At 39.7% G+C, this 288,358-nt stretch overlaps 2 protein-coding genes and 2 non-coding genes across 6 annotated transcripts; 2 read left to right on the top strand and 2 right to left on the bottom strand.

Moving 5' to 3' along the window:
* Nucleotides 1–58,048: 58,048 nt before the first annotated feature.
* TRNAA-UGC (transfer RNA alanine (anticodon UGC)) lies at nucleotides 58,049–58,120 on the bottom strand. The gene has a single exon. It is a non-coding gene; the product is annotated as a tRNA-Ala (tRNA).
* Nucleotides 58,121–64,741: 6,621 nt separating this feature from the next.
* On the top strand, nucleotides 64,742–64,813 carry TRNAA-UGC (transfer RNA alanine (anticodon UGC)). The gene has a single exon. It is a non-coding gene; the product is annotated as a tRNA-Ala (tRNA).
* A 74,667-nt stretch (nucleotides 64,814–139,480) lies between these two features.
* dpa (disc proliferation abnormal) lies at nucleotides 139,481–233,686 on the bottom strand. Its single transcript, XM_067146295.2, has 15 exons — nucleotides 233,551–233,686; nucleotides 232,255–232,598; nucleotides 209,796–209,959; nucleotides 203,087–203,296; nucleotides 177,184–177,418; nucleotides 169,129–169,371; nucleotides 167,585–167,813; nucleotides 167,299–167,493; nucleotides 153,976–154,152; nucleotides 153,800–153,887; nucleotides 150,745–150,905; nucleotides 149,662–149,779; nucleotides 145,980–146,221; nucleotides 143,111–143,333; nucleotides 139,481–139,998 (listed from the first exon to the last, which is right to left on the bottom strand). The coding sequence occupies exons 2-15, from the start codon at nucleotides 232,583–232,585 to the stop codon at nucleotides 139,897–139,899; spliced, it is 2,718 nt and encodes a 905-aa protein (XP_067002396.2). The 5' UTR covers nucleotides 232,586–232,598; nucleotides 233,551–233,686; the 3' UTR covers nucleotides 139,481–139,896.
* Nucleotides 233,687–233,897: 211 nt separating this feature from the next.
* puml (pummelig) lies at nucleotides 233,898–277,360 on the top strand. 3 transcript variants are annotated; one of them, XM_067146292.2, is made up of 9 exons: nucleotides 233,900–234,364; nucleotides 234,484–234,538; nucleotides 234,833–234,909; nucleotides 239,226–239,432; nucleotides 250,240–250,414; nucleotides 255,471–255,625; nucleotides 257,131–257,245; nucleotides 266,655–266,841; nucleotides 275,934–277,360. In XM_067146292.2, exons 2-9 carry the CDS (start codon nucleotides 234,504–234,506, stop codon nucleotides 276,117–276,119), a joined length of 1,137 nt encoding a protein of 378 aa, XP_067002393.2. In that variant the 5' UTR covers nucleotides 233,900–234,364; nucleotides 234,484–234,503; the 3' UTR covers nucleotides 276,120–277,360. The 3 variants fall into 3 exon arrangements, with proteins under 3 accessions (XP_067002395.2, XP_067002394.2, XP_067002393.2); XM_067146294.2 differs by lacking the exon at nucleotides 275,934–277,360 and adding an exon at nucleotides 274,290–274,426 and having other exon boundaries at nucleotides 233,898–234,538; XM_067146293.2 differs by lacking the exon at nucleotides 234,484–234,538 and having other exon boundaries at nucleotides 233,899–234,175.
* The last annotated feature ends 10,998 nt before the right edge of the window (nucleotides 277,361–288,358 follow it).

Below are 288,358 nucleotides of genomic sequence, written 5' to 3'. Positions count from 1 at the left end.
AAATGTTTGTGTTACTTTCTTTGTAGAATATAAGTGTGCGAGTGTATTTATATGAGTCAATGGACAATTAAGATCTGTAATTATAGCCTACGCAGTAATGTGAGAAAGTGTTTGTTTTGATCGTGTTGTGGACCAGGTTTAAGTAACTATGGCAATACCTCCCATACAACTGTTCTTAATATTTCTACGGAATAAAACATTATGAGAGAAATTGATCAGGAATATACATCGTGATTATTTTGAAGTCGATGACAAAACTGTAGTGTGCATACATCATTTTTAGAATAAGTCTGAGGTTAGGGAAGTCTTTTCTCTAATTGCAAACGGTGAAACTATTCGTGCTCCTCGAAAAAAAATGTTAATTTAGATAGAATATAATAGGTACCGTGATATCCTGTCAGTGTCTATGTGCTTCAAAATGTCGATTGATTTAGATGCAAGTGCATTTTACAATAATCTGTGCTTGCCTGCGGAAATGTTTGGCTGGATCTTGGAGTGTAACAGAACTGATAAGTGTGACAGAGGGAACAATCTGTATACTATTTCACGGAAGAAATAGTGACTTGGAGGGATTAGCTGGGGTTGTAACGCAGGGTTTTACACTACCAACACATTCTGATTTATACTGTGGTTATCTGTTATCGGGCAGACTACACCAAACTGAAGCTCGTCCAGGTGGTTACATATCAATTTTTAGAGTCAATAGAGTTTTTGCACCCATGTTCTTTAATGGGGAAAACCTATTATATCTTTAGTGTTTAAACGTTTCATTAATAAGGTTACCATCATTGTGTGAAGTGCTGCTATGCCATATGTCAAAATTATGTTAGCATTACCAGGGCCGTTCATTGGGATATACTTGGGCTGTTGGCTCAGACGGTTAAGGCGCTGGCCTTCTGACCCCAAGTTGGCAAGTTCGATCCTGGCTCAGGCGGTGGTATTTGAAGGTGCTCAAATACGTCAGCCTGGTATCGGTAGATTTACTGGCACATAAAAGAACTCGTGCGGGACTAAATTCTGGCACTTTGCCGTCTCCGAAAACCGTAAAAAATAGTTAGTGGGACGTAAAGCCAATAACATTATTATTTCGGGTGTACTTCCCTTTCATTGGGTGTTGAACATAAAACATTGTCCACCAGTTCAAAACTAAGGCAACAAATTATGTTTTCATAGTTCTCATGAGAGCGAATTAATTGAGGAATTTCTCACGTTAATTTATTTTGAAGCATTCAAAATGATGTTATAAATATCATTTTAACAGCTTTATCGTGTAATTTTATCTATCCAGTAAAGTGAAATTTAAGAGAAAACGTTATTTGACTAATTGAAATTCCTAAATAATCAACTTGTTGTTCTCTTTTCTAGTAGAATATATATGATTCTAGTTTATTATATGTGGTGCGTACTTTTGACGAAGCGTTTTCATACGTGAAAAAGTGATTTTCCCTATGAAGTTACATTTATCATGTTAAGTTACCGCCGTTTATATAATATGTATGTGATAATATCGTGTTAGCCAATACCAGCAGTCCGGCTACTTCGGCCGCCATTTTTTTCTTATATTACGGTCTGAGGATTGGATTCGGTCTTGATGGAGCTACGGCTCGAATCTAAGTCAGTTTTTTTTTCTTTTGTGTGTGTGACGTCAGGTCCCTAGATGCAACGCCTGCGGGAAACCGGTAATCTTCGTCCACAAGTAGTGGACAGAGGTCGTCCAAGGACTAGACGTAGTCCACAAACAGAGGACGACATTCTTGAAGCCGTTCACCAATCACCTCGTCGAAGTACCCGTGATATTGCAAGGCAGTTCCAGGTATCTCAAACGCTGGTTGTTGACGTGTTGCACGACGAAAAACTGCATCCATATCATTACACGTTAATTCAACACCAGCGGCCAGAAGACCGCATTAAACGAGTACAGTTCTGTGAATGGCTTTTGGAACAAGTTGAAGATAACGAACATTTTATAAAGAAAGTGATATGGAGTGACGAATGTAGCATCATTTGGGAAGGTATTTTCAACCATCACAACAGCCATTATTGGTCTGACCACAACCCACACGTCACCTGTGAACGTGGCTTTCAGGCACGCTTTGGCATAAACCTGTGGGCTGGAATCGTGGGAGGAGTGCTTTTAAGCCCTTACCTATTGCCGGACAAGTTGAATGCGCCCAGCTATCGTACGTTTGTGGGCAATACTTTGCCTGACAGAAAACGTTCCACTTGGTGTTCGGCGACAGCTATGGTCTCAGCATGCTGGTGCACCGCCACACTTTGGGATGACTGTGCGTAACTGGTTAAATGAAGCGTTTCCAGTGAAATGGATTGGTCCTGGAGGTCCAATGTTTTGGCCTCCACGTTCCCCGGACCTTAATCCACTAGCTTTTTATTTGTGGGGACACTTAAAGGAACATGTTTATAGTGCTCCACCCATGGATGTACAAGACCTAATAGCTTGCGTGCATGCTGCATCGGCAATGGTGGGTGCAGGTGTGTTGCGTAGAGTCCGGCAAAGTATGCTCCAGCGAGTGGCGAAGTGTTTGCAAATTCAAGGTGGTCGCTTTGAACATCTGCTGTGAAGTGAACGTTGCTCATAAGTGTACGTTCCGGCTCTGTGAAGATAAGACTGGACGTCACACGTACACTATGGACTTATTGTGCGTAGCATAATGGGCAATCCAGTGTAGCCTACCTACTGAACCGTATTGTGTTTCCTTGTTCCGCATTGGATAGAGACGATGTTACTGTATTCACTACTGTATTATGTTCTACGTATTGGCTTTATTTGTGCCATGAACGAAACAAAATGATCGTTTTAAGAAGTTCATGTTATGTTTGAATGTTTAAATAAAGGTAGCTGTAACTGTAAGACGAAACATAGTGTATTGCATAGTGGAGGTGTACATTGGATACAATTTGATACATTAACTGAAAAAAAAAAAAGAAATTGGCGCGAACGCGACTCGAACATCGGAGCGTCCGCACAACCGGCAGTTATGGCATTACCTCGTCTCATTGAGCTCATATCATGCGACAGCTCCGGCAGAGCGTCGAGTTCATCTGACCTGTGTTTGGCCACGCTGCACGCCGTTGCAGCGTTGCCAGAGCCTCGTTTCCTAACTCGCATTTGTATTAAACCTATTGGTGGGACTAGGTTTTGCAAGATAAACTTTTGTCGTGAATTTCGACGAGGAACCGCATGCCAACCTCCACGTGCGGCATTTTTTGTTCACCCTGTATAAATATTTCAGAGTTTAATTTTAAGTCTTCCCTTAAGCTACCATTTTACTCAGCATGAATAAAATTATTTATGGCCTAGATTATAGTGGCTTATTCCCCGACTTTGCATTCCGATTTTCATTAAGATACGACCACTAATAACATAAATATTTGAGAATTACATGTTAGGCCTTCCCCTAAACTACCATTTTAGTTAGCCTGAATAAAATTTATGGCCTAGATTGTAGTGACTTATTCCCCGACTTTGCATACCGATTTTCATTAAATTCTCTTCATTCGTTTTCTCGTGATGCGTGTACAGACAGACAGACAGACAGACAGACAGACAGACAGACAGACAGACAGACAGACAGACAGACAGACAGACAGACAGACAGACAGACAGACAGACAGACAGACACATAAATTACGGAAAAGTAGAAAAGTGCATTTCCTTGTTACTGTGGACACGACTGATACAAATATACCATTCTTTTTAAATTCTGGGCAATGTACAGACAAAACTCTCTTATTTTATATATATATATAGCCTATACAGGAGAGGAAGCTTGGGGGGGGGGGGTGGAATCCGTGAGAGGCTTCAGATGGAAAAATAATTACATCGGCAGGGCTGATCACAAGTATAAAATCAGACGGGATTTTAGCAGAAATGATTGAGGTGAATTTGTATTCATTGGGAAGGGCGTGAAGGAGTGGAGCAGTTTACCTGGGGAAGTGTTTGATCCTTTTCCAAAATCTGTACAGATATTCAAGAAAAGAATAAACAGCAGTAGAAATGTTAGAGGGCAATCGACCTGTGTAGATTACTGTAAATCAAGAATGTTTGTGAATAAATTAATTCCATTCCCTTGTCTATGGAGACTGGACAACTGAAGTAGAGGACTGCCTGTAGGGGTGAAGTACAGTGGGGACGTAGAGGACCCTGGGACCGCTACGGTAGTTGTGAAGGCCCTTCAGGAACTCTGAAAAGCAGCGGCAAAAGGGGCTCTGGTTAAAGACGCAGCAGGTCATTATGCACGTACGTTAGGTACCAAAATGGGTTTAAAAAAAAATACACATTTACATTTTATAGCAACTGTAAAGTATTTTTTGAAGTGATTCCGCATACTGTATATGAGTTGATTATGTGTGTAAGTTACAGAAGATATTATGAGTAGAATTTTGTAAATAACACATTTATTAATGATGAGCTGTGTGTTTAATAGAACAATTATTAATGTAAATTGTATACCACTGTATTTTAGGAAAAATGTCTTCTTTTCTTTTTACAAGTTGCTTTACGTCGCTCCGATTCAGACAGGTCTTATGGCGACGATGGGACAGGAAAGGGCTAGGAGTGGAAAGGAAGCGGCCGTGGCCTTAATTAAAGTACTAAAGTACAGCCCCGACATATGCCTGGTGTGACACCTGGTCCCAGTGGCTCTGCATCAAAAATAAAAAGCCATGCTATTTGAAAGAAGCAATGAAGTTTACTCTTCTATATGTAAAGGCAATATGCAACGCTTCAGGGAACTTGTCTGATGTACCCCAAGAGGAAAGATATGTAGATGTCGAGAATAGTGACAATGAAGATTGTCACTGCGCAAATCTTGGAACATCTAGGGGTAATTGAGCCTTCAGAACCGCCATTGCCACCATCGGCGCCGCTTCATCCAACTCCACCCATTTGACATTTCAACATCAGGGAAGGTCGGGTGAACAACAACAACAACCATTCGAGCCAGTATCCAAGCAAGTAAAGAAGCATGTCGTACGACACGACGCAGTTCACAACTCACAGAATATTTCCAAGGGAAAAAAAAAAGATAAAAAAAAGATAAAAAAATCCTACGCCTAAAGAGGAGAACAAAAGCAATCCAAGGAGTGAAGCTTTGAAAATGTATTTAAGTATGCTGCCAGATCTCGAGTCAATGACTGACATTCAAGTGCGACAATTCAAACGAAGGTGTCTTGAAACCATTGATGAGATACTGTTGCCTTCTCCTGTTCCCTCTTCTACTACTGCAACTTCACATCCATCTCCCTCGCCCTCTCCTAGTAATTATTCGTTCGTATACGAACCTCTCAGCCTTATCTCACACAATTTCCAGTATATTATGAAACAATTCAAAATATACTTAACGGTGCCTATGAACACTCATTTGGAAAGGATGACTAGTGACATTACATGAGAAATACACAAGCATCACGCCTATGTGCACACTGTATACTTCTGTGATTATTATTATTATTATTATTATTATTATTATTATTATTATTATTATTATTATTATTATTACGGAGTTATCCGTGGAAGGCAGAGGTGAAAGAAGGTGCGGGCTGGAATGGGTCTAACTACAAGTCTTAAAGATGAAATTAAAATTTGAATAAAGGTTATATTTTCAACAGATAACAACATTTAACAATTTTCACTAAGTGAAATAACAATAAAAAAATCAGGTACAATAATGATTTTACAAACGAAAACAAGAGTTTCGGGTATTAACAAGTTCTGGGCTTTGTGCCCCAAGTTACAATTCCTGAGCCCTCAGCTCATAACCACAAATTACCAAAGGGCAGAAAACCCTTAATTGCATGGAGCATTTGCTCCCATCTCGTAATGTCAAGCCTCCTAGAGGCACCTTTCAAAATACCAGAAAGAGCTGACTCGCTCTCAATCGTCTAAGCCTATTAAAGGCAATAACAGCTTATTACACTTGACTGCCATTAAGGCACCAGGGGTACCTCGTACCCAATCTACTGGGCCTTCTCAGGAAGGAAAACAAAAACGGGTTAAATTAATGGCCCAAAATACAAGATTGAATGGAGGCGAGTACTTGCACACCTAAATACACCTTTTAAAACCTAAGAGGCACTAGGCCTATTGCACAGGGGCTAATCCCAATCTATGGAGGTGACTTGTATACAAAATCAATTTAACACAGCAAGAAGGAAGAGAAAACGGTTACGAAAACATAGTCACCTCAAATTCAAAAATGAAGGGGAGATCGAGAGGATAAAGCACTCTCTATCCCCGATTTACAGTTGAAGAAATTTGTAGTTTTACATAGACTGAAAAGGGATTTACATTTTAAAGAGATGGGTTACATATTAAAGGTTTCGAACCTTCCCCGCGAGTTAAACTGCTGAGCTAGCAAGAAATAAAGATGTTAAAAGTCCCTTACCTTGTTGAAGAGCTGCTGCCTGAAGAACGAGGCGCTTCCCACCCCCTGCTACATATTCACACACTGAGAAAGATGTTATACGAGTGGCCCGGAGACAAGTAAATAAGCAGTTTTTATACCCTCGTGGAAAGTTCGAGACCTTTCATGAATGATAACAACCCGCCCTCAAACTTTTATTGGCTATAGTCAACGAGCTAGAATAACATAGAGAGGCGGAAGCGCTGCCTGGGTGAAGCTAATAGAACGAACGTCTGCCATGTTTCCTGTTGTCACACAAGCAAGGGAGCATGGACTTTAAATGACGAAAAGTGTAGAAAATACGCATTTTAGAATCACTGGGGGAGAATTAAAGACCGTTGCCGAAAGCTTGAAGCATTAAAGCGAATACCGCCACTTCATCATATTGCGGCACGAGGCCAACATCACGATCAGTTGAATTTAGGGTAGTTCGAAATCATCGCACAGTGACATACGAATAGGCGTCTAAATCGGAACAAGAGCGTTACCCTTCTTGGCTGTTGTGGTTAAGCGTAAATTAGAATAAAAACGATGGACATAAATATTTATGACAGGAAGCCTTAAAATCATAGGGACCTACAATAGGTTACAACCTCATTCTGTTCATATTTTTAAAATTATTGCATCCTCATGAGTACTGTGTTCCTTTCTTAATCTGTTTACCCTGTTTATACTTGGTTTTTCCTACGGACTCAGCGACGGATCCCACCTCTACCACCTCAAGGACAGTGTTCTGGAGCGTGAGACATTGGGTCGGGGGATACAACTGTGAGGGAGGGCTGCACCTGCTATGCTGAACAGGGGCCTTGTGGGGGGGGAGAAGGAAGCGGCCGTGGCCTTAAGTTAGGTACCATCCCGGCATTTGCCTGGAGGAGATGTGGGAAACCACGGAAAATCACTTCGAGGATGGCTGAGGTGGGAGTCGAACCCACTTCTACTCAGTTGACCTCCTCAGGCTGATAGAATCCCGTTCCAGCCCTCGTGCCCCTTTTCAAATTTCGTGGCGAAGCCGGGAATCGAACCCGGGCTTCCAGGGGTGACAGCTGCTCACACTAACCAGTACACCACAGAGGCGGCCCATGAATACTTTACCACAATAATCGTTTAGTGTAATTATTTATTATAATATAGGGGGGATATCATGTTTTTCCCATTACCATATCATACTGGGATTACTAGCTGAAAGGTAAGCTTGAAAGTTGTCCATTATGAAGTGTGGCATAGTTTTAAAAACCAAGGCAACAGACATCTACAATAAAGGCTGTATACATTTCAAAAATAGCAGTAAAATACTGTATTTACCATACTTGGTGTACGTTTGAACGAAATAAGTGGGTTTTTTTATGTTTGTTTTTTGTGGTTACGTTTTCTTGGTGGCGGGCGCTCCATTTCCTTTATTTGTAAATGTGAATGAAAATTAAATAGGGCTGGAAATGTACAGAGCATAAGCAATTGAATTGAGTGGGATACCATTTATCTCTTTTCGCCCTCACAACGCATTGTTCCGTTAATTCCTTGTTCTTTAAACGAAATCTGAAACAAAATTCAATAAACAATTACCGTGGCTATCCGTACTTTCGCTAAGTAAACAATAAAATGGATTTAATTACGAACAGAAATTACAAAAAGGAATCTCGGCTATAATTCAGTAATACTTACTTAAAGTACGATATATCCTTGGTTTTATTACTCCGATTAGTACAACCATACGCTGAGCTTACGGCTGGCATTCTTGAAAACGAGAATCTATGTTTTCACTTCTTAAAATTTAGGGAATTAAATTAGCATGCACGATCTCCCTGTCACCTCAACATATGCTCTCGCGCCAATTCACTTTGTTTTGACAACCGTTAACATGGCTGCCCCTTATCAACTTGCTTCAAGCAGGGAGCGCTGATGACAGGCTTACAGCCCCTCTATGTTATTCTAGCTCGTTGGCTATAGTACACAGTTACATACAAAATTGAAGAAGAAAGCCCCGATTGGCCGAAAATTAATTACAGAAATTCCTGATTGGCTACATTCAAAACAGGCGGAAAGAAAGGATTAATATTGCCAACCCACAAATGACAGAACAAAATTTAGTAAAGAGAAAACTTATGAACACAAAATTTCTCCAAGAAAATTCATTCCTTCACACCAGAGCGCATTATCATAGTTTTTGGTAGAGACATCTGTTAGAGAATGTCTACACTTCTTGATCAATGAAAAACAAAAGCAAATAAAAAATCCACAGTGACATCTTCTGATAAACAGTAGAGTTAGTTCAGTTGTTAAAGTTCAGAGTTTCTCCAGTAGAGAGGTAAGTTAAGGCGGAACATTAAAATATGCGGCGTATAGGTGTACCAACCGGTACAATTATTATTATTATTATTATTATTATTATTATTATTATTATTATTATTATTATTATTATTATTATTATTAAACGAAGTTCACTTCTCTTACCTGAGAGTTATTAGTACTATTTCCTCAGCACTCACACATTCTCTCATGTTCGTATTTCGCTGTCGAATGACAGGAGTAATCACCTGCACTAAGCCCATGTAACTGCGTTTGAACATGCGATTTATTTATTTCGTGTCAGAGTGTCGAAAAAACTTAAAATATAAATAATGTATTATATAAAAACAAAACAAAGTACTTCTTATGTCACAAACATGTTTCACACAAAGTCTGCCCAGAAATGGGCAACAGCAATTCCCTATTCAGTGGCTTGAGTCAAGTCTTGAAGTGTACAACGAACAGGACAGGAATGACAGTCATAAATGTGTTGGGTAGTCCACAGTCGCAGTCTGACTGATCTTTCAAATAACTCCATTTTTTTAGGTTATCCTTGGATTTTACCTACTCCACTCCTCAAACGATTCAGTGCCTTCCAGGTTGTCCATTCCAAATGATGACCAGGGGGTGGAGATTCAGAAGGCTTCATCCAGTCAGAAAGATGCTCCATTTTTGCTCGCCACATATCACAACGTGCTGTTCTTGATGGTTTATCCAGAGTCTTGGAGACATTGAGGAAACTTTTCCTGGACTTCAGTCTTCTGGGTGGAGGTCGATGTCCAAATAACGGGTGGGTGTTTGTGAGATCCACCTTCGACCTCTCTTGCCTTGCAAACACTTCTCGCCGAATGTCTGCAGGAGCAATACCAGCCAAGCAGAACAGTTTGTCAGTGGGAGCAGGTTTCAGACACCCAGTTACTATTCTGCATGTTTCATTAAGGGCTGTATCCACCCGCTTCGTATGGGCTGCGATGAACCAGACAGGACATGCATACTCAGCTGCAGAGAAACTCAGAGCAAGAGCTGAGGTTCTTAACACAGTTGGACGGGCTGCCCATTTGCTTGAGCGAGGTTTACAGAGTATGTTATTTCGGGATGTGACTTTCTGTCCAGAATTAACATAGTGTTCCTTGTATGTTAAGGTCCGATCTAAGGTGACACCCACGTACCTTGGTGTAAAACAATGCTTCAGTTGCTTACCTCCCACGTCAAGCACAGCTGTCTAGTAGCTTCTCGATTTCGAAGATGAAATGCAAACACCTGGATCTTAGTCGGGTTTTGCAGTAGCCGGTTCTTCTGATAGAACACTGAAAGTTCCTTAAGTGTATTTGAGAGCTGCATTTCAGTGGTTTGAAAGTCGTCGCACTGGACCGCAAAAGCGAGGTCATCGGCATAAATGAAGCTTCTTGTATAGGAAGGCGGAGAGTTTCAACAATTTAGCATCAGTTCGTTCTAGTTCCTTTGCTCCTATGAATAGTTAGCAATGGATGTTCTTTTCAAGGTATGGGTGAACCCAATACCTTCTCCTATATCTTCTTCTGATATAATGGAACACAGTCATGCCTTCTTTGTCACTTGACTCAGTAGTTGACATTCTATGCGCAGCACATCGGAAACTGTAGCAACGAACGCGCACCAACCTTTGTGACTTGTGAGAAATCCGTCACTATACAGTACCGTCGTGTGTAGAGCCGAGTCACCAATCGATTACTAATCAGTCTACGCGACCAGTCACAGACTGGTTTGTAATAAGTAGCTCCGTGTGTGAAGGGCCTAAAGGATGTTTTCTATCCGTGCTGCAAGAATTATTTCGCTGTTGAATAAAGAAGGTGAGTACAGTAAACTGTGAGATCAAATTATGGGATACTAGCTTCAAAACCAATGCACAATACTTAACTGGTAAACAAGAAAATATTTTTCATACCACAGAGCTAATAATAATTTCCAGAAGCTAAGGCTAGTGAAACTGTTGGTAGAGATGGAGTCTCCATTAAAATCAGTGTCGATGCAGAGAGCCATGATACGGTACAGGGCAAGAATCACTTAGCAACTTCTTCAGGTAGGCTTTATGATGGATATAAGTCTGAAAATCCTCGCGGTGCACGGACAGCGTGTTTGCTTTATTTGCGTGGAGGCATCGGATTCGAGTTATGGTTTGTACAATGATGTTTAATCCTGGAACGAGAGCTAGAAGAGGAAATCCACTCAAGCTCATTAGATCAAACAGCAATGGAACTGTTTGATGTGAGAGGCAGCAGACCTCGTGAAGAAAGCCAAGCAGTGTGGCTGAGAATGTTGTCACACTCCGCTATCTACAGACCATCTGATTGAGCAGTAGTCATCTTAGCAGCCCAAGGTTCGTAACAAGCTGTGTGCCAAAACGGTTGTTTTAAAAGTACAAGGGATCCGGGTCAGGATATTTACTATTCTCCGGGCCACCTTTTGAGCAGACAAAAGCGGGCGAGAGGGCATAGGCCAGGGGAAGACACGGGTGAGAAGGGCTGCGCCTACGATTTTGTCACATGTAGGGACAAGGGGGTGCGCGTTTCATGCCTTCTGTCAGCATGAGTTACGGCAATGCTGTCGCCAATGCGGGGCCGCTATACTTATTCAGTAGATGTCTTGGTCCGGTTACTATCATAGTCCGTTTAAAACAGCAGGGGCGGTATGGGACTCAACTAATACGTTAATGCATTTTTTTTTCATATGTGCCCAAGTTACAATCAGTGAGCTGTGCTGTGTTATAATGTTGGAGTACAACTTTCAATCGTGCGCCGCTTCATTTCGCGACCAAGGCGAGTGTTATGAGGCAATGACGTTAATTCCGCTTTAGTCTGTTCAAAAGGTGGCCCTGAGTATAATACAATAGAATCTTTTATGACAGAAAGTTCCTATAACCATCCTCTAATAAGACTAATCAGAAGGAGAATGGAAGAGGTCCGACACTGCGAAAAATGAAAGTATCGGCAAAAGAACTGAAAGGGCATGGAGGGCCTCGAAAACATAATACAATCGGGGGAGAAAAAGGGCAAAAGTTGACCAAGGGAGGTCGGATAGGATAGAAGTTAGGAGCCTGGAACAAATAAGTGGAAGCAATGCAAGACTCAGCTAGGGAAACCGTGGTCGCCTACCCACGCACCCAAGTCGAGAGCTCCTTACGCCTCTTACGACAGGTAGGGGATACCGTGGATGTTATTTTACACCTATAGTTGGTGGTAATTGAAGGGACCTTAAACATACAGCGTTGTTTTTATTGTTGATATTATTACGTCTGGCTCTATGGCTGAGTGGCCAGCGTCTTGTTCTTCTGTTCTCAGAGCCCTGGTTTCGATACCCACCGAGGTCGATGGATTTTAGTCTTAAACGGTTAATTATTTTGGCTCAGGGACCTTTGTGCAGTCCCCCAACACTCCTGCAACTCATACACCATAAAAGCACTATCGTCCACCCAGGGCCTAATTCCTAACAACCTAAACAACTTTATGCAAGCTGGAGTAGCGACTTCAGCATCTTCAGGAGCGACTCTTTTTTTCTTTTTTACAAGTTGCTAGACGTCGCACCGACACACATAGGTTTTATGGCGACGATGGGACAGGAAAGAGCTAGGAGTGGGAAGGGAGCGGTCGTGGCCTTAATTAAGGTACAGCCCTAGCATTTGCCTGGTGTGAAAATGGGAAACTACGGAAAACCATCTTCAGGGCTGCCGACAGTGGGGTTCGAACCTACTATCTCCCAAATACTGGATACTGCAGCTATCGAACTCGGTCAGGAGCGTCTCAGTTGTTCAGTTATCTGTTGCAGATCTCAGGCAAAGATGTAAAAATTCTAACTGAGAAATATGTCAGTAGAGCTAGGAAACTATGACTTGTATGAAAAAGCAGTTCCTCTCTGGAAAAAGTGCGCGCGCGTGTGTGTGGGTGGGTGGGTGGGGGGGCGTTAAGCGGGAACAGTTTTCACCCGCGTTTCCCCTGCACTAAGGCCCTACCTCCATCACATCATACGGCTTCACCACATCGCAACACTGCAACACAGGGTTCAATAACATACTCCGCGATCATTTATATAGCATTTGATGAGCTGTACATCCAAATTTATTTCTGAGCCTTGTGTTCTTTGCTATCTTTTCTACCCGACACATTCTAGCAAATTTGAGGACATAAAATTTTGTAGTCGAAATAGTTTGTCCTTGTGGCAGCCTCCTCATGGGGTGGGGAAGTTGTATTAATAATTTAATAATGCAGTTTCCCATACACGGCAGACCTAGCCCACCCTCATCAGAGGGTCTGCCTTACAAGGGCTGCACCGGGCTAGCAATAGCCACACGAAATAGAATTATTACTATTCAGATGGAATATTGTAGCAAGGATGGCGTAGAGGCGCGCGGCTGTGAGCTTGCATCCGGGAGATCGTGGGTTCGAACCCCACTGTCGGCAGCCCTGAAGATGGTTTTCCGTGGTTTTCCATTTTCACACCAGGCAAATGCTGGGACTGTACCTTAATTAAGGCCACGGCCGCTTCCTTCCAACTCCTAGGCCTTTCCTATCCCAGCGTCGCCATAAGACCTATCTGTGTCGGTGCGAGGTAAAGTAACTAGCAAAAATAAAAAAATAAAAAGGTCGGAAAAATAATTAGTGATGGTCCTTCTGGCTCCCATTACTAAACCAGTCACAGTCATTATTACAAGTATTATTATTATTATTATTATTATTATTATTATTATTATTGGTTTTACCTCCTACTAACTACTTTTACGGTTTTCAAAGACAGGGAGATACTGAAATGTTGTCCCGCAGCAGTTCTTTCACGTGCAAGTGAAATGAACCTACATGGCGTATGGCTTTTAGTGCCGGGAGTGTCCGAGGATATGTTCGGCTCGCCAGGTGAAGGTCTTTCAATTTGATCCCCCTGTGGGTGGAGGCGGTAGAATAACACCCACGGTATCCCCTGCCTGTCGTAAGAGGCGACTAAAAGGGGCCCCAGGGGCTCTGAACTATGGAGCGTGGGTTGGCGACCACGGGGCCCTCAGCTGAGTCCTGGCATTTCTTCCACTTACTTGTGCCAGGCTCCTCACTTTCATCTAGCCTATCCGACCTCCCTTGGTCAACTCTTGTCCTTTTCCGACCCCGACGCTATTACGTTTGCGAGGGCTAGGGAGTCTTTCATTTTCACGCCCTTCGTGGCCCTTGTCTTCCTTTGGCCGATACCTTCATTTTTCGAAGTGTCGGATCCCTTCCATTTTTCTCTCTGATTAGTGTTATATAGAGGATGGTTGCCTAGTTGTACTTCCTCCTAAAACAATAATCACCACCACCACCACCACCACTCTTTCAATTTGACGCCCGTAGGCGATTTGCGCGTCGTGATGAGGATGAAACGATGATGAAGATAACACATACACCCAGCCCCCGTGCCAGCGAAATTAACCAATGATGGTTAAAATTCCCGACCCTGCCGGGAATCGAACCCGGGACCCCTGTGACCAAAGGCCAGCACGCCAACCATTTAGCCATGGAACCGGACTACGTGCAGGTAAAATATACCGACACGAGGCTGGCGTATTAGAGCACCTTCAAATATACTAAGACTATACAGGGATCGAACTCGGCAACTTAGACTCAGAAAGCCAGCACTTTACTTACTGTCTGAGCCACTCAACCCGACAGATTATAAGAAACCAACCATAAAGATTATGTGCTTGTTGTTTAAAGCCGATGACGAAATGAAATGGCGTATGGCTTTTAGTGCCGGGAGTGTCCGAGGACATGTTCGGCTCGCCAGATGCAAGTCTTTTGGTTCGACTCCCGAAGGCGACCTGCGCGTAGTGATGAGGATGAAATGATGATGAAGACGACACCAACACCCAGTCCCCGTGTCAGTGAAATTAACTAATTATGGTTAAAATTCCCGACCTTGCAGGAAATCGAACCCGGGTCTCCTGTGACCAAAGGCCAGCACGCTAACCATTTAGCCATGGAGCCGGACAGCTGATGATGATGCCTGTTGTTTAAAGGGGCCTAACGTCTAAGGTCATCGGCCCAAAAGATTATGTAAACATCACGCTCAGAATATACAACCATCAACCATTCTCAACGTCACTCAACGTAGGTAAACCAGTCTTTTATTTCCTGGCTACACCTCTTATCTTCCTGCAAAAAAAAAAAAAAAGTTATTTAAATAGCAGTATCATTATTTTCAGTTTTACTATTGCGAGATTCAAACTCTTGTACAGATCACCGTAGAAAATACCTTTTACCCCACTTTGATCTCATCAACAGAAGGCAAGCTTTTTCTATGGATCAGTGGTAGAGTGTCGGCCTCCGGATCGCCAGACCACTGGTTCACACTCGAAGGAGGTGGTCGGATTTTTAAAGGGCGGGAAATAGTCCATTCGGTACTCCATGTCATTTGATGTCGGCATTTACACCTCTTACCTTCCTGCAAAAAAAAAAAAAAAAAAAAAAAAAAAAAAAAAAAAAAAAAAAAAGTTATTTAAATAGGAGTATCAATATTTTCAGTTTTACTAATGCGAAATTCAAACTTTTGTTCAGATCACTGTAAAAATGTATACGCAGGCGCCTGAATGGTGTCAAATTAAAATTATTATCATTATTATTATTTCTTCTTTCTTCGTTATGCCCAATTAAACAGCGCGTTTAAACTTGTTAGCTTGGTCTGACGGCTTTCCTTCCTTATTCTCCCCCTAAAATCTCGTCAAGAATTCGCTGTGGTGTTTTATCCGTTCTTCTGTTTTCTAGTGTTCTTATTAGCTTTTTCTTCGAATGTGTGATTTGCAACCAGAATTCCAAAGAGTTTACATTTTTTATGGGGTCGCACATAGCGTTTATTTCTTGTATATCCTGCTTAATTTCTTTCAACTAGTTGATATTGACCTTCCTTGAATTGATTAAAGTGAATAGTTTTTTAACAAATTATTATTGTCTATTCTACAGATGTGGCCATCTCCTACGTACGGCATCAGTAAACTTATCTCTTGCTGTACACAAGTCTCTAGTTTTTCTTTAATCCATATGCCATTTAGGCTACTTGAGAGGGACCAGATATTTTCCCCAGAAATTTTTCGTTCTTGATTCGCCTTCTCCTTTCCCCGTTACGGTCTTCTAGGGACCGAGACAATTTCAATGCTTAATCCTTTTTTGTTCCTTCTTCCTCCAATACTCCTTTATCTGATCACTATGCTTCTCTCTTTTTCCTCTCCTCACACCATTCTGAGCCTGTTTTCTTTCCCTCGCCACCTTGAAATCCTTCCATTTTTAACATTCTTTCTAAAAACCTCTCTCTCTGTTGCTTCTTCTTCCCTTATGTTATACTGTTTCTTTCCAAATCTTTCTTGGCTTCATGAATCCAGGTTGTTGTTGAGTTCTTGTTCCAAAGATATTTGAGGATCTGTTTCGTTAAGCTGTTGTCATCCATTCTGTATACTGTAACTGTCCAAAAAATATCAATCGCATCTTCCGCTTTGTATCTGTTATGTTTTCTATGTTCCGGTTTATTTCATCATTACTTCTTGATTTCCAGAGCACTGTAGTTCTTGGCGGGCCGAGTATTTTCCGTATAATTTTTCTTTCGAGTACTTCTATATTATTCAGCTTGTAATTCAATTCACTCGCGTATAGTAGGCATTCTGGTGTTATTTATTTATTTATTTATTTATTTATTTATTAAGTGGCGAAGTTAGGGCTCTTAGCCCTTTCTTAAACTCTATTTTACTTCTGTGTTGTAGTGTTGTATTTTGAGGTTTTTAGATACACTTTTTGTTGTAGATATTCCTTATTATTATTATTATTATTATTATTATTATTATTATTATTATTATTATTATTATTATTATTATTATTATTATTACAGTTTAAATATTTGCTCATGTATGAAAAATGTACCAAAGACATACATTTTGAACGATACTTTCATTGGTTGAGAAAAGCACACACAACAGGACAAAATGATCATGCTAATTATGCCAGTTTAAAAGTACAAACCCTATTAATGTTGTAAACAGTAAGGATTGCAACAATGTATAAAAATATATAACAATTTCACCGGCAGATAAGCACATTAAGTACTTTGTAAGTGTAAATAATTGCGAAGATAATGTATAATAAATATCTTACTACGCATTTGCAAATGTATTTTAGATAAGTCATAAATACATAAAGTTATTATTATTATTATTATTATTATTATTATTATTATTATTATTATTATTATTATTAGCGTATTCTCCCAATAATGGAAGACGTTAAGCAAACAACTCAATCAAGCTTTCTTTGGGTTCTTCTTGTTCTTCCAATAGGCTTTCATTCTCTCTGAGAAGGCTTGTTTACGTTCTTCCGACCATTTCGGTCTGCACTGTTTTTGCTTTGGTTGCTCTGATGTAACTTCCCACTTGTTGACTTTGTGTCTGAAGGTGTCTCTTTCTAAAATGTCTGTTGCACATATGTTTGCGTTTTTGAGGTCCTTTCGAAGTTCATCCAGCCAAGGTGTTGAATTCTTAAGTGAGCTAACATAATTTAATATTCTTTTTGACAGTCGATTTTCTGGTAATCTTGTGAGGTGTCCAAAGAATTTCATTCGTCTTTTCTTAATGTCAATTTCAATGTTTGAAACTTTTTCTGTTGTTTTGATTGATTGTAGCCTGTAACCATCTTGGGTATATCTTGCTCCTAGGATTTTCCTGATGATCTTCCTCTCTTGCTTTTTTATTTCTTCTAATTCTTGTTTACTGTTAAGTGACAATGTTTCACTTGCGTAAAGGACTGTTGGTTTTATGACTGTGTTGTAATGCCGAATTTTTGTCTGTCTTGACATGCATTTTTTGTTGTAGATGTCTTGAACTAACCCTAATGCCTTCTTGACTTTTTGGAGACGGTTTTGCTGTGAGATCTTCTCAAGGCCTGTCGGTTCGATGAATTCTCCGAGGTATTTAAAGTACGAGACCCGGTCGATTTTACCGTATTTTGTTCTCAGGCTCGTGATATCTGTCTTTGAACAGAAGAATTTAGTTTTCTCAAATGAAATCTGTAGTCCCACTTTTTCTGCAGATTCCTTAAGTATCTCAAGCTGCTTGATGGCAGTCTCCTCATCCTCTGTGAAAATCGCCAGATCATCCGCAAATGCAAGGTATGGTACGTAGAGGTTGTTTTTGGGAAAGCCCAATCGGATCGGTTTCCAAGATTCATGTTTCTTGAGTTCCTTCTCCCATTCTTCCATAACCTTGTCTAGGACGACGTTGAACAGAATTGGAGAGAGTCCATCACCTTGTCTCACACCTGTCTGAATGTCGAAGGGTTCTGAAATTTCTCCCATAAATTTCACTTTAGATTTTGTGCCCGTTAGTGTTTGTCTTATGAGTTCTAGGGTTTTGGGATCTAGTCCTCTCTCTTCTAGAATTTGGAATAGGGAGGGTCTGTCTATCGAATCATATGCCTTTTTGAAATCTACAAATGTGCATACTGTCGGCTTTTGTCTGAGGGCTCGTAGTTTAAGTATGGTTTTGAGGTTGAAAATTTGTTCTGGGCATGACCTGTTTGGTCTGAATCCTGCTTGAAATTCTGATAATTTGGGTTCTAATTGTTGTTGTGTTCTATGCAAGAGACAGGCTGATAGTATTTTGTATGTGACTGATACAAGTGAGATTCCTCTGTAATTGTTTACGTCTAACTTGCTGCCTTTTTTATGTAGTGGATGGATTAGAGCAATCTTCCAGTCATCCGGGAGCTTTTCGGTTTGCCAAATGTTTTGGATTATTTGTGTAATTTCTCTGAGTGAATTTGGGCCTAAATTTTTCAGAAGTTCAGCTACAATTCCGTCTTCCCCTGATGCTTTGTTGTCTTTAAGTTTCTTGATATGTGAATAAATTTCTTCTTGAGTTGGTGGTGACGAATTTTCCGGTATGATTTCTGGCTGTACTTTCGGGAATCTCTTTTTGGGTTCTGGACAATTTAAAAGCTGTGAAAAATATGTAGCTAATTCTTGGCAGTTTTCCTTATTTGTCAGGGCTAGTTTACCATCGTGCTTCCGAAAGCAAAGGTTCTGTGGGGAATATCCTTTAATTTGGTTCGCAAAGGTCTTGTAGAAATCGTGTGTGTTGTAATTTTTGAAGTTGTCTTCAATTGACTTCAGTTGGACATTGACGTATTTCCGTTTATTTTGTCTTAAAATCTTGGATACATGCTTGCGAACTTCGAAGAATTTCTTCTGTGTTTCTTCTGATTTGTTACAATTGTAGTTTTGAAATGCCTTTTTCCTTTCTTCTAGTGCGGTCTCACATTCTTGATTCCACCAAGGATGTTTTGGTTTCTTGCGAAGAGGGATTAGGTCCTTCGCCGTTTCGATGATTTTAGTCTGGAAATTCTCCCAGCTCTCTGCAGGTCGTTTTTCCCATTCTTCTGAAATTTTGGAGTCCTTGATTTTGTGCAGATCAAATTTTGGAATCACCGATGTTTTCCTGTTGAATTTCCCTTTGGGTGTGAATTTAATTTTGATTCTGCTTAAATAATGATCCGAATCGATGTTAGCACCTCTGCGCACTTGCACATCATGAATTTCCTTTTGGTAATCATATGATATTGCCACATGATCAATCTGAAATTCTCCTAAATGATGGATGGGTGATCGCCAAGTTTTTTGCTTTTTGGGATTCTTCCGGAGTGATGTTGACATAATTTTGAGGTTATTTTGTTGGCATATTATTATTATTATTATTATTATTATTATTATTATTATTATTATTATTATTATTAGATTGCGTCAAATATAAAACAGCTTTACTCTTCCAAACATTTGTCACGCAAAATCTCAAGAAAGAGAAGACTTCAGATATTCCTTGAAATAGCGGCGCAGTATACACAGGAGCCCTTCACCAAGTATGTCAAGGACAAGAGCGGTGTTAGTTTTGCTTGCTGAAATGTTTTCTACCTGCTAGGCCACTCTGTCCCCGCCTTAGGCAAAGCCCTTTGCAGCAGCAAAATATCCTCTTCCATTGGCAATTTACCCTCATCTTACGAGCCGTTCTTTGGATTTCACGGCTTGTTCGAGTTTCATTCTCAGTTGAAGGAGAATTCAACAACGCAGTTCCAGTAACCCGGGCAACCTTGGAGAGTTAATCAACTAAGTGGTGGTGGTGGTGGTGCTGGTGGTGCTGGTGACTTTTTAAAAGGAATTACAACTAGGTGATCATCTTCGCTAATCAACTACGGTAACTACAACTTCCGAAACAGATAGGCCTATGACACGTTTTTCGGAAGATAGTTAATTCACTTAATTTCTACCACACAAATTTCACATGAAAAAAGTACCAAATCCCACGATTTCACCGGATACCAGCCGATTTTTAATGCTCTTTTTCAAACCCCAGTGAAAAATCCAGAAAAGAGGTAAATATCCCGGTTTCTGTACTTGTGAATGAAATCAGTATCGATTGGTGGCGGTCGGTAATCGATTTAGAGGTCGTTTAGAGAGCTTCTGTATTTTATTATTTGTTTTTGATGCGTTGAAGATGCCGAAGGACAACTTCTGCTGCACATTTAAAGAATATTATGACTGAATTCCCGTTTCCGCAGGAAGGAAGAAGTGTATTTGAAGCAGAATATTTGCTGGGCAGATACGTTTACATTTTCTGTAGGATTCATATCAGAAAATGATTGTTCCCGCCTAAGAGCTATAAAATTCTCACCAGTTTATAGGTTATTATTACAAACTTGTAAGTCTATTTACTTGCAGATGCTTCTTCTCCACATCAGACAGCGCGAAATCCAATATTATGGATCATGTTCGACGAAATAATAATCAACACAAAAATGTAAATGTTCTGTTTTCTATGATATCATATCGGTATTTAAAAATGAGTTTCTTGGGAAGATACGAGGAGTAGGAAATATATTCTCTAAAAGTAAACACTGTTAAAATAAATGTTTGTAACGGAACATTAGAAAAAAGAATGCATGGGAAATCATTTTGAAATGTAAACCTAAGTAATTGAGGACTTCAGAAAGTCCGTTCTTAGGAGTATTTTGAATATATATTCTAATTTCTAAAATACAGTCTAAATTCTAAAGTTCAGATCCATTTCTGGTAGACATTGTGTTTATATGCTCCATATCTTTTGATATGAAAAATTCTTCTTTCATTCAACTGTCATCCCCTGTGGGTGGGGGCGGCAGAATAACACCCACAGTATCCCCTGCCCGTCGTAAGAGGCGATTAAAAGGTACCCCAGGGGCTCTTAACTTGGGAACGTGGATTGGCGACCATGGGGCGCTTAGCTAAGTCCTGGCATTACTTCCACTTACTTGTGCCAGGCTCCTCACTTTCATCTATCCTATCCGACCTCCCTTGGTCAACACTTGTTCTTTCCTGTCGTCGCCATAAGACCTTTCTGTGTCGGTGTGACGTAAAGTCCATAGCAAAAAAAAAAAAATGTTCTTTCCTGACCCCGACGGTATTAAGTATCGAGGCCTAGGGAGTCTTTCATTTTCACGTCCTTCGTGGCCCTTGTCTTCCTTTGATCGATACCTTCATATTTCGAAGTGTCGGAACCCTTCCATTTCTTTTTCTCGGATTAGTGTTACATAGAGGATGGTTGTCTATCTACACTTCCTCTTAAAACAATAATCACCACCATCACTCTTACAGTTATCATGTCGATACGCTGAGAACTGCCCTTCGTGGCCAATCCGTGAACTTATTCTTAGACATTAAAGAAATTATTCCTCAGCATAGCCAAAAAATAAATAAAACGCTGGTCTATTCAACTCTGGGGCTACTAAATTGGGACCGAGCTCGATAGCTGCAGTCGCTTAAGTGCGGCCAGTATCTAGTATTCGGGAGATAGTAAGTTCGAGCCCCACTGTCGGCAGCCCTGAAAATGGTTTTCCGTGGTTTCCTATTTTCACACCAGGCAAGTGCTGGGGGTGTACCTTATTTAAGGCCACGGCAGCTTCTTTCCCACTCCTAGCCCTTCTCTGTCCCATCGTCGCCATAAGACCTATCTGTGTCGGAGCGACGTAAAGCAAAAAAAAAAAAAAAAAACTAAATTGGGACATTAGCGACCTGCTAATTCTTAAATCAATTACCAATGCTTTTGATAACTCATACAACTATTTGTAAACAATATTCACTGGCCTTTACCTGATGTCTGACCTGATGAAGATCAACACGTGCTACACGATATCTCTACTCACGTGTTTACGACATAATCTAGCCGAAAATGTCCTACCGAAATGGTACTACCTCTGCAATACGATCTCAAAAATAACTTCCATTTACCAAAACAAACACACATGGAAACGATCCTAGTTTGCGCGTGTAAATCACGAATTTAGACGTAAATTCCCTGAATAATTCCACAATGGAATATAATTAATAGCTTTTGATGAACCTGAATTCACGACCGAGGGCTTACACTACGTCCGAAATAACTCGACACCTCTTCCAAAGAAATTTCACATTCGTTCAATTATCAGCAATTACAGGGCGAGTTGGCCGTGCGGTTAGAGGCGCGCGGCTGTGAGCTTGCATCCGGGAGATAGTGGGTTCGAATCTCACTGTCGGCAGCCCTAAATATGGTTTTTCATGGTTTCTCATTTTCACACCTGGCAAATGCTTGGGTTGTACCTTAATTAAGGCCAGGGCCGTTTCCTTCCAGCTCCTAGTCCTTTCCTATCCCATCGTCACCATGTGTCGGTGCGACGTAAGGCCACTAGCAAAAAATGAACACCAATTAATTTATAAATGTGAAGATATGTAAAATTTATAATACAATGACATTTATTAGCATCTGGTGTCGAACTGAGATCCATCTGTTAGCTATGAATAAGTGATTACTGATCACTATCGGATTGCATGAAGACATAAATAAAATAGATGATCAACATTCATTAACAACGTTGCACTCTCTGAAATATAACACACTGAGGACTCTTAAATATTTACTCTCCCTATGGGTGGGGGCGGTAGAATAACACCCACGGTATCCACTGCCTGTCGTAAGAGGCGACTAAAAGGGGCCCGAGTGACTCTCAACTTGGAAATGTGGGTTGGCGACCATGGGGCCCTTTAGCTGAGTACTAGCATTGCTTCCATTTACTTGTGCCAGGTCCACACTTTCATCTTTCTCCCTTGATCAACTCTTGTTCTTTTCCGACCCCGATGCTATTAGAGCATTCGACGGCTAGGGAGTCTTTAATTTTTACGCCATTCGTGGCCCTTGTCTTTCTTTGGCATATATCTTCATTTTCCGAATTTTCGGATCCCTTCCATTTTTTCTCTCTGATTAGTGTTATATAGAGAATGATTAACTAGCTGTACTTCCTCTTAAAGCAATAATCACCATCACTCAAATATTTCCACACAGAAATCATCGTCCGACGACATATGATCACCTACTGAATCAATACTGGACACAAATTATTTATATACAAATATTTACATCTGGTATTCTCAGTCCCCCCTAGAAGCATTGAACTGGGCCTATCACCAAGAAAATATGCAGAAAAAGAAAGGCTCCTTCTACATCTGCTGTCTTCAGAAAACACTCCTTTTTTTGCTGGTGGTTTAACGTCGCACTAGCACATCGACGATTTCAGGCTACGCAGGAATGGGAAAGGGCTAGAATTGGGAAGATAGCGGTCGAGGCCTTAATTAAAATACAGCCCCAGCATTTTCCTGGCGTGAAAATGGGGAACCACGGAAAACTATCTTTAGGGATGTCCACGGTGTGATTCGAACCCACCATCTCCCGAATGCAAGCTCACAGCTATGCGGCCCTAACTTCACGGCCGACTCGCTCGTTTGACTCGAGTAGTGGTGGTGGTGCTGGTAATTTTTTGTTTTGTTTTAAGAGAAAGTACAACTAGGTGATCATCCTCGTTAATCAACTACGGTAACTCCAACTTACGAAACAGATAGGCCTATGACATGTGTTTCGCAAGATAGTTAATTCACTTAATTTTTACCACACGAATTTCACAAGACTTACGTGAAAAGACAAAAGTACCAAATCTCACAATTTAACCGTTCATTTATGAGTCTGTGTCTTTTTTCCCCCTCTGTGGTTGGGGGTGGGGGGGTAGAATAACACGTACGGTATCCCCTGCCTGTCGTAAGAGGCGACTAAAACCCCCTGTGGGTGGGGGCGGTAGAATAACATCCACGGTATCCACTGCCTGTCGTAAGAGGCGACTGAAAGGGGCCTCAGAGGATCTGAACTTTGGAGCGTGGGTTGGCAACCACGAGGCCCTCAGCTGAGTCCCGGTATTTCTTCCACTTACTTGTGCCAGGCTCCTCACTGTCATCTATCCTATCCGACCTCCCTTGGTCAACTCTTGCTCTTTTCCGACCCCGACGCTATTAGGTTTGCGAGGCCTAGGGAGTCTTTCATTTTCACGCCTTCGTGGCCCTTGTCTTCCTTTGGTCGATATCTTCACTTTTCAAAGTGCCGGATCCCTTGCATTTTCTCTCTCTGATTAGTGTTATATAGAGGATGGTTGCCTAGTTGCACTTCCTCTTAAAACAATAATCACCACTACACCACCATACAGCATAAGATTCCCTTCTTACAATCTCGGAAGGTCCGCCTCTGTGGCGTAGTGGTTAGTGTGATTAGCTGCCACCCCCGGAGGCCCGGGTTCGATTCCCGGCTCTGCCACGAAATTTGAAAAGTGGTACGAGGGTTGGAACGGGGTCCACTCAGTCTCGGGAGGTCAAATGAGTAGAGATGGGTTCGATTCCCACCTCAGCCATCCTGGAAGTGGTTTTCCGTGGTTTCCCACTTCTCCTCCAGGCAAATGCCGGGATGGTACCTAACTTAAGGCCACGGCCGCTTCCTTCCCTCTTCCTTGTCTATCCCTTCCAAACCCACCAAGGCCCCTGTTCAGCACAGGAGGTGAGGCAGCCTGGGCGAGGTACTGGTCATCCTCCCCAGTTGTATCCCCAGAGTCTGAAGCTCCAGGACACTGCCCTTAAGGCGGTAGAGGTAGGATCCCTCGCTGCATCCGAGGGAGAAACAGACCCTGGAGGGCAAACCGATTACGAACGAACGAATAATTTCGAAAGTGTTTGCAGACAGAGTGATTAGTGCTGGTCGATTTCCTCCTCGTGCGATTTTTACTTGTGGGGTAAACTGAAGGAAAAAGTGTATCGAGCAAATCCTCACACATTGGAGGAACTGAAAGAGAATATTACGAATGAAATCAGAAACATTACATTGGCAGAACTTACTCGCGTCAGCGAGAGTGTGGTTACCAGATACAATGCCTTGTAACTCAGGAACGACGACACTTACAGCATCTTTAATAAGGTAAGATTTCATATAATATTCTATACACGCTTAAAACAGGGCGACCGCGCGCGACATAAGTTCGGCTGAAGCAGCTGCCGTAGCGCAGAGTACAAACACTGTGCGTTCGGTCTGAGTTTATATGAGAGAGCCTGTAAATGTTCAAAGATCAAATAGTACCTGTGAAATGCTCTTCGTGATCTACTAATGAGTAATTAATATAGATTATGGATCAGATGAGGAGCATTGAATCAAAATGCACTTGTCCATAATAAATAAATTTTCAGCGGAGATAAAAAAAAAAATTATATCTCCCAAACTTGCCGGAATTTTTCTAAACTTTAAATATCTAGTTGCAATGTGAGGTTCATACACCTATATAATTGAGATCATACAATCATTTTTTGCTTAACACCGTGGTTATTGGAGATAATATTTTGGACTCAGTGCATTTTGAACCATTCACACTGGCATTTCAAATTATTTTGTGTAAAAAGAAAAGAATATTCCCATTATACTTTATTTGAAAATTTCAATGCAATACGATGAAAGAGATTACTTGAGCCATTTAAAAATGTAGGTTCCAGGTTTTTCATTTGTCACTTCTAATCTGAAAAAAAAAAAAGCGAATTTTATCAAATTATTTGAGATTAAAATTATACACATTAGAAGGTGTATAATTTATATTTATATGGACCTTGCATCCAGTCTTCCTTCATATATTTTAAATAATGCCAACTTCTTTTTCCATATAGTGTCCGGCTCCATGGCTAAATGGTTAGCGTGCTAGCCTTTGGTCACAGGGTCCCGGGTTCAATTCCCGGCAGGGTCGGGAATTTTTCCATAATTGGTTAATTTCGCTGACAGGGGGCTGGGTGTATGTGTCGTCTTCATCTTCATTTCATCCTCATCACGATTCGCAGGTCGCCTACGGGAGTCAAATCAAAAGACCTACATCTGGCGAGCCGAACTTGTCCTTGGACACTCCCGGCACTAAAAGCCACACGCCATTTCATTTTCCAAATAGTGGCATTCTATGTCGTTTCCATTGTCAAATCCAGGCTTTTCGTCTAAGACTGTAACATAGCATTGCAGCTGAACCTCACTTCTCCAATTATCCCCAAACCTCCTCTTCAGTAAACTGTCAATATCTGCTTTCTTTGCATCACTGACTCTACTTTCCAACGGTAAGGACTGGAACTCCGCTATGATTTCAAACTTACACCCCTGTTTCAAAGAAGACATACATAGTTTTGAGGGATTTTGGTTCCATTTTAATACCGACGATCGACCTGCCTGTTTTCATGGCTTTTCTCAAAAATGTATGTTTCATTTGACTTAGCCAATTACCCAACTGTTTGACATCTCTCAGATGCCAATCAACCGCTAGAACCCTTACAATGTAATTAACGGTGTAGTTATTTGAGTTCCGTTCATTTTCATCGGATCCCCTTCCACGTCTCTTTGGTGTGGAAATAATCATTAGGGATGACAATGTCTATCCTGTTCCATTTTATTTGGTTTACTATAGATTCGTCTCTTTGCTTGCTGGAGTTAGAAAAATGGTATACTGCCACATTTAAACCTCCCTTCTTTATGATGTCAATCTGGGTTGAAGTTCATAGGGTTTGAATCTCTGCGTGCATAATAAAGAAAACACAAGATTGGAATAAAATATCTGTTCTGCATTCAAAGGAAAAATAAATAACAAGTTTTATTAACCTCTTCAGGCATATTATTTGAAATTAATAAAATAAATTTAGGTTTAAGTTACCTCACTTGTACCTCTTTACGTCTCTTCGTTTCTTTCAATTTTAATTTTCTTCTCATCCCCCTACTGTTGCCTGCAATAAGTACTTCATTTTCCATATTGTATTAATCTAGTTATCAGTTCCTCTATCGCACTACCTATGAAATCTCCAACTGAACAGACTGTTTTTAATCCATTGTTGACTGTAGCCTAATGGTTGACAGTATAAGAGCGCGATAAAATAATAACAGCTGTCGATCCCACCAATTGCAACAAGCTTTCAAGATTGTATTGTTGCCAACGTACAGCTGTCGGAAGGCAAAGACTTAAATAGGAATGATTTTTATTTTATGTGACAAAGTGCATTCTGTTCCAATCGTCTCGGTGGACTCAGCGCTTTCTGAACCAAACGCTGTATTTCAAAGCTATTTTACGCTATGAACGAGTGCTTTACGAAACAAACTAATTGCATAGATCGATTCAGCGCTACCTAGATATGGGGAATCCGAATCAAACAGCATTTCGTCCAAGGCTGAACTGAGCGCGTTTTGAGTCAATGCTCCTCAGATATAGAACGAGGAAGAATACCTAGAGAAATGGACACAGAACAAACTTCAAGAATTAGGTGTTCTTTTAGCGAACATCATTTTCGTGGAGAAAGGTGAATTGCTGTGCACGTTAGGCACGCATATCCCGACCAGAACCTGACGCCAAGTAGGCTACTCACATGATCTCTACCGCAACCAAGCACTATTTAATATCAACACCTAACGAACGCGATGATACTCAAATAATTGGGAACGCAAATTCATTTGAACACGAAACGAATTTACAAGAACCTCGGGAAGTAAAACAAGTAAAACTCTGGCCAAGTCTTCGTGGTGTGAGGGGCGTATCCATTCATATTAGGCTCTCTCATCCTGATCGACACCACAGAAAATTGCTTCAAAATCACACGGCTAACGTATTTCAAACAGATGTATCCGTTTTAGTCACTACAGATCTCGCTTTCAGCGACGACGAGGGGATATCAGATAGCTCGTCACTGAAGTGCAAACAAGAAATCTTGCAAATTAAAATTTGATGAAGTCAACGACGATTTCTGTTCACGTCTGTTAACCTCATGCCCGGTCCCAAACATCTAGCAAGTAAATTTTATGAGGCCAGGAAAAAACGCCATTTAACCCTCAGTGACAAGCACCAGTCACTCGTCTAATCCACAGCGTGCAGATAAACGTGCCCATGAAAAAAAATGGCGAACCAAATATAACTATGAACTCAATATCAATTTTACTATTAGAGACGAAAGGCCATGAGGCGGGTGTTGGAAAACAAGCCCAAGATGTATAAAATTGGTCTCGAAAACATTCATGCCTACATTTCCGATCCCCCGGTAGGTGTGGGCCGTAGAATAACACCCACGGTATCCTCTGCCTATCGTGAGAGGCGACTAAAAAGGGGCCCCAAGGGCTCTGAACTTGGGAGCGTTGGGCCAGGCTCCTCACTTTCCTCTATCCTATCCAACCTCCCTTGGTCTACTCTTGTTCTTTTCCAACCCCGACGGTCGAGGCCTAGGGAGTCTTTCATTTTCACGGCCTTTGTGGCTTTGACTTTCTTTGGCCGATACTTTTATTTTTCGAAGTCTCGGATCCATTCCATTATTTCTGTCTGATTACTGTTATATAGAGGATGGTTGCCTAGTTGTAATTCATCTTAAAACAATAATCACCACCACCATCTATGTCTGAATAATGCTGTTTTCCCAGCTTTTTTGCTCCATGTACGTTAGTTCCGAGCTTGTACCAAGTTGGTTCTGTTGCACACAGCCGTGAAACAGAAAGAAACAATAGTAGGAAAGCCTACTCGTCCATGTAGCAGAATGTTATCCGAAAGGAAGTGAAAGATAGTGACAATGATTTTCTGCTAAGAATTCATTTCGGGGAGGCTTGGATAGAAAACGAAGATCTTGCTTTCTATAGGAGTCTGATCGATCATTGAACAGCGGGGAAAAATGCAGAGGAGGACTCAGAGTTTGAAATTCATCCAGAAGACAATGAGATGCCTGTGTAATTTAGATTGGACAGGACAGGACAGGACTTGCAAGGTAGTGGCTTTTTTACTTCTTGCAGGCTTTCATTTGATGTCATATAATGTGTAATCATAGTTACTTATATTTATTAAATCATTTCTTTTCTCCCTTTAACCAGCATCTCTTTCCAGTTATGTTACGATAATATTCATATAGAAGCAAACCTCCGTAGATCCATGAGAACAGGCACAAAACTCGGTGAATCCAAACCATTATAGGTAATAACTGTAAAAGTAAAGCCCAAATATTTTAAAGAGTGGCAGAAAAATAGTCTCTAAGTGAACACAAATCTAAAATGAAAATTAATTTTGAATATCTGCCGGCCAAAGTAAGTAATATATTTTTGGCATTTCCTGAAAAAATGTTCTAGTGCATTCACAGTGTTTTGCTTTTGGACGCCTCATTTAATTCCTGTGATTATCTACTCTTCCAAACTTTTACACTAATGGTCCAACTAAATACATTTCGGAGGAAGAACCTTACATATAGCCAGCTAGGCAGGTTAAGTGATTAAGAATATACTCTGCGAACAAAATCCAACACGTGGCAATAACAGTTCTTAAGCCCATCACATATCCTACGAAAAGCAACGCCCTCGCCCCATGAGGTCTGAAGCAATCTTCGGCGTATCCAAAGCCTCATACCAAAGCATTTTACATCGAGTTGATAATGAACAAAGGCAGTGTTCAAAAGACTCCACACACATGATAAACTTTAATGATGTCATCTGCTGATGAGAATGCAGCTGCCACATCAATTATGAACCACCATCCCGTGTTCCAAAAAGAATCAAACTCATTAATAATTCCAGTGACCATTGACTCTTCCAAGCGTGTTCACCAATGATCCAGCCAAGATGAACACATTTTGGAGGAAGGGCCCTACATCTAGCCAGCTAGGCAGGGTTGTTGACTGATAATATACTCTGCGAATACAATCCAACACGCGGCTGTAATAGATCAGCTCCCAAGCCCATCACAAATCCTAAGAAAAGTCATGCCCTCGCTCCACGAGAACCGAAGCAAAAGCCGGTGTATCCATCACCTCGAATCAAAGCTTATGATATCGAGTTTATCAGGAATATAATTTATCTACAAACATGGCAAGCTTAATTGAAATCATTGGTAATGAGCATGTAGCTCCACGGGACTGAAGCAACCTCCGGTGTATACAAAACCACGTATCAAAGCATTATGCAATCATGAACCATCATTCCATAATAAACATTGTTTTAACGTGAATCAAAACCATTAATATTTAATTCCAGTGATCATCTGCTCTTCTAAACTTGTACACTAATGATCCAACTAAAATTAACACATTTCGGAGGAAGAGCCCTACATCTAGCCAGCTGGGCAGGGTTAAGAGACTGAGAATATCCTCTCCGAACAAATTACAACACGCGGCAATAACAGATCTAAGGCCCATCACAAATAATAAGAAAAGCCACGCCCTCGCTCCACGAGGACCGAAGTAAAAGCCAGTGTATCAATCACATCGTACCAAAGCACCTGAGACCGAATTGACCTTGAATAAAAAATTGTGTTCCAAACACTTAACAAATATTAATGCTTTACTGAAGTCACCTGGTGCTAGGAATGCAGCTGTTGCATCAATTTTGAACCACAATGCCACAATAAACAATGTTCCAACGAGAACTAAAACCATTAATATTTAATTCCAATCATCATCTACTCTTCCAGTCTTGTACACCAATGATCTAACCAAGATGAATATATTCTGGTGCAAGAGCCGTACATTGAGCCAAGTAGGCAGTGTTTTTTGACCGACAATATATTCTGCGAACAAAATCCAACAAGCGGCAATAACAGCTCCCAAGTCCATAACAAATCCTAGGAGAAGTCATGCCCTTGCTCCACGAGAATCGAAGCAAAAGCCTGTATATCCATCACCTCGTATCAAAGCATTTAATATCTAATTTATCATGAATAAAATGTATGTTCCAAAGAGTCCACAACAGTAGTAACTTTTACTGAAGTCATCTGGTGGTGAGAATGCAGCTGTCAAATCAATTATGAACCACCATCTCATAATAAACAATGTTCCAACGAGAACCAAAACCATTAATATTTAATTCCAGTGACCATCTAATCTTCCAACCTTGTACACTACTGATCCAACTAAAATTAACACATTCCGGAGAAAGAGCCCTATATCTAGCCAGGTAGGCAGCTCTTAAGTCCATCACAGAGCCTAAGAAAAGCCACGCCCTTCCTCCACGGGACCGAAGCAACCTCCGCTGTATCCAGAACTTCGTACCAAAGCATTTGATGCCGAGGTGATAATGAATAAAGATAGTGTTTAAAATACTCTACAAACTTGGTAAGCTTTATTGAAGTCATCTGGTGATGAGAATGCAACTGCCACATCAATTATGAACCACCATCCCATAGTAAACATTGTAACATTGTTCCAACAAGAACCAAAACCATTAACATTTAATTCCAGTGACAGTGCTTTAAAGACTCCACAAACATGGTAAGCTTTACTGAAGTAATCTGGTGATGAGAATGCAGCTGCCACATCAATTATGAACCACCACCTCGTAATAAACATTGTTCCAACGAGAACCAAAACCATCAATATTTAATTCCAGTGACCAACTTCACTACTGATCCAACTAAAATTAACACATTTCGGAGGAAGAGCCCTACCTCTAGCCAGCTATACTGGGTTAAGAGATTGAGAATATACTCTGCGAACAAAATCTAACATGTGGCGATAACAGCTTAAAGGACCACCACAAATCCTACGAAAAGCCACGCCCTCGCTCCACAGGACCGAAGCAACCTTCGGTGCATACAAAACCTCGTACCAAAACATCTGACACCGAGCTGATAATGAATAAAGAGTGTTTCAAAGACTCCACAAACATAGAAATCTTTACTCAAGTCGTCCGGTGATGAGAATGCTGCTGCCACATCAATTACGAACGAATATGCTATAAAAAACAAACTCATTAATACTTAATCCCAGCGATCATCTACTCTTCCAAACGTGTACACCAATGATCCAACCAAGGTGAATACATTTTGGAGGAAGAGCCCTACATCTATGCCAGCTAGGCAGTGTTGTTGACTGATAATATACTCTGCGAACAAAATCGAACACGCGGCAGTAACAGCTCGCAAGCCCATCACAAATCCTAAGAAAAGTCACGCTTTACCTCCCCGAGGACCGAAGTAACCTACGTTGTGTCAATCATCTCGTACCAAACCATTTGATACCGCGCTGATCATGAAAAAAAATATTTTTCCAAAGACTCCACAAACATGGTAAGCCTTATTGAAGCGATCTGGTGATGATTATGTTTTTATTTTTATTTACAATGTCTTCTTTTATTTGGCGCGGTTAAGGCTACAAAGCCGTCTCTTACACTGAACCAAGTTTAAATATTATACAAAATGCTATGATCCTAACTTAAACCTACAAACATACAAACACACACACAAAACCCTCTCTGGGTGGGGACAGTAGAATAATACCCACGGTATTCCCTGCCTGTCGTAAGAGGCGACTAAAACAGGCACCAGGGGTCTTAACTTGGGAGCGTGGGTTGGCGACCATGGGGGCCCTTAATTGGTCCTGGCATTGCATTCACTTACTTGTGTCAGGCTCCTCACTTTCACCTATCCTATCCGACCTCCCTTGATCAACTCTTGTTCTTTTCCGATCCTAACGGTATTAGAGAACTCGAGGCCTAGGGTGTCTTTCATGTTCACGCCCTTCGTGGCCCTTGTCTTTCTTTGGCCGATACCTTCATTTTTCGAAGTGTCGGATCCCTTCCATTTTTCTCTCTGATTAGTGTTATAAAGGATGGTTGTGCCTAGTTGTACTTCCTTTTAAAACAATAATCACCACCCACACACATTATTATGTATATAAATGCATATGATCATACCACTAAGCAGTTATTTACAAATCAATTAAATAACCAACAGAAATAAGCTTAGATTTAAAGTATCACAGAAGCGTAGCCAGAATCGACTGATAGTGGGGGAGGGGGGTTGGGGGGTTATAGTTACAAAAAGATGATAGAACATGATGAAGGTGCTTGTGCATGTGTGGTGTGCGCATGCATGCCTTTATAAGGACACTATACAAGTAAATTACGTTGATATTCAGATTGCAGTACACTACAAAGTCTTACATTAAAATACAGAACAAGAACAATATGATCAAGGTGAATAGTTTTATGGCGAATGGTATGTTCAGATTACAATCAAGAATCCAACTTTTGAGGCTTCTTAGAAAATAGATTGAAGAGATCTGTTGGTTTTACAATCATGTCTCTGTGAATGTTCAAAAGAGCCAACCCATTGAGTCGATTTTCACTTATTTATTATCAGTTTCTCTTTATTTTATTTTGTAAAAATTCCATGGGGGAGGGTGTTTTAACCCCCGTTAGATACGCCCCTGTAATCATAGTAGGGTCTAATAATACTGTTAGTAACAATGGCAATTAAAAATTTCATTTCACAGCCACTAATTCTATCTGTCACAGGAATAATTACACAATGGCTGATAATTTTACTTCTGCTACTACTACTACTAATAATAGTCTAAATGATTATTATCATAAATTACGTAAGTATGAACGATATTGCCTCTCTTGAATGACTCGCCTGATGCAAGTTGGGGTAGATCTTCAGACGATGTGTTCCAATGCCTTGCCGCAGCAACGGTAAAGGAATTCGCAAAGCAAGATTTTGAATGTTGAGGAGTAGCTAGGGTAGTATTATTATGAGAACGAGCATTAAGGTTATGAACGGAAGATAGGTTAGTAAATCTCGTGCTCAAATATGGAGGAGAAGGTGTCAGTAAAATTTTGTTTAGTAAGCATTCAGTCATCTACTTTTCAAATCGAATCATGAATTTTGAGAAGGGAGGAAGTTATATGCGCACATCCGTTTCCAGGTTCAACATACTGTAAGTATGATACGAGGGCAGATCAGAAAATAAAGGTCGATTCACACATCTCCGGGACGTGACGGCGCTTTCCGTGTCCGTATCCGTCCTTTCCGACATGAATATTTCACGTCTGTTCTCACACTTCAGTTCCGTGCAATCAAGTGTTCCATGATGAGCTTTTTTTCAGTGATGATGAACTGTTAATGTTAGCTATAATCTTGGATGAAGAGGAGAAAGAGAGGGAGAAACAGTGGGTTCATCCTATATGGAAACGCAGGGGTAAGGAAGGTTTTGTTTGCTAGTTGCTTTACGTCGCACCGACACAGACAGGTATTATGGCGACGATGGGACAGGGAAGGGCTAGGAGTGGGAGGGAAGCTTTCGTGGCCTTAATTAAGGTACAGCCCCGGCATTTGCCTGGTATGAAAATGGGAAACCACGGAAAACCATCTTCAGAGCTGCCGACAGTGGGGTTCGAACCTACTATCTCCCGAATACTGGATACCGGCCGCACTTAAGCGACTGCAACTATCGAGCTCGGTGGGTAAGGAAGGAGAGTTTTCTACTATATATAAGTGCTTGAAGGATGACGAAGTAAACTTTCACGGATAAACTACATTTGCTTTCAATTACTTGAAACATTAAATAATAATTACTTGAAAAATTAAATAAACGAAATTGTTCATTAATGTTTAATATCCCTGACTTTGTAGGTTGGGGGCAGAAAGTGCCTTGTCGCGCCAAAGTCGGTGCCTATGTACAGACAGACTGATTTTCTTAATCATAAAAGCAAATAATGTTAGTTACCTACCTTCAGCTTCCATTTCCTCGCCAATTTCGTCCCATACACGCTTCTTCAAACCACTATCCATATATTTCGAATCAGCTAAATTATATAGAAAAGAGTGTGCCTTCACTAATTCAATTAGCAGTTCGTCCTTCATTTTGGGAGGTAGAGAACAGTTCAAACGTACACAGATAACCTCAGTACTCGAAGAAAGCCGAGAAGCAGGAAGGCGGGAAGAGAGTAATCACATCCGTGAAAACAAGAAAATATCGTTGGCGAGCGAATACGTATTGCCGGCACGGATCACAGAGAAGCACTGAAGGTCACGGCGAATGACGTCAACGGAAGTGTTGGAACTCATCCCTTCGTTTACATGGCGATGATATTTTATTTTCACTGAAGATGTCGTCACGTCACGGAAAGCGCCGTCACGTCCCGGTGATGTGTGAATCGACCTTAAGTTGCACTTCCCAGTTATGGCCATTTATTACAACACCTATACAACAGCAACACGACTATAACGACATACACTGTAACGTCACTTTTCCACATAGTTTCCAAGAGACTCCAAACATTTCTGCGAACGCACAACCAACTTGTCGATGCCGGATGCATAGAAATTTCCTCCAGCGTTCTGCAACCAACCGGATACAGCGGCCTTCACCTCCTCATCGGTCTGGAAACGTCGACCACCGAGCTCCGCTTTGAGCTTACCGAACAGATGAAAGTCACATGGCGCTAGGTCGGGACTGTAGGGTCAATGTTGCCAGACCTCCCACTTGAAACGCTGCAGCAGTTCTCTCGTTTGGCGGGCCTTGTGAGGTGTTGCGATATCGTGCAACAAAAACACACCGGCGCTCAATTCCTCCCCGGAGCTTCTCTTTAATCGCTTTACGCAACCGGTGCAACGTGTGACAATACGACGCCGCGTTGATCGTCATTCCTTTCGGCATGAATTCCACGTGCAGCAAACCCTCCATGTAAAAGAACACTGTCGCCATAACGTTACCGGCTGAAGGCTGAATCTCGGCCTTCTTTCGTTGTGATGATGAGGGGTGCACCCATTCCATTAATGTTCTCTTCGTTTCGGGGGTGAAGTGATGGACCCACGTTTCGTCGCCTGTGACGATTTGCCTCAGAAACTCGTTGCCGTCTGCGACATAGCGTTGCAAAAATGCCAGGGAGGATTGGAAACGTTGTCCCTTGTGTTCATCGGTGAGAAGACGTGGGACCCATCTTTGACACAGCTTACGATATCCAAGGTCCTCGTGAACAATGGCGAACACACTGCCATACGACATGTTCAGCTGCGTCGCGATTTCTGTCAGTTTAACGCGCCGGTTCCATCTACTGGTCGCATTCACACTGTTGACCTTTGCACGGGTCCTGGACGTTGCGGGCCTGCCTTCGCGATGGTTGTCCGTGATATCCGTGCATCCGGCTTCGAATTGCTGACACCACTTTACGATACCTTGCCGGAAAATGGCCCGCTTCCCATACACAGCACTAATTTCACGATTAATGTCCGTGTGATTCCATTGCATTTGACCGCTATTCACACATTATTAGACGAGACACCACAGCGACCTGCCTAACAGACGTGTGGGTATTGTCTGTCCCTTTCTCCGCTGTGTCCACGTTTGCGACACACAGCGCGCTGCTGCGGCGCGTTAGTGCAACTAACCTTTTGATCCACCTACGTATAAGCATTATGCATCTTCTGTAATCTGTTAGCAAGATATAAACTTAAATCGTTGTACACCATGTCACAATAGTCGAACAAAGGTATGACTAAGGACTGTATGAGCTTTGTTTTTATTTTTCAAGCTAAAAATTTTCCTCAACCTCTTCAAAGGATGTTAACAGCCGTACATATTTTTTTACAAACACTTAATACTGTTCGTTCCATGATATGTTTTCATCAATAAGGATACCCAAATCTTTTGCCGTATTAGTGAAATGTATGCTGGTACCACATAAAAAATACCAGACTGACAATTCTTGCCTGTCGACATTGTTGTCCTCTGATGCCCTAAAATAATAGCCTGTAACGTTAAAGGCTTTATTTTAATCCATTCTCTCCTACCAGTGCACTAAGAGATATGAGTTCGGAGTTTAGTATACCTATGATTTCCTTCAAGTCCTCATTTTTCGTGTAAATCTGCAGATCATCTACATAAAGACGGCATCGAGTCCTAATCTAAGCCGATGAAATGTCATTCATAGAAAGAGTAAACAATAAAGGTTCCAAGATTGGACCCTGGGGTACGCCTGCCGTAAACTTACGCCATGAGAACGACTTACCAGCTACAAATGTTCTCTGATACCCTTCAGTTAAATAAAAATTAAGTATGCAGCTGAATGCAGCTGCCACATCAATTATGAACCATCATCACATTAAAAAAATGTTCGAACGAGAACTAAAACCATTAATATTATATTCCAGTTATCTTCTACTTTTGCAAACTTGTACACCAATGATCCAACCAAAATAAACGAATTCCGTAGGAAGAGCCCTAAATCTACCCATCTAGGCAGGCTTGAGTCAATGACAGCATACTCCACGAATAACATCCAACAAGCGGCACTAACGGCTCCTAAAATCCAAACCATACTCCATGGCTCAACAGCCCCGAAGGGCCATGACCTACCAAGCGATCGCTGCTCAACCCCAAGGTCTGCAGATTACGAAGTGTCATGTGGTCAGCACGACGAATCCTGTCGGCCGTTATTCTTGGCTTTCTAGACCGGAGCCGCCATCTCACCGTAACAGCTCCTAAGCCCATCACAAACGATAAGAAAAGTCACGCCCTCGCTCCAAAAGGACCGAAGCATAAGCCGGTGTATCCATCACTTCGTACCAAAGCATTTGACACGGAGTTGATCAGCGTATGACTATATCACTAGAAAAGTAATATTTACAATTATCTCATAATAAACATGCAAACTAATATCCAGGACATGAATGTAGTTTATTGATCCCTCCGTCATAACCAGGAACTCAGTTGGATCGACAGGGAAAACTCTCAGAGGACATTCTTGGAGTATATGGTGAACAGTCTGCTTTTCCGCGCCACATTCACAACTTGGAGAAGTTATTTTCTTCCTCTTGTACAGGAAATCGGGACACCTGCCAGTGTTGGTTCTTATTCGGTCAAGAACCGACCAGATCTTGCGTGGCAATTCTAAGTCAGGTGACTTGGACGACATGCACGGCATCTTCAGTTGTTCTGTCGTAGAATTAAACTGCCATATCTGTCTCCAGCAGTCGTTAATATTAAACCCGTTGTCAGCTAACATCCTTGCAGTTTCCATGGGTGGATGACGAGAACGAAGCCTTCTTTTACTGATGGTTGGGATGTCTGTGTGAACAGGGAGGTGAGGATTTTTCTGTAGTTTCTTGTACTCCCATACAAGTGCTCTTTACTGCTACATAGAAGGAGGTGGAATGTGGCTAAGTATGGGTAGCCAGAAAGTAGGTGTAGGTCTGATTGTGTCAGTCATAAGACGCATGGTATGGTTGAGCTACGTCAACAAGCTTTGTGTGAATAATATTCATCCAAGCTGCAGAGCAATACTCCGCAAAGGGGTAAACTAACCCCAGTGATGAAGTACGGAATGTCGATGCACAGGTTTCCCATGATGTTTCTGGAGAATGTTATTTCAAGTTGTTATTTTGGCAGGTGTTCTTAATAGGTGTTGTTTGTAACTGAGCGTTCTATGGAACGTGACCCCCCTAGATATTTCGGGTTTGTATTATGTCTGAGTATCCTTCAAAGTAGACCGTGAGCTCTTTGTTGACCAACTTATTGTTTAGGTGAAACGTTGACAATTCTGTCTTAGCGACACTTGGCTGCAACCTTATTCTGCGGAAATATCCGCCAATAATTGCTAAATAATAGGTCGATACGGACTCGGTAACTTCGAGATCTCTATGCTGCACTGTGAGTGCCCAGTCGTCAGCATATCCAAACTTTCTTGTTGTGGTTGCAGGCATATCTGATATACACGAACTGAACAGGAGAGGGGCCAGGACAGATCCTTGTGGCAGTCTGTTGTTTAGCTTCATCTGCGATCTCAGCTTGTTGCCCATTAGACTTGGAAACAACAGTTACTGGGCATTCCATTGTTGAGATTGCCAATTTTTAGGCTTGGGATGACTTGCAGAAGTTTCAGTATGACATCTTGCCTCTAGACATTATCATATGCAGCTGTCAGATAAATGAATTCGACTGATAACTTCTCTTGATTCTGGAAGCCAGCTTCTATGAAGGTTGCTAGGGAGAGGATTTGATCTGTGCAGCTGAGATTAGGTCTGAATCCTGCCAGTTCGACTGGTATATTTACAAAGATCTTGTGACATATTCTATTGTCCACCATTCTTTCCAGGAGCTTATATAACATACTAAGTAAAACTGTATGGCTTCACATTTAGTTTACCTGGTTTCAGTAAAGCTGTGATTTTTGCACGTTTCATTTCATGTGTTATGTAGGCCGTTTGCAGAATGTTTGTGAAGAACTCGGCCAGCCACTTTATCACATACTTCCCACAGTGTATGAGGAATTCTGCGTGAATGCCATCAAAGCCTGGGGCTTTCCATGGTTTCATATCTTTTATGGCAGTTGTTACTTCTTCAATAGTGAATGTTCAGTTTCAGTTTTGCGAGTTGTTTTGAGTGCCTTTAATTTCTTCTTAGCTGCAATAGCATGTGCTCGGATTCTTACTACTACTAAAATGTTTTCATTCCTCCCCTGAAGGAGGAGGCGGGCGGTACCGCCGTCTCTCAGGCCGGGAGATTTGTTACTATGAAGGAGATGCTCAGAGAAGGTGAGGAGGTTGCTGGCCGTGGCCTATACTAGGAAGTGTCCCGTCATTCGCCTTAGTGCAGGAGAATGAAAAACCACAGAAAACCTGTTGTAAACAAGGTTGGGTTTACAAAAAGCACAACTTCTTTATTTGCTTCACATGTAAAATTACAATATTTACACTAACAAAACTGAAAGTTATCTCGAAACAAATTGAACTATGAATTTGGAGAAAGAGTCTCTCTTTGTACACTATATACACGTTGGAGTATTCACGTTCACTACTATTTCGGAAAGATAGTCTTTGTGACATGAAAAGTTCTTGATAGTCGAAAACTATCAGAAGCACTGACGTAAATATCTCAGAGAGTCCTTCCTTGTTGAAGTGTCTGAGTTCATTAACGTAAGTTCAATGACTGAAGAGTTCCTACTTAGCGAAACTAAGTCGATAATGGGAGCTTGCATTAGCTAGGGAATGATAGTGGCATATAATGGTAAGACTGGGCATGGACAGCGGAATAGGCAAGAGGAGCGGTGACCCGAGGTGAGACCTCTTACTGCCAGAAATTCAGTCCACCTGGCCGAAGCACATTTTCAAGAGGAGTAGCCTCCGTGCTCGACGTAGGGTGTATTCTGGAGCTGGACACCGGGGTCAGTGGGCGTCTGGACAGGCTAGGAGCTCCTTTATATAGCACACACAACGTTCCAGGCACGCGCACTGAGGGCTGCGCGTCGAGGCTCGAAGAATAACACACTGGCACGCGTGTAGCTGGCTGGCGGATCGAGAAGGGAGCGACGGACATACAACAAAACCATTCTCAGGACAGCCGTCGATGGGGGCCAGCCATAAGGTCCAGCCCTTTCCCGTCTTCCGAATGCAGAGGCGTAGAGCCACGGTAGAGCCGTGGCCACCCCTCCTGTACTCGGTTGGCCGGTCAGAGTGCAGAGCTGTTTAGACCACGGACCAGCCGTGGCCACTTGGAGGCTGAGACCCACTCGGACATGCGGAGTTCTGGAAGCGGTCACGATGTGTGGCTGCAACTTGGCTGGGCGTAAAAACATCACATGATGCGATCTCGTGCGGTGCTACCACCTAGTTTTCTGAGCAAAGACCAAGCTCTCCTACTTGATGTACGGAAATCCAGGGATTCAACAGGTCTCAGTCCACTTTATAGGTCTAACTGTATCGATGTTACTCAGCAACTCATCTGCTATTTCATAATCGTTACTTTCACAGAATTATTTGTATAGCTGTTCACACTCTTCTGTCCAGGCAGGAATATATATCTTGGAATACACTTCTTTGCTGTACTAATTACAGCTTCTACAAACCGCTTATAGTTTGAACTTGCTGGTGGGATCCATCGTACACATTTCTCCTTCCAATTACCCTGCACGTGTCCCACGGGTGGTACTAAGTGGGCAACAAAATACTGGCAACCAGACAATCCTCGAGATCTCCTAGTAAATCTCACACCACGCATCAGAACAAGAATGAGTCCACAAATGGTCCTTCTGAGGACTGTCCGTCTAGAAAGCTTAGACAATGTGTAAGAGTTTGTCAGTTGAGTGTGGAAGGCATAAGTGGAGCAAAATGTCAAGGGCTGCATAAGATCTTATTTGACAAGAAAATTGATTTAGTTGCAGTCCAAGAATTCCACGCAACAAACGAAGCTCAGCTTACTTCAAGAGGAAACATATCTGGATATGACTTATTGGGTACTCCTTATGATAATTTTTATGAAGTGGCAACATATATCAGACATACTATAGAAAACGCACACCTTATTTGTACAAGCTATGCTGATGGTTTTCATGAAGTTGAGCATAAATAAAAATAATGTCCAAAATATTCTACAAACCTGGTGAACTTTATTTACACCGAGCTCGATAGCTGTAGTCGCTTAAGTGCGGCTAGTATCCAGTATTCGGGAGATAGTAGGTTCGAACCCCACTGTCGGCAGCCCTGAAAATGGTTTTCCGTGGTTTCCCATTTTCACACCAGGCAAATGTTGGGGCTGTACCTTAATTAAGGCCACGGCCGCTTTCTTCCCACTCCTAGCCCTTCCCTGTCCCATCGTCGCCATAAGACCTATCTGTGTCGGTGCGACGTAAAGCAACTAGCAAAAAAAAAAAAAAAAACTTTATTTAGGTCATCTGATGATAATTAAGCAGCTGCAGCATCAATTATGAACCACCGTCCCATCAAAAAAATATTTTAAAATGTTCCACTAACTCTTAACAATAATAATAATAATAATAATAATAATAATAATAATAATAATAATAATAGTATTTGTTTTACGTCCCACTAACTACTTTTTAAGGTCTTCGGAGACGCCGAGGTGCCGGAATTTAGTCCCGCAGGAGTTCTTTTACGTGCCAGTAAATCTACCGACACGGGGCTGTTGTATTTGAGCACCTTCAAATACCACCGGACTGAGCCAGGATCGAACCTGCCAAGTTGGGGTTAGAAGGCCAGCGCCTTAACCGTCTGAGCCACTCAGCCCGGCCCACTAACTCTTAGAAGCGAGCACATTTCTTTATCACCTTCGAACCAAATACATAGAAACGTAACATTTTCGAAGCAACCTGCCATTCTTCCAACTAAACGACAAGGATACCTTTATATGGAATAATATTACGCATACAAAACATTTGTGATTGACATTTTCAGGGGTCTGTGCTGCGAGGAAACCAGTCTCTCGCGACAGAACCTAACCCCCACAGAACAGATTATTGATGTGCTCCGTCATTTCATGAGTAAACATGAAAGTAGCCGCCTCTGTGGTGTAGTGGTTAGCGTGATTAGCTGCCACCCCCGGAGGTCCGGGTTCGATTCCCGGCTCTGCCACGAAATTTGAAAAGTGGTACGAGGGCTGGAACGGGGTCCACTCAGCCTCGGGAGGTCAACTGAGTAGAGGTGGGTTCGGTTCCCACCTCAGCCATCCTCGAAGTGGTTTTCCGTGGTTTCCCACTTCACCTCCAGGCGAATGCCGGGATGGTACCTAACTTAAGGCCACGGCCGCTTCCTTACCTCATCCTTGCCTATCCCTTCCAATCTTCCCATCCCCATACAAGGCCCCTGTTCAGCATAGCAGGTGAGGCCGCCTGGGCGAGGTACTGGTCATACTCCCCAGTTGTATCCCCCGACCAAGAGTCTGAAGCTCCAGGACACTGCCCTTGAGGCGGTAGAGGTGGGATCCCTCGCTGAGTCCGAGGGAAAAGCCGAACCTGGAGGGTAAACGGATGATGATGATGATGATGATGAACATGAAAGTGTACAAATAAACAGAGTTTTACAAACTGTAAAAGGAAATAAATACTGTAGTTTAAGAGAACATAAAGAAAATGCTTTGCTCTTCCCGTACTCTCCCCCAGTCTATCCAGTAATGTTTAAATTACATATATCTTAAAATTTGCTTCTGAATGGGTAGATTCTAAATACGAAGTTTGGTTGAAATATGTTAAGCCAATTCGCCGTGATAGTAGAACAACCAATAAAGCAGACATGGACAAACTATTGAAAAGAAACGAATGTAAGACAACGTACCCTGGAATTTCGATCTTGACTGACAACACAACCGGCCCATTTTCAAACAATGACTACTTGCGCCATCTTGTTTTTGAGGATACAATCAAAATGAAATTCCTATCAAATTTACGATTTCCCTGTACCTTATGAAAATGATCGTGCTTTTAGAAAATAGGCGTTTCTATGACGTATAAAGATCTCAGAGACAAATGGTTCGATTTCTGTATGTATATACTGTATGTATGTACGTTCGTTTGTTCGAACATCACGTGAAAACGACAGAGTTTTATGACATTCGGCATACAGTATATTTACAACTGTTTTACCTTAGGTCATTGGTTTCCAAACTGGGTGTCGCGACAGGTGAACATGAAAGACCACCTAGGCCGTAGCTAAGGGCCCCGTGGTCGCCAGCCCACGCTCGCAAGTTGAGAGCCCCTGGGGTCCCTGTTAGTCGCCTCTTAATGACACTTAATTACTGCAGTAATTGTCATTAAGACATTCAAGGGACGGACGAAGTGGGGCTAATAGGACAGTGGTTGAAATGGTTTCTAGCCGAAATATTTCAAACAAAACAAAACTCACTTTAAATGTTATTTTGAACATATTTTACGACAGCCTTTATGATAGAACGAACCGTGATGAAGATATTCACTATTCAAAATTTTATCGTCAAGTCCATCAACAGCGAGTTTCACTGTAATGGAAATAGTGCTGGTTGTAGACGTGATTGTCTTTGTAAAGGCCGGTCTCTTCTGATTAACATTAACACAAACATGTTCCTATTGACTTTGCATGTTAACTCAAAATGTTGGCGTGTTTTCCGCTCTAAGTGAATGTCGGCACAGCTTCGGCAACATCCGCGCTGTTTCCATGCCAACAGATAGCCTAAACGACGCAAACGACGTGCTTCTCATGAAGTAGGATTATAGTTACAACACTCCGCAATCGAAACACTCATTAAGATACAAATACAGTACCCCGGTACGCGTACGTGTGTCGTTCTCTCTGCACTATACTAAAATTTATAGTCAGAAATAGAGTGGAGCAAGGAGATTACTTTGGACTTAATGATATAATAGAAAGGGCTTGTTTGTGGGATGTCTCATCAAAGGAATACAGAGATAAAGCGAAGAAAGCCGACAGTTTCCAGGAACTCGAAATTATCTATAATTGTTTCCGCGAGTGCATCGGAAAAAACTAGCGTACAGCCGAGAATTGCAAAACGCTCAGAAAAGTCGGAAGTCGGGGGGCGGGAGCGGATGAAGTTTATACTTCAAAGTGGTTTTCTTTTGAAGCAATGAGCAGGATGAGGGGAGGAAATGTGCCTAATATAACTGCATTTCTAAATCATAACATGAAGCAACAGTGGCAATAACAAAGGCCAAATCGTCTTCATCTGAGTCCATTGTCCTTCTTTAAAAATACTAGACACCACCTAAATGTATTAACATAAATTGATATGAAGAACTACTGTATATAAACAAAGGAAGTCAAGTTTAACATGTTTATTAAGTGTGGACACAATGTTAAATGAAACAGTATTTAACATTTAACATGTTGATGGTGTCACCAGTTAACATTTAACACTTTTAACATTTAACATGATGTTGTTAAATGTTAATCAGTGGAGACCAGCCTCAAGGGGGCATAATCGCTGTGAAAATCTGCCCTAGCAACACGTGCAAGCCAAATCTGTTATTCCTTGTTACTCGCAAACTGGAATGCTAATATGTCTGTACATGTACTGTACCGTTATCATGTATAAATAATCGTTTGTATCTGTTTATAAATCTCCCGCAGTAAGAACATCAATATTTATAATTAGCTGTTAACCACGGCTTCGCTCGCGAGGATTTGGTAAGTTGATAAAAATTAATTGTTCATCGGTACTGCACTAAGACATTATCTGAAATTGCCTAAAGTATAAAAACTCACCGAAAAATTGCATTTCATTTACACCCGTCCGACTCCATAGCTAAATGGTTAGCGTGCTGGCCTTTGGTCACAGGGGTCCCGGGTTCGATTCCCGGCAGGATCGGGAATTTTAACCATCATTGGTTAATTTTGCTGGCACGGGAACTGGGTGTATGTGTAGTCTTCATCATCATGTCATCTTCATCATGACGCGCAGGTCGCCGCGGACGTCAAATCAAAAGACCTGCACCTGGCGAGACGAACTTGTACTCGGACACTCCCGGCACTAAAAGCCGTATGCCTTTTCATTTCATTTACCCCAGAACCATTTTGTAAACCAGGGACTAAGATGACCAGGCTACTGGCAGAGCTAAATCTGGAACATGCGACATGGAACTCTACATGTGAGAAACAGTCCTTTTTTAAGTCGAAAAGAAAGGGGTTTCTTTATTTCTAAAGGAGGTTCCAAATACCGATTTTTACGTCTGTAACATCTTAGTTTTTGAGATATAAGTAGCCTCATAAAGATAATTAAACTCCTTCTTCACTTTTTTTTCAATTTCCAGCTTAAGTTGATTTTCCTAAAACAAAAAGTACGTGTTTCTTTGTTTTTAAAAGGGATTAACAAATTTTCACGTCTGTAACTGTTAAGTTATGAGATATACTGTAGATATACTCATTTTAAAAACTGCCCCACTCTTGGCGTTGAGGCCTTCGGTTCAAAGGATTCCGGGTTCGATTCCAGGCTGGGTTGGGGATTTTAATCGCATGTGATTAATTCATCTTACTCGGGGACAGGTTGTTTGTGTATGTCCCAACACTCTCCTCTTCATATTCACTCAACACACCACATTACCGTCCGGCTCCATGGCTAAATGGTTAGCGTGCTGGCCTTTGGTCACAGGGACCCCGGGTTCGATTCCCGGCAGGGTCGGGAATTTTAACCATCATTGGTTAATTTCGCTGGCACGGGGACTGGGTGTATGTGTAGTCTTCATCATCATTTCATCTTCATCATGACGCGCAGGTCGCCGCGGGCGTCAAATCGAAAGACCTGCACCTGGCGAGCCGAACTTGTCCTCGGACACTCCCGGCCTAAAAGCCATACGCCATTTCATTTTTACAACACATTACCAACCACAACTGGAACACGCAATATTAATTACATCCCTACACACGGGGTTGGCGTCAGAAAGGGTATCCAGCCGTAAAACAGGGTCAAATCCACATTGCGACGCAGTTCGCACCCGCATCCGCACATGTGTGGGAAAAGCGGTAGAAGAAGAAGATAATCATTTTAAAAATTCACCCGCTTTTTTATTATTTTACCCCTTAAGTGGATTTTCCAAAAAAAGTGCGTTAATTTATTTTTAAAAGAGATTTCAAGTACCAGTTTTAACGTCTGTAACATCTTCACTTTCTTAGATATATGTTTCCTCAAAGAATTCAACTCCTTCCTCACTTTTTTCACCCCCTCCCCCCTCGCCCCTTAAATGGACTTTCTGAAAACATAAATGTGTGTTCTTTTCTTTTTAAAGGGGATTCATGTTTGTGGGTTACTGTAGTCACGTCCTAGTTCGTGAACCATGGGCAACGGCTGAGTGGCCTAGTAAGTGGTCCTGACAGTCGGGATACCAGTTGCTATGGAATGGGAGTGGGTATCTCGGACATATTCTGAGTCATGGCCCTCCTTGTGCTCAGGCGGCTAGGACTATACAATTCACCGGTGGTCCATAACCCGTTAGAGGAGAGATCCTCACTTGGTCTATGTTCAAGTAGGGTAGCATCCTGCTTCATGAATTTACCGAGCTCAGAACATTTCAAGCAAGCCTCGGACCTATGGGAGTAATGGAGTCCCACTCCCATTTGACAGGCGAGGGACTCCTTGGAAACAACTTGGCGAACACAATGGAATTCGATGGGGAGCCCTATCAATATTAATGGGGCTTATGGAAGAAAGAAGGTAAAACTGGCTGAGTCAGCAAAGAGGTTGCGTCTGGATGTGCTAGGAGTAAGTGATATTCGGGTAAGGGGAGATAATGAGGAAGAGATAGGAGATTATAAAGTGTACTTGACGAGTGTTAGAAAGGGAAGGGCGGAGTCTGGGGTAGGGCTCTTTATCAGGAATACCATTGCACGGAACATAGTTTCTGTTAGGCACGTAAATGAGCGAATGATGTGGGTAGATTTGTCAGTTGAAGGAATTAGGACAAGAATTGTGTCCGTGTACTCACCATGTGAGGGTGCAGATGAGGATGAAGTTGACAAGTTTTATGAAGCATTGAGTGACATCGTGGTCAGGGTCAACAGCAAGGATAGAATAGTGCTAATGGGCGATTTCAATGCGAGAGTTGGGAATAGAACTGAAGGATACGAAAAGGTGATTGGTAAATGCGGGGTAAATATGGAAGCTAATATGAATGGGAAGCGTTTGCTGGACTTCTGCGCTAGTATGGGTTTAGCTGTTACGAATACATTCTTCAAGCATAAGGCTATTCACCGCTACACATGGGAGGCTAGGGGTACCAGATCCATAATAGACTATATCTTAACAGACTTTGAATTCAGGAAATCTTTTAGGAATGTAGGAGTTTTTCGGGGATTTTTCGATGATACAGACCATTATCTGATCTGTAGTGAACTAAGTACCTCTAGGCCTAGGACAGAGAAAGTGAAATCTGTCTGCAAACGAATAAGGGTAGAAAATCTCCAGGACAAGGAAATTAGACAGAACTACATGGATATGATTAGTGAGAAGTTTCGAACAGTAGACAGTAAGCAGGTTCAGCATATAGAAAGTGAATGGGCGGCATACAGGGATGCTGTAGTAGAAACAGCAAGGGAATGCCTAGGAACAACTGTGTGTAAAGATGGGAAAAGGCGAACATCATGATGGAATAATGAAGTGAGAGCAGCCTGTAAACGTAAAATGAAGGCTTATCAGAAGTGGCTCCAAAGAAGGGCCGAGGCAGACGGGGATTTGTACGTAGATGAAAGAAACAGAGCGAAACAAATAGTTGTGGAATCCAAAAAGAAGTCATGGGAAGATTTTGGTAATAACCTGGAAAGGCTAGGTCAGGCAGCAGGGGAAACCTTTCTGGACAGAATAAAGAATCTTAGGAAGGGAGGGAAAGAGGAAATGAACAGTGTTTTGAGTAATTCAGGTGAACTCATAGTAGATCCCAGGGAATCACTGGAGAGGTGGAGGGAATATTTTGAACATCTTCTCCATGTAAAAGGAAATCATCATGGTGGTGTTGCAAACAGCCAAGCTCATGAGGACGAGGAAAATGATGTTGGTGACATTATGCTTGAGGAAGTGGAAAGGATAGTAAATAAACTCCATTGTCATAAGGCAGCAGGAATAGATGAAATTAGACCTGAAATGGTGAAGTATAGTGGGAAGGCAGGGATGAAATGGCTTCATAGAGTAGTAAAATTAGCGTGGAGTGTTGGTAAGGTACCTTCAGATTGAACAAAAGCAGTAATTGCACCTATCTATAAGCAAGGCAACAGGAAGGATTGCAACAACTATCGAGGTATCTCATTGATTAGTATACCAGGCAAAATATTCACTGGCATCTTGGAAGGGAGGGTGCGATCAGTCGTTGAGAGGAAGTTGGATGAAAACCAGTGTGGTTTCAGACCACAGAGAGGCTGTCAGGATCAAATTTTCAGTATGCGCCAGGTAATTGAAAAATGCTACGAGAGGAATAGGCAGTTGTGTTTATGTTTCGTAGATCTAGAGAAAGCATATGACAGGGTACCGGGGGAAAAGATGTTCACTATACTGGGGGACTATGGAATTAAAGGTAGTTTATTAAAATCAATCAAAGGCATTCATGTTGACAATTGGGCTTCAGTGAGAATTGATGGTAGAATGAGTTCTTGGTTCAGGGTACTTACAGGAGTTAGACAAGGCTGTAATCTTTCACCTTTGCTGTTCGTAGTTTTCATGGATCATCTGCTGAAAGGTATAAAATGGCAGAGAGGGATTCAGTTAGGTGGAAATGTAGTAAGCAGTTTGGCCTATGCTGACGATTTGGTCTTAATGGCAGACTGAGGCGAAAGCCTGCAGTCTAATATCTTGGAACTTGAAAATAGGTGCAATGAGTATGGTATGAAAATTAGCCTCTCGAAGACTAAACTGATGTCAGTAGGTAAGAAATTCAACAGAATTGAATGTCAGATTGGTGATACAAAGCTAGAACAGGTCGATAATTTCAAGTATTTAGGTTGTGTGTTTTCCCAGGATGGTAATATAGTGAGAGAGATTGAATCAAGGTGTAGTAAAGCTAATGCAGTGAGCTCGCAGTTGCGATCAGCAGTATTCTGTAAGAAGGAAGTCGGCTCCCAGACGAAACTATCTTTACATCGGTCTGTTTTCAGACCAACTTTGCTTTATAGGAGCGAAAGCTGGGTGGACGCAGGATATCTTATTCATAAGTAACAGACATGAAAGTAGCAAGAATGATTGCTGGTACAAACAGGTGGGAACAATGACAGGAGGGTACTCGGAATGAGGAGATAAAGGCTAATTTAGGAATGAACTTGATGGATGAAGCTGTACGCATAAACTGGCTTCGGTGGTGGGGTCATGTGAGGCGAATGGAGGAGGATAGGTTACCTAGGATAATAATGGACTCTGCTATGGAGGGTAAGAGAAGTAGAGGAAGACCAAGACGACGATGTTTGGACTCGGTTTCTAACGATTTAAAGATAAGAGGTATATAACTAAATGAGGCCACAACACTAGTTGCAAATCGAGGATTGTGGCGACGTTCAGTAAATTCTCAGAGGCTTGCAGACTAAACGCTGAAAGGCATAACAGTCTATAATGATAATGTATGTATGCATGTATGTTTCAAATACCAATTTTCATATCTGTAACATGTTAGGTTTTGCTGATATACTGTATATTGTAGATAATCTCGCTGCTGTAAGAATACTGGGGCTGACGTTGCCATGGTTACGGGAGTTCATTCTTTATCCAGTTCCTAGTGTGGTGCCAATATCTCCAAAGCGGTTGGTTTTAGGGCCTCAAAACATGGTTTTCGGAGAGTTTTGTTCTTTGCATCAAGGGGCTTAAATTGAGCTTTGTTTCGTCCTTGTACGACAAATTCGATATTTCGCCTATGTTAGCCCCTTGCCCTCCCCTCAAATTGTTTTGAAAATAAAATACAGCCCATAACCGTCAGGGATAATGATTGTTTATCCTGAGATTAGCTATTACATACAAACTTTACCTCTTTCTATAATAATAACTAGCTGTTACCCACGGCTTCGCTCGCGAGGATTTCGTAATTTAATAAAACATTAATTGTACCTCTGTACTGCACTAAGACAGTATCTGAAAATCCCTCCAGTTTAAAAACTCACCGAAAAATTGTATTTCATTTACCCCAGAATCTCTTTGTAAACCACGTTTGTGGCATTGCCTTTTGCGGCTAGGATGACCAGGCTACTGGCAGAGCTAAATCTGGAACATGCGACATGTAACTCTACATGTGAGAAACAGTCCTCTTTTAAGTCGAAAAAGAAAAAGGGGTTTCTTTATTTCTAAAGGAGTCACCGAATACCAATTTTCACGTATGTAACATCTTAGTTTTTGAGATATGAGTATCCTCATAAAGAGAATTCAACTCCTTCTTCACTTATTTTCGATCTCTAGCTTAAATCGATTTTCCGAAAACAAAAAATACCGTACTAGTTTCTTTATTTTTAAAGGAGATTACAAATACTAATTTACATGTTAAGTATATGTGATATACTGTAGATATACTCATTTTAAAAACTACCCACTCCTTGGCTGAGTGTTCTGCGTTGAGGCCTTCGTTTCACAGGGTTCCAGTTTCGATTCCGGGCTGGGTCGGGGATGTTAGTTGCGTGCGATTAATTCTTCTGGCCCGAGGACAGGTTGTTTGTGCTTGCCCCAACACTCTCCTCTTCATATTCACTCAGCAAACCACATTACCAACCACAACAGGAATACGTAATAGTAATTACATCCCTGCACATAGGGTTGGCGTCAGAAAGGACATCTAGCCGTAAAACAGCGTCAGATCGACATGTGCGACACAGTTTGCACCCGCGACCCCACAGATGTGGGAAAACCGGCAGAAGGAGAAGAAGATACTCATTTTAAAAATTCACCCGCTTATTTATTCTTTTCACCCCCTTAAGTGGATTTTCCAAAATAAAGTGTGTTCATTTATTTTAAAAAGAGATTCAAAGTAGGGCCTATTAATTTTAACGTCTGTAACATCTTCAGTTTCTGAGATATATGTACTGTGACCGTTCACAACGTCACCTATAGTATGTCATGATATCCAGGAGATGAAATATGCCGTTTTCCGCGTCATTCTACGATAAAAACTGCCCAAGTCAGAATTTTTCTGCCCGCTCCAGGACTCGAGTTGCAATATCCAGAGTCGCGCGACCCAGCTCTAGTTGCTGGTAATTAGCAGCAAGGCGGTGCAAGAGCGCTTGTACTCGAAACTCTCTCACTCCCACCACGAGCGAGATGAAACCATACGCGTCATCACGTGACAAAGAATCTAGGTCACTAACTGAGCCCAGAGAGTAGGTCCAACGTGAAAACTAACATTATACCATGTTTTCCTCGCTCATCCACCACTACCAACTTATCGCGTTCAGCTGTTTTATTTCTGTTAATTTTTATAAATCACAAAATACCCACTGGATAATTAAGCGCAAACATTCATTTGAATCAGGGAATTTTACGCATAATTATGAGACCGAGAAGTGCTCTACTTAACTGACAGAGAGATAACTGCGCTGTAAACAAGGGCGCGTCTTAATGACTAACAGATGTTGGACTCTAGCCGTGCCAGGGAACACAAGGAATCCCCTGTGCTCGTCATCATTCACCGCCAAAAGCTAAAGGACGCTTTTAAGATTGCTTCAGAACCTACGAAGTTATTTTAATAACAGTCACTCAGTGGAGATGGGAATACAAGAGCTACATTTTGATATCCTGTTCGTTACTGTACGTTGCGTACTAACGGACCAATGTGTGAGAAAGGATTGCATTTTTTCCCCCACCCTCAGCATTCGGGTCTCTAGCGTAGCGCGCCTATATATTCATGAGCTGAGAAGGAGACCCCAACCAGTGCGTTCTTATTGTAAGGCCAGTACGGTAGTATTTCGTCGTGGCTTGTGAGTGAGTCGTTTGTGAAGAAATAATCTTGTAATTTGAGTAGTGTAATACAGTGATTCATTAAATTCTGTGAGTATGTGGAAATAATCACCCTCTGAGTGAGATGTTAGCGTGTACAGTGTGCCGCAAATTAATAAATAGGAACGGTACGAAACCGTAATAACTGATACCCGTGTGTAGAAAAGGTCGTACATCAAGCCTCCTATGTGTCTAAGTTAATACGGCTCAGTTAACATACATAGTGACGTACTTAGCGAAGTAGGTGGAGCGTACGTGCTTGATATCAATATGAATTACCAAGAAAGTCAGTGAACAGCTCAGTTAGACCTAATTGAGGACAGCGCCACGTTAAAATAACCCGCAGTACAGTGAGAGCTCGACTTACGGCTAAGTGCATTAGAACAGGCCTGAACAAGTGTCATGAATACGAGAATGCTAATACATTAGTGGCCTAACCACTGTCGTTTCTAGGGAAACTAGTGAAATTTCTGGGCCTATAATCGCTGCCTACAAGAATAATAGATAAATGAGAAGGGATTAATGTCGGGCTTCTGGGACATTACCGACATTAGGTTGGAATGCTCGTGCTATTGAGCAAATCCAACCATATGTTCAAATTGTGGTGTGTGATAAACTAACGTATTCACTTGAGATCATTTCCCCTCATTTACATGTCTACGTGAACGCCGGAGTGAACGCCGACGCCCATCTGAATGCCAGAATTTTGCCTGCATATTAGAGAGAACCAGACGCCTAGCTGTCTTCGCCTGGTGTAGCAGAGAACGTCGAGAACGTCATACCAGATCAAGCCGTCATGTTCGTGACCTGCCAGGAAGTCATCATGGGTCTTCACATCACCGATGACGTGATGCAAGCAGTCTAAAATCCATGGAGTGCCTCCCTGTAAAGCTGTGAACGTGGTATCCAGAAGGCTGAGTACATTTCCAATTATTTATATCTTTGAAGGTCGTGTCCCATTGTAAATATGTAAATTTTTCACTTAGATGTAACGTAGATTGCAAGCACGCCATTTCAGAGGGATAATAATTATAATTTCATTTTTATTTGGGTTTTTATAGAATACTTTCTTCATGGTTTGGGAACGACCATATTTCACTACCATTTTTTTTTACAAGGGTTTGATAATGCATGACGTAAGTTTAAGGACCTCAGATTAATTATGTGTGAAGTACTGTCAAGTAAAGGGGCTTAAATAATTCTACGTAAACGACTCCAGTTATCATCTTTCTACAGCCAATAGGAGTCCTCAAAGATATCTCAGTAACTGATTTTTTTTTGTACTTCACAAGCTCTTAGGAAATCCTCCTTACTAGAAATTAAAACTGCTGGAACAACGAATGGAGCATGAGATTGGGGTATATATCTTACATCGCTAATTAGTTCGCGAATACGCAAGTTAACTTGAATTCTGATGGCAGGAGATCATCAATAAATCTGCATCGTAGTCAATGTACCGAGAGGAGAAATGAAATGGGTGAACAGGCGGTAGCCATAATATATAGTGTGAAATGAGAATGTTAAGTTCCCTCGGAACTCTTTAGTAATGTACACGAAGTGGATCTCGTGATGTGAACATGTTGATTAGGCCTGATATAGGGCCGTGATTTATGTGATGCCATTTGTGGCTAGTATTGAAAGAAGTGAATAGATTATTTGCCGTGGAGCCATTGCCCGAGAAGGCTAGTAGACCGCTCGTTGGGAGGGTGTCACGGATAGCTCCCAGCTGGAGTTTTATGAGCCCCTTTAAACGGGGGAGTGAAGGCGTTTGTCTTCAGTGAAATAGAACAGAGACAAGTAGTGAGTTTCTTTCCTTTTCGGTACAAAGATTACGCGTGTTAATTTAAAAAGAGCCAACGTCGCAGAGATTCCAAATGAGCATTAAATGAAGGACCCCTCCAATTTATTTCTTTAATTATCCACAGCGTATAGGGAATTCCAGGTCAGATATACCCCGTCTCAGAAGGTCCTGAGTTCATCGCAGGAGACAGTAAGGCCTCCTGTCACAAGCGGCAGGTGAAATAAGACCACCTGCGGCCCATCGTGTGTATGTGAAATGTATATATTCTTGTCCATTGGTTGCAGGTAGTGCTATAATACTTTGTTTATGATGTCTGGTATTGAAGTCGCTAAATGCTTGTCCATAGGTAACATCGTTGTGTAAATAATGTCCTGATATATGTGTTGATAAAAATCCTAATGAAATGGGCGTGTTTGTCATACTGCATATTTGGCAACGTATAACTTAAAGTACTGTTGTAACGCGACTTTCAAGGGATTGGGAGTGTAAATTGCCTATTTCAGTTCATACGATACTAGCAAACTTATATCATAATTTGATGCAAGTTGAATATATTAATTTTCGACAAACAAACAGAATTACAGCTGGATATGCCTATGTTGAATAGATGTGTGTGTAAAGTGATTAGTGTAAGTGTAAAGTGAAATAATTAGAGAGAAAACGCCTCTCTAAGTCTGAGGTACCGGTAGTGTAATAGTTCGAGAGGGAGCGCCTTCTTAATTTTGAATATTTAAACGTATAATGAAGTGTAGAAAAGACTACCGAACATTTAAACGTTAAGATCACCCAAGTTAATATATGTAAAGTGTTTGCACGGCATACCCATGTAAATAATGTGTTTCACTAGTATAAGTAAAAATTTATTATACAAGATATTGTCTTTCTTCTCATTAGTAATGAAATGGTATTCCTCTCATAATTAACTTTCCCCCCTACTATAGAGACTATTACTAAAGGACTTACCGCCCCATCGGACAGTCCACAGACCCGAAAATGCGATACCGACTCGGCTAGCGAATTATTCTAGTAGGGGAGGGTGAGGCTTCGACAAACCGGGCTGAGTTCGAAGCTCACCGATGGTGCTCTATTCTAACGTCATATTTATGAACAATGGTAACTGGTTCATGTACTGATGCCTTGGAAAGGTTACAGTACCCTCATATAAATAATTCAACTCCTTCCTCACTTCTTTACACGCCCCTCCCCGCCCTCCCCCTGTGGGTGGGGCTGTAGAATAACACCCACGGTATCCCCTGCCTGTCGTAAGAGGCGACTAAAAGGGGCCCCAGTGGCTCTGAACTTTGGAGCGTGGGTTGGCGACCACGGGGCCCTCAGCTGAGTCCTGGCATTGCTTCCACTTACTTGTGCCAGGCTCCTCACTTTCATCTATCCTATCCGACCTCCCTTGGTCAACTCTTGTTCTTTTCCGACCCCGACGCTATTAGGTTTGCGAGGGCTAGGGAGTCTTTCATTTTCACGCCCTTCGTGGCCCGTATCTTCTTATGGCCGATGTCTTCATTTTTCGAAGTGTCGGGTCCCTTCCATTTTTTCTCTCTGATTAGTGTTTTTTTTTTTTTTTTTTTTTTTTTTTTTTTTTTTTTTTGCTAGTTGCTTTACGTCGCACCGACACAGATAGGTCTTATGGCGACGATGGGGCAGGGAAGGGCTAGGTGTGGGAAGGAAGTGGCCGTGGCCTTAATTAAGGTACAGCCCCAGCATTTGTCTGGCTGCCGACAGTGGGGTTCGAACCTACTATCTCCCGAATACTGGACACTGGCCGCATTTAAGCGACTGCAGCTATCGAGCTCGGTGATTAGTGTTATATAGAGGATGATTGCCTAATTGTACTTCCTCTTAAAACAATTATCACCACCACCACCACCACCACCACCACCTTTTGCTGCTATAGAATCCTGGAGCTGACGTTGCCATGGTTATGGCAGTTCATTTCTTTATCAAATTCCTAGAGCAGGGGTAGTGTAGTGCCAATATGTCCATAACGGTTGGTTTTAAGGCCTTAAAACATGGTTTTCGGGCCCGTAGGGTTTGCCATTTTTATTATTATTTTTTTTAATTTTTTTTATTTTTATTTTTTTTTTTTTTGCGTGAAGGAGCGTAAATTGAGCTTTGTCTCGTCCTTGTGCGACAAATTCGATATTTCGCCTATGTTAGCCTAGTATTTTTATATATCCCTCCGTGACCCCCCTCGAATTGTTTTGAAAATAAAATACAGCCCATGTCCGTCAGGGATAATGCATATTTACATTAGTAAAATAATTTTTAGAATCGGTCCAGTAGTTCTTGAGATTGGCCATTACATACAAACAAACTTTACCTCGTTATATATTAGTATAGGTAGTATAGACAATACAATCTTCCGTTACAATAGATGTTCCCCATTTCCGAAGTGGTAGTGGTAGTGATTTGTATTTTAAAGACGAAGTACTACTTGGTAACCATCATGTATTAACATAATCACAGGGGAAAAAAATGGCAGGGGTCCCACACTTCGAAAAATGAAGGTATCGGCCAAAGAAAGACAGGAGCCATAAATGACGGGAAGATGAAAGACTCACTAGGCCTCACTACCTAATGCCGTCGGGGTCTGAAAAGAACAAGAGTTGACCAAGGGACCTATAGGATGAAAGTGAGGAGCCTGACACAAGTAAGTGGAAGCAATTCCAGGATTCAGCTAAGGGGCCCGTGGTTGCCAACCCAGGCTCTAAAGTTACGAGCCCCTAGGGGCCCTTTTAGTTGCCTCTTACGACAGATAGGGGATACTGTGGTTGTTATTCTACCACCCCCATCTGCAGTGGGACACAGTTAACAGCGTCAGGCCTTGGCCCAGACCTACGCCAACGACCTGGGTATTATACATACAGTAGGTAAGAATGTTCGACTATCACTTGTTGTTTCTCACAGAGTCCCCTTCAAACACAAACTCTCCTCGAGAGCTTCTAGGTTACTGAATGCTGACATGGGTAGTTTTATTGGAATGTTGTTTGTGTTTTCTTGGGACTCTGAGGCTAAAATGTGTTCGCCAGATGTTTTGTAAGGGTGCGCACCCCATTCCAATATTACAGGAACCTTTGTTCCCTATTCTTCAGGCAAGATTGCAATGCGAACTTCCCGGTGATATATGTCATTAGGTTAAGTATCAACTCCAAAATTACATACTTCTTTTTCTTTTGTAAATTAACAGGAATATGTAGCGTACGGCAAACGTAGGTGAAACGGTTCCTAAAGAAAAGTTTTTTCTTCTTTTCCTTTCCATCGACTTCCTGGAGGATTTACGAACACGGTGCCAGCTTGTACCTTTCATTCCTGAAATTCTGCTGGATCGAAGTCCAATATTTTCTGTTTAGTTTATAATTTTATCCACACCGAGTGGCAAGATGCCATCCTAGTGCCTTTCAACGACTTTTAAATCAGCAGAAGATACTCTTCAAAGAATCCAGTAGATAAACAAAGGGAATATCCGATCAACATGGTGGGTATCTTAAGATACCACAGTCAATATTGTATGTAGGTAATCGATCAAATGCGAGAAACTACAGTGGTATTGGGGCGTGATAGATGAGCGGAGTAGTCAGTGACTCCTCCAAGGCAGCCGCTGTTCGAATCTCGACCAATGCATGTGGAATTTTTGAAGTGAAAATCTTTCCGTCCGCCTCTGTGCTGTAGTTGTTAATGTGTTTAGCTGCCACCCCCGGAGGTCCGGGTTCGATTCCCGATGGCCTTAAGTTAGGTACCATCCCGGCATTCGCCTGGAGGAGAAGTGGGAAACCACGGAAAACCACTTCAAGGATGGCTGAGGTGGGAATCGAACCCACCTCTACTCAGTTGACCTCCCGAGGCTGAGTGGACGCCGTTCCAGCCCTCGTACCACTTTTCAAATTTCGTGGCAGAGCCGGGAATCGAACCCGGGCCTCCGGGGGTGGCAGCTAATCACGCTAACCACTACACCACAGAGGCGGACACCATGACCATTACGTTGCATTTTATGATATTTTTGGTGTGTTTCCTTCTTTTCGCAAAAGCAGGTTTTCTTGCCTTGTTCCTATTAATATGACGGCTAACTGTTGTATAACTTTAGACGAAAAGCGTCCGTACACAATTTCTACTACGCTTTGTCTTCGCAGTCTTAAAGGCAATGAATGTTCACATTTATAACTTACAGCATTTTGTCTAGACAGAGCAGTGCAATTTTTTAAAACACAAATATTGAAGATATTAGAGATGGCGGGGATCGAACCCGGGGCCTTTCACATGCAAAGCGAACGCTCTACCACTGAGCTACATCCCCCTGGCTTCAGAGCAATGTCAGTTAGGTATCATTAATGATCTATGCTGACCACGTGGCAGTTATTATTTTTAGTATTTCGCCATCTTCGGGTTCTCGGGTACATACTGAGATTCCGGTCCCGAAGATCCTGAGTTCAATTTGAAGACTGGAACGAGGCTATGCTGTGTAATGATGACAATAATTAGACGCTTCTTTGCAGTCGGTAACAAAGCTGTATACACATATTGGTGTTCTGTGGTATACACTGGGACCACGACAATTGCTCATTTTCAGCACTTACGATAGAAGCAGAATTTCCCCCTACGTTATTATCAAGCTGTAGTTATTTATGCACTAGAAAGCCTGCTTTAGGCTGCCTAAACGGCATTAAATATGTTAAATAATATACTAAAATTAGGTAGTTACTTACAAAATGTGTATACACTTTCTTCTCCTTCTTCTTGCAGCTTAACACACCCTATGTGTGGGTCGCAGATGCGAACAGTGAAGCTCATAAAAACTTGGTCATGTTTTACCTTCATGTGCCCTTCCCGCCGCCTCTGTGGTGTAGTGGTTTGTGTGATTAGCTGCCACCCACGAAGGCCGGGGTTCGATTCCCGGCTCTGCCACAAAAAAATAATTGAAAAGTGGTATGAGGGCTGGAACGGGGTCGATTCCCGCCTCAGCCATCCTGGAAGTGGTTTTCTGTGGTTTCCCACTTCTCCTCCAGGCAAATGCCGGGATAGTACCTAACTTAGGCCACGGCCGCTTCTGTCCCTCTCCCTTGTCTATCCCTTCCAATCTTCCCATCCTCCGACAAGGCCCCTGTTCAGCATAGCACGTGAGGCCGCCTGGGGGAGGTACTGGTCATTTTCCCCAGTTGTATCCCCCGACCCAATGTCTCACGCTCCAGGACACTGCCCTTGAGGTAGTAGAGGTGAGATCACTCGCTGAGTCCGAGGGAAAAACCAACCCTGGAGAGTAAGCAGATTAATAACAATAATAATAATAATAATAAATAATAATAATTGTTACGGGGTTACCCGTGGACGCAGAGGTGAAAGAAGGTGCCGGGGTGAACGGGTCTAACTACAAAGTCAAGAATGGAATTTAAAACTTCAACAAAGGTGTTTTGTTTTTGTTTTTTTGTTTTTTTTTAGAATCTCAAACTTAACAATCTTTCACTAAGTGAACACAATAATATATCAGGTACAATGACAAACTAGAAACAAGACAAGAAAGATCCCAATTTTAGTGATTTTTACACTCTTGGGCTACAAGCCCCTAGTTTTACAATTTTGAGCTCCTAGCTCAATTTTACCAAAGCACAAAGTTTCATGCAAGGGCAGAAAATCCCCAATACATGGAGCACTAGCTCCAACAATGACAATGTCAGGCCTCCCAGAGGCACTATTACAACACTTGAAAAAGAGCTAACGTGCTCTCAGTTCTCAATCCTACTCAAGGCAACTCCAACAGTATCTTATACCTTTTGGCCTTCCATGGCCAAACTTACAATGGAAACAGGGGTATCTCGTACCCAACCTAGTGGGCCTTCAATGGAACACGAATAATGCTTAAATAAATGGCCCGAAACACCAAATAGAATGGAGGCGTGTATTTTCACTCTTAAACATGCATTCTTAAAACCTAAAAGGCACTAGGCCGATGAAACAGGGGCAATTCCCAAACTATGGAGGTGACCCGTATAAGAAAGAAATTTAAAACATTAAGGAAGAGAAGAAAATCAGTTACCAAACCGTAGTCGCCTCAAACCAAAATGAAGGGGAACTCGAGAGGGTGCATCACTCTCTATCCCCAAATTACGGTTACAGATTTTATGAAGTTTTTACATAAGCCGGCAGAAAATTACATTTTTAGAAAAGTAGGTTACATGGTAAAAGTTTCGGACCTTTCCTGCGAGTTAAACTGCTGAGCTAGCAAGAAATAAAGATGTTAAACGGCCATTACCTTGCTGAAAACCTGCTGCCTGATGAAAGAGGCACCTCCTGCCTCCTGCTTTACATACACACACTTAGTTAGATGTTGCTCAAGTGGCCAAGAGCCGTGAAAATCCGCAGTTTATAAACCCTCGGGGAAAGTTCGAGACCTTTCATGAATAATCAAGACACACCCACAGAATTTTATTGGAGGATACAAAATTTACACTCAAAATCGAAGAAGAAATACGTGATTGGTTGGAAATTAATTACAGAAATTCTTGATTGGTTAAATTCAAAAAACAGGCGGAAAGAAAGGACAAATATTGCCAACCCAAAAATTAATGACCGAAATTTAGTAAAGGAAAAACTTATGAATACAACATTTCTTCAAAAAAGTTCCTTCACATCGCACCAGGATGCATGATCATAGTTTTTTTGTAGTGACCTCTCTGAGAATGTCCAAATTTCTTGATGAACGGAAAACAAAAACAAGTTGAAATTCACACAGTACAGGCAACTTCATAATCACCAAATTACGGTAGTGACATCTTCAGAAGAAACGTTTAAATAGGTCTAGTTTCAAGTTCAGTTTTTCTCCTGCAGAGGAGTTTTAATTGGCGCAAGATTTAAATGTGCGGCGTAGAGGTGTACCTCCCGGTACAACAATAATAATAATAATAATAATAATAATAATAATAATAATAATAATAATAATAATAATAATAATAATAATAATAAGAAGAAGAAGAAGAAGAAGAAGAAGAAGAAGAAGAAGAAGTGCTCTTCCCGATGCCAACCCCATGTGGAAATGTAACGATTTTGTGAAAAATGTTAAATATTTTTGATATTGTTGAAAGTGGTCCGGTTCCTTGGCTGAATGGACAGCGCAGAGATCTTCGATTTGGAGGGTCCCGGGTTCGATTCTCGGCCAGGCCTGGGATCTTAGCTGCATTTGATTCCTCCAGCACGGGGGCTCTATGATTGTGGTCGATAGGGTGATTACTGTTTTAAGAGGAAGTACAACAGGGTAGCCATCAACACTAAACAGAGGGAAAAATGCAAGAAGTCCACGACACTTCGAAAAATGAAGGTATCGACCAAAGAAAACAAGGGCCACAAGGGCGTGAAAGTCAAAGACTCCATAGACATTGGAAACTAATAGCGTGTGGTCGGATAAAATAGATGAAAGTGAGGAGCCTGACACAAGTAAACGGCAGAAATGCTAGTACTCAGCTAAAGGCCCCGTGGTCGCTAACCCACGTTCCCAAGTCATTAGCCCCTCGGACCTCTTTCAGTTGCCTCGTACGACTGACAGTGGATACCGGGATTGTTATTCTAAAACAGGGGGGATTCACTTCGGCTAACAACCGTATCGGGTACATGGGTTCCGTTATCAGCCCTACTTAAAATTCCTTGTCATACTGGTCAGTGATAATGGTAAACTCGTGTTCTCATCTCCAGGTGGTGCAGCTCTTTTCAGCCCCCCCCCCCCCCGCCTACGGAGTTGAGCTGCATGTACCATTTCAACCACATACCAGTCCTCAGTGCTCAGCATATTCTATCACCTGCAAACAGACCAATAAAAAAACTGAACTCCTCTGCTACACGGAGAAATATGGATCTATTTAGAGGTCTAACACGTCCAACATTAACATCTTCCAAAAACATGGCTTTCCGTCCACCAAAATAGCAGCCATCTTCCATCCGTTTACCCTCCAGGGTTGGCTTTTCCCTCTGATTCAGCGACGGATCCCACCTCTATCGCCTCAAGGGCAGTGTCCTGGAGCGTAAGACTATGGGTCAGGGGAAGGAGGACCAGTACTTCGTCCAGGCAACCTCCCTGCTATGCTGAACAGGGGAATAGGAAGGGTGGAAGGAATAGACAAGGAAGAGAGGAGGAAGCGGCCGTGGTCTTAAGTTAGGTACCATCCCGGCATTTTCCTGGAGGAGAAGTGGGAAACCACGGAAAAACACCTCGAGGATGCCTGAGGAGGGAATCAAACCCCCACCTCAGCCATCCTGGAAGTGGTTTTCCGTGGTTTCCCATTTCTCCTCCAGGAAAATGCCGGGATGGTACCTAACTTAAGGCCACGACCGCTTCCTCCCCTCTTCCTCGCCTGTCCCTTCCAATCTACCCATCCCACCACAAGGCCCCTGTTCAGCATAGCAGGTGATACTGCCTGGGCGAGGTACTGGTCATTCTCCCCAGTTGTATCCCCGACCCAGAGTCTGAAGCTCCAAGTCACTCCCCTTGAGGTGGTAGAGGTGGGATCCCTCGCTGAGTCTGAGGGAAAAACCGACCCTGGAGGGTTAACAGAAGAAGAAGAAGAAGAAGAAGAAGATACGTTTCAATGGATGCATAACTGCAAGCAGTACATTAGACGGAGGACAGTTCATAATAGAAACTGAAGCTGGCGTACAGCATAATTCTGGTCAGCATAGCTAATTTGTAGTGACTAGTTGGGATCGAAATGATGAGAAGTGGATGTAGCTCAGAGGTAGAGCGTTTGCTTTGCATGTGAAAGTCCCCGGGTTCGATACCCGGTATCTCCAACGTCTTAAAAAAGAAAGTTATGGTAAGGGCATATGATCATAAAACAGGGCCAAGTTCTTATGTGTTTCACTGTTGTAGTAAAGGTGGAAGCAGTATTATACAAACTTTCCGTTCCATTGTGAACTATCCTCCGAGTCCTGTGCATTGTAAGTACGTCTTATGTACTACTTACAGTTACAGTATGCATCCATTGAAACGCTTCCTGCAGGACATAATTACCCTATTGATTTCAACTTTTAGGCTAGTTCGCAATATTATGAAAAGTTGTTCTCCCTGTGTTGATTCATTTAACCTTTCCATCCCATGCCCGAGTTAGCTCGGATGCCAGCATGTCTCCCCGCTGTTCCTAACACAAGTTAACTCGGATTTTTTGCGGTGCGCTTTTCTCAAATGTCGAACTCCCTGTGGGCATGGGCAGTAAAGTTTTATCCCGCCCGTCCTAATAGTCGACTAAAAGGGGACCAACGGGCTCTTAACTTAAGCGCCTTGGTGACCATGGGCTGTTAGCTGAGTTCTGGCATTGATCCACTTACTTGTGCCAGGCTCTTCACTTGCATCTTTTTTATCCGACCGCACGGTGTTAGGTTGCGAGCCCTAGGGATTCTTTCATTTTCACGCCTTCGTGGCCCTTGCTTTCTTTGGCCGGTAACTTCATTTTCGAAGTGTCGGACTCCTAACATTTTCCCATCTGATTAGTGTTGATAGCGAATGGTTGCCCTGTTGTACTTCCTCTTAATCACCACCACCGGTCACAATCATCTAGCCCCCGTGCTAGAGGAATTAACTATATGCGGCTAAGATCCCAAACCGAGAATCGAACCCTGGACACTCTGAATCGAAAATCGCTGCACTGCCCGTTCAGCCAAGGAGCCGGACCACTTCCAACTATAGCAAAACGTCTATTTTTAATAATGTTCAGAAGAGTTTAGATTTTTACATGTGGTTGGCGTCGGGAAGAGCATATGGTCATAAAACAAGGCCAAGTTCTTTTGTGCTTCACTGTTCTCATCCGCGTTCTCACCAGGGTGTAGTAAAGGTGGAAGAAGAATTATACGAATTTTGAAAGTACAGGTACCTAGTTTTAGCATCTATTTTAACATATTGAATACCTGGAGGGTAAAGAGATAAAGAAGAATAAGAATTATAACGTAGGGGAAATTCTGTAGTGGTTAGTGTGAGAGGCCCGGGTTCGATTCCCGGCTCTGCCACGAAATTTGAAAAGTGGTACGAGGGCTGGAACGGGGTCCACTCAGCCTCGGGAGGTCAACTGAGTAGAGGTGGGTTCGATTCCCACCTCAGCCATCCTGGAAGTGGTTTTCCGTGGTTTCCCACTTCTCCTCCAGGCGAATGCCGGGATGGTACCTAACTTAAGGCCACGGCCGCTTCCTTCCCTATCCCTTCCAATCTTCCCATCCCCCCACAAGGACCCTGTTCAGCATAGCAGGTGAGGCAGCCTGGGTGAGGTACTGGTCATTCTCCTCAGTTGTATCCCCCGACCAAGAGTCTGAAGCTCCAGGACACTGCCCTCGAGGCGGTAGAGGTGGGATCCCTCGCTGAGTCCGAGGGAAAACCCGAACCTGGAGGGTAAACAGATGATGATGATGATGACACAGTATAGTCCGCTTCTGTGTTGTAGTGGTTAGTGTGATTAGCTGCCACCCCCAGAGGCCCGGGTTCGATTCCCGGCTCTGTCACGAAATTTGAAAAGTGGTACGAGGGCTGGAACGGGGTCCACTCAGCCTCGCGAGGTCAACTGAGTAGAGGGGGGTTCGATTCCCTCCTCAGCCATCCTGGAAGTGGTTTTCCACTTCTCCTGGTACTTAAGGCCAAGGCCGCTTCCTTCCCTCTTCCTTGTATATACCTTCCAAACTTCCCATCCCCCCACAAGGACCCTGTTCAGCATAGCAGGTGAGGCAGCCTGGGCAAGGTACTGGTCATTCTCCCCAGTTGTATCCCCAGACCCAGAGTCTGAAGCTCCAGGACACTGCCCTTGAGGTGGTAGAGGTGGGATCCCTCGCTGAGTCCGAGGGAAAAACCGATCTTGGAGGGTAAACAGATTACGAACGAACGAACACAGTATAGCATCGCTTATGTCTCATCAGCAAAGGTCATTTATCATACCCAACTGACAACATTCTGCTCGAAGGGGATGTAGCTCAGTGGTAGAGCGTTCGCTTTGCATGTGAAAGGCCCCGGGTTCGATCCCCGGCATCTCCATTATGTTTTAAAAGGATGTGTTAAGAAATTGCACTTCTCTTGTATTTCCTTTGTAGTTTTATATAAAATCAGGGCTGAGAGTTTGATGTATTAATTTGTTATAAATGCTGTTCAGACGAAACTAAACTGAACATTAGTGTAGAGGGCCTTTATTTTACTTTCTTGGGGCAACGCAATTTGTATGTTTTAATGCACTTTAGCTATCTGACACATTCTGTTGTATTTTTCGCAAGAAAATTGGTGATTGTATAGTAGTTCCTCTATAGTCAAGGTTATGGAAGGATATTTCCTGGATTCAAGTTATAAATGTAAACACTCCAGGCTGTCCTGGGCGGAAATCGAATTTTGGTATAAAGGTATACAATAATTAGCTGTCATATTAACAGAAACAAGCAAAGAATCCCTGCCTTTCCGAAAAGAAGTGAACACATCACAAAATGTCATAAAATGCCAATAATGATGAAGATGCTTTGAAGCATAAAATTAAAAATATCTCTCAGTTAGCTTATTTTCTTGTGAAAAAACGAGCAATATTTCCCTGTAATGTTTCTATGAACATAAAGAACCCAGTTTTGATTTGTCCATCAGAATGCTGTTGAGGGAAATAGCACTTCCATATTTTGGAGAAGCTCACTTACAAGGTCAACAAGTAGCCGCAGAGCAAACTCGTTTATTAAAAAGCCGCTGGAGATGCCGAAGATCGAAGCCACGGCCTTTCACATGCAAAGCGAACGTTCTACCTCTCAGCTACATCCCCGCGTAGTTACTGTGTTTCGATTTCCAACTAGGTATAACAAATTAGCTGTGCTGGTCAGAATTATGCTGTAGCTTCAGTTTCCATTATGAACTGTCCTCCGAGTCCTGTGAATTGTAAGTACGTCTAATGTACTGCTTGCAGTTATGCATCCATTGAAACGTTTCGTGCAGGATAAAATGATTGATTTCAACTTTCAGTCTAGTTCGCAAATATGAAATATTGTTCTTCTGTTGACTCATTTAATCTTTTCCATCCCATGCCTGAGTTATCTGGGATGTCAAATGTCTTCCGCTGTCCCAAACACGATTTCAAGCCATGCGCTCTTCTCCACTTCCGAGTTCCGTCTGACGCTGTAATTATGTTGTTCATCACATGTTCTGTTCAGACGACGGCCGATTCATAAATCCCCTTACAGTATTTTGACGGTAATTATGTGCCTTGTGTTTTTCTTTCCCGCTTCTGTGATGTAGAGGTTAATGTGATTAGCTGCCACCCCCGGAGGCCCGGGTTCGATTCCCGGCTCTGCCACGAAATTTGAAAAGTGGTACGAGGACTGGAACGGGGTACACTCAGCCTCGGGAGGTCAACTGAGTAGAGGTGGGTTCGATTCCTAACTCAGCCATCCTGGAAGTGGTTTTCCGTAGTTTCCCACTTCTCCTCCAGGCAAATGCCGGGATAGTATCTAACTTAAGACCACGGTCGCTTCCTTCCCTCTTCCTTGTCTGTCCCATCCATTCTTCCCATCTCCCACAAGGCTCCTGTTCCGCATAGCATATGAGGCTGTCTGGGCGAGGTACTGGTCATCCTCCCCAGTTGTATCCTCCGACCCAGAGCCTGAAGCTCCAGGACACTGCCCTTGAGGCGGTAGAGGTGGGATACCTCGCTGAGTCCGAGGGAAAAACCGAGCCTGGAGGGTAAACAGATAAAGAGAAGAAGAAGAAGAAGAAGAAGAAGAAGAAGAAGACGTGTTTTTCTTTCACAGTCTTCTGAGATGGGTGAGCGGTAGAAAGTAATTTACACGCCTTGCTGGTATGCTCTTCCTTTCAAGTTGCCTTTAGGAGTTTTGCCGTGTCTAACATACAAAGTGAAATTCATACACCACTGTAACTAGCTTGCGTTTATTAATAGAAATGTGGGCAATAATTTATGTTCGCATTTTGTGTGTTGAACAATAAAGAGGTATCTTCAAATATTAAGTCACCACAGACTAGTTAGCGTATCGTATTCGGGAGATAGTAGGTTCGAACCCCACTGTCGGCAGCCCTGAAAATGGTTTTCCGTGGTTTCCTATTTTCACACCAGGCAAATGCTGGGGCTGTACCTTAATTAAGGCCACGGCCGCTTCCTTCCTATTCCCAGCCCTTCTCTTTCCCATCGTCGCCGTAAGACCTATCTGTGTCGGTGTGACGTAAAGCAAAAAAAAAAAAGTTAGCGTATCCCTTAGCAAGATATATCAGATTCTTTGTCTATGTGTTGCTGGGAAACGTCAAAATGAAACTCATACAGTCCTACATGGACAGATAAGGGGGCAATACAAATGCTGTATGTTTGTGTTTCGACAACACATTCAGTTAGTTGTGGAGAGTTTTGTACAGACAAGTTCCGGTGCTATCATGGGGTGTCAAAAAGGACAATCTTGGAAATAAGAAAGAGAACTGATCATTTTTTACCATAAGAGAGGAAAATCACTCTGAGAAATTGTTAAACTTGTAAACAGGAGTCATGCAACTGTACAGTGCGTTATAAATAGATATAAAAGTACATGCAACATTGAAAATAAAGACATAGTGAGTGGGAGAAAAATGTTCACCCCAGGGAGGAACAGTGGATAGTAAGACAAGTGAAGAAAAATCCAGCGATTAGTGCTCCGAAACTGGCTGTGATGGCTGAGGAACGTACCAGCAAGAGAGCACATCAAGCAACTATTCGACTTATCATAAGGAAAAGTAACAGGCATGGACGAATAGCCAGGAAAAAAAAAAAGTCGTTAGCAAGATTAATAGAAAGAAAATGTTTAGCTTCGTTAAGGAGTATATAAAACAAGGTTTTAACTTCTGGAAGACCGTTACTTTTGCATAGGAAAGCAAATACAATCCCTACGGATCAGATGGAAAGGTTAATGTCTGGAGGAAACCAAATGAGGAGTTGAAACCTAGTAATCTGCGTCTAAGTGTTCAAACGTGGTGGAGGTAGTGTGGTTCCGTTCCACGAGTTCCATTCCCGTGAGTTCCGAAAACAAATTGGTTAGGAAAAACGTCCCATGAGTTCCTACCGCGTATTCACGCCTGAGTAAATAAGCTAATGAGTCCCACTAGTTCAGAATGTCTCTGGAAAACCCAGTTGTCAGTTCTGAGGTTTGACCGGCTAATAATAGTACGACGCGACTTTGAAGAGTTAATGGCCTTACCACCAGGTACGTACAGGCTATTTTCAAGTAATTCGTGTTTGTGTCTTTGAGTGGAGCAGATAAACATGGAGTTCAAAACTAGCATTAAAAGAAACCAAATTTTGATATTTAATGGTTACTGTTTTTATAAGAAACGCGATAACAAATCAAGCGAAGTGTGGATTTGTGCTGCAAAACCATGTGCCGGAAAAGTGATTTTAAAAAATCGGGAAATGATTAAAGAAGTGGACCATGATGTTGTTCCTGATATGGCCAGCGTTGAAGTGTTCAAAGCAGCTTCCGTGGGCAGGAAAAGAGCTCGCGAGGAGAATAACACTGCAATCTCACAGGTAAGGATGATTCATATTACTTTCTTATTGCTTCTCTTTATTTATTTTTTACAAGCTATTTTATTAATCAAATACAGGAAATGAACACTGGGTTGTTGGACTTTTGAGCCACTTTAAATTATTATATTAAATATAAGACTAAGATTAAAACATGAATGATTAAGTAATATAATATTTATCTTCATCTAATATGATTATGAATAATATCATCACGCTTAGAGATCTAATATGATTCATGTGATATTCTTACTTATTTAACAATTATTGTAATTTAACAATATTGTAATAATGAATTACATAATTACAGGCGGTAAAGTGAACCATTCTAACGCCATGTATTTTCAGATATACGACGAAGAAATCGGACACTTGCATCAGACAGGGTACGAGTTAGTGACTCGAATGCCCCAGTTCCTAAGTTTAAAGAGTTCATTGTACAGACAGCGGAGTAAAGCACAAGGAGTGCAGAAAGAACCAATACATCGAGATGAAGTAAATTTAGCTGAAGAAACTCTATGTGGGCTATGCCCGATGGCACAAACTTATTATTGGCTAACGTCTGTGAAGGCGACAGATTATTGATATTTGCGAACCCTAGAGGCAAAGAAATATTGAAACAAAACAAAAACACTTCTTAACGGACGGGACATTTAAGAGTGTCAGTAGCAAAGTGTACACCATTCATGTAGACTTGGGAAGCAACAAAGAAGAGATAAATCTAACGCCTGCTGTTTTCGCACTGCTTCCAAACAAGAGCAAAGCCACTTATGCTCGCCTCTTCAAAAAAATCCTTAATGCAATACCTGAATGGTCACCTGAAAGAGTAAACATGGATTTTGAGGTTGGAGCTATCAAAGCGATAGAAGAAGTATTTCCAAGAGTCCAAGTGCAAGGTTCTTTTTTTTCCACTTAAGCCAAAGTATTTGGAGGAAAGTGCAAGAAATTGGGCTTTCGGGTATGTATAAAACTAGCCAGGAAGTCAGAAACACCATCAGGCAGTGTGCTGAACTTGTATTCCTCAAACCAGAAAAAGTAGAAGACGATTGGCGACACATTCATAGCACGCTCCCTGACAATGAAAAGTTAATCGAGATTTTTGATTACTTTGTCGAGCAATGGCTTAAAAACGTGCATATTCCGATTGAAATGTGGAATTGCCATGGGAAGAGGCATAGAACGAATAATTCTGTACAGGGTTGGAACCATAAGCTGAATTTGAAATGCGGAAAACCACATCCCCGTGTAAGAGACTTGGTGTTGTGTTTGAAGGAGTCAAATTTCAGACGAAGAAATTATGCGGGCAGAGTTGAATTTGCAAGCCACAAAATGGAAAAGAAAATATGTTGCAATGGATGACAGAATCGAAAGAGCAACTCAACAGTTTGAAGAGACCAGTGATATAACAGTATTTTTAAGAAATGTTTCTTTTGCTGTATATATTGATTAGAGTATAAAGAGAAGAATGATTCAGTTAAAAGATCAATTTGACGAAGCTACGTGCTAATTACTAAATGACTTGTAAATAAGATAAAAATTCAGTTGCGTGCCGGTTCCGAAGTGACTTGTAAATAAGAAGAAAAAAAAACGTTAAAAGACGAAGCGACATGCTGATACTATTTTAAGAACTTCGTAAATATAACTCAAAACTGATTATTTTGACGAAGCCACATGCTAATACAGATACTGAGAAGGGGAAAGCTGCTTATGGGAGCTACCGGTCCATGGCGTTAGCCCCACCCCCCTCTGTTAGAAGAGCCAATTCATTAAAGAGGGCAGGCACTCCCGGCCTGCGCTAACAATGGACCTTATTTGTTTCAATATAAACAAATTAATACAATTTTGCTGTAGAAAACTAAGCTGAAACTCGTTCAGGTAGTGTTCGGAACTGACGGGACTCGCTCAAGTAGTGTAATTGGCAGATAGCCAATTCGCGGAAGAATTCGGAACTGGTGGGAATCGGAACTAATGGGAGGACACGAGGTAGTGTAACTGTCTGGGGGTGCATGTCAGCTAGTGGACCGGGAGAGTTTACTTTTAATGATGGGACCAAGGATCAACATGTGTATCTAAACATGCTGAAAGGACATTTACGACCTAATGCTCAAAAGCCTGGAATACTTGATCGATTAAAGTATTACCAAGACAACGACCCGAAGCACAAGCTCATGAAGTACGAATGTGGTTGCTGTATAATTGCCCAAAAGTACTCGAGACACCTCCACAGTCACCAGACTTAAATGTGATAGAAAATCTATGGCCTTACTTGGAAGTAGCGATAAGAAAATGCCAGATTTCGAACAAAGGTGATCTGAAAATGGCTTTTATGTGAAAAATGGAAGAAAATAAACCCATCTTATTGCGAAAACTTGGTACAATCTATGCCTAACCGTTCAGGAGCCGTGAAAAGTGCTAAAGGGTACCCTACAAAGTATTGACTGTTAAGAACATAATGTTACTAGAGATGGCTCAGGAACTACTTGAAGGTGTATGAGTTTTACTTGACCTGTTTCATGCATATTTAAGAATAATGTATTAATTCTTTGTAAGGATAATAGGAGATGATTTACTTTGTACCTTAGTAGAGAAATGTGTATTTTTTAAACCAGAACCTACCGGGAGAGTTGGCCGTGCAGCTGTGAGCTCACATCCGAGAGATAGTGGGTTCGAACCCCACTGTCGGCAGCCCTGAAGATGGTTTTCCGTGGTTTCTCATTTTCACGCCAGGCAAATGATGGGACTGTAGCTTAATTTAGGCCACGGCCGATTCCTTCCCATTCCCAGGCCTTTCCTGTCCCATCGTCCTCATAAGACCTATCTGTGTCGGTGTGACGTGAAAACAAATAGCAAATAAACCAGAACCCAGACTAAAATAAAGGAATAGTTTTTTTGTTGTTGAATCCAAATAAACAAGCTTTCCTCTAGTGTATGAGTTTCATTTTGACTCACTATATACACATGTAAATTCCTTTAGATTATATTGAATCATTACCCCTCAAATGGTCTATGTAAACGACTGTTACGGTCAGATGATTTTCGGGATTTTTGTATACTTTCACTAAAAATTCTTAAAAATAGGTTTTAAAAGGAAATCACGCAGTGTAATACATTTTATTAAATCATAATATCATAGGCTATTGAAAAAATATATTTTTGTTTTGTACCTTTCATTATATCTTTACAGCCATCCGGAGTTTCCAAAAAAAAAAAGTGTTCCAAAATGATATTATCAAAATGTTTGCGCCCATACCAGACACTAAAATACTCGACTTACCCGAGAAAGTCAAATCACAATGTTGTTCACAATTTTATGCACTTCAAAAAAAAAAATTAAACACTTTTGATGTTATATACCCAAATAAAGAGATATATATATACATATATACACAAGCACTAGAACGCCTTCGCAAAGTCACTCAGAGGAGCTACCAGAATTAGAATGCTCTCTCCTTTTTCTTCTTCTCCTTTCAGGCCTCCTAAAGTGCTGTAAATTGTGGTAACACCCCCTGTGAACTGTATAGTTACAACCAGGGCACAAATATCGGGTCCTTCCCCTTTTTTTGTTGGTCCACAGATTACGCATAAATGTTCCAGCTTTCCAGGAAGTCTGTCAATGTCACTGTCATTATCACTCATATCACTCGCGTCACTCATTATTTCATCCAACATTTTCCGAATGGGACTTGAACCTAAATTACTTGGGACTTGAAACTAAATTACTCGCCATTTCCGCAAATAACTGATAAAAACAGCGCGTACAACAGAACGACACCGTGACGCGGCAAGGCGCCATATTGTACTGCGCAGTTAAGGTAGCGAGCCTAAAGGCTGAATTTTAAGACTGCGCAATTCATTTAAGCGGCAGTCTACAGCCTAGCAACTAGAGTAAAAAGAGAGACTGGAATCTGCTGTTTAAAATGATACTACATAGAGCACATTTGTGTGTTACTACGCATAACGAGAGCGTGTCTAATGAACGGCTGCAAAACAGTCGATGTATCGACGTTGACCACAACAACGTGTACAAAAAGGGCGATGCATCGTCGTTTAACCATTTGAGGGTTAAGAGGATTTTCACATTATTCTAGTTTGAAACGGTTCCTATTATCAGTCCATTGTGCTGCAATGAAAATGTTCTTTCTACACTTGCATATTGCCCTGATATAGAAAACAAATTCTGCAAGTACTCTGAACTACAATAAACTCTGCCCATTTCTTACTACAAGGTAACTTGCTACAGTCGTGGTCATTACTACCCTCATTCAGGAATTGTAGGAAATTGCAGAGCTGATCATAAGACTTCATATAATCAATTAGAAAGATACATATGGAATATCTTTTTCAACATCACAATAATCAATGTTACTTTCAGTGCAATCCATTAAACACAGGCTTCCTTTAAATCTAGACGATCTCCTGTCGCTTGTCAGGCTGTTAGCTGTCACACATTAATACAGCAGTGTTCTGACGGGGCATTGCTGAGAGAGAAGCATGCAATATACAAAATGGTAAATGGCATCTATTTTCATAATACAAGGTGTGCATAGATAATCGTATTTACTGCTTATCAGTAATCACATTTCAATATATATATCGACACGTTATCGATGATGCCGTCGCGTCATAAAGAACTTGTAAAACGAAGTAGTAAAACAGATTTCCACAAAATTAGCAGATTCATTTAAAAATGAGGACATTTCGGATTTTAAAAATAATCAACGCGGACCCCGGACAATGGTCTAAAATGGAGGACATGTCCGGATAAAAGAGGACGTCTTGTCACCCTACTTCATCAGCATTCTAATGGACAAATCGGTTCTGGATTTTCCTTCCTTTCTGATAGGGAAACATTGCTCCGTTAGTTATGATTTGTTAAGAATATATTTCACAGGGGAAGAAGCTAGTCAGCCTCTGTAGTATAGTGGTTAGCGTGATTAACTGCCATCCCCGGAGGCCCAGGTTCGATTCCCGCGTCTGCCACGAAATTTGAAACGTGGTACGAGAGCTGGAACGGGGTCTACTTAGCCTCGGAAGGTCAAGTGAGTAGAAGCCATCCAAGAAGTGGTTTTCCGTGGTTTCCAACATCTCCCCCAGGAAAATGCCGGGATGGTACCTCCCTCTTCCAATCTTCCCATCCTTCCGCAAGGCCCCTGTTCAGCATTGCAGGTGAGGCTGTCTGGACGAGGTATTGGTTCTCTTCCCCAGTTTTATTCACCGACCCCAAGTCTCACGCTCCAGAACACTGCCCTTGAGGCGGTAGAGGTGGGATCCCTCGCTGAGTCCGAGGAAAAAACCAACCCAGGTGGGTAAACACGAAATAAAGATAGAAGATAAGAAGCTAAGGCAGATAATTCTTACTTTTAATTTTATGCTTCAAATCACCTTACATCTTCATCATTATTTTGCATTTATGAGATTTTGTGGCGTGTTTCCTTCTTTTCGTAAAGGGAGATTGTACTTGTTTCTATTAATATGACAGCTAATTGCTTTTATACGAAAAGAGTCGGTAAAGGATTTCTGCTTCACTTTCCCTAGTCTTAAAGGCAATGAGCGTTCACATTTAAAACTTGATTCCAGGAAATACCGTTCCATAACCTTGACTATAAATCAATTACTATAGAATCACCACACTTTTTTTTTTTGAAAACTTGCAAAATGCAGTGTCAGATAGTTCTTTCTTCTTTCTTTCTTTCTTTCTTTCTTTCTTTCTTAGTCCGTTTATCATCCAGGGTTGGTTTTTCTCTCGGACTCAACGAGGGCTCCCACCTCTACCGCCTCAAGGGCAATGTCCTGGAGCTTGAGGCTTTGGGTGGACAGAGGCAGAGGTCAGGTAGTTACGGTGGATCAAACCATATTACAAATTGCTTTACACCCCCACCCCACAAAAAAGACCTCAGCACTGATGTTCAGTTTAGTTTATTTTCTTCTAAAGCACATGTATAACTAACTTAACATATCAAACTCTCAGCCCTGATTTTATAAAAATCTACAAAGGAAAATAGAACGCCTCTGTGGTGTAGTGGTGTATAACACTAATTGGAGATAAAAATGTAAGGGGTCCGACTCTTCGAAAAATGAAGATATCGGCCAAAGAAAGACAATGGCCACGAAGGGCGTTAACATGAAAGACACCCTAGCCCTAGCAACCTAATAGCGTCGGGGTCGGGAAGGAACAAGAATTGGCCAAAGGTTGTCGCATAGGATAGATGAAACTGAGAAGCCTGGCACAATTAAGTGGAAACAATGTCTGGACTCAACTAAGTGTTCCGTGGTCGCTAGGCCACGCTTCCCAAGTTAAGAGCGCCTGGAGTCCCTTTTAGTCGCCACTTACGAAAGGCAGGGCTTACCTTGGGTGTTATTTTACCACCCCCACCCACAGAGGGGTGGTGTGGTGAAGAACCTGACAGAAGTGGAAGTAATGCCAGATTCAGCTAAGGGAACGTGGCCGCCAACCCATTCGCCCAAGTTGAGAGCCCCTGAGGCCCCTTTAAGTCGCCTCTTACGACAGGCAGAAGTTACCGTGGATATTATTCTACCGCCCCCACCCACAGGAAAAAATGAATAGTTAAATTGTAAAGAACTATGTATACATTGTTATCATTATAATTTATTTATTATTTATTTATTTATTTTATGCCTTTGTATGTGGCGAAGTTAGGGCTCACGGCCCTCTCTACACTTAACCACTAATTTAATATCTGCACGTAAGTTACTACCAAGTAATTTGCGAATTACGGTCATATAGCAAGCGCGTGCCCTTAGCAGATGTAAATCGTAGCAAATAAAAATTCAGTGCAATAATTGAAATCACTGTATAATATAAAATAATATATTATTATTATTATTATTATTATTATTATTATTATTATTATTATTATTATTATTATTATTATTATTATTATTATTATACATACATACATACACTATCATTATAGACTGTTATGCCTTTCAGCGTTCAGTCTACAAGCTTCTAAGAATTTACTAAACGTCGTCACAATCCTCGATTTGCAACTAGTGTTGTGGCCTCATTTCGTTCTATACCTCTTTAAATCGGTAGAAACCGAGTCTAACCATCGTCGTCTTGGTCTCTCTCTACTTCTTTTACCCTCCATAGCAGAGTCCATGATTGTCCTAGGTAACCTATCCTCCTCCATTCGCCTCACATGACCCCACTACCGAAGCCGGTTTATGAGTACAGCTTCATCCATCAAGTTCATTCCTAAATTAGCCTTAATCTCCTCATTCCGAGTACCCTCCTGCCATTGTTCCCACTTGTTTGTACCAGCAATCATTCTTGCTACTTTCATGTCTGTTACTTCTAACTTATGAATAAGATATCCTGAGTCCACCCAGCTTTCGTTCCCGTAAAGTAAAGTTGATCCGAAAACAGACCGATGTAAAGATAGTTTCGTCTGGGAGCTGACTTCCTTCTTACAGAATACTGCTGATCGCAACTGCGAGCTCACTGCATTAGCTTTACTACACCTTGATTCAATCTCACTTACTATATTACCATCCTGGGAGAACACACAACCTAAATACTTGAAATTGTCGACCTGTTTTAGCTTTGTATCACCAATCTGACATTCAATTCTGTTGAATTTCTTACCTACTGATATCAATTTAGTCTTCGAGAGGCTAATTTTCATACCATACTCATTGCACCTATTTTCAAGTTCCAAGATATTAGACTGCAGGCTTTCGGCACAGTCTGCCATTAAGACCAAGTCGTCAGCATAGGCCAAACTGCTTACTACATTTCCACCTAACTGAATCCATCCCTGCCATTTTATACCTTTCAGCAGATGATCCATGTAAACTACGAACAGCAAAGGTGAAAGATTACAGCCTTGTCTAACCCCTGTAAGTACCCTGAACCAAAAACTCATTCTACCATCAATTCTCACTGAAGCCCAATTGTCAACATAAATGCCTTTGATTGATTTTAATAATCTACCTTTAATTCAATAGTCCCCCAGTATAGTGAACATCTTTTCCCTCGGTACCCTGTCATATGCTTTCTCTAGATCTACGAAACATAAACACAACTGCCTATTCCTCTCGTAGCATTTTTCAATTACCTGGCGCATACTGAAAATCTGATCCTGACAGCCTCGCTGTGGTCTGAAACCACGCTGGTTTTCATCCAATTTCCTCTCAACGACTGATCGCACCCTCCCTTCCAAGATGCCAGTGAATACTTTGCCTGGTATACTAATCAATGAGATACCTCGATAGTTGTTGCAATCCTTCCTGTTCCCTTGCTTATAGATAGGTGCAATTACTGCTTTGTCCAATCTGAAGGTACCTTACCAACACTCCACGCCAATTTTACTACTCTATGAAGCCATTTCATCCTTGCCTTCCCACTATACTTCACCATTTCAGGTCTAATTTCATCTATTCCTGCTGCCTTATGACAATGGAGTTTTTTTAACCACCCTTTCCACTTCCTCAAGCATAATTTCACCAACATCATCTTCCTCCTCCCCATGAGCTTGGCTGTTTGCAACACCACCAGGATGATTTCCTTTTACATTGAGAAGATGTTCAAAATATTCCCTACACCTCTCCAGTGATTCCCTGGGATCTATTATTTCACCTGAATTACTCAAAACACTGTTCATTTCCTTTTTCCCTCCCTTCCTAAGTTTCTTTATTAATGTCCAGAAAGGTTTCCGTGCTGCTTGACCTAGCCTTTCCAGGTTATTACCAAAATCTTCCCATGACTTCTTTTTGGATTCAACAACTATTTGTTTCGCTCTGTTTCTTTCATCTACGTACAAATCCCTGTCTGCCTCGGCCCTTGTTTGGAGCCATTTCTGATAAGCCTTCTTTTTACGTTTACAGGCTGCTTTCACTTCATCATTCCACCAAGATGTTCGCCTTTTCCCATCTTTATACACAGTCGTTCCTAGGCATTCCCTTGCTGTTTCTACTACAGCATCCCTGTATGCCGCCCATTCACTTTCTATATCCTGAACCTGCTTACTGTCTACTGTTCGAAACTTCTCACTAATCATACCCATGTACTTCTGTCTAATTTCCTCATCCTAGAGATTCTCTACCCTGATTCGTTTGCAGACAGATTTCACTTTCTCTACCCTCGGCCTAGAGATAGTTCACTACAGATCAGATAGTGGTCTGTATCATCGAAAAATCCGCGAAAAACTCGTACATTCCTAACAGATTTCCTGAATTCGAAGTCTGTTAAGATATAGTCTATTATGGATCTGGTACCCCTAGCCTCCCATGTGTAGCGGTGAATAGCCTTATGCTTGAAGAATGTATTCGTAACAGCTAAACCCATACTAGCACAGAAGTCCAGCAAACGCTTCCCATTTCCATTAGCTTCCATATCTTCCCCACATTTACCAATCACCCTTTCGTATCCCTCAGTTCTATTCCCAACTCTCGCATTGAAATCGCCCATTAGCACTATTCTATCCTTGCTGTTGACCCTGACCACGATGTCACTCAATGCTTCATAAAACTTGTCAACTTCATCCTCATCTGCACCCTCACATGGTGAATACACGGACACAATTCTTGTCCTAATTCCTCCAACTGATAAAATATACCCACATCATTCGCTCATTTACGTGCCTAACAGAAACTATGTTGCGTGCAATGGTATTCCTGATAAAGAGCCCTACCCCAGACTCTGCCCTTCCCTTTCTAACACCCGTCAAGTACACTTTATAATCTCCTATCTCTTCCTCATTATCTCCCCTTACCCGAATATCACTTACTCCTAGCACATCCAGATGCATCCTCTTTGCTGACTCAGCCAGTTCTACCTTCTTTCTTCCATAAGCTCTATTAATATTGATAGCTCCCCATCGAATTCCATTTCGTTCGCCAAGTTGTTTCCAAGGAGTCCCTCGCCTGTCAAATGGGAGTGGGACTCCATTACTCCCATAGGTCCGAGGCTTGCTTAAAGTGTTCTGAGCTCGGTAAATTCATGAAGCAGCATGCTACCCTACTTGCACATAGTCCAAGTGAAGATCTCTCCTCTAACGGGTTATGGACCACCGGTGAATTGCATAGTCCTAGCCGCCTGAGCACAAGGACGGCCATGACTCAGAATATGTCCGAGATGCCCACTCCCATTCCATAGCAACTGGTATCCCGATTGTCAGGACAACTTACTAGGCCACTCTGCCGTTGCCCATGGTTCACGAACTAGGACGTGACTACAGTAACCCACAAACATGAACTATTATTATTATTATTATTATTATTATTATTATTATTATTATTATTATTATTATTGCGCCTCCGTGGCTCAGGCGGCAGCGCGCTGGCCTTTCTCTGCTGGATACCGTTGTTCAAATTCCGGTCACTCCATGTGAGATTTGTGCTGGATAAAGCGGAGGAAGGACAGTTTTTTGTCCGGGTACTCTGATTTTCCCTGCCATCTTTCATTCCAGCAACACTCTCCATTAACATTTCATTTCATCTGCCAGTCACGTATCATTGCCCCAGAGGAGTGCGACAGGCTTCGGCAGCCGGCACAATTCCTATCCTCGCCGCTAGATGGAGTTACATTCACTCCATTCCTGACCCAGTCACTGCCTGGAAACTGGCTATGGATTTTCATTATTATTATTTCTTCGTTAGGGTCTTCTAGGGACACATGACAATTTCAATGCTTCATCCTTTGCTGTTTTTTCTTCTCCCTCCATTACTCCTTCATCTGCTCACTATGCCTCATTTTCTTCTCCTCGGACTATGTTGAGCCTGCTTTCTTTTCCTCCCGACCTTGGAATCCTTCCGGTTTTTTTTCTATTTGCTTTACGTCGCACCGACACAGATAGGTCTTATGGCGACGATGGGACAGAAAAGGCCTAGCAATGGGAAGGAAGCGGCCGTGGCCTTAATTAAGTTACAGACCCAGCATTTTCCTGGTGTGAAAATGAGAAACCACGGAAAACCATCTTCAGGGCTGCCAACAGTGGAATTCGAACCCACTATCTCCCGGATGCGAGCTCACAGGTGCGCGCCCCTAACCGCACGGCCAACTTGCCGGTCCTTCCATTTTTAACACTTTATTTCTAAAAATCTCTCTCTCTGTTGCTTCTTCTTCCCTTATGCTGTTTCTTTCCAAATCTTTCTTGACTTCATGAATCCAGGTCGTTGTTGATTTCTTGTTTCAACGATATTTGAAGATCTGTTTGCTTAGTCTGTTGTCATCCATTCTGTATAAATGTCCAAAAAATATCATTCGCCTCTTCCGCATTGTATCTGTTATGTTTTCTATGTTTCGGTATATTTCATAACCTCTTCATTTCCAGAGTTCTATAGTTCTTTTCCGTATAAATTTTATTTTCTGTTCTTTTAATTTATTCAGCTTGTAATTCAGTACTAGCCTTTCCCTCGCGTATAGACATTCCGGTCTGACTACTGTGTTGTACTGTTGTATTTTGAGGTTTTTAGATAAACACTTTTCGTTGTAGATATTATTATTATTATTATTATTATTATTATTATTATTATTATTATTATTATTATTATTATTATTATTATTATTATAAATACCACCATCATGGAAAACTAGTTTCGGATACTTTCCATAGAATTCAACAAATTTGTAGCGTATATGGATTGGTCTTTGTGAGTTCTTTCTGAGAAGCGTAGTCCTGGCTTGGAGTTATAGTACCAAGGGGCTGCTACTTTGGACCTGTTTCCAGGACAAAGTACTTGTTGTAAATCTTTAAGAATAGCGTGCCCCATCCGGCTTGACAAAGACGGCCTCGAGTGACAGGTAGGGGGAGGGAATAGCGTCCCAAACACTTGTCGTGAAAGCTTGCAGGGCTATTGTCCTCTACTTCCTTCTTACTTTCTTTGCAATAAAAGTTACCGCTCCATTACACATTTTACTAACGTGCACCTCAAACTTTATATTTTGAGAAACGATTATCAAACAAAGCAAGACCTGTTCTACAAAACCTCATGTGGTCATGTGACACACATGGTCCATCTCCTATAGTAAACACAAATTAAGAAAGTTCAATGACCAATATATAAAATTAAATTGCATCTAAGGAAACATTTAACAAGCAATCGCCTTCATTCAAAACATCGATGGTAGCTCAGAGTTCATTATAACATGGGTATTTCTAGTGTCTCTGGAGTCACCACGATTCGCCATCCTTCAGGTTAAAACTCCAAAGTACCGAGCTCGATAGCTGCAGTCGCTTAAGTGCGGCCAGTATCCAGTATTCGGGAGATAGTAGGTTCGAACCCCACTGTCGGCAGCCCTGAAAATGGTTTTCCGTGGTTTCCCATTTTCACACCAGGCAAATGCTGGGGCTGTACCTTAATTAAGGCCACGGCCGCTTCCTTCCCACTCCTAGCCCTTTCCTGTCCCATCGTCGCCATAAGACCTATCTGTGTCGTTGCGACGTAAAGCAACTAGCAAAAAAAAAAAAAAAAAAAACTCCAAAGTAAGATCCACTGCGCTAATACGCTCTTCAGCTCAGCATTCATTACGTGGTGGGTTTTAAACAATCCTCATCCATCCATATTTTTTAAGGAACAAGGTTTAGTGTTTACCTAATAACAATTCACTAAATTCTTTCTTAATACGTTTACCCTCCAGGGTTGGTTTTTCCCTCGGACTCTGCGAGGGATCCCACCTCTACCTCCTCAAGGGCAGTGTCCTGGAGCGTGAGACTTATGGTTGGGTATACAACTGGGAGGGAGAACCAACACCTCGCCCAGGCGTCCTCATCTGATATGCAGAGCAGGGGCCTTGTGAGAGGATGGGAAGATAGGAAGGGATAGACAAGGAAGAGGGAATGAAGCGGCATGGCCTTAAGATAGGTACCATCCCGGCATTTGCCTGGAGGAGAAGTGGGAAACCACGGAAAACCACTTCGAGGATGGCTGAGGTGGGAATCGAACCCACCTCTACTCAGTTGACCTCAGGAGGCTGAGTGGACCCCGTTTCAGCCCTCGTACCACTTTTCAAATTTCGTGTCAGAGCCGGGAATCGAACCCGGTCCTCCAGTAATGGCAACTAATCACACTAACAACTACACCACAGAGGCGGACAATTCAGTAAATTAACGCAATTCATTTTGATTGAGTGGTGGAATTCTTTGTTTTAAGAGGAAATACCACTAAGTCACCATCCTCTCTGAACACATTAAGTGGTGACAATAATTTATTTTACCAGTTGCTTTACGTCGCACGGACACAGATGTATTATGGCGACGATGGGATAGGGAAGGGCTACGAATTGGAAGGGAGCGACCGTGGCCTTAACTGAGGCAGAGCTTCATTTTCCTAGTGTGAAAATCGGAAACCACCGAAAGCCATCTTCAGGGCTGCTGACAGTGAGGTTCGAACCCACTATCTCCCGAATGCAAGATCACAGCTGCGTGCGCTAATCGCACGGCCAACTCGTTCGGTGAGACACAAATTAAAATAAAATATAACTAATTTTTCAACGGAGGAATTTGAACATTAATATAAGATATGTCCACCTCTGTGGTGTAGTGGTTAGTGCAATAAGCTGCCATTCCCGGCTCTGCCACGAAATCTGAAAAGTGGTAGCAGGGCTGGGACGGGGTCCACACAACCTCGGGAGGTCAACTGAGTAGATGGTTTTCCACTTCTCCTCCAGGCAAATGTCGGGATGGTACCTAACTTAAGGCCACGGCCGATTCCTTCCCTTTCCCTTGCCTGTCTCTTACAACCTTCCCATTCCCCACCAGGCCCCTGTTCAGCATAGCAGGTGAGGCCGCCTGGGCAAGGTACTGGTCCTCCTCCCCATCTGTATACCCCGACCCAAAGTTTCACGTTCCAGGTCGCTGCCCTTGAGGCGGTAGAGGTGGGATCCCTCGCTGAGTCCGAGGGAAAAACCAACAATGGAGGATATAAATATTTAATAAAGCTGAAAAGGACACAAACGCGTTAAAAGGAAACGTAAATTGTCTGAGTAACATAATATTTTAAACTTGTATGCTCTTGAGTAATCTACTCTCACACATAAAGCGAATGACGAGATCAGCAGGCCGTATTCTGTCTTTAGGCCAAAGAGATCCGTGCGCTTTATAAGTATGTGGGTCACGGTGGATTCAGCACTACAAGAACACAATGGGGTCTTCCAACTTTACGAGGTAACAGTGCGTAGATCTTGCATAACCTCTTCTCAGCCTACACACAACTACGGCCTTTCTTCGTGAAGGCCGGAAAAAGGACCGCTATACGGCAGTTGTCCTCTTGCTCTCAGTTTGTTGGGAGTTCGGATAGTTAGCCACTCCGATTCCCAGGACGCCTAGAAGGCGCGACGTAGCTGAGAACAAATATTCATAGCAGGTACGTTCGTAGGTCTACGTAGTAAAAGCTCCGCTTCTTTTACAGCTGGATCCGCAAGTTCACCTCCCACAATCTCAACGCGGTCCCAGCATCGCACAACTTCGCTAGATCATGAATTTGCAGCGATTGCTTGATAGGTCCATAGCGTGTATTTTCCCTCATGGTGAATAAGGGAACAGATACAAATGAACTGTTAAAACTCCCTTGCTACGAGTGAACTTCTCACTGCTACAAACATGTCCTGCAAAGAAGTCCATTACATAATGAAGAATAAGCGTAATTTTTGTAAGTAGATAAATCTTACTTTAAATATCCTTGGGGATAGGAACAGGCTAGCTAAAGATTAAGCAAATGAGATATTTACACACCATTAAACTCATCCTCTGAATGAAGCAACACCTCAACATCTTTCACCAGATCTTAGCTTCCTCTCCTCAACTCATCAGCATTACACCCAATCCAACTCGTCGCTACTATACCTATAAATCGTTCATCAGCGATTATTGTTTTAAGAGGAAGTACAACTGGGCAGCCATACTCTATATAACACTAATCAGAGAAAGAAATGGAAGGGATCCGACATATCGAAACATGAAGATATCGGCCAAAGAAAGACAAGGGCCATGAAGGGCGTGAACATGAAAGACTCCCTAGCCCTTGAATGCTCTAACAGCATATGGGGTCGGAAAAGATAAATAGTTGGCCAATGGAGGTGGGATAGGATAGATGAAAGTGAGGAGCCTGGCACAAGTAAGTGTAAGCAATGCCAGGTCAAAGCTAAGGGTTCCGTAGCCACCAACACACACTCCAAAGTTAAGAGCCAATGGGGCCCCTTTTAGTCGCCTCTTACGACAGGCAGGGGATACTGTGTGTGCTATTCAACCGCCCCCACCCACAGCTGGAAATAATTTCTTTTTTTTACAAGTTGCTTTACGTCGCACCGACACAGATAGGTCTTATGGCGACGATGGGAGAGGAAATGGCTAGGAGTGGGAAGGAAGCGGCCGTGCCCTTAATTAAGGTACAGCCCCAGTATTAGCCTGGTGTGAAAATGGGAAACCACGGAAAACCATCTTCAGGGCTGCCGACAGTGGAGTTCGAACCCACTATCTCCCGAATACTGGATACTGGCCGCACTTAAGCGACTGCAGCTATCGAGCTCGGTCGAGAAAGAATTGACCAAGGGAGTTCGGATAGAAGAGATGAAAGACGGGAGCCTAGCACAAGTAAGCGGAAGCAATGTCAGGATTCAGCTACGGGCTCCGTGTTCGTCAACAGGCGTTCTAAGTTAACATGTGGTAGTGGTGATTATTGTTTTAAGAGGAAGTACAACTAGGCGACCATTCTCTATACAACACTAAAAAAAAAAAAAAAAAAAAAAAGAGTGATCCGACACTTAGAGAAATGAAGATATCGGCCAAAGAAAGGCAAGTGCCACGAAGGGCGTGTAAGTGAAAGATTGCCTAGCCCTCGGAACCTAGTAGCGACCAGGTCGGAGAAGAACAAGAGTTGACCAATGAAGGTCGGATGGGATAGATGAAAGTGAGGAGCCTGGCATAAATGGAAGCAATGCCAGCACTCAGCTAAAGGGCCCCGTGGTTGCCAGCCCACGCTCCCGAGTTGACAACCCCTGGGGCCCATTTTAGTCGCTTCTTAACGAACGGCAGACAAGAGGATACCGTGCGAGTTTTCTACCGCCCCAATCCACTAGTAGACTGCGGGTGTCTGTTGAGTACAAACCTAGTACGGTACATGATTTTGCCGCATCGTAAGGTCATTTTATAATGATATTGTTGCTATGGGGAAGCGTGTGAGTGGGAAGGACTGAACTGTTGTTGTTTCTGTTTTGATATCACTTGCACACCCACCAACAGAATTACTTGGGACTTCACAATCGGCTAGTATCGTATTAGGAAAGACAATCTGCAATAACTGTTGGCCCCGCAGGCTAGGAGTAGCGTGCCTGCTTCTTATCCGTAGGCTCCAGGTTCGACTCCCAGCCAGGTCAGGGATTCTTACCTGGATCTGAAAGGTGGTTCGAGGTCTACTCACCCTACGGACCCCCTGTGGGTGGGGGCGGTAGAATGACACCCACGGTATCCCCTGCCTGTCGTAAGAGGCGACTAAAAGGGGCCCAGGGGCTCTGAACTTTGGAGCGTGGGTTGGCGACCATGGGGCCCTTAGCTGAGTCCTGGCATTGCTTCCACTTACTTGTGCCAGGCTCCTCACTTTCATCTATCCTATCCGACCTCCCTTTGTAAACTCTTATTCTTTTCCGACCCCGACGCTATTAGGTTTGCGAGGGCTAGGGATCTTTCATTTTCACGCCCTTCGTGGCCCTTGTCTTCCTTTGGCCGATACCTTCATTTTTCGAAGTGTTGGACCCCTTCCATTTTTCTCTCTGATTAGTGCTATATAGAGGATGGTTGCCCAGTTGTACTTCCTCTTAAAACAATAATCACCACCACCACCACCTCACCCTACGTGATTACTATAGAGCCCGGATTTCCATGCAAATTCATGTTTTTAAATAAGCTGGTTACACTTCTCAAACTTTGCAAATATTCGTTTTATAGCTCAACGATTCCAAATAACCGCTCTTTTTTTCCTACATGTTTGCATGCTTTGGCCTTTATAGGAGAAAATTCATGCATAATGCATATTTTGAAGATGTTGGATTCAATAGCGAATATTTGGACGTTTAATATGCATAATATGACTTTTTTTTTCTGATTTTGGCACATATATAATATTAACTTGCATGATACTATCTTTTATGAATGTTGGTGTGCAGAATTTGGGACCATTTTTCCACGTTATACACGATGTCTATCACCGAGAGACGGAGAGAAAGCCTGGCATCCATATTACAACCAAAGTTAGTACGTACGTATGGTTGTTGTACAATGTTTCAAAACGAACGGAATTTTGATAGTGCATATTTTCCGGTTTATTGTGCATGTATTGCCATATGATAGTGCATGAAATTCCGTGCTCTAGACTGACGTGACTACAAATGAGGAGGCATCTGACGCTGATGTAGCGGCCTGGTCTAGAAAGCCAAGAATAACGGCCGTGAGGATTCATCGCTCCAAACAAGCGGCACCTCAATCTTCAAGCTAGTGATGGGATAATCGAATAACCTCCATCCGATTATTTACATAATCGAATAAGTTAAAAATATTATTCAGTTGTAGTGATGGGATAATCGAATAACCTCCATCCGATTATTTACATAATCGAATAAGTTAAAAATATTATTCAGTTGTAGTGATGGGAAAATCGAATACTTTTAATAATCGAATAACCTCCATCCGATTATTTACATAATCGAATGAAATAATCGAATGATTTAAAAATATTATTCAGTTGTAGTGATGGAATAATCGAATACTTTTAATGATCGAATAACCTCCATCCGATTATTTACATAATCGAATAAATAATCGAATAAAATAATCGAATGAGTTAAAAATATTATTCAGTTGTAGTGATGGGATAATCGAATAACCTCCATCCGATTATTTACATAATCGAATAAAATAATCGAATGAGTTAAAAATATTATTCAGTTGTAGTGATGGGATAATCGAATAACCTGCATCCGATTATTTAGATAATCGAATGAGAAAAAAATATTATTCAGTTGTAGTGATGGGATAATCGAATACTTTTAATGATCGAATAACCTCCATCAGATTATTTACATAATCGAATAAATAATCGAATAAAATAATCGAATGAGTTAAAAATATTATTCAGTTGTAGTGATGGGATAATCGAATAACCTCCATCCGATTATTCAGATAATCGAATAAATAATCGAATGAGTTAAAAATATTATTCAGTTGTAGTGATGGGATAATCGAATACTTTTAATGATGGAATAACCTCCATCCGATTATTTAAATAATCGAATGAGTTAAATATATATTATTCAGTTGTAGTGATGGGATAATCGAATACTTTTAATAATCGAATAACCTCCGTCCGATTATTTACATAATCGAATAAAATAACCGAATGAGTTAAAAATATTATTCAGTTGTAGTAATGGGATAATCGAATAACCTCCATCCGATTATTTACATAATCGAATAAAATAATCGAGTGAGTTTAAAATATTATTCACTTGTAGTGATGGGATAATCGAATACTTTTAATAATCGAATAACTTCCATCCGATTATTTACATAATCGAATAAAATAATCGAATGAGTCAAAAATATTATTCAGTTGTAGTGATGGGATAATCGAATACTGTTAATAATCGAATAACCTCCATCCGATTATTTAGATAATCGAATAAATAATCGAATAAAATAATTGAATGAGTTTGGAATATCATTCACTTTTATCGCATAGAATATTCAGATGCGTCATGAATCAATTTTTCGGTTTGTCTCGGTTGGATAATCGACTGAAGCGAATAGATGAACTCTTATGAAAAACTCTTACGTTGAAACTAAATGAGTGATTTAACTATCACTTTTCATTTGATGATTACGAAAGAATTCACTATTCAATTGCCTCATTCATTCGAATGCAGTTTCGAATTAATAATCGAAAATATAATCAGTGGTAAAATTCACTATTCGATTGCCTCGAAAAATAATCGATTGGGAAATATAATCGAATAAAATTAAATAACCGAATAAGCGATTATTTTGTAATCGATTATTCCATCACTAATTCAGGCCTTCGGGATGAGCAGCGGTCAATGCTGTTGTGCCATGGCATTTGTTTATCTGCAGTAACTACCGGTAGTTAAACATTTATCATAACCCCTTGTGAATCAGGTTTTTTCCATCTTAGCGATGGTGGTGATGATTATAGTTTTAAGAGGAAGTACGACTTTACAATTTGCTTTATATCGCAGATAGCTCTTATGGCGACGATGGGATAGGAAGTGCTAGGAGTGGGAAGGAAGCGGCTGTGGCCTTAATTAAGGTACAGCCCCAGAATTTGCCTGGTGTAAAATGGGAAATCACGGAAAACCATCTTCAGGGCTGCCGACAGTGGAGTTCGAACCCACTATCTCCCGGATGCAAGCTCACAGCCGCGCGTCCCTAAGCGCACGGCCAACTCGCCCGGTGGAAGTACAAGTGGGCAACCATCCTCTATGTAACACTAATCAGAGAGGAAAAACTGGAGGAGGGGGGCAGGGAGCAGAGCAAGAGTGCAGAGGAGAGCTGAAGGGGGTCCAACAGTTCGAAAAATGAACGTATCGCCCAAAGAAATTCAAGGACCACGAAGGGCGTGAAAATGGAAAGGCTCCCCAGGCCTCGAATGCTCTAATAGCGTCGGGGTCGGAAAAGAATAAGAGTTAATCAAGGGAGGTCGGACAGGATAGATGAAAGTGAGGAGCCTGGCACGAGTAAGTGGAAGCCATGTCAGGACTCAGCTAGGGTCCCGTGGTCGCCAACTCACTGTCCCAACCGAGCTCGATAGCTGCAGTCGCTTAAGTGTAGCCAGTATCCAGTAATCGGGAGATAGTGGGTTCGAGCCCCACAGTCGGCAGTCCTGAAGATGGATTTCCGTGGTTTCCCATTTTCACATCAGGCAAATGCCGAGGCTGTACCTTATTTAAATCCACGGCCGCTTCCTTCCACTTCCTAGACCTTTCCTAACCCATCGTTGCCATAAGACATATCTGTGTCGGTGCGACGTTAAGAAAAAAGAAAAAAACCAACAACAACAACCCACTGTCCCAAGTTAAGATGGTGGTGTTGGTGATTATTGTTTTAAGAGGATGTACAACTAGGCAACCATCCTCCAATCCTCCATGTAACACTAACCAGAGAGAAAAATGGAAGGGATCCTACACTTCGAAAAATGAAGATATCGGCCAAAGAAAGACAAGGGCCACAAAGGGCGTGAAAATGAAAGACTCGCTAGGATTCACAAACCTAATACCGTCGGGGTCAGAAAAGAACAAGAGTTGACCCAGGGAAAGTGAGGACATTGGCACAAGTAATTGGAAGCAATGCCAGGACTCAGGTGAGGGCCGCGTGGTCGCCAACCCACGCTCCCAAGTTCAGAATTCCTGGCCCATTTTAGTCGCCTCTTACGACAGGTAGGGGATACCGTAGGTGGATCCCAAGTTAAGAGCTCCTGGGACATTTTTCATCTTAGACTACGTCTCTAACGTTGTTGAAGAAAAGAGCACAGTGTATGATTATCTATATATATAAAATAGCTTGTCCTGACTGACTGATTCATCATCGCCGAGCCAAAACTACTGGACATAATGAAATGAAATTTTGGATATACATTCATATTAAGATGTAGGTGCTCGCTAAGAGAGGATTTTTGGATATTCCGTCGCTAAGGGGGTGAAATTTTAAAATGAGTGTATCTATATCTCAAAACTTTTAAAGTTTACAAATGTAAAAATTGGTATTTAGACTCTTCATTAAAAATAAGGAAACACGTATTTTTTTTTGTTTTCAGAAAATCCCAATAGGAGGGGCGAAAAAGGGTGAAAAGGGGTTGAATGCCTTTAATCAGGATACCGGTACTTATGTCTCAGAAACTAAAGGTTTTACAGACCTGAAAATTGGTACTTTTGATCTCTTTTAAAAATAAAGAAACACGTATTTTTAGTTTTTGGTAAATCCAGTTAATGGGAGGGTGAAAAGGGGGTGAATTTTTAAAATCAGTGTATCTATATCTCAAAACGTTGAAAGTTTACAGATGTAAAAATTGGCATTTAGAATCTTCATTAAAAATAAAGAAACACTTATTTTTTTGTTTTCAGAAAATCCTAATAGGAAAGGAGGAAAGGGGTGAAAAAGGGGTTGAATGCATTTAATGAGGATACTTATATCTCAGAAACTGAAGATATCACAGACCTGAAAATTGGTGTTTTGTATCTCCTTTAATAATAAAGAACCACGTATTTTTTGTTTTTGGAAAATCCAATTAATGGGGAGTGAGAAGGGGGTGAATTTCTAAAATTAGTGTATCTATATATATCACGAAACTTTTAAAGTTTATAAATGTAAAAATTAGTACTTAGAATCTCCTTTAAAAATAAAGAAACACGTATATTTTTCTTTTCGGAAAATCCCAATAGGAAGGGTGGAAAAGGGTGAATAATGGGTTGAATGCCTTTAATGAGGCTACTTATATTTCAGAACCTGAAGATATTAGACCTGAAAATTGGTATTTGGGATCTACTTTAAAAGTGAAGCAACACATATTTTTTCGTTTTTGTAAAATCCAAATATTGGGGGGTACTTTAAAATTTACAGATGTAACAATTGGTAGTTAGAATCTCCTCTACAAATAAAGAAACGCGTATTTTTTTGTTTCCTGTAAATCCCAATAGGAGGGATGTAAGAGGGTGAAAAATAGGTTGAATGCTTTTAATGAGGATACATATATCTCAGAAACGGAAGATATTACAGAACTGAAAATTTGTATAAGGGATCTCCTTTAAAAATAAAGAAACACGTATTTTTTAGTTTTTGGAAAATCCAATTAATGGCGGTTAAGTAGGAGTGACAAATTGGGGTGAATTTTTTGAAAGACTATATCTACAGAATATCTTGGAAAAAATGCTACAGACGTAAAAAGTGGGTGTTTGGAATCTCCTGTAAATGTAAAGAAATATACGTGATTTGTTTTTGGAAACTCCACTTAAGGGGAACTCAAAAGGGGTGAAATTTTTAAATGAGAAATTTTACGGTAAATCTAAAAAACTTAACATGTTACAGAAGTGAAAAATGGTATTTTTTTATTTCTATCAAACATAAAGAAACGTGTATTTTTAGTTTTCGGAAATACCACTTGGGTGGAGGGGGGGTAAAATTGACTGAAAATGGTGTTGAATCCTTTTAATTAGGCTACTGATATCTCAAAAATGAAGATGTTATAGACGTGAAATTTGATATTTGCAATCTGCTTTAAAAGTAAAGAAGCACGTGTTCTCGGAAAATCCAATGAAGTGGGGGTGGGGGGGTGAAAGAATTGAAAAATTAATTGACTTAATTGTATGAGAATACATACATCTAATAAAAACTAAAGTTGTTGCAGACGTGAAAATTCGTATTTGGATCTCCTTTAAAAACAAAGAAAAACGTGTTTTGGTGAGAAACCATTTTTGGGGGCGGGAGTGTAAAAGAGTTGAATTCCTTTCACGTGGACACATAAATCAAAAACTGAAGAAGTTAGAGTCGCGATAATTGGTATTTAGAAGATCCTTTACTATTAAACAAACAAGTATTTTTTGCGGGAAAATTCACTTAGGGGAGGGGGGAGCAGTGTGAAATGAAGTGAAGAAAGTGAATTATTTTTATGGGGATACATATATCTCAAAACTGGAGGTAATAGACGTGAACATTGGTGTTTGGAATCTCCTTTAAACTTAAAGAAACACGCCTTCTTAAAAAAAAAAAAAAAATTGGGGGGGGATTGGCTGTAAATAAACTTAACGGCGGTGGGGTGTAAAAGGAGGTGAAACCAATTGATTTTACTGTCCTTAATGTACTTATAAGGATCCTCCGTTGCTCAGGCGGCAGCGCGCCGGCCTCTCACAGCTGGGTTCCGTGGTTCAAATCCCGGTCACTCCATGTGACATTCGTGCTGGACAAAACGGAGGCGGGACAGGTTTTTCTCCGGATACTCCCGTTTTCCCTGTCATCATTCATTCCAGCAACACATAATAATCATAATAATAATAATAATTTTCCGAACCGTCGTCAAATGTGCGGACCGCGCTAGAAACGGCTCCTGGTTGGGTAATGACTAAGAATGCAGTCCAGCCGCGGGTTCAGTGCCGCCAAGGCACCCAATATGACACCACGCCGTATCTTCTGAAGGATTTTATCCATATTAAAAATTATTATAGGAAGAGATGGCAAAAGATTTACGGACCCAACTGACCAGGAGGAATACCTGAGCCTAGCCCGGGAAGTACGAAATCGATTGCTGGAAAGGAAGATTGAAAAATGGGGGGAAACGTGCCGTAATCTAATAGAAAACGAGTCAGATCGGGAATTTTGGTGGATTCTCGCAAAAAACGAGTCAGATCGCGAATTTCGGCAGATTATATATCTAAAATAATAAGAATTCAATTATAAATTTCAGTATAATACCGTAGCGAAGCACGGGTATCTTGCTAGTAATAACTATACAGCAGTTGAATCACAACATTCTTATATGAGAGACTCGGTCTTATCGGGAAAACATCTCTATATTCTGCTTCTACGGTGCGTAAGAAGAGAGCCGCATAATAACCTCTGAAGTTGTGAATGTTCATGTTCGAGATACCTTGATTATACTTGTCTTTTAAGACAGAATGAGTTTAAACTACTGAATTCCTCCAAACAGAATGAATTATATCTAAATATTTAATAACGCCCATGTAAGCAAAGGTTCAATTAATTACCTAGAGCGCAGACATATGTTTCTTACAAATATATCGGTACGTCATGGGTGTCTAGCGTCGATGTTAAGTTTTAAATGCTCTGTGCTTTCAGATGGATCCCTTTATTCTATTATTTCCATATAAATATCATCATTATCATCAGTTAATAGTTTCAGTTTCCCGGGTACTGGCGACGATCTTCAACTCTGTCTCATTGACGTAAGTTCTGTTGTTCATATATCTTTAAATTTATACACACTGACAGGTTAACGATTCCTCTGGCCCGGGGACTGGGTACTTGTGTTCGTTAATACACTTCTTTCATTTACATACAACACATCATATCACCAAACACCAAACGCAATAGTGAAAACATTCCTCCACATAGGGCTGACGACACGAAGGGCATTTGGTTGTTGAAATGGGCAAAATGCTTATCAATTATCAACTCCAACGAACTATGAGAAGAAGGCCGGCCTGGGTGGCTCAGACGGGTGAGGCGTTTGCGTTCTGGCCCCAACTAGGACGTTTCGTCCTAGCTCAGTCCGGTGGCACTTGAAGGTGCTCAAATATGTAAGGCACGTGAGGGTAGGTTTACTGGCATTTAAAATAACTCATGCGGGACAAAATTCCGGCACCTCGGGGTCTCCGAAAACCGTCTTAAATCAGTTAGTATGACGTCAAAATCAACTTTTTAAATTATTATTATTATTATTATTATTATTATTATTATTATTATTATTAAACTATGAGGAGGAGAAGAAGAAGAAGAATGGTGGTGATTATTGTTTTAAAAGGAAGTACAAGTAGGCAACCATCCTCTATATCACTAATCAGAGAGAAAAATCAAAGGGGTCCGAAATTTCGAAAATTGAAGGTATCGGCTAAAGAAAGACAAGAGCTACGATAGGTGTGAAAATGAAAGGCTCCCTAGCCCTCGAATGCTCTAATAGCGTCAGGGTTGGTAAAGCACAAGAGTTGACCAAGGGAGGTCGGAGAGGATAGATGAAAGTGAGGAGCCTGGCATAAGTAAGTGGAAGCAATGCCGGCTCAGTTAGGAAACCCATGGTAGCTAACCCATACTTCCAAGTTCAAAGCCCTTGACTCCCATTTAGCTGCCTTTTACGACAGGCAGATGATACTGATGGTGTATTTACCGCCCTCACCCACAAGGGGAATCGAGAGGTTGCGAGACAACGAGATTATTTCGAGGAAGGAGGAACAATGACCACTTGGAAACACTGTTGCCAGCACCAGTAGTCCTGTTTACAGCACCCTTCCAAGTATTGCAGAACGAAGGACCTTAAGCGGTACGGTAATTAGACGAGCCTCACCCTCGGTTATTGGCAAGAGGAATGCTTTCATGAACACCGGCAGACTAAAAGAATCTACGACCGTTACCGGCCTGTCATGAAAGAAAATATACATCCACCAAACCAACGTACAGTACAAGCAAATTACCGGTACTTGGAAACCAGGGTTGTCAAATATTCCAATTCAGGCGGAATTTTTACGATTGATATGGTGTAAACTTAACTCCCGATTCTAGATACAGTACATAAAACCGTAAACACCGCAGTAATTTCCAGCCGGCCTAGGTTTGAGTAGTACCGACAATTTGGCCGTGTATTCGGGAGATAGTGGGTTCGGGTCCCATTGTGGCAGCCCTGCAGATGGTTTTCCATGGTTTCCCATGTTTACCCCAGACAAATGCTGGGGCTGCACCTTAATTAAGGCCACGACCGCTTCCTTCCCACTCCTAGGCCTTTCCTATCCCATCGTCGCCATAAGACCTATCTGAGTAGGTCCGACGTAAAGCAGATTGTAAAAAAAGAAAGTTTGAGAGATGCTGGTAGTGATCGCTGTTTTTTTTTTTTTTTTTTGCTAGGGGCTTTACGTCGCACCGACACAGATAGGTCTTATGGCGACGATGGGATAGGAAAGGCCCAGGAGTTGGAAGGAAGCGGCTGTGGCCTTAATTAAGGTACAGCCCCAGCATTTGCCTGGTGTGAAAATGGGAAACCACGGAAAACCATCTTCAGGGCTGCCGACAGTGGGATTCGAACCCACTATCTCCCGGATGCAAGCTCACAGCCGCGCGCTCTTAACCGAACGGCCAACTCGCCCGGTATCTCTGTTTTAAGACGAAGTCGTGGTATTGATTATTGTTTTAAGAGAAAGTACAACTGGGCACAATCCTCTGTTAACATTAATCAGAGGGAAGGGATCCGACACTTCGATAAATGAAGGTATTGTCCAAAGAAAGAGAGGGTCCGCGAAGGATGTAAACATGAAAGACTAATTAGGCCTCCCAAACCTAATACCAGGTGTATGCATAAGTTTTTGTGGTAAAGAAAACACGAATTTTATCAAGGGAAATTCCTTTTTTTTTTTTTTTTTTTTTTTTTTTTTTGTATATTCAAAATATTCGCCGTCTTTTGCGGCAAATCATTCGTCGAGCCATTTTCCAATTTCCTCAAAATTGCTGAAGTGCTGCTCCGCGAGCGCGTGCCCCATTGATGCGAAGAAGTGATGGATGGCGCCAGGTCGGAGCAGTACGGCGGGTGCGGAAGGATGTCCCATCCAAGCGATTTCAAGGTGTCTTTCACTGGTTTTGTCCCCCTGTGGGTGGGGGCGGTAGAATAACACCCACGGTATCCCCTGCCCGTCGTAAGAGGCGACTAGAAGGGGCTCCAGGGGCTCCGAACTTTGGAGCGTGGCTTGGCGACCACGGAGCCCTGAGCTGAGTCCTGGCATTGCTTCCACTTACTTGTGCCAGGCTCTTCACCTTCATCTATCCTATTCGACCTCTCTTGGTCAACTCTTGTTCTTTTCCGACCCCGACGCTATTAGGTTTGCGAGGGCTAGGGAATCTTTCATTTTCACGCCCTTCGTGGCCCTTGTCTTCCTTTGGCCGATACCTTCATTTTTCGAAGTGTCGGATCCCTTCCTTTTTTCCCTCTGATTAGTGTTATATAGAGGATGGTTGCCTAGTTGTACTTCCTCTTAAAACAATAATAACCACCACATCACTGGTTTTGCTGTGTGAGACGGCGCACTCTCGTGTAACAAAATCACTTTGCCTGTCTTCTGGCCCATTCCGGTCGTCGTTAGATGAATGGGTGATTTAAATGAATCACTTGTTAGCAATAACCTTGTGCATTAACGGTTTCGCCGGTTTCAAGAGTTCATAATACACTACACCGTGCTTCTCGGGTCTACCAGAGCGCACACTGTCTTTCACTATGACATCACCACTTTTAAATTCTCGTCCCCCTGTGGGTGGGGGTGGGGGTAGAATAACACCCACGGTATCCCCTGCCTGTCGTAAGAAGCGACTAAAAGGGGCCTCAGGGGCTCTGAACTTTGGAACGTGGGTTGGCGACCACGGGGCCCTCAGCTGAGCCTTGGCATTGCTTCCACTTACTTGTGCTAGGCTCCTCACTTTCATCTATCCTATCCGGCCTCTCTTGGTCAACTCTTGTTCTTTTCCGACCCCGACGCTTATTAGGTTTGCGAGGGCTAGGGAGTCTTTCATTTTCACGCCTTTCGTGGCCCTTATCTTCCTTTGCCCGATATCTTCTTTTTTCGAAGTGTCGGATCCCTTCCATTTTCTCTCTCTGATTAGTGTTATATAGAGGATGGTTGCCTAGTTGTACTTCCTCTTAAAACAATAATCACCACCTTTTAAATTCTCGAAACCATGTCTCACATGTTCTAGTCGATGGAGCGTGTTCACCATATGTTTTTACTATCAAGCGATGACTTTCCACAGCCTATTTCTTTTGATTAAATAAGAAAAGAAATGCGTGCCGCAAATGTTCTTTTTCAGACACAAACGTCGACATGGTCTCTTGAACGATACAACACAGACGCTAGTGTTTGGCGGACTCAACTTGTGTGTGTTGGTAGGTTAATGTCAGACGAACAAACTGACGTATGTGTCAAATTTATACGCTGCATACTGTTCGCTGGTACCATCTCTTAGTTAAACCGGAAAAGACTTATGCATACACCTGGTAGGCCTACCATCGGGGTCGGAAAGCGAATAAAGAGGTGACCAAGTGCGGTCAGATAACTTAAGTGGTGGTGGTGATTATTGCTTTTAAAAATGGATTTACGTCGCACTGACACAGATGGGCCTTATGGCCTTAATTAAGGTACAGGCCCACTTGCCTCATGTGAAAATGGGAAACCACGGAAAACCATCTTCAAGGCTGCCGACAGTGGGACTCGAACCCATATCTCTCGGTTGCAAGCTCACAGCTGAGCGCCCCTAAGCGCACGGCCAACTCGCCCGGTGATTATTGTTTTAAGAGGAAATGGAACTGGGGAACCATCCTCTATTAACACTAATCAGAGGAAGTAAAATAGAAGGCACCCAGTATTTTGAAAAATGTAAGTATCGGCCAAGGAAAGACAAGGGCCACGAAGGGCGTGGAAATGTAAGACTTATTCATCCATACCGTCGGGATCGGAAAAGGACAAGGGTTGTCCAAGAGAGGTCGGATAGGAAAGATGAAAGCGAGGGGCCTGGTACAAGTAATTTGAAACGTCAGGACTCAGCTAAGGGCCCCGCAGTCGCCAACCCACACTTTTAGCCGCCTCTTACGACAGGTAGGAGATAACGTGGGTGTTATTCTACCGTCCCCACCCACAGTGGCAGGAAAATTAAGTTTAGGATATTAAAGGTAGAAACAGAACTGAAGAAAAAGACCGCAGAGTCCTCTCAGGGGTGGTGGTGGTGATCATTGTTTTAAGAGGAAGTACTACTGGGCAATCATCCTCTATATTAACATTAATCAGAGAGAAGAATGAAAGGGGTCCGACACTTCCAAAAATGAAGAAAGGACAGGGGCCACGAAGGACGTGAAAATAAATGACTCCCTACGGCTCGTGAATCTAATGTCGTCAGGGTCGGAAAGAACAAGAGTTGACCAAGGAAGGTCGGATAGGATAGATGAAAGTGAGGAGCCTGGCACAAGTAAGTGGAAGTAGTTTCAGGACTCAGCTATGGGTCTCGTGGTTGCCAACTCACGCTCCCAAGTTAAGAGCCCCTGGGGCCCGTTTTAGTCAGCACTTACGGCAGACAGGAGATACTGGGGGTATTATTCTACCGCCCTCACCCACAGGGCAAGATATCTCTCAGGCAACTCGGAGGACACCTTGTTAGTCTGACTATACTGCGAGGTCAATCCAGTATGGGTAACCCTGGGCTGGCACAGCCCTCGTGGTCGATGAGCACAGAAGTCCCTCTCATCGACGGTATGGTGTCCCTAGAGGGGATACCCCTTTTAGTCGCCTCTTACAACAGCAGGGAATACCGTGGATGTTGTTCTACCTCTCCCATCTACAGGGGAATTACTAGTGAAGGAAAGAGAAGGGTCATGATAATGATGGGATAATCGAATACATTTAATAATCGAATCACCTCCATCCGATTATTTAAATAATCGAATAAAATAATCGAATGAGTTTCAAATATAATTCAGTTGTAGTGATGGCATAACCGAATACATTTAATAATCGAATAACCTCCATCCGATTATTTGGATAATCGAATAAAATAATCGAACGAGTTTCAAATATCATTCAGTTGTAGTGATGGCATAATCGCATACATTTAATAATCGAATAACCTCCATCCGATTATTTAGATAATCGAATAAAATAATAGAATGAGGTTCAAATATCATTGTTGTACTGATGGCATAATCGAATACATTTAATAATCGAATAATCTCCGTTCGATTATTTCGATAATCGAATAAATAATACAATAATTGAATGAGTTTCAAATAGCATTCATTGTATCGCATAGAATTTCCGGATGCGTCATATATCCATTTTTCGGTTTAAGTGTGTCGGATGGATAATCGATTGAAATAAGCGAATGGATGAACTCTTATGAAAAATAGAAATACGCCTTTTTCCAAACGTATCTCTAAATGTTGAAACTAAATGAGTGAATTGACTGTCTAATAACATCACTTTTCATTCAATTATTTCGAAAGCATTCACTATTCAATTGCCTCATTTATTTAAATGCAGTTCCAAATGAATAATCGAAAAAATAATCGATGGAAAAATATTTGTACCGGGAGGTACACCTCAACGCCGCGCATTCAAAATAAGCGCCTTAATGAACTCCTCTATCGAACAAAGTGGAAACTAATACAACAGGAACTTAGAACTTTAAGCAGAAGATGTCACCACCGACATATTATGCAATTTTGTTATTGTGCAGTTTCCTAAATTGAGTGAATTTCGCCTTGTTTTGTTTACCATTCATCAAGAAGTTTGGACATTCTCCCATAGATGACACTACCAAAAACTATGATCATGCACCCTGGTGCGAGGTGTAAGAAGTTATAATTTAAAGAAGTTTTGTATTTCTAGGTTTTTGTAACTGATTGATGTTCATTTATTTGTGGGTTGGCAATATTTCCTTTTCATTTCCGCCAGTTTTGAATCTAGCCAATCACTAATTTCTGTAATTAATTTTCTACCTATCACAGGCTTCCTGTTCGATTTTGAGTGTTACTTTTGAATTTAACCAATAAAATTAAGAGGGTGTGTCCTGATCAGTGGCGGCTCGTGGACATCAGCAGGGGGGGGGGGGGGGCACGCCTTAGTTTCATAATTCCACAAATATCTCAAGTTCTTCACACCATTTTATCAAGATTCACACTTCGAACACTCTACGGTGCAATGCATATGCAATTATTTTTATTATTATTATTATTATTAATGCAGTTTAGTACAAGATAGTACATACCTTCATGCTCTGATCACGTTCTGGTCCGGCGGTTACCGTTTTTGGTTGCTCTACAGGAGGTCCCGGGTTTGATGCCCAACTCGGCCAGAGAAATATGAAGCATTGATACATTTGGTTCGTACTATCCCATCCTCGACATAAGAAGTAGAAAATCCCCTAATGCTGTGGGTGGAAGAGCGTAGAAATGACCACCCTGCCGCAAGTAAAGTCCTGCACAGGATGCCTCTTTTCTGCATGTCTCTTGTTCCGATTCCTGGCGCCCAGTATGAAGATACTTACTGAGAAATTTCCAACGTCTCGCAAAAAGGTTCTTTCTATTTCACAATTTCACAATAAAATCACGACACTTTTCCCTAACATAATTAACGTGATCAGATGGTTTGATATTTAATTCAATTATTTACACAGACCTAATTCACCAACCCTAATTTCTATAGGCAAAAGCTATTCGCCGCTCTTTCAATTTCACAAATTTGTCCAACACTTTCTTGTCAAAGTCTGAGTTTATTGTATCATATCTTTGCTTATAGACATTATTACCAAAGCGTTCAACCTCTCGTTTTTCATTGTGTTCCTAAGAAACGATTTTATGCGTTTCAAAGTGGAGAAACATATTTCTGATTCAGCCGTTGTCATGGGACTAGTAATGATAATTTTGAGAAGTTTATGAACTTCACTATAAACAACTGATAATCTATTTTCTCTCAGAAATTTAAACAAATTAATTGCTCCTCTAATACTCAGGAAATCTTCTCTTCGGTACATAACTTGACGTTCTGTTTTGAGTTTTTCTCTTTCAAGCATGGGATAAAATGAACAGATATGCTTAAAAGATTCCTGTGGGAACTTGGTAGAATGTGCCTCAAAGTGAACATCATTCAATAAAACAGAAACTTCCAAATGGTCAGTAAACGAAAATCTCTCTCTTACTTACCTAACTTAAATTCGCGGCTGTTTCCTTCTCTATCCCTTCCAATCTTCCATCCCCCACAAGGCCCCTGTTCAGCATAGGAGGTAAGGTCGCCTCGGCGAGGTACTGGTCCTCCTTGCCAGTTGTATCCCCCGACCTAAAGTCTCACGCTCCACGACACTGCCCTTGAGGCGGTAGAGGTGGGATCCTTCGCTGAGCCTGAAGGAAAAACCAACCTCAGGAGGGTGAACAGATTAAGAAAGAAAGAAAGAAAGAAAGAAAGAAAGAAAGAAAGAAAGAAAGAAAGAAAGAAAGAAAGAAAGAAAGAAAAAAGAATTAGCTGATAAGGCAACAGGGCTTGTACAAATTGCTTGTTTTAATAATTCCTATAATTTCTAGTTTTAGCCGGCTAAAATGGAGTAAAATTATGTTTTCTCCACCAAGTTGTTAGGATTGAGTTTGGAGTGTGACATGTGGCTACGGGTACTTCGCCAGCGTGTGGAATAAGGTTGCTATGTCTGGAGTGTTCGTACTTGTCTATCAATCAATAGGGTGGTGTGTTCAGGATATGTTGGACATTTTGAGGACGTCTTGTATTACAATACAGTATGCCTACTGGTACACCAACACGGCGACAGCTACCGGTATTCGACATGGGATGAACCAGGTAAGGCTTTTACCAACACTTCACGTTCAAAGTTGGTCAGTCTGTAACTCGTAAACAATCATCGGGCCTTTTTGAGTTGTACCTCTCCATCCTCCATTACTTCCCACATGTTTGGGAACGTCATATATCCAATGTTAAATGGCTAACATTAACATTTAGCAACCTGTTCCAAAATGGCTGCTGTGAGTCTCGCTTTCGATGCGGAATTGCTCTATTTAGATCTTTTACAAAACAATCCTGATCGAAGAAGAGTTCAGCGACGTAATGACTTTTGAAAATTTGACGGATGCGGAATTTCTTCATAGATACAGGTTATCGAAAATAGTCGTTGCTAAGGTTGTTGACGAAATTCGAGTGAGGTTAGAATATCCTACGAAGAGAAACTTAACCTCTTTCTCCAATGTTGCACGTACTGATAATATTACGATTTTTTACTACTGGTTATTTTCACATAATGGTCGGAGACAATGCTGGAATTTCTAAAGCCACTGTTAGTAGAGTTGTTTGACGAGTGTCTGCTGCAATAGTATCCATGAGGAGGAGGCATATAACATTACATTCCCTTCAGTAGAAGAGCGTTAGCAAATTATCCGCGACTTCTATGAAATAAGCCGTTTTCCTAGTGTTTGTTCTAGGTGCAATAGATTACACACATGAAAGAATCCAATTACCTGGAGGCAATTGGGCCGAAATATATCGTAATCGGAAGGGATATTTCTCTGATAATGTTCAGGTGATTAATGAGTCTAACCTCCAAATCAGGGATATATTTGCTAGGTGGTCTGGTTCTGCACACGACAATACAATATTTAATAACTCCCATATCGGAGCACAGTTTGAAGTTGGACAATTAACGAAGTGATTTTGTTAGGTGACAGTGGATACCCGCTAAAATAGTATCCGTTAACCCCATTGAAACCATCGCGGACTTTCTCCCACGCCTCGTCCTTTTGTTTTATCGTCAAGCCATCCGTGCGCTTGCACTCAATAACTTATATACAATTACTAACTAATTCAATTAACAACGCTTTTTCGAAGGAGGAAAAATTAGAACTACGATTCCGTTTCACTTCTCGCGCCATATTTTACAGCTGTACGCAAATAAAAGCGCATCAGAGCGCGCTGTAAAACAGCATGTTTGTACCACTGCCTCCTTGATTCGCACCAGTTCGCAATATTAGGAGAGTTAACAGTCGATTAATGTAGTTAACATTTCACAAGAAAAGTTTGATGAAACGCAAGAAACCTAGCAAGATGTTAAAATTTTAACTCCGTATTAACTAACTACTTGTTAGTATATATTTAACATGTGTTGATGAAACCGGGCCTAAGTGTTAAGTGTTCGCAGAAAACACTGAATTCATTGACAATGTGATTTTAAAAATGGACATCAACCAAAAAAGGCTGAAGTTTCGTTCCACCATTCGATTGCTTTTACTCTTTAAAATAATTAGAATTTGTAAAGTTGTATTGTATGCAGTCCGCCTCTGTGGTGTAGTGGTTAGTGTGATTAGTTGCCACCCCCCGGAGGCCCGGGTTCGATTCACGGCTCTGCCACGAAATTTGGAAAGTGGTACGAGGGCTGGAGCGGGGTCCACTCAACCTCGGGAGTTCAACTGAGTAGAGGTGGGTTCGATTCCCACCTCAGCCATCCTGGAAGTGGTTTTCCGTGGTTTCCCACTTCTCCTTCAGGAAAATGCCGGGATGGTACCTAACTTCAGGCCACGCCCGCTTCCTTGTCTATCCCTTCCAATCTTCCCATCCCCCGCAAGGCCCCTGTTCAGCATAGCAGGTGAGGCCGCCTGGGCGAGGAACTGGCCATCCTCCCCTTTGTATCATCCGACCCAGATTCTGAAGCTCCAGGACACTGCCCTTGAGGCGGAAGAGGTGGGATCCCTCGCTGAGTCCGAGGGAAAAACCGACCCTGGAGGGTAAACATAAAGAAGAAGCAGAAGAAGAAAAAGTATTGCATGCTCGTTAACTTCTGTTTCGAATTTCAGTTCTATTGAGTAAATCACATTGTGTATAGCATAATCTAGTTTTCTTGCGGATTTTCCCACTTCGCCCTTCAGTTCAGCCTGGAGAGTACATGTGAACATTGTACTGTCTTAGTCCCTAAGACCGGCAAGACTATCCGGACTAGACGAAACTGCAAGGATAGTTACCTATTTCAAGTCAAGTCAAGTCAAGTCAAGGGATACCAATCCAGTCCTATAAACGTTATTCACACTACTATAGGTTATACCTCAGGTCACCCACCCGTTCTACACCCTCCCGTCGAGCACAGGACTAGTATCCAAAGATGTTCCATGTTAATTTATTAACCAACAAGAATAAAACGGAACAGATAATAACATTCAAGCCAGTGTACAGTACAGCGTATTCATCTGCCTACTCCGTAGTTTGCACTACAATTCTGTAAAGACTGAGATTTTTCTTTAGCAACTTATCGCACGAGAACACACATGTCGTTTTCTCGCAGTTAGTCATCATTCCGGAGTAAGGCAATACAATTTTGTATTGAAGGAGAGACCTTTTTTATCAAAGAAAAATCTTCCTGGAGCCAGATACGATATCCACAATGAGTTCACACAAGACCGCTAACCTACTTTCTGGTTTCAAGGACAAGAGGCCCTCTACTGAGAATTAACCCTCGATCGCACTAAATTGGATCCCTCCACTTCTTTATGAACAATGCAGGGTTAAACAAGCCACGCTCCTTTTCTAGGGACGTCACAAATTACTCAGCAACTCGCAGTACATGGTTTCACGAGCTTGCAGATTTGACTCCACCGTACAATTAATTACTACACATACATTTCCACAAACAAAAGTCTCCGTGACTCAGGCGGCAGCGCGTCCTCTCACCGCTGGATACCGTGGTTCAAATCCCGCTCACTCCGTGTGAGATTTGTGCAGGACAAAGCGGAGGCAGGACAGGTTTTTCTCCGGGTACTCCGGTTTTCCTTGCATCTTTCATTCCAGGAATGAGGCTTCGGCAGCCGGCACATTTCCTTCATTCATTCATTCCATTCCTGACCCGGTCGAATGACTGGAAACAGGCTGTGGATTTTCATTTCACATTTCCACAAACAAAATTACCGGTAATTTAAAGTTAGAACAAAGAACCCTAAGTGTATTAACGGTAGAATAACAAAACCTTTATTTCAAAAGGATTATTCCTTGTAGTTGTCCTAACCAGTTAGCGATACCTCTCAACCTTTTCTCGAATACAGATGAACAAGATTGTGCAGTTTGCATCTGTAGTAAAGTACACAACACACGGAGTCACCTTAACTCAACTTATATATTTTTCATCAAAATTATACCTTTACACACACACTGTAACACAGTTCATTACAAATTCACTCCATCTTTTGTATGTAAGCCGCCTTTTCTCGCTCGGCAAAGATCGTCTATATTCGCTTTTGAATTTCAGCAAAACCCACCAGAGGGCTGCGTACACTTCATACTTTTTTTTTCAGTTACTTGGGCACTTCTCGTGGATGTCCGGCTCCAGTGCTATGGTCGTTAGCGTCCTGGTCTTTGGTTCAAGGGGCCCCGGGTTCGATTCCCGGTCGGGTTGGGGATTTTCACCTTCATTGGTTAATTAGCATTAGAATTAATCATAGGCAAGGCCCCATTCTCACAGACACACAGGTCGCCTATCAGGCATCAACTCGAAAGACCTGCACAAAGCCTCTCCGGAGGCTACAAGCCATTATTATTATTATTATTATTATTATTATTATTATTATTATTATTATTATTAGCGTATTCTCCCAATAATGGAAGACGTTAAGCAAACAACTCAATTAAGCTTTCTTTGGGTTCTTCTTGTTCTTCCAATAGGCTTTCATTCTCTCTGAGAAGGCTTGTTTACGTTCTTCCGACCATTTCGGTCTGCACTGTTTTTGCTTTGGTTGCTCTGATGTAACTTCCCACTTGTTGACTTTGTGTCTGAAGGTGTCTCTTTCTAAAATGTCTGTTGCACATACGTTTGCGTTTTTGAGGTCCTTTCGAAGTTCGTCCAGCCAAGGTGTTGAATTCTTAAGTGAGCTAACGTAATTTAATATATTTTTTGACAGTCGATTTTCTGGTAATCTTGTGAGGTGTCCAAAGAATTTCATTCGTCTTTTCTTAATGTCAATTTCAATGTTTGAAACTTTTTCTGTTGTTTTGATTGATTGTAGCCTGTAACCATCTTGGATATATCTTGCTCCTAGGATTTTCCTGATGATCTTCCTCTCTTGCTTTTTTATTTCTTCTAATTCTTGTTTACTGTTAAGTGACAATGTTTCACTTGTGTATAGGACTGTTGGTTTTATGACTGTGTTGTAATGCCGAATTTTTGTCTGTCTTGACATGCATTTTTTGTTGTAGATGTCTTGAACTAACCCTAATGCCTTCTTGACTTTTTAGAGACGGTTTTGCTGTGAGATCTTCTCAAGGCCTGTCGGTTCGATGAATTCTCCGAGGTATTTAAAGTACGAGACCCGGTCGATTTTACCGTATTTTGTTCTCAGGCTCGTGATATCTGTCTTTGAACAGAAGAATTTAGTTTTCTCAAATGAAATCTGTAGTCCCACTTTTTCTGCAGATTCCTTAAATATCTCAAGCTGCTTGATGGCAGTCTCCTCATCCTCTGTTAAAATCGCCAGATCGTCCGCAAATGCGAGGTATGGTACGTAGAGGTTGTTTTTGGGAAAGCCCAATCGGATCGGTTTCCAAGATTCACGTTTCTTGAGTTCCTTCTCCCATTCTTCCATAACTTGTCTAGGACAACGTTGAACAGAATGGGAGAGAGTCCATCACCTTGTCTCACACCTGTTTGAATGTCGAAGGGTTCTGAAATTTCTCCCATAAATTTCACTTTAGATTTTGTGCCCGTTAGTGTTTGTTTTATGAGTTCTAGGGTTTTGGGATCTAGTCCTCTCTCTTCTAGAATTTGGAATAGTGAGGGTCTGTCTATCGAATCATATGCCTTTTTTAAATCTACAAATGTGCATACTGTAGCCTTTTGTCTGAGGGCTCGTAGTTTAAGTATGGTTTTGAGGTTGAAAATTTGTTCTGGGCATGACCTGTTTGGTCTGAATCCTGCTTGAAATTCTGATAATTTGGGTTCTAATTGTTGTGTTCTATGCAAGAGACAGGCTGATAGTATTTTGTATGTGACTGATACAAGTGAGATTCCTCTGTAATTGTTTACGTCTAACTTGCTGCCTTCCATTATTATTATTATTATTATTATTATTATTATTATTATTATTACTTCTTGTGGATTAAGCCAAGTTTTGCGGACGGATGTCTTTCCCGACGCTTACCCCATGCGGCGAGATGTATTCACAATTGCATTTTTCTGTGGTAGTTGGTGATATAGTGTGGTGCGTATAATCCCAGATGAAGCCGAGTATTAAGAAGACGAACATAAACATTCAGCCTCCGAGCCCGAGGAATTAACCAACCACGGCTAAAATATTCAACCCGGCCGGGAATCGAACTGGTGGCCCTCACAACTGAAGGTCAATATACTGACCATTCAGCTATCGAGCCGAACTTGCATTATACTACTGTAGTTGTATGTACATATCTTCAGTCCTCAGCCCGAAGGCTGCTTGGATCTCTCCCTGTGGGTGGTGGCAGTAGAATAACACCCATGGTATCCCCTGCCTGACGTAAGAGGCGACTAAAAGGGGCCCAGCGGCTCTGAACTTTGGGGCGTGGGCTGGCGACCCACGGGGCCCTTACCTAAGTCCTGACGTTGCTTCCACTTACTTGTGCCAGGCTCCTCACTTTCATCTATCCTATCCAACTTTATTTGATCAACTTTTGTTCTTTTCCGACCCCGACGGTATTACGTATGGAGGCCTAGGGAGTCATTTTCACACTCTTCGTGGCCCTTACCTTACTTTGCCCGATACCTTTATTTTTGGAAGTTTCGGACCCCTTCCCTCCTTTCTCTCTGATTAGTGTTATATAGAGGATGATTGCCTATAAACTTGCACTTAAAACAATAACCACCACCATCACCGCTGCTTGGATCCTCAGCAGCTCCACCATTAGCTGTCATAGATGGTTTAGGCATCACTGAAGACGCGTACTAGGGAAATGAGGACTGATGTAGTTTCTCGTTGCTTTCCTCACTGAGCAACAAGTTGCTGTTACATATCAGTCAGGCCTTGATAGGTCGCTGGAGAGAGTTGGCACCACATCTGCACACACGTCATCCTAATTCTCATAAATTCCGGGGAGGAGGACGATGAGCCCTGACGCCACGTTCAATCACATCCCAGATGTGTTCGATGGGTTAAGATCTGGCGAGTTGGGGGCCAGTACATCAATTGCAACTCGCCACTGTGTTCCTCGAACCACTCCATCACACTCCTGGCCTTATAACATGGCGCATTATCTTGTTGAAAAATGCCACTGCCATTGGGAAACATGATCGTCATGAAGGGGTGCACATGGTTTGCAACCAGTGTTCGATACCTCTCGGCCGTCATGGTGCCTTGCGCGAGCTCCACTGGGCCCATAGATGTCCACATGACTGTTCCCCAGAGCATAACTGAGTCACCGCCAGCTTCACTCCGTTCCGCAGTACAGGTGTCAAGGAGCTATTCCACTGGAACGCGACGGATTCGCACCCTCCCATCGGCATGATGAGGAAGGTATCGGGATTCTTCAGACCATGCAACGCTCTGCCACTGCGCCAACGTCCAGTGACGATGGTCACGTGTCCATTTCAGTCGTAGTTGCCGATGTCGTGGTGTTAACACTGACACATGTATGGGTCGTCGGCTGCGGAGGTTCATTCTTAGGAGTATTCGGTGCACTGTGTGTTCAGACACACTTGTTCTCTGACCAGCATCAAAGTCTGATTGGTAGTCACGCGACAGTTCGCCGCCTGTCCTGTTTTACCAGCCTGCCCAACTTACGACGTCCAAAATCAGTAATGACGGGTGGCCGCCCAACCCCTTGATGTTTGGACGTGGTTTCACCTTGGTTTCGTCACTTGTTGAAGACACTCACCACAGCACTCTTCGAACGCCCGACAAGTCGTGCAGTTTCCGAAATGCTTGTGCCGAGCCTCCGGGCCATCACAATCTGCCCTCGGTCAAACTCAGATAGATCGCGCGCCTTCCCCATTATACATGCGGACAGCACGCTCCTAATTCGATTCTATTCTATCCTCTTTGCTCCTGATACTACATGCACCGCGCGTGTGTCTGACTAGCAGTCATTGCTCGTCAGGCGACGCTGTCATCGTCGGGACAGGTTTATATCGATAGTAAGTAGGCGGTTACAATGTTCTGGCTAATCAGTGTACATCTTCATTATAAACTTACGCCTTTCAGCGTTCAGTCTGCAAGCGCCTGTGAATTTATTAATCGCCGCCACAATAATCTATTTTTAACTAGTTATATGGCCTCGTTTAGCTCTATACCTCTTATCTTTAAATTGTTGGAAACCGAGTCTTGGTCTCCCTCCACTCCTCTGTCCGGCTTCATGTCTAAATGGTTAGTATGCTGGTCTTTAGTCACAGGGGTTCGATTCCCGGCAGGGTCGGGAATTTAAACCATAATTGGTTAATTTTGCTGACACGGGGTCTGGGTGTATGTGTCGTCTTCATCACCATCACCACAACGCGCTGGTAGCCAACAGGCGTCAAATCAAAAGACCTGTATCTGGCGAGCCGAACTTGTTCTCGGACACTCCCGGCACTAAAAGCCATACGCCATTTCATTTCAGTGCATTATTTTCCTATCTATCCTCCTCCATTCGCTTCACATGACCCCACCACCGAAGCCGGTTTATGCATACAGCTTCATCCATCTTCATTCCTAACTTAGCCTTTATTTCCTCATTCTGAGTACCCTCCTTCCACTGTTCCCACCTGTTTGTATCAGCAATCATGCTTGCTACTTTCACGTCTATTACCCCCTGTGGGTGGGGGCGGTAGAATAACACCCACGGTACCCCTGCCTGTCGTAAGAGGCGACTAAACGGGGCCCCAAGGGCTCTTAACTAGAGAGCGTGGGTTGGCAAACACGGGGCTCTCACCTGAGTCCTGGCACTGCTACCATTCACTTGTGCCTAGTTCCTCACTTTCATCTATCATATCCGACCTCTCTTGGTCAACTCTTGTTCTTTTCCGACCCTGGCGGTATTAGAGCACTCGAGGCCTAGGGCGTCTTTCATTTTCGTACCACCTTGTCTTTCTTTGGCCGATATCTTCATTTTTCGAAGTGTCGGCCCCCTTCCATTTATTCTCTCTGATTAGTGTCATATAGAGGATGATTGCCAAGTTGTACTTCCTCTTAAAATTATAATCACCACCACTCATGTCTCTTACTTCTAGCTTATGAATAAGATGTCCTGAGTCCACCAAGCTTTCACGCCAATAAAGCAAAGTTGGTTTGAAGACAGACCTATGTAAGATGGTGTCGTCTCGGAGGTGACTTCCTTCTTACAGAATACTGTTGATCGTAACTGTGAGCTCACAGCATTAGCTTCACTGCACCTTGAATCAATCTCGCTTACTATACTACCATCCTGGGAGAAAACATATCCTAAATACTTGAAATTATTTACATGTTCCAACTCTGTATTTCCAATCTGACATCAGTTTAGACTTAGAAAGGCTAATTTTTATACCATACTCATTGCACCTACTGTATTTACAGGTTCCAAGATCTTAGACTGCAGGCTATCGGCACAATTGCCAATACGCCCAGGGCGTCAGCATAGGCCAGACTGCTTACGAAGTTTTCACCAGACTGAATCCCTCCCTGCCACTTACTAACTTTCAGTAAATGATCCATGTAAACTATCTATATATATAAGAGTTTTGTCTGTACATTGCTCAGAATTTAAAAAAAAGGATGGTATTTCTGTATCGGTCGTGTCCATAGTAACTAGGAAATGCACTTTTTAATTTTCCGTAATTTCTATCTGTCCGTCTGTCTGTATGTAGGCCTACACGCATCACGAAAAAAACGGCTGAAGAAAATTTAATGAACATCGGTATGCAAAGTCCAGGAATAAGCCTCTACAATATAGGCCATAAATATTCTTATTCACGCTGAGAGAAATGGTAGCTTAGGGGAAGGCCTAAAATTTAATTCTCAAATATTTATGTTATTAGTGGTCCTATCTTAATGAAAGTCGGTATGTAAAGTTCGGAAATAAGTCTCTACAATCTAGGCTAAAATAATCTTATTCACATTCATAGAAATGGTAGTTTAGGGGGAAGGCCTAAAATATAATTCTCAAATATTTATCTTATTAGTGGTCCTATCTTAATGAAAATCGGTATGCAAAGTCGGGGAATAAGTCCCTACAATGTAGGCCATAATCAATCTTATTCGCGCTGAGAGAAATCGTAGTTTAGAGGAAGGCCTAAAATTTATTTCTCAAATATTTTTATTGGTGGTCCTATGCTAATGAAAATCGGTACAATCTAGGCCATAAATAATTTTATTTTATTCACGCTGAGTGAAATGGTAGTTTAGGGGAAGACCTAAAATTTAATTCTCAAATATTTGTGTTATTAGAGGTCCTATCGACAAATCCAACATAACTGAAGTTATATACTGTAGTATCAAATTATATATGTAGATTTCCGATCATTTAGGTCTTATACTTTTTTACCGTACCGGCTATGATAACAAATATTCATGAATTTTGATTTTTGTTGCTAAGTCCATATCAGCGCCGAGTCACGAGAAAATGAGTAAAGAGAATTTAATGAAAATCGGTATGTACAGTCAGGAAATAATGAACTACAGTCCACGCTATAAATAATTTTGTAAGACGCCCTAATATCAGAAAGTTGAAAGAAAACTAAATGTGAAGACCTACAATACAGAAAGCTCATAACATTGATCAATAATAACATTACATTGACCATTGTTTGCTGTGATGTGCTTTGTGTCTCTCTTGCCACTCATTTTCGATTCATGGGATTACTGCTGTATACCGAGTATTTTTAAAAATTTGCTTTACGTCACACTGACACAGATAGGTCTTATGGCGATGATGGGATAGGAAAGGGCTAAGAGTGAGAAGGAAGCGGCACTGGCCTTAATTATGGTACAGCCACAGCATTTGCCTGGTGTGAAAATAGGAGACCACGGAAAACCATCTTCAGGGCTGTCAACAGTGGGGTTCCCACCACTTCCCGAATGCAAACTCACAGCTGCGCGCCCCTAACCGCACGGCCAACTCGCCCGGCCGTACCAAGTATAACAGCCTGCATGAAAATTGGTGGGAAGTAGCTGGGGAGTTCAGACCACTATCTTGTTAGAGTCAAGTACAGACAAAAAATAGATTTGGCAAGAACGGAAAAAGTAACAAGAAAGGCAAAGCACAATATTGAAGGACTAAAAAATGACGAATTGCAAGAGAAATACAAAAAGAAAATAGCTGAATCTTTGGCAATAAAAAGGGAATTATGGGAGAAAGGAGAAGTGGAAGATAAATGGGAGATACTGAAAACAACTATCAGTGAAGTTGCAGATAGTACCCTGGGAAAGAAGAAATTGGTAAAGAGAGCAGAATGGTTTGATGAGGAATGTTCAACATTAATCCAAGAGAGGAATGATGCTAGGAACAGAATGCTTCAAAGGAGAACAAGACAAACAGTAGAAGAGTATAGAGAGAAACGAAGAAGAGCAGATAAGATATGTAGATATAAGAAAAGAGCTTTTGAAAGAAAGAGAATCGAAGAACTGGATGAAATGAAGGATAGAAACAAGGTACGAAAGTTCTATGAAAGAACAAAAGACATTAAGAGAGGGTTTCAACCAAGAGCTGTTTTCTTCAAGGATAAAGATGGAAACCTTCTGGGTGATAAAAGCAAAGTGCTTGGAAGATGGCAGGAGTATTTTTACGAGTTACTCAATGGAAATAATGAAGATGATAGAGAGGAGCAAAATATAAATGTTGATGGGGAAGAAAGAGAATTGGAAGAGGAATCAGTAAAAGAGCCAGACTTAGAAGAGGTCAAAGCTGCAATTAATGCATTAAAGAATAATAGAGCCCCAGGTGAAGATGGAATGGAGTCAGAGCTGTTGAGATATGGGGGAGAGGGAATAGAAATGGCTGTTTATGAATTGATTAAGGAGGTTTGGACAAAGGAGGAAATACCCAAGGATTGGACATTGGGTATAATTTACCCATTACATAAAAAGGGAGATAAGGCAGTATGTGGAAATTATCGAGGGATCACCTTGCTGGATGGAACGTACAAGGTTTTTGGTAAGGTACTAGCCTTAAGATTGGAATTATGAATGGAAAGAATATTAGGGGATTACCAAGCAGGTTTTAGAAAACATCGCTCTACTCTGGATCAGATATTTATATTACGACAAGTGCTAGAGAAATTTTATGAATATGACAAACAGCTACATCAGATGTATGTTGATTTTAAACAGGCATATGACAGTCTAGATAGGGGTAAAATTTACAAGATTATGAAAGAATTTGGAATCCCAAGGAAATTGATTAGATTAACAGAAATGACTTTGAAAACAACGGTATGCAAGGTGAGAGTGGAGCAAGATCTGTCAGAGGAGTTTTTAGTGGAGAGAGGACTAAGACAGGGAGGTGTACTTTCCACACTGCTTTTTAACCTAGCATTGGAAAAAGTAATCCGTGAATTGCCCATCAACCCAGGGGGAACCATTTTGAACAGATTAGTACAAGTGATAGCATATGCTGATGACGTAGCAATAATTGCAAGAAATGAAAGAGCTCTTGAAGAGAGCTACTCAGTATTAGAAGGGAAAGCACGGGACCTAGGACTAGAAGTGAATATAAACAAAACAAAATATATGAAGATGGGAGATACAGAGGGAGTAAGAGGAAGGACCCCAGTAAGATTAAATGGGAAGGAATATCAAAGAGTCACATCTTTCAAATATCTAGGCTCTATAATAACAGAGGACAATAAAACCTCCGTGGAAATACAGGAGAGGATAACAAGTGGAAACCGATGCTTTTACGCCTTGCAAAATATGTTTAAATCCAGGAATGTCAGCAGGAATACAAAAATTAAAATATACACAACAGTACTAAGACCAATAGTTATGTATGGCTCAGAATGCTGGGTGATGACCTCCAGAGAAGAACAGTGGCTGTTACGGTGGGAAAGGAAGATACTGAGAAAGATATTCGGTGCAGTAAGAGAGCAGGATGGGTGGAGAATGAGGACAAATGTAGAGCTGCAAGGACTGTTTGGCCAGCCAGATATTGTTGCTAAAATTAAGCAGGGAAGAATTAGGTGGGCCGGTCATGTGCAGAGAATGGCAGAAACCTGCACCGTAAAAAAGGTGTTTATAGGGAAACTTGATGGAAGGAGGAGGAGAGGAAGACCCAGGAAAAGATGGATTGATGATGTTGAGGATGACCTTAGAAAGTTAGGAGTTAAACGTTGGAGAAGAAAAGCTGAGGACCGAGATGAATGGAGGCAGGTGATAAAGGAGGCCAAGGACCTACAAGGACTGTAGCGCCGACCAGTAAGTAAGTAAGTAAGCTGGGGAGTTAGATAACTTTCTTCTTTAGCATGCCATTCCTCTGGTTCATTAATTTTCTGATACTACTGGTACGTAACAAACTGGTTCATCATAGCATTCGAGCTATTCAATCCCTACTCTGAGGCACTAATTGGAACGAGCAGTGTACCTTAATTAACAAAGATCCAACAAACAAAATACAGCGTAACTTAAAGAACCTTCTTAAAAATTCTAATTTCATTTTAAATGATCAAGATTATCAGAAATTAACTGTAATGAACCCAAAATTACCTACAGTCAGATCATTGCCCAAAATTCATAAAAAGGATGTCCCCATTTGGCCTATAATGAATAGTGTAAATAGTCCTACCTATAAAACTTCTCAATTCCTACACAAATTCCTGAAAAAACATTTCAAATTTCACAACTCCAACCCCATAAAGAACTCGATCGAACTTTGCAATTCCCTAAATAAATTCAGTCTGCAACCAAACCACGTTTTATGTTCTTTTGACATCACCAACATCTATACTAATAACCCTATCAATAATACTATTAACATCATAAAAAACAACCTGTTGAAACATAGCACATTGAGTAAAATCAAAATTGATGAATGGTTAAAATTACTAAATTTTGTTTTAGACAACAACTACTTTATCTTTAATAAGAAAATTTATAAACAGGAAGGTCTAGCGATGGGAGACCCGTTATCTGGAATACTAGCCGATATATACTTAGATAATCTCGAACATAGTAAGATTATTAATAACATTAATGGACTCTGTCTTTGGCATCGCTATGTTGACGATACCATAGCTATTATTGATAAACAAATCAACAACAGCGATAACATACTATCATTTCCCAACAACTTAGATAATAATATTAAATTCACTAAAGAAGATGAGTTCAATAGCTCTTTGAACTTCTTAGACATCAAAATCACACGAGTATCAAACAAATTCGACTTCCAAATATATAGAAAACCCATCTTTTCTCCAACAACCATAAAAAATGATTCTTTACATCCCAATTTAAAAAAGCCACTTATCACAGTTTAATATATAGAGCATTAAAGATCCCTATGTCCTCTATTAATTTAAAGAAAGAATTACTATTCATTAAGGAAATAGCTAAATTCAATGGATTTAACACAGATATGATTGATAAAATCATTAATAAAACCAAACTAAAACTAGCTACAAATTTAACTCCATTGAAACCCGTCAAACCAAAATACGCTAAATTCACGTTCACTAACCATAGTATTTATCCGATAACCAATTCAATGAAGCACAAAGTAAAAATAGCCTACACAACAAAAAACACTAATCGTAATTTATTCTTTAATCACAACTCTATTAACATCACAGACAATAGTTACTCTGGATCAGGAATATACATATTGAAATGCTCTACATGTAATTTTTCTTATGTTGGCCAAATTGGCCGCAGCTTCTCCACCAGATACGCCGAGCATTACAATGCTCAAAGACACAATAAATTCTCCGCAATGGCCAACCACATGAGGGACACAGGGCATAAATTCACCACCATAGAACAAGACCTCCATATCCTCAAAAGAGTCGATAAAAGTAAACTTATGACAGAATATGAAAATTTATTCATTTTCCTCGACTAGCATTTTAATAAAGGTAAGAACCTAAATGACACTATTGATAAAAGAAAGCCCCTCGTATGAATAGATTCTTATTCTATTACGAGAATCAACTCCCCTCACCAATATATTCTTAAAAATCTTCAACCACACATCAATTAGCGTTCCCACCTCCTCTACAGCTAATACACTCCCCTTCCTTCCCCTCACCGCTAGTACCTCTAATTCAAATGCAACCAATAAACCCATAGCCACACCCACTGTTACATCGCTCCCTCCAATGGCCTTACACCGATACAACACGCGCAGTAATACACTCTCCTCCTTCCCTCTCACTAATAGCAGCCCCCCTCCAAGTACTACAAACAAGCCAACAGTTATGTCACCGCAAACAGATCCCCCTCCAACACAAACCTTCAGCTATAACACACGTAGTAAGAAGTCTACTGTTGCAAATACTTCTAACTCATAACGTTACAAGTTATCTTCATCATCGTCAAATGGTAAGTGTACACGATTCTACTTCAATATTTTTAAAACATCTTTTCACACAATTAACTCTACGTTTCTTGTTTCCTTTTACAGATTCCTCTGTTATATGCCTTTTCAACTAGAATATCAACAAACTCACATTTTTGCAACATTTGAGCATTGCTTCAAATTGAGATGGTCCATAGAGATCCAATTTAAAACTGTTCTTCAACTTCTATTCTACAACTTCATATCTTCAATGTGTTCTACAACTTCACCATATGCCTCTGACTTTTGTCTTTTATCTTCCTGATTATAATTAATTTCGGATCTCTCGACCAACCTTCGACTTTTATTCTCTCTTCTTTATTTTGAATATATATGATTTTTTGCCATCGTCTAACTGTAATCGCCGGACAGTCAACTTTATTTTTATAGCAATCTTACTACTTGTATAACAGTCCGATGTTTTATCCATTGTACTTATTATAGCAGCCTTCTAATGTTAATTTTGTTAATACTTCCACCATTGTAACTCATCATATTGTATATTTTTAAACCATCATTGTTATTTTTAATGTTATTTTACTTCAAATCTCTTCAAGAATTTTAAAATTCATTTCATTATTACATGTTAATTAGATGCTAATTTTCAATCTAAGGTAAAGACAATGCTGATGATGCCTTCATACAAGGCGAAACATGTACCACTATTAGTTAACAGATCTATGTAAACCAACCTAGACTGGACTTTGTATTGATTAGGTTGTCTATTTAACAAATAACTTATTGTTATTATTCCAATCAAATATCATCAATACGGACCAAAAATGATATTTATTACATGTAATACCGTAGTACTGTTCATTAAAAGTGAGAAAATGTACAGTTTTTCATTTGATCGAGTATTTTATATGATAACATTGCTTTTAATTGCTATATTCCTACTGACGTTTTTGTAATGGCCTAAGTTGACTTCAGTTAGGAAAACCACAAAGACAGTGCTTCTGAGAATCCTGTAGCGAAGCACAGGTACATCAACTAGTGAACAATAAAGATGAACGATTACGGTCTTGTCTAACCCCTGTAAGTACCTTGAACCAATAACTCGTTCTCACTGCAGCCCAATTGTCAACATAAATGCCTTTGATTGATTTTAATAATCTACCCTTAATCCCAGAATCCCCCAATACGGCGAACATCTTTTCCCTCGGTACTCTGCATATGCCTTCTCTAAATCTACAAAACAAATATAGCTGTCTATTCCTCTCGTAGCATTTTTCAATTACCTGCCACATACTGAAAATCTGATCCTGACAGCCCCTCTGTGGTCTGAAGCCACACTGGTTTTCATCCAACTTCCTCTCAACCACTGATCGCATCCTTCCTTCCAAGATGACAGTGAACACTTTGCTTGGTACACTGATTAATGAGATTCCTTGATAGCTGTTGCAATCCTTGCTTACGGATAGGTGCAATTACTGCTTTTGTCCAATCGGAAGGTACCTTACTAACACTCCATGCTCATCTTATTACTCTAGAAAGTCATTTTATCCCTGCCTTCCCACTATATTTCACCATTTCAGGTCTAATTTTATCTATTCCTACTGCTTTATGACTGGAGTTTATTTACCATCCTTTCCACTTCCTCAAGTGTAATTTCACCAACATATCATTGTCCCCCTCCCCACGAGCTAGGTTGTATGCGACATCACAAGGAAGATACCCTTTTACGTTAAGAAGATTTTCAAAATATTCCTTCCACCTCACCAGTGATTCCCTGGGATCTATTATGAGTTCACCTGATTTACCCAAAACACTATTCCTTTCCTTTTTCTCCTCCCTTCCTAAGATTCTTTATTACTATCCAGAAAGGTTTCCCTCCTGCTTGACCTAGCCTTCCCAAGTTATTACCAAAATCTTCCCCTGACTTCTTGTATTTAACAACTATTTGTTTTGCTCTGTTTCTTTCATCTACATGTAATTCCCTGTCATCATTAGTCATTGTTTGGAGCCAATTCTGATACGCCTTCTTTTTATGTCTACAAACTGCTCTCACTTTATCATTCCACCAAGATTTTTGCTTTTTCCCATCCTTACAGTTGTTCCTAGGCATTCCGTTGCTGTTGCTACTACAGCATCCCCATATGCCACCCATTCTCCTTCTATATCCTGAGCCTGTTTATTGTCCACTGTTTGGAACTTTTCACTAATCATATCCAGGTACTTCTCATTTCCTCGTTCTGAATATTATCTACCCTAATCTGCCTACAAACAAATTTCACTTTCTATATCTTAGGCCTAGATACTTAGTTCACTGCATATCAGATAGTGGTCTGTAGCATCAAAAAATCCCCAGGATACCCTCACATTCCTGAATTCAAATTCGGTTATATATTATGGATATGGTGCCCCTACCCTCCCACGTGTAGTGGTGAATAACCTTATGCTTGAAGAACATATTTGTAACTGCTAAATCCATACTAGCACAGAAGTCCAGCAAATGCTTCCAATTCCTATTAGCTTCCATATCTTCCCCACATTTACCAATCACCCTTTTGTATCCTTCAGTTTTATTTCCAACTCTCGCATTGAAATCGCCCACTAGCACTGTTCCGTGGTTTATCGTGGATCGCAGAGGTGAAAGAAGGTGCTGGGATGAATGGGTATAACTACAATGTCAAGAATTGAATTTAAAACTTAAACTGGTTATATTTTCAACAATTTCCAACTTCACTATTATTACAGGTACAAGTAGCAAACATTAAACAAGACTGGGAAACATCCAAGATTAGTGGTTTTAACAGATCATGGGCTTCAAGCCCTCGCTTCACTTTTCCTGAGCTCCTAGCTCAAATTTACAAAAGAGCACAAATTAATACAAGGGCAGAAATACCCTAATACATGGAGCACTTGCTCCCTAAATTACAATATCCGGCCTCCCAGAGGCACCTTTACAACACTTGAAAAAGAGCTAACGTGCTCTCAGTTTTCCAAGCCTACTCAAGACAACATACCATGAAACTCTAATAATTTCTGGTCTTACAAGGCACTATTTACAAATAGAAATCTAATTACACAGAGGTATCTAGTACCCAACCTACAGGGCCTTAGTGAAAAAGAACAGGTTAAATAAACGGCCCGAGTATAATTTGAATGGAGTCGAAGACTTAGCTCCAAAAACTTAAAACCTATAGGGCGCTTGGCCGACGAAACAGGGGCTATTCCCAAACTACTGAGGTTGCACGCATGGAAATAACCTTAATATATTGCAGAAACAAAACGTGGCACCTCAAACCAAGATGAAGGGGAGCTCGAGAGGGTACATCACTCTCTATCCCCGATTTACAGTTAAAGTTTTTAAGACGTTTTTACATTAGCCGAAAGAAGATTTACATTTTAGAAAAGTTGGTTACATAGTTAAAGTTTCGGACCTTTCCCTCGGATTAAACTGCGGAACTAGCAAGAAAGAAAGATGTTATGTGGCCACTACCTTGTCGATGTACTGCTGCCTGATGAAAGAGGCCTCGCGCCTCCTGCTTTGACACACACCCTTAGTAAGCTGACGATCAACTGGCAAAGAATCATGAAAATCCGCAGTTTATAAACCCTCGGGGAAAGTTTGAGGCCATTTCAAGATTAAACTAGCCACACCCTCACAATTTTATTGGTTAATTTAAAAGTTACACTCAAAATCAAAGAAGAAGACTGTGATTGGTAGAAAATTAATTACAGAAATTGATTGCTTGGATTCAAAACTGGCAGAAAGGAAAGATAAATATTGCTAACCCAAAAATAAATGAACATCAAATAGTTAAAAAAAAAACTTATGAATACAAAACTTTTAAAAATCAAAAGTACCGGGCGAGTTGGCCGTGCACGTAGAGGCGCACGGCTGTGAGCTTGCATCCGGGAGATAGTAGGTTCGAATCCCACTATCGGCAGCCCTGAAAATGGTTTTCCGTGGTTTCCCATTTTCACACCAGGCAAATGCTGGGGCTGTACCTTAATTAAGGCCACGGCCGCTTCCTTCCAACTCCTAGGCCTTTCCTATCCCATCGTCGCCATAAGACCTATCTGTGTCGGCGCGACGTAAAGCCCCTAGCAAAAAAAAATAAAAAGTTCTTTCACTTCGCACCAGGGTGCATGATCATAGGTTTTAGTAGTGACCTCTATGGAAGAATGTCCAAACTTCTTGATGAATGGCAAACAAAACAAGTAGAAATACAGTCAGCTCAGGAAACTTCTCAATAACAAAATTACATCATATTTTAGTGTTAACATCTTCTGGGTAAATTTATAAGTTGGTGCAGGTTCAGTTTCACTGTTTCACCAGTAGAGGAGTTCTTTTAGGTGCTAGATTTAAATGCACGGCGTTGGGGTGTACCTCCCGGTAGAGACCTCCCCTCCCAAATGTCCTTCCTAGGGGTGACACAGAAGAATTTTGAAAGAATTATTTTCAGTTGAAGAAAATTTCGAAGTTTTTTTTTTGAAGTTGATAGGTAGAAGGTAGTTTAACTCCAGCTTTAGAGTGTCTGTTGTAGTAGAATATGAAATACATGTTGATAAAGTTGACGGCAAGTCCTACCGCCACTGCCGATATCCAGTTGGGGTCGCCTGGACCCCTCAAGTACCCTCAAATACACCTCTCCCGCTACTATGAGAAGGGTAGTCGTGGTGATGGTCACCGCAGATTAGAAGTATATGGGCAGTCCCCAGATGACGCGCCGTTCCCAAGGAGACTTCACGGGAGTGGAGTGGGCCCGTACCCCACTTCAGTTGCAGTACGGCGGCGAAAGGCTGAGGGGGCACTGAAACAGTAAGATCTCGGCGACAGAAAAGTGTTGTTGGAGATTTGAGAATACGATTTTTATTGGTGATGGTGAGGGGCGGGCGGCGTGGGAGGTGATTGTTTGCCAATGGTGTGGATATGCAGGAGACAGGTAATGGCCACAAAGGAATTGACAGCAGGAAAACCAGAGGGGAAGATCGTACATACAGATCATATACAAACTATAATACGATAATCGGGGCAGAAGGCCTTGAGAGATTATAAAAAAAAAATAACCTTCAAACTCCTGCTAAATATTAGCGGCAACGAATATTAAAAAAAATTAATTATACAGGTTTAAATTAATTATACAGGTTTAATCTGAGAGAGGTGGACTCTAAAGATCCTCTCTGTGGCTGGATTGCTCACTAATAATGTAACGGGAGTCAGGAAATCCACTATGATGCACGGCCCATGAAATCTGGGGGCAAGCTTGCCTGCCGGAACAAAATTCCTAACCATGACTTGATCTCCGATTTTTAAATTGGTGGGCCTCCGTCCACGATCATTTCTTTCCCTAACCTTTTAATGAGAAACTTTCAGGTTGTGCTTAGCTTTCTTCCATAGGTCCCTAATATTGTCGGGATCTATTGTCTCTGGTAGAATATCATTGAGTGACGAAAGGTTAGAGAGCGGCGTGTTAGGCACAAATTTAAATATCAGAGAAGCAGGAGTGAACTTAGGGGACTCATGAAGCGCCGAATTCAAAGTGAAGGCCAACAAATGCAGAGATGTATCTTACCTGGAATAATCATCATGATCAAATGCAATGAGAGCCGATGTCAGATTACGATTGACCCACTCAGCCAGAGATGGTTGGGGATAATACGCCGATGTAGTTACATGTGATATAGACAGATCAAAACAGAATTTGCGGAAGAGGTTGGATGCAAATGTTTTAGCATTATCAGAAAATACATACTGACAAGGACCAAAAGAAACAAAGATGTTATTTAAACAAGAAATGGTGGACTGAGCGGTAGCCAGCTTAGTCGGAATTAACCAGGAGAACCTAGTGAAACAATCTACACACACACACACTAGAATAAATTTGTTGGTGTTCCCCTTTGATTGGGGGAAGGGTCCAACGTAGTCGATATAGAAGCGTTCCATAGGGCGCGACGCTTGATGAGAAGATAGTAGACCTAGCTTAGTGGACAAGGTGGGCTTACTAAGCAAGCAAGATTTACAAGCTTTTACCAATTCTCGAATTTCGCCGTCCATACCTTTCCAAATAAACATCTCTCGGATCTTTTCTCGAGTTCTGAAGATGCCTAAATGCCCTCCTAATGGGGTCTCATGATAGTACTTGAAGATCATAAGTACAAGAACAGCTGGAACCACAACTTTCATCTTTTGATCGTGCCTCGACGGGCAACATAAAACCGCGTTCCTCAATACATAACGGACGACATGTTCCCCAGGAGAAAGGGTTTCAATGATAGGGGCCAGCACAGGAGCTTCACGTTGATATTTTTCAATATCCCTGAACAACATGGGGGCATCAGTTAGAATGGCATTAAAGCCCGAAGGTATGGACGAGGGAAGAGAAGAACTATCATCCTGTTCGGCGATCTCCACATTATGAGCAAACATGCGGCTTAGTCCATCCGCAACATCATTTTCGGATCGTCTGATATGCCTAACATCAAATTGGAAGGCCAAAATCCTGATAGCCCAACGGGCTATACGACCAGTACGACGCGGCCTAGCTAAGACCCAACTTAGGGCTTGGTTATCTGTTTCCAGGTCAAACTTGACATGTTCCAGATAGAGGCGGAACTTCTCTAATGCAAATAAGACTGCCAAACCCTCAAGTTCATAGATGGAATATTTGGCTTCTTGAGCCAATAGTGTCCTAGATGCATAGGCGATGGGTCGCCTTCCGAGCTCAGTTTCTTGAAGAAGCACAGCAGCCACCGCCGACGACGAGGCGTCGGTTTGAACGATGAATTTCTTCGAGAAATCAGGCATAGCAAGGACAGGGGTGTTGCAAAGAGCTAATTTCAGGTCTTCAAAAGTGGCTTGTTGAGACGGCCCCCACTCAAATTTGACACCTTTCCTACGAAGTAAGTTCAAGGGCACCGCTCTGTTAGTAAAGTTAGGAATAAATTTTCTGAAGAAATTCACCATGCCTATGAACCTGGCAATACCTTTGATGTCCTTAGGAGGTTTGAAATCACGGATGGCCTGTGTTCTCCAATGATCAATCGAAACACCATCGGGCGACACAATATGCCCTAGGAATGACATGGAAGGTTTAGCAAAAGCTACCTTAGACAACTTTACAGTCAACCCAGCCTTCCGAAGGCGATCGAGTACTTCCTTTAGATGATCTAGATGTTCTTCAAAGGTCTCAGAAAATACGACATCATCAAGATAATGGTACAAGTATTCAAATTTGATGTCAGAGAAGACCGTATCTAGCAGTCTCGTGAGCACGGCTGCCCCTGTGGGGAGCCCGAAAGGCACGCGGTTGTACTCATACAAGTTCCAATCCGTGGCAAAAGCTGTTAGATGTTTTGATTCTTCAGCTAGAGGGATCTGATTGTACGCCTGATTAAGGTCTAAGATGATGAAGAACTTAGCTTTCCAAAACCATGAAAAACAAGAGTGAAGGTCGGGAAGAGGCACAGATTGTAACACCACCTTCCGATTTAAAGCCCTATAGTCAATCACAGGCCTGAAGCCACCTTGGGGTTTCGGAACCGACTTGGAAGGTTGAATAATACCATCTTTTAACATCTGGTCGATGATCTCTTTAAAAGCCTTCATTTTAGGAGGAGATAGCCTATAAGGCGGAAACCTAACTGGGATCGAATCCTTAACCTCAATCTTGTATTCAATAAGGTCAGTAACATCAAGAGTATCGGAAAATACATCAGGAAATGACTGACACAACTTACGAATACTATCAGCCTGCTCCTTAGGTAGATGTCTAAGGTCTAACAACATCTCATCCTGGGTAGGCGAAACAGATGAACATGATGCAGAATTACACTTAGGCAAAGGAATTTTACAGTTACTAGCAAATTTGAAAGTGCACGACTTGCTCTGAATGTCGAGCACTAGACCAGTGTGAGACACGAAGTCTGCTCCTAATATTATGGGGCAAGACAAGTGCTTAGCCACAAACAGTTTAATTTTCCAAGTGAACTTAGAAATCCGAATTTTGGCAAATAGGAAACCTAAAATTTCTAATGGAGAAGAATTAGCCGATACGCGTTAGACTGAAGTCAAACAATAATCAGAAAGTTTACAGACAGACTTTAATTTTGAATACCATTCAGCCGAAATAATGGAACAAACACTCCCAGAGTCTAATAGAGCCGTGACCGGTTCATTGTTCAACTCGATTTTGAGAAAAGGTACCAGTGTGGGGGTCTCCGCCGCAATCCTGAGGCATTCTTTAGGAACTTCAAATGATAAATTAGAAGAAGCTTGATCCGTTCCTGAGCTTTCGCTGGGTTTAACAGGGGCTGAGCCTGGAAAAGATGAACACGCCGACTCAGCCGATGACACTAGTCATTTTCTATTATTAGAGTTCGCGGAGGTTGCACCAGAAGTTGAACAGGAGGGGGTGCTAGTGGCGTTAGGGCAAGTCTTGGCGATATGAGAAAATGAGCCACATTTAAAACATCCTTGTGATGACCCTGCTCCATTCTTTGTCCTACTCGATTTAATCAAAGGGCACTTGTTATGGAGTTGATCTGCTGACTCACAAGCATAGCATTTGCAGGTGGTGAAAGTTCGGCGAGGTTAGGACCGAAAGTTACTCGAAGACGGAGGGGGGTCCTTAGCGACTCGTAAGGTGTCGGCATACCTAACTCCTTCGGCTGAGACCGCCATAGCCTCTAATTCTGCGAAAGTTTGAGGACGCGATGCGAAACACAGGTACGACCTATATAGTGCGGGGAAATCCCCTCAACAATTGTCTGCACAATTTGATCTACTGGGAAATGAAGAGCAAATACCCTTGTGTAAAACTTAATATCTTGGATGAAGTCTGCCAGGTTTTCATCCAGTCGCTGTACTCTGAAATAGTACCTTTGAATTAATAATGACATTGCCCGAGCTGGAATGAAGTTAGCTAAGAGATGGGCGTGGAAGTCTTCTATAAAAGATTGCTCAGCTATTGCTTTGACTATTTTGTCCGAGAGGATGCCGATGGAGTAAGGGTAAATTATTTGGAGAATTTGAGAGTGAGAAAGGGAAAACACTAGAGCGTGATCTTAAAATTCAACTAAGAACCTTAAAAATGAAATGACCTCGTTAGTAGAATTAATAGAAAACTTAGAAATTCCCATAAGCAACATAGCCAAAGGATGAGGCAAACTACTGAACCCAGGTGACATAGTAGGTAACGGCCTAGGGGGTGAAGAAGCTTCAGACACAGCGTTATGTAAAAAGAATGGTGGAATGAATGTACGGCAATCAGGCTCATTTCCTAATGGGGCAGATGTTTGTGGCACTGCTACAGATTTTCTGCTTTCTTCGTCCTTGGAAGAATCCTCCTCACTTACGATGATTACCACAGTGGGTTGGTTGGTTTCGGGAGCAGCTGCCCCAGTTAACAATTGGCTAACTTTATTGGACATTTTTGATAGATGACCCACTAAATTACTCACCTCCTTACCATGATCTTCCTTTAGTTTTAGAGACAATAGATCGCTCACCCTGTTATAAAAATGGAACAATCTGGCTTGGACTCTTTTAAGTTGGTTAGCCGAACAATCACTCACATCAAAAAAACTAACTACAGATGCTAGCTCAGTGGTGTTGTCCGTGATAGTGGATAGAGCCTCATCAATTTCTTTTTCCCCCAAAGTTGGGATACTAATAAGTAACACTAATGACTCTTTAAGCTTGGTGGTGTCTGCCACAACCGTGCCTCCAGATTGAACATTCCTAATAAGTAATTCGTAAATCAATTCCTCCTTCCGCAAGTAGCCGGGATGGAGGACTTCGTGAGGGCCGGACATGAAAGAAAATTTACAAATTTATAAAATTTCCAGCGACCGAGAAAATTCTTAGAGTTCGAAATGGATACTATGATTGGCCATCAAAAAGGGCTTAATTGAGACCCATTCAACCACGCTCTGCTACCACTTGTTCCGTGGTTTATCGTGGATCGCAGAGGTGAAAGAAGGTGCCGGGGTGAATGGGTATAACTACAATGTCAAGAATTGAATTTAAAACTTAAACTGAAGGTTACATTTTCAACAATTTCAACTTCACTATTATTACAGGTACAAGTAGCAAACATTAAACAAGACTGGGAAACATCCAAGATTAGTGGTTTTAACAGATCATGGGCTTCAAGCCCTCGCTTCACTTTTCCTGAGCTCCTAGCTCAAATTTACAAAAGAGCACAAATTAATACAAGGGCAGAAATACCCTAATACATGGAGCACTTGCTCCCTAAATTACAATATCCAGCCTCCCAGAGGCACCTTTACAACGCTTGAAAAAGACCTAACGTGCTCTCAGTTTTCCAAGCCTACTCAAGACAACATACCATGAAACTCTAATAATTTCTGGCCTTACAAGGCACTATTTACAAATAGAAATCTAATTACACAGAGGTATCTAGTACCCAACCTACAGGGCCTTAGTGAAAAAGAACAGGTTAAATAAACGGCCCGAGTACAATTTGAATGGAGTCGAAGACTTAGCTCCAAAAACTTAAAACCTATAGGGCGCTTGGCCGACGAAACAGGGGCTATTCCCAAACTACTGAGGTTGCACGCATGGAAATAACCTTAATATATTGCAGAAACAAAACGTGGCACCTCAAACCAAGATGAAGGGGAGCTCGAGAGGGTACATCACTCTCTATCCCTGATTTACAGTTAAAGTTTTTACGACGTTTTTATATTAGCCGAAAGAAGATTTACATTTTAGAAATGTTGGTTACATAGTTAAAGTTTCGGACCTTTCCCTCGGATTAAACTGCGGAACTAGCAAGAAAGAAAGATGTTATGTGGCCATTACCTTGTCGATGTACTGCTGCCTGATGAAAGAGGCCTCCTGCCTCCTGCTTTGACACACACCCTTAGTAAGCTGACGATCAATTGGCAAAGAATCATGCAAAATCCGCAGTTTATAAACCCTCGGGGAAAGTTTTAGACCATTCAAGATTAAACTAGCCACACCCTCACAATTTTATTGGTTAATTTAAAAGTTACACTCAAAATCAAAGAAGAAGACTGTGATTGGTAGAAAATTAAGGAAATTGATTGCTTGGATTCAAAACTGGCGGAAAGGAAAGATAAATATTGCCAACCCCAAAATAAAAGAACATCAATTAGTAAAAAAAAACTTATGAATACAAAACTTTTTTAAATCGAAAGTTCTTTCACTTCGCACCAGGGAGCATGATCATAGTTTTTAGTAGTGACCTCTATGGAAGAAAGTCCAAACTTCTTGATGAATGGCAAACAAAACAAGTAGAAATACAGTCAGCTCAGGAAACTTCTCAATAACAAAATTACATCATATTTTAGTGGTAACATCTGAGTAAATTTATAAGTTGCTGCAAGTTCAGTTTCACCAGTAGAGGAGTTCTTTCAGGCGCTAGATTTAAATGCACGGCGTTGGGGTGTACCTCCCAGTACAAGCACTATTCTATCCTTGCTGTTGACCCTGACTACGATATCACTCAATGCATCAACTTGTCAACTTCATCCTCATGTGCACCCTCACATAGTGAGTACACTGAGACAATTCTCTTCCTAATTCCTCCAACTGCCATATCTACCCACATCATCCGCTCATTCACATGCCTAAGAGAAACTACCGTATGTTGTGTGCAACAGTTATTTGGTGGTGGTGATTATTGTTTTAAGAGGAAGTACAACTAGGCAACCATCCTCTATATAATACTAATAAGAGGGAAAATGGAAGGGTTCCGACACTTCGAAAAATGAAGATATCGGCCAAAGGAAGACGAGGGCCACGAAGTGCGTGAAAATGAATGACTCCCTAACCCTCGCAAACCTAATAGCGATGGGGTCGGAAAAGAACAAGAGTTGACCAAGAGAGGTCGGATAGGATAGATGAAAGTGAGGAGCCTGACGCAAGTAAGTGGAAGCAATGCCAGGACTCAGCTGAAGGCCCCGTGGTCGCCAACCCACGCTCCAAAGTTCAGAGCCCCTGAGGCCCCTTTTAGTCGCCTCTTACGACAGGCAGGGGATACTGTGGGTGTTATTCTACTGCCCCCACCCACAGGTGAAGCAATAGTATTCCTGATGAACAGTCCTACCCCACACTCTGCCCTTCCCTTTCTAACACCTGTCAAGTACACTTTATAATGTTCTATCTCTTCCTCATTATCTCCCCTTACCCGAATATCATTAACTCCTAACACTATAACTTAGCAGAAAGGGCACATGAAGCACAAGGACTTAAAAGCATTATTACACCATAACTTGTATTTAAATTGTTTTCCATCATCTCAGTAGTGCAACAATGTCATCACTACACAATTAGCAAAGAAATTGCATCAAATGCTTGTTTCGCACTGACTTTAAATCTAGTTATATAGGAGGATAAGAGACATTTTGTAAATATAATTGTGATGCACTCCAGTCAGCCATATTGCCGTGGAGATGACACACTTAGGAAACACAGCTCATATTTAACTGAATTTTGTGCTTGTATAAAGGACATTCTGCCTCAAAACCTCATCACCATTCCGTGGAGAAAAAGATGGATATTATCAATGTACTCATAAGTCAATTTCCTCAAAATGTGGAAAAAGGACGTTTTGGAAATATGCTCCTCAAATAAACCTTTCTCAGAGAAAATGCACAGTTTAGTGTTACTTTGGTCTTCACAAACTTTATGTATAAGTGCACAATTATCTGACGCACTCGTCAGTGACATGGTGGAACTGAATGGTAAGTAGAATTTTCGATTTGTCATCAAACCTAACATTTGGCTCGAATTTAGATATTGTCGTTGCGCCTGCAAAAACCACGATGTGAAATATTTTAGCTTAGAACTTTGGCCGGTACGGTTCTGAATAAGGTTCAATTTTGTGCGAATATTGTCAAGGAATTCCTGCACTTGCATTCTTGGGTTAGTATTTCTACAAAAATAATATCACACAGCAGTTATCACAGATGCAACAGCAATATGCAATCTGTCTGAGAAAGATGTGTAACAAAACAATTACAGTAGTTATTCCGTATCATTTAGAGAGTACAAGCACCTGCTTGCCTTGATCATTTGGCATGAATGTCTTTTCCCAACAACACAATTAATGGAACAGACAGTATTACTAACGAGGTGGGAGTTATCCTTGATTCTTCGTATAGGCAGAAAACATCCACACGAAGTAAATATTTCAATCTTTATTAAAAATATAATTCTGGATATATCTACATTATAAACTCAATTACAACAATATTCTACTTCCATACACAATTCTTGAAAGTTTATTTGTACATATACAGAAAACAGTATAAAAGTTACAAAATATAATTTACAATATCATTACACATAAAATACCTTACAAATTCAGTGGAGATGTCCTAACTGACACAGCAGACAATTTCAGTTTCAGTAAACTGTAAACATTGATATTTTAAATTCTATAAAAAAATGGACAAAACATTAGGAGAGCATTCTTGAGACTGGTTAAATCGAAGGAAACATGAAGAAATATAACTTCCTGAGCATGGCAATTCAATTTATATGGAGTCTGCAATTGAGAGCAATATAGTTCTGAAAATATGTTCAACAATGGGATCAGGATTTATATTCACCAATGTGCTTTGTTTGAATATAATCTGTACAAGTAAATAAAGAACTTAACTGAATCATTTGTTTTTAAAAAGGGTCCACAATTTTGCAAAATTAAGTTAAAACCTTCAGCATGCATTTTATGCTTAAATACACCCTTTTTTTTTTGTTGAAGAAAAAGACTTCTACCTGCAACCCTTAAGTGTTTGTGGATGCCAGCAAAACAGTGTTTACTTTTGAAAGGGCATCTCTTATGCATTTTGGGTATTTTAAAAACAAACAAATGATAATTTGTAGTTCCTGAAGCCGCTGCCAACAGAAGCAGTGTTTGCAAGATGGCGGACAACAATGAAACTGAAGATTGTTCACCTCTAGAAATAATGCAACATAATGTTACGTGCTCAAGCGACCGTCAGCCTTGTTGCAGCCCCATAGGCATTACCTGAAAGTGGATGACTAAGCCAGCTCGGGGAACCTCGCAGCCCACTTCAGGACATGCCACGGCCCTTCGTCTAGTTTCTCCATGCAATTTATGGAAGATACGACAGGAAAGTTCCATCTCCAGCTAAACCCTGAATGTTCTAGCGACCAACATCGAGGTATGAATACAAGGCCACTGTGAGCAAGTTGTTGTGGTGTCGGAGAGACCAGTGAGTGGATGGGCTGGAGACGATGGAACGGAAGACTGTACTGTGTGTTTGTGCCTTTCTGTGAGTAACTGAGGGAAGCCGCTATCGCAAGTGCGTTAATATTCACTGTTGTATCGTCCCACTATTGAATGCTGTTCAGCTGTTTTGTTGTCCACTGCATGTGACTGAATTACTGGACTATCTGTGGAGTCAAACCAACGAACAGTTGTGCTGTGTAGCCTGTAGCCCTGTGTTCAGATGCAGCGGTCTACACACAGCTGCTATATGAGGTGACTTGGAAGCGGGGAAGTGAAAGTAAGGATTACTGTCCCAGGTATAGCAACGAGCCGAACCACCTACGGTACCATAAGGAAGGGAGAGACTTGTAAATAGACAGCAATTAGTGAGTGTGGCCAAAAGAATTGTGTGGGTATATGTGTGTGTGCACGCACAGATTTATTGGGTTATCCTGAAATACATTGGAGTAATGAAACAAAGTCTTATTCGTAACAAATTGTTGTCAGAAGTTAAGATAGACCCAAATTGTGATACATCATTGTAATCAGCGTGAATCAGCGGACCAGATACTGCAGGTTTCGACAGCCATTGGGAACATTCCAGAACGTCGTCGTATAGTGAATGTACACTCGTAAACATTTTTTTTCCTATTTTGTGTTAATTACTGCATGCTAGTTGAGACCAGAGGCCACACGAAAATGGAGCCTCCGTTATAAGTGCTCTTCGATATGATGATGAAGATGGAGGAGATGGAAAAAAAATCAAAAGAAGATGGAGAAGATAGAAGACAATCAAAAGGAGATGAAAGACAAACTTGAAGTAAAGATGAACACAGTCCAGCGGGAAATTGACGAGAAATTGATGAAAAGGTAGGGATGGTTGACAAGAAAATAGCTACAGTCAATCAAAAATTCAATGCTATTTGCCAGGACCTGAAGCAAGAAGTCGCTCAGCTACGCGATAACGTACGATAGGAACCTATGTTGATGGGCCATCGTCTGCAGTATTGAGTTCGACCAAGGTGACGCCACCAACGTTCAACGGGAAGATAAAATGGAATATGTACCTGCGGCAGTTCGAGGCGACCTCTTCTGCTAACCACTGGAGTGAAGAGAACAAAGCTACAGCCCTCGTTGTGCCCTTGAAAGGAGAAGCCCTCAATGTACAAAGGTGTTACCATAAGGCGCTCAGAACAACTACACCATGCTAGTAGCCCACATGGACGCCGATTACGGAGATCGCTACCTACAACAGGCGTACCAGACCCAGCTTTGAACCAGAACTCAGAAGAGTACGGAGACACTCCATGAACTTGAGACAGAAGTCGCCCGTGTCGTTCGCCTGGTCTACCCATCAGCACCGGAAGAGTTCCTCGAACAGCTGGGTAGGCAGACCTTCATAGATGAATTGCGCGACCCAGATACTCAACAGGCCCTTCACCTCGCTCGCCACAAGACCTTGGGAGACTCAGTCGGCTATGCGTTGGAGTTTGATGCCGCAAAGAAGGCAACGAGCCTACAAACTAGGGTGCGTTGCCTGGAAGTGGACGAAACTGGGTGATCACAGGACGATAAGTCCCCGACCAATTTCCTCGAAGCCGCGGGAAGCTTCTATGAAGCCAAACGGAACCCAGCGAATGAGGCAACGGAACAACGCTCGAGCCATCGAGTACGTCGAAGACCTGTCACCTCTTGGAAATGTGGTACCAAGGGCCATATAAACCTGAATTGTGAAGGCCGCCAAAGACGGGAGTCTCCACCTGACGTCCCGACGGCCGAGAAATACACCAGCCAGGGAAACGACTTATAGTTCCTTTGTTTTGATTTCACTTCGGGCTGATTCAAATCCTTCTGATTGAACTGAGAAATATTAGTTCACCTGTACTACATCAGAAGAGAAGACGGAAGGATAACCAATTACTGTTAACCGTTTCTTACTTTATAATTTTTATTAATACATCAGTGTATAATTTTAACAAAAACAACAAGGCTTTCGAGACAATGTGTGTAATGAGATATACTAACGCATAGTTCTACAAGTTCATTACATGAACAAGGTGTTATCAACTAAAATTACGTTTTCACTTTGACAACAATGAATAACAAGTGTCTTAATGGACTGACAAATTATAGCGAAAGATTCAAATGCAACTGTAAATATGACGTGTGATGATTTGAGTATTAGCACACAAACAGATCAACAAAAACAGTGTATCAAATGATTGCTATAAGCTTATTACTATTTTATTTAGCACACAGTGTAAATAAGTGTTTCAGAAGACTTTTATACGTCGATAACATGTCAAAACTTTTTAATTAATCTTTTACTGTTAAATTTTTTTATATGTATTAATGTGTCACAACGTCATTGTTAATCATCATGTCCTTTCTCAATTGTATGATTAATGTATTTTATGGTGATGATGACATTTAAATGTTGAAGCTGGTACCATTATTAAATAAATGTTGTAAATAATATCTTATACAACTCGTAATTTATATTGAAAAGGTTGAACCACCTATCTCTGTGATCTCAGTTCAATACGGAAACAAATACGAAGTTTATATCTTTGAATAGTCACCACAGACTCGCAAAGAGAAGCACTCACTAAGGACACACACTCACAACAGACATCTCAGTAAATTCACAAGATCGCTGTAAGACCTATCTGTGTTGGTGCAACGTAAAACAAATAGCTTTAAAAAAAAAAAAAAAAAAAAAAAAAAAAAAAAAAAAAAAAAACCACAACCAGAAAGTCCACTTATCACAGCACCACACAAAACTATTGGTCACAACGCATGTAGCAGCAAGTCAGTGACCATCAAACCTCTGTAAGAACCAAGGGACTAATCCCCCCCCTCAATTAACACACGGGATACACCCGATTTATATTTTTTCACCTACGAGATGAGTAGTTCTCCATTTGAAGCCCAATATTAACACACTACTACATAAACAATGTTTGAAACACAATGCGAGGGAGTCCCATAAGGTTATTTACGCCGATCCAGATGACGTTTTATTCATCAGCAGTTCGTTTTTCAACCAATATATATGTGATTTTAGCATTCCTCATCACGTTTATTTTATGAAACATCATAGTTCATTACAAGAGCTCACCCTTATGTGAATAACTATTTTTAATCACAAACAGTCTAATGCCATTGAGCGAAGATTATTATGGTCATTGTTTTATACGAACAATTAATCACTACATATTATAGTAACATTTTAAAGTCATTCATTCCACTTACATTTTAAGCAATTTTAAAGATCAATATTTGTTTTAATAGACATAATATTATCTTATTGATAATATTGATTATTTTTAAATTGTTAAAATTCGTATTTTATCAATGCAACGTTAGACGTTTTTTCGTTATATATACGGGAATCAGGGCCCTGACCCACCATGGATTAAGTTATCTTTAGCTGATGATGCTCACTAAGATTGAGCGAAACATGTCCTACTTGTAATTTCTATTAATAGTTTTATCCTAACTATAAAGGACTATTGTGTATTGGAAAGGTGGTTTTATTAATATTAATAACCTCTTATTCTTAGTGTTAACGTCCAGTCATTGCTGTAATTTGAGGAAGCGGAATAGCAATTGGCGGTGAACTTGAATAAGGGACCATCTTAGTACCGCATTCGCGTGGTATTGTTTAGAGAATTTATATCATAAAGCAGAGAGTGTCCACAACAATTAACTGGAAGGAGACAGAGCGCATTTCGACAGCTCTACTTGAAGACGGAATGAGTTTCGTCAAATGTTCGTACTTGCAAAGCGTCTATTGTTCGGAGATCAGAAGAATGCACATGCCTGCTGAGGCACGGGGTGAAGGGGTTTTCACCGGCAGAGCCAGTGACGCAGTGGTTACCATAGCAACTCCGCTACTACCCAGGCGACTTTATATTATCCTCTACTGGCAGCTCTTCGATCTTGTCAGTTGTAATCCAGCTGTGTCTGCGTTCATTGCTGTTGTGTTGTTCTGCGTTCGTTCGTGTTCCTTTCTCAGTTGTTTGCCTTTTATTTCTTGTTACTGATGTTGCTCTTAATTTCTCTTGTTATTTCTGTGCATAACTGTTTTGTTTTGTAAAGACAGCGTAATGTCTGTCGTACGCAAGAAGGGAAAGACAATTCACAGTGAAGCCAGAGAAGTGATCAGGAATGTTACAAACCAATGTGATGAGGAAGCTAGACAAGGAAAATTCAAGTACTTAGTAACAGAGAGTAACTTGCAGGCTCCTAATTACAGTGGTGCATCTGTTCGAACGATCTCAAAAGATCCGAAAGGAAGGACTAGGAAGGACTTTCTCCTGGTGAGTCTTCACTGTGTATTCCAGGTAAAAAGAGGCCTAGATCAGAGGAACACAAGTTTCATTGTGATGAATTTGATAGGGGAGTCATAAGAGACGTCATAAACAACTTCTATGTAAAGCTAAGAATAGTTCCAACAGCACCGAAGCTGCTGAAGGCAATTCAAGCTAAAATTAACTTTCCCTGGAAGGTGCACACACTAAGAAAATTGTTACATGATATGGGTTTCAAGTGGAAGAGATGCGCCAGTAACAGGAAAATACTGATTGAGCGCCCAAACATTGTTTATTGGCGAAGTAACTATTTAAGACGCATGAGAATTTACCGTTCTCAGAACAGGAACATCATTTATATTGATGAATCATGGGTTGACAATAACCTGACATTTGATAAGTGTTGGCAGAGTGACAGTGTTCAGGGCATAACAACCAAGAGAAGCTCTTCAAATAGGCTTATACTTGTCCATGCTGGTTCTAAGAGTGGGTTTATTGATGGAGCAAAGTTGATTTTTAGAGCAGGAAAGGCCACAGGAGATTACCATGGCCAAATGAATGGAGTAAATTTTCATAAGTGGGTGAGTGAAAAACTTCTTCCTAATCTTCCCTCTGAAAGCGTTACAGTAATTGACAATGCGCCTTATCACAGTACTGAAGTAAACAAAGTACCTTCTTTGTATGCTGTTAAAAGTGATATGGTGAAATGGTTAAAAGAGAATAAAGTGAATTTTTCTGAAGAAATGAAGAAATGTCAGCTGTTTGAACTGATCCAGAAGTTCAAAGATCCTTAAAAAAAAAAAAAAAAAAACCGGTTCGATGAATTACTGAGATTTCATGGGCACACGGTTTTACGCTTACCTCCTTACATGTGCGAATTCAATGCTATCGAACTGGCCTGGGCCAAAATCAAAAGAACTGTACGAGAACAGAACATTTCGGGTGACATCTCGTTAACGAAGCTGCAGGAAGTAACGGCGAATGCTATCGCATCTGTGACACCCGCTGACTGGGAGGGATTCGACCAACACGTCATCAACCTCGAAAACAAGTTCTGGGAAAAGGATGGGTTAATGGAAGATGCAGTTGACAGTTTTATCATATGCATAGGTGATATGGAATCCAGTGACGATGATGATGGGGAGAGTGGTGATTCATCTTCTGATTCTGACCTAGCTCAACTGCTTGCAGTGAGCGATGATGAAATTGGTTAACCGGAATCCTGTTACGCACCCTCGTTTTTAATTCTTCCATAGCTGTTCAAAAGCCTAAGATTACTGTGTCCCCAGGCAGGCTACATTTTAATTTTTTCCTGAGTAACTTACTGTATTTATGCCATTTATTCAGTCTCAAACTGTTCATTCAATTAACTTCATCTTTCATATTTTCGCATAGTCTTCAAAGCATTTTACTGAGCACCATATTGATAACTACCGTACTGTAATAATTTGCAATTATTTCTTTGAAGATTTGCGATAGAAAGTGCAAACGTTATTATTTTATTATTCTCAAAGTGTTTTTGTCGTAGGCTTAATGCATTGTTAAGTGATATTTACGAACTATGTTATTGCACTGGGACAGATATCACAACCCCTAGACATACATTATTACATGTAATTCAGAATTAATTTATTTGATATGTTAGATGTAGAAGCTTGGAGATTTTTCCATAGTGGATACTTTTAAAATATAAATGTGCAGCATTTGGAAACTATGTTCTAATTACGGACTACCATGATGTATTAAGAAGACGAACCATGTTTTACCACGTACTTTTATCTTTTTTATGCACAATATGTTCAAATGTTTGTGGGAAACGTTCTAGTCTTTGGTTTATTAGTGTAAGTGTGACTTTTGTGACTCAGATCATCTGTTACATCGGTTTCCTGTAAGCTAACAGACAATATGATTTTTTCAGAAGGAAGGGTTTATGCTTTAACTGATTTAGGCATCATAGTGTCAACGTGTGCAAATTGGGTAGCTGTAAGACATGCCAACGTAGACAACACACTTTGATTCACTTCGACAGTTCCAGGCACAATCAAACGACTACAAACAAGGATACCCAAGCTAGTAGAGGTACTGGTATTAGAGATGACGAACAAGGTTGTAGTAATGCTAGTTACTGCACACTAAAATTCAAGCGACAGTCGCAAGTAATGCTGTCCACTGCAATAGTAGGAGTTGCAGACAATAAAGGTCAAATTCACCAGTGCCGAGCTTTACTTGACAATGGATCGCAATCACATTTCATAACAGAGTCGCTTGCAAGTAAGCTGAGGCTGCAGCGGCATAGAAACTGTATTAAAATTAGTGTTATAAATTACACTGCTGTCACCGCATCTCAAAGTGTCGACGTTTGTATCATTTTTAATGTGTCCAGATTTGAAACTGTTATAACATGTTCTATACTCCCTCACATAACAGGCGATATTCCAGCGAAACACACTGATTGTAAATCATGGAATCTGCCTGAGGATATCACATTGGCGGATCCTCACTTCAACAAGCCAGGACCAGTGGATATGCTCATCGAGGCTGATATTTTTATGCAGCTGTTGTGAGAAGGGTAGCGAAAAAACTGTGATGAATTATCCATCTTGAAGAATACCGTGTTAGGATGGATACTACCGAGCTCGATAGCTGCAGTCGCGTAAGTGCGGCCAGTATCCAGAATTCGGGAGATAGTAGGTTCGAACCCCACTGTCGGCAGCCCTGAAAATGGTTTTCCGTGGTTTCCCATTTTCACACCAGGCAAATGCTGGGGCTGTACCTTAATTAAGGCCACGGCCGCTTCCTTCCCACCCCTAGCCCTTTCCTGTCCCATCGTCGCCATAAGACCTATCTGTGTCGGTGCGACGTAAAACAACTAGGGGAAAAAAAAAGGATGGATACTACCAGATCCAATAAGGTCTCAGGCTTGGACTAGCGAGAAAGCGGGAACTCCACCCACTTCACCATTTTTCCTCAGACAGGACGATGGAAAAATTCTAGTCAATAGAAGAAGTGACAACTAGAAGAATGCCCCTAACCAAGGAAGAGCAGCAATCCAAGGAGCATTTCACAACTCGCACCAGACGGGACAACAGTGGACGTTTCATTGTGAGGTTACCTATGAAGGCAGAAAGTCTGCAACTTGGAAACTCTTACAAAATAGTGCAGAAACCATTCAGACTACTGGAACAGAGGCTTGAGAAGAGACCTGATCTGCGAGCTTATTATGTGAACTTCATGGAGAGTATGAGACCCTGGGTAATATGAATGTTGGCCCCAGATATATCCAAGGACAAAGAAGTAGATGAAAAAGAATGAACACAATGTAAACATTCTTAGTACCATAGCAATTGGTCCACAACTGTTATGTATTACCAGGGCCTACTGAATTCCACGCATCTAAAATCATACTGAAATTTTTAACCTACAACACAGAGCACCCCATTTGTACTTTGTACTTTTATTCCAGACTTTTCAGCATGTTTAATGTATTTGTATTATTTAATGCTTACCTATGTCACACGTAATATTTCAATTTAATTTGAAGCATTTTGAGCGCCATAGTCCTTGCCCAATTCAACCATATTGTAAATTATATCTTCATAAGATTCATACTGCTTAGAAACATGTTTTAGGATTTCATCAAATTTTGTGTATGTTTAATATGGCTGATGATGACCCCGATTACGGTTGAAACTAGTCCCATGTAATGTAAATAACATTGTAAATACAACTTAGTATTGAATAGGTGGAAAACTCTGTGTATAATTTATATGTTATCTCAGTTCAATACGGACCAACAACATGAAGTTCATAACCCCTGATACGGAGAAATACGGTACTTTCTCCCAATTAACTGAGTTCTGCATTGTGTTCTTGCACATATCTTGGAAACACAAGACTCACAGGTATAAATACTTTCTTTACCTTTTCTTGGCCACCTTCTTAGTCAACAACAACTGCTGGTCTGTTTGCGTGTCACGAAAAATATGCAACAAATTTAACCATATGTTAAACATTATAATTTTTATGTTGTCAATCGTGGAGTTTTACCAGTCTGACAATAAAGAATACAAGCATAAATTTAAGGAAACCTTTTAAAATAATCTAAAAATTCTTCTTGAAAGTTGAAGTACTGGCTGATCATTCCAAATCAGCAAAAAAGTGTTCTTATTTGTTATATCACAGAATGAGTTTTTATGCCACTGAACAATGTCCCAATGCAAAAGAAAAAATGCCTTTTCAACACACTGCCCCCTAGTTATTACATTTGCAAGACAAACAATACAGTAGGGGATAATGCAAACAGGCCTCCCCTCCAGTCAAGGATAGAGCAGTTGTATCTAGCACACGCCATGACATTTTCAAGCTGGGCAATTTTCCTATTTTCACAGAATGTGGCAGCCCTGTAGTCAGACATGACGCAAGTTCTATCAGACAATGTGAAAACTATCATCACAGTAGGCCGATAGCAACACAGAAAATGGTCGAATTTTGTATATTTATACAGCCTCTCTTTTAATTCGTCCACTAAGTAAGAATACCTTTTTGGGCATGCTGGTCAGTCCCTGGCAGGCAATAATCAAGGATTTCTCCTGTCTGCTCCTTGAGATACTGCTTAATATTCTTTTCCTTCTTCCAAGGATGCGGAACTGCCACTCATTTTGGTCGTGGTGCCGTGTGCATAACAAGAAATATGCTCTTCTTTCTATTGACATGTATTTCCAAAACGAAACTGCCAAAGCACTCTACCTGATGCTGTTGAAGAAACACGATCGAAGCCGACCTGTGTTTGCACCGCCCAAAGCGCATGCAAACAGGGTTTATGATATAACACCTCTTGAGCGTTAGCACTCTTCAATTGGATTTCCCATCCCTAATACTGACCATTAAATTAGCTTGGGACAATATTACATTGTGTGTATTGCACTTTTAACATAAAGTCCTTTTCAGGAAAAGTATTTATGGAAGAGTTATCAAATCCCCCTGAGATTCATTAAAAAGGTTGTTCTACTATATTTCCAGATCAGGAAAACACGTCAACATTTTAGATTCAATGTCTACTGCATTTATACTGACAGTCAAAATGAATGGATCACTTGAATTATCAAAGGAAAAAAGCATGTTAAATTGTGAAAGAAAAAAAAAATGTGTGTGTGATCTTACCCAGGAGCAAGCACAGGTCTTCCAGGCAGAGATGTGTTAATGTACTGTGTCAAGTACTCCCAGGATGTATGTTTACCTCATGATTATTCTTACAATGTACGGTATTTACGCGAATAATACCCGCACATTTTAAAAAATAAATTGAGGCATGAAATTGGGGTGCGGGTTTTATTTTAGTCAATGTTGGCATTTTTTTCAAAATTAGCCTTCCTAAAGTTAGGGTGGGGGGGATTATTCGGTGGCGGGGATTATTTGCGTAAATACGGTAACTTCTACACAATGGAACCTCATGGTACCATGTTTCTTTTCTGCTGCGCACAGGTTTCCATTCAGGACAGGTAAGCACGATATAACGTACATTGCACTCTCATATGTACTGGTGGTTCCGCACAGTAGTCTGAAATGTCTTCTAGTCACTTTACTACATTGTGGGCCTCTTACGATAAACAACAGACTGCTGTATGCTATTACATTGTCTATAAAACGGTTTTCGTTTCCGTGTGGTCAGGTTTCGCTAAGTATAGGTACTTTTGAGCATATCTTAGTGTAAATCTCATGAGGCCATGGAATATTGCTGTTAACGCCACTGTATTACTATCATCATCCATTGCCTTTTCATTCATGTGCTCATAATCTGTCCTATTGTTTACAGATAATCGATCAGTAGATTATGTAATATTTTAGCTGGAGAAAACTTGGTATGACAGGGTCAGCAACTTAAGACGACTAATTTACACTTTATCAGATATGATGTGGGTCAGTGGATTAGAACTGACTGTATCCCAATTACATTCTTTCAGAATCTAGAGTCAATTTACAAGTTCAACACTCCAAAAGACGCAAAAGGAAATACTTTGGCCTACAAAGCGGGAGTTTTCAACGATTTAATTCACAACTATCACACACTTTCTGCCATGAACCTTCAATGTTTCAAATGTAAACCTGAAGCCTATGTTGAACCTCAGAATGTACTTAACACATCATAAGTCAATATGACATGAAGAGAATAAATACAGTGAATTCATGAAAGCTATCTTTTGAATCAACACTTGGTAAGTTAAATCAATGAAAACATGGAAGGTGGACTAGTCATTGTTCACGTTGATGGGACTGCTAAAAATACGTAATAACAAGAGAATCACACAGATGAAGTTTCACTGTACCATTCCATATTATACATGAGTTGCAATCTCTGGCAATGCTTCATGTTGTTTATCACATCAGTCGCTTCATAGAGAGTTGAGGCGGATTGAGTTCTTCCCAACAATGGTGACAATACCATCCTCTTGCAGGTCTTTTGTTGCATCTTCAAACATTTCGCGAGTGATCATCTGGAAAAATTTAAATAACTTTATGAGGTAATTTTATTTAAACGAAGGGAAATGTACAGTGTAAACTTACATACAATACATTTATTCAAGCGGGGAAAAAAAAAAAGGAAGAAGTTAATAATGCTAGGAATTAGCAAATGTATTGACAACCAATTTCGTAAACACAGTAAAATACACTCATAATCAAACTAACCTTAAAGAAGAATTATACAATAGATGATCATTTAAAAAATTTTAAATCCAGAAATATTTTCACAGCAGATATGTTCAAAATTTTCAACAAAAGTTCTGACTTTTAGTCGTTTAATATCATTACAACTGTTAATGAAATTACAGCTTTAAAAATCACTTATGTATTAATATGATACTGATCTCTCAGAATTAAAAAAAATAAAATTGGGCCGACAGGAAATCAAGAAATCCTTTGTGTAATTGACTAGAGTGGGCCAATGTAGGCCATAAAATGTAAAATAAAATAAAATAAAATAAAAATGATATTGATAACATTACTTATTTTAGATATACAGTATACCATATTTATCGGCATGGAATGACAGTACATAAATAATCCTGAATTGATTTTTTAAGTCATAATATGAAGATAAAGTTGACCTTCCATAAATTTACAATATCCTTGAAAAAAAAAAAAAAAACCCCTGATGTTACAACATACAGTCTAAATTAACAGCGATTGTAATTGTAGAAAATGGCAGTCGTTCTGCAGTACACGAGTTTTGTGTAGAGCCTTCACATATACGCTACTGGCTTAAACAAAAGAGAACAGTTAAATTGTGCCAAGAAGACACAAAATTAGGTCAGTACTTAGAAACTAAAAAAAAGATGTAATTGGATTAAGAAACGAAGGCTATTCGCTTTTGGATATAATGCTACAGGTAAAAAAAGAATAATCGTATGGCCTCAGCTACCACGTGCAGACATTTCGATTTTACGCCATCTGGCTGTCTGCTCGTCAATTTCGACGTTCCGTTTTACTCTAGGTCCGCTAGATGGCAGACAGAGTAAACCGGATCTCTCTTGGGCGTCTATGGCTGAGATTTAATTAATTTTGTTGGGTAAATACCAAATGTATCACCAGAGATCTTTTACATGCCGACATCGTACGACACGGAGTGTCGAATGGACTTTTTTCCGCCCTTCAAAAATCCGACTACCTCTGCCTGGTTTGAACCCACTATCTTCGGGTCTGGAGGCCGACACTCTACCACGGATCCACAGAGGCAGCTACAGGTACAGGCGCTGGATATCGCACAGAAAAGCAATTTAGGAACCTCATAGTTTAAAGCAAGCAGAGAGTGACTACATATTCGTGAAGAACAATCTTTCTCTTTATGCCAGTGATTGGAGAGGGACCGTACCGAAACAGTGGTGGCTTTTCCATCAGTATTTTAGATTGAAAATCAAATGTGCTCAATTTACCCCCTCTCAATTTTTGAGGTAAAAAATGGCCGTTCGTGCTCCCCCGCCCCAAGTCGAATTACGTTATGATGACCACTACTAGTAGTATCCACAGCAACTACCTTTCACACCATGAACGGCAATGGTCCAATAGTTGGCATACACTTGAGCAAATTCCAATTGCTTTTTTGATGCACCTGTGTTAGCACAAAAGCAGTCACCCTCCATCTACACAAGCCCTATTCGTAGAAGGGTTTGCTGAACGTTGTAGTAATTGACAATGTGCTATATCACATTACTGAAGAAAATAAAGCACCCTCTCAGTATGCTGTTGTTAAACGTGATATGGTGAAATGGTTAAAAGAGAACAAAGTGAAATTTTTCTGAAGGCATGAAATAATTTCAGTCTTTTCGAACTAATCCAGGAGTTAAAAAATCCAGGGAAAACTGTATGTTTTATGAATTACATGAGACAGCAAGGAGAAGTGGTTCTATGCTTGCCTCTTTACATATGTGAACTCAACGCTTCTGAGCTGGCCTGGGCCAAAATGAAAAGAACTATGTTAGAGCAGAACATTACGGGTGACATCTTGTTAACCCTAGAATACAAAGTCTCATTTTTATGATGCGTAATTGGCAACACGAGCCTCCGTTGCTAAGGCAGCAGCCTCTCACGGCTGGTTTCTGTGCTTCAAATCCAGGTCACTCCATGTCATCTATCATTCCTGCAACAATCTCCAAAATAATTTCATTTCATCTGTCAGTCATTAATCATTGCCCAGAGGAGTGCGACAGGCTTTGGCAGCTGGCACAGTTCCTATCCTCGCCGCTAGATGGGGTTTCATTCATTCCATTCCTGACCCAGTTGAATGACTGGAAACAGGCTGTGGATTTTCATTTTCAATTGGCTTTCCGAGGTACACTGCTGTCCTATTCAGTAACTTCCTACAATGCCATGAACTTTGTCAGTGAATGAGCATTGTTGGCGTGAGTCAGCTGATTTCAAATTAAAGCCCTTGCATCATAAATTCGACAAAGATTTGTTACTATATATGCTAAACTTGACAAGGTAAGTTGGGTAACAAAATGAAATTACAATACAACTCTGAATAAAATAAATATTTAAAACTATGGAACTTGTCATACATGTAAGTGATGGGATTGTATTAACGTTACTGCAGATAAATATTCTATAAGGGGATAACCCAAATATCTCAGAAAAAGTTTGTCTTGAAATTCAAAGATGAGTGAGGTTCATGCAATGATCCTAGTTCTAATGAGGTTGATAATTTACAGAATGATAAAACTGAACGACCTGCATAAGCAGAAACGTATCAGAAACACCGACAGATACAGATGTACCAGCACTGAATATTGCTATATGCTTATGCAGTTGTAATGGGCAATGAGGATGAATGCACAGAAGATCTGAATCTGAAACTTCAAGTTAGACATCTTAAAGTCAAGGCAACAGAGATTTTCCTCCACACAGGCCACTTGTAACAAGGAACATTATTATATATTAGGGCAGGTTCCAAAAATTGTGTGTGCGCGTGTGTGTATATGTATGAAATGTTTAATAATTGGAGGGTTTCTTCCTGACCTTCAGGAACAGCTTTGGAGAATTCCTTCATCCTCTTAATTTCTTCAAATGCAAAGCAATAAACATTTCATAAAAAAAAATTACCAATCTTACCATATCAGATGAATCCTTGAGTTCTGCAAACACCTTCTGTAAACTGAGAGTAGGAGCTCTGTCCTTCTCCTTCACCTTGCTCTCAAGCAGCTTCTTGAGAAGTTTGGCTACTTCCTGTCGCCTCTTGCGAGCTGCACTGCTTATGCCTGTTGTAAGAATGCTTACATCTATCTTTCCTGACAGAGGATCTGTTGCTGACTGCTTCAAGGCCTCTCTGTGCAACCTACAAGAGTAAACCGTACAAAATATGACCGAGTGACAAAAGCATAGCCAGAAGAAACTGAATAGAGAAAAGTACACTATTAATTATTTTATGGTACCTACAACAGCCTTGCAAAAATAATATACAATGTTATGAGTTTCAGATTCTCTCTTCTATGGCTGCCCTGTGTTAAAAATCAAAATGTAACATTTCTCCAGATGATGTACGGTTTAAGAGCAGATGCAGCTGTAACTTTTCTGTGTATTCATGCTTTTTTTCTTTTTTTTTAAAGAACGAAAATATGCTATAGCTGCAACTTCTTTAACCTATTGAGCCCTGCATATTTGTTGGATTGAAACTGCACTGGCGCTGGGATTATTTTGGAGGAAATATAGTGTCACTTCATATCATGAGAAATTTCTTAGTTACAAGACCATTAAAGATTTAAATATACATGAACACAAAAGGCTTCCATACCACAAACTGCAGAACAAGGAATACAGTAAAACACTTTATTGTATTAGCATCACGGGACCGTAGGCCTACTCAGTCCGCCTGTTGAGCTGCAACCCAGTTTTCTCTTTGCACTTTCTCTTCGATTTCCACATCTATTTGTTATTCAGGAGCCTTGCTCACACTAGTACTAATATTACTATTAATTTCACTGAAAAAATTACATTCCTAATCATCATTACTTCCTAAAAGGGGTTATATATCTGTAAATATCAGTTCTATACTGGCAGCCATCTTGTTTACAAGCGAATCTCAAAGGTAGAGATAGCCCACTTCAAACTAATATTACCAAGCACACTATCGATATATTACCAAAGAGCATATAACACTGCAAAGAAAGAGTCCCTACACAAATCACAAATGCAACTCACTCTGCCATCTCTTGAGGAAAAGTAGAATTACGTCGTAAAATGAGACAACGGAACAGTTCTGTGGTCCGGCGTTTGGTCCACCGAGACGAAGCACGGAACGATTCCGTGGCTCGGGCCCAATGAGTTAACCTCTATACAGTAGAACCTCGATAATTCAAAACAGGTTAATTGAAAATCTCGCCTAATTCGAAGCAGCTCTCATTTCCGGAAACATGAGGTATGGTTTTGCATGTTATTTAAATCGTTTATTCGAAATACGGATAATTCGTAATTCGAAGAACAATGTCGGTACCGTTACTGACATTCAGACTTTAAATTCAAAACTTCTTTTACATTTTGAAAATAAAATAGTATTTTACAGAGTAAATTAAATTCAAAATTTCTCCACATCATGAAAGAACGCGTCTTCTGGAACGCACAGGGGTAACTTTGTGCACTTTCACCTACTTCGGTGTGTCTACAGTGTGCTTCATATCTGCTATGTTAGAACGGAATCGTAATTGTTTTGTATTCGGCGTTTAAGGAACGCCACAATATCGCGCAGCAGGCAGTGTGCGGAGGGGTAGAATCCGCGAACACTGGCGATGCCGGCTTATAGCCTATAATCAATTCGTACGCACTGAACAATATTGTCAATGCCGACTAAACTCCATTGTTGGTTTGTTTTAATTTTTTTAAATCCTGAGGCCAAACAGACTTATGGTTTTAAAGGAGAGAATTGCCAGCCGGGAAATGTACTGTGTTGCTATACAATGCACACGGAAGCGAGAGACTTCCTCCCCCCTTAATAGGAAAGTTTGGAAAGCCATGATGTTTTAAGGCCGTCGGGCACTCTCCATGCCAGTACAAGGCATCTAAAAATGCAACAAACAGTAGAGTAATAAAAAAGATAGAGCAACTGCACAGGGCAGCCAGAATAATTTTTCCTCGTCTTTGAATTGTGTTCTTCCTTTCGTTGCGTGAAGTTATATTTTGCCATTGTTTTATACAAGTGCATTATTTGAATAATGTAAATGCACCTTGTTGGATACATTTCTGAAATAGTGTTTTCCATGACATTTGAAAAGATTAAACTGAAAATCAAAGCAATTGCATACATTAATGGGTCTTAGAAGTGCCATGGCGATAATCGTAGAAGTATAATCACTGTACTGTAGTTGTAATGTGGACGGAAGCGAGACACTTTCTCCCCTCGTCATAGGAAAGTTTGATAAGACGCGATGTTTTAAGGGCTTCGGGTACTTTCCGTGTAAGCACAAGGCATCTAAAATGCACACAGTACACTAATCCAATGAATAAAGCACTTGCACAGGGGAGCCAGTATAGACAAATACTTTAATACACCAGTATTTGGTATAGATTTCTCCTCGTGTTTGAATCATGTGTTTGATTTCATTGCGTGAGGTTATGTTTGCCAGTGAGTTATCCAAGTGCATTATTTCAATACTGTAAATGCACCTTATTGGATACATTTTAGAAATAGTTTTTTTCCATGGTATTTGAGAGCTTTAAACTGTGAATCAAAATGAATTGCATGCAGTAACGGGTCTTAGAATATAATGTATTATTGTGACGCCGCAAGGGTTGGCATTTCCAAAGTACATGCTGGCGGTTATTTCGAAATCACGCACTTCGAAGTCCGATTTTTTCATCCCAACGACTTCGAATTAACGAGGTTTTACTGTATTAATATTGGTGACAGCTGCTCTATTGGTTGCTTTTGTGTGGTTAAACCAATTATCAAGCAGCCTAGAATATGGGTAGTATTCATGATTAAACTCACCTCCATGCTTCTTCCACGTCCAAAACTTCCACAACCTGGGAAAACCGCACCTTTGCATGTGCTTCAGCCAGGCGGATAAGAGATTCCAGCTGGCGAGGATAGGCTGTGATCTGTCCTCTTCCGCTACCTACTTTCCGCATATCGACGTAGGCTTGTATAAGGCGCTGAGATGCCAATTCGCTGAGTTTTGGATGAATATGCTCCTTGGCATAAGCAATGTAGTCACGCAATATACTCATGTCCTACAACAAATGAGAAATAGACGTGGCAACATTTCACAAAACATTTTTTTATTTAAAAAAATCTTAATGTACACATTTCATTTTCAACAAAAAAAGGTCTCAGTAACATTTAAAATCTTAAAATTGTATGGACTGCAATAAGCAGTAAAACTAGTAAATGGAAATCAACTACTGTACACTCAAGTGTGCTGACCACACAATGAACTTTCCACCAAGGATAGCAATTTAAGGTTGTTCAGTTTATATCTGATCATTTTTCAAGAGATAACTGGTCGCGACCAACACATGTTCTACTGGACCCCGAGTTCTGTAGACTATAACCCAACATCAAAGTTTCCATTGAAACAAACTCTGGTGGAGCACAGGCATTCCTCCCTGCAAGCTTTCCAGACACTCTCCACGGTGCATGGACGGCAATGTTGGAGAAGTCTTCTCAACAGTCCAAATGGAAAGAAATCCACTAAGAGTGGCATCGGAGCTCTTCACAGCAATGTCTTGAAATTGAATTACACAAATTCCTTTATTTCCTTTAGATTTCCTGATAAAAATGCACAGATATTCTGGCAGTAAGACTCAAGGGCTAGTTCAAGTGGTATGTTTGCTCCATACAGTTGTGAGATGTCTGTCTGAAAGATAAGTGTCATAATGGATTCTTGTGAGTATCTTGCATTTATTTCCATGTTATTCTTAACCTTGTGAATGATCAACTTATCACGTTGTGTTTGGTGGATTTTCTTGGCACACTAAATGGCGAATCTCGTGAAGCACTATTGCATACTGACTCTTTGAAATCCACTTTCTGGTGCTTTTTGTAGGCGAATGTTGTCCGGGCTCCCCTTTTGTGTAATGGGCCATAACAGTTTTCTCACCAGTCACCCTGAATGTTAACCCATTCCCCTGATGCTGTTTTACTGTGCGTGTACAAAAAACTAGCATGGAAAAGGACCATGACACAACCTTACCAACAACAGTTGAATTTCAACACAATTTCTCAATACCCATGAACAAAACTCACACACCTACAACAGCAGAACTGTAGTTAAACCAGTCACTCACCAGATGGCAGCAGCATTACACAATCAGTTGGACATAAATCGAACGGACCCTCTGTATTTCTATAGCATGTATGTGGTGTGCAGGATCATTAGACTGTGTGTAGAGGCCACGAGGAAGAGTCACAACAAGGTGGATTAGCCTGATTATCAGTACACGTTGAAGAACAATCTAATAAAGGAAGGCAATGACAGGGAATCATGGTGAAAAATAATCTATGCTATCACAATGACCACCAAACCTCTTACAGGAGGCCAGGATTGTGAAGAGAATATGTATTTATTACTGAAAATGAGGCAGTAAATACAGTGCAGGGGTTTGATATAGGAATATTTTTTTTTTTTTTTTTGCTAGTGGCTCTACGTTGCACCGACACAGACAGGTCATATGGCGACGATGGGATAGGAATGGTCTAGGACGGGGAAGGAAGCGGCCGTGCTGTGGCCTTAATTAGGGTACAGCCCCAGCATCTGCCTGCTTTGAAAATGGAAAACCACGGAAAACCATCTTCAGGGCTGCCGACAGTGGGATTCGAACCCACTATCTCCTGGATGCAACCTCAGAGCTGCGTGCCCCTAACCGCATGGCCAACTCGCCCAGTGATTAAAATGTTAGTAATGTTTTGTTTTACCTGAAATTACTGCTACACTTTATTTCCAATTTTAAGTTACCATATGCTGTATGCCGACCTCCATATGGTATTGATAGGTGGATTTGCCCATTCTGTTGAAAGTACACAAGAACTTCATTTATCCGGCCCTTATTAATCCGGATCTCTAGTTTATCCGGATCGAAAATAATAAATATTTACTTTTACTTGTAAGGTTACAGTATTTTCTTTTACTGCGTTGACCCTTCTTGCGGAATTGGGAGTAATTCGGCCAGGGTCTATCAAAGGTACTGTCCCGGCGTTCGCCTGGAATTGAGAATGGGGTACCGCTGAAAACCATTCCGAGGACGGCCGAGGTGGGATTCGAGCCCACACTCTTCTGAATTCAGCGCACTATTAATTCACTGATGTTGAATTTGAAAATGAAACCGGTGCTCCATCAGAAGAAACAATGACTCATGGAGAGGCAACCATGCAGCTGGACAAACTGATGGCCTATTTATAATCCTTAAATGAAACCACACTGGCAGAACTGTTCTTAGTAAAACATCTTCGTGATCGTACTGCACACAAACACTATATAAACAGAAAACAGAAAAAACTCTCACATTATTTTAATGAATAAAACAGTTGTAAATGTACAAAAAGTGTTCTGAAAAAAAGGTATTAATGTACAACTTACGTTAATAGATTATATAACATATACTGCACTTGTATTTCAGTTTTTTCCCGGATTATCCGGATTTTCGATAATCCGGAGTAGTTCCGGTTCCACTTAATCTGGATAAACGAGGTTCTTATGTAGTCAATCATGAATACGGACCAATAAAATGAAATTAATTTCATATAATGTCATCTAGATTTCATTATAGAAGTTATGCACCTGATGCCAGTTACTCATTGATCGTATACTCATTTGAAGTGAGACCATGAATACACTGTTTGTAGTCGCTGCTGGTTTGCTGTATCACTACTGACGTTATATTGTTTCTATATAAAATTTCTAGGGTTTTGATGATTTTCCCTCATTTTTTGTGGCTTGTGATTGATTAGTGATGGTCTGGGTAGAATCTAATGTAATGCATACGGAAACTTTTGAGAATCAATACTTGCATTTGAAACTATCTCTAGCAGAACGTAACTTTTAAAAGTAGAGTACGTCTAACAGTCATTTATGTGGCACAACACTTACAGAAACTTACTGAGTATACCGGTGACCAAATAAGAAGTGACGTAATTTCCATGGTGAAACTGAATTTAAAGTATGCAGATTTTTAAATCACATAATTTATGTAAGAGATTTTGTAAGATAAGAATTATATTTCATCATGGCCATGTTTGCCAAATTGTTGATAGTTTTAAGTCACTCCTGGATCTTCAGCTTTCCTGTATCGTATGTTTTTTTTTTTTTCAGGGTCCCTCTAAACACAGAAAATTGAGGCTCCACAGTATATGTGTTGAAGAAATGGGATTAATGAAGAGAGAGGCCATGTGTTTGAAGACTGCAGTGCACAAGGATGTGGAGACTATCCTTGTCCTTTTGAGTTTTTACGTTTGTCCTGATCTCCTCATTCTATTGCACCGTCTCCCCACACTGAATTGTCGTTGTGTTTATCCCATTATGTGTTACTTTCCTTGTTCTTATCAAAGGATGTTAGCTCTTAAACAAAGCAATGATGATTGTTGCTTATAAGAAGCCTAACATCAAAATCATATACATCTCTTTCACGAGATATTAAAGAAAGTTACATGACCTTGACTTGAATATCATACTCACCATTAGTTCATCTTCTTCCGAACTGCTAGTTTTGTAATAAAGCGAGACCAAATGACGAGCAAGTCTACGATCAAAGAGCTCATCCTGAGGGTCCAGCATTAAGAAGATCAAGTCAAATCTGTGAACAAGAACATACATAAAATCTATATGACCCTCAAAAAACTAGCATTCAGTTATTGTAGAAGTAATTTAAACTCAGATTAAAGGCTTAATACATTACACACTTTGTGCTAATAAATGTTTTGCCAAGCACTTTAATACTAAAGTTCACTTATTAGCAGATGCTCTGATATCATTACCCAATTTGAAGTGTTTAGACTGAAAGAAAAGGCTCAATTTTCCATTTAAATATCAGAGTGGAAACGTGTGACAATCTCTCACACCAGCATTTATGTAGTCAACTGGGTCACAGTGAGAACTGATGGTAGAATGAGTAGTTACAGAGGTTTTTCGTGGATCGTTTATTGAAAGGCGTAAAATGGCAGGGAACAATTCAGGTGAGTGGAAATGTAGTTAATAGCTTGACCTATGCCAACACCTTGGTGTTAATCCCTTGACGCCGACCTCCATGTTCTCGCTTGGAAAGATGAAATGCTATTCAGACAATAACGGTACATCTTTAAAGCTGAACAATTTTTCCTTCTATGCAAGAATCTGCATAAATCAGCATTTTTAAAAATAGTGACTGAATTAGTCTCATCTCGTTCCACTTGAGCGTGTATAGACAGTTCAAGGAGCTATAAAGTCTGTTTTGAGCATGGAATCTGGAAGGAATCTTGCTTTGAGTGCAACAAATGCAAAGTTGGACTCCACAGGGATGGACATTTCAAGGTGTACCATACCTTAAAATCTTCAATTTATTGTAGGAAGTTAAACTGTAACCCAAAATGTCAGTTTGATACAGAGTGACATGGAAAGGTGGAATTAAAATAACACTAATAAAAAAACATTGTTCAAGCCAGAATTTTTGGATGATCCACAATAATGCATCATGTCACTCCCTATTAACTTCCTACTCTGCACTCATGCAAGAACGGAATACTTAAACTGGAGAACAAAGTAACAATGGACCAAATTCCTTACCTGGACAAGAGAGTATGGGGTAACATGATGTTTTCAACAATAGTCTTGTTTTTGTTCCACTGAGATTCGCAGGGATTGGCAGCAGCAAGGATAGAGGTTCGAGCATTCAGTTGGCAGATGATTCCTGCCTTCGCTATGCTCAGTGTTTGTTGCTCCATCACCTTAAGAGTACCAATGCAGGTTTAAGTATATGAGTATAGGAAAGAAACAAGTGTCAAATCAAGTCAAATCTGGAATACATGTTTAAGGTTAAGTCTACAAAAATAAGGAACAAATACTTTCTTAAAAGATCAGGAACATAAATTTCACTGCCAGACCATGGGTGCATTCATAAAACAATCAAGTTGCAGGTCATTTCACTCTCGAATGCACATTGTAGTGCACTAATTTAACCATTTCCTTTTTATTTAATTGTGTCCAAAAAATATTTAATCACTGACACAATATAAAACATATGACTCAAAGAAAAGTCACGAAAAAAAAAAACCAGTTGATAGTGAAACTGCAGTAAAACCTCGTTAATTCAAAGGCTTTGTCGCCATAAGACCTACCTGTATTAGTGCGTCACAAAAAGAGAGAGAGAGAGAGAGAGAGACATTGGGACGCAAATATCGGACTTCGAATTAACTGCCACCTCGTAATTCAGAAATGCCAACCCATGCCGTGTCACAAAAGATTTTAAGATCCATCACTGCACGCATTTAACCTTGATTCACAGTTTAAAGCTTTCAAACAACTATTTCCAAAATTTATCCAACAAGGTGCATTTACATTATTCAAATAATACACAACGATAAATCACTGGCAAACATAACCTCACAGAACGGGGCGGAAAGCGTGATTCAAAGACGAGAAGATATCTATGCTGGCTCCCCATTTTAAGTGCTTTATTCATTAGATTGCTGTACTGCATGCATTTTAGATGACCTGTATTTGCACGGAAAGTATCCAATGCCCTTAGAACATGTGGCTTATGGAACTTTCCTATGACGAGTGGAAAAAGTCTCTTGCTTCCGCGTGCATTGCAACACAGTACAATTATGTATCTCCTTTAAAATCATAAGTCCATTGGGATTTGGCGTTTAAAAAAAAAGCTGTTTAATTGGCATTGACAATATTGTTTGGTGCGTACAAATCGATTATAAGAGCCACGCTTTTTCGCCAATCGTCGGCGTCGCCAGTGTTCGCAGATTCTGCTTCTCCGCACAATGCCTGCTACGTGATGATGTGGTGTCTCTTAAAATGCTGAATACAAAAGAATTATGATTTCACTCGAACTTAGCAAATATGAAGCACGCTGTAGACACACCGAAGTGAGTGAAAGTACGTAAAGCTACCCCTGCACACCCGGAAGACGGGTTCTATCATGAGGCGGATAAATTTTGAATTAATTTAAACAACACGTAAAACCGCATCGCATATTTCCGGGAATGAGAGCTGCTTCGAATTAGGCAGGATTTTGAATTAACCGATTTTGAATTATCGAGGTTCTACAGTCATTTAACACAAACACATGCAGCTCAAACAAAGAAAGGAAAGGAACAGAAAGCATTACATGTTAATACATTACTTAATAGAACGATAAAACATAATAAACAAATAGAACTCAAACTAAGGAAAATTAAATAGTATCTGGCCAATATTTAGCCAGGCCACAGGCCTCCATGGTGCAGCTCAATGGACACCTGCTGCAGTTGATGAGATGGGCCATTGTTGATCCTCTCCACATTCCTCCCTGTGGGTGGGGGTGGTAGAATAACACCCACGGTATCCCCTGCCTGTCGTAAGAGGCGACTAAAAGGGGCCTCAGGGGCTCTGAACTTTGGAGCGTGGGTTGGCGACCACGGGGCGCTCAGCTGAGTTTTGGCACTGCTTCCACTTACTTGTGCCAGACTCCTCACTTTCATCTATCCTATCCGACCTTTCTTGGTCAACTCTTGTTCTTTTCCGACCCCGACGCTATTAGGTTTGCGAGGGCTAGGGAGTCTTTCATTTTCACCCCCTTCGTGGCCCTTGTCTTACTTTGGCCGATATCTTCATTTTTCGAAGTGTTGGACCCCTTCCAATTTTCCCTCTGATTAGTGTTATATAGAGGATGGTTGCCTAGTTGTACTTCCTCTTAAAACAATAATCACCACCACCACCTCTCCACATTCACATAGTATGGAATTACAAGGAAAATTTAACCACATTCTTACAAAGCAAGTGACTTCTCCCTTTACCTTCAATGAAAAAGATTGATATCTCAAATACTCCAGAACATTACTTAAGCAGAAGTTAGGAAATAATACAATCTGTAAAAATGGCTCTGTTCTTACAGTCTGACGACTTAACAAACTTATAAAAGTAGGAATGGTGTAGAAAAGTTTTCTATGTCTCATATCACATAAAACAAAGAACGTTTATACCTCACCATCTTGGTAAAAAAAAACCCACTATAAATTACAGTGTTTAAATGACAATGATACAATTACTCTACTTGATTTGGACCTTCACAGTTAGATGTTCCATAATCAAGAAATGAAGTTCTTTTTACTTAAATAACTTATTCAACTTATCTATGTAATTCACACAGTTTTTTTTTCCTGGAAATTTTTTTTTTTTTTTTTTTTTTTTTTTGCTAGTTGCTTTACGTCGCACCGACACAGATAGGTCTTATGGCGACAATGGGACAGGGAAGGGCTAGGAGTGGGAAGGAAGCGGCCGTGGCCTTAATTAACGTACAGCCCCAGCATTTGCCTGGTGTGAAAATGGGAAACCACAGAAAACCATTTTCAGGGCTGCCGACAGTGGGATTCGAACCTACTATCTGCCGAATACTGGACACTGGCCGCACTTAAGCGACTGCAGCTATCAAGCTCGGTTTTCTGGAGATTCAAGTACATTAAATAAGCAATAAGCGTGCAAATGTGGTAATAGGTATTCTTTCAGGTGAAAGGATGCAAACTCTCTATCTGACAACCTACAATAATTGTATGGATTCAAACACATTTTTACAATCTGTGAAGCACAGAATCAACATAGAACTACTTCTCGATACAGAATGTGACCTCACCTCATGAAGCACGCTCCGTGTTGAGTCGTTCATCTTGTCAAATTCATCAATACAGCAAATTCCATTGTCAGCTAATACAAGAGCTCCCCTAAAACAAATTCAAGGTGAGATTATCAATGATCAGGACCTCATTATTGCCATCCAAAGAAGTTAACATACAATGCAAATCAGCTTACGTTTGTAATACAAGTTGCCTAGTCTCTGGGTCTTTGGTAACATATGCTGTAAGCCCTACAGCTGAAGAGCCTTTGCCTGAAGTATACTGACTACGAGGAACCAAGTTGTACACATACTGGAGAAGCTGAGACTTGCTCGTACCAGGATCTCCACACAACAGGATATTGATTTCAGCCCTGAAATATAGTAAATGAATCTACATTCAATCACAAGTTAAAGCACAATCACCAGAAGCTAAACAAAAAAAACTACACACACAAGAGACTAACAGTAATAAGGATGATAAATATTTTTCAAAAACATGGGCAAAATAATCTAATATTGTTAGAACGCCTCCAGAAGTTGGTTGTGTTGATAAACATTTTTCCTCTTTTTGCAATGGATAGGAATAAGACTAAATATTGAACTTACACAGTGACTGGAGATTAGCAGGAGGGTGCAGCAGGGCAATGCATTCTATCAGTGTACCCATACTGACTGATGCAGCTGAGACCTTGACTAGCAGGCAAGAGAGTAGAATTCAAGCCAGTGAGATGAAATTCCTAAGTAGTATGATAGGAAAGACAAGGAAAGACAGAGTGAGAAATGAAGATGTTAGAAAGTAGGTTGGGATGGGAAAGCTAAAGGAGAGAACTGAAAAGAATAAACGTCGCACCGACACAGATAGGTCTCACGGCGACGATGGGATAGGAAAGGCCTAGGAGTTGGAAGGAAGCGGCCATTGCCTTAATTAAGGTACAGCCCCAGCATTTGCATGGTGTGAAAATGGGAAACCACGGAAAACCATCTTCAGGGCTGCTGACAGTGTGATTCGAACCCACTATCTCCCGGATGCAAGCTCATAGCCGCGCACCCCTAAACCACGGCCAACTTGCCCGGTAAGAATAAACTAAGGTGGTTTGGACATGTAAAGAGGATGGAGGAGAATAGAATTCCAAGACAGATGCTGGAGGCAAAGTGCAAGGGCAAGAGAGGAAGATCTAGAACAAGGTAGACTGAATCAGTGAAGAGCGGCATAAGAAGAAATTTAGACAGCGATAAGATCATTGAAGAGGAATGGTGGAAGGAAAGAGGAAGACGGAGAAGTGCCATAAATAACCCGATCCGGCAGGAGCTGGATAAGGGGAAATGATGATAATGAATTAGCAACATTTAGTTTTACCAACAATTTCTGCTGTCCTTTATCACCAATTTTCAGTTATGGTACGCCGTATTTCATTATATATATATACACATACATACTGTTACGAATAAAACTCCATCTGTTTCATTACTCTAATTCATTTCAGGATGACCTAATAAATGCACACACACATATTTAAACATAAGCAATTCTAACCAGTTATGAATGCCCATACCACTCCATTTATAAATCTCTCTATCTTATGGCGCTGCAAGGGTCCAGCCCGTTCCTTTACCTGGAACGCCAATCCTTACTTTCACTTTCCCCCCAAGTCCAGTCACCCCCTACAGCCACTGTGCATAGACAGCTGGATTTGAACACAATGCCCCTGGCTATACAACACACGACGATTGTTCGTCGGCTCGACTCCAATGATAGTCCAGTACTTCGCACAGTCCTGCGCAGTGAACAACTGAACAGCTCAACAGCATTCAACAGCAAGATGATACTCACAATAGTGAACATTAACACAGGTCCATTTATCCTTGCACTCACAATAGCGGGTTTCCTCACTGGCTCACGGCGATTCACAGTCCACGGAATTTCACAAACGCACAGTACAGCCTACCATTCTGTCACCTCCATTTATACACTCACGGGTCTCTCTGACACTACAACAGCTCCTCGTTCAGACCTCGGTGGGACACTGGCGACAGCCAACACCTCTGTCGCCCTCAGCCCAGCCACCGACCACCAATTTACTGAGTGTCACACCGACTGCCACACGGAGTCCAACTCTGACTAAATGTCCGCGGCTTGCCTCCCTTTTTTTATAGCTAGCGTGATTTGATCCAGAAATTTCACGAACTGACTACAGGCAGAACATTCTCGCTGAATCTCAAAGAAACTCACAGGTAAGCCGGCTGCCGAGAACAATACATGGAAAGGCCGGCCCCACCCCACAAGCCGGCTGGAGGATTCCAGGTCGTCTTAGTCACCACCCCCTTCCTGAAAGTACGGAAAGGAGCTACCACGGGGCTGGTAGGTAACAACACACACAACCAATGCTAGACCATATACTAGTTTGTAGCGAGACCATCAATACATCGTTTATAGTTGCTACTGGGTTACTAAAACAAATTGTTGTTCAAGATTATTTCACATTCGATATGGTGCTTGTTTTAGTATGACTAATTTTTCCAATATAAATTCTTCCTCACATAAAAGAGGCTCCACAGATTTTTGTTATAAAAATTGAAAAAGAAAAGTGCACCTATTTTTGCTAACTGAGTATATTTTAGAATTTCCTCTAATACTCTTTGTCGAACTATATTACAAGTTACCTGGTACATCAAAACCATAATTTCTCAACTTTGTTATATACTCATGCACACATTGATCTAGACATTTACCTTTTCAGTATTTGAAAAAAACATCACACACTTTTGTTGCTTTCAGTTTTGCTTTTTGGCTGCACCAACATCTGATCATTTTAGGTTGAGGCTACTGGCTTTACATCTTGTTTTTCTGCATAAGAGACAGCTTTTGATTTTAAAGTTCTGGTAAAACAACACTTCTTGTTTTTCATGTTATTTTATTCAATGTCTTAAAAAAAATTAAAAAAAAAACCCCACACCCTCCCTCAGTAGCAGGCTTTTGCACAAAAGATCAAAAGGAAGTTTTATAGCATAGTTCATGATACATTAACATTCGGAATACGATTTTGCGTTACTTTAGCGCTACGAGACTCCACGTCTTGTTCTTTGACGAGTTATTTTTAAAAATTTTCCTTGCCCTGAAAAGCCGGGGGGGGGGGGGAAATAATATGTGAGTGGGGTCAACACACGAGTAAATACAGTATTTATTATTATGAGAGAATTTTTTATAAACCACATACAAAATAGTGCTTGCATGAAGAATTTGTTATAAATTTGCATCAATCAAGTGATTCAAAATTTTTGAGCCTAAAATTCACACTTCGAAAATGCAAATGAGTGCTTTCAGTAACAGAAAATGGATATTCAGTCCATAGCACCGAAATAAGATATAGTAGATTAAAAAATGCCAGTCTCTAATAAATAGATTAACAATTCAACCAAAAATTATTTTTAGGCTAATATTTGAACAATCCACTGGCTCAGTTAGATCTTTTGATAATGATGGGATAGGGTTTGGACTAGGACAGAAGTGGCCATGGCTTTGGAAACCAGAGAAACGTAAGGCTGTGAGGAAAGTGAGGAAAAAGTATACAGGCATAATACAAGTGGCTGAGATGATGTACGTCAGGAATATGTTTGGCACGACAAGATATCGGAAAATCTGGAAAAAGGACCTAATAAAGTTGTTTAAAGCAGGACAGCTGTACTGTTACTTCTTTTTAAATCTTCACAGAGATTGAATTTATTATAGCATATATACTATGAAGGGGTCTAGCTTATTGGCTAAATGGTTAGCGTGCTGGCCTTTGGCCACAGGGGTCCCAGGTTCGATTCCTGACAGGGTCGGGAATTTTAATAATCAATGGTTAATTCCGCTGGCACGAGGGCTGGGTGTACGTCATCTTCTTAATAATTTCACCCTCATCACGACATGCAGGTCGCCTACGGGCGTCAAATCAAAAGACCTGCACCTGGCGAGACCAACATGTCCTTGGATACTCTCGGCACTAAAAGCCATACGCCATTTCATTTACTCTGAAAGGATGACAGAATTAAATTTTATTTTTAACATCGTGCAATGTACACTCGTTTCACCATCGAAAATGGAACAGACTGAAGAAGATAAATTCAACTACCGCACTTAAGATTAGATTTCTATTTTTAACTTCATCAAGTGATGGAATGACAGAGGATAGTATAATGTATGGGTACATATTATACATACACTAGAGTCCCGTTAATCCGAACTGAAGTATTCAATTTTTAAAAAAATTCTCCTTATTGAATTGAAAGAACATATTATAAAATGAAGATTTCCTTGCATTTTACTTTTTTTTTTGCTATTTGCTTTACGTCGCACCGACACAGATATGTCTTATGGCGACGATGGCATAGGAAAGGCTTAGGAATGGGAAGGAAGCGGCCGTGGCCTTAATTAAGGTACAACCTGGTGTGAGAATGGGAAACCACGGAAAACCATCTTCAGGGCTGCCGACAGTGGGGCTCGAACCCACTACCTCCCGATTACAGAATACTGGCCGCACTTAAGCGACTGCTGCTATCGAGCTCGGTAGTCATATTTTATTAGAATAACTTAATGTAAACATAATTACACATCATAAACCATCAATCAACGTTTATCTTTACAAAGTCTGTTAGTTTCTTTTGCCGTAGTGATTGGAACCTACACTACTTGAAAATGCAGTGTTAAACCAGTGTCTCATAAACATCACATCAGTGGGCGTAGCAGCAGAGTGTTGCTCGACGTAACGTACGGCAAGTTCTAAGGCGGCCGTGGCATCTGAATGCGACACTAGTTGTTCATTGTGGTCTTCTTCGTCGTCACTCTGTTCCTCATCAACTCCAACTTCTTTCTCCACCATAGCTACAATTTCTTGGTTTGTTTGTAATTGATGACAGTCAGCTTCCATCCACTCGCTAATGCCATTTTCACTGCCGTTTCCTCGTCTACGGGTTCTTAAATACCCTACTGTAATTTTGTATTTTGTTAATGTAACTGCTAAAGAATGGACATTTCAAATTACAGTATGTACTGTACTGTATTGTAGAAACTATTTTCCACAGACGGTTGAGGAGCTGGCCTTCTGACCCCAACTTAGGCAGGTTCGATCCTGGCTCAGTCCGGTGTTATCTGAAGGTGCTCAAATACGTCAGCCTCGTGTAAGTAGATTTACTGGCACATAAAAGAACTCCTGCGGAAGAAAATCCCGGCACCTAGGCGTCTCCGGAAATCGCAAAAGTAGGGTTTTTTTTTTGCTAGGGGCTTTACGTCGCACCGACACAGATAGGTCTTATGGCGACGATGGGATAGGAAAGGCCTAGGAGTTGGAAGGAAGCAGCCGTGGCCTTAATTAAGGTACAGCCCCAGCATTTGCCTGGTGTGAAAATGGGAAACCACGGAAAACCATCTTCAGGGCTGCCGATAGTGGGATTCGAACCTACTACCTCACAGCCGCGTGCCTCTACGCGCACGGCCAACTCGCCCGGTACAAAAGTGGTTAGCGGGATGTAAAAGCGATAACATTATTATTAGAAAATATTTTCCGGTTAATCAGAAATTTTCGTAATCCGAATAGGCTCCGGTCCCAATTAGTTCGGATTAACGAGACTCCACTGTATTATATACAGGGGATGTAAAAGAAATGTACACACTTCTCAACAAATACATATTCTTTATTGCGAGTTAGTACTGAACTTAATTACAGTGGAACCTGGATTCTCCGTTTCTGGAGAGACCACGGAAAAAAAAGGTACAATTCGGCAAAATGAAAAATTCAGGAATGAATTGCAAACCATCAACAATTTGGCTTCACATCACAATGAAATATGTAACAAAAATACAGCACTAATGGACCTTGCCCTAAGAAGCGACAGCTGCTCAGCCCGAAAGCCTGCAGATTACAGGGGGACACATGGTCAGTATGATGAATCCTCTCTGCCGTTACTCCTGGTTGTCTAGACAGGTGTCGCCAATTAATGGCAGAGTGGAACTAGAAGCAGCCCTAACATACAGTTAAAAATGCCTGATCTGTCCAGGAATCGAAAAACTGGGCCTTCGGGTAAGAGGCAGGCATGTTACCCCTATGTCACGGGATGGCATATAAAAAAACTGTTGTTTTTATAAGAATATTTTAACAGAAAATTAGGACTAAATCAGTAATAGGTAATCCCAATACCTCCCATGGCTGTATGTATGGAACGTGCAACATCTGTTCTGATCTCGAAAACATAACTGCATCCTATCATATTAAAATACTAGACTCGTGTTAGGAAGGAGCTATTTCGATTCCTGTCTGAAAGCCCAGCGACCATATAGTGCCCTGGGAGAAGTGCTGAAAACCTGTTCGGCGATACCATTGGGAGGGGAAGTAAAATTGAACACCTAACCCTGGACATAATGCAGATGTTTTACAAGTAAGAACAACTGATGAAACTCGTTCCATTTTCGAGCAGAACTGTCGAAATGCGCTGTCTCCTTTCAATTGTTGCGGCCACTCACTGCTTTATGATTTCCGAGGTCTCCCTAAATAATACCAGCTGAATGCAATGTTAAGATGGCCTCTTGTGCAAGTTCACTGCCGATCGTGTTTTCAGTACAGTACTTGCTCTAGTTATCGCAATAATGGGACACTAATGCAAACCGTTTGTCCACCAAATCCAGATTTTGAAATTCACTGACATTTCCTGGTTTTCCATACATAAAAACAAATTTTTTTCCCTGACACAATGCAAAAAAATAAAATTATAAAGGAAGTTTCCATCTATGACAGTAATATTAAAATACATTTCGAAAACTTAACACCCAAAAAATAAATGAGCAATTAATGTGCATGTTAAATTTCAAAACTTGGAAGTTGAATTTAGTCTAATTAAATTCACTTAAAAAACAAAACAAAAAACAAACACCCAACCCATTCCTGCTTCAGCGAAGAAATGTCTTCATCTATAGCCACTAACGACTGAGGAACTTCTGCCATCACCCTTCGCTTCTTTTCTTCTAATTCTTTGAGCAACAAAGCGGCCTTTCTCTTACTTTCTTTTGCAAAGAATCTTCTACTTCCAATGCTTCACGTTTCTCCATTAAATTTTGAACATACAAAGCATGAGCATTCCTTGCAGCAAGGAGCATGTTCTTATTAATGGAGACCTTTTCAATTCCACCAAGGTTTGAAAAGTAGCATCCCTTTGTGCTACAAGGTACTCTTGTACTGTAGCAAGTTCTCTACCATAATTTCTTTATTAACCGAAAAATCATGTTCAAGTGAAGCATTTCCAAGAAACAATATTAGTATCATTTTCATAAATGAAGCCAACTTTTCTGTTTTCAAATTTACCATTGGCAAAACACTGTGGAGCCAAAAGTGATATAACCTCTGGTATTTTGAAGACAAAGAATTCACTACTTCTATGAAAGTATCATTCTCACAAACAGAAGTGAACTCCCTTTCTATATGATCGGCTTCATTACCCGAGATCCATTTGTTTTCAACAAAGGCATTTAAAGCTATCCTTAGCCGTTTGCTGCTGAGAGGTTGCTTGGCTACACTTGGATCGAAACAAGAAATTCCTTCAGTCAGTTTATATACCAGCGGTAACCGTTCCAGTAACTTCTTGCACAAAGCTATCCGTCCTCTTAGACAATCTGTGCGAAACACTAATATATCTCTATAATTTAATCCAGGAGTGCCACAAAATGCTGCTCTAGCAGCATAACCTATGTCAATTTTCGATGTAGGCAAAAGATTTTCTTTACTGACTAAATTAATTTGGACAAAGTTTTCTGAAGAAACCACGGTGCCAATTTTTGCCGAGTCACATTCTCGCCACTTGTCTTCCACAAACTATACTGGGGTATGGTACACAGATGAACTATATATGTTAATAAAATTACATCTACACTGAACACTATTAAACCTATACCACACACGCCGAGCGAGGTAGCTTAACCACGAGGTGATGTAGACAATAAGGATAGCAGCCAGGTTTTGAGATTTAGCATAAGAAATTTCATCTTTTATTTTATCCGTACTGAACCGAGATCACAAATACTTATAGTTTTTAGAGGTTCCACCTGTTCAATACAAAACAATGTTGCCTGAATATATTACAACATATTAACTTCATTTAGCAGTACAGTGGAACCTCGATTCTCCGTTTCTGGAGGGACCACGGAAAAAAACATACAACACGGGAAAACGGAAAATCCGGGAATGAATGAACCATCAACAATTTGGCTAAACATCATAAAAATGAAATATGTATACTTATAATCTTTCAAACACCCCTAAACCAAACCAAACTGCAGCCCCAATGGGCCTTCCGCCTGCCAAGCGACCACCCTTGGTCCGAAGGCCTGCACATTACGAGGTGACGCATGGTCAGTGTGACGAATCCTCTCAGCCGTAATTCCTGGCTCTCTAGACTGGGGCCGCCATCTCGCCATTCAATAGCTCCTCAATTAAAGGTAATCGTAGAATGAGTGAACCTGGAACCAGCCCTCATATCGAGGTAAAAATGCCTGACCTGGCCGGTAATTGAAGCCGGGCCCTCTGGGTGAGAGGCAGGCAAGTTAGACCGCGGGGCCGGCTTCAAACATTAATTACCGGTATGCAACTTACAAATCTCGAAACTTTACATTCAGTTTTACCGGGGAAACTTTGTCAGTTTCCTCTGAAAACTTCTTTCAGTTCAGCAATTTTGATTAGCCGGAGCCAAACTCTTTGAAAAATCTAATGCGGTACCCACAACAGCAAGCCAAACAACAATCGACCACAAGTAGTTTTTAATTCTCTATCTCTGATCGAATAAAATGAAGCACATTAGATACAAAAGCGCCCAACATGATGGCAATATATTTTTTAAAATCATTCGTTGTAATTTGGTCACCGGTATACTGTTCGTAGTCAGTTTATGGAAATCTTGTACCGCGTAAATTAGGCCTACATCGGCTTTTCAAGGTTATGTTGAACTCGAGAATATGGTTTCGTATGTAAGTATCGAGCTTCAAGTTCTCAAATGCATTAAATTCAATTCTGCCCGTCACTAATCAAAATCAAATTGGAGAGAAAAAATGTCATTAACATTTCCGAAATTACGATTATTCGCGACCTTGAGCTCAGCTGGGAAGCGCTCGCTGTACAAGTCGGTACGAGTGCGAAATGATACAAAGCTTTAAATGTGACGTGCGCAAATAAAACGACTGCAGTTTTCACAACATTTTAACACAAAAACATAAAATTCCCAGTCTTATGTTAGGACGAAAACAGTAATGGGCAATCTCAAAACCTCACATGACTTTATGTATGTAAGGTGCAACATCTGTTCTGGTCTCGATAACATAATCGTGCACGATAATATTAAAATACTACTGTAAATTTGTTTTACTTAAGGAGCAGATTTGATTCCAGCCTGAAAGCCCAGTGACTATACAGTGCCCTGAGGGAAATGCTGAAAAACTGTTAGGCGATACACTTGAAAAAAGTAAAAAAAATAAACATCTAACCATGGACATAATTTAGACGTTTTGCAAGTGCAAACATTTGACGAAATTCGTTTCCTGTTCAAGTAGAGCTGTCAAAGAAATGCGCACTGTCTGCTTCCAATTGTTGTGGACACTCTCTGCTTTTTGATTTCCACGGATTCTCTAAACAATACCACAGGAATGCGATGCTAGGATGGTCCTCTATGCAAGTTCGCCGCCGATCGCTTTTCCAGTACAGTACTCCCTCAAATTACCAGTACCGCAATGACGAGACATTAACACCAAGATCCGTAAGTAGGCCTATGCCATAGCCGCCTTTTCGTGAGATGCAGTTTATTGAAAAATGCGTGATCGAGGATTTAGCGTTGATGGGACTGACATTTCTGGACAGTTGATCCGGGAAATCGTTTCTTTGAGGAGCGGATAATACGGGAAAAACGTAATTTCCGGGAACGTATAACCAAGGTTCTACTGTACTAGTTTTGGCGTTTCTTTAGCGCCATATCAGCTGCAAGAAAGTCGTGAAAAACTGACAATTAATATAAAATATACATCAACATTTTTGTACAACTAACTCCTATAGACCTACTACTGCTGAATAAAGTTAATATGTTGTAATGCATTCAGGCAATATTGTTTTGCATTCAATAGGTGGAACCTTTAAAAACTTTATAAGTATTTGTGAGGTTTTGAGATGGCGCTCAACCGATATACCTGTTGATAAACTTAATTATAATAGGTATTTTATTTGAGCCTGTATTGACTTGTCTAAATCTATTAAAGAAACTATTTAAAATAGTTTTTGTTGGGTCCACCATGTCAATACACTTTTAATAACTGAAAATTATTTATTCTACCAAACATGTTTCAGGAACAATATGCATTCCCTTCATGACATAATAAATAATTTTCAGTCATTAAAATACAGTTATTAATTTATTAAACCTATACCACTCACGCCAAGTGAGGTAGCTATGTAGACAATACGGATGGCGGTCACGTTTCGAGATTTAGCACGAGAAAATTCACCTTTTATTTTATCAGTATTGAACCGAGATCACAAATACTTATAAAGTTTTTAGAGGTTCCAACTATTCAAAACAAAATAATGTTGCCTGAATGTATTACAACATATTACCTTCATTTAGCAGTTTTTCTCAGTTTTTCGATGGACCTCGAAAATAAAACGTACAACACGGGAAAACGGAAAATCTGGGAATGAATGAAAACCATCAACAAATTTGGCTAAACATCACAAAAATGAAATATGTATAATTATAATCTTACAAAAACAGTTAAACCAAACCAAACCAAACTACAGCCCCAATGGGACTTTGCCCGCCAAGTGACCGCTGCTCAGCCCGAAAGGCCTACAGATTACGAGGTGACGCAGGGTCAGTGTGACGAATTCTCTCGGCCGTTATTCCTGGCTCTCTAGACCAGGGACGCCATATCACCATTAAATAGCTCCTCAGGCTGAGTGGACCTGGAACCAGCCCTTATATCCAGGAAAAATTTCCTGACCTGGTCGGAATCGAACCGGGGCCCTCTGGATGAGAGGCAGGCACGTTTAGACTGTGAAACCGCATTAATTACCGGTACGCGAGTTCAAAATCTCGATATTTTATATTCAGTTTTACAGGGGAATCTTCGTCAGTTTCCCGTGAAAACTTCTTTCAGTTCAGCAACTATCAACTATGATTAACCAAACTCTTTGAAAAATCTAATAACGCCAAGCCAAACGACAATCGACTACAAGGAGGTAGTTTTTAATTCTCTCATCTAATAAAATAAAGCACATTAGATACAAAAGTGCCCAACATGATGGTGAAATCCCTTCTTTTCTTAATCTTTCATTGTAATTTGGTCTCCGGTACACTGTTCAGAGTCAGTTTCTGGAAATCTTGTACTGCGTAAATTAGGCCTCCCAGTCTTACATTAGGACCAAGACAGTAATAGGCAATCGCAAGACCTCCCATGGGTTTCTTCTTTAATGTAAGGTAACATGTGATTTGGTCTCGCTAACACAACCATGCACGATATTAAAATACAAAAATTTGTGTTAAGAATGAGCAGTTTCGATTCCTGCCTGGAAGTCCAGTTCCTCTACAGTGCCCTGAGGAAAGTGCCGAAAACTTGTTCGGCAATACGATCGAAAAAAAAAGTAAAAATATAAACATCTAACCCTGGATATAATGTGGATGTTTTATAAGTGCGATCATTTGACGAAACTCGTTCCGTCTTCAAGCAGAGCTGTCGAAATGCGCCGTGTCTCCTTACAATTGTTGTGGCCACTCCCTGCTTTATGATTTCTGAGATTCTCTGAACAATAACACCTGATTGCGATGCTATGATGCCCCCTTACGCAAGTTCACCGCCGATCGCTTTTCCAGTACAGTACTTGCTTAATTATCGCAATGACGAGGCGTTAACGCCAAGATCCATAAGTATGCCATAGGCATCCTTTCGTTAGATACAGTTTATTAAGAAAACGATTGATCGAGGATTTAGCGTTGATGGGACAGGAATTTCTGGACGGTTGATTCGGAAAATAGGTTCTTCGAGGAACGGATAATGAGGGATTTTTACAACGTGATTTAATTATGATGCTCGCGGGACCACGCAATTCGAACGCATATTCCAGGAAAACGTAATTTCCTGGAACGGATAATCGAGGTTTCACTGTACTAGTTTTGGCGTTTCTTTAGCGCTATCATCAGCTGCAAGAAAGTCGTGGAAAAATGGCAATTAATATAAAATATACATCAACATTTTTGTACAATTAACTCTGTACAGGTGGACACCCTGACAATGATCCATAGATATGCCATAGCTCCCCGTTGGTGAGTTACTGTTTCTTGAAACGTTTGTACGAGAATTTAGCACTGATGAGACAGAAATATCTGGCTAGTTGATGTGAGAAATCGCTTCTTTGAGGCAGGGATAAAGCAGGATTTTAAAAATATTATTTAATTAGGATGCTCGTGGGACCATGTAATTTGAAAACGTAGTTTCCAGGAACAAATGATCGAGATTCCATTGTACATATCACAGATTTAATACATTTACTTCAGTGCATGTTTTACGATACCTGAAGTAGCAAAGAGAGAACCTATCTTGATGCTTGCCAGAGGCAACAGCGAATGGTTGCTTGAATGTTTGTCAATGTGACCTCAGCGATTTCCATAAATGCTGTTGCAATTTCTTGATGGGCCTCCAGCACGGTGGTTTCCTGCGATACACAACATCCTTCAAGGTTCCCAAATGTTGAAGACCGGAGGTGTTAAATCTGGCGAACATGGTGGAAACTCAAATGTACTTTGTCCTATCCAGTGCCCCTGCAGATTCTGCTAAACTCCATTCAGCGATCAGGATTGTCCTCACTCAATGCATGCAATAATCTTGGTACATACAATTTCCACTTGGCAGCTTTCAGAAAGCGTTGTAAACCTGCAATGCCAACCACTGCCTCCCAAGCACATCGTGTAGTAGACTTCTGAAGAGATGATGCAAACTTATCTAAGACCATAGCCGAGGAAGCACGACATGCAACTATACGAGGTCTTCCTGATCTTCCCTAGTGCACATCACAAATGGCACCGTGCATCCCAAACTAACCACAAAGCCATGTAATTGTAAAGAATGTTTGAGGTCATGTTCCAACTATCATCCATCATATGTTAGACTTAAGAAAATACCGTACTACATATTACATAGATAACTCAATGCAATGTGGAAAATAATACGCACATACCATCCGTTATCAACGGACCCTATATTCTTAGCCACTAAGTTTACTTAATCTTAATTTTTTTTTCTATTTGCTTTACGTCGCACCGACACAGATAAGTCTTACGGTGCCGATAGGATAGGAAAGGCTTAGGAATTGGAAGGAAGCGGCCGTGGCCTTAATTAAGGTACACCCCGGCATTTGCCTCGTGTGAACTTAAGAATTAAAAAGGAACACGGAAGTGACACACTAACCTTGTTTATTATATTAGATGCAAGCTTCAACTTCAATGAGCAAGTGAACACTAACCTGAAATGACCTCTACCAGAATTAGTAAAGGTTTTCTTTGTTCCACCAAACAACTGGAGCAGAATTCCTTTTTTTATATCTTCATTCTCATAAATGGAGGGGGCAATGGCGCGAGCGAGGCGTTCATATATGTCGTCTTTTTGGGCAAGAAGTTTGAGTAACTCAACTCTCTCAGGAGGAAACTTGTGATCTTTCCTATAAATAAAAATAAATAATAAGAATGTTTCAAACACTGTTAACACAATTCTCTGCTGTTACTGCAAGTGTTCCACAGTCTCCTACGTACCCATCTTCCTGTTCATACAGCCGCTTGGTGTCCACCTTACGGAAGTGCACCACGTCTATGTGAGTTCTGTAGACAGAGCGCACGTTCCTCATGCGGGGATTCACTTGTAAAGCCATTGCTCGATAAATACCAGTGACTGTAACTCTATCACCAGGCTGAACACTGTCCACTAAGTCGTTGTGAGCAAACAATGCCACAGTGTGAGGAGTTTGACCGGCAGGCATGTCATCTGGGATATGGAAACAAAACAGATTAGAAGAAGAGAATAATTAAAACATACAAAACATAAGTAAACATTGAAAAAAAAAAAAAAAAAAAAGAGGCTACAGAATCATTTACTTTTAACCTTTTCACAGCTGCAAGCAACTATCATGAGTTACCTTAAGACATAGACTTTTATGACCACCAAATGACATTGTAATACTTAATTTTGGGGACACCAGGTTGTGTAATGCTAATAGTATGATCATGCATTTCGAACCTGCAACCCGGATCATGTTCAGAGCAATAACAAATATTTTACTGGAAACCGTCACTCCATAGTAACACGACCTATTATCTCCAAAATTAAGTACAGTAAAACCTCATTAAGACGTTTCTGCAGGGGACAAGGAGAAAGAACGTGTTAAGTGAGAAAACGTACTACCTGAATACACGAATAAAAACTATACAACTGGGATATGGAAACACTAGATACGATTCTTTCTGTCATAATGGAATTTTACGTCGTATATCCATGGGTAGAGTGAAAACTCTACGAGAAAAAGAGTATTAAAAGGTGTGAAAAACACAAGAGAACAAATACGAAAACTTATCCCGCTGGGGCGTATGAAATAATAGTGCACTGAAAAATGCTAAAAACACCAAACAACAAATATGAAAACATATGAACGGGTCCCACAAAAATATTGAAACATTACTGCAGATCACACTTTTTCTAAAACAAATGTTAATAGAAGGCTTTTATTTTGGACCAGATGGTTATTAAACTTTATTTTTCTCGTCACACACTTAGCCAATAAATTGGAGGTTATACACGGCCATGTGCGACTGCAACAGAATGACTTTGGCTGCCATTTTGAATTGAACAAAACTTTGACCAATGAAGACAAATTCAAGCAATTGAGTCAAAACTGGAAGGTGCAAGTTTCAACTTCACGCCAACTCTACGCGCTTAAAGATATGGATGCCATTCAACTTGCTGACAGACTTTAATTCTGTCTTCATTAGTAAGGATTTTCAAGACTTTTTCCTTATCCATGATTAGGCTATCACAAGACAAATATGCACCATGTTGTTTGTTAAGATAAATGTATTTAGTGTGGTTATTTAGAAAGAAGATATCTGTTAGTTGTTGGTGGTGGTAATCACTGATTTAAGGACAAGAGCATCCCTTCCTAACAGCAATTATAGAAGGGAGAAGAAAAGTAAATTAAGCTATTTGTTTAAAAAAAAAAAGGAAAAATAAAAGCTAATCTCCAGTAAAACACGTATAGCATCTAACCATTAAATTTAAATGATAGCTCTTATAAATAAAAACAAACCTGGTGACTCCTGCAACTTAATCATCTGTTTATCAGTGAACTGGGAGCGATTATGAACAAGACTGAAGCAGTGGTTGGTGTTACAATTGGTACACAAAGTGGGCTCTGCAATACGGCCACGATCAATCTCAACCACAGTTGTGAAACCACAGACGATACATTTGAAGAAAGCTTCTCGCATCTCAGGAATAATGTTTGATGAACGGATAACCATTCCACTAATAGTGATTAGCTGATCAATATCTGCAAAAATAAAAAAAATGAAGGAAGGTAATTATTTAAAAATAATTACAAACCACAATGATGACATATTCAGCATGAATTTGTGAACTGTGACTAAATCTAAGAAAAATAAAGTCTATGGTAATACAGCACTCCTTATACATAGATTTTTACTAATATCATTTGCAATACATTTAACTGCAATTAATCAAGTATTTTCTTTTAATTCCTTCGCTATCAGCCCGAGTGCTCCCCATTACTGCCACATGACGTCAGCCCAAATACGTACTCAGCAGAGATACCAACTTTCAAGAAAGGCAATTCGTAATGCAGCCGTTAAGGCACGGGGGTGGGGGGCAGCAGCGGTCGTAGAATTTTTTTTCCCGAGATCTTACTAACTTGCATACTCCGTTGAAAGCTTGTAGTTCCTGTTTGGTAAACGTACACTGGTGACATGATTTTTCTTTTGATAGCATGTGCATCCCCTGCACTAACAGAGCACTTAACAATTCCAAGTTCATATTAGCACGGAATTCAGTCTTGTTCTTCCTCATCATACGCATCTGAAATGTCACGGCCACACGCACACTACCGTACTAACCATGTGTGAATGAGATTTTGAGGAATGCAGTAAACAGGGTCATTCTTTCGAGCATTCCTCCTTACATTTTTGAACTACTTTTGGTTTATTACTAGCGTCACTAGTCACGGTAACATATTCACACGTATTTTCCTGCGCAAGAAATCGCTTCATTATTTCAAACCTTTCGCATTTCGTAACACACGATTAGCATATATTCTAGAAAAGCAATATATGTAAATTTGGCATCCAAAATTGCAATAAATACTTCAACAGTCACGCACACAGTATTCACAATTAAACAGAGTTTGTCACCATTTTGCCGCCAAAACAAAGACAATAGAACTTGCATACTTGTAAGGCAGTCTGATCATGTGATGAACAAAGACAACTCCGCAAGATATACCACTTCACAGGTGCCTATATTTCCGGTACTGGAAACACACACTGCGTTCAGCGCGTGAAAACTCGAAATATTCTTAAACGAGGGACAGGAAAGAGGTATAAATGGTTACTGAGAAATCCGAAAATAATATTCTGAGAATTCAAGCTCCTTTTGAACACTTCATAAACTTAGATTTAAAAATCAACAAAAAATCGTAATTTGTGGTGTGTGATTCGTAAAGGTGTAATTATGATGGGTAATTCGTAATTATTACGATTGAATCGTAATAGTTGGCATCTCTGGTACTCGGCTTGTGCAGCTTTCCTTTAATTTCTTTGATTGTAGCAAAAAACGAAAGCAAATGCCACATGTTGCACATCATTGGAATCATGAAGACATTCTCTTTGCAATAGCCCTGCTCTGATTATTTATCCTAGAGAGACAGTTTATTTACGTTATGGCTTCATTGCTTAATGATTCGTGTTCTTTGCAAGATGATAATATTGAAAGAGAATTGTATCGTGATAATGATTTATTTAGTGAATGTGAGAGTTCAAGTGCATCTAATGATGAAAATGATTGTCATGAAGACGACAGTGGTATTCTAGATATTCTTTTACAAGCACCAGGCGTTGGTGGTGGGACTTCACACTAACGTAAATTGCTCCAAATTTGTAGATTCTTTTCCTATACCCAATAAACTACAATTTACAGGGCAAGCAGGTTTGAAAATAGATATTCCCGACAATTACACAGACCTGGACTTCTTCAAATTAATTTTAATTTTTAAGAAAATTAATTTTCCATTTATGTATTTCTTGTTTATGTACATGAGTCTTCAGAACACTGTGAAGAAAGGCAGTCTGACCAAGACAGTGAAAGAGTTAAGATCACACCAACGTACTGTTCTTACAGAACTAAATTAAGAGTTTTGTTTCCAGCAAATCAATGGACACTGTCTCCCCTCTCATGAAACGCAGACTACAGGCGTTTACTGTCGGAGGTTCTTAAGGACTTCTGAGACATGTGGTTCATATCTTCTTGCTTTTAAGATTTCGTTTGAAGAGTATTTCAAGAATATACTGTTCAGGATACTGAAAACGAGTAGGCAAATATTTTAGTTTATCGGAATATAGGCACTATAGGACCACAGTTTTAAACCTTATAAATACACAAAGTATAGGTTTTTGCCTAAAATCCGAGGTCTAGTGGGGACATTTACTTTGGATAGAAGAAATTATCAGAGAAGATACAAAGTTCAGTTATGTAGGTTTCCAGCTGGCTCTATGGATCTATTTATCAATGATTTCTATGGTTTATTCATCAATTATTTATGTTTTTGGTAGTGGTTTAACATCGCACTAATACACTGAAGGATTTCTTCAATGAAAGAATGAAAAAGTGGGTTAGCGCCATAGCCTAAATTAAGGTACAGTCCCAGGATTTGCTTAGTGTGGAAATGGGAAACTTTCAGGTCTGCCGGCAGTGGGATTCAAACCTCCCGAATGCAAGCTCAGAGACAAACGATCCTAACCGCATGGCCAACTAAGTTGGTGCACACGTGTGTTTGTTTGTATGTATGTATGTATGTTCAGTCTTCAGCCCTAAGGCTGGCTGGATCCTCAACAGCTCTGCCATCAGCTGTCATACTGTCATAGATGGCCTAGGCATTACTGAAGAGGCGTACTAGGGAAATGAGGAGTGAGGTAGTTTCCCGTTGCTTTCCTCACCGAGCCAGCCGTTTCTATTACATATCAGTCTGCCAAGCCCACTGAAATGCTTGCACCAACTGACCCTATGAGCAACATTTTCACACCATTCATAGCGGGGACTGGCTGCAGAAGGAATGGCATTACTAGCATCACTCATACCTTAGTCACTTTCATATTGTCAAAGCCAAGTATAAGACAGAGACAGATCAATGAAAGTAACAAAATTACTCTAACCCATACCAGAAGACATAGTGCACTGTAAACACTAGGTCTTGTCAGCAAAGGCACACATGTGTGTTTACAAAAGCAATTGCAGGTAGACCCTTTTATACGCGATAGTTACGTTCCGCGGAATTGCCGCACGTACCGAATTTGCGTAAATAAACTCATATTATATGTAAAATATATGGTTAGGTTTCTGTTTACTCACACATTAAGCTTAAAATAGCAAAGATTCTTAGCATTTCTACAAAAAATAACCATTATCATATTTCTGAAATGCATTTTAATGCAAACTTTATACACTTAAAAATTTAACACTGAAACACACAATAATAAACTAAACTCTGCACACAAACTCTTGACTTTAGCTTGAATAGCAGCTACAGAGAGAGGCCTGTGTTGTTGGTTGTGACGCTCAATCCAATCCATTCTTTCCATCGCTTCGGAGCGAGACTTGGTCACTCTAGTGACATTTAAATTAGTAGAAGATTAAGCAGTTTTTCGAATTGATTCTGCATTGTCAAGAATAGTTCTCACAGTGGATTCACTAAGTCCCAAAGCATGATAAATGTCAACAATACGCTCACCTTTCTCATTTAAAGATAAAAATTTCATGATGTTCCATATTGAACTGTATCACAATTAAATTGAAATAACAAATGATGTAGTTCAACCTATTCAATACAAGTAAATAAGAAATGTGGTGTTACATTCCCATTTAATTATAAGCAGAAGCGGTACCGGTTTCGACCCTAATCTGAGTCATAATCAGCCGAATAAAATGCAAAAACAATGCATAGGTAAATAAGAAATTAAAGAATGAGTCTTTAACAAAAACAGTTGAAGAATTAATATAAGATAATGGGGATAGGCACTGCACGATTTTAAATCGTAAAATCTAGAAGAAGTAGAAGGTCAGTCACTTAAGGCGCAATCTTCTGAATACTACCACAACACATGCGAAGTTCGGCACTGTCTCAAAATGTTTACGAGAAGCGGAGAACAGTTAAGTGAGCCAGCCTGCATAAACTATCAGGCGCGAAGTCACAACACAATTTAGTAAATATGAAGTCCCAGAATTGTGTAGAAGTCGAAGACGAGTCGCTTGATTGAAGCAAATTGCTAGCTCCTGAAGATCAGCGCAACATATTCAATGTCCGGCACTGTGCTTTCAAATGCCGACGGAACTCGGTGAATAGCTTAGTAATCCAGTGCAACTTCACAGCTCTATTGATGATTCACGTCTCGACAAACACGACAGAGGATGCGCGTAGAGATGATCTTGCCCCGTTTAACCTTGACGTGCGACGCAGTGTACGTTACAGAGTTCAGCACGCATGTACTGTATGAACCCGCCCTAAGGCATTATAGCTTCCACATACTGTTAGCAGATGGCAGCAATGGATTTAAAAAAACCAAAATCACGTATATGTGCAATCGCGGATAACAAATCAGCGTATAACAGGGATTACCTGTATTCGATTTGCAATGCTCGAAAACCAAGAGTTACGAGTCTGGAGTACAGAGTTCTTGAATGAAGAGCTGGCATGTGTCAAAAGTCTACATAAAAAATATTTACTAGGTAACTAAAATGTACCTAAATGAACAACCCAACTGGTATTAGTTTGGATCTGGGACGAATAAATACAACACTGTGGCGAGCGGACACAATGAACAAAACTGTCGTAAGTAAATGATAGCGATCTGGAAGCTGTGATTCGAACAAACCATATTGCAGTTGCAGGTTAGGTTATGATCTGGACAAACCAAATGGAAGTGACAAGTTGCACGTTAATAATAACGACCCATAGGCCGCCACCTTTGCAATCTCCCTAGGGGACATCAAGTTTTGGTCCAGGACTCAATTCCTCAGTTTATTATGGTCCAGGAACCATTCCTTCTTCCAATATCACCTTGCGCTATGGTGGAATTAGTGCGTCCCGGTTACCAAATCAGCACCGTTACCGACAGAGTGGGGTGCTATGTTTTAGTAATTATGGCTACATTCTTTTGTTGTAATGTGGAGTCTATGGAATTCTAAAAATTATTCTTTAATTTTTCTAGAAGTTGCACCTGATCACTGTAGACCGACAACAGAAGCTGTAGTCGGAACGAAAATAAACACCCTGTATGACAAAACTACTAACAGAATGGGGTGTTGTGTGTTTGTCATTTTTCTCCACGTTCCAGCCGAATCTAAAATGAAGAAGTTTGTTGCTGCAGTGAACTATCTCAAAGCAGGAAATGCTACGAACTGCTCCCGTGCTGTCCTGGATGCACTGTGGACCTACAATGTACCGTATGATACCGTGAACGTCTTTGTTAGTGACAGTGCTCCATACATGACCCTCTCTAAGGAAACATTACGAGTGGTTATAGGGGATCATCTTAAGCATGTGTAGTGCTGGGTACATAAACATAGTTGGTAACTGTTGTGTCACAGTGATGTCTGATTTGAATCACGTGGTAACAATAGTAAAGTCTATATTTTTTTAGTACAAGAATGCATAACAAGTATTTACACTTCTTGAAGTCTCAGTATGGGGATTCAAAGGAGGCAGAGCTTTTTTCTTCACCTGTCCTTACTCAGTGGAACAGATGGTTTAATGCTGTCTTCTATTTAAATGGGTAATTTCAACACAGTCACATTTTAAAGTCATCTGATATGAACGATATCAACAACTGCAGTATTAACTACCTTAAGGATCTGACTGACCGGGAAGTGAACAGACTTCATTCACATCTGGTCTTTGTCAATAATCACGCAGTTGAGATGGTTGAGCTTCTTACTGATCTTGAGGTACTCCAGTATCCAAACTCTCATTTGCTGTACCTTAAACTTCATAAGCTTGAAGTAACTTTCTCTGCAATTTGTGACTGGAATTTTTCAGCAGCAATCAACAATGCCTTGGTCAAGCTCACTCCTTAAGAAAAATCTGCACGCAACGGCATTTCCATTTAAGCAGTTCATTCTTCAAAGTCCAAGCTATAGACGTTGGAAGTCAAAGATCCTAACCGCAATAATTTTGTTGCAATTTCTCAATCACTGTATCCTAAAAATATGATCTTAAATAATGGGAAAGTAGCTGGGCTTGAGAAACTGTTTGATGCATCAATTCTGTCACAAAAGAAAATCTGGTCTAGTTACAATTATGGATTTCAAAATCAACTGAAGGAAGGTGTGAGATGTGGTATCACGCTTGCATTTACCGCAGTGCAGGCCGAGTTCTCTGTATTCGCTAAATTTTGTTTTGAATTATTGTGGACCCCAACAAACATGATGACATCATTCTTTATCCTACTACAGTAAGTTCTCTCATTGGTTGGCTGGCAGGCACACCCAGCTTATCTGACTCCCGTTGACTCATCACTTCCTGTTACACAGCGGTGCAGCGACAGCACGGGAAGGATTGCAAGAAATCAGCTCATTTCCCGTATCAAATTCTTGTTTACATTAAATCAATGAAAGTAAATATCCACCTTTTTTATACTTATATCTGCTTTAAGCAAATTAATTATTTAATAATAGCACATGTCTCATTCGTTGGGAACATCTTCAGCCATGTTACATTGTAATTTTACCTGTCGCCTCAACTGTTCTCGAGATGTGAAGTGTTACTTCGGGGTATAATTCTCATAATGCCTTCACATGTGTACACGGTAGAGGATAGGGTATTTATGTACGATAATTATGTGAAAACAAGAGTCTTGCCGGGAAGTCGTTAGGCGATTAGTGAAACAACTTTCAGGTGTACGCCCTCCACAGAGAGACAGAGCGGAAACTCGTAAATAAATTGATAGGAATGGATTCTTTACTTGAGAAGAAGCGAAGTGTTAAAAAACGTGTACTTTACGACGAAAAAGTAAATGAAATTGCAGAAAGATTAAAACATATGCCTACAAAATCCCTAAGATGACTTGGACAAGAAGCCGAGGCTTCGAAGAGCTCAGCATGGCGGGCTACGAAAATGTTAAAACTGAAACCATGCCAGAAACATTCAATTATACTGATTTGCGTTGTATATTTCTATATATACGTACTTAACTTCCCGCAACCGAGACAAATACTGGACCTTCAGGATATTCTCCATTCTACTTTGGCGTTCGAGACCGCAGTGCATGACCTTGAATGTGCCGCGCTGATCACCGGGAGCTGGCGGTTTGCTTCTACAAATCTATTCGTCTGCGACTTCAAGTTATTTATGATCTTCATATATTATTTGATAGTGTTGTGACTTTGTGCCTGACAGAATGTGGAAACTGACCCATTTGACCGTTCTCGAATATTCATGAACATTGTGAGACTTCGCCTATCATTGCGTGTGCCATACTACCATTCTTAATATTACGTACTGTTTTCTTTTCAGTGACTCACAATTTCTACCCCCATCGTTAATTTATGTTTCATCTTATACCGATCCAGAGTTCACTCAATCTTTTTCCTTTTCTTTTTCATATGCATTGTTTTACATGTTTCTACGGCTGACGATGACCTGGACTAGGGTCAAACCGGTCCCATTTATAGTTACTATTAAATAAGAATGTAATCACTACATTTCTTTCTTTTATGTATTGAATAGGTTGAACCTCTTTTTCAATTATTTAATTTTTAACGTTAATACTTTCAATACGGAACAATGAAATTTTTATCTTTAAACACATGGTGCTCTCGCGGCAAGCTAGTATAACTTATTTTTGATTCGCCCTCGTATATGACTTGGTTTGCATGTGTATGTTCCTTTCCATTACACAACTCTTATAAACTTTACACATGGAAATTATTATGAGAGCTACTGGAAATGAGAGATAACATCCCAAAAGCGACCTCCACCAGCAATACTCTAACATGACAGGCAAAGTACCCAAAGTTGTCTCACAAAACTTTCCTTCTAAACAAATACATTATAGCATCACCTACAATGGTAAATACGTACCCTCTGGATTGAGTGATCTCATGTTCTTAGTCTTCTGAGCATTGAAAGGCCGGACTTGAATTTGGTGCTCCAGAACTGCGGCTGGATACCGATCAAAGAACATTTCATTAATGGCCATATCAAACGTTGGGATTACCTCTTGAGGATAGCATACCAGCTGTCTGTACATGGCTTCATCGAAAGATTCCAAATGTGCACAGTTCACATTAAGAAATGGTTCCTCAAGTGTGTGTATCTATAAGACAACATAATGAACGTTATTTAAAGATATGTAACACATATTCTTAACTACAATAGAAGTGTACAAAATAATATACAACTCATCTTTTAAATTTAAAGATGAAATTTTTCTAATGAAAACTCTTACAGAATGATGTCTACCATATCATTACTGTATTTGCGTAATGTAACACTTAAAATATGAGATGAATTATCAATCTACACCTTATTTACAGCTCTCTCCTTCAAAATCCAAACACGGAAATAAAATATAAAAGGAAATATTAACAAATGTATTAGATAAATATATGAAATACAAAAACGTAAAAACCTTTTTAATAAATCTGTTAAGTTTTGATAACAATAATGTTATTGGTTCAGGGTCAATTTTGTCACCAAAAATAACAGACTTCGAGGCATATAATGGAGAGGTAACGCACACATTAGTTGGAAAAAACCTTAAAGAGTTTCAATCGACCATGCTACCAACCTGTCTTCAGATATTTCTTTTGCAAGAAAATATTGAACAATATCTTGTTAAAATAACCAGGTACACATTTTTATGCAGCCAGCATTCATTCTGAAGATAGCCAATACTGTTCTACAACTTCAACGAATACTAAACTGAGATTAAAGGCCTAAAACAAAAGTGACACATCATGATGGAGAAAGTTATGCTGCACTATGTTACCACCATATGGCTGATGCAAAAAATTCACACTAGAAATGTTTAAAGGTGAATCAGTCTTGCAACTTATGAGTAAAGAGAAGTACCTAACCAAGTCTGTCAGGTGCATGTAGCTGCAACAGACTGACTAAAAATAAAGCTGCTTTCCTCTAGCAGTTTTAACATCGCACTAACAAATCAAAGGTTTGCGGCAACGCAAGTATAGGAAAGTGTTAAGGTAGGGATGATGGTGACCCTGCCAGTGATTAAGGTACAGCCCCAGCCAGCAATTGCCAGGTGTGAAAAAGGTAAACCACAGAAAACTATCTTCAGGGCTGCTTACAGTGGGATTCAAACCCATCATGAAAAGAACGTTCCTAATAATAATAATAATAATAATAATAATAATAATAATAATAATAATAATAATAATAATAATAATAATAATAATAATAATAATGGTTTTACAGCCTAATACCTACTTTTATGGCTTATGGATATGTCAAAGCATGAGAAACTCTTGTCAAAAAATAAATAAATAAATAAATAAATAAATAAATAAATAAATAAATAAATAAATAAATAAATAAATAAATAAATAAATAAATAAATAAATAAATAAATAAATAAATTAAATCACTACTAACTGTTGTTTTCCTAGACTTTTCTTAAATGATTTCAAAGAAATTGGAAATTGATTGAACACCTCCCTTGGTAAGTTACTCCAATCCCTAAATCCCCTTCCTATAAATGAATATTTGCCCCAATTTGTCCTCGTGAATTCCAACTTGATCATCATATTGTGATCTTTCCTACTTTTAAAGACACTACTCAAACTTATTTGTCTACAGTCATTCCACATCATCTCTCCGCCGACAGCTCGGAACATACCACTTAGAGCACTTCGTCTCCTTTCTCTCAAGTCTTCCCAGCCCAAATGTTGCAACCTATCTGTAATGCTACTCTTTTGTCGGAAATCACACAGACCAAATCAAGCTGCTTTTCTTTGGATTTTTTTCAGTTCTTGAATCAAGTAATCCTGGTGAGGGTGCCATATACTGGAACCATACTCTTCAGAGACTTGCTCTCCTTTACATCCTTACTACGACCCCTAAATACTTTCATAACCATATGCAGAGATCTGTGCCCTTAATTTACAATCCCATTTATGTGATTACCCCTATGAAGATCCTTTCTTATAGTAACACCTAGGTACTTACAGTGATCCCCATAAGGAACTTTCACCCCATTAGTGCAGCAATTAAAACTGAGAGGACTTTTCCTATTTGTGAAACTCACAACCTGACTTTTAACCTCGTTTATCATCATACCATTGCCTGCTGTCCATCTCACAACATTATCGAGGTCATTTTGCAGTTCTCAGAATCTTGTAACTTATTTATTACTCTATACAGAATAACATCAGCAAAAAGCTTTAATGCTGACTACACTTCTTTACTCATATCATTTATATATAAAAGAAAAAATAAGGGTCCAATAATACTGCCCTGAGGAATTCCCCTCTTAATTATTACAGGGTCAGATGAAGCTTCGTCTACTCTAATTCTCTGAGCTCTATTTTCTAGAAATATAGCCACCCATTCAGTCACTCTTTTGTCTAGTTCAATTACACTCATTTTTGCCAGTAATCTCCCACGATCCATCCTATTAAATGCCTCAGACAGGTCAATCGTGATACAGTCCATTTAACCTGATGAATTCAGGATATCTGCTATATTTTGCTGGAATCCTACAAGTTGAGCTTCAGTGGAATAAGCTTTCCTAAACCCAAACTGGGTTCTATCGAACCAGTTATTCATTTTTCAAACATGTCTAGTATAATCAGAAAGATTGCTTTCTCAAAGCTTACATGCAAACATGTCAAACTCTGGCCTGTAATTTTCAGCTTTATGTCTATCACCCTTTCCTTCATAGACAGGGGCTGCTATAGCAACTCTCCATTCATTTGATATAGCTCCTTCATGCAAACAATAATCAAATAAGTATTTCAAATATGGTACTATATCCCAACCCATTATTTTTAGTATATCCCCAGAAATATTAACAATTCCAGCAGCTTTTCTAGTTTTCAACTTTTGTATCTTAGGCCCATTGTAAATGTCACTGTTATCATAGGTAAATTTTAATACTTCCTTAGTATTAGTCACTTCCCCTATCTGGACATTTCCTTGTAATCAACAATCTTTACATACTGCTGCCTGAATACTTCTGCCTTTTGAAGGTCCTCAAATATACACTCCCCTTGTTCATGAATGATTCCTGGAATATCCTTCTTGGAACCTGTTTCTGCCTTAAAGTGCCTATACATACTCTTCCATTTTTCCCCAAAATTTGTGTAACTGCCAATTATGCTTGCCATCATGTTATCCTTAGCTGACTTCTTTGCTAGATTCAATTTCCTAGTAAGTTTGTCCCAGTCCAGCCCCGCGGTGTAGGGGGCAACACGTCCGCCTGTCACCCAGTGGCCCCGGGTTCGATTCCTGACCGGGTCAGGGGTTTTTGATTGTAAATGAATAATATCCCTGGCCTGGAGACTGGGTGTCTGTGTCGTCCTTAACGTGCCTTTCCTCACATTCAACACTCTACACTTCCACAATTCCAATTACACGCAGGTTCATATCGTATGGTGCAAGTAGGGGCAAATGGGAACATCTTTCCCGCTAACGTGAAGCAATCATGGTGCCTTGAGGTATACATTCATCTCTTCTTGACGAAGAAATTGAATGTTTCCTCATAAATAGTGATTCTGGATAGCTATATTTTGATAATGAAGGTGGAGAATATCTAAGTGGCGATACTGAACTACAAGAAAGTGCGAGACAAAGTAGTAAGGATGAATCTCATGCGGAATTGTCACCCCTTCCTCAGATAATTATTTTTCTACAAATGTAAATGATTTTGATAATACCAGTTCTTGGATCAACAATTTTATATTATATTTCAGTAATAACATCACCGAGCAGAGTAGCCACGCATATTAACAGGTTACAGCTATAGAACCAAGCTCTGCACTCGGAAGGCGAGTGGGTTCGAACCCACTGTCAGCTGTCCTGAGAATTTTCTTTTTGGGTGGTTTCCCTTTTGCACTCCCAAGCAAATGTCAGGACAGTTCCTATTCATAAACCACAGATGATTCCTTCCACTTCCTTACCCAGTTTCATTCACCATCATTCATTTCATATTCATAATCTTCTCAACTGAGGTTTGAATCAGGAAGGGCCTCCGGCCGTAAAAATATGGAGTATAATATAATCCCACTTCATCCCCGACCCCGTATTGGGTTGCTGGGCTAAGGGGAAGATATAATTCCATTAATAGCATCATTAAATATGTATCTGTAAAAGTGCTTCTTATTTAAAAAACCCAGCCCAGAGGGCTCACCTGGTCATCTAAACTCGGCAGTGAAAAGGTTAACCAACAAAAGGCCATGTAAAACATGAGTGAATACAAGTCACACGAACTGTTTCTTTGGCAGCATTAGAATTACCCTCTACAATGCCACTTTAACACACCCCTGACCACTTAGTGTACAACCACTTGAAAATGGCTCTGGCCACTCAATAATGAGTATTGCCACCATTTGAAGCTCACATCCTATTCGACGTGGTGGTCCGAAGTGATATTTCTGTCTCCTTTACAAATGTCAATATACACCGAATAGTGTGCGTTAAAATGCAAGTTTTCATTGTTATATGGCGCATAAGGGAAGACATATATTCAACAGGAATCAATCGAGGGATGTTCCACCATTCAACGCTTTATATAATATGTAACATTTATTAAATGAATAACTGGTTTCGATTCCCTTGGAATCGTCATTTCATAGCAAATAAAGAAATCAAAAGGGTATTAACACAAGTCAACAAGAAATCTGCCTTAAAACACACTTGTACAATGCTGAGCAGAGTTTCAAAATGAAATATAAAAATTTGAAGTTGAGGAATGTTGTAAAGTTATGTTGCTGCTGTGGATATAAAAACATATGTTAAAAAATGTTCATATATTCGTAGTCAAACCGTTAATGAAAAATAAAAAGCGTGTGTCAGTGAAAGTGGCAATGTTAAGGCAATATGCAGCTAAGGCAGTTTGCCGAGGAGTTGGGGGAACATCCTTTGTTGTTTTGTGACAGCTGCTGTATTTTGAAAATGTCACTGCTGATGTTTTTGAAGGTAAAAAAGTTAAATGATGGTACAGCCTTGGTTGTATGGCACAACAGTCGTAAAAGGTGGCTATTCCCTTACTCATCGCTCTCGTTACCCTAGCACTGGGGAAGTTGGATGTGCACTGAAATTAAAGTTATAAATTATGATATTCAAGGTAATTAGCTCAGTCCAGGCATGAGAAGTGATGTCTCCAAACATGGCAGATCCTCCTTCATAAGGCATTCTAGCTGAGAAGATAGTTCGAACCCCACTGTCGGCAGCCCTGAAGATGGTTTTCTGTGGTTTCCCATTTTCACACCAGGCAAATGCTGAGGCTGTACCTTAATTAAGGTCACGGCCGCTTCCTTCCTATTCCTAGGCCCTTCCTATCCCATCGTCGCCATAAGACCTAGCTGTGTCGGTGCAACGTAAAACAAATAGCTGAGAAGATACAAGTGGCACAGCACTCCCCAGGTCTCCCTTCCCTTTCCATTTACAGAGAGGAGGTTTTATCTGGATTCGTCAGTGAAGAAGACTTGCTCCACTGCTCCTGCATCCAGTTCTGATGTTCTTGAACAAACTGAAGATGAGCTAACTGATGCTGGTTAGCCTGTCAACTAGCAGCCTGTAAGAGATTTTCTTGAAGTTTTCTTCTCACTGTCCATTCACTTATAACAATGTTATGCACCTCCTCTATACAACATCTAGCCTGCACGCCTGTGGAGTGGTGATCTCTTAACACTTCAGGACTTAAAAACTGGGCATCTCTGGCTGACATAGACCTCAGACGTCCTGATTCAGGCTGTCTATGAAAGGTGTTGTGTTCTTGGTTACGCCTCACAGCTTGGTGCTCATTTGTGGGTGGCGTTCCCACCACATTTGCAGCATAATGGAAGCAGCAAATATTAGGGTTACAGTCCTTATGGTATCTTCTGGAGTCAAAGTCATCTCGAAAGCAACTTTAATTCACAGAATCTGATGAAACACGAAACGAGAAGTTGTGGAATGTGTATGAAGACGGCCGGACATGAGTTCAATAGAAAATAATAAGGGCATCTTCTTCGTAGGAAATGGAGCCAAAAGGACCCAATACGGTATCCAACTTCCATTCTTGCAAGGAATTGCCTTCCTTTTGCAAACACTAAACCTGTGATGTCATCAAAGGTGTAATGAATGATACCTTCACAAATTATGAAGAGATATAACATTCCCGAGTACCACTGTGGTACATTAATTTGCATAACTTTTTCCAAATATTCAAGCGCAATGTTTTTTCTTGCACATCAGTGTACAACAACAGTTCTAGAATTTACATACTGTAGAGAGAATCAATAACACAGTTACTTCCTGCTGATTGTGTGGACTGTTGTCAAATATATTACTGAAAATGTTTCAGTGCACTATTTTGGTAAATTTATATAAGAACAAGTGCAGGTAGGTGCAATAATGACAACATGAAAACAATAATACTGTGAAGAAAGATAGCTGTTAACGGTTGAAGTTCCCGGTACTATATTCTTATATCGAATTGGTCACTAGAGCCATAAGCTAAATATATACTGTAAAGCCGTTTATAGCGTCATCGCTTTTAACAACCTACTGGATATAACAGCAAAATCTAACGATTCCGCCCAAGTCCTATTTTATTTTAAAAAAATCCTTTAGTGCAACGTCGCTTATTACGACATATTTTGATCACATTCTCAGATAAATGTATCGGCTATAACGTCCGATGCTGACTTTTGTTACCTATTTGGTGATAGCTGACAACAGTGTAATGCTTATTATTGTAGATTTCAAATCAGTCTGTTAAAGAGTCCAGCGTCGCTGTGAAATGATGCAAAATAAAATTTAAGTGTTTAATACTGAAGAAAACCCACATATAATATGTGACTTGAAAAGGGGGATATGAATGTCAGCATCGCAAAGGAACTGGGTGTATCACACTGAACGATTTCTACAATTTGGAAGGACAGAGAGAAAAGAAGTCTCTTTCTGAAGATAAATCTTTAAAAATCAAGCGAGCCACATCACCTGAGCATGAAGATACTGAAGAATCTTTACTTAGATGGTTTAAGCAGCAAGGAACAAATAATGTGCCGATCAATGGACCTACTTTTCAAGCGAAAGCCAATGAAATCCCTCCACAAATACTGTACTGTGCTGTAAGTGTGAAGCCTAAAACTTACACATATGTTTTTGAAAAAAAAAAAAAAAAAAAAAAAGAGAGAGAGAGAGAGAGAGGCGGTTGTGCGATCATCGGCTATAACGACCTTGATTGGCGGTCCCTTTGGGGTCGTTATAACTGATTTTGACTGTCGTCGTCATCATCATCATCATCATCATCATCATCATCATCATCATCATCATCAATGTCCCACTCCATTTGCATGGGTGTGGTTAACAAGCCTCCTCCACTCCTTTCTGTATTTCCACTTTTCCTGCTCCATTACTTCCGCCACATCCAATCCAGCTTCTCTAATGTCCTTCCAAATCTGATCCATCCACCTTCTTCTTGGTCTTCCAACTGGTCTCTTTCCCTTAACTTCTCTTTCCAATTCCCTTCTTGCTACCTGTTCCTTTCCCATTCTTTTTACATGTCTGAACCATCTCAGTCTTGCTTTCTGTATGTTCTGTACTAACGGTTCTATATTTAGCTATTCTCTGATTTTAATAATATTTTGAACTCTATCTCTTCTTGTCTTTTTAACCTATGTTCTTAAAAATTTCATTTCTAGTACTTGGATCTTACTATCTTGTCTCTTATTAGTTACCAGCGTTTCTAGTCTGTATGTTGCAACTGGTATAAAATACTGTTTATATAATGTTAATTTCGTTCTCTTGGGTACTTTTTCATCTGATAAAAGCTCTCCGACTTGATGATAAAATGCTGTACCTTTACTAAGACCGTTAATTTCAGGGTTGATTTCATTACTTCCATTAATGTCACCCAGATATGTAAACTGTTCTACATTCTCTAACCGTTCTCCATCTATGTCCACTTGGCTTCTCTGTTTCTCTTTTCCACAGTGCATGACTACAGTTTTCTTTTTACTAGTTACCATTTCAAACTCCTTCAGATTTTCATTCCAAACGTCCAGTCTCCTTTTCTCCCTTTCCCCAAATCACCATATCATCTGTAAATACCAATGCATTCACTTCATCACTACTGATACTCTGTTTTACACATTTTATGATTTCATCCATCCTTGCTTGAGACCTTTTTTTTTTTTTTTTTTTTTGTATAAAATGTTTCAGTCACCACTCTCTACTTATACAGTGTACAATGTACCATGTATTTTTATCATGCACCTCTCAGTAGTGACAGAGTGTAATGATACTGTAAAAGTACCAACACTAAATCAGTTACTTGAACACTAGACTTTTCAATTAAGGATCAGTTCATATATCGCTACTGGAATGTAACCAAATGTAATGACATTTTTTAATGGTATTTTAAGATATAAACATTTTTCTTTCAAAACCGGGTGAGTTGGCCGAGCGGTAAGGGCCGCACAGCTGTGAGCTTGCACACGGGAGATAGTGGGCTCGAACCCCACTGTCGGCAGCCCTAAGATTGCTTTCCGTGGTTTCCCATTTTCGCACCAGGCAAATGCTGGAGCTATACCTCAATCAAGGCCACGGCTGTTTCCTCCCCACTCCTACCCCTTTACTATCCCATCATTGCCGTAAGACCTATCGGTATCGGCGCGCCGTAAAGCAAACACAAAAAAATGCAGTACAACCAATGTATGTTAGCAACAATGGTACGTGGTATTCCAAGTATTGGAAACAATGATCTATCATCTTAGTAACAGTTTCTGTTGTCTTGGAAGTGATAGAAACCAAAATAATCACAACCAAGTATGATTTATTTGAATACTCAGCTACACCATCAAAGAAAGTGAAAAGGGGAATATTTTTCATAAAAGTTGAAGATTAGCCTCCTTCAATTCTTGTATAAAACAGATATTATAACACTATTATAGTGTTCTAAAAATTTAACCCTTAATTATAAACCATTCATCTGAGACACTACACATGTTCATATTTATATTTCAATTCATTTCATGTGCGAGGAACTTGTGGCTCACTCAGGACCCTCATCAGGCCTTAACAGCACAGTGTTGTCCGAGTCATTGTTGAGATTTGTTGGATTCTTTCTCTAGTAGATGATCAAGGTGGTCTTGAGTTGGATTCTTTCTCTAGATGATCAAGGTGGTCTTGAGTATCAGTATTAGCTTATTTTTATGTTTTACATTAAACTGCAGTTATCCTCCTCTCAACGACACATGAAGAGCAAGGTATAGATGAAACAGATAAGCCTACTATGATTGAGTTCTATAACTCAACTATAGGAGCAAGAGATGCCCCGGACCAAATGACCCGTAGCATGTCCACTAGTCGCAGAACACGCTGCAGGCCTTCGTGAATTTTCTATGATCTTCTGAAATGAGCATAACCATAATAAATTCATTCAACATCTACTGCCACAAAAGTCTTCGCAACAAAGAAAAGCAATTGTCCGGAACACACTTTGTGAAGACATTGTCGCAAGATGTAGTGAAACTCTCGATACGGAAGATGTCTAAATACCCAAACTAAGACGTGATCCTTGCGAATGGTAGTCATGTTTTGATAGTTAACCTTTTCCATCCCATGCCCGAGTTAACTCGGATGTGAACATTTCCCCTGCTGTCCCAAACATGAGTTAATTCAGATTTAAAGCAATGGGCTCTTGTTCACTTCCGAGTTCAGTCCAACGCTGTTGACATATTTTGTTCAGATGACGGACGATTCATAATCGCCTCACCGTTTTTTGACGATAATTATGTGCCTTGTGTTTAACTTTCACAACTGTCTTCTGAGATGGGTGTACGGGAGTGTAAAGAAAGCATAATGAAGGATTATATTTTAGAAATTTTAGGCAATGATGATGAGTGGATTTTTTATGAATATAGTGGAGATAAGTTTCAGTGAGACAAGCCGTCGACATTTATCACGCCAAGTTCTTTGAAGTTTTGGGAAAAGTGTTAGGAGATAACTATTGCTAATATTGTCGTTCCATGACTTTTTAGTAGCTGTGTAAATACAAAGTATTCATGGCCTATTACAACCACTGTCGAAACGTCCAGAAAAATCTGGTATGGAGCATGCGTAAGGCTGAAAGAAACTTGGGAGCGAAAAGGTTAAACCACCCTTGCAAACTTGGATCCTATAAGGAAAAAAGATTTGTTCTTTTTGTCCCTTCTTTCTAATAGCATCACAGGATTAGATTTTCTTGCTGTCACTATGTGCGATGCACGAGTGTCGAGCTCAGAGGAATAGTCTGACAAGAACGTGCAAGTGCAAAAGACTTAAAATCTCTTGGTCAATTGTACATATTATGTTACGTTTAGGTTGCATAATAAAGAATTATCAAGCTAACAGTACCTCAGACGAATGTTTAGTAACAATATCCGTCTTTAGCGCACAGGCCTCTCACCATTGGGTTCTGTGGTTCAAATCCCGGTCACTCCATGTGAGATTTGTGCTACACAAAGCAGAGGCGGGAGAGTTTTTTCTCTGGGTTCTCCGGTTTTTCCTGTCATATTTCATTCTAGCAACACACTTCAATATCATTCTATTGCATCTGTCTATCATTGATCATTGCCCCAGGCTTCGGCAGCTGGCACAATGCCTGTCCTTGCCGCTAAAGGGGGCTTCATTCATTCCATTCCTGACCCCGTCGAATGACTGGAAACAGGCTGTGGATTTTCATTTTTTGCATCAGTCTTTGAAAATTTAAGTAAGGGTTAACATTTCTTTGAATTAGTTCATTTACAGGGCTGCTTTGTGATGAAACCACCGAGTTTACTGTGTATATGTGTGTGTCTGTTTACAACAGTGACCATAATATTTTGTTTTAAGGCTTATTGTTCTAAACAAAAGTGCGGCAGGGAATTTTCTCCGCAGCGAGCCTAGTTGTAGTCTGCTGGCAGAAAAAGTATCAAGTTGGCAGACACAGCCGTGAATGACGAAGGCAACGGGTATGTGAGGGGTAGATAATCTAAGTAATGTTAGTGAATACTGTAATGTGGGTGCATGTGTTTGGACAAAATAATGGTGACTGAACAACACAATATTGGTGATAAATAATGTTCACAACTGTAGAGTGAGCATTTTTGGAGGAGCGTACTTTGTCACAAAGGCGACGAGTTTAAAGGAAAACATGAAACTAAAATTTTATAGGCAATTTCCTTATTCCGGGTGTCGAGGATCTCTTAGGACAGCAAATAAAGCTCTAAGAACTTTAACTGTACCCCTATAAAGTTATTGTGGTTCAAAAATTAAAACAAACTGATCACATACAGAGGTTGCTACATTGTGACCAGATATTTCTAAACACAAAATTTATGGATTTGATCTTCAAAATATCTCAATGTAATTAGAGAAACACCATTATAATAATAGAATATTGGCTTATGGGTTGCCATACATATAATGAGTGCGAATAACAGGTCAGTGAATTAAATGAATAAACTTCATTGTTTGTCCGTATTGAACCAAGATTACAACTTTTATTATAATTTGGGTCCACCTTATTCAATACATAAAAATTGTTGCTTAGATGTAATTACAACATATATTTCAATCAGGACTAGTTTCGACGCCCCTCTGCATCATCAGCTGATATAAGTTTGTGGAAAAAACTACAATCATATAAGTTTATCTACTTCAAATTGATCACATTTAAAACCATATTAACAACATGAAACTGTGTTAAAATTATATTATATTTTCTACAAGTCAATAAACAGATACAAACATATGCAAACTTATGACTTGTTTCCACCTCACTAGGATTGCTCCATTAAACGGACACTGTAGTTTTTTATTGAATCATTTCTACTGCTATTCAACGTCAAGTTTTAAGAAATTAAGCGCAAAGCACTTCAAGACTATTTTATTTTCAAGTTGTTCTTTTAAATCCATGTTATTTCATAAGCGAGCAAACCGGTTTGCATATGTTATATCTGTTTATGGCTTAAGATTCGTAAGTCTTGTACTTGTAGAAAATAATATAATTTTGACACGGTTTCATGATGTTAATATAGTTTTAAATGTGATCAATTTGAAGTAGATAAACTTATATAACTGTTGATTTTTCCACAAACTTTTATCAGCTGATGATGACGCAGAGGGGCGTCGAAACTAGTCCTGATTGAAATATATGTTGTAATTACATCTAAGCAACAATTTTTATGTATTGAATAAGGTGGACCCAAATTATAACAAAAGTTGTAGGTCAGTGAATGTCTACTCTTCCGAGATAATATCTCCATTTATTGCTCAGCTGAATGCAAATGACAACTACGGCTTCAACAACGTGGACAACACTTATAGCATCTGTCATGATTGTTGTGAGTACACAAATTTTTTGCTACTAGTATGAGTTCATGCCACCAATGAAACTACTGTTACTGGCGCTCTCTCCATCACATAGCTGCTGCGGAGAAACCTCCCTGGTGCAATGCATAACGCCATTTACTGCTGTAGATGTTCAGCCTTGTTTACCACTGTTATTTTTGAGACTACGGTAGGTTTAACAATTTTGTACTGACTAACACTCCTGATACAGTTAGAGCTCTAATGTAGGATTGATGAAAGATGGACATGGTCTGTACAATTTTTGCAAACATTATAGGAACATCATCTTGTAATGTGTATTGCAGGGAGCTACAATACAAGACATGTGTGGCAACACAAGACCCTAAGCAACTTTGGCATTGTTTTCACTCGTCCCACCCTCATATTCTGTCCAACCTCCTCATGTCAACAAAGGCCTTCTTCTGACAATTAGGATAAGGAGAACCATGGGGTCGGTCATTTACAAGCCTTCATGACCTGACCCTCTTCTTTTTGCCTGATTTTTTCTTTGGATAATCACATTTCTATCTCTCTTTTAATTAGTGTTTATAAAAAGATGCTGATAATCCAGTTGCCTGTTTTCACAAAACAACAAAGACCACCAACCGGCCTGACTCCAACTGCATGGTAAAAGTACCACTAAGTATGAAAATAGCTTTTGTGTAAAATAATGTCCTATCAATTCCAACACAGTAGCAAGGTAATAATAATTTTAAAAAATACTGGAACAACCATGGCATGCAAACCTTAGCAAAGAATGAGAAAGAGAAAATAGTATCAAGTAGATTTTCAATCTGAGAATTCTGGCACGTCTACCATTCACACGGAACACAGTGTCTTTCAGATATCATTTGAACATCACTCATCAAAATTGGCAAATGGAGCAGTGAAGCTTAGAGGCCATTCCATATTAAGAAAACAGTATTGTTCTTATGACAACAGGATTACCATATCGAACGGGTCTGCTCAACACCATCACAGGAAAACAGCGGGACATAAATTTGTTAAATTCAGTATTTCAGTTCAAGATAAAAAGCGGAAGAAACTAAGCTGCAAATTATTTCTATGAACTTAAGGTTTACAGGGGCTATTTATGGTTTGTACAGAATCAGAGATAAACTAAGGTACATTAAAAAAAATCTCAGCATTGAAGTGTCAGGTAAAATGGGGGAGGAGAAAATAGACAATTTTTATGAGCCCGAGGAGTGAGGGATGCATTTAATTGCATTTAATAAATTTCTCCAGGCAATGCGGGGTACTACTGTGCGGTCATATCGTAACGTTCTCAGCCATTACGGATCAAATCACTATATTAACATTAAAAGAAAGAAATCACACAAAACTCGCTCAAAACAGTACAAGTAGGCCTCTGCATGGATATGAAGGCTAAAAAACACACGCAACAAATAAATACTCTACACGATTTTTCTACAACAGAAATCACTGTATTATTGATAAAAGAAAGAAATTACACACTTAGGCTAATCACATAACACCTAATCAACACAAGACAATTACACAGTGATATAAAGGCTAGAAAACAGATGCAACTACAACACAATGTTTTAGACTTCAAATCAAGTGTTAATAAACCAAAGAAATTCCATATTATTCTCTCAAGTTTCCTTAATGTCAGCAGATTTATTTACATAGTTTCTCAAGCTTTCAGAATTTCAAAATTTAACCCACTGAGCCCTGCATATGTTTTGGTTTGAAACTGCATTGGGCTGGGATTATTTTGAAGGAAATACAGTGACGCTTCACACGATGAGAAATTCCTTATTCACGGGAGCATTAAAGAGTTAAATATAACATGAATGCAACACATTATAAATTAATCGATGCTACATCATACCTATCATTCTCTTCAGTAGTTCAAAACTGTGTGGTAAGCCTCAAAACAGTTCCAAATGTAGTGGAACCTGGCATTTTTGGAACAACCACCTCACTTCAGCTCTCTTCTTGTGTTTCATGCAAATTTCACAGGCTCTGGAAGGGAACTACTTGCACTACCACTAATATTACTGAAAGAACTACATTCCTAATCATCATCACTTTGCAAAAAGGGATTGTACATTGGCAACTTTCAGTTGTTTATTCGCAGCCATGTTGTTTACAAATAAAGCTCAAATTTGAAAGATGGCCCACTTCAATCTAAATATTACCAAGCACACCATTAATATGATAGCAAAGAGCATATGAAATTGAAGGCAATGAGTCTCTGCACAAATTACAAACGTGACTTACTCTGCCATCTCTGGAAGGAAAGTTGAATTATGCAGTAAAGTGAGACAATGGAAGAGTTCCGTGGTCCAGCATTCGGTCTACCAAGGCAAAGCATGGAATGGTTCTGTGGTTCGGGCCAAATGAGTTAATTTTGTAGTCTAGGAAATAGGAGGCAAGTGACAAATAAGTAAAAGGATATCGCTGACAATTTTCACTAGTCGAAGAACTGTTTCACTTGCTTTCCTTCCAGCACCTTTCATCTGTAATTTAGACTTACGTAACTGCTATGAAATTTAAAATAATAATCAAAAATAATTTTTGAAATGTGCACTACACGTAACAAAACGGGAATGGAATACACCAAATTTTAAAATAATTAGTAAAATACTAAAAAATGACAAATATAAAATATCTGTGTCCTAAAGCAACTCAATTGATACATACTAACAAATACTTTCAGGGCAACCATTCAACACCACCTAAAATCAAAAGACAGAACACGCCAGAAGACTAAGTAAAAAAGAATTAGTAAAACAGAAAAGTATGGAGCAGTTAATAAAACAGGAAAGTATAGAGCACATCGCAGCCACATTCAACGCCTCAACAAATACCTGGGCGATATACTTGCTCCTTATCATCGTTATTGTTGTGGGGTAAGTTTACATTTCATTCATCTGTACCTAATAAGAACATCTGGATGAAGCGGCTGCAGACTGAGAACTAAGTTCCATTGCACAACAGTATATAAACATACAAACTTTGGAAGGAAATTTGTCATTTTTTTTTTTTTTATGCTATGGGCTTTACGTCGCACCGACACAGATAGGTCTTATGGCGACGATGGGAGAGGAAAGGCCTAGGAGTAAGAAGGAAGCGGCCGTGGCCTTAATTAAGGTACAGCCCCAGCATTTGCCTGGTGTGAAAATGGGAAACCACGGAAAACCATTTTCGGGGCTGACGATAGTGGGATTCGAACCTACTATCTCCCGGATGCAAGCTCACAGCCGCGTGCCTCTACGCGCACGGCCAACTCGCCCGGTATTTGTCATTTTCATCAGAATATAAAATTACCTAATTACAGAATACTTTAATTGCTAACAATATTATATAAATTTAAATACAAAATTACTAGCTAGAAGTCCATTTCATTTTCATATGCAATACACCAGGATGTTAGAATTTTGTCCAACAAGAATTCAAGGTGTCAACTTAAGTTTTAATTGAATGCCAGACCCGCGGTGTAGGGGTAGCATGCCTGGCTCTCACCCCAGTGCCTGAATTTGAGGTCCAATCAGCCTACGTAATTACAACTGAGGACCTATCTGACAGTGCGATGGCGACCCCATCTAGAAAACCAAGATAATGTTGCAAGTGATAAATATCATTGTTGATCCGTATTGAAGCTACTATATGTAGGATTCTAAAAAGTTTATTATGTCACCGATTCAATACATTAGAAATTTTAAACATTTTAGGAATTTATTATTATTTCCATATGAGACATGTTTCGCCCTTCTTTGAGGGCATCATCAGTCATAGTACTATCTCAAGGCATAAATCAGGTACCTGATTTGTAATTAAATTGTAAATACTACGATACAAAATTGACATATTACAGTGGGAAAGTCAAGAGATAAACAATGTTCAGTGAAGATACAGATAACAATATATCAGCTGTTGGCTGTAATTATCAGTTGTGAAGGATAACAGCGTCAAATTGTTAGGGTATGTCCTACAAAGGATGACTTAACATTAACATGGACATTGTCAAATACCCTGTGCTCTTACCTTTTAGTGCAAGTCACTTACATTCCCTTAAACTGCCCCATGACAAACCAATAGTTTCAACTCTTTTTGCTCGCACGTCGATGATGCCCTCACGATGGGTGAAACATGTCCCTATTCTAATGTTAAGAACTATTTCTTAATTTAAATAAAAAACTCTTATGTATTGAACAGGTGGAATTTATAATTTAGTATTATTATTTGACTTTCTGTATATTTCAATACGGACCATAACATGAGATTTGTAACATGTAACGTCGACAACAAGTCGACAGTCGCCATTCAGAGCTCACACTTGTGTCGAGATCAGGTTGGCACACGGTTTTGTGTCACATAACTACTCTGTGGAGTACATCACGACTTCTATTTATTATAGATGTTGATTCCCATTGGGAATCTGAAATATTTGTCCCAAATGAGTAAACTTATAATACCAATATAAATGGCCCGTTATTGGACATCATAAATTTTCCAGCCAACTCATTCCTGGTTGCCAGCGTTTCACCCCCGTGTGATAGGTTGGGCTTGTCAGTTGGTACCTAGCACACCCACCAAGACGTATGGCTAGTGCATACCGTGGAGGCCTCTGCGTAGGCTACTTGAAGCCACCGGCAGTGCCAATGAACTACGAGACCCATGCGTCTTGGTAGGTGTGCTAGGTACCAACTGACGAGCCCAACCTAGCACACAGGGGCGAAACGATGGCAACCAGGAATGAGTTAGCTAGAAAATTTATAATGTCCAATAATGCACCATTTATATTGGTTTATTATTCAATGAGTGCTGCTATCTTCTGGGCACTGTGAGAACGAAGTTCAGCCAACTTCGTTTCAAATGTGATGACAATATTGCTCTGTTTCCTTGACAATGTACAGTATATGCTCAATGGAAAGCGATTGCGGGAAATGGCGGTGCCCAGCTTGACTGAGGATGAAGGGCGACGTTTTAGACTGTATTTACGGACAGTGACCACGAAAGTGATCCGAGTGATGATAATAATAATTACAGGGATGCGGGTAATGTTTGGGGAGGTGATAATGTGTTGTCACGACCCAGACCTAACTGGCGTGCACAAAATTCTAATACTGCTTAGAGATCATGGATTACTGGTGATGTAGGCCTGCCTGAATTCCCTTCTAGGTCAGTAAGTGGATATGTAAGCCTTGGTAATAGATCTGTGACAGAATTACAGTACTGGCAATTATTTTTTTCCGGACCAGTTTTTAACCTCCATACGCAAAACAGAGAAACACTCCACTTCAGAAGCAGTCTATAGGGTGTTCATGGAAGGAAGTGAAGGAAGTCATACTAAGGACTTTATCGGTGTAGTGATAAAAATGGTAATGAACAGCAAGGCATAAATGAAGGACTATTTTCGTGAGGACTGGTTAGATAAGCAGTTATTTTACAAAGATGTGTTTTCTAGGGATAGATTTCTACAAATATTTTGGAATCTTCATCTCTCCTCCCTTCAGACTGACCAAATAGGACCCCAATCAAGGGGCTCTAAAGTGTCTTACTTGGATACAAAATCCAGGGAATTTTTCATCCCAGGGTAAAAGCTGAGTGTTGATGAAAGCACTGTAGGTTTCAAAGGCCGCATTGTTTTCAAGTGCTACAACAAGCAAAAGCCAACCACGCGGGGATTCCGTATGATGTGTTTTCTGACTCTCTTACTGGCTATGTGTGTGTAATGGAACCTTACTATGGTGCAGTGACAATACAAGCACTTATTAGGCCTGATTTACCTTTTACTGCTAGGATTGTCATCTATTTGGAGACAAAAATTTTGCAGACTGCCAATGAAACAGGTTTTCATGTCTTCACAGACCCATTTTATACTAGTTATGAATTAACAGTTGAATTGTTGAAACAGAAAGTCCACATTACAGGCACTGTAATGGTCAACAGTAAAGGGCTACCTCCACAGGTGAAAAAAGAAGCAACCAAGAAAATGAAGCAGCATGACATTGTAGTAGTGATAAAAGATGACATCTTATGTTTAATTTGGAGGGACAAGAGAGTTATTGACCTGCTGTCGATATTTTACGAAAATTCTACTCGGGTGCTGAAAAGGAAAATAAGTAGAGGATTTGAGGAAGTTGTCCATAAAACAGTTGTTGCATGTGGTTATAAGTACATGGGGGGAGCTGATGTTTCTGACACAACACGAGCTCATACCCCTTTACACGTAAATCAGTTAAGTGGTGGCGGTAAATGTTTATCTGGCCTCTGGAGATATTCATCGTGAACAGCTACCTTATCTTTAAGAAATTCAACCCTAAAATGTTGCATCTGAAGTTCAGGAAGAACCTAGTAACCCAACTTGCTGGGAACTAAATGGCAACCTGCATCTGCTTCATCCCCATCCCCAAAGAAAAACGAAGGACTGCAACAAGGTTTGCAGCAATAGGAAAGTTGCAGGAGGGGGTTCACTTCTGCAAAACCTGTGATAAGCAACCAGGTCTTCACCCAGGACTGTGCTTCAAAAAGTATCAGACTCTCCAGAAATTCAGATGAAAGAAAAAAACTATCTGTGTCTTTCTTACGTCTTTGTGTAACACATTTATGCAATTTGAACCTGTAAAAAGTTGTTGCAAAAATGTAAACACAGTAGAAACCTGTTTATCTGAAATAAAGTGGGCAGAGCCACTTCGGTTGACATGTTTTTTTTTTTCCGGAAGACACATGGTAAATATTTTCGGAAGTTAAATGTCGAAATAAAAATACATAAACTCTGTTAAACAAAGGTGCATGCTGTATATTAACATTAACATATTTACATAATGTAAATCATTGTATAAAATTAGCGACTTTCTTCTGAATTTTGTTGGTGCTAAGTCGCGCAAAGCAATCTGAAATAATGAAACAACTTTCTGTTACTACTGAACTGAATACTATATACAGTAATTTTATTACAGAACTGTAATTAAAACATGTGATACTGTATTTTAATAAAAATTCGAAATCAATCTTACCCCCAATGCATTAAATCCATCATCTGCTGGAACTCAATTCCCAGAACTGCTACTGTCAAGGTCGGAGTCGTCTGCATAATCTTCATGACGAATAATAATAATAATAATAATAATAATAATAATAATAATAATAATAATAATAATACAGTAATAATAATTCCTGCCTGTTCAAGGAAAAATGTATCATGGAATGAACTAAAGGGCAAGAAACTATTTTGTTTTATGCTACACGTGCATTCTGGCATGTCATAATATAAAAATAGGGTTTGCCTAGTAGCCCTCAGCATATACAGCAATAGAATTACTAATATCGACGGCTAAGAACGAGAGGGTAAAAACAAAATATTAAAACAGAATTTTGCAAGAGCATTTCGGTCAAGTCAGGTTTCAGTTAAGCGGTGTTCTACTGGAAGCGTTTCATAATAACATCTCTCAGTATGGTAAAAACTGACTGAAATAATTTGAGAGGTTTGGAATCAGTATTCAGAAGCCCTACAGCTGTACCTGTGAAATGCAACAAACTGTTCCTTATCTTTTATTTGAGTGTCCGATTTTTAACAGGAGTAGATATGAATTATTAATGCATTTAAACACGTGTAATATAGAATACCAAGCACCTCTCACTTTGGTATTTCAGAGAAGATGCTGTTATTAAGTGTTTGTTAAATTTCTCCATCTCATTTATAAGTCAACTCTATTTTAATTCAATTGTCATGTATTAACTTAGTCTCACTATCTATAGCCCTAATATACTACTTGTAAAATAGGGTTTGTAATTGGAAAATCAATAATAATAATAATAATAATAATAATAATAATAATAATAATAATAATAATAATAATAATAATAATAATAATAATAATTACAAGATGAGAGACATTATGGCTAGGAAAATATCCGAGGGCAAAGGGTTAAGCGACTGCTGATATTCGTACCACCAATTTTACATGGAATCCAAAACACACGGACGTGACTTTTCGTTTCAAAAACCTCATGTGCATTGGTCACGGTTCTCATCATGGGGCTCTGGTGAGAAGCCAGTAACGTCACTTGGCTAATGCCCCTAGGTAACCAAGTGAATGAACTGAGAAGTAGGCAAAGAAGAATAAAGTGAAAAGTTCAGAAGATGTAGAACTGTGAGTGTTAGAGATAGCCTGTATGAAAGACTGAGTGTTCATGGTAGTGATTATTGATTAAGGGGCTAAACAAGGTTATAGCCAGCCCCATGGTGTAGGGGTAGCGTACCTGCCTCTTACACAGAGGCCCCGGGTTTGATTCCCAGCCAGGTCAAGGACTTTTACCTGGACCTGAGGGCTGGTTCGAGGTCCACTCAGCCTACGTGATTAAAATTGAGGAACTATCTGACGGTGAGATGGCAGCCCTGGTCTCGAAAGCCAAGATTAACGGCCAAGAGGATTCGTCATGCTGACCACACGACACCTCACAATCTGCATGCCTTCGGGCTGATCAGCGGTCGCTTAGTAGGCCAAGGCCCTTCAAGGGCTGTAGTGCCATGGGGTTTGGTTTTGGAACAAGGTTATCAGATCACCAGCATGTTCAAAGAGATATTTCAAAAGAATTAATAGTACGGCAGGAATAATTATATTAAGCACTATTATATTTCAATAATCAATTCTACAATCAAGTATTCAATTATAGGCTGTACTGGCATACCATAAAACAGTGGAGTTAAATCTAAGGTTTTACCCAAAACATAAATTTCAACAGAGAAAAAAATTAATTACTTAGGGTGGCGTGCACAAACCAAGAGTAAAGTTCTACTTCTGTAGTAAAGTACTCCTGAAGTCAGCATTCGAAGACTTCCATACGAGAGTAAAATGTTGAGAGCACCATCTTGTAATATATTACTAAAGAAGTAAATAACGCACAAATATAGGTTAGAATTTACTCTCACGTTGTGCATGGAGTAAGCTAAGTTTAGACTTGTTGACTAATGATAATATCGTGCCGTATATGAGAGGAAAGAGTTTCAAACGTGTTTATGGATTACTTAGATTATATTGAAGATCTTGACGCAGAAAACGACGGGAAATGTAATAGTGCATAGGCCTACAGTGCGTGAAAGGCAAGAGCCGTATAATGTGCACACGGAGAGTTTCAGGAACGTTTCTGGTCTTAGGAAGGAATCCTTTACGTCCCTTCTAAATCTACTTGGAGATCACTTACAGCTGAATTCCTGTCTTAATCTTGTTGTATTTCTCAAATTACAGTTGCTGTGTGCCCTACGAGTGTTTTGTACCGGAACATTTCAGTACAATTGCTGGTGATCAAATTAACGTTTACCGCACAACTGCTGGCCGTATATTTCATTGCGTGGTTAAAGCAGTAGTTGAGGCTGAGAGAGAGATACGCCTGCAAATGATGATTATTGTTCGGAAAATAAAAGGATATTCTTCACGTTGGCAGGTTTCCACACACCGTGGGTGCTATTGACTGTGACTGCATGCATATTCCCATTTTTTGCCCTCTCGGTGACAACGATGAACTTTTCAGAAATCGGAAGAGGTATTTCTGTTTTTTTGTTTTTCAAATTGCTTAACGTCGCACCGGCACAGATAGGTCTTATGGCAACGACAGGGTAGGAAAGGCCTAGAGATTGGAAAGCAGCCGTGACCTTAAATTACGGACCCAGCATTTGCCTGGTGTGAGAAATGGGAAAACTTCGCTGTGGATGTAGGCGATCTGTATGAAGAAACCGCCATCAGTTTTAACTTTTCGCGCGTCCATGACTTTCTGCTTTGCTTCCGCGTTCGCTTTTAAGCCCTTCCCACTTCCACAGAATCTTAACTTGCTCTTCACTGCGTTTTCCGTCATTCGAAGCATTGAATTCTTCTGTCACAGCTTTCTATGAATTTCTTTTCTTGTCCAGCATCTGTATGTTGTGTTTCTTACACCCTATATCCTTTGCATAGACCGTCATTATCTCCATTAACAAGCATTTATGTTTTTTGCTTACGTTTTCCTCCCATTTCCTATTGCACCATAACCTTATCCATTTACATTTCTTTAAAGAAGATACATGAACACAACACTACTCCACGAGTAACGAACGCTACTTCTATAGTAGTAACTAAGAGTAAATTGTACTTCAACTCTCCGACGTTACTTCTGGAGTAAATAACTCCCGCAGTAATTTACTTCTGTAGTATGGACTTCTTTAGTAAATGCTACTTCCGTAGTAATTTACTCCAAGATGGTGCACGCCACCCTTACAATCTATTTTATCATCACTAACAAGAAAGAAGTCTTAGGCTTGTCAAAATGACTGCTGTCCAGCCTGATGGCTTGCGGATACAGGAATGTCACATCGTTATGACTCGTCTGACGTACTGCTCAGCTTACATAGTTGGGAAAATGACCACACATCCGCTAGCCGAGTCTGGCACTGCTTCCACTTACTTGTGCCGGATTCCTCACTTTCAACTTTTCTTCACGATCTCCATGGGTTAACGCACTTCCTTCACACCTCGATGGTAGTAAATTTGCAATGCTCAGATAGTCTCATTTCCGGGTCCCCTGAGGCATTTCTCTTTTGTTTGACAATAGTTTACTTCCGTAGTTTACCGCATCCCCCTTTCCACAGCGATTGATTTAGTCGGTCACCTTCCTGAAGACAACTTCCAAGCACATCTTCTGAAGTTCTTCTTGGCTTTCCCCTTTATGGTTTTCTGATGCGTATGTAATATTTTCAGTCACACGAAAACATCACTTTCACCTCCTTGCTCCTACGGCGTTGTTTATACTGGTGGCAACACTCATACAGTTACGGGTATCTTTATTTCTTACTTTGACTTGCAATGAAATTAACAGAAATGCCTCCAATATTCTATTACTATGGTAGATAGCTGCCACTTAGGGTCATTTCCCACACTTCTGATCTACAGGTAATAATACTATCTACTATAGTGTTATATATATTCTAATTTTAGTTCCTTGTCCTATTTCTGAACTCCAGAGAACAATTTTATTATCTGGTAGTCTGTTTGACTTGAAAAATAAGTTTTCTTATTTCTGTCATACTAGTGCAATTGCTACTGATGCCAACACCACGGTATCTGAACACGTCTACTCCCTTAATAAGATTTTGTTCCAACCGAATGTCTTTGTTTATACTACCTGCAGCAGCATATTCTGTTATCTATATTAATGGTTAGGTATTACAACTGGCTTTAAGCCGCACAGCCGATAGGTCTTATGGCGACGATGGGATAAGAAAGGGCTAGGAGTGAGAAGGAAGCAGACGTGCCCTTAGTTAAGGTACAAGCCCTAGTATTTGCCGGGTGTGAAAATGGGAAATCATGGAAAACCATCTTCAGGGCTGTTGACAGTAAGGTTCGAACCCAATATCTCCCGAACGCAAGCAGACGGCTATGTGACTCAAACCATGCAGCAGTTGGCTCGATATATATTAAACTTAACCCCTATGCACCCGTAAGCGAACTGGTACGCGCTTGAGGGGCTGGGCCAGGACTCCACAAGCTAACTGGTACGCCGGGATGCAAGGTCGCATATTGGAGACATTTGTGACATCTGTTGACTTTTTCCAGAAACATTTCTAATTGAAATCTGTTCTTGGTGTCTCAAAGTGTCACCAGAGTGCTCTGGTATGCTTCTTTGGCAAAGAGAATTGATTAAAATATCGATCGAGAAATCTGTATTCTGTTGATGACAAGATGGCTGAGAAGGAAGTTGCTTGCTCGCGCAAAATGCTCAGTAATAGCGAAATTCAAAGCATATTTGATGTTTTAGGCTATGATTTCAGCAGTGTTAGTGAGGAAGAAGTTATTAGTGATCCTGTGCATGAATGAACACGAAATATATCACCAGAGATCTTTCGCATAGTAATATCGTATGATGTGGAATGCCGAATGAACTTTCTCCCGCCCCTCAAGATCCGATTGCAACTGCCGGATTTGAATCTATGATCTTGGTACCTGGATGTGAACACTTTACCAATGATCCTCAGACTGAATCTTAATAATAATAATAATAATAATAATAATAATAATAATAATAATAATAATAATAATAATAATAATAATACACCGAGTGAGACATACGGCTGTAAGTCCGTATTTGGGATATAGGTTTGAATCTCATCATTCGCTTACTCGTGATTTGTTTCCCATTAGTTCCTTATTTCCAAATCAGGCAAATGTTAGGCTCATGTCGTATTGGTTTTCTATTATCTCCTTATTTCAAAATCAGGCAAATGTTAGGCTCGTGTCATATAATTAAGGCCATAACACACACTAAAAAACTTCCGAGGTGAGATAAATTAATGAAAAATTTAAGATTTCAAACGGATTTTTTATGTGTTATATTTCTGTATTGTTCTGTTTTTTGTATCATGAGCAATAGCATGGAATTTCTCAATAAAATAAAACAGGTCCTGTGATAATATGCGCAGTCCATCACCCACTATACTGTTTTAACCGAAAGCTTGCAACACCCAGGTTGCATACTAAAAAGTTGGCGGATTCCTAGCAATGTCGGAACAAAGGGCGGGTGGGTACATATGGGTCAAAACACTGTACCTAGTTTAATGAAAATTCAGCTAACAACCTCCCCATAATGCTGTAACAGACAAATTAACAAAAATTGATTTGAACCTGACATAGGCCATTCTTTGTCCAGAGCAGAAAGACAAATACAGTACATTCATTTCCAAGATTAAATGTGAGAATAATAGGAACATTTGATTAATGTATGTAACGGTTTCATTTCCTATTCCCATGTGATGGAAAATATATATATATTTTTTACAAGCTGTTTTATGTTGCACTGACACCGGCTTATAGAGACAATGGGATAGGGAAGGGCTAGGAGTGGGGAACCAGGGAAAGTTATCTTCAGGGCTGCTCACAGCTGCGCGCCCCTAACCGCATGGCCAACTCGCTCTGTTATATTAACTAATAATAATAATAATAATAATAATAATAATAATAATAATGCTATCTGTTTTACGTCCCACTAACTAACTAACTAAGACGCCGATGTGCCGGAATTTAGTTCCGCAGGAGTTCTCTTACGTGCCAGTAAATCTACCGACACGAGGATGGCGTATTTGAGCACCTTCAAATACCACCGGATTGAGCCAGGACTGAACCTGCCACGTTGGGGTCAGAAGGCCAGCGCCTCAACCATCTGAGCCACTCAGCCTGGCGTTATATTAACTGTTAAGCCCCACTTGACATATTCTGGGATTAGCTTCCCCACCATAAAATTAATGTCATCTTTGTCTTTTACAATTATTATTTGGTCATTAACAAAATGTAGGATAAACAGTTTGACACCACTGAATTGAAACAACCCTATTCCTACAACAGCGTTGCCAACAAAGCCAATCAAATTGTACTTCCCCTTAAAACAATGACTAATAACTCCACAAAACTGAGATCACTACAGAAGAGCAGTGTAAATCCTTACTCACCTCTTGTAACTTCTGCAAATACAATGGCTCGTTCAAGTCCATTCCTTCAGTCCGTTCATCTTCTTCTGCATCAGGATCAACAAAATTCAAAACGAAGCGTTTGAATTTCTCTTTGCACTGACTTACAACAACATCAGTTCCCCAAATAACCAACTGAGGTCCAGGTTGCTCAACTTCTGACACAACAGTTGGGGCTTCTGATTGATCCACCTAAAAGAAAGAAAAATGCCATGCTATATTGAGAAAACTTACTGCATTCAAAGCACCAACATCACCTTTCTATCTGAATTTTAATAAAACAACAGAGCTCTCACCCAACATTCTGAACATACTGTACTAAATATTCTCGGCAATATAGTTTTTTGAATAAATAATATAATGGATAATACACTAAGGAACTTCTGCTTAAGCTCTATAAGAATTTACTCTTTCATATATATTATGGAAAGAGTAGTTTTCTGGTTCATTAACATAGTTAAATCAAATCGCCCAATCACTTGACCAGCCTTGCAGTATCATACATACAAGTACACAATATAATATTCAACTATCATTAATGTATAAAATCCAAAATAATAATGATACCAAACACTTGTAGTATCGAACGACATATCGTTTGAACAGTGCATCGTACTATGAATTATTAGTATGGTTATATCTGATGGAAGGCAGTATCTTACAAGTTGTTTCCACAGAGGAAAGCACTAATAAAGAATGTAGTTCCTAATTATGTTAGCAGGGAACACATATATTTATAAGTTTTCATGTAACAAATGTTTAAACTTCATCTTAGTAACTGGCCAAGACACCCCATATGGCAAGCACGAAGAGAACAGAATATCCTTGAATATAATGTGCAGATCATCATAGACATGCATACTGATAGCTGCACATGTGTAATAAGCTCAGCAGGTTTATCACAAATGTTTAACGTTAAATTGAGTGTCCACCAGGGTTCTTCGTTGAGACCTCTGTTATTCAACTCTCGATAGCACACATTCTAAAGACAGCACTGTGGAATCTATATTCATAAAATAAGAGTTTTGTCTGTACATTGCTCAGAATGTAAAAGGAATGGAATTTCTGTATTGGACGTGTCCACAGTAACAAGGAAATGCACTTTTTAATTTTCCATGTACGTATATCATGAGAAAAACGGCAGAAGATAATTTAATGAAATTCTGTATGTCGGGGAATCACCCAATACAATCTAGGACATAAATTATTTTATTCGTGCTAAGTAAAATGGTAGTTCAGGGAAGGACTAAAATTTAATTCTCAAATATTTATGTTATTAGTGGTCCTATCGATAAAATACTACATAACTAAAGTATATAGAATTAAATTTCTAATCATTTATGTCTTAAACATTTTTACCGTACCAGCTATAACAGAGATATTAATGAATCTGTATTTTTGTTTCCAAGTCCATATCAACGCACAGGCACAAGAAAATGCGTAAACAGAATTTAATGAACATCGGTATGTAGAGTCGGGGGAATAAGAATCTACAATAGAGTCTAAGCTATAAACAATTTCATTCACCCTGGATGAAATGGCAGTTTAGGGAAAGGCACCTAAAATTTAATTTTTAAATACCTATGTTATTGGTCCTATCAAAAAGTACTATATAACACAGGTTCCAGAGAACATAATTTCCGAATGCTGCGTACCGAGTCTAACAGCCTGCCTGAATATTGGCGGGAAATAGCAGGAGTTAGATAACTTTCTTCTTTAGCATGCCATTCCTCTGGTTCATACATTTTCTGAATCTACTGGTACGAAACACACTGGTTCCAATATAAATGGTCCGTTATTGGACATTATAAATTTTCCAGCTAACTCATTCTTGGTTGCCAGCGTTTCGCCCTCGTGTGCTAGGGTGGGCTCATCAGTTGGTACCTAGCACACCTACCAATACGCTGGCTAGTGCATACCGTGGAGGCCACTGCGTAGGCTAACTAGAGCCACCGGCAGTGCCAATGCACTAAGAGACTTAGTCTCATTATCAAAAATTGATGCCTGCTTGGCCATCAGATGATATAGATGTTGATTCCCATAGGGAATCTGAAATATTTGTCCTGAATGAGTAAATTCATAATACCAATATAAATGGTCCGTTATTGGACATTATAAATTTTCCAGCTAACTCATTCTTGGTTGCCAGCGTTTCGCCCTCGTGTGCTAGGGTGGGCTCATCAGTTGGTACCTAGCACACCTACCAATACGCTGGCTAGTGCATACCGTGGAGGCCACTGCGTAGGCTAACTAGAGCCACCGGCAGTGCCAATGCACTAAGAGACTTAGTCTCATTATCAAAAATTGATGCCTGCTTGGCCATCAGATGATATAGATGTTGATTCCCATAGGGAATCTGAAATATTTGTCCTGAATGAGTAAATTCATAATACCAATATAAATGGTCCGTTATTGGACATTATAAATTTTCCAGCTAACTCATTCTTGGTTGCCAGCGTTTCGCCCTCGTGTGCTAGGGTGGGCTCATCAGTTGGTACCTAGCACACCTACCAATACGCTGGGAATCAACATCTATATCATCTGATGGCCAAGCAGGCATCAATTTTTGATAATGAGACTAAGTCTCTTAGTGCATTGGCACTGCCGGTGGCTCTAGTTAGCCTACGCAGTGGCCTCCACGGTATGCACTAGCCAGCGTATTGGTAGGTGTGCTAGGTACCAACTGATGAGCCCACCCTAGCACACGAGGGCGAAACGCTGGCAACCAAGAATGAGTTAGCTGGAAAATTTATAATGTCCAATAACGGACCATTTATATTGGTATTATGAATTTACTCATTCAGGACAAATATTTCAGATTCCCTATGGGAATCAACATCTATATCATCTGATGGCCAAGCAGGCATCAATTTTTGATAATGAGACTAAGTCTCTTAGTGCATTGGCACTGCCGGTGGCTCTAGTTAGCCTACGCAGTGGCCTCCACGGTATGCACTAGCCAGCGTATTGGTAGGTGTGCTAGGTACCAACTGATGAGCCCACCCTAGCACACGAGGGCGAAACGCTGGCAACCAAGAATGAGTTAGCTGGAAAATTTATAATGTCCAATAACGGACCATTTATATTGGTATTATGAATTTACTCATTCAGGAAAAATATTTCAGATTCCCTATGGGAATCAACATCTATATCATTACACACTGGTTCATCGTAGTATTTCAGCTATTCGCTCCCTACTCTGACGCGCTGATGGGAATGAGCAGTGTGCTCACTTAACGGAATAATGACAAGAGGCTCACACATGACCTGACCATTCCAAATTATAGCACCAAAATTCACTAAACACAAAATTCATAAAAAGAGCCGTTTCTTAAGAAAAGCTTCTTCCTTTTCACATTCATTTTATTCCAAATTATCAGCTTCAAAATATGCTTTATAAATATCCTTTATTTTATGAACTTTCATCACAATTGTGCTTATTTTGTTCAGTGCTCCGAAAAAACAATACTTTTAGAACTCATATGAGAGATACACCATTAAAACCATAACACTTGGTTCCAGATGTAACCAGTTTACAACGGCATATTAGTTTATAATTGTTTTATTATCTTTGTATTTCTTCACCATTAACTTTTAAGCTGGATAATGCAATACAATGGAACCTCGATTCTCCTTTTTCGAGGGACCGTGAAAATAAAATGTACAACACGGGAAAACGGAAAATCCGGGAATGAATTAAAACCATCAACAATTTGGCTGATCATCACAAAAATAAATACCGGTATGTATAATTATAATCTTATAAAAACTCCTTAACCATACCAAACGACAGCCCCAATGGGCCTTTGCCTACCAAGCGACTGCTGCACAGGCCGAAGGCCTGCAGATTATGAGATGACGCATGGTCAGTGTGACAAATCCTCTGGCCAATATTCCTGGCTCTCTAGATCAGGGTCGCCATCTCACTATTAGATAGCTCCTCAATTAAAGGTAATCACGTAGGCTGAGTGGACCTGGAACCAGCCCTTATATCCACGTAAAAATGCCTGACCAGGTCGGAATCGAAGACGGGCCCTCTGGATAAGAGGCAGGCATGTTAGACCGCGAACTGCATTAATTACCAGTACGCGAGTTCAAAATCTCGATACTTTATATTAAATTTTACAGGGGAATCTTTGTCAGTTTCCCGTGAAAACTTCTTTCAGTTCAGGAGCTTTGATTAGCCACTTTCTCAGAAAAATCTAATAACACCAAGTAAAACGACAATCGACCACAAGTAGTTAATTCTCTCATCTAATAAAATAAAGCACATAGATACAAAAGCACCCAACATGATGGGGAAATCCCTTCTTTTCTTAATCTTCTATTGTATGGAAATCGACTACATCGACTTTTAAAGGTAAAGTTGAACTCGAAAACATGGTTTCGAATGTGTCGATTCTCAAAAATTCTCGAATGCATTATATTCAATTCTGCCCGTCACTAATTCAATCAAATTGGAAAGAGAAAAAAATCATCAAAACTTCAGAAATTACGGTTATTCGTGACCTTGAGGTCATCTGGAAAGCGTGTTTGCTGCACATGTCAGTGCGATTTGGAAATGATACAAACCATTGAAATGTAATGTGCGCAAATAAAACGACTGCGGTTTTTGGCATTTTAACACGAAACTTAAAATTCCCAGTCTTTTATTAGGACCAAAAGAGTAACAGGCAATCCCAAGAACTCCCATAGCTTTCGTTTTTTAATGTAAGGTCCAACATCTTTTCTGGTCTTGATAACATAATTGTGTACGATAATATTAAAATACTAAATTTGTGTTAAGAAGGAGCAGTTTCGATTCCTGTCCGAAAGCCCAGTTACTCTACAGTGCCCTGAGGAAAGTGCCGAAAACCTGTTCGGCAGTACGATAGAAAAAAAGTAAAAATTTAAACATCTAACCCTGGACATAATGTGAACATTTTGTAAGTGCGAACATTTGATGAAACTCGTTCCGTCTTCAAGTAGAGCTGTCGAAATGCGGTGTGTCTCCTTACAATTGTTGTGGCCACTCTCTGCTTTATGATTTCCGAGATTCTCTAAACAATACCACTCGATGGTGCCTTAGGCAAGTTCACCGCCGTTCGCTTTTCCAGCACAGTACTTGCTCTAATTAGCACAATGACAGGGAGTTAACGCGAAGATCCATAAGTATGCCACAGCTGTCCTTTCGTGAGATACAGTTTATTAAAGAACGATTGATCGAGGATTTAGCGTTGATGGGGCTGAAATTTTGGATGGTTGATTCGGGAAATAGTTTCTTCGAGGAACGGATAATGCAGGATTTTTACAACGTGATTTAATTACAATGCTTGCGGGACCACGTAATTTGAACGCATATTCTAGGAAAACATAGTTTCCGGGAACGGATAATGGAGGTTCCACTGCATTCCTTATTTTAACTAAAATGTATTGTTTTAGGATATTTTGACTAAATTGTGTAATTGAATATTTATGGTTGATGATGACCCCGAGTAGGTCGTGACTAGTACCAAACTTTATAATGTAATAAATGCATTGCAAAAAGGTTACTGTATTGAATAGGTGGAAAAATTTTACCTGAATAAATCACATGTAGTCCGTACTCATGCCGAAATCTACGCTGTACCAGTGTAATGGATTTTAGCTTTGCGAGAGAAAGCGCACAGGACACCTTCTATTGTGGAGTCCACATGGCTACGCGCATGCACACATGGTACCACTTGCCGCAAGCGAACACAGAAAACATTTTGAGTTACCCTACTTGAAGAAACAAATTGCCAATAAATATCTCCATTATTTCTCAAGTTACTAAATTTTATATTAATATACCTTCAACCCGGACAACCTGCAATTATGTAATTGGTTTTTACAACCTTCCAACTACATTGGAGATTTTCGGAGACACCGAGATACTGGAATTTTGGCCAGGAGGAGTTCTTTCATGTACCAGTAAATCTATCGACATGAGGCTGATGTATTTCAGCACCTTCAAATACCACTGGACTGAGCCAGGATTGAACCTGCCAACTTGTACTCAGAAAGCCAGCGCCTAACCGTCTGAGCCACTCAGCCCGGCCCACTATGCTTTCATAATTAACATAACTTGAAATTCCCTCAACGGATCAGTGGTGAAGATTCCACTTCTGGATACAATCATATATTCAAATCCGGCAGAGGCAGCAAGATTTTTGGAGAATGGATGGGGAAAGAAAAAAGTACATTCAACACTCAAAGTCTCACATCATGGTTTCAACATGTAAAAATTAATGAAAGCCATCTAGTTTCTCTGTAATCTGGTAGAATGAATACAAACGTTCACACTAACATTAAAGCTGCTTAAATGACATCAAAGGAAAATGCTTACACACGGAAGCCAAAACCATAAAATTAATATTAGAAGACAAAGGATGAACCACAGCTGCATAAATGGATTTGTTTTTTTCATGTCAAGCTAGCCATCTGAGTGTATTTTACAAAATAATAAGGAAGTGGTGGTAGAATATTATAATTTGAAATGGAAGTTATTAAAAAAAAAAAAAAGACCTGCTTATTCTGTTCAAGAGTGTATGTTTGAACACATATTTCAACAGTCTTCGTGATTAAAACATTTAGATATGAATACACAGAAATAGTTGGCAAGAAATAGATTGCAAATCTATCTCTTAGGTGCAACCAAGTAACTGAAATACTGAATATTTACAATACATACCGGGTCAGAGTGGACATTGACCTGACGCATTCGCTTATCTGTCCTAATATCAGGACGTGCACGGATTGGAGTACCTCTTATGCCTGAGCGTGGTGTTCGGACAGAAGATAAGGAACTGGGTGTTCCATAATTGAGAGGTGAACTCAGATCAATTTCACTGTAACCTAAAATACAGAATACTTTTATTTAAGCACATCTTCTAAAACAAAATAACTAATGGAAAAGAACAAACAACTGACAAATTAGATGATATATAGAAATATAGGAACAACATGACAATTTCAAAATTATGCCCCGGTAGGGAACCATAATTTTATTCTGTCGATTGACGATATTACATCAACAAAAATTGAATGTAATGAAACTAGGGAACTTAATTTTTTATATGAAAACCAAAGGCAGGCATTTTAGCAAGAGGAGGTACATGTCTCCCCTAGTGCGTTGTCACACCACCATGCTACAAAGGAGACTTGCCGAGGTCTCAAGGAATGGACCGCTGCTACACTGGAGTGAAATGCTGGTAATTTCTCGATTAAAAAATCCCAAAGAACTTCAAATACTTTCAATTTCTGTTGATATAATATGACAAGTGTTAAACAAGAAATGTACTCATCCTCTACAACCTAAATTAACTACACTGAGATGTCCTATAAAGTAATCATAACTAATACATGTAGTTAGGTTGTTTATATCACAAATTCTAAACATACTCCAACTGTTGTTGTTTGAGTCATCAACCCATAGACTGGTCTGATGTAGCTCTCCATGCCACCCTAACCTGCACTAATTTTTTAATTTCTATGAAATTACTGCATAGCATCCGCTTCTCATAGTCATACCTTGATCTGCACTTATCGTTCATTCTGGCTACACTTCCCTCAAAAACCAACCTGGGTGCCTTAAGATGTGTCCTATAAGGGAGGGGATCAAATATTAATGGGATTTTATTTTTTATTTAAACTCATTCATTGAAAAACGCAAGGCAATTACAATTTATTTTTCCACATAGTTTCCTGCTTTGGAAATACATTTGTCCCAGTGTATGGGCAGCTTTTTGATGCCCTCATCGTAAAAAGAACAGGGCCGTGTCACCAGCCAGTTGCGCAAGAAATCTTCCACACTCTCGTCATCTTCAAATCGTTGCCCTCCTACAGCTTCTTAAGGGGTCCGAATGAGTGGAAATTGCAGGGCGATAAGTCCGGGTTGTAAAGAGGATAATCAAGTGTAGTCCAGTGCATTTCCTGTAGCTTGGAGACAGTTAGAGCTACAATATGGGACTGCGCATTGTCGTGGAGGAGGATGACCCGTTAAATCGGTTGGTCTCGTCTTTTGAGGCGACATGCAACCCTCACCTTGTTCAACAGCTCGCAATAGTAAGCAGTATTGATTCTGCGTCGCTCATTCAAAAGATCAATCAGCAAAATGCCTCGCCAATCAAAAAAAAGAGGCTTGCAAGAACATTGCCAGTTGACAGTCGAGTCATGGCTTTCACTTTTACCAATTCATTCTCCTCTCACAAATCCGGTTCAGTATTTCTTCATTCGCCATTCTATCTGCCCTTTCCTCCGCCACTCCTTACTGACTTGTTTGGATTCGGGAGTGTAGTGGTGGAATTTTCGGGCAAAAGGCGAAGGATCCATCTGGAACACATTTTACGGAACTGTGGGTCATTTATGATGATTGCCTGACATCTCCCATAACTGATTCCGTCTTGTTCTTTGCAATTTCTGATACTCTCTCGTCATTAATAATGTCTTTAATCGCACAAATGTTTTCGTCTATAATGCTGGTCTGAGAACGGTGATCGTGTTGCTGATTTTCCGGACCTTCTCGTCCTTCCTTGAACTTTTTATGCCAGGCAAACACACGCGTCCTTGACAATGTTTGATCACCGAACTGTGCAGTCCATCTCTGGCAAATTTCCGCCGCTGTAACTCCTTCACGAGCAAGAAATTTTATAATTATGCGTTGCGCAGTGGAGGGGTGCGCCTGTTGCTTCGACATCGTGAGCGTTACTGACGAAACGGCAGGAAATATCTAACAGCACACACTCACCACTCCTAACAGTCCCGCTAAGCACAGCAGAAGCGAGGGCCAGTCCTACCAACTGTTGATGTTCAGGAACAAAAATCCTGTTTATATTTGATCAACTTTCGTATCATTCTATCCCTTCTTCTGGTCAAATTTTACCAATTCATTCTCCTCTCACCAATCCGGTTCAGTATTTCTTCATTTGCCATTCTATCTGCCCATCTAACCTTCCGTATTCTTCTGTAACACAACATTTCAAAAGCTTTCATTCTTTCTATCTGAGCTAGTTGTCGTCCATGTTTCACTTCCATACAACGCCACACTCCAGACGAAAGTCTTCAAAAACATCTTTATAATTCCTATATCAATGTTCGAGGCGAACATATTTCTTTTTTTAAGAAGGGCCTTCCTTGCTTGTGCTCGTCTGCATTTTATGTCCTCCTTACTTTCCCAATCTAATATTTCCTGATCACCTGACTCTGTTTGGCTGCACTCCGTTATTATTATTATTATTATTATTATTATTATTATTATTATAATTGATCATATACAGTCACATCAGCACACTAAACTTGAAATTATTTTGAAAATATTTGATTTTACATGAGTGTGTTGTCACATTGAGTTTTAAAACAGTTAAAAATGGAGCCCTGTTGAGATCAACTGTAAAATAAGACAAAGAAAAACAAGTGTAAAAGTATGCACACATTACACATAAAACTTAATAATGATGTTGTAAAATGTATGTATATATATGACATACCATAGGGAGGGCTGGATTATCCTCGTGCTCAGGCTGTTGCTCTAGTATTAGAAAAACATTCAGCTTTAAGTATGGGACACGCTGGAAGCACATCTCCACTTCTCAATTTGTTTATTGAAATTGTTGATATATTTACTTGGTGAACTGATTGAGATTGGATTATTAATTCAGTGATCACAGTAACACATTAAATGAAATACAAGTACTAGATGACCCGTGCTGATCCACAGCATTCGTTACGAATAGGTGAAATAACATTTCTTTGATATGAAATTGCTCCATGCGTTGTCAAGGTAGTTTCTTGAATGTTTATTTTTGGGATTTATATTGCCTGTTAATTTTGGGTCAAGTGAATTTTTGTAGATTCCTTTATTGTGACACTGACTGATATTGTACTAATTATTTTGTCGTTTAACAGTTATTGTTGCGTGTTTAATTAAAAGTTTTAGTTTTGGGTGGAAGTTGGTCCTTGTTGAAGCCAGTATTGTCTGGGAAGTACCTGGTCCTTCAAGAAAAATAAGTGGTAATTGTATGTTGTATGTATTTATGCGTTGTGTTACAGATATGATGTACATGATTCCAACTGCCAATGGCACTGTGACCAATTAGCTTAGTGAACTCAAGAACTGCGCATTCAACATTAATCTCGGTCATTTTCGAGTTTCTTTCTCAAATCTTCTTATGCCGATGGGGGCTGAATTTGGAATTAAATGGCATCCAAAGCCCCACAATTCATTTCAGCAATCCCAAAAAGTATGGCTCCGACACTAACATTTTTAAATGATTTTTACTGTAAATGTTACAGCTTCCCAACCTCCAACTGTAGGGGTGCTATTTTTCTCCAGGATTTGCTGTGAGACCTAGTGTTTACAGTGCACTATGTCTTCTGGTATGGCTAGAGCAATTATTTTATTTTCATTGACCTGTCTCAGTCTTATCCTTGGCTTTGAAAATATGAGAGTGACTGACGTACAAGTGATGCTAGTAATGCCATTTTTTATGCAGCCAGTCCCTGCTATGAATGGTGTGAAAATGTTGCTCATAAGATCGGTTGGTGCATGCATTTCAGTGGGCTTGGCAGGCTGATAGATAATAGCAACGTCTGGCTCAGTGAGGAAAGCAACGGGAAACTATCTCACTCCTCATTTTCCTAGTACGCATCTTCAGTGACGCCTAGACCATCTGACAGCTAATGGCAGAGCTAGCGAGGATCCAACCAGCCTTCGGGCTGAGGACTGAACATACATACAGTAAGTCATATGTGTACCAAGTTTGGTTGAGAGCTATGCTTGGGAAGAAAGCAATCCACACACACATTCTTGAACTCAAATATTTTGGACATTTTCTTCTTCACCCCTTTTCACCCCTAATGCTGATGTATTGTAACGTCGGGCATCAATTCGAACGTTATCATTCTTTACCCGATACCTCCATTTCGAACTCGTAGTTGGGCTGCCTAATCAGATGAAATGGGGTCGCTCAGCGGATACCTCAGGGTTTTCAAATGCCAAGTAAGACATATAATCTTACTTCGAGATAAGCTTAACGTGAGTATGAAGAGATTAACAACTCACGGGTGACGCCTATAGAAACTCATGACACAATAATAATAACCATTAATCAATTTTTAAATCAGAGTATTTAACTACTTGAGAACTGGTCATGACTAAATGGAGTACTTAATTAATCAATAATTCTCTTAGCTAAGCAACTAACTTACCAACTAGTCTATAATGAAAGAATTCATGACACATAAAATTGTAGAAAATAAACAAAATATTTATTGATTAAATATTGGACTATTAAATTGGAATTTTATGCAAGGCATTATTTGGCATTGCGTATTAACAAGTGTGGATTGTGAGTCAGTGCTGGCTCGTAGAAAGAGAAATAATATCTAGTCTTAAACTATGTAGATCAGTTCCTTCGTGAAATAAAATTTGAGTATGTACATATTTACAATCGATCACTGGACATCTAAGGTCCATACTGCAGTTAAGTCATAGTTATAACACCAACATAATTAAGTTGTTACGAGTGCTCATTTGCTCTAAGACTAATTAAGCAAGTCTGAATTAAACACACGGTTGAGCTGAATTGTCTATAAAGTCCACTAATAAGCTCAAACTTGAAATTGAACCAAATTATAACTTTAAATTGCAGGGCTGAACTGTATATCACAGTTATATTTAATCCCCAATCATATTAGAATTGAGCGTTGAGAATATTACATAGTAAATTGTAGCTGATACTCAGTAAATGACGAGTCACTAATAAGTAAATCCATGTAAGTAAACTCCAATAAGTAAATCTAGATGCGTAAATTTAAATGCACAAATCCATATGAATAAATCTGTATGAGTAAATGTGAGTGCATAACTCCATATGAATAAATCTGTATGAGTAAATTTGAGTGCATAACTCCATATGAATAAATCCGAACTCATGCTTTATTGCTACGTTCTCGTTGTGCATGGATAACTACTTATGAACTAAGGCATTTGTTCCTAGTGCCTGTTAAATTCGGCTCCTACTCTAACATTTCCCTAGCTGTAGTTTGTTGAGAAAATGCAAGTTCAAACAGGGAATATGTTAATCTATTCAGCTATCTAACTAACTTCAACATAATTTTTGGCTGTCATACACATGTCTTTTAGGCTCAATGTCCCTTTCCTTCGTTATATTCCATAACATTCTACATCAATGCAAGCTATTTTATTCATACGCAGTTTCAATGCAAGCGCTATGTCGCTGTATTCAGAAACATAATATCATATTTATCGGTGTCGTGAATGCATTTGGTCAAAATACAGCTATAAAACGTATCGTTGTATTCCGATATTCACTACAGCATATCTAAAGTTGACATACGATCCCGTCACAAGCATAATTCTACAATAGTAAATTCTATTCATACCTTGGCTTAGGTCACTCCAGCGGTGTGGGCAATCTCACGTATACGAATCTAAAGAATGTAGTGTGGCATATCTTAAACTGAAGGCACTCAATGGCCCCTACGTAGTGCATATAAAACTCATCATATCATTATATAACTCATACTTTTCTCAAGTCAGCACAATTGTAACCATACTTCAACATCCATATAATATCTTAACATCGTATCCTCAATATTAACTTGTCGCGTTCCTTAATACATGACTATGTCAAAACTACCACACTATGTTTCTTAAAACAACATTTTAAAGTTGCTATATCTCATAACCTATGATTGAGTTCAATGCCCTTATTGCGAAGCAAAAAATAATGCGCGATTCCATATGTTTATTTTACACCGCGTGCAACCAATCGTGACGTCGACTCGTAGCATTACCAATATGAAATCTCTGTAATCTGCCAGTATGTCATTACTATCAGCTGTTTCCCAAAATTCTTCTTCAAATCTCACGCTACATACGTGTATTTTGACCGATATACGATGACGTATATATCCAACACATTAGAATCTAATGCTATATTGCTAGATCATGTAACTACGGACTTAAATATCTCACACTTCATTGGTAACATTCACTTGCATTTCTTATATATCGGTTTATATTTGGCCCATCGGCACATGCCTAAGGCACATGTGTAGGCAAACCAAAAGTTATGCGATTAAGAATTGTAAATGACTTAGCTTGCTCATGGTTGGTCCTGGTCCAGCTGTTCTGCTCCCAAATGGATGTAGTTGGGTCTGCGGTTAGGTCATGGGTTGGTCATCTAGTACATCATCTGCTTCCTCATCACGGGATTGCTGTCTGTTTCCCGTCGCCTTCCTCATCATGGCTCGGTCATATGGTTTCCCGTCGCCTTCCTCATCATGGCTCGGTCGTATAGCAAGATGTACTGGTCCCCAGCTTGGTCCAACATGTGTATTTAGCACATCATCCTCATGGTCTTCTTATCAGCAACTAAATTAAGGATTAAGGTGCAGTGTACAGCCATTATATAATTCCTTTGGAAGTCTGTAATCCTTAAATTTATTATTTCCTTTGTGGCTCTCCGACGTATATCTTCGATCTCGCTGGCGTTGATTTCAGTGAAACTATCTCTGTCGGCCGCTTCTCGTAGATCTTGGGAAACTTATTTTTATTCTGATTCAATAATTCGAGATGTACCTCTTCTCGTATGAGATCTTTTTTTTAAATGCTGGCTTGGTCTCCCTTTGCAGAGTATAGATCAACTGCGCTCAGTATCCACCCACGTGCATCTCGTGGTACTTAGCTGATTCCTTTTTTTTTTTTTTTTTATATCTCTAATCAACTCAGCTTATTTTTCGATGAATTGACTTGATTTCTTCTCGTTTCCAACGCTTTTTCCTTAGTACAGCTTCTGATCCTTTCTTCTTCCTTAAAAAATTATACCGCGGTCGGTAGTTCTGTCTTCACTCTCCGCTGAGAAAAATTAAGATGGAGTTTTCTTAACAATCAAGTTTTCTACTTTTTTTTTTTTTTTTCGTAAAACAATACAGTAGACAGTCCACTGTCCGTTTCACCCTCAATACTCGTGCGTTCCATGACGTGTATGGCCTTCTATGTCATCGCAACTGGTGTCTATTCTTTGCTTCCTATAGATTAAATGGCCCATACCTTCATTCGGCGCCATTTTGAAAGCTGTCGCGGAGGTGTGAACGGGCACAATACTAAAATGGTATACAAAGTGTCACTGTTCCTCTCAGCAATCCCGGAAAGTATGAATTCGACACTAATATTGGTAATTTTCAATGACTTTTATGATTTAAAAAAATGTCACCCCTTCCCAACCTTCAACCATACGGGTACTCAGTTTCATTGAAATTGTAGGTTTACCTATAGATGCCTCTCATTTTGAATTGTTTTGCTTTGCCAATATCTTTACGTAAAGATGTTACTCCTTAACTCTGTGAAACGTGCTAAGAACAGATGTACTGCAGGCTAGGGCAATCCTTCGCCAGCAATTACTGGAGTGGTCATTTAGTGATTTAATTTTAGGGCTACTCCAAGTTGACAAATTAGAGACCTACAGTATCAATGCCTGATGATTCAGCAGCGGGAAAATGCGGAAAGAATTCCAGTCCAGTATAAGGGCCGGATGGATTGGGCAAAGCTGTTTTAGTAAATCTCCCATAACTGATTCCGACTTGTTCTTTGCAATTTCTGATACTCTCCCCCATCGATCGTCATTAATAATGTCTTTAATCGTACAAATGTTTTCGTCTATAATGCTGGTCTGAGAACGGCGATCGTGTTGCTGATTTTCCGGACCTTCTCGTCCTTCCTTGAACTTTTTATGCCAGGCAAACACGCGCCCTTGACAATGTTTGATCACTGAACTGTGCAGTCCATCTCTGGCAAATTTCTGCCGCTGTAACTCCTTCACAAGCAAGAAATTTTATAATTATGCGTTGCGCAGTGGAGGAGTGCGCCTGTTGCTTCGACATCGTGAGCGTTACTGACGAAACGGCAGGAAATATCTAACAGCACACACTCACCACTCCTAACAGTCCCGCTAAGCACAACAGAAGCGCGGGGCCAGTCCTACCAACTGTTGATGTTCAGGAACAAAAATCCTGTTTATATTTGATCAACCTTCGTATCATTCTATCCCTTCTTCTGGTCAAATTTTACCAATTCATTCTCCTCTCACCAATCCGGTTCAGTATTTCTTCATTCGCCATTCTATCTGCCCATCTAACCTTCCGTATTCTTCTGTAACACAACATTTCAAAAGCTTTCATTCTTTCTTTCTATCTGAGCTAGTTGTCGTCCATGTTTCACTTCCATACAACGCCACACTCCAGACGAAAGTCTTCAAAAACATCTTTATAATTCCTATATCAATGTTCGAGGCGAGCATATTTCTTTTTTTTAAGAAAGGCCTTCCTTGCTTGTGCTCGTCTGCATTTTATGTCCTCCTTACTTTCCCAATCTAATATTTCCTGATCACCTGACTCTGTTTGACTGCACTCCATTATTATTATTATTATAATTAATCATATACAGTCACATCAGCACACTAAACTTGAAATTATTTTGAAAATATTTGATTTTACATGAGTGTGTTGTCACATTGAGTTTTAAAACAGTTAAAAATGGAGCCCTGTTGAGATCAACTGTAAAATAAGACAAAGAAAAACAAGTGTAAAAGTATGCACACATTACACATAAAACTTAATAATGATGTTGTAAAATGTATGTATATATATGACATACCATAGGGAGGGCTGGATTATCCTCGTGCTCAGGCTGTTGCTCTAGTATTAGAAAAACATTCAGCTTTAAGTATGGGACACGCTGGAAGCACATCTCCACTTCTCAATTTGCTTATTGAAATTGTTGATATATTTACTTGGTGAACTGATTGAGATTGGATTATTAATTCAGTGATCACAGTAACACATTAAATGAAATACAAGTACTAGATGACCCGTGCTGATCCACAGCATTCGTTACGAATAGGTGAAATAACATTTCTTTGATATGAAATTGCTCCATGCGTTGTCAAGGTAGTTTCTTGAATGTTTATTTTTGGGATTTATATTGCCTGTTAATTTTGGGTCAAGTGAATTTTTGTAGATTTCTTTATTGTGACACTGACTGATATTGTACTAATTATTTTGTCGTTTTACAGTTATTGTTGCGTGTTTAATTAAAAGTTTTAGTTTTGCGTGGAAGTTGGTCCTTGTTGAAGCCAGTATTTTCTGGGAAGTACCTGGTCCTTTAAGAAAAATAAGTGGTAATTGTATGTTGTATGTATTTATGCGTTGTGTTACAGATATGATGTACGTGATTCCAACTGCCAATGGCACTGTGACCAATTAGCTTAGCGAACTCAAGAACTGCGGATTCAACATTAATCTCGGTCATTTTCGAGTTTATTTCTCAACTCTTCTTATGTCGATGGGGGCTGAATTTGGAATTAAATGGCATCCAAAGCGCCACAATTCATTTCAGCAATTCCAAAAAGTATGGCTCCGACACTAACATTTTAAAATGATTTTTACTGTAAACGTCACAGCTTCCCAACCTCCAACTGTAGGGGTGCTATTTTTTTCCAGCATTTGCTGTGAGACCTAGTGTTTACAGTGCACTATGTCTTCTGGTATGGGCTAGAGCAAATTTTTTATTTTCATTGACCAGTCTCAGTCTTATCCTTGGCTTTGAAAATATGAGAGTGACTGACGTACAAGTGATGCTAGTAATGCCATTCCTTATGCAGCCAGTCCCTGCTATGAATGGTGTGGAAATGTTGCTCACAAGGTCGGTTGGTGCATGCATTTTTTTTTTGTTTTGCTAGGGGCTTTACGTCGCACCGACACAGATAGGTCTTATGGCGACGATGGGATAGGAAAGGCCTAGGAGTTGGAAGGCAGTGGCCGTGGCCTTAATTAAGGTACAGCCCCAGCATTTGCCTGGTGTAAAAATGGGAAACCAGGAAAACGATCTTCAGGGCTGCCGATGGTGGGATTTGAACCTACTATCTCCCGGATGCAAGCTCACAGCCGCGCGCCTTTACGCGCACGGCCAACTCGCCCGGTACATGCATTTCAGTGCGCTTGGGAGGCTGATAGGTAATAGCAACGTCTAGCTCAGTGAGGAAAGCAACGGGAAACTATATCACTCCTCATTTTCCTAGTACGCATCTTCAGTGATGCCTAGACCATCTATGACAGCTAATGGCAGAGCCAGTGAGGTTCCAACCAGCCTTTGGGCTGAGGACTGAACATACATACAGTAAGTCATATGTGTACCAAGTTTGGTTGAGAGCTATGCTTGGGAAGAAAGCAATCCACACACACACATCCATGAGCTCAAATATTTTGGACATTTTCTTCTTCACCCCTTTCACCCCTAATGCTGATGTATACTTAAATGCTATACAAAGTGTCACTGTTCCTCTCAGCTATCCCGAAAAGTATGAATTCGACACTAATATTGGTAATTTTCAATGATTTTTATGATTTAAAAAAAATGTCACTCCTTCCCAACCTTCAACCATACGGGTACTCAGTTTCATTGAAATTGTAGGTTTGCCTATAGACGCCTCTCACTTTGAATTGTTTTGCTTTGCCAATATCTTTACGTAAAGATGTTACTCCTTAACTCTGTGAAACGTACTAAGTACAGATGTACTGCAGGCTAGGGCAATCCTTCGCCAGCAATTACTGGAGTGGTCATTTAGTGATTTAATTTTAGGACTACTCCAAGTTGACAAATTAGAGGCCTACAGTATCAATGCCTGATGATTCACCAGCGGGAAATTGCGGAAAGAATTCCAGTCCAGTATAACGGCCACCACATGTGGAGGGATGTATTCACCTTTGCATGCTCCTGTGGTGGTTAGTAGTGTGATGAGTTGTTTGTATATAATACAACCTGTGACAATAAATGTAGCAATTGAGGCTTTCACGGCCGGCATTACAAATCATGTCAGCGTTTTCCGGGCTTGTATGCCGGTGGTCCAGGAGCAAGTGAATGTCCCGACGTTTCACCGAAGACTGCGTTCGGCATTGTCAAGGGTACCAATATAATGGTCCGTTATTGGACATTATAAATTTTCCAGCTAACTCATTCTTGGTTGCCTGCGTTTCGCCCTCGTGTGCTAAGTTAGGCTCGTCAGTTGGGACTTAGCACACCACCCAAGACGCAAGGCTAGTGCATACCATGGAGGCCACTGCATAGGCTATTTGAAGCCACCAGCAGTGCCAATGCACTATGAAAGCTATGTCTCATTTCCAAAAATAGATGCCTGCCTGGCCATCAAATGATGTAGATGTTGATTCCCATAGGGAACCTAAAATATTTGTCCCGAATGAGTAAATTTATAATACCAATATAATGGTCCGTTATTGGACATTATAAATTTTCCAGCTAACTCATTCTTGGTTGCCTGCGTTTCGCCCTCGTGTGCTAAGTTAGGCTCGTCAGTTGGGACTTAGCACACCACCCAAGACGCAAGGCTAGTGCATACCATGGAGGCCACTGCATAGGCTATTTGAAGCCACCAGCAGTGCCAATGCACTATGAGAGCTATGTCTCATTTCCAAAAATAGATGCCTGCCTGGCCATCAAATGATCTAGATGTTGATTCCCATAGGGAACCTAAAATATTTGTCCCGAATGAGTAAATTTATAATACCAATATATATTGGTATTATATATATATATATATTGGTATTATTTACTCATTTACTCATTTGACCACCAATAGTTTACTGAGATTTTCGTCATTCAGAGATGATCGGAATTGTGTCCTCGTCTTTTTTTACCTGGCTGAATAATCTTTCACACTCGGCACTGCTGTGTGGAATTGTCAATATTGAGAGCATTACTTTTGTGATTCTATCATATTTGAAACACCCATCTGCACTTCGTATATCCCCTATAGCAGACCAAGAACAATCTACTCTTTCTTCTTGCACAACAGACAATGGTAAATCCTCCACTTGGAGAGCACAAAACTGGCACTGTAATGCATCCATTGCTTCTTGGTCATCTTCACCATCTTTCACTGGCAATATAACAGGAAACTTTGAAACAAAATACTTTATGGCATTGAAGGAAGAAGTCTGCAAAGAATTTATCTGAGCTACTTGAGCATTAACAAAAACCTCACTATTCAAATTAAATTTATGAATATTATAATCACAAACTGCAATAAAATAGTTCCTGGCGTACAAATAAAAGTTTTTCTTCTCCTCAGGTGCCAGATTTTCTACAAGACGAGATGTTGAACAGCCAATTACTAAAATCATCATCAGCTTTCTGATTCTCTCTCATGTGATGGACCACTTCTAAAACTGTAGGATATTTTTTTATAACCACTGGCTTAACAAACCTACACAGAATGTCCTTCAACATATCCATCAGCATTGATCTTATGACATGAATGTGAGGTGCTTGAGACTGAAGAACTTTATTAGTTTTCACAAATGTAGGGATGATAAAATGCCAGAAATGAGCAAAATGCTTTATTAGACAGAAAAAGAAATATTCTCTCCTCTCGTGAAATACTGGCAGTGCAACTAGTCTCCTTTATTTTCTGCACAGATGGAGATGAACTACTCTCCGCCTTCCTTTTTCCAGAAATAACAGAAGCTTGGTCTTGTACTCTACTGACACAAGGACCCTGTTCCATTTCTGTATCTTCATGTGCCTTTAGCTTGGGAATTTGGAAATACTTCAGAGATGTGTCTGTGCCATTGGACCGCTTTACCTCATCCTTAAAAAAACTCTCAAGTGGCTCCCACTCTGAAATCAATCTTTCCAAACATTTCCCCAAGGATAACCAGCGTGTACACACATGCTTTAATATTTTTTCGAACATCAGTTTGGTACAAAGCTTGATACATTTTGAGATGATCTTTTCTCTTCGAGCTTTTGTCTAAATAATAATAAATATCAATTAGCATCTCATCAATTTTTACAGGAAGGGAGTCTGCACCCTTCATGGCAGCCAAATGAATCAAATGACATGGGCATCCCATAATAATAATAATGTTTTCGCACTGCTCTCTTAGTTTAGCAGCAACACCGCTTTTTCTTCCCATCATAACAGGAGCATTATCTGCGCTAAAAGCTATACAGTTTGCCATCGGAAAGTCATATCTTTTCAGAACATCCAGGAGCAAATTAGCAATATTAATACCAGTAGAACTGCCTTCCAAATTTTCCACGAATAGCAAACGATTTTCAATCTTTTTCAATTCTTTGTTGAAAAACGAGACGACGATAGGATAGAGCTTACTATCTTTATCATTGCTACCATCAGTTAAAATCGCAAAAGATTCAGTCTTTAAAGTTTGAATCACCTTACTATCTGCATCATGGCCATTTCATTAATTATGGCAGATGTTTTTGTTCTAGCACACGCATATTTCTTCGCAATGTCTGAATCTGGGAACATCTTTCTGAACAATGGCCCTGCGTGATCAGAACAAAACAATGCAAGGTTATGTTCGACAATGAACGCTGTGAACAAACATTCTGCTCGAGTGATTGCATCATCTTCCTTCCCATCTACACAAAATTACTTAATTTTTGGTTCCTCTCGAGACAGCTAGCACTATCTTTGTGTTTCTGTGTGACACTGTGAGCTACAATATGTTTTCCCTCCATGCGAGATATTAATATCACACCGACACATGGAATGAAATGCATAATAATTTCCTTTATTAGACTGTAAAATGAACGGAAATTCAGTTTTATAGGTATCCCTGAACACTTGGAAATAATGTTTGTTATGTTTTGTAGTCATAATGTGAAGAGAAAATACCATAAACTGTCACCGACACAACTCTCTGAAATACATTGAAGTCATTAAAATTATGAACTCTGATCAACACAAAAGCACTGAAATACGCGAAACTACCACAGACTACAAAACAGACCAATATGTCTCGTACATTATTAACATATCACTTCGACAGGGGGAAAAGCACAGAACCGCAAGAAAAAACACGTGGTCTAAAACTCCAACGAAACTACGCACAGAAACGAGCGCGCGAACCACACAATAACAAACTCACTCTTTCGTCCCGATCAACGGAGTCCGTAGAGGTTGCTAGTGCGCATGACCTTCTCTGACTCGTAGGACGATTGCCGTCCCGAATTCCCACCTGAACAGCACACGCGCTGCTGTAGTGAGCGGGAAATACGATACACGAAGGCGACAGATGATCCGCCCGCCAAATAAAGCATCAAATACTGCTAAATATGCTTAAAAATGAGGTTGCATAAATTACACAAGCACATAAGAATTCGTCCTAGGGGAAGAGTACTGACCGTACTGGAGGTTATATTGGTCAAAACTAGGAAGAAATAAAAATAAATCGGAAAACCGGAAGACGAGTTAAAAATCGGAAGGGTTGGCAGGTATGTGTACCTTAAGGCCACGGCTGCTTCCTTCCCACTTCTAGGCCTTTCCTATCCCATCATCGCCATAAGACCAATCTGTGTCGGTGCGACGTAAAACAAGTTGTTAAAAATAAAAATAATAATCTATATATATAAAATAACTTGTCCTGACTGACTGATTCATCATCGCCAAGCCAAAACTACTGGACATAAAGAAATGAAATTTTGGGGATGTATTCATATTAAGATGTAGGTGCTTGCTAAGAGAGGATTTTTGGATATTCCGTCGCTAAGGGGGTTAACATTTTAACATGAGTGTACCTATATCTCGAAAGTTTAAAAGTTTACAGATGTAAAAGTTGGTATTAAGAAACTTCTTCAAAAATAAGGAAACACGTATTTTTTGGTTTTCAGAAAATCCTAATAGGAGGGGTGAAAAAGGGTGAGAAGGGGTTGAATGCCTTTAATCAGGATACCGGTACTTATATCTCAGAAACTGAAGATATTACAGACTTGAAAATTGGTACTTTTAATCTCTTTTAAAAATAAAGAAATACATATTTTTTGTTTTTGGAAAATTCAATTAATGGGAGGGTGAAAATGGGGGTGAATTTTTAAAATGAGTGCATCTATATCTTAAAACTTTAAAAGTTTACAGATGTAAAAGTTGGTATTTAGAATTTTCATTAAAAATAAAGAAACACGTATTTTTTGTTTTTGGAAAATCCCAATAGGATGGGTGAAAAGTGGGTTGAATGCCTTTTATGAGGATACTTATATCTCAAAAACTGAAGATATTACAGACCTGAAAATTGGTGTTCGGAATCTCCTTTAAAAATAAAGAAACACGTATTTTTTGTTTTTGGAAAATCCAATTAATGGGGTGGGAGTTGAAAAGGGGGTGAATTTTTGAAATGAGTATCTATATCTCAAAACTTTTAAATTTTATAGATGTAAAAATTGGTATTTAGAATCTCCTTTAAAAATAAAGAAACACGTATTGTTTTGTTTTCGGATAATCCCAAAGGAAGGGTGAAAGAGGGTAAAAAAGGTGTTGAATGCCTTTAATGAGGCTACTTATATTACAGAACCTGAAGATATTACAGACCTGAAAATTGGTATTTGGGATCTACTTTAAAAATAAGGAAATAGATATTTTTTCGTTTTTGGAAAATCCAAATAATGGGGGGGGGGGGGGTGAAAAGGGGGGTGAATTTTTAAATTGAGTGTGTCTACATATTAAAACGTTACAAGTTTACAGATGTAAAAATTGGTATTTAGAATCTCCTTTAAAAATAAAGAAACGAAATTTTTTTGTTTTCTGTAAATCCCAATAGGAGTGATGTAAAAGGGTAAATAATGGGTTGAATGCCTTTAATGAGGATACATATATCTCAGAAACTAAAGATATTACACAACTAAAAATTTGTTTATGGGATCTCCTTTACAAATAAAGAAACACTATTTTTTTTGTTTTTGGAAAATTCAATTAATGGTGGTTAAACAGGAGTGACAATTTGAGGTGAATGTTTTGAAAGGCTATATCTACAGAATATCTGAGAAACGTAAAATGTTACAGACGTAAAAAGTGGGTATTTGGAATCTCCTGTAAATGTAAAGAAAGACAGGTGATTTGTCTTTGGAAACTCCACTTGAGGGGAACTAAAACGGGATGAAATTTTAAAATAGAATTTCTACAGTATATCTCAAAAAACTTAACATGTTACAGAAGTGTGGTAATTTTTATCTCTATTAAAAAATAAAGAAATGTGTATTATTAGTTTTCGGAAATACCACTTGGGTGGAGGGGGGTAAACGTGACTGGAAACGGTGTTGAATTCTTTTAATAGGCTACTGATACCTAAAAAATGAAGATGTTACAGACGCAAAATTTGATATTAGGAATCTGCTTTAAAAGTAAAGAAACACGTTTATGGAAAATCCAATGAAAGGGGGGGGGGGGTGTGAAAGATTTGAAAAATTGACTTAATTGTATGAGAATACATACATTTAATAAAAACTAAAGTTGTTACAGACGTGAAAATTGGTATTTGAATCTCCTTCGAAAACAAAGAAAAACGTGTTTTGGGCGGGAAAGCATCTTGGGGGGTGGGAGTGAAAAGGAGTTGACTTCCTTTCATGAGGACACATACATCAAAAACTGAAGAATTTAGAGTCGTAATAATTGGTATTTAGAAGATCCTTTACTCTTAAAGAAACAAGTACTTTTGCCGGAAAATTTACTTGGGGAGGGGGTGAAAGGATGGGGATGAAAGTGAATTATTTTTATGGGGATACTTATATCTCAAAGCTGAAGGTAATAGACGTGAACATTGGTGTTTGGAATCTCCTTTAAACATAAAGAAACACGCCTTCTTTAAATTTTTTTGGAGGGGGGTGGGGTAAATGAACTTAACGGCAGTGGGGTGTAAAAGGAAGTGAGACCAATTGATTTTACTGTTCATAATGTACTTATAAGGAGCCTCCGTTGCTCAAGCGGCAGTGCACCGGCCTATCACAGCTGGGTTCCGTGGTTCAAATCCCGGTCACTCCATGTGACTTTCGTGCTGGACAAAACGGAGGCGCGACAGGTTTTTCTCCGGATACTCTGGTTATCTCTGTCATCATTCATTCCAGAAACACTGTCCAATATTTCATTTCATTTGTCATTCATCGTTCATTGCCCCAGAGGAGTGCTTCGGGAGCCGGTACAATTCTTATTGTCGCCGCTAGATGGGGCTTTATTCATTCCATTCCTGACCCTGTCGAATGACTGGAAACAGGCTGTAGATTTTCTATGTACTTATTCTGATCATAAATCGATTATTTTTAATCTTTCCTGGGTTCGTTTTCAAGAACCATCTCTTCCTTCGGAGAACGTTCTTAGATTATAGTAGATTCTCCTGACATATAAATAAAAATTTAAACACATTTGAAATAAACAATAGGAATGAGATATCCTGTCAAATTGTTCACCTCTATAATAAGGCCAATAATGCACGGAAGTATGTCATTCGTATCGCCGGAAATCCCGCACACTAGCCTACGCGCGACAATGGTGCTGGTTATATTGTAAACAATGATAATGGCAGCAGATATAATTTACCGCCGTGTAGCGGTCTTGCATCTTGCTGTGGGTCCAGAACATCTATACATCTATAATAATAATAATAATAATAATAATAATAATAATAATAATAATAATGTTGTTCTGGACCGTCGTCAAATGTGCGGACCGTGCTGGAAACGGATCCTCGACGGGTAATGACTAAGAATGCAGTCCGGCCGCGGGTTAAGTACCGCCAAGGCACACAAGACGACACCACGCCGGATTTCCTGAAGGATTTGATCCATATTAAAAATGCTTATAGGATAAGATGGTTAAGATTTATGGACCCAACTGACCAGGTAGAATACCTGGAACTAGGCCGGGAAGTACGAAATTGATTGCTGGAAAGAAAGATTGAAAAACGGGAAGAAACTTGCCGTAATCTATTAGAAAATCGGTCAGATCGCGAATTCTGGCGGATTCTCGCAGAAAACAAGCCAGACTGCAATTTTCGGCGGATTATATATCTAAAAGAATAAGCATTCAATTATAAATTTCAGTATAATACCGTAGCGAAGCACGGGTATCTTGCTAGTTTAAACATATACAGCAAGAAATGTTTATGCTTTTAAAGACACTCTACAAATCTACAGGCCAAGAGCTTTTGTCAGAATGCTTATGATGTTAATTGGTTCAGCAGTTCTCCCAAATTCATGGTAATAAATATCAGCCTAGTGTTTTAACCCGGCAATGGGCACGTGGTGAGGGAATCTGTCACTCTTTCATTTCATGATATTCCACTGCGCAATGGTTTTGCGCAAGGGTCTGTCCTTCTAGGTATTCCAAGTTCACTGTTTTCCGTGCAAGCCTGCAACTGTTGCTTGTTGGTGAAGGTTCGTTGTTTTAGTTTGTGGTGCGTTGTTTTAATCCTTGCATTTCACTGCGATTTTCCCCCACCTTGCGCCTTGTTATGTTACTATTTCTGGCATTGTTAGGCAAGGTAGAAAATCCTACATTTATAACTAAAATATTGTAAATTACAATAATTCTTATGAAAATAAATTCATAAAGATTTAAATCACCAATTAAATCTAAATATGTACTATAAAGATGATTTTCTTCATTAATTTCATTGGTGAGTGAAAATCTCACAACGCGCCCGCTCCCATTCTAACACACCACGCGCCCTTTGCTGGGTTAAATATACCAGATGGAAGATAGTGCTGACAATGATAATGCCAATTTTGTCAGGAAACAATCTGTTTACCAATTGTTGCTTTCCAAGAATTCTAACCTGAGAAAGCCAGTTGTTCAAACCACATGGTTCATAATCCAATGAAGCATGCCTTAGAAGAGCTAGAAAGGGATGCAAAGAATTTGTTTTGAAGATCTACAATCTATTCTCTGTATCAGCTAAAAGGTGTGGGCAAATGAAATTGTCTTTCAAATGTACGGATTTTGAGTGGTCTGAAATCTTATGGCATGTGCCCACAAGATGGCTCTCTAACTCCTACCAACAGATTGAGTATTAGCCGGCAATAAAGATATTTCAAGAGGAATGACGCTTTTCCACAACATCTTGCATCAGTATTTTTAGCTGTAGACTTAAAGAAATTATTCCTGAAATCAATTTGCATTTTGCATCAAATATAGGTCAAATGCAATCACTATCAAAATACCTGTAAAAAAGGAGCTACTGAATGACTGAATTACATAACAGTGTGTACGTGATCTATAACAAGATCACACAAAGAAAGAATGATAAATTCTACGGAAGTAAAACTAAGAAATTAATGAGAGAAATTTCATCAACAACGCTTAAAAATATTTAATGTGAATTTAAATATTTCTCAAAAAAACAGGCCCTACCCTAACCAGTACAGACCAATGGCGTTTTCCACAGGAAACTATGAGGCCCGAGGCTGCTTCGCGGCTCTGACCTGGGGGGTTTACACCCCCGGACCCCCTTTGCTTCTCATCATACCGCTGGTCTTGTCCAGGCCCTATCTTACCATCCGCACGGCAAGAAAAATATTTTAATTCACCTTTCCACCACTAGTCCCTTAGCTCCTATTAAAACAATAATCACCACCACAACCAGCCCTTACTTTCAAAGTAGAGAGGTTGGCAGCCTTGTGCGCTGCCCGACAATGTCCTCTACGAGAAGGCCGCAAGAAGTAAACAAAGGACAGTTGTTCTGCGCGTACATGTGTGTGGCAAAAGTCTTGTGACGAGGGAGCAAGTATTGATATCTCCTGACTTATGTTTTAAACCATTCATGATCAATGGAAATTAACACACAGTCACTTTTACATGCTATGGATATATTCATGTAAGAGGAAAAAGTTAAGGTATGAAAAGACTATGACCCTGCTCTCCAACTCTAAGTATATTATACTGTACTAGCAGAAGTGCCCGTTCTTCGTACGGGTTATCAGAAACTGGCTTTAGTTACTCATACTATCGGTGTGACTGACTTCATTAGATATTTATATCACTGGTGTATTTACTAAAGTACGTAGAAATTATCTGTCTTGTTTGGAATTATACTGTATCTTCTTCTTCTTTTCTTCATGGGGGCCTCTAAATATTAGTTCCTAATTAGTGTCGACCTGTAAGATCTTTTGCTACCATGTTTTTCCTTCATTCCCACCTAGATATATCTGCTCCCTTCACAAAGCTGCAGGTTTAGTGTAAGTATACTTCTGCTAGATGTCTGTCTGTTAGGTCATCAGCCCAGAGGCTGGTTGGATCCTCAAATAGCACCACCAACGGTTATGCAGTTATAAGGAAACCCCAAAAACCAATGGGAGCACCAAAATTAGGCGTACTAGGCAATATGAGGAGTGAGGTATTTTGCCATTCCCTTCCTCACTAGGTCAGAAAGTATTATTGCAGCACGACTAACCCAATGAACAGCACCTTTCATAACACTCAGATGCACTAGTTATGCTCTGAATGTCATTACTCAGCACTGCCCATACCCCAGCAACTTCCATATTGTCACAGCCATGGATGTTGACTGGGACTTCGGTGGAAGCTACACTTTACTCTGGCCTGTGCCAAGAGATGGATGCAAAAGTACTGTATCCATCAAGAAATGACAGCAGGCAGTTCCGCTAGATAGTACCACAAATATAAAAATTATTGAATGTATTTGTTTGATCCGACATTTTGTAACTATTAGAAATGATCAAGGAAATACGCAATGCATAAAAGAAACTACTATAATTATCGAGAATTATATTTCTCAGGGCTCGTCACTCATGTCGCACATCATATAATGGATCTGAGTATAAATGTTGAGAAATTTTTTCAATTCTTGACAATTGTTTTCATTGTTTCAATGATCGCAAAAGTGGACCAAAATATCAGCACTAATAACATCTGTGATCTTACTACTTCATATCAGATGTAAGGCTTTTCAGGCGTTTGCTTACTACTTCATGATTCGATAGAAAATAGTTTAAACAATAGGTAACAGTCTCCGCAAAATGCTGAAACCTAAGCCAGTCCGTAAAAATGAAGGCCCGTCGGCAACCGCTGGTTGCTGTACTACGGAGATCTATGGGGCTATTATTTTTATACTTCACTCCCTTTCCATTCCCGCGCGAAGGAGTGCTATGAGCGTCTTACACAACAGTTCATTTTTTCCAGATAATAAGTCATATGTGTATCAATTTTGGTTGGCAGCTATGCCCAAACGTAAATGCATATCTAGCTGCTGTAGAATCCTGGAGCTGACGTTGCCATGGTTACGGCAGTTCATTACTTTATCCAATTCCTAGAGCAGGGGTAGTGTGGTGCCAATATCTCCAAGAGCTGGAAAGTTTGAAGGCTAGATTCTTGAAGAGAGTTCTATGCGTTCCTAAATATACATTATCAAGGCTAGTATATGTTCTGGCAAAGGAAACATACTTCATTGAAGACATAAGACTTAGATTGTTACTCTCAGCGACAAGGAGTTACAGAGAGCTGCTACAAGAACTGCAAGCAACGAGGGCTATGATATGGGACGAGTTTTATTCTAGTGAGGCGATGTTAAACAGGGACTGGACGCGTGGTGGATATGACCTGAGGCATACAGTGACCAGGTTTGCCGTACACGGGTTCCACCATAAGGTGTGCAGAACCATGGAATTTCACAAGCCAGGACCGGGTTGCATATGTGTCTTCTGTGACCAACGATGCGGCATATACCATGCTATCGAATGTGTCCGTAGAAAAGGAAGCTTGACACAATTGTGTAGATAATTGATCATGTTTTGCAAGCATTGACTGCATATTATCATTATTAGTGATGTACATCTAAGTGTATTTAACTGTATATATCATGACCATTTGGTTGCAATACTATTATTATAATATCTCCGTAACGGTTGGTTTTAGGGCCTTAAAAGATGGTTTTCGGGCTTACCGAGTTTTGTTCTATGCGTCAAGAGAATTAAATTGAGCTTTGTCTTGTCCTTATATGACAAATCGTTATTTTGCCTATATTAGCCCATTATTTTTATATCTCCCCGCCGTGCCCCCCACCTTGAATTGTTTTGAAAATAAAATACAGCCCATGTTACTCACTGGCAATGTAGCTTTGTATAGGTGAAGTAATTTCTAAAATCGGTTCAGTAGTTTTTGAGTCTATTTGTTACAAACATACAAATATTTCCTCTTTATAATATTAGTATAGACAACACTGAATAGAGCACCATATGGGACTTGGAAGTACATTTTTAAGTGGCAGCTCTTAAATTCCAAAGGAAAGAAAATCAAGGCTAAACTTACCTGCAGCAAAGGGGCTAGTTGGATTGAGGTTTACACCTGGCGATGATGGAGGCATTGTCAATGGATCTGAAGACTCGACAACAATATTCTGCTCCCCACTGCCAGCACGTCGCTGTGTTCCCCAGCGGCTAGGTGTGGATTCCACAGCACTTGAACTTGATGGCTTTGAAGGGGTGTTTCGAGACCTCAAAGGGGTTCTAAGATTTCTAGCCTGCTCAGCAGGTGTGCCTTGACTGGATCGTGCAGGAGTGCGCTGCGATCTCCTGGGAGTTCCATGCTGAGGGGTTGTGGGACGAGATGGAGTACGAGGTGGTCTTGTAGGGCTTGACATGTTGATCTGCTACCTGGAATACATTATACAGTAGGTAAGTCACAAGCAATTTAATACTCATACCTCTTTTTATACTATTACAGGCCAACAAGTACATGGAGCAACATTTACTGGGCCAATATACGAGTTGGCCCATTACTGGACATTATAAATTTTTCAGCTAACTCATTCCTGTTTGCCAACGTTTCACCCCAGTGTGTCGAGTTGGTAAATGGAACACCTACCACGACACATGGCTACTGCATATCATGGAGGCCACTGCGTAGGCTACGGAGCTATCAGCAGTGCCAATGCACTATGAGAGACTTTGTCTCATTTTCAAAAATGATGCCTGCCTGGCCATCAGATGATATAGATGTTGATTCCCATAGGGAACCTGGTAGCCTACACAGTGGCCTCCACGATATGCACTAGTCATTGGGGTGAAATGCTGGCAAACAGAAATGAGTTAGCTGGAAAATTTATGTCCCATAATGGACAAACTATATTGGTATTATAAATTTACTCATTCGAGACAAATATTTCAGGTTCCCTATGTGAATCAACATCTATATCATTTACCCGACCTACGTTTAAAATACTTCTGAACTTGAAAAATTTAACTTAGTATGGAGAGCTGAAAGTGGGGGGATGGAGAGCAACAAAGCCATACATTATTCACATAATCTTTTGCTTCCTCCTACTGGATTTATCCCGGTTCAACGGGATTAGCTTTCCAAATCATGAGGTGCCACTGTGTTCTATCAAAGGGTCTTTACGTCTTTCTGGACAGTTAGGTCTGATATCACCAAAAAAGCAGATATGAGCTCAACATGCATCCATTTACAAAATTAATAATAATTGCCATATATTTGACTAAAATCTGTCACACATAAAACTTTCGAAAAAATTTAGTTCCATATAACTCACGCTTCGGTAAAATTTTAATTCCCATATTCCCGATAATGTAGTAGTAGGTACATTACCTGAAAAATCAATGTATCAGGAAACACGAACACGCAGGGAATAATAATATCAAGAACAGTTTAAAAAATCGTCGCAAGGTATGACAAAATAACACGGCCAAATAAGCAAAGTGCAAAGTACCAAAGTACCACCAATTTCACTTTGTCTTCGAAAACGCGGGAAAGACTACCCCCTCCACTCACCTTGTTTACGCATTTAGCACTTTCACTTTTTCTTCTATTATCAACATTGCGGAATTGCCATACTGCTCCATTGCGTGTATGCTCGTTGGCATTTGGTGATATTTTTGGTGACATATGATGTGAACGGCTACCTAAAATACAGAAATGATGGAATTAATTAAAATTTATCCTTAAATGTCGAATGTGTCATGAATTAAGCAGTTGGCATGATATATCTAATACAATTTATACTATAAATATAACAACCACTAGCCTGCTTCGTATTTCAAACTTGCAGAAATGCGTGGGAGATGGTACAAGAGTCGCAAAGAAATTAAGCAAATGATCCGACAGTCGGATGAATTTATTTCAATAGATTATAAAATCTCTGAATAAGGCACTTATTCCTTTGAAGTCTGGACTTTGAAACTTTTTATTCGCGAAGAGGTTCAAAAGTCACAAGGTAGGCTAATACAAATAACAGCTCCAGGTCATCAGTAACTTCTCTGAACATCTTCTGTTATTGTACTTTTTCGATGTCATCGCGAGATACTTCGCATGTAATCAAAGGCCAGTTCATATCTCTGAAGTTGAGTAATGCTCGTGTTAATCACTTTGCTCGACGTCAACGAACATTTTAGGGTATTTTAGGGTATGTAAAGATGACATCAAAAACTCGCTAACCTTGATAGAATACCTGGGCACTAAAACTCCAACTGAAGATACATACGAGCTGTCACTTGTTCAGCACACATTCGTTTAAAATTACAGGTCTTAAGACGCAAGGTACCATGGCAGACACAGACATGACCGAGAAGTCAAGCAGGTATAATAGTACATTATATTTTGTCATGAAGCAAAATGGGATGAGACTTGGATGAATTGTTAAATGTTATTTCAGGCTCCAAGGTTAAAAGTAAAGCTTGACAAGGTGCTTGATACAATGAGTCAGCATGATCTTAAATTAACATTGTATATTTATTTTTTGTTATTTCATTCACACCCTTTAATAATCTTCAATATTTGACAGTTAAACATGACAGGTAACTGTCAGAACAGAACCAGTCATTTTGTGATACCAGTATCTTAACTTTTTTTTTCCCTTTGTGTTCTTTTATAGTTGGTTTGGTGGCTGGCTCCAGTGGTCCAAAACTTCCAGTAGTATGTTACGAGCTGCTGAAAAGAAAATTTTGTCTTGTAAGTTAGACTTTATATTTTGCTATTTAATTTATTTTGATTTCCTGTCTTGAAGCTGTGCTGGATATGTTGTTCCAAATACTGCTGTTCTTTTATAGCCTATATAAGGGCTAGAAAGAGGATTTATGGAAACAGCAGCTCCATTACTTGTATAATACGGTAGTTCTGGGGAAATTTTGGAATTGTGCATTACTATATTCTGAAAGCTTAAGCTTTCCTGTATTCATACACATCTCCGTCTTAAGTTGACATTCATTTTCCTGTGGTATTGCATCAGATGTAGCCTACTTACATGAGATTACTGTAAGATTACTCAGTAAGTGATCAAGCTTGAAAATGATTGCTGTACTGTAATAGTGTGTTTGTACAGGTACCTGAATGTAAGATATTTTGTGAACACCAAGGGAATATTAATTAGTTATTTTAATGTCTGTTGATTGGTGACATTGGTTGTAGTTGTAGTTTAGTAGTTCTAACCTATCTCTGCACGTCCAGGCCAGTCTCTGTCATGAGAACTCTCTTTGAGAGGCCCTTTTCTATCACCGCGGTGCATGCTGTCCGCGCGGCAAGAAAAATAAGTGTAGCCATGTCAAACCAACAACAACCATCAGTTGGCAGCATTGTCATTCCTCTCGGCGCTACTAGTGCGACAGTCAACGTGCGTGTGCCACCTAGTGGTGGCTCGTGTTAATAAACCTTGAGGCCCCTTTACTATAGTTTTGCTGTTGAAATTAATGCAATATGCCATCACTCCCAAAATTCATTGGTGCTCCCCACTGTGCAGGGGCACACTCCTGTCAAGATTCTCTATGCCCTGCATCCCTAACATGTTAGACCAACGGGTTTTGTCACTAGTCAGGATATGTGCAGACCAGTAAAGAAAGAGTGGTTCCCAGTCAGCAACAATTCATAGGAAGTACTGTAATGTAGTGACTAGTACTCTGGTCAGCAGCAGTGCGCTGCAGTGAAGCACTTAGCAATTAGCCAGCAGAGTGCAAACTGGAGTTCTACTGGTGTTCAGACAGAAATTCATATTTACTTATATCGAACAGTAAGACTATAACGTTTCTGATTGTGAAACATTCTGACAACCTTCTCTGAAATTGTACAGATTTGATATTTTAAACACTTTGTTGAAGATAGGAGAGTAGAGACCCAAGCTTTTGAAGAACACAAAATTTCCTCTGCCTAATATCCTAGTACCATATTAGTGTTCAATTTGAAAGTTTTTGTTGTAACTTCCAATTTGTAAAATAATGTTGTATTCAGTAGTAGGGCCATTTTGTGATGATCATTCCTTAAATGCCTATTTTGCCAATGTTAAAATTATCGTATTTGTGTACTTATATTTCATTTGCTGAATTATTATTTTTTGCTAGTAGCTTTACGTCGCACCAACACAGATAGGTCTTATGGCGATGATGGGATAGAAAAGGCCTAGGAGTTGGAAGGAAGCATCCATGGCCTTAATTAACGTACAGCCCCAGCATTTGCCTGGTGTGAAAATGGGAAACCACAGAAAACCATCTTCAGGGCTGCTGACAGTGGGATTCAAACCCACTATCTCCCAGATGCAAGCTCACAGCCACGTGCCTCTAACCGCATGGCCAACTTGTCCGGTTTTGCTGAATTTAATCACCTGTATGGTTTTATAATTTCTTTGACTTATAGTTTTTTTTTTTTTTTTTTTTTCTGAAGAGAATACATTTTATTGATAAAAAGGAAGTATTTGCTAGAATTCTGGTTCATTAGCTTATTGTAACTGTCTTGAGTGAATTGACAAGATGTGATGCCCAGAAATGGACCAAGGCAGTAACAGAGAGGTATATGAGAGATGGCAGCGGAGAAGAAGAGTTTGTTGTTTTAGGTGATTTAATATAGCATGGCAAACAATGGGGCCATTGCTAATGAAAACTACCCAAGACAGAAGAATCTGGAAGACATTAGGGAGGCCTGTGCTCCAAAACGGGATTGATCAAGCTCTTGTGGTGGTGGGGTGATGGTACGAAATTCGGAGTAATAGCTGTTTGGTAGTTCGAGACGTACTCATATTTTAATGAAAATGTCAAATGTTTGGAATCATATTGAATACTTACGCACAAAAGAAACTGAATATCAAACCAAGCACCGTACTTTCGATGGTCATACTTGTTATGACAGTGCTACAAACGTAAAGAATGAAGCGTAATATACAATTTAATGAAAACTTTTTTCTTTTGCATAACGTATGGAATAAGAACCAGTGTATGAATTGCCGTGGTCTGTTGCGCAAATGGCACTGCTCCACCTGAGATTTAGTGCAATGATCATTGGCATCCATAACTACTGCTAACTACATAAGAAATAGATATATAAATCTCACACTTCTGCAGCTGGATAATTTGGACCATTTCAAGATGATTTTACTTTCATTGAGGTAAATAATTCCCCTAATCTTCTTCGTGCGGGAGAAGAATCAGCATTTCCAGAAGTGGAATACAACCTTCACAGCATACTAACTGTGAAGATTTCACTGCAGTTACATTTAAATTCTGGATGAGAGCTAGGAGACTGGTAATGTACCTGTAAGATATGTGTACATTTTTGAGAGTTCTATCCTTACAGGGTTTATAACTTAATTCTTTTTGGTTCAAAATTATTGATCAAAACTTTCATCTAAAGGCAAAAGAAAACAAATATGTACATATTTGTACATTTCGGTATTTCACTTTTGGATTGTTGTACCCACCATTAGTGACTGGAATGGTGAGCCTTTATGAGGGCTAGGTCTTGTTAGAGATGCATCTTGGGGCCTGATAGCCGAATGGCATAGTCTCTCCACCAAGGTGGCTACAGTTGAATCTTGACCAGCGTGCATGAGAGTTTTGAAATATAAAGTCTCGTCTTCATGGCTGAAATTCTCTGTAAAACTGGAGGTCTCATGTTTGATACAACATCAAGTCTCGTAAAACTACAAGCTTACTTGCTTGCTAGAAACATCTTGGATCCTTCTATTCTTTGTCATATATTTCATATCCTGACATCCTTACTTAAGTATGGTTCGTCCATTATTGGAATATGCAAACAGTGTTTGGGATCCTTACCAGGAATACCTAATAAAAGAAATAGACGGTGTGCAGAGGAAAGCAGCAAGATTAGTAACATGGGGTTTCAGAAGGAAAAGTAGTGTATCAGAAATGTTAGAGTAGGGGCCGATGACCTTCGATGTTAGGCCCCTTAAAACAACAGGCATCATCATCATCAGAAATGTTAGAGAAACTTGGGAGAGAAGCTTTAAGTAAGAGCAGGGAGAAAACTAGACTTATAGGATTATATAGAGCCTATAAAGGAGAGGAAGCATGGGGGGGAAATCCATGAGAGGCTTCAGTTGGAAAATAATTATATCGGCAGGGCTGATCACAAGTATAAAATTAGACAGGATTTTAGCAGAAATTATTGGGGTAAATTTTCATTCATTGGGAAGGGCATGAAGGAGTGAAACAGTTTACCTGGGGAAGTGTTTGATCGTTTTCCAAAATCTGTACAGATATTCAAGAAAAGTATAAACAGCAGCAGAGGAATGTTAGAGGACATTTGACATGTGTAGGTTATTGTAAATAAAGAATTTTTGTGAATAAATTAATTCTATCCCCTTGTCTATGGAGACTGGACAGCTGAAATACGGGACTGCCTGTAGGGGTGAAGTACAGTGGGGATTCGAAGGCCCTGGGACCGCTACGGTAGCTGTGAAGGCCCTTCAGGAACTCCGAAAAGCAGTGGCAAAAGGGGCTCTGGTTAAGATGTAGCAGGTCGCTATGCACGTTAGGAACCAAAATGGGTTTAAAAAAAAAAAGCAATGTACATTTAAATCTTACAGAAATTGTATAGCATTTTTTGAAGTGATTCCACTTACTGTATATGAGTTGATTATGTGTGTAAGTACAGAAGATATCATGAGTAGAATTTTGTAAATAATATAAATTTATTAAGGATGAACTGTGTGTTAATAGAAAAATTGTTAATGTGAATTGTATAACACTGTATTTTAGGAATTTTTTTTTTTTTTTAATTAAAATTTAGTTGTTGAGAACAATGTATTTTTGTGTATCATTTGCCACCGAGGTAGAGACCTCATTTGCAAATAAAGTAATTTTATTTGATCCACATGCTTCTGTATCTCATTTCACTTCATTTATCAATTCATACACTGCTGCACATTTCAGATTATACATTTGAAGGACTCTTGATGTCATAGTATGATATATCACCAAATTTGTTCCTTATTTGAACTTCTGGATAAAATATCTAATGCTTCATTTTCTCATTTATTAAACCAGGCCTGAAGACAGCTTATCGAGGATGGTACGTTGACATTGGATCAGTCGTTGGAAACTCGGACAAAATTTGGACCATATCATTAAATGAAGAATCTAAAAAGATTCCAATTGTATTACTCCATGGCCTTGGGGCTGGTGTAGCACTGTGGTGTTTGAACTTGGATGCATTAGCCAGCACACGACCAGTGTATGCTATAGATATCCTAGGTTAGTATAAAGAAGGTTTCAAAATCTACTTAGAAACTTTACCATGGTGTGTATTCTCCCTTTTAATCAAAGTGTGTGCTAGTATATCCATTGTATATCAAGCCAAGAGAGTGGAACAATAACTTCAGTCTGGCCATTTACAAGATTAAATATATTTTGAGATTTTCAAAGTTACCTTATTTTAAAAATATCCATTTTTATTGCTGGTATTTCAATATTAGAGACAGCAATATCTAAGCTGGAAAACAACACATCAACTGGATCAGATGAATTAAGTGTTGAGATGATCAAAGCACTAGGAGAGGTTGGGCAACAGTGGATGTACAGGGTACTAAATAGAATCTGGAAAGAGAATGTAATACCCAGTGACTGGAAGCAAGGAGTCATCATCCCATTGTTGGAAAAAAGTGATAGAAAGAAATGTACCAACTACAGAGGTATAACTCTGCTGTCACATGGCCTCAAAATCTACGAATCCATCCTTGAGAACAGGATTAGAAAATATGTTCAACCTACACTTAAGGAGGAACAACATAGATTTAGACCTCATAGATCAACTATAGACCTCATTTCTGCCACCAGAATGCTCTATGAGAAGTATTGGGGGAAAGGTAACACTTACAGTATAACTGTTTTTCTGGACGTCGAGAAAGCATATGACCATGTACCACGCAGACATATATGAGAATGTTTGAGACATAAGAAAGTGCCCGATGACATCATAGCATGAGTACAATGATTATATGATGAAACCAAGTGGTGTGTCCAGGTCCAGGATAGAAGGTCAGGTTGGTTTGAAACTAAGAGTGGAGTCCAGCAAGGAAGTTGTCTTTTACCACTTCTCTTCATAATCATAATGGATGAAGTTATAAAAGCAGTTAAAAGAAGAAATCCAACAACTAATGCCCTGGTGTTTGCTGATGATGTAATGGTATGGGGTAAGACAAAAGCGGAAGTACAAACTAGACTAAATCTCTGGCATGAAGCTTTTACAACCTTAGATCTCAAAATCAGCAAAACAAAGACAGTTGGCTTGGTGATGAGTAGAAACTCTCCAATTGTTCATCTAAGAATTGGAGATGAAGAGATGGATATTGTAGACAACTTTTAGTATTTAGGTAGTGTTCTGTCATCGGACAATACTATATATAACAAGAGATTAGCAACAGAATACAGAAAGCTTCCAAATTCTATCACACTGTACGTCAAATACTTTGGGATGAAACGTTTCCGTTAGTTTCCAAGATCAGCTTGTACAAAATATGTCTAGTACCTATACTGACGTATGGCCTGAAAGCAGCAACACTTACTGGACCAACAAAGAGTCTTCAGGCAACAGAAATGAAATTCCTCTGTTCTTGTCTACAAAAAACAGAAATGGATAAAATAAAGAATGTGGATATCTGGCAACAGCTTGGATTGGAAAGAAGCTTGCTGGAGACTCTAGAAGTGAAGAGATTGCAATGGTATGGTGGCATGAAAAGAATGGACCCTCACAGGACTCCTTGAATATACTTTGACCACAATGTTCCTGGGAAGAGACCAAGGGGAAGACCTTGTGATGTTTGGGGAAAAACAGATATTAAAGGACCTTGAAATTAGAGATGTGAACCGGCGTCGCATATATGAGCAGCATCTGTGGATGGATAGGACGAACTGGAGGAGTCTCGTACACAACTGCACCCGGCTTGCTGGGGCGAAGAAATGATGATGATATTTCAATATTCATTAAAAATGCAGGTTATGGTTGCTCAGACACAGGTAGGTCGTAGTGATTGTGGGTTAGGAAAGGGCTTGGAATGGAAAGGAAATGAGTGTGGCCTTAATTAAGGTACAGCCTAGGCATTTACCTGGTGTGAAAATGGGAAACCATGGAAAACCCTTTTAAGGGCAAGTAAATGCTGGCTCGAATGGATCCTGAATTAGCTGTGGCCAGTGACTAGTTCACTAACTTTCAAGTTTGGATAAGGCACTTTTTTTTTTTTTTTTTTGAGATATTCTCAGTTTATCATTTGTTCTAAAAAGTCATTTATTTCTTGTGAAAGAGAAATTCCTCTCAAGTGATCTAGAAATCTTATTACACCTTTGAATAACAAGATAGAGGTACTTGTACTCAGAACTTATTAAAAGCCAGATTATATCCATTGCTCTTAAAAATAAATGTAAATTCTGTGAAATGCTTTCAGCAATGAATGTTTTGTGAACAATTGCCATTAAAGTTTTTGAGTGACTGTGCAAAATACTTACAGTGAAAAAGGGATATTTTACTGTAAAAGAGTTACAGTGAAAAAATCTCTAATTTTCCAAAATGTTGATTGCAGATGGCAATGTAAAGGTCATTGACCTTCTATATATATAAACACATTGGGATGAGCAAAATTAGTTGTTCTTCTTAAGGTCCATCTTTTCTCTTTACTTCGGAGACTTTTTTCTAGATACATTTTAAATTTTAATCTATTATTTCTTTTAGCTTCATCTTGTACCATCAGGGGCCAGTTACCTAGATGTTAGGCCCCTTTAAACAGCAGTCATCATAACTCGTGAACTGTTAAAAGATATTGTCATTCTATAATGGTATCAAGAGTCTCATAATTCAAATTTCATTACTTTCCCAGGGTGTCAATATCTGTTGAGATAACGGTACTATTTTTTAAAAATTGGAACTACCCTGTTTTCTACACCTAGCCTTAACCTTACGGTCATTACAAATTCAACACTTAAATTTAAAATATCTGACGAAGCACATCTTGAGAAAATGGAATGTATTCAAACATACTTTCCATCTGTGGATCAGTGGTAAAGTGTCAGCATCCAAATCCCAAGATCGTGGGTTCAGAACCAGCAGAGGTAGTTAATTTTGGAAGGGCAGAAAGAAATCCATTCGACACTCCGTTGTATGATGCTGCCATGTAAAAGATCTCTGGTGGCTTATTTGGTGTTCACCCAACAAAATTAATTAAAACTGAGCCATAGATTCCAGGAGAGGTCCTGTTTACTCTGCCATCTGGTAGAGGGAAATGGAATGTCAAAATTGATGGGTGGTCAGCCTAGATGGTATCAGATAAAAGTGTTTGCATATGGTAGCCGAAGGTCCTGGGTCTAAATTACTCATGTCAGTATGTTCATCAGCTGATATGTCTCCGAGGCATGTGAGTCACTCTTGCATTCAGAAGACTCGCCAGTTGAATTTCCATCATGAAGTCCAAAATCATAGTCTCTTGCTCAGTGACTCTCTTTATACTCACCACATCGCAAAGTAACTCTCTAAATTGCAAAATACTGGCCCCATAACTCACAACGCACGTCGTCCTGTGGGTGTGGGTAGTAGAGTAACACCCACGGTAACTCCTGCCTGTTGTAAGAGGTGACTGTAAAGGGCCCCAGGGGCTCTTGGGAGCGTGTGTTGGCAATCAAGAGGCCCTTAGCTGTGTGCTGTCATTGTTTCCACTTACTCGTGCCAGACTTCTCATTTTCATCTATCCTATCCGACCCACTCTTGTTCTTATCCGACCCAAACAGTAGTAGAGCATTTGAGGCCTAGGGAGTCCTTCATATTCATGCCCTTCATGGCCCTTGTCTTTCTTTGGCTGAAACCTTTTCTTTTCAAACTGTCGAACCCCTTCAATTTTTTCTCTCTGATTAATGTAACCTGAGGATGGTTGTTCAGTTGTACTTCCTCTTCAAACATCACCATCACCACCACTCACAACACACGTGCAACTAAAGATTATCACTTCTTGCTGCTTGTAATAATCTAGGAAGTGATAACAGCACTCTGTTCAAGGAATCCTCATTCAGCCTAGTGTCATTTACTGCAATCTGTTGATTTTTTTGTTTTTTTGTACTTCTTGTGTTGTTAATGCTGTATCTTCAACTATTTAATATATTAAATTCCACCTTCTGAGGGTTAATAAAAATGTTTTCTCTTCCAGGCATTTTTCAAGTGCTTTCTGTATCTTATATTAGTTTTGACGGACTGGAACAAAAAATGTTGTACATTAACCTTGTCAAAATTGAAAAGAAATGGCTTCCTGTTAACAGATACAATTTTCCCTCCTTTCAAGACGAGAATGTTTCTTTATCAGATAACTTATCCATAATTTTTGTATTCTTTCTCTTGCCTTTTAATTAATTTTGTAATAGATTGATGTTTTGATTATTAAAACAGCAACCGCCGCCACCGCTACCACCACTACCACCACTACCGTTAAACTTTAATCATAATTATCACAGTTTTTGTTTACTCACTGTGGTATACTGAAGTTTTATTAAAAACTATCTATATATTAAGAGTTTACTAAAGAACAGCTTTGGCAAATCCGTCCGTCCATTCTACTGGACCAATTTGTTTCATTTCTGTTCTTTTCTCTCCAGAATTACCTGCCGGTGAATCATGAGATGCTGATAGGTCTCTAAGTTCAGCCAACTTTGAGTAATCATAAACTCAAATCATAAATTATCACTCCAATAACTGCAGGAGAAGGCTTACCCTAACCAGCAATACATTCTGTACTTAGCAGGTTCCTAAGTGACTAACACTTTCATTAATATTCTGGTATAAGTTATGTGATTTTCATCCTTAGTAATGCCATTGCATGCAGCCATGTTTGATTACTAACTGTCAAGCCAGAGAGTATACACTTCCTCTGATCACACGAGAAGACTATTCCCTACTAGATATTCTTTGATTCTCTAACCCCAGTTTCCAAATATATTCAACAGATGGCAGAGCGTTCCTAATAACTTCCATGCTGCGAAGAGGAAAAAGTCTACGTACAAACAGATCCTGTCATGTCATACGCCTTAGACGTTATCTGCGAACACCTGTCGAAAGATAACCTAGCTACGTTAGAAAGAGTGAAGGCCATGAATCTTAAAAAAGTTCTCTGCCTAGCAGAAAACTCCTTCGAGACTAACCTATGAGCTCACAAGACCACCTAAGAACTGCGATTAAAAATACATTGCCTTCTGCGGCACAATACCAAACTTTATATCAAGAACTGTAGGATAAAAAAGCAAGTATATGGATAGATTTTTGCCAAACAGACAACATGACGTCAGAATGGATGAATTCAGACTATGAACTGCGGCATACCATAACATGCTTCTTATTAAATATTCATAAAACCATTGAAAATGGCAGGCAAAACAATATGATGACGGGCATCTCAAGACAAGTTATCTGACATATATAACGAATGCTGCGGAGCAGCACGGGTCCTCTAGTTGTATATTAATTGTGTATGGTTTGTGCAGCATGTTTTCTCTTGTGAAACAGCAACTGCCAAGTACTCTTTGTGTAACAAGCAAGCATTCATGATCTGAAAATTGTATAAAGTAGTGAACATGGGAAGTTTTTAAAATAAATTGTTTGCATTCTTATGTAATTGATTGATCTTCTCCCTACTGCAATATTGAAGAAAAGTAGCAATATGGCGACCATGACAGGATGGAAAAAGTTGGGGAAAAAAAGAAAGAACTCAAGTGAGATGCTTGTTTACACATGCTACCAGTCAGTTTAAACAAAATCTACATGACAATATCATAGACAATGTAGAAATGAAATCGTCCTTCAAAGTACTGGAGGACAGTGCAGATTTGTTCTTCAAACTGGATGAGGAAATCTGGGAATCTCAGTTATGTAAGGATGACATGGAAGAGAAAGCCTCCTAAAGGGATTATGAAGACCCAGAAGCTTACAGGGATGAGTACATTATCAAAACAAGGTATGGAAATATTTCAGTCTGTAGCTACCGACCAGATCTCCAAGGTGAATAGTGTCATGGGTCTTCAGTCAAATAATAGAAGGTTCACTTTTCCTAAACTCATACTTGAGAAACTTGATGGAAATATTAAGAATTGGCATCAAGAAACAGGTCCTCAGCCTGTGGAGAAAATTCAGAATTTGTAGGAGGCATCTAGCAAAACCAGCTGAACCATCACCTGCACCATTACCCAAGGACCATGTCAAGTATGGAGCAGCCTTTGAAACAATTGGGATTGGGGGCCGTTATATCTTTGACTGGGGGAGAGGAGAAGGTATGGATAGTTCTTGTCAAATGCACTATGAATCATGTTGTACATCTCAAGATTGTCAGTCCCCCCTCTTCAGTGTTTCATTGTGGCACTGAGAAGATTTATTACACAAAGAGGGGAAGTGTACATCATATACAATGATAATGGCACTATAATTGTGGGCACAAGCCTTAAGGCTAAATAAGACTTAATTGGAAGGAAATCATGGCAATGTCTAGCATGCAAAAAATTAAACGGGTCTTCAACCCCTGTAGCACCATGGTGGGAGAGGTTGATCCGGATGGTTAACAAACTTCTGCGAGTAATTCTAGGCAAGAAAGTTCTACATTTTTTAAAATTATTGTTTATACGATTGGGTTTATGTTGCACCAACACAGATACATCATATGGTGACATTGGGATAGGAAAGGGCTAGGAGTGGGAAGGAAGTAGCCCTGGCCATGGCCTTATTTAACATACAGCCCCAGCATTTGCCTGGTGTAAAAATGGGAAACCATGGAAAACCATCTTAAGGGCTGCCGACAGTGGGGTTCAAACCCACTATCTCCCAAATGCAAGCTCAGAGCTGTGCACCCCTAACTGCATGGCCAATTCATTCAGTGATTCTAAGTTTTGAAGAGCTTCAAACCATCCTGTGCGAACTGAGGCAACGTCAAACTCTTGGCTTTTAACCTGTGTGGAAGACACACTTCAATCTCTGCAACTGTTAACACCTGCCATGTTTGTGAAGGGCCTCCCATGTACTGAGGTTGTGAATTTAGATATTATCGAATCCTGCAGCATGAACCAAAGACTGGAATACCTTCAAAAGCTACGAGAGGATTTTCGTCAGCAGTTCCACAACAAATATTTAGCCTTACTAGCCCATCAGAGTAAGCAGAGGCAAGGGACATTACCGGTTGAAGATATTGTGCTGATGGAATCAGATGAAGTGAAGAGGATCGACTGGCCCTTTGGTCTGATTTTGAAAACGTATCTTGGACGTGATGTCAGAGCAAGAGTGGCAAGGATGAAGACTGTATAGGTGTGAGATCATGCCTTTTATTCTCCGAAGGTATGTGCAACAATTAAGCAGCAGCACATGAACTAAATTCCCCGCAGCCTCCTGTGGCCACCCTGGCAGAGGACTCTAAAATGCATAAGGCAGAAGGGAAGATATGTACAAGATCTGGGTATTGTGTGAAAATGCCCAAGAGACCCAACTTACTCGTATTAAGTGAAATTTTGAAAGGACTACCAATACCAATAAATATATTGTTATAAGAGAGATACAATTACATTCCTAACCTTAGAAAACCTAACGTGAGTTCATTGGACTCTCTATTTTGTGGATTGTACTGAGTAAAAATATTATTTCCATTAGAGTCTAAGCATTCTTCAACAATTGAAAGATTATGTCAATGTTTTCTTGTGCATTTCCTAACAATAGTTATTTATTTGTTAAAAGGTAACATCATAACTTGAACACTTGACGTGAGTCTCTTGGACTCTAAGCTGTCACTTGTCAGTTACCTTTTTATTTTACGACTTGGTAGACTTGCTTGTTATGTTATACAAAATGGCAATAATGGGTCACATTCATGTACTAACTGTGATTTTTATTTGAATTTACAAGTGCATGATCTATGATTTTGTCCATGGTGTTTCACGATGCGTAGACTTGGTGACAGGGGAAATAATAGTTTGTCGTCAGAAGTAGTAGAATTAAATGAAGAGTGTGTTGCTCTATTATCATACAGTGACGATGGAGATTATAAGCCCACTGAGCCAGATGATGAAGAGGAGCAGCATTGCCAGTAAATACAGTGAAGATGATGTAAGTGAAACTGAAGATGTGATATGGCAGGGTGATGTCCGCTAAAGAGGTAAAAACCAATTTGAATGGCAAAATTGTCAGTCAACAGACACCAATAGACAATCCAAAGGACAGATTTAAACTCTTCATTATAACAACCATTCTAAAGGACCAGTCAGGAAGGTGAGGGAGTCTACAGCCTGAAAAATAAAAATTCAATCATGGAGAGTGTATGATGAAGTAAAAATTAGTTTTCATTGGACTCCTCATAACAACAGGCCACCTGAAATTTAACCATGAGATTGTGTCATCACTATGGAGCCCCAAATACGGCTCTCCTATTTTTTGTTCTACCATGAGCAGATTCAAGGAGGTGCTGGCTTTTCTGAAATACGATGACAGTTCACTCAAACGTGCTCGTCGCAAGAAAGACAAGCTCGCACCCCAATTCGAGATGTCTGGGAAGCATAGGAAGATGTCTCACCAAGCATTTCCGTCCAGAAACTAACATTGCAGTAGATGAACAGTTGGCACCATTTAGAGGACGTTTTACAAATATGTTATAACAATTGTCTTTACGTCGCACCGACACACAGGTCTTAAGGCCTGGGAGTTGGAAGGAGGAGGCTGTGGCCTTAATTAAGGTACAGCCCCATCATTTGCCTGGTGTGAAAATGGGAAACCACAGAAAATCATCTTCAGGACTGCCGACGGTGGGATTCGAACCCACTATCTCCCGGATGCAAGCTCACAACTGTGCAGCCCTAACCACACAGCCAACTCACATCTACTTGTGATAAGTATGGATTGAAAATCTTTTCAGTCTCAGTTTCCAATATTTCTACCTTTTTAAATGAATTCCATAGCTGGGGAAGGAATATACTACTGTTGTCACAACCTATGTTCAACAGGGTTCAGCATCTCAGTGAGCCATATAATCACACTAATAGGTGTGATAATTCTTTCACAAGTTTGGAACAAACTTTGTTGACATCTGCACCAAAAGAGCCTCCCAAGAAAAAGAAGTGCCTGTTAGTTGATGCTAAGAAAGGTGGAATGCAAAGACAACTATGTCAAGTGTAAGAAAAATGTGCATTCGGAACACACTGTTTCTGAAAGAAAATGCTTGAAATGTAAGCGGTTCTAAGCAGGTATTGTATGAGACGCTGTACAATGAGTAATTTAATGAAGTTACTGCCTTTAATGTGCACATTTTTTTCCTTGTAAGCTGTTACCAGATTGTTTTAAGTATGTAAAGATTGCTTTAAAATGTATTTAATTACAATGTAGTAAAACAAGTATGTATTAAATGCATATGATGTGTAGGGAAAACTGTATTTCATAAGTGTCCATTGGACTTGCCTTGGGAAATTAATTTGTGAAGTAGGTTAGGCTTTCCAGGGTTAATAGTACTCGTACATGTTTCGTCCTGATATGGGACATCTTCAGCTATAAGACGACTAGGTACAAATTTTCAAACTGCTTAAAGATGCACATTCTTCTTCCGCTTTTCCCACATCTCTGGGGTCGTGGGTGCGAACTGTGTTGCACCTGTGGATTTGACCCTGTTGTACGGCCGGATGCCCTTCCTGATGCCAACCTTATATGGAGATATGTAATCACTATTCCATGTTTCTGTGGTGGTTGGTAGTATAGTGTGTTGTCTGAATATGAAGATTAAAGTGTTGGGACAAACACAAACATGCAGTTCCTGAGCCAGAAGAATTAATCGGTCGTGATTAAAATCCCCGACTGGGAAGCAAACCCGGGATCCTCTGAGTGGTGGTATTGTTTTAAGAGGAAGTACAACTAGGCAACCATCCTCTATTTAACACTAATCAGAGGGAAAAATGGAAGGGATCCGACACTTCGAAAAATGAAGGTATCGGCCAAAGGAAGACAAGGGCCACGACGGGCGTGAAAATGAAAGACTCCCTAGCCCTCGCAAACCTAATAGCATCGGGGTCGGAAAAGAACAAGAGTTGACCAAGAGAAGTCGATTAGGATAGATGAAAGTGAGGAGCCTGGCACAAGTAAGTGGAAGCAATGCCAGGACTCAGCTCTGGGCCCCGTGGTCGCCAGCCCACGCTCCAAAGTTCAGAGCCCCTGAGGCCCCTTTCAGTCGCCTCTTACGACAGGCAGGGGATACCGTGGGTGTTATTCTACCGCCCCCACCCACAGGGGGAGGGGATCCTCTGAACCGAAGGCCTCAACGTTAACCATTCAGCCAATGCGTCGGACAAAGATGCACATTATAAAGACATAAATTAAAAGCAAGTAAATGTACACTGTATTCAGAAATTAGAATTAATTTGTTGACGGTATTACTAACAAACAGGATTCTCCTTTGACATTTTAGTGTTGTGTTTTATATATTTGCTATAGCTAGGGGAGCTCTCAAATTAAAGTTGGAAAAAGTTCCCAAAAACATTGAAAAGAATAGAAGGCTGCAGAGAACTTATATCAGGTTTTGCTAGCGCAAACATACCCATACAACGGGACCACCAGGAGGAACTCTTAAAAGTCACCTTTCATTTCATACATTCTTCAAGTTACGACAATGGAAAAAATGTTGCTGTTTTGTCCCTGTAAAGAAAAATTGCAAAGTTGGAGAAAATGTGCAGTGTTTTATCTTAGGAAGCGGTGACAGCCAAGTAATCTTTGGGACTCGCAGTACTCGGTGTAAAAAGCAAGCGTTCATGGTTTAGAAGTTGCATAGAGGAGTGAGTATGTAAACTTATTTTTAAAATACATTTTTTCTTACATAATTAATCTTCTTTCTCCTTACTGCAGTATTATAGAATAGTAACATTGATCATCTAATAATAAGTTTGTATTGGCTGTCTTGAATATTCTGAGGATGAGACTGTACAGTAAGTAGAGTAGTTATATTTCATAGTGTATTCTATTTTAAATTAACTGTATTCTTTTATTCTTCATTGGTCTTTTGATTTGTTTTTCTTCTTTTAATAATAGGATTCGGACGCAGCTCCCGACCAACTTTTAGTACAGTTGCTGAGGAAGCTGAACAACAGCTTGTGCATTCTGTTGAGGAATGGAGAAGAGAAATGAATTTAGAAAAAGTCATTCTCCTGGGTCACAGCATGGGTGGATTTTTAGCTGCATCTTATGCTCTTAGCTACCCTAACAGGTATATAATTGTTTGCTTATCTTTTCAGTTTAATAGGTTCTTTTCAAAACACAGTTTATTGTCAGTACACAAATATTTTCATCTACTGAATCACTTTGTATGCATCCACTGACTTGATATTGCTTGTGGGATTGATTCATGAATGAATAATTTATTTATGTATTAATTTTTTTAATTACCTATATCATTTTCCAAAAAAATAATGCCTCTTCTTCATCTTTATTACAGAATTGTAAAAATTCATTGTCACTTTCCATAATATAAGCTCAGTAACACATCTAATAAAATGCATCATACAGAAGAAACAAGTAAACTTCAGGAAGCAGCTATTCAGTTTATTGTGCATGTCACTGAAATATATGACTCGCTATATGCTTTGTACCACTAACTACTTCCAATTACCATGGATCAATGACAAAGAGTTCATTGGATACCTAGTCCGACTGTAGTACCAGATGAATACAGGAAAGCACTTATGACAGTGTTGGAAAGCATTTTGAGTGTTGTATGTCATCAAAGAGACCCTAGACTGGAACAAGAACTGTGTTGAAAGGAATCTCTTATGTACCCAAGTATTCTTATAGTGTGCTACTTAATGAATTATGCATTGGACAAAGTTCGTTATACCTTTATAACCTGAAATTTTTGTGTGGAAAATTATAAATGATAAAATACTTTTGTTTCTGAAATTCTAAAGAAACATCTTTTAGACTTATTATTTTTCTCTTGGATTTGCATGGAAACACACAATATTATTCTTACCAAAATTAAAGGCCTTCTCAATCTTTTTGAAGTCTTGAGATATCAAGTATGTAACTTTGATATCTGCAGTGTTCTTTTTGTTTGTTGCTGGACACCAGACCATTGTACTGATACTACACTTTTCAAAGTATTTTTCTTCATACACTTGAAGTGATTCATTTTCACACTGCCAATGTATGAGGCGCGTTTTTTAAGTGAGGGCTGTTTGAAAATAACTGCAATGAAAGACTATTTTCAAACACCACATTTATTTGCAGACTATACATACTTTACTCTGTTTCTCAACATAGCCGCCAAGTTTGTTTAAACACTTATCATACCTTAGTACTACAGTAAGTTTTGAATACCCTCTTCATAGAAACTTGCCACCTGCTCCGATAGCCATGAGTTCACGGCCAAGACACGGGCGCCATGATCTTACGCTGGGACAGAGTCAGTTTGGCCTTCACCTTTACAGGCGAATGTGTCTCTATTCCATGCTCTGTTGCTTCAATTTGGGCATGATATGCGAAACCCACGTTTCATCTCCTGTTGCGATCTAACTCAACATGTTGTCACCTTCTTTGACATAGTGAGTCAAAAACATCATTGAACACTCAAATCTTTTGTTTTTGTGTCCGGCTCCATGGCTAAATGGTTAGCGTGCTGACCTTTGGTCATAGGGGTCTCAGGTTCGGTTCCCAGCAGGGTCGGGAATTTTAACCATAATTGGTTAATTTCGCTGGCACGGGGGCTGGGTGTATGTGTCGTCATCATCATCATTTCATCCTGACGCGCAGGTCGCCTACGGGAGTCAAATCAAAAGACCTGCACCTGGCGAGCTGAACATGTCCACGGACACTCCCGGCACTAAAAGCCATATGCAATTTCATTTTTATGTTTTTGTTTTTGTGGTCCCCGTTAGGAGTTTAGGCATCCAACGGGAGCACAGTTTTCTAAAGTTTAGGTTTTCAGGAACAATTTTGTAAAGCACTGACCTAGACACGTAAGGAAAGGCGTTTGAGAGAGCTATTACTGTCAATCGTCTGTCTGCACGAATCTTTGCTTCAACTGAAGCCACCAAATCGTCTGCGATCAGAGATGGGCAACCGGAGCGGGCCTAATCATGGACATTGTCACGGCCATCTTTGAAGTCGCGTATCCACTTACGCACTTTGCTTTCACTCATAGCATTAGCACTGCACACTTCGCAAATCTGTCGGTGAATGTCTCCAGTAGACAGGTTCCTTGTCGACAAAAACCGTATTACTGACTGAACCTCGCACGGGGTGGGTGAGTCGATAATCTTGAACATTTGAGCAAGCACAGAACAGAATCGTACAGGTTAGCAACAGAGTTGCAACTGAGCACCATTTTTCCCGAGGCATGCCGGCACACGACACATTCCTTGTGACACGCGCACAAATTACTAGTGTCTACAACAAAACTGCCTTTACCTAAAAAACGTCTCGTATTATAAACATCAGAAACCAGAAGCATAGCATGCAAGTGAAAAATAATAAATAAATGGTAATGCTGCAGGAAATCTTCTAAAACTGGACATTTTGATCTACCAATTTTTTGTTTTGTTTTCAAATAATTATATTTTAATTCAGTTTAATTATTTACAGCCATGCGTTTCATTTTGTTTTGTAAGGTACATTAAGATGCAAAGATGATTGAGTGAATTTTATGCCGTGAATTATTTGTTAATTTTTAAATGATTTTTAAACAGCCTTAGTTGAAAAGAACTCCTCTCCAGTGGACAGTAACGCCACTCTACAAACTGCCCCTGTTTATTTCAGTTCTACCATGCGTTGCACATCCTTTTTTTCCAGTGGAAAAATGACATAGAAACATTTAAATATTTTCCTGTTCCAGTAGTGCTTTAAATTAGCCTTAGAAGTTTTTTGGTTGAGTTCCACATTTTTTGCTTCTGCATATGGTAGCAAATCAGAATATTGAAAGTAATACTCTAATTACAAATAACATCACTTCAAAAGGCCTCCAACATAGCATCGGAAGCCCTATGGTTCTTCTTTCAGACCTGTTATATGAATCTCCGTTGGGTGGGGTAATAAATTGATGTCTTCGATTTCTCCCTGTTCTTCCACCATTCCTTCCTGAACATTCTGCGACAATCTATACGTCTCTTCACTGCATCTTCTACTTAGTGACATTCTGCTTAGTTCACTGCTTGATTTTGTTCCAATCACGTTCCTTTCTAGTGTTTTGTTTCTATCCTATGGACGTAGCCAAACCAGTTCAGCCTGCTGATACCTATTCCATCCTGGAGCTTCATTATACTGATCTTTTCTCATATTTCAGTATTTTTTTTACGTAGTCTTGTCTGATTTTCTGAGCATGCTTCTCAGAAACCTCATTTCCACTTCCTGTATTATTCTTTCCTCTCAGGATGTTATTCACTAGTACAGTTACTGCTCAATATGTCGGAATAGGGACAAAATCCTTGAATCATCATGGTTTTTCTTCATTCTACACTATACCTCTTACTACAGTTTAAAAAGTTATTGTGTTTATGCAGCAAACATAGTTGGCAACTGTATACAATTATATCCACCAGTATGACTGGCTTGCTCCTCTGATGATCCCTTTGGGTTTTTAACTGTCCAAAAGTGGCAAACTCCCACTTCTTGTTTCAATTGGTCTGTGGAAGTGTGCTTTGTCCTTCCTTGCTGTTTCTTGTCCTCCTACCTCCCTTCCATTTTGTCTTGTAGTAAGCCTCCATATCATGGTACATGCTCAATCCAGGCAAATTGTCTTTCACAGAGATGTCCGAGAAGTCCTTTTTCTTCACCAGTTTGATTGAGTACATCTGCATTTCTAACTCGATCTGTCCAAGAAATGTTGAGTAGGCATCTCAATACCACGTTTTAAAAGCAACATGTTAGTTTGGAGTTCAGCATCCACTTTTCTCCACAGTATAACACCACTGATCAGATACCTTCACAAATCCCTTCCTGAGCTTTAGGCTCGGTGTACTTTTGGTCAGCATTTTCTGGTATTTATAAAACACTGCTTTTGTTATTCCAAGATACACCGTGACATCTTGTTTGCAGCAGCCATCCTCTGATATTATTCTTCCCAGGTATTTAAAGGAAGATACCTCTTCAAGTGTCTCATCAGGAATTGAAATGTCTACATCTTTCTTTGATTTACTTATTGACGTCACTTTTGTCTTTGTTGTATTGATTTTCATCCCATATTTATCGGACACTTCCCATATTCATAGGTTCATCCTTTTGAGTGTATTAGGGCTACCTGCTAGAATTGCTCAATTGTCTGCAAATTTCAGCATGCACACAAATCGACCTGCTACCTTTAGACTGATGTTTATTCTTTCCAAGGCCTTGTTTAAGATAGCTTCAGCAAAAAGTGTTGAAGAAACCTGGTGACAGTAAGCACCCTTGGCGAATGCCCTTGCATGTTCTTGCTGGACCTCAATAGATATTGGCAATTCTTACTCCCCTTTTTTTGTCTCTTATATAGATCTACTACCAGCATTAATTTCTCTCCTTGGGCAAGTAGTCTGTTCCAAAAAAGGAAACAATTTGTCCCAGGCTATTCGGTCAAATGCTTTCTTGTAATTAGGGTTCAGAAGTTTATGACCTACAAAATATGCAAGTAAATGTGCCCTAAATGTGCTAAATATGACTTAAAACAATAAAATATGACCTAAAATATGATAAAATATGACATGAATTTTTAGGGATAGGTAGCAACATTAAAATTCTTAAGTACCAAAACATGATCAGCTATAATACACCAAATCAAGTTGGCTTTGCGGTTAGGGGCATGTAGCCGTGGGCTTACGTTCGGGAGATAGTGGGTTTGAACCCCATTATTGGCACCCCTGAAGATGGTTTTCCGTGGTTTCACATCAGGCAAATGCTGGGGCTGTACCTTAAGGCCACGACCGCTTCCTTCCCACCCCTAGCCCTTTTTCTATTCCATCATCACCACCTGTCTGTGTTGGCGTGATGTAAAGCAGATGATGATGATGATGATGATGATGATGATGATGATGATGATGATGATAATAATAATAATGATAATGATAATATGTACAAAATCAGACAAATCAAGAACAAGAAATCAATTGAAAGAAATTAGATCAAATCAGAATATTATAATATTTAACCTACAGACATTTTTAGCAATTGACTGCACAGTCTGTTTTCTCTAGTGGTTTCTTATTTTGCACATTTCTTATGATTGGATTTAATTGTAGATAAGGATATTATGCAAGGAAAAGTTCAGATCTTTCATAGCTGATCATTATTTTTTATTGTAGGGTGAAACATCTTATTCTAGCAGATCCTTGGGGTTTTCCAGAAAAACCAGCTGACATTGCTCAGAGGTACAATGTTCCTTTATGGGTGAGGGCCATCGTCTATGTTACCCAGCCTCTGAACCCTCTCTGGGCTGTGCGTGTGGCTGGTCCATTTGGTGAGTATTCGTGTTTGGATTGATATGGGCAATTTAAAAGAAAAATCTGTGAAGTAGATAATTTATTCTTTTTTTTACATTTATATTTTCATTAAATTACATATGCAAGTTACACATAAATATATTCTATCCATTGTCTTCCTAAGGGTTCAGGGCATATGGGACATGTTGCAAGCACAGGAACCTAGCTGAATCTGGTATTACTTCCTCTTACTTGTGTTAGATTCCTCTGGTGTTCATTCCTGTTCTGATCTCTCCTGGTCAACTTCAGCTCCCTCCCAACTGTGATGGAAACAGGTTTGCTAGGATTAAGAGATGCTTCGTTTTCCTGTTGTTCGTTACTTGTACAAACATTCTTCAGCGATTTGGAACTACTGCTAATCTTTTCCACTTAGAAGTGTCTGATAATGTTGTTCGTTTGACACATCACCTTTTATCAAACAGAACTATTGTTCCAGAATTGGTTCTAATGTATAGTCATTTCAAATACATGTGGAAAGAAGTAGATAAAATGAGAAATAGATGATTATTAAAGAAACTGTCATCCATTTAGAGAGAAACTTTAACTGTAAGGTTTCTGTAGCAAATATTTATAATGCAACTGGTGATCTATGGTCTACATGCATTTTATTCTTTATGGACATGAAATATAATTGCAAAAAAATTATATATATATATATATATATATCTGAGCTGTGTATTTCATTTTACAACACATTTTCTCAACTTTACCTGTCATTAATGTTCATTTGAATGGTATATTGTTACCTCAGATGAAATGATGCATAACACTTTAATCAAAGGGCAACTTGTGGTTTCCCTAAACATATGTCCTCGTCGCCATAAGACCTATCTGTGTCGGTGCGACGTAAAGCAAAAAAAAAAAAACTAACTTATGTCCATAGAGTATAGAAAAAGTGTAATCACTTCTTCGCATGCCCGCACACTTGCCATTGTTTGGTTGAAACTGTGGCATGGCGGTCGCTAGCTGCTTTACTTGTTGATGCAGTATCTCATATTATGTGCATAAATTCGGTTGATTTTTAACATTCATGGATCTGTGACTGTTCATATGACATTCCATTGACTGGAAATAATGCTTCAGACCTCCACACAGAATATAACTAAGGCAATCTGAAGGTCATTGTTGTAATTTTTTAAATGTATTTTTGAACGGCTGAATCTGTTACAAATGTCATCTCGCCACTCAAAGACCTCCAGATTTTTTCAGTAATGCTTTCTGAGAGCTAGATGTCTTTCAGACTGGCATTAATTGGTTGTTAGTTACTATTAGAGTTGAATGAAGGAATGTATGGTGCATGCTATAGTTAAGGGGAAAATAAAAGAATTGTACTTGTTTATAATGGTGCAGTAAGTTGCATGTTATAAAAATGATAAAATCATTCATAAAATAAGCATCATCTTCAAGCATTGTGCATAGAATCCTAATCATCTGATTTTATCTACTTAATTTCCAATACTTCAAAAATAACTTTACATTTCAGGACAGTGGCTTATTGAGAAAATGCGTCCTGATATCGTGAGGAAGTTCTCTTCAGTCGTTCATGATATAAATGTGATACCACAGTACATCCATCAGTGCAATGCACAAACACCCTCGTAAGTATTTTCATCTCAACTGAGATATATCACTGAAGAACATGTAATTTACTTGTATTCATAGTTGTGCTCTCTGATTTGAACTGATTGAACACCGTTATACTAAAGTTGAATTCTTGGCTCTTCCTCCCCCAATGGGTTTCCAAACTGTAGTGAAACAATAGTTCTACTCCTTGGTTAGCTATTACTAACTTTTGTTGCTCTTTAATTCATTAATGCGTGATTTTTCATCCAAAATAATTTCTAATGCTGTACATGCCAAGACACAGACTTCAGCCATATAGCAATTTTACCTCTCTGAGCAGAACAGATATGGTCCTCCACTAACTCTCCTACAGATATGTTTGAAAGCCAAGAGCAAAACATTGATCTGGATACAGTCAGCATCATACTGGCCAACCATGTTGCTTTTAAGCAACTGCATGTTAACCCTTGTCAAGCTTATTATGTACCGTATTTTTTCGGATAATTCACGCCCTTGCACAATTCACGCATCCCAATATTTTTGGGTCCAAAGTGGAGAAAGGAATGTTCATGTGTTTGATGCACCCACTTCTTCAAACATCCATCCTGCAGCTCCGAATGCGTTCCGAAATAAAGATTTTTAAAGTCAATAACTTCATTATTGGTTCCGTATTGAATCCAGATTCACAGATAAACTCTTCGGGGTGGCCCCTTCCGTGTTCACTATTAAGTAATTTTGACTCTATTTTTCCCATGTTTTGAATTTGTTTTTCGGGATGTAATGTCTAAAATAGCTAAAACACGAACATTCCAATGTCAATAAACTTCTGAGAAGAACATTACCATGGAAATTGCACTTAGCAGCAAAAGCTTTGTGCTTTTTCATTCCAGATCCCTGTGTTAAGCCTAACTAAGGGCCCTGTTTATACGCTCCTTACATCTATCGGCTAATATTACAAACACGTCTAAAGTATACAGTCACAAAAGCGCGTAATTTAACATTATGGATAACGACGTCTTTCACTCTGACAGAAGTAGAAGAGTTCCAGATAAACACATGTAACGCTCAGCTAAGGTTAAGACACAGTATTTGATTTGAAACAAAAGCTATTTGGGAAAATTTGTCATTTATGGAGGCACAGATAAAACTCTGGCTGCCTTGTTGCATTCGTAAGTACACCAGCAATACCTGGAGCAATCATTAATGGAGATTTTATTATTAATCCCTCAATCCTTGAAGATCCTTACTAGTACAACCCTGTGTTTCTCACCAGTGAGCAATATGAATGTAACAGTTTACATTTATTTTGTATAAACTTCTAACAAGACTGCAAGGAAATTCTCATAGTCAGGAAAAGGACCTAGATCATCTCTGTGCATCAAAGATGAACATAGGTGTCTGTGTAGTTGCAGGTATTTGTTGAGCCTTTTTCACCAGTTTTTGGACGCAAGACTAGTATTCTTGGGTGGGTCTAAGATGATGTAATGCTGGTACCAGAATCACTTTCATTGGCTTTGTACCCACATGGGAACAGCAGAAAGTAAATTTGCAGACCAGACTACAAAACAGATGGTATCAATTCCACGTAGAGTAGGTGCCAGCTAGGAATATTATTCTCGGGAGTCCTGGTATTTTTCTAGCTAACTGTACTCAAAACTAACAAAGAATAATTAAATGGACAACCACAGAGTGATCTTCACTGAAGAAGGCTGTAGTTTTATGCAGATTGAAGAGAAGTCTTGGAAAATCCACACACATTCCTCTCATAAAGAGAGAAGACCTTACTTTGTGAACACATGTTGCTGATTTCACCATGGCCATTTTCTGACAATAGTTAGCACTCTCTGATCTTTGAAGAAACCTTAACATGCTAGAAATGCTCACTCATATTAGCCAGCAATAAGATTGATGCTTTTCTATAGTCTGTGTCAGATGTCAAGCGTTTTGGCTTCAAGGCTACCGAGAATTATCCAACTAAGCGACTGCTATTTTGTCACGTTATTCCACCGGTCATTCCAATGTGCTCCATGAAAAATTTCACAGTATGAAATACTCGCGCGAGGCCAAAATATTTTTACTTCTTAAAAACAACCACAACAGGAAGAGCTTCCAATTTGACACAGACTATAGTAATATGCAAGACTAGGATTTATGTGTAATAAAACAATGGCTAAATACGTACACATACATATGGGCTAAAAATTCTTAAATTAAGGAGTATAATGTGGACTACATGCATGCCAAACAACAATTTAACGTTGTCACAGAATAAATGTTTAATATTCTTACATATATAATTGGATTTTAATTTTATGCAATATATATGTATATATTTTTGGTGAGGACAGATCTTAATATTTTAACAAGATTCGTCTGTTTGAGAAGCAGTGGGTTACATAATGCTGTTTTAAATTTTCGAAAGTGAAATCGCATCTATTCTCTTAAAATTGCTTTATACTTGCTGAGACTCTACTCAACATCACAAGAAGTTTTAGGCATCATTCTAAACCTTGCAACTTCTTCAGGAGAAATCCAGATCTACTTCTACACTTGATTCATTACTTAAAATTTGCACTGGTTTTGCACGTATTACAATAGCCTGGATTCATGGCTGGCACTGTTTGTTCACTTGTGTGACTTGAGATGTTCAGTCACTTCCCTTACAACGCAAGGCTTTTGGGTGGGCAGTGTGGTTTCTTGCTTTTGGAGAACATTTAATGCTGTTGTGATCCATGAGAATTTGGCTTGGATGTAAACTGTCACATTTCACTTTTTTTTTTTTTTTTTTTTAAAGCAGAGCTTTCAGAGTTTTAAACACTTAAAACATTTTTTATGGTTTCACTGTTAACTGCATAGTATACTACGGCCTCTAACCATGTTCCCTATTGAGTTATGATTGATTTGGGTAGCAGTGGCATATCAGGGTACATGTGTCTCAGAATCAGAATCTTGCTAGAAGCCTTAAAAACACTTTCTTCATTGAAGATACTAAGAGGTAGGGTAGCCAGCTTGAATATGTTCTGACACCATTGAAGGGCATACATAGTCTGTTGCAATTTAAGTGAATCATCTTGGGATATACTTTCAATGCTCCACCAGCTTTGACCATGTACAGAGCTGCATCACTCAGAAACATGACCACATTTTCATATTTAATACCATTTGGCCATAGAATTGCCATGGAATCATTGAAAAATCTGTCTATGCTCTTATCACATGTATGCAAGACCTCGCATGTTAATTAGAACGGGCTTACAAGGCTCACCATTTACTAAACCAATGACAACATTCCCAAACATTCTTATGTGCTGCCTGTCATCTCAAGTGATACACATATCAAGAGTGTCTTGCATAGATTTCCTTATTTCTTCCAGCAGTTCTTCATAGATCAATAATGTATAGTTCTTCCTTAAAGTTGACTGACTTGTATTAACTGTACTTTTCCAGGAACTCCTTGAAGCCCAGATTGTTTAACTTGTAGAATGCTATATCTGCCCCGATGAGGGCTCGACAAAGGTCCTTACATTGACTCTTTACATTCAGTTGCATATTTGGTAGAAATCTGTTTTCTCTTGCTTTTTAACTTACTTTTGGCCTTGTTTCTTTCTGTCAAAATTTGTTGTTGCACTAGAAATTGTTCAGAACTAAACACTGAACAGAGCAGGTTAACCTAATTGGCGCTAATACTTCAGGTGCCTGGAACAGCCCTGCTGTGGTCAGTTATAAGGAATTATGTTGTCACAGGGTTTGACTGACAAGGCCAAAGACAAGGCCCAGTAATAAACAAAAGAATGTGCTTACCACACAAGTTGTTTTCAAAATTCAATAGAAATTCAAGAATCCAACTTTGAAATACAAATGGTAGTAAAATAAATTTTAAATGATTATCTAAAAACAATACATTTGAAACCATAAATTATGGAACATATTTAAAATAAAACATTTAATTATGTAAAGATATGAGAGTTTAACTAAAATATACAAAAATATATGCTATACTCCAAAATATGGAAAAATCAAATGTCTTATTCCACTCCAAATCTCCTAATTCATAAATATAATTATAACAAAATTTAATTTATTTTCTATATCATTTGCTCTTCAGTCTGATTTTAAATAAAGATTATTTCCACTGCTTCAAAAAGAATGTTTGTAACTGCCCATACATGTCACTTGGTCCCTCTCTGTCATGTTTGTTGCTTATTTTCCATAACTTTCATTTTCACCATGATTCAAAAACTTATTAAAGATGAAATTTTGCATCATAGTGTATAGTGATGGACCCTCACCTATACTGTTCAACTGTGTCCTAGAAATGGAAATGAGGGAATGGTTTAAGAAATGCTCCCTAATAATAAAAGTAGGCAGAAAAATCAAAACAAACTGTCTTCGTTTCACCGATGACTTGACATTCTAGCAGCTGGCTTAGATGAAGCTAAAACACAGATACAGTGCACTCCCGACAATTCACGGGCGGATAATTCGCTTTGCGGTTAATTTGTGGGTCTCAGAGAGTTATATTTTAAAGTATTAATTCTTACACCCACTAATCATCATGCTGAGTAAAATTATCTCTGCCTAGTTTAAAAGAATTTTAATGCGATGCGTGGAGACGAAATCATTGATGTTTGAGGAGACTGGACATTGTTTCTCTATGATGTAGCAGTAGGCCTATATGCACACTGCTGCCAGAATGCTGCAAACTTGGAAACATTCAAGCATGTTGCTGCGCATGGCACAGCACAGATTACCGTAATCTTGGAAGCAGAGACAATGAATCCCCTCAGAATTTACCTTCCCTTTCCCCACAGCCCAAGGTCGCTGAACTGTAAGCCAAGTGAAGGGTAGGTGCGCAGGCAGCGAGTGTGTTGTAGGCTACTGTACAGTACAGTACTTGAGAAGTGTGAACGGAGTGCGGAAGTCTTTTCGAAGTTTTGAATAAGTCAATAGTAAGAGTTTTCAATATGAGTGGTCGAAAAATGAAATATAAGAGGTTAACCCTCAGTGAAAAACTGAAAATTATAGAAAGACTGGAGAAAGGTAAGGCATCATCAAAGTTAGCCTGCGAGTTTGGTTAGGGTGAAACAACAGTGCGAGACATGAAGAAGCAAAAGGAAACCCTTATCAAATTTTCTGCTAATTGTGATCGTTCATCGTCCCGGAAATCGAGAGTATCGGACTATGCAAATCTAGACGAAGCCATGACATGGTGATTTAATCAAAAACGAGCGGAAGGTATTCCTCTTGATTGACAATGCGCCTTCTCATCCACACAAAAGTGAACTTAAAGAAGGTGATATTTACGTGAAATACCTTTCCCCTAACATAACTTCTATTCTCCAACCTATGGACAAAAACGTTATTGCTGTTTTAAAGAACTACAGGTCATCTCTGTTACAGCAATTGGTTGAGGAAGGCATCGATATTCCAACATTTTGGAAGGACTTAAGTTTGTTGGATGCTCTTCATGCAGTCAATAAGTCATGGGACAAAATTGCCACTACTATGCTCACACGATCATGGAAATCTGTTCTAGGCATGGCATTTTGTAATTTTTCTCTAGTGTGTCTTACAATACAATGTGAAGTGTTATAATTATTTTCTGCATTTTATTATTTTAACCTATGGTTTTGTTTTTTCCGTGCTTAAAATGACTGCCAATAATTTGCGGAAGTGCATGCATTAATTACCGCAAATTATCTGAAGTGCACTGTACCAGAATTTCAAAACCTTGCAATTAAAATTGGGCTTAAAATATCATTTGAAAAGACAAAAGTTATATTCCTAAAGCCAATATCAATAAAGGAAATGAGCATTAATGGTAATAGAGGCAAAATTGTCACCCAGTTCAAATACTTAGAAGTAATAACAAACAACGTAAAGGAAAACATTCCTCAATCCAGATAAGAACAAACAAGTTAAAGTGCAAAAATTTGATAAGCTATTGAATGTGAACATTTGTACAGGGGAGATAGAAGAAATACAGTGTGAGGAATCAACAACAGAGGATGATATAACAATGCTGGAGGTGGAGTTAGCAGTACAAAAGATGAAGATGGAGAAAACAACAGGGATGGATGAAATCATTGTGAAAATGCTAAAGGCTCCTGGACCTGTTAGTATGCAATGGTTGTACTGATTACTAAAATGTATGTGGAAACACAAATGTGTACCAGAAGACTAGAAAAAAGGGATAATAATACCAGTGTTTAAGAACGGGGACAAGAAAGTTTTTGGTAACTATAGAGAAATCACATTTTTATCGCAGGTAGTTAAAATACTGGAAAGGCTATTAGAAAGAAGGAGAAGAAAGATTGAAGGAGAGTTACAAGAGGAACAATATGGCTTAGGAGTGGAAGATCTACAGTGAACCCAATCTTTAGCATGAGACAGGTGATGGAAAAGAACTGGGAATATGGAAAGGATCTGGTCATGACTTTCATAGATATAGAAAAGGCATATGATAGTGTCCCCAGAAAGAAGGTTTGGGAAACCATGGTTAAAAAGAGACTTCGAAGTGAAATGTTAGAAATGGTGCAAGCAGTGTAAAACAACTGTGTTAGCAGGGTACTGACCCCAGTTGGAAAGACAGAATGGTTTAGGAATAAGACTGGACTAAGACAGGGGAGTGTGCTGTCACCTCTTTTGTTTATTATGCCATTGAACACTAATCACAGACTTGTATACATGGTAATCAAGTACACAGAACGACTTCTGCTCTCCAGCCGCAGTCATTTTCTTTACTCGCTTCCTGCGTGCTCGTAACGGTTGAAAATGAAACCACGTAGGATGAAATCTAAACTGAACTAAATTTGAGAATTTGTCTTTCTTTGCGCATATCTCACAGTATGATATGTTCATTCGATTTTATAGAATAAATTTATGAAATCGGGTCCATCATTTTGAATTTCCCTGTATATTGATAAATCGCCCAGCTATGCAGGAAACGGTGAGCACAGGCACACAAAGAGCTGCCCTTTTGAATAATGAATTAGTGAGTTTGATAATGAAAAAATCAATTCTGAGATATGTGCTTGCATAGTAAACATATAGTATACTTCATTTAGAAAGTTTCATTGTTGTACATACAGTAGGAGCTGATATAAAAATGATTTAAAATGTCCAAATTTTGAAGGTTGTTTACTGTACCAATCCCCTTAATTAAGGGCCATTTTCTCCAAATCGAGTTAAACCTGGTATAAATTAAACCCGTTTAACTTAAGTACCTAGTTTAAACTAGGGTATATTTTCTCCACCAATTTCTGACACTCGTTTAGTTTAAACGGGCGAGCTGTCGTTGGCGCTAACGTTGGCTGTACTGAAGGAATAGTCGAAGGCATGGTCGATTGGAATTGGCCAATCAGAGCCAAGTAATTCAATGACCGACATTTTTGTAATAATATCAGCTGTTTGTGGCGAATTAATGCTATCGTATGTAGTGAATAAAGAAATTCGGCGGGATATTATCTTTACTGATAAATAAATTGTTTACGTTTGTGCGAAGTGTTGTGTCATATAATTTTACCCATTGCTGTCTACAATTTCTTGGAACGCACTTTTATTTCTTATTTTTCTCTGTCATGCTTTACCATAAACAAGTACCGTGGGCCTAATACGTGTCTTTTGATGTCTGTATTGTCTTACGGAACACACGGGAACGTTGAAATATTAAAATCCTGGTCTTTCAGCAATAGGCCTACGGTATTCCTTTCCTCAGAAAATCAACATTTATGCGAATTTCAAGTAAACAAATTCCAAGCATGCTCCGGATCTATCTCCTATTAAAATCCATCGCCCTCGGCCGGGATCAATCTCACAAACCTTGGATCCAGCAGACAGACCACTGAGGATGTATTATTTGGAGATGTATTACGTGATTCCATATTCGTTTATAACATAACCAAGTTCGCGATATGTCGTACTGTATGCATAATACTCTTCTCGCTATAGCATTAATATTTCTATTGCTGGTATGCTGGCTATAATTACGATGAAACATTCTTAACTATAATTTATTCTATTACAAGTTTACTAGCAGGCATGAAACACTTTATTGTTTTTCTGATCCTATAAATATATAATCTAGCGATTAGAAATTGTATACCACCGCCTCTCCTACCTTGCCGGTCAACATTCTGATGGTAAAAATATTTTCGACAAACTGGATTCGAACCGTCTAGTCACGGATTCGGACGATGCTCACCTAACGCTTTAGCGACCACAGCCACCAGACACCGCATGAAGAGTGGGCGTATTACACGACTTATGTAGGAATATTTTTATGCTTCACATTACAGTATTCATATCACCAACAGCATTTTACACTGTATAACATTATGAGGAGACTGCAATTTAAGGCCTGTGGTCCCCGTTGTTAATAAGAAAAATGCCTGCTTCATCATATCTTAAAGCAACCAGAATCATTGCTTCTAGCGAAATAGCATTATTTAGCGCAGTTGACGTTTTAAATGAATCCTTTTTCGATACTAGACAATCCTTGCTGTTCGCTTATGAATTATAAATCCATGAAAAAAACTCCGTTACATCCGATTTTCCAAGATTGTAAAATTTTGTTGGAATGCGGCTTCTTAACCTCACTTGCACGTCAAAATTATTTCCTATTTTACCAAAGACTTCAATAAATTCTCCCATTTTTCTAATGCTAATACTAGGTTATAATTTTAGTACGTTTTCTATTAAAGTGCTGCAGTACTGGTAGTCAAAACTAACCCTTCTACTAGGAAAATCACAGATACGTTAATAAAATGTCAAGAAGGTTGAATATAAACAGCAGTTTAAACCTACAATACAGCAGGTTTAACTTTGAACCAAGTTTAAACTTTATACAAAGTTTAAACCAGTATGGGGAAAATGAATGTTAGTTTAAACTCAGACTTAAACCAGATTAAAATAAACCTAGTTTAAACTCATTTGGGGAAAACGGCCCTAAGAAGTGTATTTTATTCAGGGAGCATTTGTTCCCTTTTGATGTGTATGTTCCCAGTTTTAATTGTATTATATTCTTAATTATGAAATAACTCAATTAGAAGGGTCTTTATTTTTTCTCCCCTTTTTAAAATTATTTGCAACTAATAATCACATTGACAATAATCAGATGGTTTTGTTGCTTAAAGCGAGTTGGCCGTGCGCGTAGAGGCGCGGCTGTGAGCTTGCATCCGGGAGATAGTAGGTTCGAATCCCACTATCGGCAGCCCTGAAGATGGTTTTCCGTGGTTTCCCATTTTCACACCAGGCAAATGCTGGGGCTGTACCTTAATTAAGGCCACGGCCAATTCCTTCCAACTCCTAGGCCTTTCCCATCCCATCGTCGCCATAAGACCTATCTGTGTCGGTGCGACGTAAAGCCACTAGCAAAAAAAAAAAAAAAAAAATTGTTGCTTAAAATGCCATCACCAACATGAATTACTTTCTGGTCTGTTGCAGGGGTGAAGGAGCCTTCCACTCCATGATGTCTGGGTTTGGTTGGGCCAAAAACCCCATGATAAACAGGCTTGACACTTTGCATCCAGATATTCCTATAACCTTAATCTATGGATCACGGTCATGGGTGGATAATGCTCCTGGAGAAACAATTAAAGAGAAACGTCCAGGCTCGTACGTTAATGTTCAGGTAAATATCAACCTCGAATAATCATCATCATCATCATCATCATAGTCATCCATTTATGTATCGGACCTAGAGACCTGTTATGATCTTGTAAAGCATTCTCTCGCCAATGTTTCGTTGGATGAGTGATGACTCTTGTTCCTTTAGTGTAGTACTTCAGATTTCTCTGGGAAATCTTCCTGTAACCATTCTTTGAACATGGTTTTTCCACCTTTCTTGATAACCATATATATTGTCCTGCTGATTCAGTTTTGAGTTCCTTCCTGTTTAATTTCTCTTATGATCCCATCGAGTATATCCTGCTGTTCTTCTCATGTATTTTACAATTCTGTAATCTTCAGTTCTCCTTATTGTCCATGCTTCATTTCCATTGCATAGGATTGGTCCTACTAAGGATTTGTACATCTGCGTACGTCTCTGAACTAAGGTGGTGGTGGTGGTGATTATTGTTTTAAGAGGAAGTACAACTATGCAACCATCCTCTATATAACACTAATCAGAGGGAAAAAATGGAAGGGATCCAACACTTCAAAAAATGAAGATATCGGCCAAAGGAAGACAAGGGCCACGAAGGGCGCGAAAATGAAAGACTCCCTAGCCCTCACAAACCTAATAGCGTCGGGGTCGGAAAAGAACAAAAGTTGACCAAGGGAGGTCGGATAGGATAGATGAAAGTGAGGAGCCAGGCACAAATAAGTGGAAGCAATGCCAGGACTCAGCTGAGGACCCCATGTCTCTAAACTAAGGGTGGCTTCATAACCTGATTTATAACCTCCGCAAAGTTTTTGTAATTTCATGTGGTAAGTCAGCGTCCTCTCTGTAAGATAATTTATAGCCCAGAAAAGTAAATTCATTTTCTCTTCCCTCTAATTAATTTAAACAATTTCTTGGAATGGGTTTTTAAGTGCTTTTATTTACAGCAGAAACATGCCAAGGTACTCTGAAGCATACATTGAGTCATTTAATGCCATTCTTAGGTATGCAATTCATATTCTATCCTCCACTGAAGAAGGCTGCTGCTGAAAATTGTGAAACCATGTCTTTTATGTGTACTCTATCCATGCATGCTTACACGGTGAGTTTCTGCTCTCCATCTGTTTCTGTAAATACATATATATATATATATATATATATACAGTACTCCACTCCTGTTAGCTTTCTTACCCGAGTATACATAGACGTCAGTTATCCAGCATAAAGCACGGTTGTAATTTATCCATGCTCACCTTGCTTCCTGGATGCATACCATTAATATCTCTTAGGGCCAGTTCAGCCATCTGCTGGTAAACTAGATGGCAGCTACACAGGAGGTAAACTACCCGGAAGAGTAAATCATCTGGTACTTTGGCTTGCACGCAGCCACCTCCGCATGAGCGCTAGGTAGCTACCCGGAGCTAGACACCGATATGCGGGGTCGACTAGACTGATTTTCAGCGACTTCTCGCTTTTGACTGAGGTACACAAGTATGAAGGATGAGTTTCCCACCTAATCAATACTTTATTTTACATAGTGTCAATATTGTCAATATTGTGTGCTTGAACTATCAATATGGACATGCTAATAGATTATAGTTCGACTGAGGTGCTATCTATCGTTAGACGTATGAAGCTCATTTTGATTGTCTTATTTTCCTGTATTTGCATCTGCTGATTATCACCAACAAGCCTATTAAAAAGATAATAATAATAATAATAATAATAATAATAAGGAGAGCATGTAGAGTTATGTATGTCAAGCTTTCGTGAGGTTAATCTATGAGGTTCAAAATTGGTACCTAATTGGGCTCTAAATATCGAGATTTTAATGTTTTCTTATGCCAGTTATAAGCTGTCATGTAAGGCATTGTTTCGGAAAGTGCTCTCGTAGTAGAGTGGTCAATGCGCTCGCTTCGAAATACAAGGTACTCAGATTCTCTTTGTCTTTTGATTTAAATTCAAATTTATTTTTGTTCCCTGCCGTTGAACTCTCTTTTACGCACTTCCGTATACGTATGTACACACATCTTCCTTATGGACTTCTTGACTTAGAGCATTCTATCTGCAGGCTTCTGTGAATTAAGTATCGCCACGATCCTTCACACGCTACTGTACATAATATTGTGATTAAACATTTCAATGAAATATATTATCAAGAAAAGAACATATGAAAAGATGCATGCGGATGAAAATAACCGCTAAATATGAAAATTAAAAAATCTGCCTTATGAGGACTCGAACCTTTGTACCTCCTAATATGAAATGAGCACCTTAGCCACTATGCTGCGAGAATGCTTTGGGTAACTGAGATACATATACTAGTTATACCTGGTGTCTGAAAACTGACAAATAAAAATTGGAAAATTAAAGGTCGTTTGAGATGAATTCCAATTGGGTGTTGATTTTGTATTCTTGTAAAGTTTCTTGGTGAAAGCTTGACATATATATGTCTCCGGCATTGTAGATGCGAGAGGCTGGTGTGACCATTGCAACTCAAGAGAAGTATTCATATTCAAAATCCTGCCATACAAGAACGGTCATTGTTATGGTATCATACTTCTATCAACATACTAAACTAATTTAAGATGTATGTCACCAAAAATATAGCTGATAATGTTCAGCTCTCAAAACTTGCCTGGCAGGTGAAGTCTTACCAGACCCTCGAAGTGGCTAATAAATTACGCACCGGGTATGCTGCCGATAGCAGTACGCGCGAGTGGTCAAACTGAAATATCCTTTTACTTGTAGATGGTAGAACCGGCCCTTAGTAATATTGCTTTTGATAACACTTTTGTTTTCAGTTAGAATCACAGGTAACTTGCTAATCACAATTTGATCATTTCTGTTTTCACAGCACAATATACCGGTACTAATAAAATAAAATATAATAAAATGATTTGTATCACCACAGCCCAGATTTTGATGACATTTCATTTAATTGGTATATCATATGCATTGCTAACTTATATAAAAGTCCTGATCATGGCCCCTTATTACAGAATATTTATTAAGTCATTTTTTTGTCATTGTTTGCCATTTTTACTTTTACTTTTTTTCCATTGTAGCTACATTTTGTCATTTTCATCAATTTGTTACATAACATTCTTGTTTTAAAGTTATTTTTCTTTGTCTGCTTTCAAAAAACTAGAATACCCAAACATCAAACTCAGTTCAAAAATTACGAAATAAGATAACTGTACAGCCTTTACCTGAATTTCTTTGGAAATCCACATTTGGAGAGAGTGACATTACTTCTCATCTGGATGGGCTTGTGATGAGGGTGAGAGGTATTATCACTGTAGTAGATACAAATTCACATTCAAGTAAAGTTGTTGAGAGGTATTATCACTGTAGTAGATACAAATTCACATTCAAGTAAAGTTGTTGAAGTGCCAGAGTACTAACATACATGCTGGTTAGTTTCATTTTTCACAGTGCAAGTTTTATTTATTTGTGTGTGTGTGATTCACTTAATGCCAAAGATAAAGCTTTAGCTGTCCATTGAAGGAAAATATTTCACAATTCAGCAAGTTCTACAGATGGTCATATACTTTTCTGAGAAATGTGTGAGAATTTACCATTCAGCAACAAACACAGGGTATCCAGTGTGTCACTGGATGACCTGTAGATTTTCAGTTGTTTTGCTTTTAAGAACCGCATTTTTTTAAAGGACTAAAATATTGTTCCCTCAGCTGTTTCTTTATTATATTATCATTATTATTGTTATTATTATTATTATTATTATTATTATTATTATTATTATTATTATTATTATTATTATTATTATTATTTATTTATTTATTTATTTACATAGTTTACGCCCACATTGGAGCACTTAAATCAGACTACAACAAATTTGTCTTCCTTTTCTTCTCCCAAAAAGTCTTGAGTCTGGTTGACGTGGCTGCCCTCTCCGCATCCGTTATAACATATTGTTTCCTCTGTACAGTGGTCAGAGGAAGCCTGATGCATTTATTCTTCAAAATACTTTTCTCGCCTCTGTTTTCTATGGTTTGCATGGTAATATTCAACTCCTCCAAATCACTTTGAACTTCTTTAAACCAATTGTTTTTTGATTTACTATTCCAAAAGTAATTAAATAATTGTTTTAAAACTCTGTTATCACTTAGTCGAAATTTATGACAAAAAAAGGCAAGTCTTCTTTTTCTCATCGTGTCTGTGATGGACTCACTTTACCGATAGACAACCTCATTCGGCAACAATCTCCATTGTCCATCCACCTGACGTTTCTTGTTTATGATCGTCCTGAGTATCCTTCGATCAACTCGTTGTAAGCGTTCTGTTGTTGATCTAGTGAAAATGAAAATGAAATGAAAACCTACGACCTGTTTTCCAGTCATTGACCGGGTCAGGGATGTAATGAATGAAACATATATAGGCTGTTATTACAATGGGGTCGCCACTCCCAAGGTGATTTATTAATGAGTGATAAATGCTATGAAATGATAATGGAGAGTGTTGCTGGAATGAAAGATGACAGGGGAAAACCGGAGTACCCGGAGAAAAACCTGCCCCACCTCCGCTTTGTCCAGCACAAATCTCACATGGAGTCACCGGGATTTGAACCACGGTATCCAGCGGTGAGAGGCCGACGCGCTGCCGTCTGAGCCACAGAGGCTCTGTTGATCTAGTATTGAGTTTAAATAATGTTTCAGAAGTATAAGTTGCTTCCGGTTTAATAACAGAGTTATAATGCCTAAATTTAGCATTAATCGAAAGACATTTCTTTTTGTATGTAGGCCAAGTTATCCATTGTGCCTGCTTCAGTTTATATATTCTGCTCTCTATTGATGGGTTTTCATTGCAATTCCAAGTGAGATTTTCACCCAAATATTTAAATGTACTTACAATTTCAATTCGTTTATTATTATTTAATAATAGCTCTGAATTTAAAGTTCTGAAAGTAGGCATTATTTTTGTTTTATCATACGAAATTTGCAATCCAACTTTTTTCGCTACATTTGCAAGTTCTTCCAATTGAACTTTAGCCTCTTCGAAACCATTTGCCAGTATCGCAAGATCATCCGCGAATGCCAAGCAATTTAGTTTGATATTTTTTCCAATTTTGACTTTTGGAGGACATACCTTAGTCCACTCTCGCATGACCTTTTCCAATACACAATTGAACAATAATGGCGAAAGTCCATCTCCCTGGTGGAGGCCTGTTGTAATTGCAAATGATTTAGATAACTCATTTCTGAATCTAACTTTAGATTGAGTATTCTTAAGAGTCATACCAATCAGGCTAATAAGTTTGGAATGTAGACCAAATTCCTGAAGGACATTCAACAGTGATTCACGATGTATACTATCATACGCCCTTTGAAAATCAACAAACGTAATAACTAAATTTTTGTTTCTAGATCTATGATGTTTCATAATCCATTTTAAACTGATGATTTGGTCAGGGCAGCTTCTTCCTGGAGGAAATCCACAGTCAAGATGTCCCTGTATTCTGTTATAGATGTATGTATGTTCAGTCTTCAGCCCTAAGGCTGGTTGGATCCTCAACAGCTCTACCATCAGCTGTCATAGATGGCCTAGGCATCACTGAAGAGGCGTACTAGGGAAATGAGGAGTGAGGTAGTTTCCCGTTGCTTTCCTCACTGAGCCAGAAGTTATTACATATCAGTCTGCCAAGCCCACTGAAATGCATGCACCAACCGACCCTATGAGCAGCATTTTCACACCATTCATAGCAGGGACTGGCTGCAGAAGGAATGGCATTACTAGCATCGCTCATACCTCAGTCACTTTCATATTGTCACAGCCAAGGATAAGACAGAGACAGATCAATGAAAGTAACAAAATTACTCTAGCCCATACCAGAAGACATAGTGCACTATAAACACTAGGTCCTGCCAGCAAAGGCATACTGTTATAGATAATCTTAGATAAAATCTTATATGTAATATCCAATAATGATACTCCCCGATAATTATTTGGATCAGATGTATCGCCCTTTTTATGCAATGGTTGAATTATTGCCATATTCCACTCTTCAGGCATTGTAGCAGTATTCCATATATCTATAAGATGTTTATGTAGATTCTTCTAGCATTCTTCCATACCTCTGCAACGATTTGGTTCTCTCCCAGTGCTTTATAATTTTTAAGGGAATTGATTGCTGCTCGTACTTCATTATAAACGGGCGGTGTAACCTTTTCTAAAGGTATCCTATTTTTTGGATGTGTGTCATATTGCAGATATTCTGAAGGTTCCTCACTGTTAAGTAAGTTCTCAAAGTATCTAGCTAAAATTTCCGCATTATCTTGATTAGTTTGTGCCTGTTTTCCATTAGTATCTCTCATTAGGAGTGTTGGGGGAGTATAATTTGTTTGGTATTGCCGAAATGTTTTATAGTAATCTCTTGTCTTATGTTGAGTAAATGCTTCGTCAATAGAGTGTAACATCTCCGTGTGATAATTTCTCTTAACCCTTCGGATGATTTTAGCCATATGTCGTCTAGCAGTAACAAGTTCTTCGCGTGACTGTTCTGTTTTCCGTTGTTGATCAATCAACCATGCCTTGTGTCGGTGTTGAATCGCTGCATCGCACTCCTCATTCCACCAAGCATGTTTTTTCCTCTTTTTAACGGGAGCGTGTTCCTCAGCAATGGTTTTTAGCTTGTTAATTACCGTTCCCAAATCATCACTTAGATAGGTTTTAGATTGTTCATAATATAATTTATTATTAATGAGATAGCTAGGGTCATATGTTTTCTTCCTATTACATTTGGAGAGAATACGTTTCTTTTTTGGAGTTAATTTTATTTTAATTTTGGACAAATAATGATCTGAATCTATGTCCACTCCACGGAGGACCCTCACATTGTAAATTTCCTTATGATAGTTCTTATTCATATTATTATTATTATTATTATTAATCTTTTAGTTTCAGCCATCTATGAGCTGCGATTACGCAACTTCCATTGCTTTCTCAAGTTTTTTCTCCTTTTTCACCAGTATTCCTTCATCCGTTGGCTTACTCTGCTCGTTCTTCTGCCGAGAATACTCTATTCTTCCTCGTTTTCTCATCAGTTAGGTCCTGCACCTCCGCAACTCTCTGCCTGAAGATTTTTCTGTTTGTTATATCTTCTGCTGTGATCCCACATTATTCTAAATCTCGATGGACTTCTTTTACACATGGGACTTGTGTCTTCCTGTTCTCCTGGAAGGTGAGGATCCTGTTGGCAAGTCTCTCTGATCCCATCCTTTTAATATATCCGTAGAACGCCAATCTCCTCTTTTTCATTGTGGTGGTGGTGGTAATAATAATAATTATTATTATTATTCACTTAATTACAAGTTAAAGGTCAAGTGGATAGTGCACATATTTACTATTTTGGTTAAGTGTAATTTCTTTCATATTTTTGGGTCATTTTTCTCGCCCCTTTTAAAGTAAATTTTGAGTATTTTAAAATCATTTTATAGGTCTTTTTACTTATTTATTAGGTCATCAAAATCTAGGCCCTGTGCATCACCTCTCCGATTAGTACCAACATGTTATCTTGGAATGTTCCCCTGCAGACCAGATGGTGGTGGTGAATTTTGTTTTAAGAGGAAGTAGAACTAGGTAATCATCATCTCTGAACAAATTAAATGGGGACAAAAATTAAAATAAAATAAATGTATTCATTCAATGGAAGAATTTGAAAATGAAATAAAAAATAAAGCAAAAGTTATTTTATTTATTCCAAAAGGTCACAAACGTATCCAAAGGGAACTTATGTTCCCCGAGTAACATAATACTTTAAATTTATATGCCTTTGATTAATCCTCACTCGCACATAAAATGAATGACCAGATCTGCAGTATTCGATTCATTGGCTAGTATGAGTTTGAGTGTCTCCTGCAGGCGGAGGTTCCGTCTTAGGCCAGAGAGATTAGCACACACTGTGAAGATGTGAGCTATGCTGAAGTCGGCACCACAACAACACATTGCGGGGGTCTTCCCTTTTCAAGTGGTAAGAATGCGTAAATCTTCCGTGACCTATCCTTTGTTGACACAAAACTAAGGCTGTGTCTAGTGATGAACGAGAGTACCACTTGCTATAGTCCAATGGTAAAGCATTCTTAAATTCAAATCTTCATTAGTAGGGAAGTCTTGTTCGTCAACAGATGAGATTTTCTCCTGAAGACGCGGAGCAAAAGTTCTCTGCGAAACGTAAAGAATTTCACCTTGTTTTCTAACACGGCAAAAGCCCAAAAGCTTATCGTGTCTACAATTGCAGGCCATGAAAGAATCAATCTAAATAAAATTACCATATTGATGATGTAGGGCCTCTAAAAGACATTTACCTGATAAATCAATTAATATTGTACCAGATAGTTGTTTTTACTGATTAGAATCTCCAAATACTGTATTCTTCTATTGGTACATCTTGTTGTTTTAAATCAGGGCCTCTCAAATGCCTAAAATCTCTCACATGCAAACCGAGGTGCAGAGGTTCTGGACCAGCGTTTTGTCTCGGGTGACTCAACTAAGCTCGACTCACCTCTGCTTGGATGGTGGAGCGCTGTAGAGCAAGTGAGGAAAGGGGAGACAGGCGTAGGGGAAGAGAAAGACAGAGCTATTGCTTAAAATCAAGGAGTGGGGTCTTCACTATGGTAAAACCTGGCAAAATCGTCTTTTGCACCTTGCGCCGCTCAATGCATCGGTGCATGCACCCTGAGAGGCTGTTTTACATATTTGTCATATGTGTACACATCTCTTTTTTTTTTCTTTACTAATATCATGAAACAGCTGTGGGTTTTCAAGAATGAATGTTATTGTTCATAGTACAAAAGTATTCTGTTGTTTTCTTTTAAAAATTTGGTAAGTTTTAATGTTCTTTTTTAATATCGAAATGTTAGGTTGCTAACCTTAATTTCAGCTATTACAAAGTAAGTTCTGCTTTCTTAAATTTATTTTAATATTTTTACATTTTAATGAAAATACTATACTCTCTTTTACAGTTTGTTAGAACCCCAACTGAGGAGTTTGGATTTTACCCTCATTTACATTCATGTTAGTGTGACATTCTTGCCATCTATTTAGTGTTATTAAAAAAAATTCTATCCAAATATTTTTTAATTTATACATGCTATGTTCTTCAGATAATATCAGGTGCTGGACATCATGTGTATGCTGACAAATATGAAGCATTTAATAAGCACGTCATTGAAGCTTGTGCATTAACGGATCAGATGAAGGACAGTAATCGCTTAGCTATTCTTCCTGGAGAGGCATCAGCAAATGAGGAACATGAAGCCGTGCAGCCAGAAACTTCAGCTCCCAGATGAAGAAGGAATAATTGTGCCGTGTGAAGATCATGAGTGTGCCATAAGAAGTGTGTGCTGAAGACACTCGTGTTCCTAAAGTATTCAGAGAATCTACAGAAGTTTTATGAATATTGCAGCTGTATTGGAGTAATGTTAATTTCACACAATTGCTCTTCTAACGGTGTAAATCGGTTAGAAGAAGCTGCGGATATAGTTTTCTTTACCATTTTATCTGAGATTGGTTATTGTACTGAGGTCAGTTCCGGTATAACTTATAATCTCTTGCTCTGCAAATATTGCTGTATACGATAGAAAAAATTTAGATTCCTAATTGGACAGCATCTTCTGTTAGTAACATATGCACTTAGAAGGTAGTTGTATTTCTCCTGGTATGCAAAGAATTAGGTAACAGACAATAAACTTCCCTGTTATACCAGTAAAATCCTGATCAGTATTAATTTAATTTCTTATTGCAGTTTTCTGCTGTATGAAGTGTTATGTTTATTTAGGCCTGCCTACCACTCTTAAGTGGACATTTAGAAGCTTTACACCAGTGAGGAAACTTACAAGTTTTGAATATTGTAGTACATAGGTATTTATGCTCCTTACTGTTTGTTACTTGATATGATTGGTATGTTGTTTTATAAAAAGGAGAAACTTGTTTTAAACGATTCATGGCGATTAAAGTTTCCTGTACTCTGATAGGAAGATGAGAGTTAATGATCAAAATTCTCTTTATAGAGATGATTGGTGTAATGTGAACCTTAGTGCTCCACATTCATGATCTATGTCATATAAAATACATATCATTTGTATTTCAGAATTATGTAAATTGTGATTATCTGATTTATGCTTCTGATTGAGGATACTAGACTGTAGACTTTCGAGTGGTAGTGGTAGTTATTGTGGAGGAGTAAGACTTTCAGGCTTATGCCATGTAAAACAAGACAAATTGAAGGAAAACTTGACCTTTTATGAAAACTTTGCTCTGCTTCCTCAGAAGTAAACCGTGTCAGACCGAGCAATTGGCTGTGCGGTTTGGGTCAGCAGCCCTGATAATGGTTTTCTTTAGTTTCCCCATTTTCACACCAGGCAAATGTTGGGATTGTATCTTAAGGCCACGGTTGCTTCCTTCCCACTCCTAGCCCTTTCCTATCCCGTTGTCGCCATAAGACCTGTCTGTGTCATTACGACGTAAAGCAGATTGTATATAAAAATATAAACCACATCTGATCTAATAACACTGAAATAATTTAATTAAATTTCACTATTACTCTCTTGATGAAGCTTGAACTGGTTTATTACTTTCTCACCCTTCCATTGCCTGTAATCTAAGAGTTCACTCATTATTCCCACTTGGATTTAATTTTTTTCTTCCCCTGTCATTCATTGCTCTTGTAGTTCCTTGCGAACCCTTTTCCTCTTGCTTATTAGTCTGATGGTCTTGTTATTTTATATTGCTTTTTAAGTGTTAAGTAATTACCGAGCATCACTTCTGGCAAATACGACAATGAATGACCTTTTCATCAACAAGGCAGTAGGAAAATTTAATTCAGCTTTTCAGCATTATAAGAACAGCTGTTGTTTTACCTTTGAGAAAGCAGAGTAAGGTCTTAGCAAAACCTCAAGTTTCTAGTCATTTTGTTTTTGTTTGCATAGTCAGGCTCACCGGACAAAAAATTAGTGACCCCCTGGAGAAATCATTCTAATTATGTAAACTGCCTCCAACTTTGATAACCACCTTGATTCGGCAAGGAAGAGAGTCGTAAGAGTTTCTGCAGGTATGCCATATCTAGTTCTAGCCACTTGCTGATGAGATCCCGTAAAGCCACCACATTGCAGAGTTGCTGATGTCTGTGTTTCACTCATTGTTCCAAATAGCCACACATTTTCTATGGGTTTAAGATGAGGGGGTTTAGCAGGCCAGTCGAGGTGTGACAGGGAGTCGATGTATTCGTCATACCTGTCAAGTATGCATGCAGCCCTGTAAATATGGCTGTTGTCATCTTGGAAAATGGGCATGTCCACAACATACTAATCATGAAGATTTTGAATGAAGGGGAACACTTGGTCACCAAGAATATTAAAATAAACATCCTGGTTCATTTTCACATTGACCTGAATAAGTGGGTCCGAGTCACAGAACGATAAACACCCCCAGAACATCACAGAACCACATTCAATCTGAACTAAACCTTCTGCATGCTGTGGGTTTAAATGGCTCATTGGGCTGTTGGTGCAAAATCGCGATTTGTAGGACCACACTACACTGCATGCCTCTAATTGGCTACTGTCCATGTTTGGTGGTGTTTTGCCCATCGAAGACTTTCATCTTATGTGCCGCTGTGAGCAATGGCTTCTTACGAGGTACCAGACCCCAGATGTTTGTTGCATGAAGTTCCCGTGGCAATATTTGCCCAAAAACTAGTTGAGATTGTTATTCACTGACGACAGCAATTCCTGGCAGGTTTGAACCTGATTTTCATTGACAAGGCAAGATACATGTCTCCAGTCCCTGTTGGTTAGGATTATCTTGTGTTTAATGGCCGCAAGTGATACACCATTACTGGTAGAAAGGTTGAACAGTCTACATTGATACACCAACAATCGGGCAATTTCGTTCTCTGTGTGGTCATGGGCACATCAAAATAAATTGCCCCCCTTTTTACCAGTTTGTTGCATCTTTGCTTTGACCCACACACACACTCTCTCTCTCTCTCTCTCTCATATATTTGTGATGAAGAGCCATATGACCACCTGGTATACCAGTGAAACACAATCTACATCACTCCAAAGCTACTAGCATGTTCTTTGAAATCCAAAGCAGTGACTAATTTTTTGTCCATTGTCTAAATAATAATGATAATATGAATCAATGTGTGATAAAAGAATATCACTTGAAATGAATTAGGATGATACAGTTTAAATATGCTGTTTTCTTTGGGAAGAATCTGAGCTGTTGTGCGTGAACAAAAGTGCTTACTGGGAGATTTTCCTGTATTCATACTTATTGCCTGCATAAAGTTATAACTGTCACAGAGAACATTTTATTTAGTTTCAAAAGTGTTTTTTTTTTTTTTTTTTTTTTGCAGGGTAGGTGCTCATGGCTTTCAACAGACAAAATGTGTTACAGTTTTTATTTACATATTTAAAACTTATTTTTATACTGCTTTCTTCTGGGTGTTGTCCTGTGTTCCAGTTAGTCTTTGGCTTCCTCATTTGACCACCTCGGTCCACGCATCATTTTGCAGCCCAGGACTGGATCCTTCACAGGGGTTTTGCTATCCTGGATTTGTTCTTTGTTCTGTTGTATTTGGAGTACAGTTTCTTCCATGCATACTTATTTCCTCAGAGTGAGAGTTGCATTGATTTGTGGAGTGCAGGATTTTTTTGGTAGGGAACATGTATGGCTTGTTACGTTAGAGGCCGATGTTGACTAATCCCTGTCTTTATAGCTTCTTGAATGCCTTCCATAATTTATTCCACCATGATCTTCATTTGTGGTATTAGGGTGTTTCTGTGGCAACTGCTACATTGAGTTGCCAGTTTATTGCTCATTGATCATGGTTTTACATTATGGGAGTTTTTGCTGGAAATGAGAGTAGTTCATATCTCTAGTTGTTCTCTTGTTCTCTTGTATTTCTTGCTTTCATTAACATGGCTTCCCCTTTGCTGTATTTGATATGGGCTGATTGATTTGGTTACTTAATATTCTATTTATTACGTTAGTATGCACATGGCGAACACTTCCTCGGATGTGGTTTCGCTTTCCACACTAATCTTCACACTCTCAGATGACACTACTGCACAGAATCACTGTAAACATTTATTTGAATGTACACCATTAACACTATCTTGCACAAGCAGTCGTCTGTTTCCTGTTTTGGTTCTTCATTTTCTTATTGAAAAAAAGAAGCCAGTCCGTCATAATTTCTTGCATCATCTCCAAGCTTTTCTATTAGCTCTTCATTCAACTGGTGGTAATGTCCTTACATTGAGTCCTTTAAAACTGTGAGGGTTTGATGCCCTTCTGATATCAGGAGGTTTTGATGTTTCACCTGCCTTATTTGAGCAGAGTCGCAGTCAGAAGCTCTTTAGAAATGTTTTATTTGCTACATTTTCCTCCCTGGAAACTTAGTTTTGTCAGGATGAGTACGAAAAATAGACCAGTTTCATCTGCATTATAAACGTCTTTTTCCATTATAACCTGCAATAATGGAGGAAATTTTCTCTTTCCACTGTTCAATTTGTGGGCCAGTGACATCAGATTCCCCATGCACAGTTTTGTAGCTAATATTATGCCTAACTCAAAAACATTTTTCAAACAACCATCAAAGGCTTTACTAATTCCTTAGAGTTTTCTGGAATAATAGGGCTGAATATGGGGAATGTTTTTGCTTCTTGCAGCTGAAAAACCACTCAAATAGAACTTTATTAATAGCATAACCTTAAATTTTAGGAAATTTGTCTTTCTGTTGACATCAGCATTCTTGTGCCACTGTTTTAATATGCATTATTTTTGTCGGAGAGTTAAATTTATTTCCCACACCAAATTTATCTGCAAGCGATAACTTCTTGCAATGAAAAAAAAGGAGATAAAGAATCTGCCTTGTCAGTTCAAATAAAAAAAAACTATGTAATATATGTTAATCGTTCATGTTTCGAGAACATATCCTTCTCTTCTTCAGCGGAAGTATTTCACAATTTCAGTGACTTGATTAAAATACGTAGTCAATATATACCGTTAATATGGTCAAGTTTATAGATTCTTATTTTATCTGCAAGCACATGCACACTGAGCTTGTTGTTTGACATGCACATGATAACTTCAATCTTTCCCCGCATTGTTAAACCTTTTTTTTAAGATGCCTTAGCTCTGTACTGAAAGAAAGCGATTACACAGAACTACTGGGCTGCTTTGTCATCTCGCCTCAATACTCCCTTCTCAGCACTAAGAGTTGACTTCTCAGTATTGAAATGAGGAACAACTGATTTGACATGTTTTTCAAATCCTTACTAATGCCACTGTAATTGCACTGTAATTGCTGAGACTCAACGGGTTATCACATACAGCCTAGGTGCACAAATATTTCCAGGAAATACTGTACCTGTAGTGCACTGTGTTTATTTGTATCACAAGTCTTCCAAAATGTATAAAACTACACTGTAGTGCAGTTCAGTCTTCACTGTATTTGTGTCCGTAGTGAAGAGGTAGAAGCATTCTTTGGAACCATGGAATAGTATCTATGTCTGTATTTGGGAGTGTCTGCAAAAGAGAGGTAACGTTATCATTCTTCATATGAGATTTATGTTGCGAAATAAAATTCTGTCCATATTAGGGGAGTTTCCCATCAAGGGGAGGTTTCACTGTATTATGGTAAACAGGGAAGGGGATACCAAAATACCTTCGCCAATATCTCAAGAAACACAACTTTCATATTCAAAGGAGTTGAGAATGACAGGTATTGTTTGTTCACTGTTAGAAAAGTAAAACCACACAGGTGCTATTATTCTAAGAATAAATAGTGAAAAATTAACTTCTGATTGCAAGTAATTATTCAAAGCATACAGAAATATTATTGTAGGCATTAACAAAAAGAAAAGTATTTGCCAAACTTTTCTGCCACACCTAGGCATGTGATTAGCAGTCCTGTATGATAAATCCGACTCTGATTACGAATGCAAAGTAGTTAAATAAATGTGCAGTTTGAACTGCTACACTGTGGGATGTAAATCATCTCGGACGTTTACGTGATTTGGAACAAAGTGAGGGAGCTAACATCAACCCTCTTTTCTCCTGAATCTTGCATGTTAAGGAACGTAATATGACAGTCACATCTTGCACAAATTAACAATGTATATGTATGTTAAATGAAGAGATCAATAATATTTTAAAATAAATCTATATTTTAAAATATATCTTCAATGATTATACCATTGTTTTGTGCCTTCAAACAACCAACAACAAATCATTATTTATCTTCAACCAGATGCAGCCAGGTCAGGGTAAATATGGTTCCCCTCCATATTTTTCAGAGGCACATTCGCAGTCATTGTTATTATAGGCTATTATTACAATGAGTTTGACACTTACAAAGTTATTTTGTACCTACTACCAGCTTTTAGTTAGGTTATTCTTAATGTGGAGACAGACATCTTTTACAAATGCTCTGATTATGATACTTCCAGCTTTATGTAAAGGCAATATTTCCTTGCTGAATTTGATTACCTACTAAATGTAGAAGGTAGTTGTGTTTAAAATGGGCTGTTATCTTGTATTTGTCAGTTTAGTTACCAGCCTGAAGGCTGATTTGATCCTTCCATAGAGCCACCAAAGGTTATATAATTATAGGGAAACCACAAAAGCTTATTGCAGTGCTATTATGAGTAGAGAGATGAATATTATAATACACTGTAGAAAAGTTGTGCAATATTATTTGATTGTAGTAAAGTGTGCTATGTGAATTAAGGTTAAGTTTGAATCGTAGAGAAATAATAATCTGATATAATTTGCATAGGTGTACTATTTTTAGTTTGAAGCTTTAGGAAAATCAAACCATCATTTCAAATAATTACCATTATGAGAACTATGTGGATATTATTTACTTAGCAATTTAATCACAAATTTGTCAGGTGTTCTGTCATAGCTAAGCTTTTCTTGTGTAAGCAATTACTGGTGTGTCTTAAATTAGTGTGTTTAAACCTTAGCAGAAGAAAAATACAAATGTCCAAAAAATTATAAAAGTGGAAAAAAATTTAGAATCTTCATTATAATGCAAGTTAAGGAAAATGTGGCCCAGCAATAGAGTACATCTTATAGCACATCCCTGTTTGCATCACATTGTTTAAAATTTTAATTTTAATCATTGTTTGTGGTGGGGAGAAGAGTTTTATTTACCTTAATTAACTTATTTTGTGTTCAACAATGCCAAAATATAAATATTATATGCCAGAAAACTGAATCTTAATGAGGTTCATTCTAGTTAGTTTCATTATGATACAGGTTCTCCACCAATCAGAGTTCAGATTTTCATTATGATACAACTGTTTGACCAAATAGGTAAGGATAGCATCGCACCTGCGCTCAACGCACTAGCTTCGCACTTGTTTCCAAAATTAAACATGTTGGACACACACATTAATATCAGTGCACCTTCTACTTCCAATATTCCACAACCACACGGCACATTGATGCAAATTCACTTCACCAACTGTACAATAAACAGTTTGTATTTGAAATAAAACTAAGTTATGATAACCTTCTATCAAACCTTTGAAAACATATGACATTGTCAAGTTCTCTGATCCACTCACAGAAAATCAATAACCCAGTGCATGCGCTGTGTGCTCCGTTCAGTTAACTCGGCTGTCAAGCGACATTTCGACAGAAATTTATGAATATTTTTCAAAAAAAGGAGTTATATTTATCGATGAGCATAAACGGCGCTTGTTTTATAAACATGCTCATGTCTTAATTATTGCCATTATAGGCTTGTTGCATAATATACTATTGAAGCACACCTCAGATGGGCTTAGTTTATCTACTTTATTGGGCCTTGGTGTATGTAGCCAAACCAGGTAATTGATTAGTGACAGAACAATAATTATTGCTATAGTATAAATCACTGAAGAGTTTAGAAAAGACCGAGCTCGATAGCTGCAGTCGCTTAAGTGCGGCCAGTGTCCAGTAATTGAGAGATAGTGGGTTCGAGCCCCACTGTCGGCAGCCCTGAAGATGGTTTTCCGTAGTTTCCCATTTTCACACCAGGCAAATGCCAGGGCTGTACCTTAATTAAGGCCACGGCCTGCTTCCTTCCACTTCCTAGGCCTTTCCTATCCCATCGTCACAATAAGACATATCTGTGTCGGTGTGACGTAAAGCAAATAACAAAAAAAAAAAAAAAAAAAAAAAAAAAAAAAAAAAAAAAAATAATAGTAGTTTGGAGAAGTGTTTAACACTTGGAAGAGGAAATCTGGGCACACCAATTGCCATGAGTGTCTAGAGTATAGGCCGGGCTGTCATATTTATCTCCGTTAGCAATTTGTAAATGTTGTACACTCAGTTTATGACTGTGTACAACTCTTCAGAGACTATCTAACCTGCTCTAAGCCAATTGTGCTGCCTTTTATGCAATGTGCTATGAAATATAATTGGAAAAGAGTCTTCGCGAGTTCAGTTACCTGTTCTTTTGTTTTGTATTACACCAATTTTTGCAGTGCTTTAGTTCTTTCGTGTGCTTTGTTGGAGATTCTGAATGAATAAGATATTTCATAAGCTTTAGAAGAACACTTACATGATTTTGGTTCAAATGGCAAAGTCGCTATTGAAGATAACAACCTTGACACCAAACCAACAGAACTTCCATCTGATAAACAGTTATACACAGATGTCTTTCAACTGAAATGTACTCATCATTGATACATAACACATCTATTCCTCTGCTTGTTTGAAATAAAAGTAGAAACTGTTCTCTGTAAATATAAAATTCTGTTGGTAAATACAATTTGAAAACTTAGGACTATTCTCAAGATTTTTTTCGAACACATCCAACAATCTGAGCAATGATGGTAGCCAAAAGCCTGGGCTTCTAAGTGTTAAAAGGGCATTAACAGTAAGCTTAGCAGCCTCTTATAACATACAAGGAAAGTGGAAAGGGATGAAGTTTTAGGTAAAAGAAAGGAAAGGGCCATATAGGGCAGGAAAATGAACCGATGGTGGTGTGGTGGTGATTATTGTTTTAAGAGGAAGTACAACTGGGCAACCATCCTATATAACGCTAATCAGAGAGAAAAAATGGAAGGGGTCCGACACTTCGAAAAATGAAGATATCGGCCAAAGGAAGACAAGGGCCACGAAGGGTGTGAAAATGAAAGACTCCCTAGGCCTCCATACGTAATACCGCCGGGGTCGGAAAAGAACAAGAGTTGACCAAGGGAGGTTGGATAAGATAAATGAAAGTGAGGAGCCTGGCACAAGTAAGTGGAAGCAATGCCAGGACTCAGCTAAGAGCCCCGTGGGTTCGAACCCCACTGTCGGCAGCCCTGAAAATGGTTTTCCGTGGTTTCCCATTTTCACACCAGGCAAATGCTGGGGCTGTACCTTAATTAAGGCCACGGCCGCTTCCTTCCCACTTCTAGCCCTTTCCTGTCCTATCGTCGCCGTAAGACCTATCTGTGTCGGTGCGACGTAAAACAAATAGCAAAAAAAAAAAAAAAAAGAGCCCCGTGGTCACCAACCCACGCTCCCAAATTCAGAGCCCCTGGGGCCCCTTTAAGTCGCCTCTTACGACAGGCAGGGGATACTATGGGTGTTATTCTACTGCCCCCACCCACCACCGACCACCTAAGCCTCTTAAGACCATGAGAAGTCGACAGGAAAGATGAGTGGAAGCAACTGGTAGACTTAGCTGGACTCCATGGTTACCATGTACATCTCACAATTTATGAGTCTCTGTTAAAAATGTTTCTTAAGTAGAATATTCTAGCTGAATATACTACGTGCCCATGAAAGACTCAAACCCTGATGTTATAATTTTGTTAGGAAATACCTATTGCACTTATATTAAAACAAGAATGTTCTGGGTAAAAAGCCGTATTTTCACCTTAATTCTATTTAGTGAATTGAAGGTGTAGATAGCTCTCGTAAATTACTCTGGTATAGTATGATGTTTGCCTTATTTAATGCAAAAGATTTATGCATTTTGACCACCAGTGACTGCTAAATTGTCATACTACCCAAGTTGTCTATTCAGAGAAATATATTACTGTGTATGAAAGAATTCCATATTTTTATTTTAGTTTTAGAAATGCAGTTGATTTACAGATCTCTCTGCACAAGGTATTAAATAATTCTCACTACCAATGTAAATTCCTGGTATTTGTATTGAGATAAATCCACGAGACCAACTCTAGTCTTCCTTGAAACTCCTGGATTATTAAGTTGACATTTTGCAAATGTGATAGGAAGCTATATACATGGCTAGAATAACTTCCATGGAACCATTCATCTCTATGTATATACTGTTATGCTCTACATTCTTATTAGAAACTGCTCCTACTTCCTACATTCCTATGCTGAAATTGTTTGTAGTGGTTCCTTCAAGAATTTGTGATGTGTTTTAATTGTTATATTTTTGCTAGAAAACTTCTTACTAACATAAAATATAGGTGATAACACAAACTATTATTGTTAAAAATACTTTTGTTAGGAGCTATATTTTTTAATATGTTATGTAGATATAGTATTAGTGAATATGAATCAAAACAGGCTAACCCTTAATTACAAATGTATATGTATCAAAATGGGTTAACCTTTAACTACAAAGAAAATAGAATATATGCTTCCACTTGTAGGGAACATAAACGGCTAGTTTTTTAATGTTCTGAAGTTCAAAATCAGTTTGCAAAATTAATGTCTCTACACTCTCAAAATGATACTGCCTTACCCACAATTAAGTAAATCTTATTGTATTTACTTGTAAGAATATTATGTTGAGGATGAAAGAATGTTAAAAATGGACTCAAATGTGCTGTAGTATATGTACCGTATATCGAGCTATTTACTCATGGTACCATCATAAATGAGGAGGGCTTGTTGTAATAGTAGCAACTACATCCTCTTATGGTGAGTGTACCTTATTGCTTACTTGCTAAAATAAGTTTACAAGTGTTCCTAGTTAATTTCTGAACAAAAAATTTCTAAAATGTAAACCAAGGAATACCACCACTTCCTAATAATTAAACTATTTGACCCATATTGAGCATGTATTTTGTACCCTGTTTATTTTTTACAGTGTTTTGTCATAACTTCTCAGAAGATATTCTTCAGTCATACTCAAGAGATTTCTTAACAACATATAAATTCATAGTTCCTTTCCACTTTCACTACTGCTTCACTTATAATTGAATTCCATACAATCTGAGTTCCAGTGTTATAATTAATAGTTCTGAGTTTCAAGTGAAAGAAATGTGATAATTAGAGATATCCTTTCACAATTCATGTATGCCAGTATTGTATTTAACCTCCAACATGCATTTTCTATGAAGTTCTAATCTGTTATTTGCATGTATTACCGGTACTTGCCTTTGTTGTCACTCATAATGGCTATGTGCTACTGTAGTTCCAAGTTTGGCCATTTAGCTTCTGATTTCTCAACATTTCAAAAGTACAATAAGGCAGAGTTACTGAATGCTGGTCTTATGATGCATTCATGAAAAGTTGAGGCAGTGTGTCTGAGTTTTGGTAATCTGGAATAAGGTGAGGACAGTTGAGGAGGTGCAGAAGATGAGATGCTTGAGATGTAGCAAAGATAACACCCTGGTTCAAGAAGCCAAAGTTAACTACTGAGGGATCCATAGCACTTACTGGTACTATGTTCGATGTTCCATTTACATCAAAGAGGCATGTTCCAGGTGCAGCCATCTTAAGAAGAGGTGGTCGTTTAAAGGCTGGAATTAAAAAGCACTGTCTGAATTCAGTTTTTATTGTTTTACTTCTATATTTCAAGGAACTGATGTTGAATTAGTGTGATTGTCATGATATTGCCATTTTTTTAAGTTCCAAACTGTGGGTTAGCCAGTTTTTCATTCATTCATTATTCTCTTTGTCACTGAGCACTCTTTTATTTTATAGATTTAAGTTTGTTTTGAAAGTAATTGCTAGTCAAGATATCTTTAAAGTTTTACTCTCCCACTTTTGCATCACTTCAGTTTCATTTGATAAGGTAAACAACATTTTAGTTTTAACTCTATGGTTAGTTATAAGATACAGACACCAATCTACATTATTAGCCTTCAGTCTGCAAGCCTCTGTGAATTTTTGCTAAATGCTGTCACAATCCTCTATTTGTAACTAGCTCTGAGGCCTCATTTAGTTCCACACCTCTTATCTTTCAGTCATTAGAAAAGGAATCTAACCATCATTGTCTTTATCTCTCTCTGCTTCTCTTACCCTCCATGACTGAGTCCATGATTCTCCTATATAACCTATCCCCCTCCATTCGCCTCACATGACCCCACCACCGAAGCCGAATTATGTGTACAGATTCATCAATAGAGTTCATTCCTCACTTAGCCTTATCTCCTCATTCCAAGTTCCCACCTGTTTGTACCCATGATCATTCTCGCTACTTTCATGTCTGTTACTTCTAACTTAAGAATAAGATATCCTGAGTCCACCCAGCTTTCATACCCGTAAATTAAAGTTAAGTTGGTTTGAAAACAGACCAGTGTAAAGAAAGTTTTGTCCAGGAGTTGACTGC

Source organism: Anabrus simplex, chromosome 4, assembly GCF_040414725.1.
Source record: "Anabrus simplex isolate iqAnaSimp1 chromosome 4, ASM4041472v1, whole genome shotgun sequence".
Lineage (NCBI taxonomy): Eukaryota > Metazoa > Arthropoda > Insecta > Orthoptera > Tettigoniidae > Anabrus > Anabrus simplex.
Note: the sequence above shows the minus strand (reverse complement) of the source record. Positions and strands in the feature narration are given on the sequence as shown.

Excerpts from the sequence above, each read along its gene's own strand:
- dpa (XM_067146295.2), bottom strand. The coding sequence starts at position 232,585 with ATGTCAAGCCCTACAAGACCACCTCGTACTCCATCTCGTCCCACAACC. Across the intron at positions 167,494-167,584 it reads CTGTATGAACAGGAAGATGG|GAAAGATCACAAGTTTCCTC; the intron begins GTACGTAGGAGA and ends TTTTATTTATAG. Across the intron at positions 153,888-153,975 it reads AGGCAACTTGTATTACAAAC|GGGAGCTCTTGTATTAGCTG; the intron begins GTAAGCTGATTT and ends AATTTGTTTTAG.
- puml (XM_067146292.2), top strand. The coding sequence starts at position 234,504 with ATGGCAGACACAGACATGACCGAGAAGTCAAGCAG. Across the intron at positions 234,539-234,832 it reads ATGACCGAGAAGTCAAGCAG|TTGGTTTGGTGGCTGGCTCC; the intron begins GTATAATAGTAC and ends GTTCTTTTATAG. Across the intron at positions 234,910-239,225 it reads TGAAAAGAAAATTTTGTCTT|GCCTGAAGACAGCTTATCGA; the intron begins GTAAGTTAGACT and ends TTATTAAACCAG.